Source organism: Columba livia, chromosome W, assembly GCF_036013475.1.
Source record: "Columba livia isolate bColLiv1 breed racing homer chromosome W, bColLiv1.pat.W.v2, whole genome shotgun sequence".
NCBI classification, from domain to species: Eukaryota; Metazoa; Chordata; class Aves; order Columbiformes; family Columbidae; genus Columba; species Columba livia.
The window spans coordinates 7193380-7481737 of record NC_088641.1 but is presented as its reverse complement, the minus strand read 5'-3'; the positions used below and the strand labels follow the sequence as shown (position 1 = coordinate 7481737).

General features: G+C 44.2%; 1 protein-coding gene and 1 long non-coding RNA gene across 2 annotated transcripts; both read right to left on the bottom strand.

Annotated features, from left to right (window-relative positions):
• Nucleotides 1-138236: 138236 nt before the first annotated feature.
• On the bottom strand, nucleotides 138237-277007 carry LOC135577210 (junction-mediating and -regulatory protein-like). The gene is given in 6 exon segments (XM_065045106.1): nucleotides 138237-138332; nucleotides 177900-178069; nucleotides 180318-180468; nucleotides 200002-200175; nucleotides 276114-276670; nucleotides 276728-277007. Coding segments are annotated over 6 exon segments (1428 nt in total).
• Nucleotides 208808-210577, bottom strand: LOC135577078 (uncharacterized). Its single transcript, XR_010468682.1, has 2 exons — nucleotides 209689-210577; nucleotides 208808-209147 (listed from the first exon to the last, which is right to left on the bottom strand). It is a non-coding gene; the product is annotated as an uncharacterized LOC135577078 (long non-coding RNA).
• Nucleotides 277008-288358: the final 11351 nt, after the last annotated feature.

Sequence of the window (288358 nt, the reverse complement as noted above, 5' to 3'; positions counted from 1 at the left end):
ACAATTGGGCCAAAGAACATGGTATTGAGTGGGTATATCATATTCCATATCATGCACCAGCCTCTGGGAAAATTGAAAGGTACAATGGTTTGCTAAAAACTACACTAAAGGCACTTGGTGGTGGAACCTTTAAAAACTGGGATTCACATTTAGCAAAAGCCACTTGGTTGGTCAACACTAGGGGATCAACCAATCGAGCCGGGCCTGCCCAATCAGAAATTCTGCGGACTGTAGAAGGAGATAAAGTCCCTGTAGTACACATGAAAAATATGTTAGGAAAGGCAGTCTGGGTTACTCCTGCCTCAGGCAAAGGCAAGCCCATTCGCGGGATTGTTTTTGCCCTGGCAGCACCTGGTGGGTGATGCTTAAGGATAGAGAAGTTCAGTGTGTACCTCAAGGGGATTTGAGTTTAGGTGAAAATATTCAATACTGAACTGCAGGATGTGAATTGCCATACTAACAGTATTTAATAAGTGTTTTTCAGATCAAGACAGTGATGATGAAACCAGAGCTAGCTGCTTCGAGTGGCGCCTGACAACTTCTTCGAAGTTGATGTCTTTAACCCACAAACAGTGGTCATGAGATGCACTTGTACCATTTTTCCTGCCCTGGGAGACTGTTGTGGCAAAATGAACTTAATGAACTTTTCAAAGGATGGTCCACTGATTAAGATTAATTACTCCTGTGTATATATGTACATATGTGTATATATATATAGTAGTAGTGATTAATTAGGTTGTATTGATAGATTGTATTGATAAGGTTTAAGTATTCAGTGAATGGCATATTATAAGGGGTGGAATGTCCTGGTTTTGTTAAAAACAAGTTTCTCTTTTAGTGATTTTGCCTGTCAGCTAAAGCCTTCATATTAGCTGCATTTTCCCGGAGAACCAGACACATGTTTTGGTAAACCTAGCAATGGAATGCAAACTTATTGATAAGCACGGATGGACATCTCGCGAGAGGGGCAATGAGAAACCGGTGACCAAGAAACTGACCAACTGTGTATAACATTCCATTCACGTGAATACTTCATATAAAAGTGGGAGATCACGTCCATTGTCCTGTGTGCAAATCCCACACCAACGCTTTTGCCCCTGGACCCACCCTTTCTTGAGCCACTAAAGAGGAAAAGTGACATAGAATGGGCGGCATCTGGGCATCATCAGAAACCTGCAAAAAGTTTAAAACATATGTGACTTTAGCCAAGCGTGCATCAGGTGGTTCACCCAACATTCCCCCTTTTTGTTTTAAAAGAAAACGCTTGAGTGTTCCATGAGCACGTTCCACAATACCTTGCCCTGTGGGAGAATGAGGAATACCTGTAATGTGAGATACTCCCCAGAGCTGTAGAAATGAAGCAACTTTTCGGGATACATATGCTGAGCCATTGTCTGTTTTTACCTGTTGCGGAACGCCCAAGAAGGAAAATGCACGCTGCCAATGACGTATTACATCTCGTGCAGATTCTGCAGTATGAGCAGTGGCAACGATAACAGAAGAAAAGGTGTCTATAGAGACATGAACATACTTCAAGCGCCCAAATTCAGGTACATGTGTAACATCAGTTTGCCAAATTTGCAAGGCTCGAAGGCCACGGGGATTGGTACCATAATAAGTAGGAATATGCTGACCTTGACAATCAGGGCACGCAGCAACAATAGCACGTGCCTCAGAATTTGAAATGCCAAAGTGTCGTCTCAAGGCACGATAGCCTTGATGACAGAAATGAAGTGACGCTATTGCCTGTTGTTTAACATCAGGAACAGGTCCTAAAGTCACTGCTGAAACTAGAGAATCTGCTTTTGCATTTCCTTCTATTATGAAACCTGGTAACGTAGTATGACTTTTAACATGCATGACATAAAATTCATGATGACGCTTCTGAATTTCAAGCCATAACAGTTTTAAAATACCAAATAACTTTTCATTAGACACATGTCCCAATACAGCTTTATCCAACCGTTGTACAAGCCCAGCCACATAAGCAGAGTCTGTCACAATATTCACAGGGCCAGGAAAGGCCTGAAACGCCATGGTCATTGCTCTAAGTTCGACCACTTGTGGTGATCCTTCCTGATATTCTACTTGATGTTGCCACTGTGGCCCATCCTTCCAAACAATGGCTGCCTTGCCCATCCTTCCTGATCCATCTGTAAATACTGCAGGTCCATTTACTGGGCTTGATTGATTCAATTGCTTCTGACCAAATCTTGCCTGACTGCCTAATTTAATCACTGGATGTGAGGGCAAACGATAACTGATTTGACCCGTATCATAGCTGCTTGTAGTGCAGAACTATTAGCCATACACCACTCAAAATAATCACTTTGCACAAGAAGCATGATCGTTTCTGGATCTCTTGCCATTAATTCCATGCAACGTAATCTGATTTTAATAATCACCTGAGCCACCAGTTCAAAAAGACCTGGTGCTGTCTTCTTTGGTTTGGCTGGCAAAAAAACCCACTCTAAAATATGTAGAGGATCTCCCCACTTCTCATGCCATTGTGTGAATGCAAAAGGAATGCATTGATCAATCAAAACAATTGCTTGTACAGACGCTGTCAAATCAATTCTCCATACGTGCTTACTACTGATTGCTTGTTCAATTTTCGCAATTACCTGCTGTGCTTCTGTTGTCAAAGTGCGAGGGGCAGAAATATTAGTGTCTCCTCGCAAGAGATCAAACAATGGCTGCAATTGAGAAGAGGGGATTCCTACATAAGGCCTTACCCAATTGATCATTCCTGCCAATTTTTGCACATCATTCAGTGTTTTGATTTTTATTTGCAGTTTTATAGGTTGTGGTATCACTGTCTGATCCAAAATTTTCATGCCCAAATAAAGCCATGGCTGTTGTCGTTGCACCTTCTCAGGTGCAATAACCAGCCCATACTGATTTAATGACTCACGTGCTTTATTTTCCATTTCACTCAATTCTTGTGGCGTTGCTGCGGCCAACAAAATGTCATCCATATAATGATAGCAATACCCTGATGGAAACAAAGCACGTACTGGACTCAGAGCTTTTGCCACATACCATTGACATATGGTAGGTGAATTTTTCATCCCTTGTGGCAGCACTTTCCAATGATACCTTTTCGCTGGCTCTCCATTATTTACAGATGGAACAGTAAAGGCAAACTTTTCCATGTCTTGTTCTACTAAAGGAATAGTAAAGAAACAATCTTTCAAATCTATTACAACAATTTCCCATTGCATTGGAATCATTGTAGGAGAAGGTAAACCTGATTGCAAAGCTCCCATAGTTGCCATAACCTCATTAACCTTTCGTAGGTCATGTAATAATCTCCATTTTCCAGACTTCTTTTTGATAACAAACACAGGAGTATTCCAAGGGCTACGTGAGACCTCTGTGTGTCCTGCAGCTAGCTGTTCCATCACAAGAGATTGCAGGGCTGTAAGTTTTTCCTGAGCAAGGGGCCACTGATCGACCCGTACTGGTCTTTCAGTTAACCATCTTAGTGCTAAAGTGGGCCGAGAAACACCCTGCATCACAGTGACCCCTGCTAAAAATCTGTAGCTATCCCTACTCCCCACTGCCCTAGGCAATCCCTCCCCCATAAATTCAGCGGGGCTGGGGCCACATAAGGTCTCACTGTAGCCCTTTGGTTTTCAGGATTAGCAATCACTATTGGTTTAGCTGACATCAAACCGTTTGCGACTCCACCCAGTCCCATCACACCCACAGTATTTGAAACCAAGGGCCAAGAAGGAGGCCAGTCCTGTTGTGAAATTATAGTGACATCTGCTCCTGTATCAAGCGGTCCGGTAAGGGTCACCTGGCTGGGAACAAAAGCATTCATTATGAGTGTACAAACCATTTGTGGCCTTTTCTCTGACACTGAGACCAAAAAATAAGTGGCTTTCCAGTTGAACCAGGTCCATTGTCCCCACGAAGAACTTGCTCAGTCCTAGGAACAGAACTCAAAAAGGGCACAAGTTGAGCTAAAAGTGTTCCATTTTGTATTGTCACAGGTGGTGTGGCTGTGGAAACCAAAGCACAAATTTGTCCTGTATAGTCCGCATCAATAACCCCCACGTGTACCATTAATCCTCGCAGGGTACTACTTGATCGTCCTATTAACAAAGCACTCAGTCTCCTGCCAATTGGCCCCCAAGCATCCAGGGGCACTTTATGCACCTCTTGAGTTGTTATAGTTACTGTGTGGGCGGTGGATACATCCATCCCGGCTGCTCCACTGGTTTTTCCTGATAGTGTGTCGCAGAAGACTGCATGTGCACTGACCCCAGAAACGGATTGCCAGGGTTGCAAAGCGTTGTTGAAGGAGACATTTGTGTCTGCACGCGCCCCTTCGCGCTCTTCTTGTCGTTTCCCTGTGGCAGTAGCTGTCCGTTAGAATGATACCTAGAATGGCACTGCTTAGAAAAATGTCCCTTTTTTCCACATTTGAAGCAAGTTACTGAGGCTGTATCATAGACAGGTGTGTGTACAGCTTTTGAAGCCTGTTTGTTTTTACGTGGACTGATGAGTCTTACATGACCATTCCGACCGCGTTCATAGCACTTTTGATATTGTGTTTTAGCTGCTTCCACAGCAGCAGCAAGTGCAGTCATTTTATGTTCCACTGAACCGACCTTGGCACAAGCAGTAATCATCGCTTCTAAAGTTGGATCCCCTGGCAAAGTTTCAATCACTTTTTGGAAATCTGTATTAGCATTATCAGCATTATCACGAGCTAGCTGTTTTACTAGCAGTCCCCGGACATTCGCATCGAACACCTGACGTTCGACAGCCGCTTGTAATTTTTCAACAAAGGAAAGAAACGGCTCTTTAGGACCCTGCTTGATAGCAGTATATCTCTGTTTTGGTTCTGCCAGCTCTGCTGTTCTAATTATAGCCTGGATCCCTATGGCCTTCACTTGCTCAAGCACTAGAGGAGGCCATTGCGCTTGAAGTTGTGGATCAATATACGGCCCCGAGCCCATCAATACATCCACACCAGTAGCAGAACGGGGATCAGTGTCTGGGAAGTGTATGTTTATCACTGATTGTGCCTCAGCCCTTTGCTGCCAAATACTTCGAAACACTGAGAGCTGTACAGGTTGAAAAATAACCTGAGCTAACTGAGAAACATCGTAGGGAGTCATAGCTTCCATAGATAACAAACGTAACAGCTGTATAACCGCAGGGGAGTTAGGCCCATACTGAGCAGTGGCTTTTTGCAAATCTTGAATTACTTTCCAGGAATAAGAAACGTGCTCATGGGGCTCCCCCCCTGCAGGGTTATGGTATATGACGGGAAATGCCATAGATTCAACAGGTTCAACGGGTGGCAGCTCAGTAACAGGGGCAGGAACCGATATAGTTTTTGATAAGTCCCACTCCCCTATTTCCAGAGCTTTAGCCTTCACCCTCTTCCAGAAACGCACAGGGTCCCGTGGTCTAACTGTAATCGAAGCTGGGGGTAAATCCCAGCTTTTTGGTAAGTTCGGTTGACGCTCTGAAACTCTACCCCCACCCTCAGGAATTTGCTCTGCAACAGCGTGGGAGGGGGGCGGGGGCAGGCTGGGGGGACCCAAATTTATAGGAATTACGTTATTTGGCTCGGTCTGGCTCACCACGGGGGGATCCTCCCCACCTAAATCTCCAGGCAAGGGGGGACAGGAAAGAAAATGTCCATTTTTTTCTTCCGCGACTGATAGCGGCGGGGCAGAGGGTTGAACTGTGATTAATGGCGGTGACGCAGACGGCGGAACCGCGGTTGATGATGGTAGAGCAGAGGTTTGAGCCATGATTGATGACAGCGGAGCAGTCGGTTGAACGCACTGCTCTGACCGGTGCTCTGGGGGCCCCTCCCGAGATCGTATATAACCCAATGCTGTTTTTTCATGTGAGTCTTTCATAGCTTTTATCTGATCTCGGGGCCACACATATGTATACGACTCTTTCATAATTTTTTTCTGATCTCGGGGCCGCATATACGTACACTCCTCCTCTGTTCCTTTTAACTTTCCAAGAAAGTGTCGCGGATCCTTATCCGTGTCAGATAATATGGACTTGGGCGGTTTTGACGAATCTTTAGTAACAGGGGGGGTCGGAGTAGTACTTAATCTTGCCTTTTCCTCCGAATCTGGCCCAGGAGGGCTAGGAAGACCATCCCCCTCCGCCGCCTCTGCCCTATCCTGTTGCTGTTTTAACTCTTTCAGAGTATCTAATCACAAGCGCCACGTTGTTAACAGTTCAGTTGCTTCCTTGGACCCTTGGGTAGCACTTTCAAACAGTCTATCTCCCAAGTCCATCCATTGTGACACACTAAATGCTGTCACAGGATTAACCTCTAAACCTTGTGCTTTGCCCCATAGTAACATTTTTCTTAAAGTCAGTTCCGGAAGGCTAACACCCCGCTTCTTCAGAAGCAGCTTCCATGTGGATAATACAGTACCCTCTTCTTTAGATAAGTTTCCCCCCATGTTCCCGGTAGCTCACCTACTCCTTAGCGAGGTGTCTTTTCAACGATCCGGATCTTCGGCAGCTCTCCTCGGCTGCTCTTATCAGCTGTACCGGGCTCTGTCTCCACAGCTCTTCTTCGGCTGTTCACAGCTTCACGCTGTCTCTTTGTCATGCGAGATCCTCTTCAGGCAGGATCACGTCGGGGTCACCATATGTCGCGGTTGAGACGGACAAACGACATGGACCAAATTCTTTCAAGATGAAAGTAATAGGTGCCATTTATTGCTACAAGTGCATTTTCATACAATTCTACCAGTTCATGTGTCTTTTCACTATTGGTTACAAGTTACAGCACTAACATCTCATTGGTTAATTTTTCTGTCATCCATGTTATTCTTCTATCCCCTTCTCTCTCACGGGTACAACTCCATATCTCCGGATACTCCTTTACTCCCATCCTTCTCAAGGGTAAATCTTAATATCTTCAAGGCTGATCTCTACTCCCATATTTTCTGTCAAGGATTCCACAGACCCGCTGCAGTTTCCCACAAGAGCTCTTTCAAGTCCTGTCAGGTTTTGTCAGGCTCTTTCAAGCCCTGTCGGTCTCTGTGTGGCTTTGTCCAGATCTGTCAGTCTCTCTTGGGCTCTGTCAGGCTCTGTCAGGTTCTGTAAAGCTCCTTTGATATCTTTCTGCCCTACCAGGCTTTTTCAAGCTCTGTAAAGCCCTGTCATGCCCTGTAAGTCCTTGTCCGGCTCTGTCAGGTTCTGTCTGGCTTTGTCAGGCTCTTTCGATCCCTGTCAGGTTCTGTCAGGCTTTGTCGGGCTTTCTTGCCCTTATTCAGGCTTTGTGGGCTCTGTTGGGCTTTCTTGGAGTCTACCGAGCTCTATCCGGACATGTCATAGTTTGTATGGCTCTGTTGGATTTTGTCTGGCTCTGTTGGGCTTTGTCAGGCCAGTGAATTTGCCTGTCAGCTAAAGCTGTTATATTAGCTGGATAGTCCTGGAAAACCAGATACATGTTTTGGCAAACAGCAATGGAATGCAAGGTTATTGATAATGAATTGATGCACATCTCTTGAGAGAATACTTCATATAAAAGTGGGAGATCGCGAGGATCTCGTCCCTTTTCCTTATGGTCGACATTAGGAGAGGACCTTGCTAGTCATCCCTGCGAACTGAGGCCTAGTGAGAGACTGAATCCAGCTCCGGTTGGCTGCAGAGTCCAATCCAGGACTTGGGGTGCTGGCTCTACAGTTGCTGGGACTTTCAAGATTGGTTTTGTATATTTTGTGTTATTTTCTCTATTCTTATTAGTAGCATTAGTAAAACATTTTTAGTTTTTCCAACTCTCTTCTCTACGCCTTTCGTTCCCTCCAGATTACCTGTCCTGAGTGGGAAGGGGGGAGAGGGAGGGGCTGTAGGAGGAAGAGGGGGGAGAGTGGGTTAACAATACATCTGCCACGGTTTTATTATCACCCCACAATGAAAAACCTTGACAACCCGTCAAGGTAAATATCAAAGAAGAAGAAAAGTCGGTAAGGATAAAACAATACCCTTAGAAAAGGGAGGACAGGGAAGGAATTCGGCCAGTAATAGAGAAATTCATACAAATCAGGTTATAAACAGAATAACAGAAGACCTCTACACAGTGGCAGCAAACCCATACACCTTTCTGACTGTATTAACTCTGTTTTGGTTTACTGTTTGAGATGTAAAAGATGCCTTTTTGTTTCCCTCTCCGTGAAGCCAGCCAGACAATATTTATGGAAAACCCAGCTCACATGGACGGTGTTGCTACAAGGATTTAAGAACAGCCCGACAATATTTGGAAATCATCTTGGTAAAGATCTTGAATCTTGGGAAGCCCCATCTGATGAAGGACAGATGCTACAATATGGGGATGACATTTTGATTGCTACCAGAACAAAGGAGACGTGCATAACCTGAAGTGTAAGTTTACTGAACTTTTTGGGGCTCCAAGGATACCGGGTATCACAGAGGAATGCCCAGATGATACAGCAACAAGTAACTTCTTTGGGCTATGAAATTAGTGCAGGGCAGAGGACCCTGGGAAAGGCTATATGCCAAGTTCCAAAGCTTCAAACTGTAAAAGTGTTACAGACCTTTTTGAGCATGACAGGGTGGGGCCAGTTGTGGATTTATGATTATGCATTGCTTGTCAAGCCATTGTATGCACTAGCAGCCACAGATCAGGAACACCCGCAATGGAATAAAGGAGCTACACGAGCCTTTGAAGAACTTGGTAAGGCTTTGATGACAGCGCCTGCTTTAAGGACTCCCAGATGTGAGTAAACCATTTTTTCTATTCTCTCACGAGAAGCAGTGAATAGGCTTGGGTATACTGGCACAGGATCTTGGCCCGTACCAATGAGCAACTGCCTATTTCTCCAAAGAATTAGACGCAACTGCAAAGGAGTGGCCTGGATGCCTACAGGCAATTACAGCAGAGGTACTGAACATACAGGAGGCCTGGAAATTTACCATGGGTCGGAAAATGACTGTGCTAGTATCCCACACGGTGTCTACAGTTCTAGAAGCAAAAAGGGGACATTGGCTTTCCCCACAAAGATTTCTCAAATATCAGGCTAAATCATCGTCACTAACATTGTTAGTCCAGATTCTTTCCTCAGTGGTAACATTGGAGAATCAGTTCTTCATCAAAGCAACATACTCCAGTCAACCAGATCTAAAGGACAATCCTATGGAAAACACTGAGAACTGCTTTACGGATGAAAGCAGCAACATCTAGCACAGCAAAAGGCATGCTGATTATGCTATGGCCACGAAGTGATGGAATCTGGACCTCCGCTGTCCTGTTTTTTTAAAAACGAGACCAGTTCTCTTTCAGTGATTTTTCTTTCAGCTAAGTTCTTCTAGGTGGCTGTACTTTTCTGAGTTTTAGCCTGTGTATTTTTTCCTAGGATGCTCTACTTGGTGCTGATAAGAAGACCAATGGAGTGATGAAGAAGCTCATGTTTAGATTTATTACTATGGTAGCCAAGAAAGACTGATAAGTTTTCCCACATTCCGTCGTGAGAGGGGCGTGTTTGAGGAGGAGTGGATGGAACAGGTGACTAGAACTGACCAGCTGAAGTTGTCATACCCCCTATATAAGAGCGTGATCACGAGGGTCACACTCTCTTCGACCATGGCCGGCATCTAGAGAGGACCTTGTCTGTCTGCCTGTGATCTACAGGCCTCAGGCCCTGCATCCCTGCAACCAGTTTCTGGTTTGCTGTGAAGTCCCGCCCATGAATTCTGGGGGCCTGAGCTGCACCTGCTGGAGCCACGCCAGCTACTCACAGCCAGCTCCGCCGCTGCTGGAGTAATGCCAACTCCACATCGAGCACTCAAGATTGGTTTTGTACATTATGTATATATATTCCCTGTTTATTAGTAGCATTAGTAAAAGCCTTTAGAACCTTCCAACTTGAAGTCTAAGTCTCTCATCTTTTCTCCTCATCTTTCCAATCATATTTCCAATCTAAAGGAAAGGAGTGGCAGGAGGTAGAGGGGGTAAAAGAGAGCATCTGCCATGGTTTATTGCCGCCTTGCCTTAAACCTAGACATCCACCTAGAAGTACTTCCACACAAAAGGCAAAAATAATCGCCCTTTTTCGTACTCTTGAACTAGCTCAGGGTAAAACTGTGAACTTTTATACGAACTCTAAGTATGCTTTCAGGGTCGTGCATGCACACGGAGCAATTTGGAAAGAAAAAGGACTCTTTAAATCTCAAGGCAAATATATCAAACATTCAGAAGAAATATTGGTAGCTGAACTTCCTAAGAAGATGGTAATCATGCGTATCAAGGCACACCAGAAAGTGAGCTCGGAATTGGATAAAGGAAATGAGCTGGTGGGCAGAGAGGCAAAACTGGTGCCTAAGCAAAAGGTAAACATAGAATATGCCCTAGTCCCCGACGGACAGGTCTCTTTAGAAGGTAAGCCAGAATATACTAAGGAAGACCGGAAACTTATTATAGATCTTGAGGGATCATATAATTAGGAAGGGTGGGCTCGCACCCCACAGGGAAAACCTATTGTTACCTTCTATTTAGTTTGGCCTTTACTAAGGGAAGAGCACAGAAAGAGACATTGGGGAGCAGAAGCACAGCAAAGCAATCTTTGCCTCCAGGCTAATCCTAAGAATATACCCAAGCCAGAAATGGGTCAAATATGGACAGGAAATGGACCTGGGCAACAATGGCAAATTGATTTTTCAGAACTCCCAAGAAAAGGGGGGGTTGCTGATATTGGTTGGTACTAACTGATACCTTTTCATGTTGGCCAGAAGCATTCCCTACCAGAACAGCTAAACAGCTAAAACTCGGGAGGTAACTTGTCGGGGATTGGCTCAAGGAGCACAGACATGAGTCCACCAAGCAACTGTACGAGCAGAGCCCATTTTAGTTGACATAAGTAGGCCTTAGTTAGCTTGTCTATTAGGCCGTGGGAAAGGGGGGAACGGAAAAGTACTAACTAAGGCAGGGTCAGGATATTTTTGAAGAGATAAGAGTCAGAAGAATGTGGGATGCGCATAGCTAGCTAAACCCAAGTAGGTGGAGTAAGTAAATGTGCTTAGCCTATTAGATAGAGACAAGTATGCATAATTATGGTATTTGGTATAAATGCACGCTATCTCGGGCAATAAAGTTGAAGTATGCTTTATCACTCATATTGGGTCGGCCGCATTTCTTCCTCCGTCCGCTCGGGTCTGGAACTCTGATGGGACTTTTCTCTGCAGTAACTAAAGCTAGTACAAGAAATAATACCAAGGTTTGGAGTTCCAACTGTTATATCCTCTGATAAAGGGCTACATTTTATTTCAAAAGTTTTTCAGTAAAACAGTCAGCACTTGGGAATAGACTGGCAACTACATACCCCTTATTGTCCTCAATCCAGTGGCCAGGTAGAAAGGAAAAAGAAAAAAAAAAAAAAAAGAATCATCTAATTAAACAACAAATTGTAAAATTGGGGCAGGAGGCGAATTTGGCTTGGCCTCAATCTTTGCCTTTGGCCCTCTTGCATATGCGAACAAGGCCAAGGGCAAAGGAAGGGTTGAGTCCTTTTGAAATCCTGTATGGGAGACCCTGTAATGTACAGAAGGGGATGTGTGCACAAGTAGGGGATGAAATTATGACTTCTTATATGGTAGCATTGGGGAAACAAATTGGGAAACGTGTTTGGAACCCAGAGTAGAGGTTTGGATGGGCCAGTATATAACATCCAACTGGGAGATTATGTGTATGTGAAGTCTCTTGCAGAAAAGGACTTTGGAAACACAATAGGATGGTCCATTACAAGTCCTCCTGACATCTTTCGCTGCTATCAAGACTAAAGAATGGAACACCCGGATCCATCATTCTAGAGTGAAGAAAGCCTGAAGAAAGCAACTATGAAGGGTAATCCAGGTGCAACCTGGAAAATTGTATTTCTTATGGTCATAGCCTTAGCACACGGGTGGGATGAAAATTGGCATGGGCAAGATCTGAATAAAACCATGGGGAAACGCTTTAAATTGGTGTTTTGGAAGCAAACCAAGCAGAGTATATATATTACATTGCCCACTTCTGCAAAGGAGAGTTTTATGTTTGTAGTAATTAACCAAAACCTTTCTGAAATTCTATCAAAGAAATAAGGCTATGTCCACCTTGACATGTTCTGGTCCTACTGCACCTTCTGGGTGACTTTTTGGTCCCTTTGGTCCTTTTCGTCCTGGGTGACTGGCCCAGGCGGCACATAGTACCTCAGCAAAATGAAAGCCAAAAGAGGAGATCAGTGCTACAACTGCGGTAAGCGGGGTCACCACGCCAAAGGATGCAAGCTCCCGTCGCAGCCCAGAAGATGCTGTTTCTGCCGGAGCACCAGCCATATGGTCGCCAGCTGCCCCAAAAGAGCTTAGCAGGGCAGCGGACAAACACCGGGTGCCTGACTTTTGCATTAACATTAAACATCTGTTTAAGGATAGAGATGGGTTTTCTCAGGTAGAAGTAGCCTTCTTGCCTGTGGCCAGAGAAAATATAGATAAAGAATCATCACATTAGTAAAAGAATTTACTAACCTCTTAGAAAAAGGGGGAATGACACAGGGAATTAACAATTAACTAATTAACACTTAAAGAACTAACACTGAACGACTTAAAGAGCTAACACTTAGAAAGCTAACCCTTTAACCCTTATCTCTATTGCGTAGCCTTGCTTAGCTTTGTGTAACTTATTGTAGAAGAAACAGGACTTCACTGATGCCTTGCAAAGATAATAATCCTTGGGTGCATCCTTGGTGCATCCTTGGGTGAACTAGATAACAGAAACTTGGGCACAGGACAGGAGATACGCCAGATTTAACCAACTCAGCAGTCTGAGTCCTAACCAACTCATTACACTGGACCAAAGGTGACCATGTACAGAGAAGAGGACCCGGGCTCACGATCACTGCACAGCTGCAACCAGGAGGAGCTGGAGGTGGAGACTCTGGAAATGGTCTCCCAGAACTCACTGTAATAAGAACCGCCTTCTCGGGCACAGGTTATGAATATGTATAGGCGTTCCTAAAACTTTCATAAATATGTAACACTTTAGTGCTTCTAACCAAGCTCACAGCTACTGTAAATTTACACACGTATTAGGTGAAATTATTCCCCATGTGTCCGGCGCCATGTAAATAAACATAACTCTTTACAATCTTACTGGTTGTAAACTAGATTTCGTGCCTCATCTGGCTCTGTCAAGTTGTGTCAGACCCTGTTGTGCTCTGTAATGCTGTTCTGAGCTCTTTCAGGCTCGGTCGCGCTTTGTCGATCTCTGTCAGATCGTGCTGGACAGCCTGACAGAGCCCAACAGGGCCTGACAGAGCCCAACAGAACTCAAGAGAGTCCGACAAATCCCCACAGCACCTGACAGTGAACTATAGAGTGTAGCAGGGCCTGACAAAGGCGGACAATGCGCAACAGAGCCTGAAAGAGCTCAACAAAGCTTGACAGAGCACGACAGATACTGACACAGCTTGTGAGAGCCCACCAGTTCTTGACAGTGAATGACAGGGCATGCCATAGCCCAATACAGCTCAACAGGGTTCAACAAATCCTGACAGCACCTGATAGACAATTGTAGAACCTGGCAGAACCTGACAGAGGCTGAATAAGTGTCAGGTGCCAGACAAGACCTGAGAGAGCATGACGGATTTACAGCACCTGAAAAAGCCTAGTAGGGCAGAAAGAGCCCAAAGGAGCTTGACAGAGCCTGACAAAGCATGACACAGATTGAGAGTGCCCTATATGGCCCAAAAGTGCTTGGCAAAGTTTAATTTTGCCCGACAGATCATGACAGAGCCTGACAAAGCCTGAGAAAACAAACAGAGTCCGATAGATCGTGACAGAACCCGACATGGCCTGACAGAGCACGCCAGGGCCCAACAGAGCCCAACAGAGTCCAGCAGGGACTGACAAGTCCGACAAAGCACGACAGAGACTGAAAGACCTCAACAAAACATTACAGAGCACGACAGGGCTTGACACAGCTTGACAGAGCCTTACAGATCCTGACGGAACCTGACAGAGACCAACACGGCCCAATAAAGAATAAAGAGCCCAAAAGTGCCCAATTGAGCCTGACAGAGATCGAGAATACCCAACAGAGCCTGACAAATCCCGACAGAGCCCTAGAAATCCTGACATGGCCTGACAGAGTCTGAGTAAGGGCTAGAAAGCCAGACAAAGCCTGACAAAGCCTAACAGACCCTGACAGGGACTGAAAGAGCCTGAGAAAATCCAAAAGAACCCCACAGAGCCTGACAAGGCCTGAGAGATTTTGAAATACATGCGACAGAGCCCCACAGGTCCTGACAGGAGCCGTCATAGCTCGACAAAGACCAACAAAGCCTGACAGGAACCAAAAAATCCCAACAAAGCCCAGCACTGCTCAACAACACTTGGGAGAGCCTGAAAGAGCCCAGCAAAACTCGATAGAGCCCAAGCAGGCCCGACAGAGTCACGCAGAAGCTGACAAAGCCCAATATCACAGCCTGAAAATGCCCTAGAGAGCTGGACGTAGACAGACAGAGCCCATCACGGCCTAAAAGACCTGGACAGATCTTCACAAGGTGTGACAGAGCCTGACAGAGTATGACACAGATTGACAGTGTCCTACATGCCCCAAAAAAGTCTGAGAAATCCTGATATGGCACGACAGCTGTGAGGTTGGTTAAATGCAGTAACATGTTACATATTCATGAATGTTTTAGGAACATCTATGCATATTCATAAATTGTCCCCGAGAAGGCGGTTCTTACTACAATGAGTTCCGGGAGACCATTTCCATAGTTCCCACCTCTGGCTTCTCCTCGCTGCAGCTGCACAGTGATTGTAAACCCGGGTCCTCTTTGTACATGGTGGCCTTTGGTCCAGTGTGATGAGCTGGTTAGGACTCAGACTGCTGAGTTGGTTAAAACTGGCATATCTCCTGTCCTGTGCCCAAGTTTCTGTAATCTAGTTCACCCAAGGATGCACCAAGGATGTACCCAAGGATTATTATCCTTGTAAGGTGTCAGCGAACTCCCGTTTCTTGTACAATAAGTTACACAAAACTAAGCAAGGCTAGGCAATAGTGATGTGGATTAAGGGTTAGCTCTCTGTCTTTAAGTGTTAGTTCTTTAAATATTAATTAGGTAATTGTTAATTCCCTCCATCACCACTGGACTCTATAGTTCGCTGGAAGGTACTGTCGGGATTTGTCTGGTGCTATCAAGTTCTGTTGGGCTCTGTCAGGCCCTTTTGGGCTCTGTCAGGCTTTGTCAGGCCCTGTGAGACTGTGTCGGGCTCTGTCAGGCTTTCTCAGGTTCTGTTGGGCTCTGTCAAGCTTTGTCGAAGTCTGTCAGGTTTTGTCATGTCCATGCGGACTCTCTCAGTTTCTGGTAGGCTCTGTTAGGCCCTGTCGTACTCTGTCAGGCCCTGTTGGTCTCTTTCAGTTTCTGGCAGGCTCTGATGAGGTCTGTCAGGATCTGTCAGGCCTTGAAAGCTCTGTTGGTCTTTGTTAAGCCGTGTCGTGCTCTGTCAGGCCCTGTCGGCTTATGTCAGGATCTGTCGGGACATGCTGGATTTTCTCAGGCTTTGTTGGGCTCTGTCGGCGACATCAGGCTTTTTCGGGCTTTTTTGAGGCATGCAGGGCATGGTCAATCTGTGTCATGTCCTGTCAGGCTCTGTTGGGTGTTGTCAAGAGCTGTCCAGGTCTTTTAGGCCTGGACAGTCTCTGTCTATCTACGTCAGGCTCTCTAGAGCATTTTGGGGGTGTGCTGGGCTCTATCGGGCTTTGTCAGCTTCTGTCTGACTGTGGGGCCTGCTCATGGTCTGTCGGGATTTGTGGTTCTCTGTCAGGCCCTGTCAAACATGGTTGAGCAGTCTTGGGCTTTGTTGGGCTTTTTCAATCCCTGTCAGGCTCTGTCAGGCTTTGTCATTTTTTGTCAGGCTTTCTTGCCCTTATTCTGGCTTAGTGGGGCTCTGTCGGGATTTCTCGGAGTCTATGGGGATCTGTCAAACCATGTCAGGATTTATAGGATTCTGTCAGGTTTTGTCAGGCTCTGCTGGGTATTGTCGAGCTCTGTCAGTCTCCATTGGGCACTGTTTAGCTCTTTCAAGCTTTGTTGGGACCGGTTGGACTCTGTCAGGCTCTGTCGGGATCTGTACAGCTCTCTCAAGCTCTGTCAAGCCCTGTCACACTCTGTAATGCTTTCCTGAGCTCTTTCAGGCTCTGTCATGCCTTGTCAGCCTCTGTCAGGCCCTGCTGGACTCTATGGTTCGCTGTCAGGTGCTGTAGGGATTTGTCGGGGCCTGTCAAGTACTGTCGGGCTCTGTCAGGCCCTGTTGTGCTCTGTCAGGCTTTGCTGGGCCCTCTAACACTCTGATGTGCTCTTTCAGGCTTTCTCTTTTTCTTTTGGGCTCTGTCAAGTTTTGTTCAAGTCTGTCAGGCTCTGTCAGGCTCTGTCATGCCATGGCGAGCTCTCTCAGTTTCTGGTAGGCTCTTTCAGGCTATGTCACACTTTATCTGGCTCTCTTGGTCCTTCTCGAGCTTTGTTGAGCACTGTCGAGATTAGTTGGGCTCTCTCAATTCCTGTTAGGTTCTGTCAGGCTCTGTCAAACTCTGTATGTCCCTGTCAAGCTCTGTTGAGATCTTTTAGGCTGTTGCGAGGGCAAAAAATCATGGACTCCACACAATACAATATGAATTAAAGCGAAGCCCTTTATTACAGAAACAAGCCTCCTTATATATGCAGTTATTTCCGGATCACACGTCCACACTCCAAGCACGCATTAGCTGATTGTATATTGTCCGTGTTCACGAGCTGTCCACGCGCCCGAGTCTCACTGCTAATAGGTCTGTTGATTTGCATCTTGTTGAGGCCCTGAGGCCTCACTCCCACAGCAGGTGCTGTTTTTCAGTCTTCGAGCTGGCCTTGAGATTCCTTTGGCTAGTTCAGAAATAAATCTCCATCTAAAAGAAACCCATCCACACAACAACCTCAAGAAAATCCCTCAAATCTCCCAAAATTCCCCCTTTTTGCTTTTGAACCAGCCAGGCCTTGTTTACAATGCACTGAATCATCTTTGAAACACACTGCAGCATATAACATATGATTAACAACAATGATTACACTTACATATAATGTAGCTAAGCCTTACATATTAAGATCAAACAACTACCCACCATTTGTCAAACCCTAATTCTACTAATTCTACTATCTTATTAGCGTGCTGGTTTAGTTTGTCTAAAGTACAATGAATAGATCTAGAATGATTAAACAAGTTAATGCAACATCTTTCTCTTAAATTCATCACAACCATATCCTTACAATAACAGCAAAAATCCATAGCAACACGATTTTGAAGTGTAACATGCCTAATACCATCAACACCTACTAATAACTGAGTTAGCATCTCAGAAGTTAGATTAGCCTGTTTAAAAGACCAATAGCTTAACTTTGATATGTCTCCTAAAGCTTTACCAGCCGCTAGACTAGGGAGAAAGAGTGCAGTAGATACTATGGTAGGAACGCCCCATAATTTTACCTCATTTTTGCATTGACTATCTAAGTGTAATATCACCCTTTTGACTCTCCTGCTGTTTGTTCAAATTGCCATTCTCCACAGAAGGTACACCACCTGCTTGCTAATAGGCTTCTAGACCACCAGGTCTGTGAGCATCTATAACAATGAATTAGGATCCATGGTTTACATCTGAAACAGTCCTCACAACTTATCTCCCTCCTGTCCACTTCAATCCTCGGCCTGTAATGACACAAGCATAACCTTTTCCCCAGCTTATCAATCAATGTGGCCTTTTCCATTTACCATTAACTAGTGATTTGACCATAACTAATATAGATTCTTACTGACTTAGCATGGTTTTGGGTCATACTTGCAAAGTATTTCATCACAGGGCAAATTTGGGCTGCAGCGCTTAGATATAAGTGATTCATCACATACAATGCTTTTGACAGTTGTTTTTGTGGTGTTTTCCCTACTTCTCCCCCCTTTTTGTTTAAAAAAAAAACCCACAAAAACAAAACCAAACCAGTTTAGAATCAGATATGTGTGTTGGATCTTGATTACGTACTCAAAATCAGAAATCAAATTTAGAGGTTCCTTCTTAAAAAGCTCTAAGTAATGTAAAGCTGCACCAAGTTCTGCTAATTGGGTTGAACCTTCAATAATTTTTACAGAATGATGCCAATTGTTATCTTCATGCCAGACCACTACAGCTTTATGAGACTTCCCAGAACCATCAACAAAAACTGTGCAAGTATGTAGGATCAGACCAACTACAAGTATGGTCTGTGACCTTATGTCAAAGACTTGCAGGTTCTGCAGCTATTTACATTTATGCATGCCAAAAGCTGTGCTGTTAAGAAAATCAGCTAGTGAAATTTACAAGGATGTAGATTGCAAATAAAAAATCAAAATTAAATTTCACAAATGGTACATGTATGACAAAAGGTTCATAGCCTATTAAGACTTAAATTAATTCCCTGCATTTCTTGATCAGAGTAACAATCGGTATGTCAGTCTGTTAGCATTCTCATCATACTGTCCCACAATAGCCACAGGTTGTTTCTATGTTGTAGCTATAAATAGACAAATCTGCAAGTCCAATCAAATGCAGTTAACTTGTAAGGTTGTCATAAATTAAATCCTCAAAGTTTCTAACACCGTTTTGGCTGTCATATTTATTTGATATCGTTTTCCCTTACCGGATCAAAGTCCTGTTTCAGGTCTATCAGTGTAGTATTGCTTTATCAAAACATTGGCTGTTAATACTAGTGGAAATACAGCATTTGAAATTTCCTTGGAGATTTCTCACTTGCAGCAAGCAGATCTGCACCATCCAAGCAGCTTCTTGCAGGCCATGCAACTAAACAGAATTCTCAGAAAACGTTATTTGAGCTTACAATTTACTTAACAAATCTTGACCCAAGAGAGGTATAGAGCTTTCTGGCAGCTACAAGAGTTCATGTATTAAAACTTTGTTCCAAATTTGGCATTCTATTGGTCTCAAAAAACAGTCTTTCTTTCATTCTTTCCCATGACCTCAAAAACTAGCACGGTGAATTAGCTAAGAAGTCTCTTACAACCAGATACATAGAATAAGTCTATTAAAAAAAAAAAAAAAATTGGTTTAATTTCCCAGCTTCATTAGAGCTATGGATCCACTGGCAATACCTTTAAATTTCAACACTCAGACTCCTTCATGCAGTATTACAGTTCTCTAGCAGTTACATTGCTTGGGGAGGGAATAAAACCTCCCTCTCGCTCCCATCTGAGATGGCAGAATCTCCAGCCCAGCATGAAAACAAATCAGTTCGAACTCCACATCACACCAACCTGGCTCCACTCCACACCCAAGTTAGTATCAGTCTGAGCCAGAGAAGCACTGAGCACTCTGACCCCCCAAAGCTGACCAGTGTGAAAAGACTGACTTCAGCAAGGAGGTAAAATTATGAGCTCTCTCTCCAGATGTCTCAAAACCTGGGAAAAAAGACAGGAGTAAAAAGAAACAACACTAACAACCCCTGACTCAAAGCCAAGAAGCAACACAGTGCCACAACAAGGATGGATGACAATTTTTTTTTTTTCTTTCTTTCTCTTCTTCCTGCAGTTCAGATGTAGCCTAGGCCATGCAGCTGTCGTAATCGCTGGTACGAAGTGGGAGGCTCTGGCAAACTCTTTGGTTACAATGAGTTGAGTTTTATACACAATTCCAGTTAGCTCAACAGTTATTACATTCCTCAGCGCCATTTACCTTTCACAATTTACAGACGCCAAAATACACTATATTAAACATCAATCTATTATTTCATTTTCCTAAAGTCAAATCAGTTCATATTCTAGCAACTTTTAAATAAAACTTCATAAAACACCAAGTTCACATCCATCATAGCATTTAGGTGGTTTGCTTGTTTTGTGTTTATGGTGGGTTTCTTTGTGTTTTGTTTTTTTTTTGTGTGTGTGTGTTTTTTGTTTGTTTGTTTGGTTGGTTTTTGTTTATTTGTTTAGTTTGTTTGTGTTTTTTTGTTTGTTTGTTTTGTTTTTTTTGTTTTGTTTTTTTTTTTCTCAATGCAAAGCAGGGTTTAAAAAATTAAATTCTTTTCTGGTCTCAAAATCACTAGATAACAATATAAGCAATTACTCTAATGCATAAGGATGCATCCTAAGAGGAAGCAAGGTGGAATTTTAGCAGTGGAACCGGCTCCCATTTTGTAATTATCTCCCCAAACAAGATTCTTCTAGTACCAAATAGAAATATGCAAATTAAAATACTGAGCTCAGATATAAAAACCAAATAACAAGTTCAAATATGCAGACAGATCAGAGTTACACATATTCAAGACAATATCTCATTTTTTGCATTGCACGTTTGGGCTGCTTACTGCTCAGCCAGGTAGAGGTACCACTGGGTCTCCCTTACAAAACAGGTCAGTGCGAGCTGGAGCCCAATAGGCACCTGCCCCCCACCGCCGCAGGAAGCTGGACCGCTACAACTGTTATGCCAAAGCCAGGATTCTTTACTTGATGTGCATACAAAAAAGCCAAATCCAGCACATCGAGATGAGACACAGCCTATCACAGAGTTGCGCAAGTCTGGAAGCTGGAAAAAAGCTAGCATGCTAGAAAGAAAAGTAACAGCTATTACACGCAAAATTTTACCAACAGGTTCACACAGTAAGGAACTAAATTACTCACGATCTTGTGTATTATCACAAAACGCACATTTTGAGTCCATGGATTCTCATTCTTTAAGAGTCTGTGAACTCACTGTACCATATAACAGACAAAGACCTATTAAACTGTAGTATTCTTAAACAGATACCTACAAAGAAAACAGGTTAATAAGGAAAGGATCTTGCAGAATTCAGCAAGTTTTCTATGACCTGTGTGTTATCAGTTAACACTCTCTCAGCTTGTTGAAGTTCAAACTGTTCCGCCTGTAAAACTGTCTGAAATGATTTAATTATCTCTTGTATGGATTTATTTTGTCCTGCTCTTCTCGCCTTAAAAACAACATTAACTGCAACAGGGTTTTATACTTCAAGATTCTATTCTCTGGACACTTTTCCCAATCATTTAACTTATACAGCAGCCCCCACTAATTACAATATTTTACAAGATCATCCTCCCTCATATTTCCAAGTGCTTTCCTATGTTTTAAAACACCTCCCAATACCGATTTCTTAGGAACATGACTGTAAACAGCCATTCCTGACCCCATCTCGTAAGTAAAAACTATGAGAAAAGGGAGGGATGGGGGGATAGCACAGGGCTGCTTGCAGCGCGAGTGGGAAAAGTGGGGAGAAAGTTTTACAGTGTACTTATGCCACAAAGAAACAATTCTAACAACAACCAGTAAAACAATTAACTCACATTCCTGACAAGCTGCTTGATTTTCAGAGAGGCAATACATAGAAGCATATTGTACGTACTGTAAAACTCGCAGATAACATGTTGACAGCAAACATTAGCATTCTCTACTGCTAATTTCAACACCAGTGCTTCCTTAACTTCTAAGTTTTCAACCTGCTTATTGATAGCCTCTTGAAGATGGTCAATAAATTGCATGTAATTCTCATTGGGATCCTGATTAACAGTTGTAAATGATTTGGCTGTTTTTTTGGTTTCAGACACCTCTACTATAGCTTGATATGCAAGATCTGTTGACTGCCTCAGGATTTCAGAAACTAATAGCGCCTGTAATTGTGGTGTGTCAATTAGTGTCTGTTCCAAGAGTTGTGGGATACCTGCCTGTCCTGGTTTTGTTAAAAAACAAGTTTCGCTCTCAGTGAATTTGCCTGTCAGCTAAAGCCTTCATATTAACTGCATTTTCCTGGAGAACCAGACACATGTTTTGGTAAACCTAGCAATGGAATGCAAACTTATTGATAAGCACGGATGGATCTATAGCTGTTACATTGCATAGGTCTAATTTTGCTTGAGTTTTCCATGGTTTTTATGTGATCTTGGGGCAACATGTACACATAGTCTTTTTCCTGTTAACTTTTAAAAAAAAAAAAATGCTGCAGACCCTCATCCTCATCCAAGTCCTCAGGTAACGCCAACTAGAATGGTGCTGGAGAATCATTAGTAACAGGAGGGCTCGGAACAGTGCACATTCTCGCCAATACTTTCTAGCATCATAATTATTTGTATAACCTGAGTCCTCCTTTTCCGTCACGATCATCATGACTGCATTGCCGACTGTTGGATTCACTCGCTATTAGCTCATCTAATCTGTCACACAGTTCTGTTGTCTACTTCTTATCCAGTGACTCCTTCCGCTCTCTTGTGGAAGTTGGAGGGTTAAAATGCGGTAAAGGCAGATACAAATTGGTAAAAGGACTGATAGTACACTTGTTTACGACTTTAGCATTCTCAGCTTTCACAGGTTCTTTGGGCAAGTTGTCTGACTCCAATCCTTTGGACTTGCTGTTCTCACCAGGGTTGGACAATGGTACAGGAGGCCACCCGCTCGGCATTTTTCCTCCCCCCGCCCTGGACTGCTGAACTGTCGGGGGTGCCAAAAGCACAGCAGGGGATGGAATAGGGAGGGTATCAAAGACACGAACCGGGTAAACTTCACAGCGACTTTCAGAATACTTATCAGGCTGCAACGCTGCAAAAATTCTGGCAGCAGCAGACCGTTCAGCCTTAAGATCTTTTAAGGTAGTAATTATAAGCTTCCATGTAGTTGCTAATGATTTAGCTTCTTTAACTCCATTGCTGACTTTATCCCATAATTTCTGCCCTATATCGTCCCAAAGTTCAAGTTTTGAGTCACTAATGCTCATAACAGTGTTTTCAGGTTTTAATTGCTTCAATATAGTAATTATCACTTTCCAGGTGGTTACAAGGCTGAGAATATATTTTTCACTGCGACTGATTGTCTTCCCCAACACCGTTCCCACTTTTTCTCAAGTCTCTATTTGAAAAACTCCTAACAGGTCAGCAAGAAAACCATTGCCTCTGCACCCAATTAATAGTCTTTTGAGGTTACTCGCTTCATACTTCACCCCTCTCTTAGAGAGAATATGCGAGAGGAGCCGCAGTATTTCTTCTTCTTCTTTAAATATATTCTGCCCCATCTCCTCTTGCCCCCTGCTGCTCACCTCTTTGGGTGTCCATTGCAACGATTTCGGATCCTTTATCCCTCCTCTGTCGCTTCTGTAGCGATCAATCAGGAGTCACGCAGCCCGCAGACTAACTCCTGGTCATGGTCCAGCCGAGCCGTTCCAGCTGGGGCTCACTCCCATTAGCTGACTGTATATTGTCCGTGTTCACGAGCTGTCCACGTGCCCGAGTCTCACTGCTAATAGGTCTGTTGATTTACATCTTGTTGAGGCCCTGAGGCCTCACTCCCACAGCAGGTGCTGTTTTTCAGCCTTCGAGCTGGCCTTTAGATTCCTTTGGCTAGTTCAGAAATAAATCTCCATCTAATAGAAACCCATCCACACAACAACCTCAAGAATATCCCTCAAATCTCCCACACTCTGTCAATCTGTGTCAGACCCTGTCAGGCTCTGTAATGCTTTGTTGAGCTATTTTAGTCTCTGTCGCACTTTATCAGCCTCTGTCAGGTCCTGCCTGGCTCTATCCTTCTCTATCTGAAACTGTCAGGATTTGTGGAACCCTGTTGAGCTGTGTTGGGCTCTTTCAGGCCCTAGTGGGCTCTGTCTAGCTTTTTTGAACTCTCTTAGGTAGTGTCGGGTTTTGTCGGGCTCTGTCAGGCTCTTGTGAGCTCTGACAGTCCCTGGCAATCTGTGTCAGGTTCTGTCTAAATCTGTCGGGCTTTGTTGGGCCCTGTTGTGCTCTGTAAGGCGCTCTTGGGTTCCATCAGTATCTGTTGAGCTTTATTGGGCCCTGTCATGCTCTGTCAGGCCCTGTCGGGTTCTGTCAGGCTCTGTCGGAATCTGTTGGGCTTTCTCAGGCTTTGTTGTACTCTGTTGTGTTCTGTCGGGCCATATCAGGCTTTGTCAGGCTTTTTTGGGGCATGTAGGGCACTGTCAGTCTGTGTCATGCCCTGTCGTGCTCTGTCAGGCCTTTTCAAGGTCTGTCCAGGTCTTTTAGGCCATGACGGGCTCTGTGAGGCCCTATCAGGCTTTTTAAGGCCCTGTCATACTCTTTCGAGCACTGTCACGCTTTATTTGGTTATGTTGGGCTTTGCTGGGCCCTGTCAGGCTTAGTTGGGCTCTGTCAATTCCTGCCAGGTTCTGTTGGGCTCTTTCAACCTCTGTCTGGCCCTGTCATGCTCTTTCAGGCCCAGGTGGGCTCTGTCAAGCTTTTTCGAGCTCTGTTGGGCTCTCAAGTTTTTTCAGGCTCTGAGTCGCTCTTACGCACTCTGTCAGTTCCTGGCGTCTCTGTGGGGTTCTGTCATGATCTGCCAGGCCCTGTCAAGCTCTGTTGGGCCTTGTTGGGCCCTGTTGTGCTCTGTCAGGCCCTGTCGAGTTCTGTCAGGATCAACTGGAATCTGTTGAGCTTTCTCAGGCTTTGTAGGGCTTTTTCAGGCTTTTTTGCCCTTATTCAGGCTTTCTTGGGCTCTGTCAGGCTTTCTGGGGGTCTTTCGGGCTCTGTCAGGCCATGTCCAGGTTTGTAGGGCTCTGTCATATTTTGTCAGGCTCTGCTGGGTATTGTCAACCTCTGTCAGGCTCCACTGGGTGATGTTTGGCTCTTTCAAAATCTGTTGGGTTCTGTCAGGCTCTTTCAGGTTCTGCTAGGATCTGTCAGGCCTTGTCAGGCTCTGTCAGGCTTTGTTGGGCCCTGTCATGCTCTGTCAGGCCCTGTCGGGTTCTGTCAGGACCTGTCAGGATCTGTAAGGCTCTGTCAAGCTGTGTCAGGCCCTGTGAAACTGTGTTGGGCTCTGTCAGGCTTTCTCAATTTCCGTTGGGTTCTGGCAAGCTCTGTCAGACACTGTCAGGCTTAGTTGGGCTCTGTCAGCTCCTGTCAGGTTCTGATGGGCTCTTTCAAACTCTGTTGGCCTCTGTGGAGATCTGTAAGGCTCTGTCAAGCTGTGTCAGGCCCTGTCATGCTCTGTAAGGCTTTCTGGAGCTCTTTCAGGCTCTGTCTCGCTTCGTCGGCCTCTGTCAGGCCCTGCTGGGATCACAAAAGCCCAACAAAGCACAACACTGCCCAATAAGGCTTGACAGGGCCTGTCAAAGCCCAAATCAAACCAAGAGAGCCCAAGCAGGCCCCACAGTGTCAGACAGAACGTGAAAAGCCCAGTAGAGACCATTACAGCTCGAAAATGTCTCCCGGAACTCATTGTAATAAGAACCGCCTTCTCGGGGACAGGTTATGAATATGTATAGGGGTTCCTAAAACTTTCATGAATATGTAACACTTTACTGCATTTAACCAAGCTCACAGCTACTGCAATTTTACACACGTATTAGGTGAAATGATTCCCCGTGTGTCCGGCGTCATAAATAAATGCATACCTTCCTTATAACTTCGAGGGTTGTAAGGTCATTCCGCGCCACACTGACATAGATAGACGGAGCCTGTCATGGCCTAAAAGACCTGGAAAGAGCTTGACAAGGCCCGACAAAGCCTGAGAGGGCATGACATAGATTGACAGTGCCCGACATACCCCAAAAAAGCCCGACAAAGCCTGATAAGGCCTACACAGATCATGACAGAGCCTGAGAAAGCATGGAAAATCCCAACAGATGCCGAGAGATCCTGACAGAACCCGACAGGGCCTGACAGAGGAGAACAGGGCCCCTGAAAGCCTGACAGAGCCTGACAGGGCCTGACACATGCTGACAGAACCTGACAGAGCCTGACAGGGACTGACAGATCCTGCAAGAGCCTGATAGAGCCTGACAAATCCTGTCGGAGACCAACATAGCTCGACAAAGCTACACACAGCCCACCATGGCATGACAGAGCCCAACACAGCTCAACAGGGTTCGACAAATCCTGACAGCGCCTGATGGCGAATGATAGAGCCCAGCAGGACCTGACAGAGGCTGAAAAAGAGCAACAGCAACTAAAGAGCTCAACAAAGCACTAAATAGCCTGATAGGTCCTGACACAGCTTGGCAGAGCCTTAAAGATCTTGACAGAGCCCGACAGGGCCAGACAGACTTTAAAGAGCCCAACAGAACCTGACAGGAACTGACAGAGCCCAACTAAGTCTGACAGAGCCCAACAAACTCTACAAGGCCCAACAGAGTTAGATAAAGCGTGAAAGCCTGAAATAGCTTGACAGGGCATGTAAGAGCCTACCAGAAACTGAGAGAGCCTGCCAGGGCATGATAGAGCCTGACAGAGCCAGACAGAATTCGACAAATCTTGACAGAGCCCAACAGAAAGTGAGAAAGCCTGACAGAGCTTAAAAAACTCTTACAGGGCCCAAGAAAGCCTGACAGAGCACAACAGGGCCTGACATAGACCAACAGTACTCGACAGGGCATAACAAATCCAGACAACACCTGACAGCAAACCATAGAGTCCAGCAGGGCCTGACAGAGGCTGAGAAAGTGCGACAGAGCCTGAAATAACTCAACAAAGCATTACAGAGCACGACAGGGCCTGACACAGCTTGAAAGAGCCTTAAAAACCCTGACAGAAACTGACAGAGCCTGACAAGCGCCAAAAAATCTTGAAAGTACCCAACAGTGCCTAATAGAGCCTGACAGAGCTCGACAATACCCAACAGAGCCTGACAAAACCCGACAGAGCCCTACAAATCCTGACATGGCCTGACAGAGCTTGATAGACCTTGAGAAAGATTAACAGAGCCTGACAAAGCCTGAATAAGGGCAAGAAAGCCTGACAATGCCTGATAAAGCCTGAAAGAGCCAGACAGGGATTGAAAAAGCCTGACAAAGCCCGACAGAACCCGACAGAGCCTGACAAGGCCTGGCAGAAAACGACAGGGCTTTACAGAGCCTGAAAAAGACTGTAGGGCAGAAAGAGCCCAAAAAAGCTTGACAGAGCCATACAGAGCCTGACAGAGCCAGAGAGAGACCGATGGATCTCGACAAAGCCACACAGAGACTGACAGGGCATGAAAGAGCTTGACAAAACCTGACAGAGATTCACAGAGCCCTACAGAGCCAGACAGAGCCTGACAAAGCCCAACAGAGCCCAACAGATCACGACAGAGACCGACAGAGCCCAAAAGGGGCTTACAGAGCCCCACAGGTTCTGACAGAAGCCGTCAAAGCCCGACGGGGACCAACAAAGCCTGACAGGGATCAAAAAAGCCCAACAAAGCCCAACACTACCCAAAAACGCTTGACAGGGCCTGATAGAGCCCAAGAAAACCCGACAGATCCTGAGCAGGACCCACAGATTCAGACAGAAGCCGACAAAGCCTGATATTCCCCATCACAGTCTGAAAATGCCCTAGAGAGCACGACATAGATAGACAGAGCCCGTTACATCGTAAAAGACTTGGACAGAGCTTGACAAGGCCTGACAGAGCCTGACAGGGCATGACACAGATTGAAAGTTCTGTATATGCCCCAAAAAAGCCCGACAAACCTCATATGGCCTGATAGACCACGACACAGCCCAACAAAGCCTGAGAAAACCCAACAGATCCCAGCAGAGCCTGACAGAACCCGACAGGGCCTGACAGAGCACGAAAGTGCCCAAAAAAGACCAACAGAGCTTAAACAGGGCCTGACAGATCCTGACAGAACCTGACAGACCCCGCCAGGAACTGAAAGAGACTGAGAGAGCCTGAAAGAGCATGACAGGGCCTAACAAAGCCTACCAGAATCTGAGAGAGCCCACAAGGGCATGACAGAAACTGACAGATTTCGACAAAGCTTGACAGAGCCCAACAGCACCTGAGAAAGCCTGACAGAGCCTGACACAGTCTCACAGGGCCCAACAAATACCGACAGAGCCCAACAGTGCCTGACAGAGCCAAACAGCACTTTACAGCAAACTATAGATTCCAGTAGGGCTTGACAGAGGCCGAAAAAACACGAGGGAGCCTGAAGGAGCTCAACAAAGCATTACAAAGCAGGACAGGGCCTGACACAGCTTGACAAAGCCTTACAGATCCCAACAGAACCTGACAGAGCCCAAGTATGCCCCACAGAGTCAGATTTGGTTGTGCTTTGGCATGCTCTGTCAGTCCCTGGCAGGCTCTGTCAAGGCCTGGTGGTCTCTATCAAGCTTTGTTGAGCTCTTTTGGATTCTGTCGTACTCTGTCAGGCCCTGTCGGGTTCTTTCAGGATCTGTCGGGATCTGTTGGGCTTTCTTAGCCTTTGTCGGGTTCTGTTGTGATCTCTCAGGCCATATCAGTCTATTTTTGTCTATGTAGGGCACTGTTAATCTGTGTCATGCCCTGTCAGGCTCTGTCGGGCTTCGTCAAGCTCTGTCAAGGTCTTTTTGGCCATGATGGGCTCTGAGTATCTATGTCATGTTTTCTAGGGCATTTTCGGGCTGTGATCGGCACTATCAGGCTTTGTCGGCTTCTGTCTAACTCTGTGAGGACTGCTCAAGCTCTGTCGGGTTTTGTCATGTTCTGTCAGGCCCTGTTGTTCTCTGTGTGGCTTTGTCGACATCCGTTCATCTCTCTTGGGCTCTGTCAGGCTCTGTAGGGCTCTGTCAAGCTTTTTTGGGCTCTTTCTGCCCTACCAGGCTTTTTCAGTCTCTGTAAAGCCCTGTCATGCTCTGTCAGGCCTTGTCAGGTTCTGTCAGGTTCTGTAGGGCTTTGTCAGGCTTTTTGGATCCCTGTGCCCTTGTGTACAAGAAGGCCAATGGCATCCTGGGGTGTATTAGAAAGGGGGTAGTTAGTAGGTTCTCCTTCCCCTCTACTCTGCCCTGGTGAGACCGCATCTGGAATACTGTGTCCAGTTCTGGGCCCCTCAGTTCAAGAAGGACAGGGAACTGCTGGAAAGAGTCCAGCGTAGGGCAACAAAGATGATTAAGGGAGTGGAGCATCTCCCTTATGAGGAAAGGCTGAGGCAGCTGGGTCTCTTTAGCTTGGAGAAGAGGAGACTGAGGGGTGACCTTACTACTGTTTACAAATATGTAAAGGGTGAGTGTCACAAGGATGGAGCCAGGCTCTTCTCGGTGACAACCAATGGTAGGACAAGGGGCAATGGGTTCAAACTGGAACACAAGAAGTTCCACTTAAAGTTGAGAAGAACCTTCTTCTCAGTAAGGGTAACTGAACACTGGTACAGGCTGCCCAGGGGGGTTGTGGAGTCTCCTACTCTGGAGACATTCAAAACCTGCCTGGACGCCTTCCTGTGTAACCTCATCTAGGTGTTCCTGCTCCGGCAGGGGGATTGGACTAGATGATCTTTCGAGGTCCCTTCCAATCCCTAAAATTCTGTGATTCGGTGATTCTGTGATTCTGTCAGGCTCTGTTGGGCTTTCTCAGGCTCTGTTGGGCTTTCTCAAGGTCTATCCGGCTCTGTCAGGCCATGTCAGGATTTGAAGAGCTCTGTTGGGTTTTTTCAGGCTCTGTTGGGCATTGTCGAGTTTATTCAGGTTCCATTGGGCACTATTGGGCTCATTCAAGATTTGTTAGGCCTGGTCGGGCTCTGTCAGGTTCTCTCGAGATCTCTAAGGCTCTCTCAAGCGGTTTTAGGCACTGTCATGCTCTGTCATGGTTTGTTGAGCTCTTTCAGGCTTTGTCACACTTTGTCAGCCTCTGTCAGTCCCTGCTGGACTCTATAGTTCTCTATCGGGTGCTGTTGGGATTTGTTGGGATCTGATGTGCTCTGTCAGGCCCTGTCAGGTTCTGTCAAGATCTTTCTGGATCTGTTGGGCTTTGTCAGGCTTTGTCGGGCTCTCTCGTGGTCTGTCGGGCAATATCAAGGTTTATCGTGCTTTTTTGGGGCATATAGGGAACTGTCAATCTGTTTCTTGTCCTGTCAGGCTCTATCAGTCCTTGTCAAGGTTTGTCTTGGTCTTTTAAGCCGTTACTGGCTCTGTCTATCTATGTCGGGCTCTCTAGGGCATTTTCGGGCTGTGATGGGCAATATCGGGCTTTGTCGGCTTATGGCTGACTCTGTGGGGATCTGTGGCAATCTGTAAGGCTCTTTCAAGCTGTGTCCAGCCCTGTCAGGCTCTGTAATGATTTGCTGAGCTCTTTTAGTCTCTATCGCACTTTGTCAGCCTCTGTCAGGTCCTACCGGGCTCCATCGTTCGCTCTCAGGCACTGTCAGGATTTGTTGAACGCTCTTGGGCTCTTTCAGTTTTTGTCGGGCTCTATCAGACTCTGCTGGGCTTTTTCAGGTTTGATCAGTCTCTGTAAGGCAATGTCAGGATTTGTAGGGCTCTGTCACAATCTGTCAAGCTCTGTTGGGCTTTGTCAGGCTCTTTCAGGCTCTGTGGGGCGCTGTCAATCCCTGACAAGTTTTGTCAGGCTCTGTCAGGCCCTGTCAGTCTCTGTGTAGCTTTGTTGAGATTGGTTGATCTCTCTTAGACTCTGTCAAACTCTGTCTGGCTCTGTCAATCTTTTCTGGGCTCTTTCTGCCTTACCAGGCTTTTTCAGGCTCTGTAAAGTCCTGTCGTAGTCTGTCAGGCCTTGTCAGGCTCTGTCAGGTTCTGTTGGTCTTTGACATGCTCTTTTGATCTCTGTCAGGGTCTGTTAGGCTTAGTCAGGATTTGTTGGGCTTTGTTGCCCTTAGTCAGGCATGTGGGGCTCTGTCGGGCTTTCTCGGGGTCTATCAGGCTCTGTCAGGCCATGTCACGGTTTCTAGGGCTCTGTCGGGTTTTGGCGGGCTCTGTTGCATAATCTTGATCTCTATCAGCCTCCACTGGGTGCTTTTGGGCTCTTTCAAGCTTTGTTGGATCCTATCGGGCTCTGTCGAGATCTGTAAGGCTCTGTCAAGCTGTATCAGGCCCTGTGAGGCTCTGTAATGCTTTGTTGAGTTCTTTCAGGTTCTGTGGCACTTTGTTAGCCTCTGTCAGGACCTGCCTGGCTCTATTGTTTGCTATCAGGTGCTTTCAGGATTTGTTGAACCCTGTTGATCTGTTTTGGGCTCTGGCATGCCCGTTCGTGCTCTGGCAGGCCCTGGTGGGCTCTTTTTATTTTGTCGAGCTCCGTTGGGCTCTGTCGGTTTCTGTCAGGATCTGTCAGGCCCTGTTGAGCTCAGTCAGAATCTGTCATGCTCTGGCGGGCTCTCTAAGTTTCTGGTAGGCTCAGTTAGGCCCTGTCATGCTCTGTCAGGCCTTCTCAGGCCCTGTCAGATTCTGTCAGGCCTTGTCAGGCTCTTTTGATCCCTGTCGGTATTTGATAGGCTTTGTCAGGCTTTGTCAGGCTTTTTTTCCCATATTGAGGCTTTGTGGGGCTCTGCTGGGTTTTCTTAAGGTCTATCGGCTTCTGTCAGGCCATGTCAGGATTTGTCTGTCAGGCTCTGTCCTGGCTGGCAAGACCTGACAGAGGGTGACATATTGCAACAGAGACTAAAAAAGCTCAACAAAGCATTACAGAGCCTCACACAGCTTGACAGAGCCTTACAGATCTCAACAGTACCCGACAGGGCTAAACAGAGCTTGAAAGAGCCTGACAGGGTTTAAAACATCTTGACAGAGCCTTACAGAGCCCGACAAAACCTGACAGAGCCCTAAAACCCTGACATGGCCTGACAGAGCCTGACAGAACTTGAAAAAGAGTAATAGAGCCTGACAAAGCCTGAATAAGGGCAAGAAAGGCTGAAAAAGTCTGAGAAAGCCTGACAGAGCTTGACTGGGATGGAAGAAGCCTGAGAAAGCCAGTCGGAACCTGACAAGGCCTGACAGAGCATGATAGGGCTTTATAGAGCCTGAAAAAGTCTGGTAGGACAGAAAGAGGCAAAAAAAGCTTGACAGAGCCCAACAGAGCCTGACAGAGCCCGAGAGAGACCGACAGATCTCGACAAAGCCACACAGAGCCTGACAGGGCCTGAAAGAGCCTGACAAAACCTGACAGGGATTGACAGAGCCCTACAGAGCCTGACAGATCACGACAGAGACCGAGAGAGCCTGAAAGGGGCTTATAGAGTTCCACAGGTCAAGAGAGAAGCTGTCAAAGCCCATCGAAGACTGGCAAATCTCGACAGGGATCAAAAAAGCCCAACAAATCTCAACAGAGCTTGACAAGGCCTGACAGAGCCCAACAAGGCATGACACAGATTGGCAGTGCCCTACATGCCTCAGAAAAGCCTGAAAAAGCCTTATTTGTCCAAGAGGTCAGAACAGATCACACAAAGCCTAAGAGATCTCAAAAGATCCTGAAAGATTCTGACAGAACCCGACAGGGCCTGACAGACCACGACAGGGCCCGACAGACCACGACAGGGTCCAACAAAGCCCTACAGATCTTGATAGAATCTGACAGGGCCTGACAGATCCTGACCGAACTCGACAGAGCCCGCCAGGGACTGACAGAATACGAATGGGCCTGCCAGAGACCAGCACAGCTCACCAGGGTTCGACATATCCTGACAGTGCCTGATAGCGAAGAAGAGAGTCCGGCAGGACCTGACAGAGATTGACAAAGTGCGACAGAGACTGAAAGAGCTCAACAAAGCATTACAGAGCCTGAAAGGGCCTGACACAGCTTGACAGAGCCTTACAGAACTCGCAGAGCCTGATAGGTCTAGAAAAAGCTTGAAAGAGCCAAATAGAACCTGACAGGAACTGACATAGTCCAACTAAGCCTGACAGTGCTCGACAAAGCTCGACAAGGCCCAACAGAGCAAGATATAGCATGACAGAGCACAAAAGAGCATGGCAGGGCCTGAAAGAGCCTGATAAGGCCTGACAGAGCACAACAGGGCCTAACAGAGCTTACCAGAAACTGAGAGAGCCCACCAGGGCAAGACAGAGCTTGACAGACTTCAACAAAGCTTGACAGAGCCCAACAGAACCTGACAGAACCTGAGAAAGCCTGACAGAGCCTGACACAGACTCACAGGGCCCAACAAAGCTCAACAGAGCTGAACAGGGCCTGACAGAGCCCAACAGAACTCGACACGGCCTGACAAATCCCCACAGCACCTGACAGTGAACTATAGAGGCCAGCAGGGTTTGCTAAAGAACGACAAAGAGCTACCGAGGCTGAATGAGCTCAACGAAGCATTACAGAGCCTGACAGGGCCCAAAAAATTTTGAAAGAGCCCAACAGCACCCAATGGAGCCTGAAAGACCTCGACAATACCCAACAGAGACTGACAAAACTTGACAGAGCCAAACAAAGCCTGAATAATGGCAACAAAGCCTGAAAAAGCCTGACAGAGCCTGACAAAACCTGACAGATCCTGAAAAGGCCTGACATAGCATGACAGAGCTTTACAGCACCTGACAAAGCCTGGTAGGGCAGAAAGAGCCCAAAGGAGCTTGACAGAGGCTGACAAAGCATGACAGAGCCCAAGAGAGAATGACAGATCTCTTCAAAGCCACACAGAGACTGACAGGGCCTGAAAAAGCCTGACAAAACCTGTCAGGGATTGACAGAGCCCTACAGAGCCTGACGGAGCCTGACACAGTTAAACATAGCCTAACAGAGTGCGACAGAGACCGACAGAGCCCGAAATGGGCTTACAAAGCCCCACAGTTCCTAACAGAAGCTGTCAAATCCTGACGGAGACTGGAAAAGCCCGACAGGGATCAAAAAAGCACAACACTGCCCAACAATGCTTGACAGGGCCTGACAGAGCCCAAGAAAACCAGACAGAGCCCGAGTAGGCCCCACAGAGTCAGAAAGAAGATGACTAAGCCTGATAGAGCCCGTCACGGTCCAAAAATACCCTAGAGAGCCTGACATGAATAGACAGAGTCCGTCACGGCCTAAAAGACTTGGACAGAGCTTGACAAAGCCTGACAGAGCCAAACAGCGCATGACAAAGATTGGCAGTGCCCTACATGCCCCAGAAAAGCCCAGCAAAGCTTAATATGGCCCAAGAGACCATGACAGAGTCCAACAAAGCCTGAGAAAACCCAACGGATCTTGACAGATCCTGACGGAACTAGACAGGTCCTGACAGATCCTGACAGAAATCGAGAGAGCCCACCAGGGACTGACAGAGCCCGCAAGTGCCTGACAGAGCCCGACAAAACCCGACAGAGCGCAAGAGATCTCGACAAACTTGAGAGAGCCTATCAGGGCCTTACAGAGCACGAACGGGCCTGCCAGAGACCAACACAGCTCAAGAGGGTTCGACAAATCCCGACAACGCCTGACAGTGAACGATAGAGCCTGGCAGGATGTGACAGAGGCTGACAAAGTGAACGAGCCTGAAAGAGCTCAACAAAAAATTACAGAGCACTATAGGGCTCAAATAACTGTAAGAAAGCCTGACAAAGCCTGACAGAGCCTGAAGAGACTGATCGAACCTCAGAAAGCCCAGCAGAGCCTGACAGAGCCTGATAGAGCCTGGAAAAACCTTATAGAGACCAACAGAGCTCAATAAATCTTGACAGAGCCCACCAGGCCTTGACAGAGCATGACAGGGCCTGCCAGAGCTCAATACAGACCAATAGGGTTTGACAAATCCTGACAGTGCCTCATAGTGAACGATATAGCCCGGCAGAGCCTGACAGAGGCTGAAAAAGTGCAAGAGAAGGCCTGACAGAGCACGACAAGGTTGCCTGGTAGGGCAGAAAGAACCCAAAGGAGCTTGACGGAGCCTGACAATTCTTGACACAGATTGACAGTGCCCTATATACCCCAAAAAAGCTGGACAAAGCCTGATATGGCCCAACAGATCATGACAGAGCCCAACAAAGCCTGAGAAAACCTAACAAAGCCCAATGGATCCTGACAGAACCCGACAGAGCCTAACAGACCACGTCAGGGCCCAACAAAGCCTGACAGAACCTGACAGAGCACAACAGAGCACGACAGAACCTGACAGAACCTGCCAGAACCTGCCAGGGACTGACAGAGCACACCAGGGCACAACAATGTCTGACTCTGTGGGGCCTCCTTGGACTCTGTCAGGTTCTGCTGAGATCTGTAAGGCCCGGTCAAGCTGTGTCAGGCTCTGTCGTACTCTGCAAGGCTTTGCTGAGGTCCTTCAGGCTCTGTCGCATTTTGTTGGCCTCTGTCAGGCCCTACTGAGGTGCAGAAATGACTTTACAACCCTTGAGATTGTAAAGACGGTATGTATTTACATATTTATTTACGGCACCGGACACACGGGGAATCATTTCACCTAAGACGTATGTAAATTTACAGTAGCTGTGAGCTTGGTTAAATGCAGTAAAATGTTACATATTCATGAAAGTTTTAGGAACGCCTATGCATAAACATAACCTGTCCCCAAGAAGGCGGTTCTTATTACAATGAGTTCTGGGAGACCATTTCCATAGTCTCCGCCTCCGGCTCCTCCTGGTTGCAGCTGCACAGTCATCATTAACCCGGGTCTGCTTCTCTGTACATGGTTGCCTTTGGTCCAGTGTGATGAGTTTGTTAGGACTCAGACTGATGAGTTGATTAAAACTGGTGTATCTCCTGTCCTGTGCCCAAGTTTCTGTTATCTAGTTCACCCAAGGATGCACCCAAGGATTATTATCTTTGCAAGGCATCAGTGAAGTCCTGTTTCTCATACAATAAAGTACACAAAGCTAAGCAAGGCTAAGCAATAGTGGATGTGGTTTAAAAGGTTAGCTCTGTGTTAGCTCTTTAAGCCTCAAAGTGTTAATTCTCTAATTTTTAATTCTCTGTAACACGGCTGGACTCTATAGTTTACTGCCAAAAGTGCTGTCAGGATTTGTTGGGCCCTGTCGAGTTCTGTCAGGTGCTGTTAGGCCCTGTGAGACTCTGTAGGGCTGTGTCATGCTTTCTCAGGTACTGATGGGCTCTGTCAAGCTTTGTGGAAGCCTGTCAGGCTCTGTCATAATCTGGCAGGCTCTCTCAGTTTCTGGTAGGCTCTGTTAGGCCCTGTTGTGCTCTGTCAGGCTGTATCAGGCTCCTTTAGGACCTGTCATGCTCTTTCAGGCTCTGTCATGCTTTATCTGGCTCTGTTGGTTCTTCTCAAGCTTTGTCGAGCACTGTCAGGCTTAGTTGGGCTCTGTGAATTCCATTCATATTCTGTTGGGCTCTTTCAAGCTCTGTCTGGCCCTGTCAGGCTCTGTCAAGATTTGTAAGGCTGTGTCAAGCTGCATCAGGCCCTGTCAGGCTCTGTAATGCTTTGTTGAGCTCTTTTTAGTCTCTGTCGCACTTTGCCAGCCTCTGTCAGGTCCTCCTGGGCTCTATCGTTTGCTATCAGGTGCTGTCAGGATTTTTTTAACCCTGTTGGGCTCTGTTGTACTCTGTCAGGCCCTGTTGGGTTCTTTCAGAATCTGTCGGGCTTTGTTCGGCCCTGTCGTGCTCTGTCAGGCCCTGTCACATTCTGTCAGGACCTGTCAGGATCTGTTGGGTTTTCTATGGCTTTGTCAGGCTCTGTCGTGATCTCTCAGACTATATCAGTCTATGTCGGGCTATTTTGAGGTATGTAGGGCACTGTTAATCTGTGACATGCCCTGTCAGGGTCTGTTGGGCCTCGTCAAGCTCTTTCCAGGTCTTTTAGGCCGTGACAGGCTCTATGTCGTGTTTTCTAGGATATTTTTGGGCTGCGATGGGCTCTATCAAGATTTGTCGGCTTTTGTCTGACTCTGTAGGGCATGCTCGGGCTCTGTCCGGTTTTGTTGGGCTCTGTCATGCCCTGTCAAGCATTGTTGGTCATTGTTGGGCTTTGTTGGGCTTTTTTGATCTCTGTCAGGCTTTGTCGGTCTTTGTTGGGCTTTGACTACTTCTGTCAGAATATGTGGGGCTCTGTAAGCCCCTTTCAAGCTCTGTCAGTCTCTGTCACGATCTGTCAGGCTCTGTTGGGCATTGTCAGGCTCTGTCTGGCTCTGTAGGGCTCTGTCTATCCGTGTCAGGTTTTGTCAAGGTCTTTCAGGCCCTTTCTGTTTTCGTGGCTTTGCTGAGATTTGTCGGTCTCTCTTGGGCTCTGTAAAGACCTGTCATGCTCCATTAGGCCTTGACAGGCTCTGTCGCATTCTGTCAGGCTTTGTCGGGCTTCCTTGCCCTGATTCAGGCTTTGTCAGCCTCTGTTAGTTTTCTCAAGGTCTATCAGGCTCTGTCAGGCCATGTCTGGATTTGAAGGGCTCTGTTGGGTTTTGTCAGGCTCTGTTGGGTATTATCGATTTCTGTCAGGCTCCATTGGGCACTGTTTGGCTCTTTCAAGCTTTGTTGGGCCTGGTTGGTTGTTGTCAGGTTCTGTCAGGATCTGTAAGGCTCTGTCAATCTGTGTCAGGCACTGTCTTACTCTGTAATGCTTTGTTGAGCCCTTTCAGGCTCTACTGCACTTTGTCAGCCTCTGTAAGGCTCTGCTGGACTCTATAGTTCACTGAGAGCTGCTGTTCTGATTTGTCGGGCCCTGTCAAGATCTGCCGGACTCTGTCAGGCCCTGTGTGGCTCTGTCAGGCTTTGTTGGGCCATGTAAGACTTTTTTGGGCTCTGTCAGGCTTTCTCAGTTTCTGTTGGGCTCTGTCAAGCTGTGTCAAAGTCTGTCAGGCTCTGTCAGGCTCTGTCATGCCCTGGTGGGCTCTCTCAGTTTCTGGTAGGCTCTTTCAGGCCCTGTCACACTCTTTCAGGCTCCTTTATGCTGTATTTGGCTCTGTTGGGCCTTGTCAATCTTTGTCAGGAACTGTCGAGCTTAGTTGGGCTCTGTCAATTCCTGTCAGTTTCCTGTCAAGCTCTTTTTGGCCCTGTCAGGCTCTGAAATGGTTTGCTGAGCTCCTTTAGTCTCTGTAGCACTTTGTCAGCTTCTGTAAGGTCCTGCCAAGCTCTGTTGACTGCTATCAGGCACTGACAGGATTTGTCGAACCCTGTTAAGCTGTGTTCATTTGTGGCAGGCCTTTTTGTGCTCTATCAGGCTCTGTCAGGTTCTGTCAGGATCTGTCGGCCCATATCAGGCTTTGTCAGGCTTTTTTGGGGCATGTAGGGTGCTGTCAATCTGTGTCATGCTCTGTTAGGCTCTGTAGGGCCTTGCCAAGCTCTGTCCACGTCTTTTAGGCCGTGTCGGGCTCTGTCTATCTATGTCGGGCTCTCTAGGGCATTTTTGGGCTGTGATGGGTTCTATCAGGCTTTGTTGGCTTCTGTTTCACTCAGTGGGGCCTGCTCGGGCTCTGTCGGGTTTTGTTGGGCTCCCTAAGGCCTTGTCAGGCATTGTTGGGCAGTGTTGGGCTTTGTTGGGGTTATTTGATCCCTGTCGGGCTTTGTCGTTGTGCATCGCGATCTATCAGGCTCTGTAGGGCTCTGTCAATCCCTGTCAGGTTTCGTCAGGCTCTCTCAGGCTTTGTTGGTCTCTGTTTGGTTTTGTCGAGATCTGTCTATCTCTCTCGGGCTCTGCCAGGCTCTGTCTAGTCTATCAAGCGTTTTTTGGGATCTTTCTTCCCTACAAGGCTCTGTCAGGCTCTGTCAGGTTTCCTCAGGCTTTGTTGGGGTCTATTAGGCTCTCTCAGGCCTTGTCAGGCTTTTTAGGGCTCTGTCCAGTTTGGTCAGTCTCTGTTGGGTATTGTCGAGCTCTGTCAGACTCTATCGGGCACTGCTGGGCTTTTTCAAGCTTTGTTGGGCCCTGTTGGGCTCTGTAATTCTTTGTTGAGGTCTTTCAGGCTCTGTCACTCTTTGTCTGCCTCTGTCATGTCCTGCTGGGCTCTATCGTTTCCTATCAGGTGCTGTCAGGGTTTGTGGAACCCTGTTGAGCTCTGTTGGGCTCTGATGGGCCCTGTCATTCTCTGTCAGGCCCTGGTGGGCTCTGTCAAGCTTTGTTGAGCTATGTTGGACTCTGTCAAGTTTTGTCGGGCTCTATCAGGCTTTTGCAGGCTCTGTCAGTCCCTGGTGGGCTCTGTCGGTTTCTGTCGTGCTCTGTCTGGTCCCATCGGGCTCTCTCAGGCTTTGTTGGGCCCTGGCATTCTCTGCCTGGCCCTGTGGAGTTCTATCAGCCTCTGTAAGGACCGGTTGGCCTCTGTCGGGCTTTGTTGCATCCTGTGGGACTGTGTCAGTCTCTGTCAGGCCCAACATATACAGATAGAGGCCGTCACAGCCTAAAGTCTTGTACAGAGCTTGACAAGTCCCGCCAGAGCCTGACAGGGCATGGCACAGATTAACAGTGCCCTACATGCTCTAAAAAAGCCCGACAAAGCTTGACAAGGCCCGACAGATCACAACAGAGCCCAACAAAGCCTGAGGAAGCCCAAGAGATCCTAACGGATACTGACAAAGCACAAAAGATTTTGATAAAAATTGATAGATCTCAACAGAACGTGTGAAAGCCTGATAAAATTTGACAGTGTCTCAAAGGGCCTAATAGCCCGACAGGGCCAGACAGAGCTTCCAAGTGCTTAACAGAACCTGAGAAAAATTGACAGAGCCCAACTAAGCCCGACAGTGCTCGACAAAGCTCGACAAGGCCCAACACAGACAGATAAAACAAGACAGAGTCCGAAAGAGCATGACAGGGCCTGAAGGAGCCCGATAGGGACTGACAGAGCCCGACAGGGCCTAACACAGCCTACCAGAAACTGAGAGCACCTGCCAGGGCATGACAGAGCCTGACAGACTTCAACAAAGCTTGACAGAGCCCAACAGAACGTGAGAAAGCCTGACAAAACCCGAGAGAGTCTCACAGGGCCTAAACAGCGCCTGACAGAACTCAACAGGGCCCGACAAATCCAGACAGCACCTGACAGCGAACTATAGAGTCTAGCAGGGCCTGACAAGTCCGACACAGAGCGACAGAGCCTGAAAGAGCTCAGCAATACATTACAGAGCACAACAGGGCCTGACACAGCTTGAAGAAGCCTTACAGATCCCACAGATCCTGAAAGAACCTGACAGAGCTTGACAGAGCAGGACAGGGCCCAACGAAGCCTGGCAGAGCCCGACAGCACCTAGCAGATTCTGACAGAACCTGACAGAGCCCGCCAGGGACTGAAAGAGCCCGCAAGAGCCTGATAGAGCCCAACAAAACCGAGAGACCCCAACAGAGCTCGACAAACTAAACAGAGCCCACCAGGGTCTGACAGAGCCAAACACAGCTCAACAGGGCTCGACAAACCCTGACAGCACCTGATAGCAACAATAGAGCCTGGCAGGACCCGACAGAAGCTGACAAAGTGCAACAGAGACACAAAGAGCTCAAAAAAGAATTACAGAGCCTGACAGGGCCTGACACAGCTTGACAGAGCCTTAGAGATCTCATCAAAACCTGAGAGAGCCTGACAGAGCTTGAAAGAACCCATCAGAACCTGACAGGAATTGACAGAGCCCAACTAAGCCCGACAATGCCCGACAAAGGTCGACAAGGACCAACAAACCCAGATAAAGCGTGACAGAGCTCAAAAGAGCATGACAGGGCCTGAAAGAGCATGCTAGGGCCTGGCAGAGCCCAACAGGGCCTGGCAGAGCTCAATAGAACTCAATAGGTCCCGACAAATCCCGACAGCACCTGACAGCGTACTATAGAGTCCAGCAGGGCCTGACAGAGGCCGACAAACTGCGAAAGAGCCTGAAACAGCTCAGCAAAGCACTACAGTGCACGACAAGGCTTCACACAGCTTGACAGAGCCTTACAGATCCTGACAGAACCTGACAGAGCCCAAGAGGGCCCAAAAAAGCTTGAAAGAGCCCAAAAGTGCCCAATGGAGCCTGACAGAGCTCGAGAATTCCCAACAGAACCCGACAAAACTCGACCAGACTTGACAGACCCATAAAAGACATGGACAGAGCTTGACAAGGCCCAATGGAGCCTGACAGGGCATGACACAGATCGACAGTGCCCTACATGCCCCAAAAAAATCTCGACAAAGCCTAATGTGGCCCAACAGACCACGACAGAGCCCAACAAAGCCTGAGAAAGCCCAACAGATCCCAGCAGATTTGGACAGAACCCGACAGGGCCTGACGGGAACTGAAAGAGACCGATAGGGTCTAACAAAGCACAATAAGGCTTAACATAGCCTACCAGACACTGAGAGAGCCTGCAAGAGCATGACAGAGCCTTACAGACTTCGACAAAGCTTGACAGAGCCCAACAGAACCTGAGAAAGCCTGTCAGAGTCTGACACAATCTCAAGGGCCTGACAGAGCTGACAGGGCCTGAAAGAGCCTGACAAAACTCAACAGGGCCGGAAAAATCCCAACAGCTCCTTTCAGCCAACTATAGAGTCCAGTAGGGCCTGGCAGAGGCTAACAAAGTGTGACAGAGCCTGAAGGAGCTCAACGAAGCATTACAGAGCATGACAGGGCCTGACACAGCTTGATAGAGCCTTACAGATCTCGACAGAACCTGACAGAGCCTGAGCAGGCCCCACAGAGTCAGAGTTTGTTGTGCCCTGGCGTGCTCTGTCAGTCCCTGGCAGGCTCTGTCGGGATTTGTCTGGCTCTGTCAGGCCCTATCAAGTGTTATTGGGCAGTGTTAGGCTTTATTGGGCTTTTTTGATCACAGTCGGGCTTTGTCGGTCTTTGTCGATCTTTGACGAATCCTGTCAGGACCTGTGGGGCTCTGTAAGCCCTTTTTGGGCTCTGTCAGTCTCTGTCGTGATCTGTCAGGCTCTTTTAGGCTCTGTTGTGCTCTGCAGGGCTCTGCCAATCCCTGTCAGATTTTGTCAAGCTCTTTCAGGCCCTGTCAGTCTCTGTATGGCGTTCTCGAGATCTGCTGGTCTCTCTCGAGGTCTGTCAGGTGCTGTCGGTCTCTGTCAAGCTCCTTTCGGCTCTTTCTGCCCTACCAGGCTTTTTCTCGCTCTGTAAAGCCCTGTCATGCTCTGTCAGGCCTTGTCGGGCTCTTTCGATCCCTGTTGGTTTCTGTCAGGCTTTGTCAGGCTTTGTCGGGCTTTCTTGCCCTTATTCTGGCTTGTATGGATCTGTCAGGTTTTTTGGGGTCTGTTGGGTTTTTTCAGGATCTGTCAGGGCCTGTCGGGCTCAGACAGGATCAGTCATCCTCTGGCAGGGTCTCTCAGTTCCTGATAGGCTCTTTCAGGCCCTGTCATACTTTTTCAGGCTCTGTTATGCTTTATCTGGCTCTGTTGGGTCTTGTCAAGAGCTGTCGGGCACTGTCAGGCTTAGTTGGGGTCTGTCCATTCGGGTCAGGTTCAATTGGGCACTTTCAAACTCTGTCTGGCCCTCTCGAGCTCTTTCAGAATCTGTAAGGGTCTTTCAAGCTGTGTCAGGCCCTGTGAGGCTCTGTAATGCTTTGTTGAGCTCTTTTAGTCTCTGTTGCAATTTGTCAACCTCTGTCAGGTCCTGTCGGGCTCTATCAGTCTCTATCAGGAGCTGTCAGGATTTGTTGAACTGAGTTGTGTTGGGCTTTGGCAGGCCCTGTCATGTTCTGACAGGCCCTGGTAAGCTCTGTTAAGCTTTGTCGAGCTCTGTTGGGCTCTCTTGTGTTTATTCGGGCTCTGTGTGGCTCTTGCACTCTCTGTCAGTTCCTGGCAGGCCCTGTCGGGTTCTGTCAGGATCTGTTGGGATCTGTTGGGCTTTTTCAGGCTTTATCGGGCTCTGTTGTGATCTGTCATACTACATCAGGCTTTTGCGGTCTTTTTGGGGCATGTACGGCGCTATCAATCTGTGTCATGTCCTTGTCAACCTCTGTCCAGTTCTTTTAGGCCGTGTCGGGCTTGGTCTATCTATGTCAGGCTCTCTAGAGTATTTTCAGGTTGTGATGGGCTCTATCGGGCTTTGTCACCTTCTGTCTGACTCTGTAGGGCCTGATTGGGCTCTTTTGAGTTTTTTTGGGCTCTGTCAGGCCCTGTCAAGCCTTGTTGGACAGTGTTGGGCTTTGTTGGGCTTTTTTGATCTCAGTCAGGCTTTGTCGGGCTCTGTTGGACTTCCTCTGAGTCTATTGGGCTCTGTCAGGCCATGTCAGGATTTGTAGGGCTCTGTTGGGTTTTGTCAGGCTCTGTTGGGTATTGTCGAGCTCTATCAGGCTCCATTGGTAGCTGTTGGACTGTTGGTTCTGTCAGGATCTGTAATGCGCTGTCATACTGTGTCAAGCCCTGTTGTGCTCTGTAATGCTTTCCTGAGTGCTTTCAGGCTCTGTCATGCTTTGTCAGCCTCCATCAGGCCCTGCTGGACTCTATGGTTAGCTGTCAGGTGCTGTCGGGATTTGTTGGGCCTTGTCAAGTTATGCTGGGCTATGTCAGGACCTGTTGGGCTCTGTCAGGCTTTGTTGGGCCCTGTAACACTCTGACGTGCTCTTTCAGGCTTTCTCGGTTTCTATTCAGCTCTGTCAAGCTTTGTCGAAGTCTGTCAGGCTCTGTCAGGCTCTGTCATGCCATAGTGAGCTCTCTCAGTTTCTGGTAGGCTCTTTCAGGCCCCGTCATGCTCTTTTAGGCTCTGTCACACTTTCTCTGGCAAGATCTGTTGGGCCTTCTTGAGCTTTGTCGGGCACTGTCAGGGTTTTTTGGGCTCTCTCAATTCCTGTCAAGTTCTGTCAGGCTCTGTCTTGCCCTGTCAGTCTCTGTTGAGATCTCGCTCTGTCATGTTATGCTGGGCCATATCACGTTTGTTGGGCTTTTTTGGGGCATGTAGGGAACTGTCAATCTGTGTCATGCCCTGTCAGGCTCTGTCGGGCCTTTTCAAGCTCTCTCCAAGTCTTTTACAACATGACGGGCTCTGTCTATCTATGTTGGGCTCTCTACGGCATTTTCAGACTTTGATGGTTGTGGATGGGTTTCTGTTAGATGTAGATTTGTTATTGAACTAGCCAGGCCCAAAGGAATTTCAAGGCCACCTTGGAAAGCTGAAAACAGGACCTGCTGTGGGGGTGAGGCAGTTCTGCAATAACAGGGCATCAACATGACATAAATCAACGCACCTATCAGCAGTGAGACTCCAGCGCATGGACAGCTTGTGAACATAGATGATATCCAATCAGTGAATGCATGTTTGGAGCGTGAACACATGATCAGAAAGTAGTTGCATATATAAGGATGTTTGTTTCTGTAATAAATGGCTTTGCAGGATTCACATGGAATCGGAATGCTGAGTCCTTTATTCGCTCCAACAGATGGTCTCGATCAGGCTTTTTCAGCTTCTGTCTGACTCTGGGGGGGCTCTGTAAGCCCCTTTTTGGGCTCTGTCAGTGTCTGTCATGATCTGTAAGGCTCTGTTGTGATTAGTTGGGCTATGTAGGGCTCTGTCAAACCCTGTCACATTTTGTCAGGCTGTTTCAGGCCCTGTTGGTCTCTGTGTGGCTTTGTCAAGATCTGTCAGTCTCTCTTCGGCTCTGTCAGGCTCTGTCATGCTTTATCTGGCTCTGTTGGGTCTCTTGAGCTTTGTCTGGTATGTCGGGCTTAGTTGGGCTCTGTCAATTCCTATCAGGCTCTGTTTGGCTCTTTCAAGCACTGTCTGGCCCTGTCAAACTCTGTCGAGATTTCTAAGGCTCTGTCAAGCTGTGTCAGGCCCTGTCAGGCTCTGTAAGGCTTTGTCAGGCTTTGTCGGGCTTTCTTGCCCGTATTCTGGAAGTGAGGGGCTCTGTCAGGCTTTCTCACAGTCTATGGGGCTCTGTCAGGCCATGTCAGGATTTGTCGGACTCTGTCGTGTTTTGTCAGGCTCTGTTGGGTATTGTCAAGCTCTGTCAGGCTCCATTGGGCACTTTTGGGCTCTTTCAAGCTTTGTTGGGCTCTGTCAGGCTCTGTCAGGTTCTGTCGAGATCTGCAAGGCTCTCTCAAGATGTGTTAGGCCCCGTGGTGCTCTGTCATGCTTTGTTAAGCTCTTTCAGGCTCTGTCGCACTTTGTCGGCCTCTGTCAGGCCCTACTGGACTCTATAGTTCCCTGTGAGGTGCTGTCGGCATTTGTCAGGCCCTGTCAAGTTCTGTTGGGCTCTGTCAGGCCCTGTTGATCTCTGTCGGGCTTTGTCGGGCCTTGTGATACAGTGTCGGTCTCTGTCATGTTTCTCAGGTTCTATATTGTTCTGTTGGGCTCTGTCAAGATTTGTCGAATCTGCTGGGCTCTGTCATGCCCTGGCGGGCTCTGTAAAGCTTTGTCGATCTTCTGTTTGGCTCTGTCAAGATCTGTCAAGATCTGTCAAAATCTGTCATGCCCTGTCGGGCTCTGTGGGGCTTTGTTGGGCCCTGTCATACTCTGTCAGACCCTGTTGGGTTATGTCAGGATCTGTCAGGATCTGTAAGGCTGTGTCAAACTGTGACAGGCCCTGTCGTGCTCTGTAATTTTTTGTTGAGCTCTTTCAGGCTCTGTTGTCCTTTCTCAGCCTTGTCTTGCCCTGCTGGAGTCTATAGCTACTCTGTCCCTCCTACTCTTTCTTGAAAGCCTCCCACTGGAAACTGGAGCAGATTTTTTCTTAGGAGCTTTCTTTTTCAACTCACGTACTCGTCCCTGTAGGTCAGCAGTAGGCTTGCCATGCCAATTACTCATATCTTCTCCCTGATCATGCAGAAAAGACCATAATTCACATCGTGACATGTTGCATTTCTCTTGGGCTGATGCTGCAGAAGGGCATCTCTCCCCAAAAGCTGTGGCTCGGGCCCGTATATGTGACGATTAGGATCTGTCCTCCCTCTTGGACGGTTTGTCACACAGTTTCTTCACAGCTGAGACACAGGCTTGTAGGGGAGAAGAAAGAGTGTCTTCATACTGCCACAACATGTCTGTTACTTCACCCACAGTTGACAGATGGTCCTTTTAAAGGGTGAGTAATCCTGAAGTGCGGGCATAAGACGGTGGTGTGCTCTGCACAAACTTCTGCATTATACCTCGGGTACGCGGCACTTCATCAGGATCTATAATTGTCTGTGGGTCACTGTAAATTACCTCTCGCACAGCCAGTTCTCTCAGATACCTAATACCTCTCTCCATAGTAGTCCATTTGGTTGGGCGGCATATGATATCATCTTTTAAAGGGTACCTGATTTTTACTGCTGACAAAATTCTTCTCCAGAGGCTTTGACTTCGTTTCTTCTTTGCAATTGCCTTATCAATGCCACCATCTCTGGCCAGGGATCCCAACTGACTGGCTTCACTGCTATCAAAGTCCAAACTATTAGCCCCATTGTCCCAGCACCCAATGAGCCAAGTGACAATTGGCTCACCTTCATGATGGCTAAAGTCTTGTTTCAGAGTCCTCAGCTCCTTCAGAGATACGGAGCGTTCTATTAGCTCATCCTTTACTGGTCACTTTGTTTTAGAAGGACCTGCTGGTGGCTTTGCTGTAGTAGTATGGGATAGCGCTGGAAGGAGTTTAGAAAGGGCTGTGGGAGGAGCTGTAGAAGGGCCCTCTTCTTCCTCCTCTGATTCTTCTTCATCATCACCTTGCTCTATTCCAGAAGCAACCTCTCCTTGCTCTGTTGCAGAAGGACCCTCTGCTTCCTCTTCCTCATCTTCCTTCACAATGGATTCCAATTGTTCTTTCTTTTGCTTCCTCTTTGTTGGGGCAATATATACTGCTGAAGTCTGAATGGCCACATTACATGTTGTGGGGGTTTGAGTGGATGCAGAAACTGACGCTGCATTTTTAGTGGCTGCTGTATCCAAGTCAGGAACTGGAGCTGCTGCAGAGTCTGTCGAGGGGGGTGCAGTAGCTGTCATGGACATTGTAGCTTTAAAAGCGGCAACTCCTGCCAAAGGAGTTAGAATCGCTACAGCCCTCCCTAACAGTTTTATCACCAGCAAGGACTGACACACATTCCAGAGACCAAATAATACCAACAAGCTTCGCTCAAAGGTCCAGGGATATTAAAAATTTCCAAGAGCATCTGTGATTTTCTCTAATGACACAGGCAGAGAATAGTTAAATAGCTCTCCTAAAATCTCACTTCTGAAACTGAGAAAACAAAAGGCACAGGTCTCTTCAATTTTTTCTGCTTCTACCAGAGAATTCCAAAAATGCATACTCCCAAAGTATGATAACAATGAGTAGAAATACATCATGGACTTAATTAAAATCATATAAATCAGTGATACACAACCTAGGGCCACAGCTATTATAACAAGTTCATCTCTACTTCCAAAAGTAATGTTCTGCACAAAAAAATAAACAAGAAGAATTAACCCCAAAAAAGACATTATTAAATCCAAATAGATTTGCAACAACATGCTTTAAAATCAAAACCAAACTCAAACCACAGTATGCTTTATGACCCGTAAAGCACACAGATCTATCATTTCCCAAAGTTTCCTCCCACCAGAGGATTCAAACACAGGCCACGCACATCAAAGCCCAATGCTCTCTCACTTACGCTACCCAGTAAGCTGTTTACAGTAATTGTCAGATACTGCTCATAGCCTGTCTCAGTCAAAACCCCATCCCTGCTCTGGTGCAATAAAATCTGTCACGATATCTCATGCACATCCGAGTCACAGCACCAATAAAACCTGTCACAGTTTCTCTTATCTCATTCCTATACACTATCTCTCTCTGTACAGTCTCGTTTCCCTGGTACAGTCTCTTCGAACCCCATACGGGCCACCAATTAAATCTGTCAAGGTTTATGGCAAGGCGGCAATAAACCGTGGCAGACACTCCCTGTTATCTCCTCACTTCCCGACACCCCTTTCCTTTAGATCGGAAAGATGATTGGAAAGATAAGAGGAAAGGAAGAGAGACTTCAAGTTGGATAGTTTTAAAGGGTTTTACTAATGCTACTAATAAATAGAGAATATATATATAAAATATACAAAACCAATCTCAAGTGCTCAATGTGGAGTTGGCGTCACTCCAGCAGCAGCGGAGCTGGGTGTGCAGAGCTGGCGTGGCTCCCGCAGGTGCAGATCAGGCCCCCGGAAGTCATGGGTGGGACTTCACAGCAAACCGGAACCTGGTTGTAGGGATTCAGGGCCTGAGGCCTGTAGATCACAAGCAGACAGACAGGGTCCTCTCTAGATGCCGGCCGTGGCTGAAGAGCTTGACCCTCGTGATCACCCTCTTATATAGCAGGTATGACGATTATGGGATGGAATGCTTCTGCTGGTCAGTTCTAGTCACCTGTTCCATCCACCCCTCCTCAAACGCCCCTCTCACAATGGAACGTGGGAAAACTTATCAGTCTTTCTTGGCTACCATAGTAATAAATCTAAACATGAGCTTCATCAGCATTCTGTTGGTCTTCTTATCAGCACCGAGTACAGCATCCTAGGAAAAATATGCAGGCTAAAACTCAGAAAAGTACAACCACCTAGAAGAACTTAGCTGAAAGAAAAATCACTAAAAGAGAACTGGACTTGTTTTTAACAAAACCAGGACACCAGTTCACCCAAGAATGCACCAAGGATGCACCCAAGGATTATTATCTTTGCAAGGTGTCAGCATACTCCTGTTTCTCGTACAATAAGTTACACAAAACTAAGCAAGGGTAAGCAATAGGGATGCAGGTTAAAGGGTTAGCTTTCTCAGTGTTAGCTCTTTAAGTCTTTAAATGTTAGTTCTTTAAGTGTTAATTAGTTAATTGTTAATTCCCTGTATCATTCCCCCCTTTTCTAAGAGGCAGGTAAGTCTTTTACTAATGTGATGATTCTTTATCTATGTTTTCTCTGGCCATAGCTAAGAAGGCTACTTCTACCTGAGAAAACCCATCTCTATCCTTAAACGAATTTTTAATATTAATGCAAAATTCAGGCTCCCGATGTGTGTCTGCTGCTCTGCTAAGCTTTTTTGGGGCAGCTGGCAACCATACGGCTGGTGCTCCGGCAGAAACGGCATCTTCTAAACTGCGACGGGAGCTTGCATTCTTTGGCATGGTGACCCCGCTCACTGCAGTTGTAGCATTTGTCTTTGTCAAGGTTTAAGGCAAGGCGGCAATAAACCGTGGCAGACGTTCCCTGTTATCCCCTCAATTCCTGCCACCCCTTAACTTTAGATCGGAAAGATGATTGGAAAGATAAGAGGAAAGGAAGAGAGACTTAGACTTCAGGTTGGAGAGTTTTAAAGGCTTTTCCTAATGCTACTAATAAATAGAGAATATATACAAAATATACAAAACCAATCTCAAGTGCTCGATGTGGAGTTGGCGTCACTCTAGCAGTGGCGGAGCTGGGTGTGCGGAGCTGGCGGCTCCAGCAGGTGCAGGCCAGGCCCCCAGAAGTCATGGGTGGGACTTCACAGCAAACCAGAAACTGGTTGCAGGGATGCAGGTCCTGAGGCCTGTAGATCACAGGCAGACAGACAGGGTCCTGTCTAGATGCCGGCCATGGTTGAAGACCATGCTTGAACCTCATGATCACCCTCTTATATAGCGGGTATGATGATTATGGGATGGAATACTTCTGTTGGTCAGTTTTAGTCACCTGTTCCATCCACCCCTCCTCAAACATGCCCCTCTTACAACGGAATGTGGGAAAACTTATCAGTCTTTCTTGGCTACCATAGTAATAAATCTAAACACGAGCTTCTTCAGCATTCCATTGGTCTCTTATCAGCACCGAGTACAGCATCCTAGGAAAAATATGCAGGCTAAAACTCAGAAAAGTACAGCCACCTAGAAGAACTTAGCTGAAAGAAAAATCACTAAAAGAGAACCAGTCTTGTTTTTAACAAAACCAGGACACCTGGGAAGGACAACAATACACTTTCACCCAACTTCCCCAGGGGTACAAACATTCTCCCACATTAGCTCATCACGATTTAGCCCAAGAGCTAGAAAAAATACCCAAAACTGAAGGCATAGCTGATTATCAGTACATTGATTATATTCTTGGGGGTGGAAATGAAATAACAGAAGTAGGGGCAACCCAACAGGATATAATTACGCATTTAGAAAATCTGGATTTGCAAATTCTCCCCGAAAAGGTCCAAAAGCCCTTACAAGAAGTAAAATTCCTGGGAATCTGGTGGAAGGGAGGGATGATCTGCATCCCACCAGACACTCTTGCTTCCTTAGATCAGATCAAAATGCCTGAATCAAAAAAGGATTTGCTGCATGTTTTAGGGTTATTAGTTTTTTGGAGGAAACACATCCCAGACTTTTCTGTCATTGCTAGACCGCTTTGTTAAGAAAAGTGGTAAAATGGGAATGGACAGCTTCTCAGGAAGAAGCTATGCGATTACTAATTTTTGAAGCAACAGCTCACCAAGCCCTTGGTCCTATTCACCCTACAGACCCTTTTCAGGTGGAATGGGGGTTTGCTTTATCAGGCTTGTCAGTTCACATGTGGCAGAGGGGCCCTGAGGGTCCAACCCAACCTGTGGGATTTTTCTCCCAGGGTTTTAGGGATGCCGAAAAGAGATACACTGCTTGGGAGAAAAGTTAGTTTGTTGTTAGTCTGGCTCCAGTACAAGTAGAGAAGATTGCACGACAGCAGCCAATCGTATTTAACGGCCCATTTAAAGTCATAAAAACAGTCACTTCTGGGACCCCTCCTCCTGATGGGGTAGCCCAAAAGGCCTCAGTACGGAAGTGGCATGGTCAGATTGAACAGTACTGTAACATTTTCTCAGTATCTGAAGGAGCTTTAAAAAATCTAGCTATACAAGAAATGGAGAGCATGAACGATGACCAAGATAAACCTGCCTCAGTGATTCAAGTCTCACCTGCCTCAGTGATTCAAGTCGCACCTCCTTTTTCGCATGATCGGTCATCTAGTGCTTGGTTTACTGATGCTTCTGCAAAAAGAGAAGGAAAAGTGTGGAAATACAGGGCAGTCGCACTCCATACCTCTTCCGAAGAACAGGTTATAACAGAGGGAAAGGGTAGTGCACAAGTAGGTGAATTAATTGCAGTATGGAGTGTTTTCCAACATGAAGCACAAACTGCTACCCCTGTACACATTTATACTGACTCTTATGCTGTGTTTAAGGGCTGTACCGAGTGGCTTCTTTTCTGGGAACAGAGCGGATGGGAAGTTAATAGGATTCCAGTGTGGCAAAAAGAAAAGTGGCAAGAAATCTTAAGTATTGCTAGAAAAGAAAACTTTGCTGTGGGCTGGGTGGCTTCTCATAAGGTAGATGGGGGATCCGCAGGAGAATGGAATAACCGCAAGCACCCCAAACATGAGCTGAGGGTTCTGTTTCCCGGAATCTAACACAAAAGATCTCAAGGTGCAAAATGGGGTGTTGTTCCCATGATGATGAGAATTGTCTGCTAGGGAGAGTGAAGGGGCAATCTTGTGTGTTTGTGTAACTAAGTTTGGTCCTTCTGTTGATCATCGAGTGGACAGTGACAACTACATGCCCCAAAAACACCCGACAAAGCCTGATGTAGCCCAACAGATCACGACAGATTTCGAGAAAGGTTAACAGAGCTCAAAAAAAACTGATAAAGCCTGACAGAGCCCGACAGAGTGTTACAGGGTCCGACAAAGCCTGACAGAGCCCAACAGGGCCTGACAAAACCCAACAGAACTCGACAGGGCCTGACAAATCCTGACAGCACCTGACAGCGAACTATAGAGTACAGGAGGACCTGAGAGAGGCTGACAAAACGCTGCAGAGCCTGAAACAGCTCAACAAAGCATTACAGAGCACGACTGGGCCTGACACGGCTTGACAGAGCCTTACAGATCACGACAGAACCTGACAGACTGACAGGGCCCAACAAAGCTTGAAAGAGCCCGACAGTGCCCAATGGAGCCTGACAGAGCTCGACAACACCCAACAGAGCCCGAAAAAACCCAACAGAGCCCTACAAAGCCAGAATAAGGCCAAGAAAGCCTGACAAAGCCTGACAGAGCCCTACAGAGATCGAAAGAGCCTGACAAGGCCTGACAGAGCATGACAAGGCTTTACAGAGCCTGAAAACGTCTGGTAGGGCAAAAAAAGTGCAAAAAGGCTTGTCAGAGCCTGATAGCACCTTACAGATCTCAAAAGAGATAGACAGATCTCGACAAAGCCACAGAGAGACTGACAGGGCCTGAAAGAGCCTGGCAATACCTGACAGGGATTGACAGATCCCGACAGAGCCTGACAAAGCCTAACAGAGCCTCACAGATTGTGACAGACACCGACAAAGCCCGAGAAAAGTTTACAGAGTTACACAGGTCCTGACAGGAATTGTCAAAGCTCGACAAAGACCGACAAAGCCCGACAGGGATCAAAAAAGCACAACAAAGCCTAACACTGCTCAACAACACTTGACAAGGCCTGACAGAGCCCACAAAAACCTGACAGAGCCTAAACAGGCCCCACAGAGCTAGACAGATGCCGACAAAGCCTGATAGAGCCCATCACAGCCCGAAAATGCCCTAGAAGTCCCGACATAGATAGACAGAGACCGTCACAGCCTAAAAGACCTGGACAGAACTTGACAAGGCCTGACAGAGCCTGACAGGGCATGACACAGATTAACAGTGCCCTACATGCCCAAGAAAGCCCAACAAAGCCTATTAAGGCATGACAGATCATGACAGATCCCGACAAACCCTGACAAATCCAAACAGAGCCCGTCATAACCTGACAGAATTTCAGAGGGCCTGACAGAGCCCACCAGGGCCCAACAAAGACAGAGAGAGGCTGAGAGGACATCACAGAGCACAACAGAACCCAACAGAGCCCGACAGGGACTGAAAGAGCATGCCAGAGAATAACAAAGTCTGACTCTGTGGGGCCTGCTCGGGCTCTGCCAGGCTCTGTCGAGATCTGTAAGGCTCTGTCAAGCTGTTTCAGGCCCTGTCAGTCTCTGTAATGCTTTGTTGAGCTCTTTTAGTCTCTGTCTCAATTTGTCAGCCTCTGTAAGGTCCTGCCGGGCTCTATCACTCACTATCAGGCACTGTCAGGTTTTGTCAAACCCTGTTGAGTTGTGTTGGGCTCTGTCAGGACCTGGTGGGCTCTGTCTAGCTTTGTCGAGCTCTGTTGGGGTCTATTAGGTTTTGTCAGGCTCTATGAGGCTCTTGTGGGCTCTGTCAGGTTCTGTCAAAATCTGCCAGGCCCTGTCAGACTTCATTGCGCCCTGTCATACTATTTCAGGCCCTGTCAGGTTCTGTCAGGATCTGTCGAACTTTTTTGGGCCCTGTCGTGCTAGGTCAGGTCCTGTCAGGTTCTGTCGGGATCTGTGGGATCTGTAAGGGTCTGTCAAGCTGTGTCAGGCCCTGTCGTGCTCTGTAATTTTTTGCTGAGCTCTTTCAGCCTCTGTAGTGCTTTGTCGGCATTGTCAGGCCCTGCTGGACTCTATAGTTCAGTGTCAGGTGCTGTCTGGATTTGTTGGGCACTGTCGAGTTCTGTTGTTCTCTGTCTGTCCCTGGTGGGTTCTGTCAGGCTTTGTCAGGCCCTCTGACACTGTGTTGTGCTCTGCAGGCTCTGTCATGTTCTGTCAGAATCTGTCACGCTTTGTTGGGCCCTGTTGTGCTCTTACAAAACCCGAGAGATGCCAACAGAGCTTGACAAATTTTGACAGAGCCCACCAGGGCGTGACAAAGAAGAACAGGGCCCGCCAGAGCCCAACACCACTCATCAGGGTTCAACAGATCCTGACTGTGCCTGATAGCGAATGACAGAGCCCGGAAGGACCTGACAGAGACTGACAAAAAGTGACAGAGCCTAAAAGAGCTCAAAAAAGCATTACAGAGCCTGACAGGGCCGTACAAATCTTGAAAGAGCCAAACAGTGCCCAATATAGCATGACAGACCTCGACAATACCCAACAGAGCCTGACAAAACCCGACAGAGCCCTACAACAGAGCTTGACAGAAATCGAAAGAGCCCGACAAAGCCTGACAGAACTTGACAGAGCCTGACAAGGCCTGACAGAGCATTGCAGGGCTTTACAGAGACTGAAAAAGCCTTGTAGGGAAGAAAGATCCCAAAAGAAGCTTGACAGACCCGACAGAGCCTGGAAGAGCCTGAAAGAGACTGACAGATATCGACAAACCCAAACAGAGACCAACATAGCCTGAGAGAGCCTGACAAAACCTGACAAGACTTGACAGAGCCCTACAGAGCCTGACAGAGCCTGACAAAGCCCAACAGAGCCTGACAGACCTCGACAGAGACCGACAGAGGCCAACAGGGATCAAAAAAGCTCAACAAAGCCCAACACTGCCCAACAACGCTTGACAAGTCCTGACAGAGCCCAAGAAAACCCAACAGAGACAGACAAAAACAGACAAAGACAGACAAAGACAGACAAAGCCTTTCACCGACATCACTATTGCCTAGCCTTGATTAGCTTTGTGTATTTTATCACACGAGAAACAGGAGTTCACTGTCGCCTTGCAAAGATAATAATCCTTGGTTGAATCCTTGGGTGAATTATGTAAAAGAAACTTGGGCACAGGACAGGAGATATGCCAGTTTTAACCAACTCAGCAGTCCGAGTCCTAACCAACTCATCACACTGGACCTAAGGTGACTGTTTACAGAGAAGACGACCTGGTTTCACGATCACTGTGCAGCTGAAACCAGGAGGAACCAGAGGTTGAATGTTGGAAAGTAAAATGTGGGAAAGCAAGATGTGCGGTTCCAGCCACCTGGATGATAAAGGAAGATCAGTACTAACATGACCATCTGGACGGTCAAAGACATAATACTAACATAATAATATATAAAGGGCCTTGGACAGATTACTTTGAAGTACGTTTCTCGTAACTGTAAAAAGTTATAGCCCAGACTCGTGAGAATGGTATCTCGGGCCGGATATCCGCCCCCAAGTGCATGGGATGTGTGAATGTCCTTGGGCCTGGTCTGTGAATGAGTGGAAAAACAAGTGAGACAAACGTCACATGAGTTTAGTGTGTTTTTAATAACAATTAGTGGAAAAGCATGTTTTTGTAAACATCTTAGTCCAGGCCTGTACCTGTAAATCCTATAAATTGTCAATAGTGAATAAAGAAAGCAGCCTAGGCCTAGGTCAGCTCTCTGCTTGGCCAGGCTCTGCGCTCTGTCATAGAAAACTTGGTGAACTCTGCGAGATACTTTTCCTTATTAACCTGTTTTCTTTGTAGGTATCTGTTTAAGCATATTACAGTTTAATAGGTATTTGTATGTTATATGGTACAGTAAGTTCATAGACTATTAAATAATGAGAATCCATGGACTCAAAATGTGCATTTTGTGATAATACAGAAGATCTTAAGTAATTTAGTTCTTTAATGCATTAATGTGATGGTAAAATTTTGTGTTAATTCTCTTTCTAGCATGCTAGCTTTATTCCGACATCCAGACTTGTGCAACTCTGTGACAGGCTGTGTGTCATCTTGGTGTACTAGATTTGGCTCTTTTGCATGCACACCAAGTAAAGAATCCTGGTTTTTGAATAAAAGTTGTAGGGCACCAGATGAGACACTAATAAGAGACTTGCCCTGTCCAGCTTGCTGTGGTGGTGGGGGGGCAGGTGTCGATTGGGCTCCAGCGGGCACTGACCTGTTTTGTCAAGGAGACCCAGGGTGCCTCTGCCTGGCTGAGCAGTAAGCGGTTCAAAGGTGCAATGCTAAAATCAAGATATTGTCTTGAATTAATATAACTGTGATCTGTCTGCTTATTTGAACTTGGTGTTTGGTTTTCATATCTGAGCTCAGTATTTTAATTTGCGTATTTCTATTTGGTACCAAAAGAATTTTGTTTGGGGAGATAATTACAAAATGGGAACTGGTTCCACTACTAAAATACCACCTTGCTCCCCCTTAGGATGCATCCTTATACATTAGAGTTATTGCTCTTGCTGTTATTTAATAATTTTGAGACCAGAAAAGAATTTATGTTGTTAAACTCTGATTCACATTGAATTTGTGTGTTTGTTGGAGGTATGGGAAAGAAAACTAAATGCTATGACGGATGTTAACTCGGAGGAGGTTGTATTTAAAAGATGCTAGAATATGACCTGATTTGGATCTAGGGAAATTAAAGTAATCGATTGATAGTTAATATGCTGTTTATTGACATCTGTAAGACATTGCAAATGGTAAATGGGGCTGAGGAATATAACTATTGTTCAGCTAATTAGAATTGCATATAGAGTGTATTATGGCTGGAATGAAATGGGAAAATAAAAAAGCAAAATATCCCAGGCCTGTGCTGTACTGTTTGAACATAAATTTCAGGCCTGTGTCAAGCTGCAAGATAAACTTAGCTCCCTGGCAGCTCCCACTTAGCACCAGCAATTGACGCCACCTGCATGGCCTTGCCTGTATCTAAACTGCAGCAAGAATAAAAAAAAAAAACAAAAGAAAAACCTGGCTGCCCACTTTTAAAGCGGTGAAAGGGGGGTTTCTCTCCCCCCCACTGCAACAATATTGTAATAATGAACGGAGCAGTCTGAGGCTGAAATTTAAAGGCACCCCTAGCGGATCCATAGTTCTAATGAAACTGGGAAATTAAACCAAAAATTTGTTAATAGACTTATTCTGTGGTAACTAGTTGTAAAAGACTTCTTAGCAAATTCACCATGCTAGTTTTTGAGATTGTGCGAAAGAAAGAAAGACCATTTTTCGAAACCAACGGAATGCTAAATTTGGAACAAAGTTTTAACAGCTGAATTCTTGTATTTGCCAGAAAGCTCTATACCTCTCTTGGGTCAAGATTTGTTAAGTAAATTGTAAGCTCAAAAAATGTTTTCTGAGAATTCTGTTTAGTTGCATGTGCCACAAGAAGCTGCTGGGATGGTACAGATCTGCTTGCTGCAAGTGAGAAATCTCCAAGGAAATTTCGAATGCTGTATTTTCACTAGTATTACAAAATCACAGAATCACAGAATCGACTGGGTTGGAAAAGACCTCAGAGATCATCGAGTCCAACCCTTGGTCCAACTCTAGTCCGTTTACTAGATCATGGCACTAAGTGCTATGTCCAATCTCAGTTTAAAAACCTCCAGGGACGGCGAGTCCACTACCTCCCTGGGCAGGCCATTCCAATGCCTGACCACTCTCTCTGTAAAGAATTTCTTTCTAATATCCAGCCTAAATTTCCCCTGGCAGAGTTTAAGCCCATGCCCCCTTGTCCTATTGCTAACTGCCTGGGAGAAGAGACCAATCCCCACCTGGCTATAACTTCCCTTCAGGTAGTTATAGAGAGTGATGAGGTCACCTCTAAGCCTCCTCTTCTCTAGACTAAACAACCCCAGCTCCCTCAGCCTCTCTCCATAGGTCTTATGTTCAAGTCCCTTCACCAGTCTTGTTGCTCTTCTCTGGACCCGCTCCAGCACTTCAATGTCTTTCCTGTACTGAGGGGCCCAGAACTGAACACAATACTCACCAATGCAGAGTACAGGGGAAGGATCACGTCCCTTGTCCTGCTGACCATGCTATTTTTGATACAGGACAGGATACCGTTGGCCTTCTTGGCCACCTGGGCACACTGTTGGCTCATGTTGAGCTTCCTGTCAATTAGTACCCCCAGGTCCCTTTCTGCCTGACTGCTCTCCAGCCACTCTGCGCTCAGTCTGTAGCGCTGCAGGGGGTTGTTGTGACCAAAGTGCAGCACCCGGCACTTGGCCTTATTGAACTTCATCCCATTGGAATCAGCCCATTTTTCCAGTCTATCCAGATCCCTCTGCAGAGCCCTCTTGCCTTCCAGCAGGTCGAAACTCCCCCCCAACTTGGTGTCATCAGCAAATTTGCTGATGATGGTCTCAATCCCCTCATCTAAATCATCAAGAAAGATGTTAAACGGGACTGGACCCAACACTGACCCCTGGGGGCCACCACTAGTGACTGGCCGCCAGCTAGATGCAGCCCCATTCACCAGCACTCTCTGGGCCCGGCCCTTCAGCCAGTTCTTAACCCAGCGTAGAGTACACTTGTCCAAGCCATGGGCTACCAGCTTTTGCTGGAGTATATTATGGGAGACAGTGTCAAAGGCCTTGCTGAAGTCCAGATAGACCACATCCATGGGTTTCCCCTCATCCACCAGGTGAGTCACCTGATCATAAAAGGAGATCAGGTTGGTCAGACAGGACCTGCCCCTCCTAAACCCATGCTGGCTGGGTCTGATCCCTTGTCCATCCTGAAGGTGCTGTGTGATTCCATTCAGGATGATCTGCTCCATAACCCTACCAGGCACCGAGGTCAGGCTGACAGGCTTGTAGTTGCCAGGGTCAGCTCTGCAGCCCTTTTTGTGGACTGGGGTAACATTGGCCAATTTCCAGGGAGTTCACTGTCGCCTTGCAAAGATAATAATCCTTGGTTGAATCCTTGGGTGAACTATGTAAAAGAAACTTGGGCACAGGACAGGAGATATGCCAGTTTTAACCAACTCAGCAGTCCGAGTCCTAACCAACTCATCACACTGGACCTAAGGTGACTGTTTACAGAGAAGACGACCTGGTTTCACGATCACTGTGCAGCTGAAACCAGGAGGAACCAGAGGTTGAATGTTGGAAAGTAAAATGTGGGAAAGCAAGATGTGTGGTTCTGGCCACCTGGATGATAAAGGAAGATCAATACTAACATGACCATCTGGACGGTCAAAGACATAATACTAACATAATAATATATAAAGGGCCTTGGACAGATTACTTTGAAGTACGTTTCTCGTAACTGTAAAAAGTTATAGCCCAGACTCGTGAGAATGGTATCTCAGGCCAGATAACCGCCCCTAAGTGCATGGGATGTGTGAATGTCCTTGGGCCTGGTCTGTGAATGAGTGGAAAAACAAGTGAGACAAACATCACATGAGTTTAGTGTGTTCTTAATAACAATTAGTGGAAAAGCATGTTTTTGTAAACATTTTAGTCCAGGCATGTACCTGTAAATCCTATAAATTGTCAATGGTGAATAAAGAAAGCAGCCTAGGCCTAGGTCAGCTCTCTGCTTGGCCAGGCTCTGCCCTCCTTCCTGAACAAGATCTCTGCCTCTGCGTGAATTTCTGTTTGCGTCCTGGTATGCGTTGTTCCTAATCGTCGCAGTTGAAACTGTAGAAATGGTGTCCTGGAACTCATTGTAATAAGAACCACCTCCTCAGGGACATGTTGCGAATATCTATAAGCGTTCCTAAAACTTTCATGAATTTGTAACACTTTACTGCATTTAACCAAGCTCACAGCTACTGAAAATTGACACACATATTAGGTGTAGTTATTCCCTGTAAGTCCAGCACTGTAAAAGCATACTTTCTTTACATTCTTAAGTGTTTTAAGGTCATTTTCGACTCCTCATTTTGGCGAGCCAGCCAGGAGGGAGTTCTGCTTGGCTGCATGAACAGCTGAGAATGGCCGTCTTTGGCGCACCCCGAAGTTTTATTCGGAAGAACTCCGCTCCCAGCTGTTCATTTGCGGGAGCAGACAAAAGTCCTCAAGCAAAAACAGCGGATAAGCTATACTGAAATAAAATTGCATTTAATTGCTTTTGGTGGCGAGCCAATAAGATGTGATGGGATGCCTCACGCATGGCCAGTGTGTCCACAGTGGTAACGGTACCTGGGAAGTGGGGGCTGCTGTCTGAGTGTCTCCCGCTAGCGAACTTGGGAGTAGATCAAGCAACCTCGAGGTTTCTGCATCTCGGTTTCGGGAGCCAGGATGGCCCTTTGCTAATGATTTTAGCAGGGTGAAAGGTAATGCAGAGATCTCTCTTTTTGCAGCTGCTGGAAAAGGAAATAGTTGATGAAAAAGGAGTAAGAGTTGATCTGTAACTGCATGTTATCTTTGGTAAGTGCCTGGGCATTCCATGCATTCCATTCTAAATCAAAGTAAATCGGAAGTCATAAAACCAACCAGCCACGCCTGTGTGAGCTTTGTGAGTGTGTGCTAATTACAGTAATTACTGTTTAAATGTATGGTGCTACGCTTTAGCCTGTGATCTGTATAAAACTGAAGATGAGCTTAAAACACCTTGATTTAAGTCAGGTGGCATGAGCTAAATTACAGTGCGTGCGGTGTAAGAAAGTATATGCAGATATGTTTTTCACCTTCCAAAACCAGGGACATAATAACTAAATGGAACCAGATCCGTTAAAAGACTAAAATACCATCTTGCTCTCTTTAGGATGCATCCTTACACGTTAGAGTAACTTAGTGGGGAATCCTGAAAAAAAAAAGTTTGAAACAATATGGTATTCACTTGTGGTTTGAATGTGGGGTTATATCAATTAGTGGTAATTAAATGTTGTTCTGCAGAATATGGAAAATAGGGTGAGATACAGTATTTTAAGTTAATTTGCTTTTATTATTATCTAATAATTTTGAGATCAGGAAAGGATTTAAGTTGTTGAACTGTGATCCATGTTGAATTTATGTGGTAGTCAGAGATATGGAAAAAGAACAAACTAAATCTTATGATGGATGTGAGCTTGAGAGATTGTATTTAGGAGTGGTTTAAAAGTGGCTAGAATATGAATTAAATTGGATTTAGGGAAATAATGGAAATAATGGACCTATGTTCAATATGTTGTTTTTCTGACATCTGCAAAAGGTAAATGGGACTGAGGAATGTAACTATTGCTGAGCTAATTGGAATTGCATATGAAGTGCATTATGACTGGAATTAAATGGAAAAAAAAAGTGAAATATCCCAGGTCTGTGCTGTAATATAAATTACAGGCCTGTGCCAAGCTGTAGGATAAACTCAACCTCCCTCCTCCACATGGCTTTGCCTTTATCTAAACTGCAGCAATAAGAGAAAGGAAAAAAAAAATAGAAAAAATGCTGCTAGAAGCGGCGGAGGGGGAAGGAGTGGGAGGAGGACAAGCTCTATGCCGCTCAGGGTAGCCTGACACCCGTAATGGTGCTAGCTCCCCTGGAGAAGTTGTCGAAACTGAGAAAAACAGAAAGTAGAAATTTTGAAATGTTGCTAGATGAAGCACGGAGACTATTCAGTAACAGGGAAAAGGAAGATTGTTAAAAGGATAAGAAAGTATGGAACTTAAGATTTTGGAAGGCTTTGAAAGCCTTTAGAGAGAAATCAACGTATATTGAGAAAAGGAATGTTGGGGAAGGTAAAGAAGAAGTAGGCAGAGAGAGAAACGGACAGTAGCAAGTTCTGAAAAAGACTGATGGAAACTTGGAATGAACAGAAACAAGTGGAATTATTGGTGGATTGACAATAAGTAACAATTACATAGTAGGTAAAGGGAGTCACTGGCCAAAGTGAAAGGGTGTATTTTTGTGAACCTTTGAAATACAAACTGGGTAAACAAATAGGTATTGATAAATTGGTATGTATGTCCAATTTCTCAAACACTTTTTGGGAGAAATTTGTTGGAACAAATGGATTCTGTAACCAGATTTGAAAAAGGAGAAATTACTCTGGAGGTAAATGATCAGCAATATATGAAAATAATGGGTTTGCTTTTAGCAACTGTTCCCAGAGAAGGCAAGATTAATGAAGAGGGGGTTAACAATACATCTGCAACGGTTTTATTGTCACCCTGCAACCAAAAACCTTGACAACACGTCGAGGTAAAAATCAAATAAGGAGAAAAGCCGGTAAGGATAAAACAATAACCTTAGAAAAGGGAGGACAGGGAATAAATTCGGCCAGTAATAGAGAAATTAATTCAAATCGGGTTATAAACAGAATAAAAGAGGACCTCCACCAAGTGATAGCAAATCCATACACCTTTCTGACTGTATTAACTTTAATTTTATTTGGTTTACTGTTTTAGATTTAAAAGATGCCTTTTTGCCTCCCTCTCTGTGAAGCCATCCAGACGATATTTACGTAAAACCCAGCTCACATCAATGGTGTTGCCACAAGGATTTAAAAACAGCCCGACAATATTTGGAAATCAGCTTGTATCTTCTATCTTGGGAACCCCAATCTGATGAAGGACAGATGCAACAATATGTGGATGACATTTTGATTGCTACCAGAACACAGAAGACATGCACAACCTGAACTGTAAGTCTACTGAACTTTTTGGGGCTCCAAGTATATTGGGTATCACAGAAGAAAGCCCAGATGACAAAGCAACAAGTAACTCGTTTGGGCTGTGAAATTATTGCAGGTTCTGCTGTGCTTTCTTGGGTTTGATCAGTCTCTTTCAGGTGATGTCAGGATTTGTAGGGCTCTGTTGCAGTCTGTCAGGCACTGTAGGGCTCTGTAAATCCCAGTCAGGTTTTGTGAGGCTCTTTCAGGCCCTGTTGGTCTCTGTGTGGCTTTGTCAAGATCTGTCATTCTCTCTCAGGCTCTGTCAAGCTCTGTTGGGCTCTGACAAGCTTTTGTGGCCTCTTTCTGCCTGACCAGGCTTTTTCAGCCTCTGTAAAGCCCTGTCATGCTCTGTCAAGCCCTGTACGGCTCTGTAAATCCCTGGCAGATTTTGTCAGGCTCTTTCAGGCTCTGTCGGTCTCTGTGTGGATTTGTTTAGATCTGTCAATCGGTCGCGGGCTCTGTCAGGCGCTATTGGTCTCTGTCAAGCTCCTTTGGTCTCTTTCTGCCCTACCAGGCTTTTTCAAGATCTGTAAAGCCCTGTTATGTTCTGTCAGGCCATGTCAGGCTCTGTCAGGCTTTGTCAGGCTTTTTCAGCCTTTTTTGCCATTATTCAGGTTCTGTCGTGCTCTGTAAATTTTTGTTGAGCTCTTTCAGGCTCTTTCGCACTTTGTCAGCCTCTCTCAGGTCCTGACGAGTTCTATCGTTCGCTTTCATGCACTGTTAGGATTTGTCGAAACCTGTTGAGCTGTGTTGGTCTCTGGCAGGCCCGTTCATGCTCTGTAAGGCCCTGGTAGGCTCTGTCAAGCTTTGTCGAGCTCTGTTGGGCTCTGTCAGGATTTGTCAGGCTCTGTCAGGAACTTGCGGGCTCTGTCAGTACCTGGCGGACTCTGTCGAGTTCTGTCAGAATCTGTCAGGACCTGTCTAATTCTGTCAGGATCTGTCGTGATCTGTTGGGCTTTCTCAGGCTTTGTCAGGCTCTGTCGTGGTCTCTCGGGCCATATCAGGCTTTGTCGGGCTTTTTTGGGGGCATGTAGGGCACTGTCAATCTGTGTCATGTGCTGTTGGGCTCTGTCAGGCCTTGTCAAGCTCTGTTCAGGTCTTTTAGGCTGTGACAGACTGTATCTATCCATGTCGGGCTCTCTACGGTATTTTTGCGCCGTGATGGGCTCTATCAGGCTTAGTCGTATTCTGTCTGAGTCTGTGGGGCCTGCTCAGGATCTGTCTGGTTTTCTTGGGCTCTGTCAGGCCCTGTCAAGCTTTGTTGGGCAGTGTTTGGCTTAATTGGGCTTTTCTGATCCTTGTTGGGATTTTTCAGTCTCTGTCAGGATTTGACGGCTTCTGTCAGGAACTGTGGGGCTTCGTAACCCCATTTCGGGCTCTGTCGATCTCTGCCGCGCTCCCTGGCACTGTTGGGTTTGTCAAGCTCTGTCAGGCTCTGTAGGGCTCTGTCTATCCTAGTCAGGTTTTGTCAGGCTCTCTCAGGCCCTGTCGGTCTCTGTGTAACTTAGACGAGATCTGTCGGTCTCTCTCAGGCTCTGTCAGGCTCTGTCAAGCTCCTTTAGGCTCTTTCTGCACTACCAGGCTTTTTCAGGGTTTGTAAAGTCCTGTCATGCTCTGTCAGGCCTTGTCAGGTTCTGTCAAGCTTTGTCACACTTTTCAGATCCCTGTCAGGCTCTGTAAGGCTTTGTCATGCTTTGTGGGGTTTTCTTGCCCTCAGTCACGCTTTGTGGGGCTCTGTCGGGATTTATCAGGGTCTATGAGGTTCTGTCAGGCTATGTCAAGATTTTTAGGGCTTTGACGGACTTTGTTGGTTATTGTTGAGCTCTTTCAGGGTCCATTGGGCGCTTTTGGGCTCTTTCAAACTTTGCTGGTCCCTGTCAGGCTCTGTCAGGTTCTGTCAGGATCTGTAAGTCTCTGTCAAGGTGTGTCAGGCCCTGTCAGGCTCTGTAATGCTTTATTGAGCTCTTTAGTCTCTGTCGCACTTTGGCAGCCTCTGTCAGGTCTTGCCAGGCTCTATTATTCTCTATTTGGCGCTATCAGGATTTGTCGAACCCTGTTGAGCTGTGTTGGGCTCTGGCAGGCCCTGTCATACTCTGTCAAGGGCTGGTGGGCTTTGTCAAGCTTTGTGGAGCTTTGTTGGGCTCTGTCCCGTTTTGTCGGGCTCTATCAGCCTCTGTCAGGCTCTGCTGGGCATTCTCAGGTTCAATCAGGCTCTGTCAGGCCATTTCACTATTTGTGGGGTTCTGTCAGTTTTTGTCATGCTGTGTTGGGCTTTGTCAGGGTCTATCAAGCTCTGTCAGGGTCTTTCAGGCCCTGTCGGTCTCTGTGTGGCTTTGTTGAGATCTGTCAGTCTGTCTCAGTCTCTGTCAGGTGCTGCTGGTCTCTGTCAAGATCCTTTGGGCTCTTTCTGCACTACCAGGCTTTTTCAGGCTCTCTAAAGCCCTCTCATGCTCTGTCAGCCCTTGTCAGGCTCTGTCAGGCTTTGTCAGGCTTTTTCAGGCTTTCTTTCCCTTATTCAGGCTTTGTTTAGCTCTGTCAGGTTTTGCCAGACTCTGTTGGGTATTGTCGATGTCTTTCATGCTCCTTTGGGTGCTGTTGGACTCTTTCAAGATTTTTTTGGCCCTGTCGTGCTCTGTCAGGTTCTTTTGGGATCTTTAAGGCTCTCTCAAGCTGTGTCAGACCCTGTTGTGCTCAGTAAGTTTTTGTTGAGCTCTTTCAGGCTCTGTCATGCTTTTCAGCCTCTGTCAAGCCCTGCTGGATTCCATAGTTTGCTGACAGGTGCTGTGGGGATTTGTCGGGCCCCGTCGAGTACTGTTGGGCTCTGTCAGGCCCTGTTCAGCTCTGTCGGGCTTTGTCGGGCCCTGTTAGACTGTCAGGATTTCTCAGGTTCTCTTGGGCTCTGTCAAGCTTTGACAAATTCTGTTGGGCTCTGTAAGACTCTGTCATGCACTGGACTGATACAGGGAATTGACAATTAACTAATTAACACTTAAAAACTAACACTTGACACTTAAAGACCTAACCCTACCCCACATCACTAAAGACACTTAGAGAGCTAACCTTTTAACCCACATCACTATTGCCTAGCCTTTCTTAACTCTGTGTAACTTATTGTACAAAAAACAGGACTTCACTGACGCCTTGCAAAAATAATAATACTTGGGTGCATCCTTGGGTGATCTAGATAACAGAAACTTGGGCACAGGACAGGAGATACGCCAGTTTTAACCAACTCAGCAGTCTGAGACCTAACCAACTCATCACACTGGACCAAAGGTGACCGTGTACAGAGAAAGAGGACCCGGGTTCACGGTCACTGCACAGCTGCAACCAGGAGGAGCCAGAGGTGGAGACTATGGAAATGGTCTCCCAGAACTCATAGTAATAAGAACTGCCTTCTCGGGGACAGGTTATGAATATGTATAGGCGTTCTTAAAACTTTCATGAATATGTAACACTTTACTGCATTTAACCAATTCACGGCTACTGTAATTTTACACACGTATTAGGTGAAATGATTCCCCGTGTTTCTGGCGTCGTAAATAAATACATACCTTCTTTATAACCTCAAGTTTTGTAAGGTCATTCCGTGCGGGGAGAAACCCCACCATAAGTCCTGACCTGAGAAGGCGGAGGAAGAAATGCAGCCGACTCAATATGAGTGATAAAGCATACTTCGATTTATTGATAAGTTGCACACACTCATATAGCCCTTTAGATAATTATGCCTACTAGTCATTCAATGATTGGAGAGAATACATAATTAGCCCAACCCTCCTTGCGGTTTCTCTGGTATGCAAGTTCCTTCTTTTCCCAGAGCTGGTTCCTGAAAGTTGTTTACCGAAACTCATCTTTGCCCGTAAGTGACCGAGGTTTCCTCCGGTCACCAGCCGCCTCTGACTCTTGCTCACTGAGGCCTACTGGGGCCTATTCATGCTAACTAGAACAAACTTTCCTCATACAGAGGATCACTGGAACCATGCCCCTTTTCCTGTAGCCATTCCCCAACAATTCCGTGCCTCCTTTTGGCGAGCCAGGCAGGAGGGTGTTCTGCTTGCCTTTTTGAACAATTGGGAAGGGATGTCTTAGGCATGCCCCGAAGATATTTTGGGAAAGATTTCCAGTCCCCGTTGTTCATTGCAGGAGCAGACAAAAGACCTCCGGCCATGACAGCGGATAAGGTATGTTATAATAAATTTAATTTAAATGCATGTAACTGCATTTGGTGGCAAGCCAGTAAGGCGTGGAGAGACATCTCACGCGTGGCCAGAGTTCCACAGTGGGAAAAGGTACCTGAGGGGCAGTTGCTGTCAGTTTGTGGGTACAGCCGCTAGCGATCTTGGGGGTAGATCGAGCAACTCCGTGATTTCTGCGTCTGGATTCCAAGAACCAGGATGGACTTTTGATAATGACTAATTTAGCAAGAGTGAAGGGTAATGCAGAAATCTTTTTTTTCAGCTGCTGAAAAAGGTAATGGTGAAAAAGGAATAATTGTTCTATAACTGCGTGTTATCTTTTGTAAGTGCCTGGGCATTCCATGCATTCCATTCTAAATCGTAAAGTAACTCGTAAATCGTAAGACCAACCAGCCATGTTTGTGTGAGCTCTGTGAGTGTGTGCTACTTACAGTAATTGCTGTTTATGATGGTACGCTTTAGCATGTGACCTGTATAAAGCAGAAGATGAGCTTAAAACACCTTGATTTAAGTCACGTGACATATGAGTTTAAATTACAGTGTGCACGGTGTAAGAAAGCATATGCAGATATGTTTTTCACCCTCCGAAATCAGGGACATAATAACAAAATGGGAACCTGTTCTGTTAAAATACTAGAATACCATCTTGCTCTTCTTAGGATGCATCCTTACACATTTGAGTAACTTAGTGGGGAAACCTAATAAAAGAAACTTTGAAATAATATTGTATTCACTTGTGGTTTGAATGTGGGGTTATATCAATTAGTCGCAATTAAAGGTTGTTCTGCAGAACTTGAAAAAGAGGATGAGACACAGTACTTTAAGATAATTTGCTTTTATTGTTATCTAATAATTTTGAGACCAGGAAAGGATTTAAGTTGTTAAACTCTGATCCGTATTGAATTTATGTGCTCGTCGGAGATATGAGAAAAGAACAAACTAAATGTTATGATGGATGTGAGCTTGAGAGATTGTATTTAAGAGTGGTTTGTAAGTGGCTAGAATATGAACTGAATTGGATCTAGGAAAATAATGGAAATAATAGACTTATGTTTAATATGTTGTTTTTCTGACATCTGCAAAAGGTAAATGGGACTGAGGAACGTAACTATTGCTGAGCTAATTGGAATTGCATATGAAGTGTATTATGACTGGAATTAAATGGAAAAACAAGAAAGCAAAATATCCCAGGTCTGTGTTGCAACATAAATTCCAGGTCTGTGCCAAGCTGTAAGATAAACTCAACCTCCCCCGTCCATGTGACATTGCCTGTGTCTAAACTGCAGCAAGGAGAGAAAGAAAAAAAAATACAAAAAAAAACACTGCCAGAAGCAGTGGAGGGGGAAGGAGGCAAGGGGAGGACAAGCCGTATGCCTCTCAGGGTAGCCTGACACCCAAAATCGTGCAAGCTCCCGTAGAGAAGTTATCGAAACTGAGGGCAAGAAAAAGTAGAAATTTGGAAATGTTGTAAGATGAAGCTTGGAGAGTTTTCAGTAACAGGGAAAAGGAAGATTGTTGAAAGGATCAGAAAGTATGGAACTGAAGAGGTTGGAAGGCTTTGAAAGCCTTTAGAGAGAGGTCAGTATATATATTGGGAAAATGAATGTTGGGGAAGGTACAGTGGCAGTAGGCAGAGAGAGAAACGGACAGTAGCAAGTTTTGAAAAAGACTAATGGGAACCTGGAATGAACAGAAACAAGTGGGATTTTTGGTGGATTGACAATAAGAAACAATTACATAGTAGGTAAAGGGAGTCACTTGCCAAAGTGAAAGGGCATATTTTTGTGACCTTTGAAATACAAATTGGGTAACCAAGTAGGTATTGATAAATTTGTATATATGTCTAATTCCTTGAAACCTTTTGGGAGAAATTTGTTGGAATAAATGGACGCAGTAATCAGATTTGAAAAAGGAGAAATTACTTTGGAGGTAAATGATCAGCAATATATGAAAATAATGGGCTTGCTTTTAGCAACTGTTCCCACAGAAGGCAAGATTAATGAAGAAGTCGTGAACCAAGTGTATCCCAGGATATAGACTACTGATGTACCTGGAAGGGCAAAAATGCTGTACCCGTTGAGGTAAAAATCAAAGAAGGAGAAAAGCCGGTAAGGATAAAACAATAGAAAAGGGAGGACAGGGAATAAATACGGCCAGTAATAGAGAAATTAATACAAATCAGGTTATAAACAGAATAACAAAGGACCTCTACCCAGTGGTAGCAAACACCTTTCTGACTGTTTTAACTCTGATTTGGTTTACTGTTTTAGATTTAAAAGATGCCTTTCTGCCTCTCTGAAGCCAGCCAGACAATATTTGTGTAAAACCCAGCTCACATGGACGGTGTTGCCACAAGGATTTAAAAACAGCCCAACAATATTTGGAAATCAGCTTGCTAAAGATCTTGGGAAGCCCCATCTGATGAAGGACAGATGCAACAATATGTGGATGATCACTACCAGGACACAGAAGACGTGCATAACCTGAACTGTAAGTTTATTGAACTTTTTGGGGCTCCAAGGATACCAGGTATCACCGAGGAAAGCCCAGATGATACAGCAACAAGTAACTTATTTGGGCTATGAAATTAGTGTAGGGCAAAGGACTCTGGGACAGGCTCGAAAGAAGGCTATATACCAAACTCCAAAGCCTCAAACTGTAAAAGAATTACGGACCCTTTTTGGGCATGGCAGAGTGGTGCCAGTTGTGGATTTATGATTATGCATTGCTTGTCAAGCCATTTTATGTACTAGCAGCCACAGATCAGGAACACCTGCAATGGAATAAAGGAGCTACATGAGCCTTTGAAGAACTTGGTAAGGCTTTGATGACAGCGCCTGCTTTAGGACTCCCAGATGTGAGTAAACCATTTTTTCTATTCTCACGAGAAGCAGGAAATAGCCTTTGTTATACTGGGACAGGATATTGGCCCGTACTTAGGAGCAGTGGCCTATTTCTCCAAACAATTCGATGCAACTGCAAAAGGGTGGCCTGGATGCCTGTGGGCAGTTGCAACAGTGGTACTGAAAATACAGGACGCCTGGAAATTTACCATGGGTCAGAAAATGACTGTGCTAGTATCCTACATGGCTGTCCCATCCCAACAGATGGGATGAGGGATGAGTTAACTCTAGACGTGACACGCGCCCTGACTCAACAGATGAGACCAGGTGTGAGTTAACTCTGGGTTCATTCTGCGTGGTTATGTGAAGTGAATGACAGACAATCACCTCCGGGGTCCAATTTAATTGTGAGTTTTACTAAAAGTACTTGTTGTAATATTGGTTACAGTGAATGGTGACTTGGCAAAAGTATAACAAAACTTATCAACACATTAACAGCTAAAGTCCTACTATGAGCAGTGTATTGGCAACCGTCAGTAGCTATAATATGAAATTTAACCAGAAATCAACAGCAGAGCTTAAAGATGGTATTATCCTTATATGTTCAAAAGGGAAAGGGAGAAAGAGAATGGTAGAGAGGAAAGGAAAACTAAGGTATAAGGGAGAGAGAAAGAGTACCGAAGGAGAGGCAAGGAAATGGGGATATAGGAAAAAAGGAGAGAAGGAAAGAGCAGAGAGAAAGGAAGAAAGAAAAGACTGAGGGATCCAGTCTCTTACGTCCCCGCAGTGTGGATGACAGGACTTGTACGATGATGTATGGCCTCGGTGTTCCACGGTGAGGATGCTGGAGTGCAGGTCAGGAGTGCAGCATCCTCCTATGTCTGGTTCAGAGTCAGGGTCCTCAGGGTGCTGGATTCCCTTGGTGAGGCCAAGCTGGTATTTCCTTTACTGAGACTTGTAGGCCCTTGGTTTTCCCTTGGTGAGGCCAAGCTGGTATTCCCTCAATGAGGCTGGACAGGCCCTTAGATGAGACTGGTATTTCCTTGATGGTGACTGGACAGGCCCTTAGATGAGACTGGTATTCCCCCCAAAGCGTGCTGTTTTTTGTGGGCTTTTTATAGCTCCCAGAGTAGAGGAAAGTCTTGGGGGGGGAAAGTGGTGACTGCGAAAGAGGGACAAGTCTGGACAAGTTTTGGGCCACGTTGAGGGGTCTTCGCTTTGCCCCTTGTGTCATGCAGAAATCCAGGGGGAAATGGTGATTGTAAAAGATCAACAAGTTTCGACAAGCCCTGGGCCATGATGAAGGGTCTCAACTTTTCCCCTTTGTTTGCCAAGCTGGGCATATCGGGAGATGGGGCTATCTACCCTCCAGCACATCCTCCATCTCCTGTCAGTCAGCCGGCCTGATCTGTGGCTCATTAGCTCATCACTGATGTGTAGATCTCAGTTCCCCCTGCTTGGAATGTGTCTTCTCCTGGCTGAACTAGTCACAATGTTTTCAGCCATGATCCTTATCAATGCTCAACAACAGTGTCTACAGTTCTACAAGAAAAAGGGGGACATTGGCTTTCCCCACAAAGATTTCTCAAATATCAGGCTAAATCATCGTCACTAACATTGTAAATCCAGTTTCTTTCCTCAGTGATAACATTGGAAAAACAGTTCACCATAATTGCCTGGAAACCATCGAAAAAACATACTCCAGCCGACTAGATCTAAAGGACAGTCCTATGGAGAACACTGAGAACTGCTTTATGGACAAAAGCAGCAATATCCTGTACGGTGAAAGGCATGCTGGTTATGCTATAACTACTAGCCATGAAGTGATGGAATCTGGACCACTGTCTAAAAGTACTTCAGCAAAAAAGGCAGAAATAATCGCCCTTACCTGTGCTCTGGAAGTACCTCATGGTAAAACTGCGAACGTTTATATGGACTCTAAGTATGCTTTGAGGGTCGTGCATGCACATGGAACAATTTGGAAAGAAGAAGGACTCTTGAACTCTCAAGGAAAACATGTCAAACATGCAGAAGAAATACTGGCAGCTCAACTTCCTAAGAAGGTGGCAATCATGCATATCAAGGCACACCAGAAAGTGAGCTCGGAATTGGAAAAAAAAAGGAAATGGGCTGGTGGACAGAGAGGCAAAACTGGTGCCTAAGCAAAAGGTAAAAGTAGAAAGTGCCCTAGTCCCTGACGGACAGCTTACTTTAGAAGGTAAGCCAGATTATAATAAGGAAGACCGGAAACTCATTATAGATTTAGAGGAATCATATAATGAGGATGGGTGGGCTCACACCCCACAAGGGAAAACTTATTGTTCCCCCCTATTTAGTTAGGCCTTTAGTAGCAGAAGCATTATATAAACATTTAATCAAAAAAAGTAGATAGAAATTTGTATACTACTGTATACAGGTGACACAGCAATGCGATCTTTGCCTCCAGGCTAATCTTAAGAATATACCCAAGCCAGAAATGGGTTAAATTGGGAAAGGAAACAAACATGGGCAATAATGGCAAACTGATTTTTCAGAACTCCCAAGAAAAGGGAGGTGCTGATATTTCTTGGTACTAACTGATACCTTTTCAGCTTGGCCAGAAGCACTCCCTACCAGAACAGCAAAAGCTCGGGAGGTAACTAAAACATTATCACAAGAAACAATACCAAGGTTTGGTGTTCCAGCTGATATATCCTCTGATAAAGGCCCACATTTTAAATAAAAAATTGTACAGCAACTCAGTCAGCACTTGAGAATACACGGGCAGCTACATACACCTTATCATTCTTAATCCAGTGGCCAGGTAGAAAGAAAAAAAAATGAAATTAATCATCTAATTAAACAACAAATTGTAAAATTGGGGCAGGAGGTGAATTTTGCTTGGTTTCAATCTTCACCTTTGGCCCTCTTGCATATACGAACAAGGCCAAGGGCAAAGGAAGAGTTGAGTCCTTATGAAATCCTGTATGGGAGACCCTATAGCGTACAGAAGAGGATGCCTGCACAACAAGGCGATGAAATGATGACTTGTTATATGGTAGTATTGGGTAAACAACTTAACAAAATTGGGAAATGTGTTTGGAACTCGGAGTAGGGGTCTGGATGGGCCAGTACATAGCATCCAATTGGGCGATTATGTGCATGTGAAGAAAAGGACTTTGTAACCACAATAGGAAGGTCCATTTCAAGTCCTCCTGACACCTTTCAGTGCTATCAAGATTAAAGAACGGAACGCCCAGATCCATCATTCTAGAGTGAAGAAAGGCTGCAAAGCACCATGGAGGGTAACCCAGGCGCAACCTGGAAAATAACCTTAGCACACAGGTGGGCCGAAAATTGGCATGAGCAAGATCTGAATAAAACCATGGGGGGACGCTTCACATTGGTGCTTTGGAATCAAAACAATCAGAGTATATATATGACATTGCCCGCTTCTGCAGTAGAGAGCTTTAAATTTGTAGTAATTAACCAAAACCTTTCTGAAATTCTATCAAAGAAATATGGTTATGTCCACCTTGACATGTTTTGGTCCTTCTGGACCTTCTGGGTAACCTTTTCGTCCCTTTGGTCCTTTTGGTCCTTCTGGGTGACCGGCCCGGACGGCACTTACTACCTCAGCAAGAAGAAACCCAAAAGAGAAGACAAATGCTACAACTGCAGCAAGCGGGGTCACCACACCAAAGAATGCAACCTCCCGTCACAGCCCAGAAGATGCCATTTCTGCCGAGCACCAGCCATATGGTTGTCACCTGCCCCAAAAGAGCTCAGCAGTGCAGTAGACGAACACCAGGAGCGTGACTTTTGCATTAACATTAAAAATCTGTTTAAGGATAGAGATGGGTTTTCTCAGGTAGAAGTAGCCTTCTTACCTGCGGTCAGAGAAAACATATAAAATCATCACATTAGTAAAAGACTTTACTAACCTTTTAGAAAAGGGGGGGATGATACAGGGAATTGACAATGAACTAATTAACACTTAAAAAGCTAACACTTGACAGTTAAAGAACTAACCCTACCCCACATCACCGAAGACAGGTAGAGAGCTAACCCTTTAACCCTTTAACCACATCACTATTGCCTAGCCTTAACTCTGTGTAACTTATTGTATGAGAAACAGGACTTCACTGACGCCTTACAAAAATAATAATACTTGGGTGCATCCTTGATGCATCCTTGGATGAACTAGATAACAGAAACTTGGGCACAGGACAGGAGATATGCGAGTTTTAACCAACTCAGCAGTCTGAGACCTAACCAACTCATCACACTGGACCAAAAGTGACCGTGTACAGAGAAAGATGACCCGGGTTCACGATCACTGTGCAGGCGCAACCAGGAGGAGCCAGAGGCGGAGACTCTGGAAATGGTCTCCCGGAACTCATTGTAATAAGAACCACCTTCTCAGGGACAGGTTCCTAAAACTTTAATGAATATGTAACACTTTACTGCATTTAACCAAGCTCACAGCTACAATAATTTTACACACGTATTAGGTGAAATGATTCCCCGTGTGTCTGGCGTCGTAAATAAATACATACCTTCCTTATAACCTCAAGGGTTCAAGCTCTGTCTGTCCCTGTCAGGCTCTGGCAAGATCTGTAAGGCTCTATCGTGCCCTGGCCGGCTCTCTCAGTTTCTGGTAGGCTCTTTCAGGCCCTTTCGTGGTCTTGCAGGCTTTGTCACGCTTTATGTGGCTCTGTTATGCCTTGTCGAGTTTTGTCGGTCACACTTGGGCTCTGTCAATTCCTGTCAGGTTCTTTTGGGCTCTTTCAAGCTCTGTCTGGCCCTGTCAGGCTCTGTCAAGGTCTGTAAGGCTCTGTCAGCCTGTGTCAGGCCCTATCAGGGTCTGTCAAGCTTTTCTGAGCTCTTTTAGATTTGTTGCATTTTGTCAGGCTCTGTCAGGTCCTGCTGGGATCTGTTGTTCCCTATCAGGTGCTGTCAGGATTTGTTGAACCCTGTTGAGCTGTGTTGGGCTCTGGCAGGCCCTGGTGGGCTATGTCAAGTTTTGCTGAGCTCTCTTGGGCTCTGTTGTACTCGGACAGGCCATGTCAGGATTTGTAGGGCTCTGTCGGATTTTGTTGGGTATTGTTGAGCTCTGTCAGGATCTATTGGGCGCTTTTGGGCTCTTTCAAGCTTTGTTGGGCCCTGTCAGGCTCTGTAAGGTTCTGTCGGGATCTATAAGTCTCTGTCAAGGTGTGTTAGGCCTTTTCGGGCCTGACAGAGCCCAACAGTACTTGACAGGGCCTGACAAAGCACAACAGCACCTGACAGCGAACTATAGAGTCCAGCAGGGCTTGACAGAGGCTGATAAAGTGCAACAGAGCCTGAAAGAGCTCAACAAAGCATTACAGAGCACAACCGGACCTTGATAGCACCTTACATATGCCTACAGAACCTGACAAAGCCTGACCAGGCCAAACAAATATTGAAAGAGCCCAATAGTGCCCAATGGAGCCTGACAGAGCTCGACAAAACCCTACATAGCATGAAAAAAAACCAGCAGACCCCTACAAATCCTGACAGACCCTGACAGGGACTGAAAAATCCTGACAAAGCTTGACAGAACCTGACAGAGCCTGACAAGGCCTGACAGAGCATGACAGGGCTTTACAGAACCTGCAAAAGCCTGGTAGGGCAGAAAGAGCCCAAATGAGCTTGACAGAGCCCGACAGAGCTTGACAGAGCCTGAGATGGACCAATGAATCTCACAAAGCCACACAAACACCGACAGGGCCTGAAAGGGCTTGACAATACCTGACAGGGATTGACAGAGCCCTACAGAGCCTGACGGAGCCTGACAAAGCCCAGACTGACAGATCGGGACAGAGACTGTCAGAGCCCGAAAGGGGCTTACAGAGCCCCACCTGTTCTGACAGAAGCCATCAAAGCCCGACGGAGAACGAAAAATCCTAACAGAGATCAAAAAAGCCCAACAAAGCCCAACACTGCCCAACAATGCTTGACAGGGCATGATAGAGCCCAAGAAAACCCAACAGAACCTGAGCAGGCCTCACAGAGTTAGACAGAAGCCGACAAAGCCTGATCGAGACCCTCACAGTCTGAAAATGCCGTAGAGAGCCCGACAGAGCCCGTCACATCGTAAAACACTTGGACAGATCTTGGCAAGGCCCGACAGAGCCTAACAGGGCATGACACAGATTGACAGTTCCCTACATGCTCCAAAAAGCCCGAAAAAGCCTAATGTAGCCCAACAGATCACGACAGAGCCTGACAAAGCCTAAGAAAGCCCAACAGATCCCAGCAGATCCTGACAGAACCCGACAGAGCCCACCAGGAACTGAAAGAGACTGATAGAGCTTGACCAAGCACGACAGGGCCTATCAGAGCCTACCAGAAACTGAGAGAGCCTGCAAGGGCATGACAGAACCTGACAGACTTTGACAAAGCTTGACAGAGCCCAACAGCACCTGAGAAAGTTTCACAGAGCCAGACACAGTCTCACAGGGCCCGACAAAGCCTGGCAGAACCCAACAGGGCCTGACAGAGCCCAACAGAACTCAACAGGGCCAGAGAAATCCCGACAGCACCTTACAGCAAACTATAGAGTCCAGTAGGGCCTGACAGAGGCCAACAAAATGCAAGGGAGCCTGAATGAGCTCAACAAAGCATTACAGAGCACAACAGGGTCTGACACAGCTTGACAGAGCCTTACAGAGAACCAGGCAGAGCCCTAGCAGGCCCCACAGAGTCAGACTTTGTTTTGCCCTGGTGGGCCTTGTTGGGTCCTGTCAAGATCTATCAGGCTCTGTTTGGTTTTCTCAAGCTTTCTCAGGCTCTGTCATGATATGTCAAGCCATATCAGGCCTTTTCAGGCTTTTTGGTGGCATATAGGGCACTGTCAATCTGTGTCATGCTTTGTCAGCCTCTGTCAGTATCCTTTGGGCTCTTTCTGCCCTACCAGGCTTTGTCAGGGACTGTAAAGACCTTTCCTGCTCTGTCAGGCCTTGTCAGGATCTGTCAGGCCTTGTCAGGATCTGTCAGGCTTTGTCAGACTCTGTCAGCCTCTGTCAGGCTTTGTCAGGCTTTGTTGCCGTTATTCAGGCTTTGTTGGGCTCCGTGGGGTTTTGTCAGGCTCTGTTGGGTATTGTCGAGGTCTTTCAAGCTCTATTTGGCGCCGTTGGGCTCTTTCCAAAGTTTTTGGGCCCTGTCAGGTTCTGTAATGCTTTGTTTAGCTCATTCGAGTAATCTCGGTTTCAGTCAGACCCTGTTGTGCTCTGTTGAGCTTTATTGGGACCTGTGAGACTGTGTCAGGCTCTGTCAGATTTTTCAGGATCTGTCAGTTTCTGTTAGGCTCTGTCAAGCTTTGTCAAATCTGTCAAGCTCTGTTATGCCCTAGTGGGCTCTCTCAGTTTCTGGTAGGCTCTGTTAGGCCTTGTCGTGCTCTGTCAGGCCTTATGAGTCTCTTTCAGGCCCTGTCATGCTCTTTTGGGCTCTGTCATGCTATATCTTGCTCTGTTGGGCCTTGGCAAGCTTTGTCGGGCACTGTCGGGCTTAGTTGGACTATGTCAATTCCTATCAGGTTCTGTTGGGCTCTTTCAAGCTCTGTCTAGACCTGTCAGGCTCCTTCGAGTTCTGTAAGGCCCTGTCAAGCTGTGTCAGGCCCTTTCAGGCTCTGTAATGCTTTGTTGAGCTCTTTCAGGCTCTGTCGCACTTCGTCAAAATCCGTCAGGTCCTGCCAGAATCTATTTTCCCTATCAGGCACTGTCAGGATATGTTGAACCCTGTTGAGCTGTGTTGGTTTCTGGCAGGCACTTTCATCCTCTGTCAGTCCCTGGCAAGCTCTGTCAAGTTCTGTCAGGATCTGTCAGGCCCTGTCAGGTTTTATCAAGATCTGTAGGGCTTTGTTGGGCCCTGTCGTGCTCTGTCAGGCCCTGACAGGTTCTGTCAGAATCTTTTGGGATCTGTTGGGATTTCTTAGGCTTTTTCAAGTTCTGTCGTGACCTCTGGGGCCATATCAGTCTTTGTCGGGCTTTTTTGAGACATGTAGGGCACTGTCAATCTGTGTCATGCCCTGTCAGGCCTTGTCAAGCTTTGTTGGACTTTGCTGGGCTTTTTTGATCTCTGTCGGGATTTGCCGGTCTCCGAAGGGCTTTGACAGCTTCTATCTGGACCTGTGGAACTCTGTAAGCCCATTTCGGGCTCTATCGGTCTCTGTCGCAATCTGCCAGGCTCTGTTGGTCTTTTTCAGGCTCTGTCAGTCTCTGTAGGGCTCTGTCAATTCCTGTCAGGTTTTGTCAGGCTCTTTCACTCCCTGTCCGTCTCTGTGTGGCGTTGTCGAGATCACTTGGTCTCTCTTGGGCTCTGTCAGGCTCTGTCAGGCTATCTCAAGCTTTTTTTGGCTCTTTCTGTCCTATCAGACTTTTTCAGGTTCTGTAAAGCCCTGTCATGCTCTGTCAGGCCTCGTCAGGCTCTGTCAGGTTCTGTCGGGCTTTCTCAGGCTTGTTCGATCCCTGTCAATCTCTGTCAGTCTTTGTCAGGCTTTGTCAGCCTTTCTTGCCCTTATTCAGGCTTTGTCAAACTCTGTTAGGCTTTTTCAACGTCTATCGGGCTCTGTCAGGCCATGTCAGGGTTTTAGGGCTCTGTCAGGTTTTGTCAGGCTCTGTACAGCTCGGTCAAGACGTGTTAAACCCTGTCAGGCTCTTTCAAGATCTGTTTAGCCCTGTCGGGCTCTGTTGAGATCTGTAAGGCTCTGTCAAGATGTGTGAGGCTCTGTGAGGCTCTGTAATGCTTTGTTGAGCTATTTTAGTCTCTGTCGCAATATGTCACCCTCTGTCAGGTCCTGCCAGGCAGAGCCTGACAGAGTCCGATAGACCCCAAGAAAGCCCGACAGAGCCCCACAAAGCCTGAATAAGGGCAAGAAAGCCCAACAAAGCCTGACAAAGCCTAAGAGACCCTGACAGAGATTGAAAGAGCATGACAAAGCCCAACAGAACCCGACAGAGCCTGACAAGGCCTGACAGAGTACGACAGGACTTTACAGAGCCTGGAAAAGCCTAGTAGGGCAGAAAGATCCCAAAAAAGCTTGACAGAGCCAGACAGAGATTGACAGAGCTGAAGAGAGATCAACAGATCTCAACAAAGACACAGAAACCGATAGGGCCTCAAAGACCCTGAAAAAAGCTGACAGGGATTGACAGAGCCCTACAGAGCCTGAAAGAGCCTGACAAAGCCAACAGAGCTTGACAGATCGCGACATAGCCCTACAAATCCTGACATTGCCTGGCAGAGACTGATCAAACTTTAGAAATCCCAGCAGAGTCTGATAGTGCCCGATAAAAATTGACAGAGCCCAACACAGCTCAACAGGGTTCAACAAATACTGACAGTGCCTGATAGCAAACAATAGAGCCCGGTAGGAACTGACAGAGGCTGAGAAAGTGTGACAGAGACCAAAAGAGCTCAACAACGCATTACAGAGCCTGAGAGGGCCTGACACAGCTTGACAGAGCCTTACAGATTCCGACAGAGCCTGACAAAGACCAACAAGGCCTGACAGATTGCAACACAGACCAACAGAGCCCAAAAAGGGCTTACAGAGCCCCACAGGACCTGACAGAAGCCGTCAAAGCCTGACGAAGACTGACAAAGCCATACAGGGATCAAAAAAGCCCAGCACTGCCCAACAACGCTTGAAAGAGCCTGACAGATCCCAACAAAACCCGAAAATGCCCTAGAGAGAATGACATAGATAGACAGAGCCAGTAACGGCCTAAAATACCTAGACAAAGCTTGACAAGGCCTGACAGAGCCCAACAGGGCAAGAAACTGATTGACAGTGCCCTATATCCACCAAAAAAAGAACAACAAACCTTGATATGGCCCGACAGACAATGACAGAGCCCGACAAAGCCTGAGAAAGCCCAACAGATCCGGACAGATCTTGACAGAACCTGACAGGGCCTGACAGAGCACATCAGGTCCCGACAAATCCCAACAGCACCTGATAGAAAACTATAAAGTCCAGCAGGGCCTGACAGAGGCTGACAAAGACCAACAAAGACTGAAAGAGCTCAACAAAGCATTACAGAGCATGAATGTGCCTGAAACAGCTTGAGACAGCCTTACGGATCTCAACAGAAACTGACAGAGCCTGACTGGGTGCAACAAATCTTAAATGAGCCCAATAGCACTCAATGGAGCCTGAATAAACTCGACAATGCCCAACAGGGCCTGAAAAAACCCAACAGAGCCCTTCAAACCCTGACATGGTCTGACAGAGCCCGATAAACCTTGAGAAAGATGAACAGAGCCCGACAAAGCCTGAATAAGGGCAAGAAAGCCCAACAAAGCCTGACAAAGCCTAACAGAGCCTGACAAAGCCTGACAGAGCCTGACAGAATCACAGAATCACAGAATGTTAGGGACTGAAAGGGACCTCGAAAGATAATCTATTTCAATCTCCCTGCCAGAGCAGGAACACCTAGATGAGGTTACACAGGAAGGCGTCCAGGTGGGTCTTGAATGTCTTCAGAGGAGGAGACTCCACAACCCCCCTGGGCAGCCTATTCCAGTGTTCAGTTACCCTTAATGAGAAGAAGTTTCTTCTCAAATTTAAGTGGAACCTCTTGTGTTCCAGTTTGAACCCATTGCCCCTTGTCCTACCACTGGTTGTCACCAAGAAGAGCCTGGCTCCATCCTCGTGACACTCACTCTTTATATATTTGTAAACATTAATGAGGTCACCCCTCAGTCTCCTCCAAGCTAAAGACACCCAGCTCCCTCAGCCTTTCCTCATAAGGGAGATGCTCCACTCCCTTGATCATCTTTGCTGCCCTGCACTGGACTGTCTCCAGCAGTTCCCTGTCCTTCTTGAACTGAGGGGCCTGGAACTAGACACAATATTCCAGATGTGGTCTCACCAGGGCAGAGTAGAGGAGAAGGAGAACCTCTCTCGACCTACTAACCACCCCGCTTCTAATACACCCCAGGATGCCATTGGCCTTCTTGTCCACAAGGGCACAGGGATCCAAAAAGCCTGACAAAGCCTTACAGAATCTGACAGAACCTGACAAGGCCTGACAGAGCATGACAGGGCTTTACAGAGACTGAAAAAGCCTGGTAGGGCAGAAAGAGCCCAAAAAAAGCTTGACAGAGCCCTACAGAGCCTGACAGAGCCCGAGACTGACGGATCTCGACAAAACCACACAGAGAACGACAGGGCCTGACAGAACATGACAAAACCCGACAGAGCCTGAGCAGGCCTCACAGAGTTAGAAGCCGAGAAAGCCCGATAGTGCCGATCACAGCCCGAAAATGCCCTAGAAAACATGACATAGATACATAGAGCCCATCACGGCCTTAAAGACCTTGACAGAGCTTGATGAAGCCCGACAGAGCCTGACAGGGCATGACACAGATTAACAGTGCCCCACATACATGAAAATAGCCTGAAATAGACTGCTATGGCCTGAGAGATCACGACAGAGCCCAACAAAGCCTAAGAAAGCCCAACAGATCCTGACAGAACCTGACAGGGCCTGACAGAGTACAACAGAACCCAATAGAGATCGACAAAGCTTGATAGAGACCACCAGGCCTTGATAGAACCTGCCAGGGACTGACAGAGCACGTGAGAGCACGACAAAATCTGATTCTGTGGGGCCTGCTCGGGCTCTGTCAGGTTCTGTTAGGATCTGTAAGGCTTTGTCAAGCTGTGTCAGGCCCTGCCCTGCTTTGTAATGCTTTGTTGAGCTCCTTCAGGCTCTCTCGTGTTTTATTGGCCTCTGTCAAGCCTTACTGGACTCTATAGTTTGCTGTAAAATTCTGTTGGGCTCTGTCGGGCACTGTTGGCCTCTGTCAGGTTTTGTCAGGCCCTATGAGAGTGTGTCGGGCTCTGTGAAACTTTCTCAGGTGCTGTTGGGCTCTGTCAAGGTTTGTCGAAGTCGGTCAGGTTCTGTCATGCCCTTGAGGGCTCTCTCAGTTTCTGGTAGGCTCTGATAGGCCCTGTCATGCTCTGTCAGGCTTTATCGGTCTCTTTCAGTTCCTGGCGGGCTCTGTCAGGTTCTGTCAGGATCTGTCAGGCCCTGTCAAGCTCTGTTGGTCTTTGTTGGGCACTGTTGTGCTCCATTAGGCCCTGTTGGGTTCTGTCAGGATCTGCTGGGATCTATTGGTCATTTTCAGGCTTTGTTGGGCTATGTTGTGGTCTGTCAGGCCATATGAGGTTTGTCGGGCTTTTTTGGGGCATATACAGAACTTTCAATCTGTGTCATGCCCTGTCAGGCTCTGTCGGGCCTTGTCAAGCTCTGTCCAAGTCTTTTACGATGTGACGGGCTCTGTCTATCTATGTCGGGCTCTCTAGGGCATTTTCAGACTGTGATGGTCTCGATCAGGCTTTGTCGGCTTCTGTCTAACTCTGTGACTCCTGCTCGGGTTCTGTCGGGTTTTCTTGGGCTCTGCCAGGCCCTGTCAAGCGTTATTGGGCAGTGTTGGGCTTTGTTAGGCTTTTTTGATCTCTGTCAGGCATTGTTGGACCCTGTCGGGCTTTGACGACTTCTGTCAGGACCTGCGAGGCTCTCTAATTTTCTTTCAGGCTCTGATGGTCTCTGTCGCAATCTGTCAGGCTCTGTTGAGATTTATCAGGCTCTTTTGATCCCTGTCATGCTCTGTTAGGCTTTGTCAGTCTTTGTTGGGCTTTCTTGCCTTTATTTAGGCTTCATCGGGCTCTCTTGGGCTTTCTCAAGGTCTATCGAGGTCTGTTAAAACCTGTCAGTCTTTGTGTGGCTTTCTTGAGAACTGTCGGTCTCTCTTGGTCTGTGCCAAGCTGTGTCAGGCTCTGACAAGCTTTTTTCACCTCTTTCTGCTTGACCAGGCTTTTTCAGACTCTGTAAAGCACTGTCATGCTCTGTCAGGCCTTTTCAGGCTCTGTCCGGTTCTGTTGGACTTTGTCAGGCTCTTTCAATCCTTGTCAGGTTCTGTCAGGCTTTGTCAGGCTTTGTCTAGCTTTCTTGCCCTTAGTCAGGTTTGTGGGGCTCTGTCGGGCTTTCTCATGGTCTATCAGGCTCTCTCAGGCCATTTCAGGATTTGTAGGGCCCTGCTGGGTTTTGTCGGGCTCTGTTGGGTGTTGTCGAGCAATCTCAGGCTCCATTGGGCATTGTTGAGCTCTTTCAAGCTTTTTGGGCCCTGTCAGGTTCTGTCGTGATCTATAAGGCTCTGTCAAGCCGTGTCAGGCCCAGTCGTGCTCTGTAATGCTTTGTTGAGATCTTTCAGGCTCTGTCGCATATTGTTGGCCTTGTCAGGCCCTGCTGGAATCTATAGGTAGCTGTCAGGATTTGTCAGACCCCGTCGAGTTCTGTTGGGCTCTGTCAGGCTTTGTCAAGCTCATTTGGGCTCTGTCAGGTTTTGTTGGGGGTCTGTCAGTCTCTGTCAGGCTCTGCTGGGCTTTCTCAAGTTCGATCAGGGTCTGTAAGGTCATGTAAGGATTTGTAGGGCTCTGTCAGGTTTTTTCAGGCTCTTTCAGGCCCTGTCAGTCTCTGTGTGGCTTTATCGAGATCTGTTGCTCTGTTTCAAGCTCTGTCAGGCGCCATCAGTCTCTGTCAAGCTCCTTTGGGCTCTTTCTGCTCTACCAGGCTTTTGCAGACTCTGTAAAGCACTGTCATGCTCTGTCAAGCCTTGTCAGGCTCTGTCAGTGTTTGTAAGGCTTTTTCACGCTTTCTTGCAATTATTCAAGCTGTGTTGGGCACTGTTGGGTTTTTTCAGGTGTGAGGGGCTACGGTGGGTTCATGGATTCCCTGACGGTGGGCATGGGAACAGAAACTTGCCTTGAAGATATTAAGGCCTACCTGTGAGAAAGATGGGAGTAAAGGAGTATCCGGAGATATTAAGGATGTACCCATGAAAGAGAAGGGAGTAAAAGAGTAACACTGATGACAGCAAAAATAGCCAACGAGATGTTACTGCTGTAACTTGTAACCAAGAGTGAAGAGACACATGAACTGGTAAAGCTGCATAAAAATGCAGTTGTGGCAATAAATGGCATCTACTACTTTCATCCTGGAGGAACTTGGTCTATGTCGTTTGTCCGTCTCAACCGCGACATCTGGTGACCCTGACGTGATCCTGTATGAAGAAGGATGTCGCATGAAGAAGAGACAGCGGTGAAGTCGTGACAGCCGAAGATGAGCTGGGGAGATGGAGCCTGGTACAGCTGATAGAGCAGCAGGGGGATCTGCCAAAGATCCAGATCCTTGAAAAGACACCACATCAAGAGCTGGTGAGCTACTGGGAACAGGGGGGGGTGGGGTGGGTGGAACTTATCTAAAGAAGAGGGTATTATATTATCTACACGGAAAATGCTTCTGAAGAAGCAGGGTATTAGCCTTCTGGAACTGACTTTATGAAGGATGTCACTATGGGGCAAAGCACTACTGAAAGATCCAAAGAAACAACTGAACTGTTAACAACATGGCACTTGTTGCTAGAGACTTTGAGAGGACTAAAAGAGCAAGGGGAACATGCAGACACAGCGGGGGGGGTGGCTTCCCTGGAAAAAAAAAAAAAAAAAAAAAAAAAGTGCACTGTTCCAAACCCCAAATCCCTCTGTTACTAATGATTCTCCAGCACCGTTCAAGTCCACGTTATCTGATGACTCGGAAGAGGATGAGGGTCTGCAGCATTTTCTTGAGAAGTTAAAAGGAAAAGGAGTATGTGTATGTGTTGCCCCGAGATCAGATAAAAACCATGAAAGACTCAAGCAAAATTAGACCTATGCAATGTAACAGCTATAGATCATTTAGGACGGAACGATGGGGATTCGTTGAAAGGGACAAGTATCCCCCAACTCTTGGAAGAGACACTAATTGGCAACTACAGGCACCATAAGTTTCTGAAATCCTGAGGCAGTCAACAGATCTTGCATATCAAGCTATGATAAAGGTGCCTGAAAACCAACAAAGCAGCCAAATCATTTACAACTATTAATCAGGGTCCCAATGAGAATTACATGCAATTTATTGACCATCTTCAAGAGGCCATCAATAAGCAGGTTGAAAACACAGAAACGAAGGAAGCACTGGTGTTGAAATTAGCCACAGAGAATGCTAATGTTTGCTATCAACGTGTTATCTGCGAGTTTTACAGTACATATTACGTGCTTCTGTGTATTGCCTCTCTGAAAATCAAGCAGCTTGTCAGGAATGTGAGTGAATTGTTTTACTGGTTGCTGTTAGAATTCTTTCTTTGTGGTATAAGTACGCCCTAAAACCTTCTCCCCACTTTTCCCACTCGCGCTGCAGGCCTGTGCTTCCCCCCCTCCCTCCCTCTTCTCATGGTTTTTACTTGCAAGATGGGGTCAGAAACAACTGTTTTCAGTCATGTTCCTAAGATATCGGTATTGGGAGGTGTTTTAAAACATAGGAAAGCACTTGAAAATATGAGGAAGGAAGATCTTGTGAAATATTATGATCAATGGTGGCTGCTGTATAAGTTAGATGAATGCGAAAAGTGGCTGGAGGATAGAACTTCGAAGTATATTACTTTGTTGCAATTAATGTTGTTTTTAAGGCAAGAAGAGCAGGACAAAATAAATCTCTACAAGAAATCATTATATCATTACAGACAATTTTACAGCTGGAACGGTTTGAACTTCAACAAGCTGAGAAAGAGAAGACAACACACAGGTCACAGTAAATTTGCTGAAGTCTGCAAGATGCTTTCCTCATTAACCTGTTTGCTTTGTGGGTATCTGTTTAAGCATGTTGCAGTTTTAGTAGGTCTTTGTTGTGTGGTATGGTGAGTTCACAGACTTTTAAATAATGAGAATCGCTTGACTCAAAATGTGCATTTTGTGATAATACAGAAGATCATGAGTAATTTAGTTCTTTACTGCGTGAATGTGATGGTAAAATTTTGTGTGTAGTAGAAGTTATTTTTCTTTCTAGCATGCTACCTTTATTCCAGCATTCAGACTTGCACAACTCTGTGTCTCATCTTGGTGTACTCAATTTGGCTCTTTTGTATGCACAGCAGGTAAAGAATCCTGGTTTTGGGATAACAGTTTTAGTGCACCGGATGAGACACTAATAAAAGCCTTGCCCAGTCCAGCTTGCTGTGGCAGCGGGGGGCAGGTGCTCATTGGGCTCCAGCGTGCACTGACCTGTTTTGTCAGGGAGACCCAGTGGTACCTCCACCTGGGTGAGCAGCAGGCAGTTCAAAGCTGCAATGCTAAAATTGAGATATTGTCTTGAATAAGTGTAACTGTGATCTATCTGCATATTCGAACTTGGTACTTAGTTTTCATATCTGAGCTCAGTATTTTAGTTTGCCTATATATATATTTGGTACCAAAATAATCTTGTTTGGGGAGATAATTACAAAATGGGAACTGGTTCCACTGCTAAAATTCCACCTTGCTCCCCCTTCGGATGCATCCTTACCCATTAGAGTAACTTTTGGGGAAATATTCTGATAAAAGAAAACTTGAAACGATACCGTACTCGAATGTGGCTTAAATGTGGAATTCTGGGTTTTAGTGATGTATTGCAATTAATATTCTTCTGCAGAACTTTGGAAAAAATTGGGTGAAGTATGGTACTATAAGTTTCCTAATTTTGAGACCGGAAAATAATTTAAATTGTTAAACTCTGATTCACATTGAAAAAAACAAACAAAAAACACAGAAACAAAAAAAAACAACAACAACAAAAACAAAAACAAAAAAGTATACAAAAAAAACAAACCAAACCAAACCAAAAAACCCCCACAAAAACAAAAAGAGAAACAAAACAAACCCTAAATGCTATAATGGATGTGAACTTGGTATTGTATGAGGTTGTATTTAAAAGTTGCTAGAATATGAACTGATTTGGATCTAGGAAATGGAATAATGGATTGATGTTTAATATGCTGGTTTTTGACATCGCTAATTTTTAAAAGGTAAATGGAGCGAAGGAATGTAACTCTTGCTGAGCTACTTGGAATTGTGTATGAAGTGTATTACGGTTGGAATTAAACAGGCAAACAAAAAAGCAAAATATCCCAGGCCTGTGTTGTACAGTTTGAATATAAATTTGAGGCCCGTGTCGAGCTGCAAGATAAACTCAACTCATTGTAACTGAGGAGTTTGCCAGAGCCTTCCACTATGTACCAGCTATTACAGGACCTGCGTGGCCTTGGCTATATCTAAACTGCAGCAAGAAGAGAAAGAAAAAAAAAAAAGTGGAAAAAACTGGCTGCCCACTGCTAAGCGGAGAAAGGGGGGCTTTATTCCCCTCGCTCTGTCTTTTTTTTTCCTGAAGTGTTGTCATCCATCCTTGTTGTGGTACTGCATTGCTTCTCGGCTTTGAATCAGGGGTCGTTGGTGCTGTTTCTTTTTGATTCAGTCTTGTTTCTTAGGTTTTGGCACATCTGGGGAGAGAACTCATCATTTTACCCCCCTGCAGCAATGTTATTGCTAGGGAAATATAATACTGCACGAAGGAGTCTGAGGTTGAAATTTAAAGGCATCGCCAGTGGATCCATAGTTCTAATGAAATTGGGAAATTAAACCATATATTTTTTTAATAGACTTATTCTGTGATAACTAGTTGTAAGAGACTTCTTAGTAAATTCACCGTGCTAGTTTTTGAGGTCATGGGAAAGAATGAAAGAAAAGCCATTTTTTGAGACCACTGGAATGCCAAATTTGGAACAAAGATTTACCATATGAATTCTTGTATTTACCATAAAACCCTATACCTCTCTTGGGTCAAGATTTCTTAAGTAAATTGTAAGCTCAAATAACGTTTTCTGAGAATTCTGTTTAGTTGCATAGCCTACAAGAAGCTGCTTGGATGGTGCAGATCTGCTTGCTGCAAGTGACAAATCTCCAAGGAAATTTTGAATGCTGTATTTCCACTAGTATTAACAGCCAATGTTTCAATGAAGCAAACACTACCCTGACAGAACTGAAACAGAACTTTGATCCAGTAAGGGAAAACAATATCCAATAAATATGACAACCAAAATGGAGTTAGAAACTTTGATGAATAAATTTATGACAACCTTACAAGCTAACTGCATTCGATTGGACTTGCAGATTTGTTTATTTACAGCTACAACATAGAAACAACCTGTGCCTATTGTGGGACAGTATGATGAGAATGCTAACAGACTGATATACCAATTGTTACTCTGATCAAGAAATGCAGGGAATGAATTTAAGTCTTAATAGACCATGATCCTTTTGTCATATATGTACCACTTGTGAAATTTAATTCTGATTTTTTTATTTGTAATCTATGTCTTTGTAAATTGCACTAGCTGATTTTCTTAAAAGCACAGCTTTTGGCATGCCTAAATGTAAATTGCTGCAGAACCTGCAAGTCTTTAACATCAGGTCACTGACCATACTTGTATTTCATCTGATCCTACATACTTGCACAGTTTTTGTTGCTGGTTCTGGGAAGTCTCATAAAGCTGTAGTGGTTTGGTGTGAAGATAACAATTGGCATAATTCTGTAAAAATTATTGAAGATTCAACCCAATTAGTAGAAGTTGGTGCAGCTGTTGCGGTTGAGACGGACAAACGACATGGACCAAGTTCTTTCAAGATGAAAGTAATGGAGTGCCATTTATTGCTACAAGTGCATTTTTATACAATTTGATCAGTTCATGTGTCTTTTCACCATTGGTTACAAGTTACAGCACTAACATCTCATTGGTTAATTTTTCTATCATCCATGTTATTCTTCTATCCCCTTCTCTCTCACGGGTACATCTCTCCTCTCTCCGGATACTCCTTTACTTCCATCCTTCTCAAGGGTAAATCTTAATATCTCAAGGCTGATCTCTACTCTCATATTTTCTGTCAAGGATTCCACAGACCCCCTGCAGTTTCCCACAGTGCAGCTTTACATTATTTAGAGCTTTTTAAGGAGGAACCTCAAAATTTGATTTGTGATTCTGAGTACGTAGTCAAGGTCCAACATACTTATCTGATTCCAAACTGGTTTTTGTTTTTTTTTGTTTTCTTTTGTTTGTTTGTTTTGTTTTGCTTTGCTTTTGCTTTTGCTTTTGTTTTGTTTTGTTTTGTTTTGTTTGTTTGTTTGTTAAACAAAAAGGGGGAAGTCACTGTACTATTCCATATGACAGACCGATCTAAACATTGTATGTTTTGAACTTTTTGCACCTCCCCCAAGGGTTTGATATTCCACCTATGATTCGCCTGGAACAAGTTTAAAAGGCCATCTGACAGACCTTAAGGAAAATCAGTGTCAGGTCAAAGTGCGCAATGGTGTTACAGGTGAATGGGAAGGTCCTTTCCAATTAATTACTTGGGGAAAAGGTTATGCTTGTGTCATCACAGAAAGAAGGGCTTTGTTGGGCCCTGTTGTGCTCTGTCAAGCAATGTCAGGGTCTGTCAGAATCTGTCATGTTTTGTTAGGCTTTCTGCGGCGTTGTCGGGTTCTGTTGTGATCTCTCGTGCCATATCAGCCTATGTCGGGCTATTTTGGGGTATGTAGAGCACTTTTAATCTGTGTCATACCCTGTCAGGCTCTGTCGGGGTTCGTCAAGATCTGTCCAGGTCTTTTAGGCTATGACGGGCTCTATGTATCTATGTTGTGTTTTCAAGAGAATTTTCAGGCTATGATCGGCACTATCGGGCTTTCTCGGCTTCTGTCTAATTCTATAAGGCATGCTCAGGCTCTGTCAGGTTTTGTTGGGCTCTGTTAGGCCCTGTCAAGTGTTGTTAGGCAGTGCTGGGCTTTGTCGGGCTTTTTTCATCCCTGTCAGGCTTTGTCAGTCTCTGTCATGCTTTGACGGCATCTTTCAGGACATGTGGGGCTCTGTAAGCCCCTTTCGGGCTCCATCAGACTCTGTCGTGATGTGTCAGGCTCTACTGCGCTTTGCCACGCTCGGTCTGCCTTTGTAGGGTTCTGTGAATCTGTCAAGTTTTCTCAGGCTCTTTCAGGCCCTGTCGGTCTCTGTGTGGCTTTGTCGAGATCCATAGGTCTCTCTCGGGCTCTGTCAGGCTCTGTAAAGCCCTGTCATGCTCTATCAGGCCTTGTCAGGCTCTGTTGGGTGCTTTCGGGCTTTGTCAGGCTTTTTCGATCCCTGTCCGGCTCTGTCGGTCTTTATCAGGCATTGTCGGGCTTTCTTGCCCTTATTCAGGCTTTGTTGGGCTCTGTTAGTCTTTCTCAAGGTCTATCAAGCTCTGTCAGTCCATGTCAGGATTTGTAGGGCTCTGTTGGGTTTTGTCAGGCTCGGTTGAGTATTGTCGAGCTCTGTCAGGTTCTATTGGGCACTGTTGGGTACTTTCAAGCTTTGTTGGATCCTGTCAGGCTCTGTCAGGTTCTGTCGGTGTTTCTAAGGCTTTGTTGAGCTATTTCAGGCTCTGTTGCGCTTTCTCGGCCTCTGTCAGGCCCTCTTGTGCTCTGTCAGGCTTTCTTGGGCACTGTAAGACTTTTTTAAGCTCTGTCAGGCTTTCTCAGTTTCTGTTGGCATCAGTAAAGATTTGTCGAAGTCTGTCTGGCTCTGTCAGGCTCTATAATGACCTGGTGGGCTCTCTCAGTTTCTGGTAGGCTCTTTCATGCCTTGTGAAGCTTTTTCAGGGTCTGTCACACTTTATCTGGCTCTTTGGTCCTTGTCGAGTTTGTTGGGCACTGTCAGGCTTAGCTGGACTATTTCAGTTCCTGTCAGGTTCTGTTTGGCTCTTTCAAGCTCTGTCTTGCCCTGTTGGGCTCTCTCTCGATCTGTAAGACTCTGTCAAGCTGTCTCAGGACCTATCAGGCTCTGTAATGCTTAGTTGATCTCTTTAGTCTTTGTCACACTTTTTCAGCCTCTGTCAGGTCCTGCTAGGCTCTATCGTTCGCAATCAAGTGCTGTTGGGATTTGTCGAACCCTGTTGAGCTGTGTTGGGCCCTGTTGGGCTTTGCCACGTTTTGTCAGGCTCTATCAGGCTCTTGCAGGATCTTTCAGTATTTGGCGGGCTCTGTCGTGTTCCATCAGGATCTGCCAGGCCCTGTTGGGCTCTGTCAGGTTTTGTCGGGCTCTATCAGGCTCTTGAGGGCTCTGTCAGTCCCTGGAGTGCTCTGTCAGGTTCTGTCAGAATGTGTCAGGCCCTGTCAGGCTCTGTCAGACTTTGATGAGCCCTGTTGTGCTCTGTCAGGCCCTGTCGGGTTCTGTCAGGATCTGTCGAGCTTTTTTGGGCTCTGTTGTCCTCTGTCAGGCCCTGTCGGGTTCTGTAAGGATCTCTCGGGTTCTGTTGGGATTTCCCATGCTTTGTCGGCCTCTGTAGTGATCTGTCGGGTCTTATCAGGCTTTCTCAGTTTTTTTGGGGGGATGTAGGGCACTGTCAATCTGTGTCATGCCCTGTCAGGCTCTGTCGGGCCTTGTCAAGCTCTGTCCAGGTCTTTTAGGCCATGACAGGCTCCGTCTATCTATGTCAGGCTCTCTAGGGAATTTTCGTGCTGTAATGGTCTCTATCGGGCTTTGTCGGCTTCTGTCTGACTCTGTGGAGCCTGCTCAGGCTCTGACGGGTTTATTTGGGCTTGGTCAAGCCCTGTCAAGCATTTTTGGGCAGTGTTGGGCTTTGTTGGACTTTTTTGATACGGGTAAGGACTGAGAGAGGCTGACAAAATTATACAGAGCCTGAAACAGCTCCACAAAGCATTACAGATCATGACAGGGCATGACACAGCTTGACAGAGTCTTTCAGATCCCAACAGGTCCTGACAGAACCCGAGAGGGCCTGACAAAGCATGACAGGGCCCAACAAAGCCTGACAGAGCCCGACAAGGCCCAACAAACCTTCAAAGAGCCAAACAGCATCCAGTGGAGCCTGACAGAGCTTGACAATACCCAGCAGAGCCTGAAAAAACATGACAGAGCCCTACAAACCCGGTCATGGCCTGACAGAGCCCGATAGACCCCCAGAAAGCCCGAATGAGCCCGACAAAGCCTGAAAAAGGGCAAGAAAGCCCAACAAAGCCAAACAAAGTGTGATATGTCCTGACAGAGCCCGATAAAGCCTGAGAAACCCCAGCAGATCCCAACAGATCCTGACAGAACTTGACAGGGCCTGACAGAGCACGACAGGGCCCAACAAAGCCCAGTAGAGCTTGACAGGGCCTGGTAGTTTCTGACAGAACCCCACAAAGACCGCCAGGAACTGACAGAGCGCATAAGAGCGACACAGAGAAAAAACCCAAGAGAGCCCAACGGAGCTCGACAAAGCTTGACAGAGCCCACCAGGGGCTGACAGAGCATGATAGAACTCGACAGGGCCAGACAAATCCTGACAGTACCTTACAGTGAACTATAGAGTCCAGTGGTGATACAAGGAATTAACAATTAACTAATTAACACTTAAAGAACTAACACTTAAAGACAGTTAGAGAGCTAACCCTTAACCCACATCCCCTCTACTCCGCCCTGGTGAGACCACATCTGGAATATTGTGTCCAGTTCTGGGCCCCTCAGTTCAAGAAGGACAGGGAACTGCTGGAGAGGGTCCAGCGTAGGGCAACCAAGATGATTAAGGGAGTGGAGCACCTCCCTTATGAAGAAAGGCTGAGGGAGCTGGGGCTCTTTAGTTTGGAGAAGAGGAGACTAAGGGGGGACCTCATTAATGTTTATAAATATATAAAGGGTGAGTGCCATGAGGATGGAGCCAGGCTCTTCTCGGTGGCCAACAATGATAGGACAAGCGGTAATGGGATCAAGCTGGAACACAAGAGGTTCCACTTAAATTTGAGAAAAAACTTCTTCTCAGTGAGGGTAACAGAGCACTGGAACAGGCTGCCCAGGGAGGTTGTGGAGTCTCCTTCTCTGGAGACATTCAAAACCCGCCTGGACATGTTCCTGTGCGACCTCACCTAGGCGTTCCTGCTCCAGCAGGGGGATTGGACTAGATGATCTTTTGAGGTCCCTTCCAATCCCAAACATACTGTGATACTGTGATACTGTGATACTATTGCCTAGCCTTGCTTAGCTTCGTTTAACTTCTTGTACGAGAAACGGGAGTTCGCTGACGTCTTGCAAAGATAATAAACCTTGGGTGCATCCTTGGTGAATCCTTGGGTGAACTAGATAACAGAAACTTAGGCACAGGAGAGGAGATATGCCAGTTTTAACCAACTCAGCAGTCTGAGTCCTAACCAACTCATCACACTGGACCAAAGGTGACCATGTACAGAGAAGAGGACTCGGGTTTACGATCACTGGGCAGCTGCAACCAGGAGGAGCTGGAGGTGGAGACTATGGAAATGGAACTCATTGTCATGCCTTCTCAGGGACAGGTTATGAATATGCACAGACATTCCTAAAACTTTCATGATTATGTAACCAAGCTCACAGGTACTGGAAATTTACACACGTTTTAGGTTAAATGATTCCTTATGTGTCCGGCGAAGTAAATAAATAAGTAAATACATATCTTCTTTAGAATCTCAAGGGTTGTAAGGTCATATCCGTGCCTCAGTAGGGCCTGACAGTTGCCAACAAAACGCGACAGAGCCTGAATAAGCTCAACAAACATTGCAGAGTACGACAGGGCCTGACACAGCTTGACAGAGCCTTACAGATCTCGAGAGAACCTGACAGAGCCCTAGCAGGCCCCACAGAGTCAGGCTATGTTGGGCCCTGGCATGATCTGTCAGGGTCTGTTGGGTTCTGTCATGATCTATCGGGCTTTGTTTGTTTTTTTCAGTTTCTGTCAGGAGATGTCAGGATTTGTAGAGCTCTGTCATGATCTGTCAGGCTCTGTAGGGCTCTGTCAGTCCCTGTCAGGTTTTGTCAGGCTCTTTCAGGCCCTGTCAGGCTCTGTGTGGCTTTGTCGAGATCTGTCGGTCTCTCTCGGGCTCTGTCAGGCTCTGTTGGGCTCTGTCAAGCTTTTTTGGGCTCTTTCTGCCCTACCAGGCTTTTTCAGGCTTTGTAAAGCCCTGTTGGGCTCTGTCACGCTCTGTAGAGCTCTTTCAATCCCTGTCAGGTTTTGTCAGGCTCTTTCAGGCCCTGTCAGTCTCTGTGTGGCTTTGTTTAGATCTGCCATTCTGTCACAAGCTCTGTCAGGTGCTGTCGATCTGTCAAGCTTTGTTGGGCTCTTTTTGCCCTACCAGGCTTTTTCAGTCTCTGTAAAGCCCTGTCATGCTCTGTCAGGCTTTTTCAGACTCTGTCAGGCTTTTTCAGGCTTTCTTGCCATTATTCAGGCCCTGCCGTGCTCTGTAATTTTTTGTTGAGCTCTTTCAGGCTCTGTCATTCTTTGTCAGCCTTATCAGGCCCTTCACTGTCAAGTGCTGTGGGGATTTTTCAGGCCCTGTCGAGTTCTGTTGGGCTCTGTCAGGCCCTGTTCATCTCTATCAGGCTTTGTTGGACCCTGTGAGACTGTGTCGGGCTCTTTCAGGCTTTCTCAGGTTCTGTTGGACTCTGTCAAGCTTTGTCAAAGTTTGTTGGGCTGTGTAATGCTCTGGCAAGCACTCTCATTTTCTGCTAGGTTCTGTCAGGTCCTATCAGGTTCTGTCATTCTCTTTCAGGATCTGTTAATTCCTGACAGGTTCTGCCGGGCTCTTTCAAGCTCTGTCTAGCCCTGTCGGGTTCTGTCAATATCTGTAAGGCCCTGTCAGGCTTTGTTGAGCTCTTTTAGTCTCTGTCACATTTTGTCATGCTCTGTCAGGTCCTGCCAGGCTCTATCATTCGCTATCAGGATCTGTCAGGTTTTGCTGAACCCTGTTGAGCTATGTTAGGCTCTGGCAGGCCCTGTCATGCTCATTCAGGCCCTGGTGGGCTCTGTCAATATTTACTGAGCTCTGTTGGGTTCTATCGTACTCTGTCAGGTTCTGTCAGGATCTGTCGGGCTTTGTCAGGCTTTTTCGTTCACTGTCAGGCTTTGTCAGGCACTGTCAGGCTTTCTTGTCCCTATTCAGGCTTTCTCGAGTTGTGTTAGTCTTTCTCAAGGTCTATTGGGCTCTCTCAGGCCATGTCAGGATTTGTCAGGCTCTGTTGGGTATTGTTGAGCTCTGTCATGCTCCTTTGGGCATAGTTTGGCTCTTTCAAACTTTGTTGGGCCCGGTCGGGTTCTGTCAGGTTCTGTCGGGATCTATAAGTCTCTGTCAAGCTGTGTCAGTCTCTGTCATGCTCTGTAATGCTTTGTTGAGCTCTTTCAGGCTCTGTCACCCTTTGTAAGCCTCTGTCAGGCTGTGGTGGACTCTATAGTTCGCTGTCAGGTGCTGACGGGATTTTTCGGGACCTGCCAAGTTCCGTCAGGGTCTGTCAGGCCCTGTTGGGTTCTGTCAGGCTTTGTTGGACCCTGTATGACTTGTTCAGGCTCTTTCAGGATTTCTCAATTTCTTTTGGGATCTGTAAAGCTTTGTCAAAATCTGTAAGGATCTGTCAGGCTCTATCATGCCCTGGCGGGCTCCTCAGTTTCTGGTAGGCTCTTTCAGGCCCTGTCATGCTCTTTCAGTCCCTGTCATTCTCTTTTGGGGCCTGTCATGCTTTATGTGGCTCTCTTGTGGGTTTTCAAGCTTTGTCAGGCACTGTCGGGCTTAGTTGATGTCTTTCAAATAATGTCTGGTTCTGTTGGGTCCTTCAAATACTATCTGGTTCAGTTGGGCTCTTTCAAGCTCTGTCTGATCCTGTCATGCTCTGTCAAGGCCTGGTAGGCTCTGTCAAGCTCTCTTGGGCTCTGTCAGGTTTTGTTGGGTTCTATCACGCTCTGTCAGGCTCTGCTGGGTTTTCTTGGGTCAGGCAATGTCAGGATTTGTAAGGCTCTGTCATGATCTCTCAGGCTTTGCTGGGCTTTGTCATGCTCTATCAGGCTCTGTAGGGCTTTGTCAATCCCTGTCAGGTTTTGTCAGGCTCTTTCAGGCCCTGTCAGTCTCTGAGTGGCTTTGTTGAGATCTGTCAGTCTCTCTCAGGCTCTGTCAAGCTCTGTCAGGCTCTGTCAAGCATTTCTGGGCTCTTTCTGCTTGACCAGGCTCTTTCAGGCTCTGTAAAACCCTTTCATGCTCTGTCAGGCCTTGCCAGGCTCTGTGGGGTTCTGTCGGGCTTTTTCAGGCTCTTTGAATCCCTGTGGGGTCTGTTAGGCTTTGTCAGGCTTTGTCGGGCTTTATAGCCCTTATTCAGGCTCTGTCAGGCCATGTCAGGATTTCTAGGGCTCTGTCAAAATTTGTCGGGCCCTGTTGTGTATTCTCGATCTCTGTCAGTCTCCATTGGATGCTTTTGGGGTCTTTCAAGCTTTGTTGGGCCCTGTCGGTCTCTGTCAGATTCTGTCGGGATCTGTAACACTGTGTCAAGATGTGTAGAGGTTCATTCGGGCTCTGTAATCCTTTGTTGAGCTCTTTTAGTCTCTGTCGCACTTTGTCAGCCTCTGTCAGTTCCTGCCGGGCTCTATCTGTCGCTGTCAGGTGCTTTCAGGATTTGTCGAACCCTGTTGAGCTGTGTTACCAACAGAACCTGACAGAGCCCAAGTATGCCCCACAGAGTCAGATTTGGTTGTGCTTTGGCGTGCTCTGTCAGTCCCTGGCAGGCTCTGTCACACCCTGGTGGCTACTATCTAGCTTTGCTGAGCTTTGTTAGGCTCTGTCTGGTTTAGTCAGGGTCTATCAGGCTCTTGCAGGCTCTGTCAGTCCCTGGCGTGCTCTGTTGGGTTCTGTCAGGCCCTGTCAGGCTCTGTCGGGTTTGGTCGAGCTCTGTCAGGTTTTGTCGGGCTCTGTCGGGTTTTGTCTGGCTCTATCAGGCTCTTGTGGTCTCTGTCAGTCCCTTACTGACTTAGTTTCTGTCAGAATCTGTCAGGCCCTGTCGGGTTCTGTCAGAACCTATCGGGATCTGTTGGGCTTTCTTAGGCTTTGGTGGGCTCTGTCGTGATCTCTTGGGCCATAGCAGGCTATGTCGGGCTTCTTTGGGGCTTGTAGGGAACTGTCAACCTGTGTCATGCCCTGTCAGGCACTGTAGGGACTTGTCAAGCTCTGTCCAGGTCTTTTAGGCTGTTACGGGCTCTGTCTATCTATATCGAGTTTTCTAGGGTATTTTTGAGATGTGATCAGCTCTACGGGGCTTAGTCAGCTTCTGCGTGACTCTGTGGGGCCTACTCAGGGTCTGTTGGGTTTTCTTGGGCTCTGTCAGGCCCTGTCAAGTGTTGTTGGGCAGTGTTGGGATTTTTTGGGGTTTTTGGATTCCTATAGGGCTTTGTCGGTCTCAGTCGGGCTTTGACGGCTTCTGTCAGGACCTGTGCTTCTCTGTAAACCCCTTTCAGGCCCTGTTGGTCTTTGTCACAATCTGTCAGGATCTTTTGGGCTTTGTCAGGCTCTGTCTGGCTCTGTCGGGCTCTGTCAATCCCTGTCAGGTTTTGTCAGGCTCTTTCAGGGCCTGTCGGTCTCTGTGTGGCTTTGTACAGAACTGTCGGTCTCTCTTGGGGTCTATCAGGCTATTTCTGGCTCTGTCAAGTGCGAGTACGAGGCTGAGGAAAACATGCAGGCCGACTCAATGTGAGTGATAAAGCATGATTCAACTTTATTGCCCGAGATAGCGTGCATTTATACCAAATACCATAATTATGCATACTTGTCTCTATCTAATAGGCTAAGCACTAAAAGGTTACATTTACTTACTCCACCTACTTGGGTTTAGCTAGCTATGCGCATCCCTCATTCTTCTGACTCTTATCTCTTCAAGGATATCCTGACCCTGCCTTAGTTAGTACTTTTCCGTTCCCCCTTTCCCACAGCCTAATAGACAAGCTAACTAAGGCCTACTTATGTCAACTAAAATGGGCTCTGCTCGTACAGTTGCTCGGTGGACTCATGTCCACGCTCCTTGAGCCAGTCCCTGACATCTCCCCCCTTTTCTTTTTTTTTACGAGCAGAGCCTGCCCAAGCGTCTGCTCTAAAATCTTCTTAATACATGATATAGCACAACTCAAGAATATTAATGCAACTACTACTACGATTAAGAGAGCCAGAGCACTCTGCAAAAGCCCTTTGCCCATCCTCCTAGTCCAAACCAGTTCATGAGGCCCTCTAAGCCAAAGAGGCCCACATCCTCTCTGATTTTCTGTGAATGGTCCGTAAGTTGTTTAATCTCCTTGTGGATGGATCTCAACTTATCCTGTAAATCCATACAGCACATTCCGTCAAATTCCTCACATCCATAGCCATGGGCTAATAACAAAAGTCTCCTGTGACTGTATTCTGCAGTGTAGCATGTCTTACAGAATTTACAAAAGTCCGCTTAAAGCCTTAGAAGTTCTGTTTGTTTGCTTAACTAGCCAGCATCCTAATTTTTCTAAAGTATTTAAAGCTTTAGTTGTGCTAACACTAGATACAAGAGATCCTAAAACCCTTAACCCTGGTCCTCAAAAATCTACATTATCATCACATTTTGACTCATATACACGCAAAAAGTGTTTTTCTCGTCTTGCTCTTCTGTGATCTATTATCATAGATACATTGGGCGTTAAGAGAGTTAATAGTCCCAAAATACACAGTCCTCCAACAGCATTAGAAGGAATTCCTGGTCAGGCTCTATCTTCACAGATCAAGAATACACCATACAGGAGGTTTTAGGGTCGCTGTCCCACGTTATCAATGACATCCCTTGCATTCTTCTGTGAAGCATTACACCGTCGAGTTTCATTTCTGTAGTCACCAAGGGTAGCATTAACATTTTGCAGTTTTATCCACTCATGTTCTTGTATACTATTCTGACACTTTTCACAAACTGGATGGATACAAGCATCCATGGGCATAGATGCCAGCAATTCCAGTTCCTGTGGTTCGATGTCTGCTTCCAGGAGGCAATTAATCCAAAGTGCCATGCCAGTATTATTATAGTTCGCTGCAATGCCTCCGCATCGACCACTATTTAAAACAGTCATGTGATGCTGCTGTAGTCATCAAGGAAGACACCAACCAAGCATGTGTGGAACGTTTTGTCCAGAGACATCGTAGTTGGCATATAGATGGTCAGTATGTTGGCTAAAGTACTCCACATGATAGTCTTTGTCTGTGCAGACATCCAAAAGACAGCAGCTGCAACAATCATTGTCAGGAAGATAACACAGGTTTCACGTTTCGTGCTGGCAACCATTGTGGCCCTTGATCTGTAAAAACACAAGCATAATCTCTCCCCCAGGTTATCAATTGGTGTGGCCTTTTTCATTGACCGTTAACTAGTGATTTGACCATAACTAATGTAGGTTCTTTCCGATTTAGCATGGTTTTGGGTCATACTTACAAAGTGTTTCATCACAGGGCAAATTTAGGCTGCACCACTTAGATATAAGTGATTCATCACATACAATCCTTTTGACAATTGGTTTTGTGATGTTTTCCCTACTTCTCCCCCCTTTTTGTTTTTTAAAAGAAAAAACAAAAAACAAACCAAAACAAAACGAAAACACAGTTCAGAATCAGATACGTGTGTTGGATCTTGACTACGTACTCAAAATTGCAAATCAAATTTAGAGGTTCCTCCTTAAAAATCTCTAAATAATTTAAAGCTGTGCCAAGTTCTGCTAATTGGGTTGAATTGTCAATAATTTTCACAGAATGATGCTAATCGCTATCTTCACGCCAAACCACTACAGCTTTATGAGACTTCCCAAAACCATCAACAAAAACTGTGCAAGTATGTAGGATCAGACCAAATACAAGTATGGTCTATGACCTGATGTTAAAGACTTGCAGGTTCTGCAGCAATTTACATTTATGCATGCTAAAAGCTGTGCTGTTAAGAAAACCAGCTAGTGCAATTTACAAAGACATAGATTACAAATAAAATAAAAAAAAAAATCAGAATTAAATTTCACAAATGGTACATATATGACAAAAGGATCATGGCCTATTAAGACTTCCATTCATTCCCTGCATTTTCTTGATCAGAGTGACAATTGGTATATAACAGTCTGTTAGCATTCTCATCATACTGTCCCACAATAGCCACAGGTTGTTTCATAGACAAATCTGCAAGTCCAATCGAATGCAGTCAGCCTGTAAAGTTGTCATAAATTCATCCCTCAAAGTTTCTAACTCCATTTCGGCTGTCATATTTATTGGATATTGTTTTCCCTTACCGGATCGAAGTCCTGTTTCAGATCTATCAGTGTAGTATTTGCTTTATCAAAAACATTGGCTGTTAATACTAGTGGAAATACAGCATTCAAAAGTTCCTTGAAGATTTCTCACTTGCACAAGCAGATCTGCACCATCCAAGCAGCTTCTTATAGGACATGTAACTAAACAGAATTCTCAGAAAACGTTATTTGAGCTTACAATTTACTTAAGAAATCCTGACCCAAGAGAGGTATAGGACTTCTGGGCAAATACAAGAATTCATGTATTAAAACTTTGTTCCAAATTTGGCATTCCGTTTGTCTCAAAAAACGGCCTTTCTTTCATGGTCTCTCATGACCTCAAAAACTAGCATGGTGAATTTACTAAGAAGTCTCTTACAACTAATTACCACAGGATAAGTCTATCAACAAATTTTTGGTTTAATTGTCCAGTTTCATTAGAACTACGGGTCTGCTCAGGATGCCTTTAAACTTCACCCTCGGACTGCTCCATTCAGTATTACATCGCTGCAGTGGGGGGGAGAGAGAACCCCCCTTTCACTGCTTTAAAAGCGGGCATCCAGTTTTTTTTTTTTTTTCAGTTGTTTTTTCTTTCTTTGCAGTGCAGATATAACCAAGGTCATGCAGCTGGCATACTGGCTGGTACGAAGTAGGAGGCTCTGGGAAACTTCTCAGTTACAATGAGCTGCACACAGGCCTGGGATATTTTGCTCTTTTGTTTTCCCATTTCATTCCAACTACACTTTATATGCAATTTCAAGTAGCTCAGAAATAGTTACATTCCTTAGCTCCATTTACCTTTTACAATTTAGAGATGTCAAAAAGCAGTATAAACCAGTATAATAAACATAAATCCATTATTCTATTTTCCTAGATCCAAATCAGTTCACATTCCAGCAACCTTTAAATACAACTTCATAACTTCATACAATACCCCAAGTTCACATCTATCATAGTATTTTAACAATTTAAATGCTTTTCTAACAATATAAGCGATTACTTTAATGTGTAAGGATGCATCCTAAGGGGGAGCAAGATGGAATTTTAGCAGTGGAACCGGTTCCCATTTTTTAATTATCTCCCCAAACAAGATTCTTTTGGTACCAAATATGAATATGCAAACTAAAATACTGAGCTCAGATACAAAAACCATATACCAAGTTCAAATAAGCAGATGGATCACACACCAATTTAAGACAATATCTCAATTTTTTGCATTGCACCTTTGAACCGGTTACTGCTCAGCCAGGTGGAGGTACCTCTGGGTCTCCCTGACAAAATGGGTCAGTGCGCGCTGGAGGCCCATTCGGCACCCACCCCCCCCCCCCGCCGCCGCAGCAAGCTGGACTGGGCAAGGCCTTTTATTAGTGTCTCATCTGGTACGCTACAACTGTTATTCTAAAACCAGGATTCTTTACTTGATGTGCATACAAAAAGGCCAAATTTAGTGCACCGAGATGAGAGACAGCCTGTCACAGAGTTGCGCAAGTCTGGATAATGGAATAAAGCTAGTACGCTAGAAAAAAAAATATAACAGCTACTACACATAAAATCTTAACTTCACGTTCACACAGTAAGGAACTAAATTACTCATGATCTTTTGTACTATCACAAAATGCACATTTTGAGTCAACGGATTCTCATAATTTAACAGACTGGGAACTTATCGTACCATATAACAAAGACCTACCAAAATTGCAACATGCTTAAACAGATACCCACAAAGAAAACAGGCTAATAAGGAAAACATTGTGCAGACTTCAGCAAGTTTACTGTGACCTGCGTGTTATCAGTTAACTCTCTCTCAGCTGTCTGAAATGATTTAATGATCTCTTGTAGGGATTTATTTTGTCTTACTCTTCTCACCCTAAAAACAACATTAATTGCAACAAGGTGTTATACTTCAAGATTCTATTCCCCGGACACTTTTCCCAATCATTTAACTTATACAGCAGCCACCATTAATTACAATATTTTACAAGATCTTCTTTCCTCATATTTCCAAGTGCTTCCCTATGTTTTGAAACACCTCCCAATAACGTTTTTTTATGAACACGACTGAAAACAGTAATTTCTGACCCCACGGAAAAGCACAGGGCTGCTTGCAGCGTGAGTGGGAAAAGTGGAGAGAAAGTTTTACGGTGCACTTATACCACAAAGAAACAATTCTAACAACAACCAGTGAAACAATTAACTCACATTCCTGACAAGCTGCTTGACTTTCAGAGAGGCAGTAAACAGAAGCACATAATATGCACTGTAAAACTTGCAAATAACATGTTGATAGCAAACTTTAGCATTCTCTACTGCTAATTTCAACACCAGTACTTCCTTAACTTCTAAGTTTTATACCCTGAGTCCCCAGGAGCACCCCCTTTCCCGTCACGATTATCATGACCACATTGCCGACTGTCGGATTCACCTGCTGTTAGCTGATCTAATCTGTCACACAGTTCTGTTGTCCAGTTCTATTTTCAGTGACTTCTTCTGTTCTCTTGTGGAAGTTAGAGGGTTAAAAGGCAGGAAAAGCAGATTGGTAAAATTGGTAAAAGGACTGATAGTACACTTGTTTACGACTTTAGCATTCTCAGCTTTCACAGGTTCTTTGAGTAAGTTGTCTGACACCAATCCTCTGGACTTGCTGTTCTCACCGGGGTTAGATGATGGTACAGGAGGCTACCCATTCGGCATTGTTCCTCCCCCTGCCCTGGACTGCTGAACCATCGGGGGTGCTGAAAGCACAGCACGGGATGGAATAGGGAGGGTATCGCAGACACAAACCGGGTGAACTTCACCGCAACTTTCAGGATACTTATCAGGCTGCAACGCTGCAAAAATTCCGGCAGCAGCAGACCGTTCAAGCTTCCATGTAGTTACTAATGATTTAGCTTCTGTATCTCCATTGCTGACTTTATCCCATAATTTCTGCTCTATACTGTGCCAAAGTTCAAGTTTAAGTTTTGAGTCACTAATGCTCGTAACAGTCTTTTCAGGTTTTAATTGCTTCAGTGTAGTATTTATCAGTTTCCAGATGGTTACAAGGCTGAGAATGTATTTTTCACGGTGACTAATTGCCTTCCACAACACAGTTCCCATCTTTTTCCAAGTCTCTATTTGAAAAACTCCTGACAGGTCAGCAGGATACCCATTGCCTCTGCACCAAGTTAGTAGTCTTTTGAGGTTCTTCGCTGATTTATCATCATCTATAACCATATCCCATAGTATGTCTCCTAATTTTCTCCATTCGGACACATCAAAGAGCGAATCAGTATTCGAAAAACATCCTTTCACTCGACCTACTGCAACTAGACCAGCTAGATGCTTGATACACTCAACCCCCCCCCGCTTTTCTAGAAAGCGCTGTAATAAATCTTGGGCTACTTCTAAATCCATAGTTCCTTTATCCATATCCTGATACCTGCCCCTAGGCAAAAGAAATCCTGATACCTGACGTTAGGCAAAAAAAAATCCTGATACCTGCCCTTAGGCAAAAGAAAAGTGCCTTACCCTATAATCCTTGGTACCTTATAAACCTGGCACCACCTGCAGCCCTTGCCTTGTAGCCACGCAGACGGCGAACTCCTAAATTCAGTTCAGGTCCTTGGAGACGACACACCGACGCACTCAGTGTTCGGTCGCTCTTGACCCCCCGGTCGCTGCTTCCCGGTGCCCCTCTGCTTCAGCCGCTCCTTCGAGAGTCCCTGTTCGGGCGCCACTTGCGAGTACGCGGCTGAGGAAAACATGCAGGCTGACTCAATGTGAGTGATAAAGCATGATTCAGCTTTATTGCCCGAGATAGCGTGCATTTATACCAAATACCATAATTATGCATACTTGTCTCTATCTAATAGGCTAAGCACTAAAAGGTTACATTTACTTACTCCACCTACTTGGGTTTAGCTAGCTATGTACATCCCGCATTCTTCTGACTCTTATCTCTTCAAGGATAACCTGACCCTGCCTTAGTTAGTACTTTTCCGTTCCCCCTTTCCCACAGCCTAATAGACAAGCTAACTAAGGCCTACTTATGTCAACTAAAATGGGCTCTGCTCGTACAGTTGCTCGGTGGACTCATGTCCACGCTCCTTGAGCCAATCCCTGACAGTCAAGCTCCTTTGGTCTCTTTGTGCCCTACTGGGCTTTTTCAGGTTCTGTGAATCCCTGTCATGCTCTGTCGGGCATCGTCAGGCTCTGTTGTGTTCTGTCGGGCTTAGTAAGGCTCTTTTGATCTTTGTCAGGCTATGTCAGGCTTGGTCAGGCTTTGTCAGGCTTACTTGCCCTTATTCAGGCTTTGTGGGGCTCTGTCAGGCTTTGTTGGGCCCTGTAAAACTCAGACGTGCTCTGTCAGGCTTTCTCAGTTTCTGTTTGGCTCTGTCAAGCTTTTTTGAAGCCTGTCAGGCTCTGTCATGCTCTGTCATGCCCTGGTGGGCTCTCTCAGTTTCTTGAAGGCTCTTTCAGGCCCTGTGATGTTCTTTCAGGCTCTGTCATGCTTTATCTGGCTCTGCTGGGCCTTGCCGAGCTTTCTCGGGCATTTTAGGGCATAGTTGGGATCTCTCAATTCCTGTCAGGTTCTGTTGGATTCTTTCAAGCTGTATCAGGCCCTGTCGTGCTCTGTGATGATTTGTTGAGCTCTTATAGTCTCTGTCGCGCTTTTTCAGCCTCTCTCAGGTCCTGCCGGGCTTTATCGTTCGCTATCAGGTGCTGTCAGGATTTGTCGAACATTGTTGAGCTGTGTTGGGCTTTGTCAGGCCCTGGTGTGCTCTGTCAAGCTTTGTCGAGCTCTGTTGGGCTCTGTCAGGTTTTGTCAGGATCTGTCAGGTCATATCGGGCTCTGTCAGGCTTTGTTGGGCCCTATCGTGCTCTGTCTGGCCCTCTCGTGATCTGTTAGGATCTGTCGGTATCTGTTGGGCCTACCAGAAACTGAGAGAGCCCGCCATTGCATGACAGAGCCCAACAGATTTTGACAAAGCTTGACAGAGCCCAACAGAACCTGAGAACGCCTGACAGAGCCTGAAACAATCTCACAGGGCGCGACAAAGCCTGCCAGAGCCTAACAGGGTCTGTTAGAGCCCGAGAGAACTTGACAGGGCCTAAAAAATCCAGACAACACCTGACAGTGAACTATAGAGTACGGCATGACCCGACAGAGGCTGACAAAGCACGACAGAGCCTGAAAGAGCTCAACGAAGCATTACAGAGCACGACAGGGTCTGATACAGGCCAGATAAGGCACGGAATCTACTTTACAACCCGTAAGATTGTAAAGAGTTATGTTTATTTACATGGCACCGGACACATGGGGAATAATTTCACCTAATACGTGTGTAAATTTACAGTAGCTGTGAGCTTGGTTAGAAGCACTAAAGTGTTACATATTTATGAAAGTTTTAGGAACGCCTATACATAAGCTCTTTTGGGGCAGCTGGCGACCATTTTATTCAGATGTTGCCCATGCCAATTTTCATCCCACCCATGTGCTAAGGCTATGATCATCAGAAATACAATTTTCCAGGTTGCACCTGGTGCTTTGCAGGCTTTCTTAACTCTAGAATGATGGATCCAGGCGTTCTGTTCTTTAATCTTGATAGCAGTGAAATATGCCAGGAGGACTTGAAATGGACCTTCCTATTGTGGTTCCCAAGTCCTTTTCTGCAAGAGACTTCACATATACATAATCTCCCAGTTGGATGTTATATACTGGCCCATCCAAAACTCTACTCCGAGTTCCAAACACGTTTCCCAATTTTTATAAGTTGTTTACGCAATCATATCATATAAGAAGTCATAATTTCATCCCCTACTTGTGCAGACATCCCCTTCTGTCCACTATAGGGTCTCCCATACAGGATTTCAAAAGGATTCAACCCTTTCTTTGGCCTTCTTCATATATGCAAGGGGAGCAAAGTCAAAGATTCACCTCCTGCCCTAATTTTACAATTCGTTCTTTATTTATATGATTCATTTCATTTTTTTTTCTACCTGGCCACTGGATTGACGATGATAAGGGGTATGTAGTTGCCAGTCTATTCCCAAGTTCTGAACGATTTGATGTACAACTTCTGATATAAAATGTGGCCCTTTATCAGAGGATATAACAGCTGCAACTCCAAGCCTTGGTATTATTTCTTGTACTTGTTTGAGTTACCTCCCAAGCTTTTGCTGTTCTGGTAGGGAATGCTTCTGGCCAACCTGAAAAGTTATCAGTTAGTACCAACCAATATCAGCACCCCCCTTTTCTTGGAAGTTCTGAAAAATCAATTTGCCATTGTTGCCCAGTTCCATTTCCTGTCCATATTTGACCCATTTCTGGCTTGGGTATATTCTTAGGATTAGCCTGGAGGCAAAGATTGCATTGCTGTGCTTCTGCTCCCCAGTGTCTCTTTCTGTGCTCTTCCCTTACTAAAGGCCAAACTAAATAGGAGGTAACAATAGGTTTTCCTTTTGGGGTGTGAGCCCACCCTTCCCAATTATATGATCCCTCTAGATCTATAATAAGTTTCCGGTCTTCCTTAGTATATTCTGGCTTACCTTCTAAAGTAACCTGCCTGTCGGGGACTAGGGCACTTTCTACTTTTACCTTTTGCTTAGCCACCAGTTTTGCCTCTCTGTCCACCAGCTCATTTCCTTTTTCCAGTTCCGAGCTCACTTTCTGGTGTGCCTTGAGATGCATGATTGTCACCTTCTTAGGAAGTTGAACTGCCAATATTTCTTCTGCATGTTTGACATGTTTTCCTTGAGAGTTCAAGAGTCCTTTTTCTTTCCAAATTTCTCCACGCACATGCACGACCCTGAAAGCATACTTAGAGTCCGCATAAAAGTTCACACTTTTACCTTCAGCTAGTTCCAGAGCACGAAAAAGGGCGATTATTTCTGCCTTTGGTGTGGAAGTCTTCTAGGCAGAGTTCCAGATTCCATCACTTCATGGCTATAGCATAACCAGCATGCCTTTCGCTGTTCAAGATATTGCTGCTTTCATCCATATATCAGTTCTCAGTGTTTTCCATAGGATTGTCCTTTAGATCTGGTTGACTGGAGTATGTTGCTTCAGTGATGAACTGATTCTGCAACGTTACCACTGAGGAAAGAAGCTGGACTGACAACGTTAGTGAAATAAGTAACTTACGCTTTTTCTATGGATAAACAACATTTAATCCAATTCCTTGTATTCCTTAAACACGTGTTCATTAGAGCATAAGCAAAACAGCTCTGGGTGCGCGGGGGATTCACTCCGCCCAACACGCACACTTTTAACAATAAGAAGTGTGCTTAAATACAGTATGGTATTACATAAATGCCTATACATATTCATGACCTTTCCTGCTTTTTATTAAAATGAGTCTCAGATAACCATTTACATATTCCCCTCCTTGACCCTCCCCTGTTGTGCCTGCGCAATGTCACTTGGTGAATTTGAGGAAGGGTCTTTAGGGGTCTTTGGATGAAGGCTCCTTCAGCTTCGTCACAGTGAACTTTTTACCTTTGGCTCATTAGGAGGAACTGGCTGGAACCCAAGTTACCAAACCAACTGAAACCAGACTGGCGCCGCCTTTTTGCTGTAAATCTTGGCTATCTTGTCTCCTCAAGGTTGCAGCTGGTGCTGTAAAACTTCTTATTTCGGCATTTAATGAAGTCCTGCTTTTTTTTTTTTTTAGCACAATTAGTTACATACAGCTCTAAACTAGATATTAATTATGTGGTTTAAAATGTTAGCTTGTTAGTAGGCCCTTATTATATAGTTGCTTAACCCTTAAAATGTTAGTTCGCTCTATCAATATAACTTCCTAAACAAGTTTAATAACTTTTTACATAGAACTTAACTACCTTTCCCTTTTCCGAGTTCAGAGTCCGTGCCTCATTTGGTTATACCTGTAAACATTAAACATCTTAGCACGAATCACAACTGCATTTTTCACATTAGTGACAACGATTTAGACTGATATTTGAGAAATCTTTTTGGGGAAAGCCAATGTCCCCCTTTTGCTTCTAGAACTGTAGACACTGCGTGGGATACTAGCACAGTCATTTTCTGACCCATGGTAAATTTCCAGGCCTCCTCTATGTTCAGTACCACTGCTGCAACTGCTCGCAGGCATCCAGGCCACTCCTTTGCAGATGCATCTAATTCTTTGGAGAAATAGGCCACTGCTCGTCGGTACGGGCTAAGATCCTGTGCCAGTATACCCAAGGCTATTCCCTGCTTCTCATGAGAGAATAGAAAACATGGTTTACTCATATCTGGGAGTCCTAAAGCAGGTGCTGCCATCAAAGCCTTACCAAGTTCTTCAAAGTCTCATGTATCTCCTTTATTCCATTGCAGGCTTTCATGATCTGTGGCTGCTAGTACATACAATGGCTTGACAAACAATCTATAATTATAAATCCACAACCGGCACCACCTTGTCATGCCCAAAAAGGTCTGTAATTCTTTTCCAGTTTGAGGCTTTGGAGTTTGGTGTATAGCCTTCTTTCGAGCCTGTCCCAGACTCCTTTGCCCTACACTAATTTCATAGCCCAAAGAAGTTACTTGTTGTTTTATCATCTTGGCTTTCCTCTGTGATACCAAATATCCTAGAAGCCCCAAAAAGCTCAATAAACTTACAGTTCAGGTTGTGCACGTCTCCTTTGTTCTGGTAGCGATCAAAATGTCATCCCCATATTGTAGCATCTGTCCTTCATCAGATGGGGCTTCCCAAGATTCAAGATCTTTAGCAAGCTGTTTTCCAAATATTGTCGTGCTTTTCTTAAATCCTTGTGGCAACACCATCCATGTGAGCTGGGTTTTATGTAAATATTATCTGGCTGGCTTCACGGAGAAGGAGGCAAAAAGGCATCTTTTACATCTAAAACAGTAAACCAAATCAGAGTTAATACAGTCAGAAAGGTGTATGGGTTTGCTGCCACTGGGTAGAGGTCCTCTGTTATTCTGTTTATAACCCGATTTGTATGAATTTCTCTATTACTGGCCAAATTCCTTCTCTGTCCTTCCTTTTCTAAGGGTATTGTTTTATCTCTACTGGCTTTTCTCCTTCTTTGACTTTTACCTTGATGGGTGGAGCATTTTTAGCCCTTCCAGGTACATCAGTAGCCCATACCCTGGGATACACTTGGTTCACGACTTCTTCATTAATCTTGCCTTCGGTGGGAACAGTTGCTAAAAGCAAGCACATTATTTTCATTTAATGCTGATCATTTACCTCTAGAGTAATTTCTCCTTTTTCAAATCTGGTTACTGCATCCATTTGTTCCAACAGATTTCTCTCCAAAATAGGTTTCGGGGAATTTGGCATACATAAAAATTTATAAATGCCTATTTGCTTTCCCAATTTGTGTATCAAAGGTTCACAAAAATATGCCCTTTCACTTTGGCCAGTGGCTCCCTTTACTTACTATGTAATTATTACTTATTGGCAATCTACCAAAAATTCGACTAGTTTCTGTTCATTCCAGGTTCCCATCAGTCTTTTTCAAAACTTGCTACTGTCCGTTTCTCTCTCTGCCTACTTCCTCTGTACCTTCCCCGACATTCATTGTCCCAATATACACTGATCTCTCTCTAAAGGCTTTCAAAGGCTTCCAAACTCTTTAGTTCCCTACTTTTTCATCCTTTCAACAATCTTCCTCTTTCCTGAATACTCTCCAAGCTTCATCATCTTACAACATTTCCAAATTTCTCGTTTCTGTTGCTCTCAGTTTCTCTTCCCTGTCAAGTTTCTCTTGCCCTGTCAAGCATTGTTGGGCAATGTTGGGCATTGTTGGGCTTTACTGCTCCCTGTCAGGCTTTCTTGGATTCCGTTTGATGGCTTCTGCCAGGACCTGTGAGGCTCTATAAGATATTTTTGGGCTCTGTCTATCTCTGTTGCAATCTGTCATGCTCTGTTGGGCTTTGTCAGGGTCTTTTGGGCTCTGCAGGGCTCTGTCAATCCCTGTCAGATTTTTTCAGGCTTTTTCAGGCCCTGTCCGTCTCTGTGCAGCTTTGTCGAGATCTGTCCATCTCTCTCAGGCTCTGTCAGTCTTTGTGGAGCTTTTTTGGGCTCTTTCTGACCTACCAGACTGTTTCAGGCTCTGTGAAGCCCTGTCATACTCCATCACGCTTTGTCAGGCTTTTCCGCTCCTTCTCAGGCTCTGTCACACTTTGTCAGGCATTGTAGGCCTTTCTTGCCCTTATTCAGGCTTTGTCAGGCTCTGTTATGCTTTCTCAAGGTCTGTCGGGCTCTGTCAGGCCATGTTAGGGTCTGTAGGGCTCTGCTGGATTTTGTCGGGGTCTGTTGGGTATTGTCGAGACCTTTCAGGCTCCATTGGGCACTGTTGAGCTCTTTCAGAAGCTGACAGGGCCTTTCAGATCCTGACAGAACTCAACAGAGCCCGCCAGGGACTGAAAGAGCACACAGGAGCCTGAGAGAGCCTACAAAACCCAACACAGCTGAACAGAGCTCGACAAAGCTTGACAAAGCCCACCTACAGAGCATGAATGGGTCTGCCAGAGACCAACACAGCTCAACAGAGTTCGACAAATACTGATAGTGCCTGATAGCGAATGATAGAGCCCAGCAGGACCTGACAGATGCAGACAAATTTCGACAGAGCCTGAAAAAGTTCAACAAAGCATTACAGAGCACGACCAGGCCTGACAGAGCTTGAAAGAGCCTGACAGAACCTGACAGGAATTGAGAGAGACCAACTAAGACCGACAGTGACCGAAAAAGCTCAACAAGGCCCAACAGAGCCAGATAAAGCATGACAGAGCCTGAAAGAGCATGACAGGGCCTGAAAGAGCCTCCAAGAAACTGAGAGAGCATGACAGAGCATGACAGAGCCTGACAGACTTCGACAAAGCTTGGCAGAGCTCAACAAAAACTGAGAAAGCCTGACAGAGCCCATCAGAGTGTTACAGGGCCCAACAAAGACTGACAGAGCCCCACAAAGCCTGAATAAGGGCAACAAAGCCTGAAAAAGACTGACAAATTCTGACAGAGCCTGACAGATGTCGACAGAGCCCGAAAGGACCCACAGGTCCTGACAGAAGCCGTCAAAGCCCAACTGAGACCGACAAATACCAACAGGGATCCAAAAAATCCCAACAAAGCCCAAACACCGCCCAACAACACTTGACAGGGCCTGGCAGAGCCCAACAAAAGCTGACAGAGCCTGAGCAGGCTCCACAGTCAGACAGAAGCCGACTAACCCTGGTAGAGCTGATCACAGCTAGAAAATGCCCTAGAGAGCCCGACATAGAGACAGAGCCCGTAAAGGCCTAGAAGTCCTGGACAGAGCTTGACAGGACCCAAAAGAGCCTGACAGGTAATAACACAGATTAAAAGTGACTTACATGTCCCAAAAAAGCTCAACATAGCCTGATATGGCCCGAGAGATCAGGACAGAGCCCGACAAAGCCGGAGAAAGCCCAACAAATCCTGATAGATTCTGAGAGAACCCGACAGGGCTTGACAGAGCATGGCAGGGCCCAGCAAAGTCCAACAGAGCTTGACAGGGACTGACAGATCCTGTCAGAACCCGACAGAGCTCGCCAGGAACTGACAGAGAGCGCAACTGCCGCACAGAACCCGACAAAACTTGACAGAGCCCAACAGAGCTCAGCAACGATTGACCGAGCTTACTAGGGCATGACAGAGCCTGACAGAGCTCGACAGGGTATGAAAAAGCCTGACAAAGCCCGGCAGAACCGAACAGAGCCTGGCAAGGCCCGACAGAGCATGACAGGACTTTACAGAACCTGAAAAAGCCTGGTAGGGCAGAAGGAGCACAAAAAAGCTTGACAGATCCCGACAGAGCCTGACAGAGCCCAAGAGACTGACAGATCTCGACAAAGCCACACAGAGACCGAGAGGGACTGAATGAGCCTGACAAAACTTGACAGGGATTGACAGAGCCCTACAGAGCACAGCAGGGCCTAACAAAGTCCAGCAGTGCTTGACAGTGTCTGACAGATCCGTACAGAACCCCACAGAGACCGCCAAAAACTAACAGAATGCACAAGAGCCACAAAGAGCCCGACAAAACCCGAATGAGACCAACAGAGCTCGACAAACCTAGGCAGAGCCCACTGGGGCCTGACAGAGTCCAACACAGCTCAAGAGTCTTTGACAAATCCAGACAGCACCTGATAGTGAACGATAGAGCCCGGCAGGATCTGACAGAGATTGACAAAGTGCGACAGAGACTAAAAGACCTCATCAAATCATTACAGAGCCTGAAACATCTTGACAGAGTATTACAGATCCTGATAGAACTTGCAAGAGCCCAAGCATACCCCACAGAGTCAGACTTTGTTGTGCCCTGGTGTACTCTGTCAGTCCCTGGTGGGCTCTGTTGGGTTCTGTAGTGCTCTGTTAGGTCCTCTCAGGCTCTCTCGGGCTTTGTTTGGTCCTGACATGCTCTGTGAAGCCCTGTGAAGTTTTGTCAGGATCTGCTTTGCTCTGTTTGGCTTTCTCAGGCTTTATCGGGCTCTTTCATGATCTCTCATGCCATATCAGGTTTTGTCAGGATTTTTAAAGGCATTTAGGGCACTGTTAATTTGTGTCATGCCCGCTCAGGCTCTGTCCGGCCTTGTCAACCTCTGTCCAGGTCTTTTAGGTTGTGATGGGCTCTGTCTATCTATGTTGGGCTCTCCAGGGCATTTTTGGGCTGTGATGGGCTATATCGGGCTTAGTTGGCTTCTGTCTGACTCTGTGAGGCCTGTTTGGGCTCTGTCAGGTTTTATTGGTCTCTGTCAGGTTGTGTCAGGTTTATCGGGCTTTCTTATCCGTATTCTGGCTTTGTGGGGCTCGGTCGGGCTTTATAGGAGTCTATGGGGCTCTGTCAGGCCATGTCAGGGTTTGTCAGGCTCTGTTGGGTTTTGTCAGGCTCTGATTGGTATTGTCGAACTCTGTCAGGCTCCATTGGGCGCTTTTGGGCTCTTTCAAGCTTTGTTGGGCCCTGTCGGGCTCTGTAAGGCTCTCTCAAGCTGTGTCAGGCCTTGCCGTGATCTGTCATGCTTTGCTGAGCTCGTTCAGGCTCTGTCGTACTTTCTTAGCCTCTGTGAGGCCCTACTGGACTCTGTAGTTCGCTATCAGGCGCTGTCAGAATTTGTCGAACACTGTTGAGCTGTGTTGGGCTGTGGCAGGCCTGTTCTTGCTTAGTAAGGCCCTGGTGGTCTCTTTCAGGCTTTGTCAAGCTCTGTTGGGCTCTGTCAGGTTTTTTCAGGCTCTCTCGAGTTTTGTCGGGCTCTGTCAGGCTCTTGCGGGCTCTCTCAGTCTGTGGCAGGCTCTGTGGAGTTCTATCAGGATCTGTCAGGCCCTGTCACATTCCGTTAGGATCCGTCTGGTTCTGTTGGGCTTTCTCAGGTGTTGTTGAGATCTGTTGTGATCTCATGAGCCATATCAGCCTATTTCAATCTTTTTTGGGTAATGTAGGAGACTGTTAATCTGTGTCATTCCCTGTCAGTCTCTGTCAGGCCTTATCAATCTGTGTCCAGGTCTTTTAGGACATGAGAGGCTCTGTCTATCTATGTTGGGTTCTCTAGGGCATTTTTGGACTGTGATGGGCTCTATCAGGCTTTGTCAGCCACTGTCTGAATCTGTGGGGCCTGCTCAAGCTGTGGCGGGTTTCGTTGGGCTCTGTCAGGCCTAGTCAAGCGTTGTTGGTCAGTGTTGGTCTTTCTTGGACTTTTTTGAAACCTTTCAGGCTTTGTCGGTCTCTGTCGCGATCTGTCAGACTTTGTTGGGCTTTGTCAGGCTCTGTCTGGCTCAACAGGCCTCTGTCAATCCCTGTCAGGTTTTGTCAGGCTCTTTCAGGCCCTGTCGGTCTCTGTGTGACATTGTCAAGATCTGTCGGTCTCTCTCAGGCTGTATCATGCTGTGTTGTCCTCTGTCAAGCTTTTTTGGGCTCTTTCTGCCCTACCAGGCTTTTTCTGTCTCTGTAAAGCCCTGTCAAGCTCTGTCAGGCTTTGTCAGGCCATATCAGGGTTTGTAGGGCTCTGTCATATTTTGTCGGGCTCTGTTTCGTTTGTCAGGCTGTGTCAGGCTCTGTAGGGCTCTGTCAATCCTTGTCAGGTTTTGTCAGGCTCTTTCAGACTCTGTTGGTCTCTGTGTGGCTTTGTTGAAGTCTGTTGGTCTGTCTCAGGCTCTGTCAGGCTCTGTCGGTGTCTGTCAAGCTTCTTTGGGCTCTTTATGCCCTAGCAGGCTTTTTCAGTCTCTGTAAAGCCCTGTCATACTATGTCAGGCCTTGTCAGGCTCTGTCAGGCTCTGTAAGTCTTGTCAGGCTTTTTCACACTTTCTTGCACTTTGTTGGTCTCTGTTGGGTTTTGTCAGGCTCTGTTGGGTATTTTCGATATTTTTCAGGCTCCATTGGTTGGGGTCTTTCAGGCTTTGTTGGGCCCTGTCGGGCTCTGTCAGGTTCTGTGGGGATCGATAAGTCTCTCTCAAACTGTATCAGACCCTGTCATGCCCCGGCGCATTCTGTCAAGCTTTGTTGAGCTTTTTTGGGCTCTTTCGAGTTCTGTCAAAATCTGTCAGGCCCTGTCTGGCTCTGTCAAGGTGTGTCAGGCCCTGCTGGACTCTGTAATAATTTGTTGAGCTATTTCAGGCTCTGTCGGGCTTTGTCAGCCTTGTCAGGCCCTGCTGGAATCTACACTTCACTGTCAGGTGATGTCAGGATTTCATGGGCCCCATCGAATTTTTTCAGGCACTGTCAGGCCCTGTTGGGCTCTGTAGGACTTTGTCCGGCCCTGTGAGACTGTGTCAGGCTCTGTCAGGCTTTCTCATGTTCTGTTGGGCTCTGTCAAGTTTTGTCAAATTCTGTTGGGCTCTGTCAGGTTCTGTCATGCCCTGGCGAGCTCTCTCAGTTTCCGGTAGGGTCTGTTAGGCCCTGTCGTGCTCTGTCAGGTCCTATCGGGCTATTTCAGACACTGTCATGCTCTTTCGGGCTCTGTCACGCTTTATCTGGCTCTGTTGAGTCATTCGAGCTTTGTCGGGCACTGTCAGGCTTATTTGGGCTCTGTCAATTTCTGTCAGGCTCTGCTGGGCTTTCTCGAGCTTTGTCTGGCACTGTTGGGCTTAGTTGGGCTCTGTCAATTCCTGTCAGGTTCTGTCGGGTTCTTTCAAGCTCTGTCTGGCCCTGTCAGGCTCTGTCGGGATCTGTAAGGCTCTGTCGGGATCTGTAAGGCTCTGTCAGGCTCTGTAATGCTTTGTTGAGCTCCTTTAGTCTGTGTCATACTTTGTCAGCCTCACTTTGATTTCCCAACAGGCTCTATCATTCTCTGTCAGGAGCTCTCAGGATTTGTCGAACCCTGATGAGCTGTGTTGGGCTCTGGCAGGCCCTGCAGTCCAGCTGGGCCTGACAACACTGTCAAAGCACTACAGAGCCTGAAAGAGCTCAACAAAGCATTACAGAGCACAACAGCACAGAGCACAACAGCACAGAGCTGACACAGCTTGACAGAGCCTTACAGATCCCACAGATCCTGATAGACCCTGACAGGGCCTGACCTAGCACGACAGGGCCCAAAAAAATTCGACAGAGCCTGACAGAAACCGAGAGGGCCTGACAGAGCACGACGGCCCAACAAAGCCCGACAGAGCCTATCAGGGCCTGGCAGATTCTGACAGAACCTGACAGAGCCTGCCAAGGAACTGACAGAGGCTGCAAGAGCCTGACAGAGCCTGACAAAACCCAACAGACCCAAACAGAGCTCGACAAAGCTAGATAGAGCCCACTGCTGGCGGGCTCTGTCAAGCTTTGTCAAGCTCTTTTTGGCTCTGTCGGGTTCTGTCACAATCTGTCAGGCCCTGTCAGGCTCAGTCAGGATCTGTCATGCTCTATCTGGCTCTGTTGGGCCTTTTCGTGCTTTGTTGGGCACTGTCGGGCTTAGTTGGGATCTGTCAATTCCTGTCAGGTTCTGTTGGGCACTTTCAAGCTCTGTCTGGCCCTGTCGGGCTCTGTCAGGATCTGTAAGGCTCTGTCATGCTATGTCAGGTCCTGTCAGGCTCTGTAATGCTTTATTTAGCTCCTTTAGTCTCTGACGCACTTTGTCAGTCTCATTCTGATTTCCCGACAGGCTCTATCGTTCTCTATCAGGAGCTCTCAGGATTTGTCGAACCCTGATGAGCTGTGCTGGGCTCTGGCAGGCCCTGTCATGTTCTGGCAGGCCCTAGTGGGCTCTCTTAAGCTTTGTCGAGCTCTGTTGGGCTCTCTTGGGTTTATTTGGGCTCTGTGTGTCTCTTGCATGCTCTGTCAGTTCCTGGCAGGCTATGTCAGGGTCTGCCAGGAATTGTCAGGCCCTGTAAGCACTGTTGGTCTCTGTTGGGCTCTGTCATGCTCTGTCAGGCCCTGTTGTGTTCTCTCAGAATCTGTAAGTATCTTTTGGGCTTTCTCAGGTTTTGTCGCGCTCTATCGTAATCTGTCGGGCTACATCAGGCTTTTTGGGGGCATGTAGGTGTCACGGTTCACTCGATGATGGACTCTTGATGGTTCGTTTACCTTGATCTCAGAGCTCAAAATTAAGGCAACCAAAAGGCCAATGGGTTATGATTCAATCAAACAGTGTTACTTTATTAATTTGCCTGTAAAACGGCACACGATAGAAAGAGAAAGTAAGAAAAAGAGAAGGGAAAAGAAACGGAAAAAGTAAAAGTAAATATGAGAAGTGAGGTTGCATTTACCACCAGTCGAGCTTCAGAGGCATCCCTCTGGTCTCTGGTCCCATAGAGTCCTGCCAGTCCTCTGTCGTGGTTTGGGATCCTCTGGTGGGAAGATCTCCACGGTGTCCATTCGGAAGTCATCTCTTATGCTTCCTTAACATCCCTCACTCCCATTGTTTGAGACCAGTCTCCGCCTTGATTTCGCAACCCAGGCTTTTACTGCGCAGGCTCGAAAGATTCATGCTTTCTTTCGCCAACGCTTACGTTGCCTACATTCAGGGGCCTTTCTCTGGTCCTTTAGGTGACCTCGGGACCTTTGGCGAGCTTCTGGGAATGCTCCTTTTCATTGGCCATTGTTTGGGGGAGCAGGTGGGGGACAGGTGTGACTGAGGCTGCAGGTGAGAACACATCTTCTGGATGGCAGCTATTGTTCCTGGGTCAAAGAGACCCTCGTAGCAATAACTTCGAGGAGGCGGGGGCTGGTTTGGCTGAAGCAGCAGTCGAAGTCCATACAGCGGCCATTGTAAGCAGCAGCCCCCCCATATCGGAGAAACCAGTGCAACACAATGCTTTTCCTTGGGCCTCTCTCCAAGTCATTGTCCATGCGTTCTTTCTGTCAGGGCCTCAGTTCCCTTAGTTCCTGATGGTGATGTTCAGGCAAATACTCCATCTTCTGTGGTGATTCACACACCACCCGGTGACTGAACATTGTTATCTGGAGCTCGTGGCAGCAACGCAATCCTCAAAGGGAGAAAGAAAGTAAGGAGGAAGAAAAAGGAAAGGAAAAGGGAAGCAATTTATCACGTGATCCACTTTGTATCAATGAATTTAGGGATGTCTACTTTGGAAGGTACACTAAACAAATTGTGGGCATTAATTACAGATGTCAAACGCGTCAAATGCTTTACCATTTTCCAGTTTAAAACATACAATACTGTGAACAGAGCAAAAACTATCAAAACTAATACAAACTAATAAACTTGGAAAGCAGTCTTTGGGATATGGTCCTAGAGAAGTGGTGTATCTAACAGTAGCTTCAGACCAAGGCCATTTAGCATATTTTTGGTTATGAGTAGTTGAGAGGATGCAGAAAAGTATTAGTAACCCAATTATACTTCTGGTCATCTTCACAAACTAGGCCTTCAGATTCAATTCTTGCATGGTTCACGTTATTCTCTGTGTCCCTCGGAGTTCTCCTGCAAAAATGAAAACAAACGGGGCTCGTGTCTTCAAGGCAAAACTAATTAAAATGATGGAATTATCCAGTGGGTATTTATCTGATGTTCTTTGCCCAGGGCATTGGAAGCTACCCATGAATTTGCGTTTAAAGGGGTTTTCAATACCAGTGGTACTCTTCCCACAGTGGGGAATTCCACCAGGACTGGCTGTCCCGGGTAGTGGGCTGGACGCTTGGAATCATTTGGTCCCTTTAGAGAGGGGCTTTTGGTCAGAAAGCAGTGATTTTGGGGCATCCATTTACCCCCCACCTGTCATTCACCCCTGTGACAGCTTGCCACAGACGAGTATCCCAACTACCCTCATGAGGTCTCAAAAGACGTTTTAGGAGGCCGTTTGTTCTTTCTACCATTCCATTAGGCTGTGGTTAATATGGGCTGTGAAAAGTCCATTTAATCCCTTCACTTTGTGCCCAATCTTGCATAATTTTAGCAGTGAAATGGGAACCATTGTCAGACTGTATTTCTTGTGGCTTTGGAAAAGTTCCAAACCATTCTCGCAATGCTTTCACAGTATTTTCACCTGTAGCTTTTTTAAAAGCTTCTGCTTGGACTAGTCCTGACGTAATTTCCACTCCCACCAGTACGAAATGCTTGCCCCCTGATTTCTTAAAGGAGCCAATGTAATCCACCTGCCAGGCATCCCACAAACCTTTACCTTCCCTTAAATGCAGAGGGTTATCTTCTAAAGGGTGCCTTTCTAGCCATCTCCGACATTGTTTGCAAGTTGATATGCAGGTTTTACACATTTCTCTGGTGACAGGCCAGCCTCGGGCAAGAGCTTCACAATATAAGTCTTTAGCTCCGGTGTGTTTGCGCTTTACATGTAACCATTCTAACAAGCGTTCCCAATCTTCTGAAATTTGATCCTTTTGTACAGGAGCCAGTCTTGCTAATTCATCAGCTCGGTTATTCCATTCGGGTTTTGTTGGGCTCTGTCAGGCTCTTTCAAGTATTGTTGGGCAGTGCTGGGATTTTTTTGGTCCCTGTATGGATTTGTCGGTCTTTGTCAGGCTTTGACGGCTTCTGTCAGGTCTTGTGGGGCTCTGTAAGCCCTTTTCGGGATCTGTTGGTCTCTGTCACAATCTGTCAGGCTTTGTTGGTCTTTTTCAGACTCTGTCAGGCTCTGCAGGACTCCGTCAATCCCTGCCAGGTTTTGTCAGGCTCTTTCAGGCCCTGTTGGTCTCTGTGTGGCTTTGTCGAGATCTGTTGGTCTCTCTCAGGCTCTGTCGGTGTCTCTTGGGGTTTGTCAAGCTTTTTGGGGCTCTTTCTGCCCTACCAGGCTTTTTCAGGTTCTGTAAAGCTCTGTCATGCTGTGTCGGGCCTTGTCCGACTCTGTCGGGTTCTGTCCAGCTTTGCCAGATTTTTTCGATCCCTGTCAGGCTCTGTCAGGCTTTGTCAGGCTTTGTCAGGCTTTGTCAACATTTATTGCCCTTATTCAGGCTTTGTCGGGCTGTGTTAGGCATTCTTAAGGTCTATTGGGCTCTGTCAGGCCATGTCAGGATTTGAAGGGCTCTGTCGTGTTTTGACAAGCTCTATTGGGTATTGTCGAGCTCTGTGAGGCTCCATTGGGTGCTTTTGGGCTCTTTCAAGCTTTGTTTGGACTTGTTGGGCTCTGACAGTTTTTGTCGGGATCTATAAGGCTCTGTCAAGCTGTGTCAGGCCGTGTCAGGCTTTGTAATGCTTTCTTGAGCTCTTTCAGGATATGTCATGCTTTATTGGCCACTGTCAGGCCCTGCTAGTCTCTGCAATACGCTGTCAGGTGCTGTCGGGTTTAGTCGGTGCCCTATCGAGTTCTCTTGGGCTCTGTCATGCCCTGTTTTGCTCTGACGGTCTTTGACGGTCAGATCCCGACACATTCTGACAGATCCTGACAGAATCCAATAGAGCCCACCAGAATCTGACAGAGCGCGCAAGAGCCACACACAGCCTGACAAAACATGAGGGAGCCCAAAAGAGATCAACAAAGTTTGACAGAGCCCACCAGGGCCTGACAGAGCCCACCAGGCACTTCCAGAGACCATTTCAGCTCAGCAGGGTTCAACAAATCCTGACAGCGACTGATAGCAAACAATAGAGCCTGGCAAGAACTGAGAGAGGTTGACAAAGTGCAACAGAGCTTGAAAGAGCTTAACAAATCATTACAGAGCCTAACAAGGCCTGACACATCTTGACAGAGCCTTACAGGTCCTGACAGAGCCCGACAGAGCCCAACAAATCTTGAAAGAGCCCAAAAGCGCTAAGTGGAGCCTGGAGTAACTTAGTGGGGAATCCTGATAAAAGAAAGTTTGGAACCAAGTTATGAACATGTATAGACATTCCTAAAACTTTCATGAATATTTAACACTTTACTGCATTTAACCAAGCTCACAGCTACTGAAAATTTACACACGTATTAGGTGAAGTTATTCCCTGTGTGTCCAGCACTGTAAACACATCTTTCTTTACAATATTAAGGGTTGTAAGGTCATTTTCGACTCCTCATTTGGCGAGCCAGACAGGAGGGTGTTCTACTTGCCTGCAGGAACGTCTGAGAATGGCCAACATTGGCGCGCCCAGATAATTTTTTCGGAAGAAGTCCGGTCCCAGCTGTTCATTTGCGGAAGCAGACAAAAGACCTCCGGCAAAAACAGTGGATAAGGTATGTTGTAATAAAATTACATTTAATTGCATTTGGCGGGGAGCCACGAACACGTGATGGCATGCCTCACGCATGGCCAGCGTGTCCACAGTGGTAAAGGCACCTGGGAAGTAGGGGCTGCTGTCTGAGAGTCGGCTGCTAGCAATCTTGGGAGTAAATCGAGCAACCCCAAGGTTTCTGTGCCTCAGTTTCAGAAGCCAGGATGGACCTTTGCTAATGGTTTTAGCAGAGATCTCTCTTTTTGCAGCTGCTGGAAAAGGTAATAGTCAGTGAAAAAAGAGTAATAGTTGATCTGTATCTGCATGTTATCTTTTGTAAGTGCCCGGGCATTCCATGCATTCCATTCTAAATCATAAAGTAAATCACAATTCGTAAAACCAAACAGCCGTGTCAGTGTGAGCTGTGTGAGTGTGTGCTAGTTACAGAAATTACTGTTTAAATGTATGGTGGTACGCTTTAGCCTGTGATCTGTATAAAGCAGAAGATGAGCTTAAAACACCTTGACTGAAGTCACGTGGCATGAGTTAAATTACAGTGTGCACGGTGTAAGAAAGTATATGCCAATATGTTTTTCACCTTCTGAAACCAGGGACATAACAACAAAATGGAAACAGTTCTTTTAAAATACTAGAATACCATCTTGCTCTCCTTAGGATGCATCCTTACACATTAAAGTAACTTACTGGGGAATCCTGATAAAAGAAAGTTTGAAACAATATTGTATTCGCTTGTGGTTTGAATGTGGGGTTATAGCAATTAGTGGCAATTAATCTTGTTCTGCAGAACTCGGGAAAAATGGGAAGAGATACAGTACTGTAAGTTAATTTGCTCATACTGTTATCTAATAAATTTGAGACCAGGAAAAGATTTAAGTTGTTAAATTCTGATTCGAATTGAATTGATGTGCTGGTCGGAGATATGGAAAAAGAACAAACTAAATGTTATGATGAATGTGAGCTTGGGAGAGATTGTATTTAAAAGTGGTTTCAAAGTAGCTAGAATATGAAATTAATTAGATCTAGGAAAATAATAGAAATAATGGACTTATATTTCTTATGCTGTTTTTCTGACATCTGTAAAAGGTAAATGGGACTGAGGAATGTAACTATTGCTGAGCTAACTGGAATTGCATATAAAGTGTATTATGACTGGAATTAAATGCAAAAACAAAAAAAGTGAAATATCCCAGGCCTGTGCTGTAACATAAATTTCAGGTGTGTGCCAAGCTGCAAGATAAACTCAAACTCCTCCATCCGCGTGGCCTCGCCTGTGTCTAAACTGCAGCAAGGAGGGAAAGAAAAAAAAATAAATAAAAAAAAATAAACGCTGCTAGAAGTGGCGGAGGGGGAAGGAGGTGGGAGAGGACAAGCCATATGCCTCTCAGGGTATCCTGACACACGAAGTGGTGCGAGCTCCCCTAGAGATATTATAGAAGCTGAGGGCAACAGAAAGTAGAAATTTGGAAATGTTGTTAGATGAAGCTTGGAGAGTATTCAGTAACAGGGAAAAGGAAGATTGTTGAAAGGATAAGAAAGTAGGGAACTGAAGAGGATGGAAGGGTTTGAAAGCCTTTAGAGAGAGATCAATGTATATTGGGAAAATGAATGTCGGGGAAGGTATAGAGGAAGTAGGCAGAGAGAGAAACGGACAGTAACAAGTTTTGAAAAAGACTGATGGGAACCTGGAATGAACAGAAACTAGTCGAATTTTTGGTAGATTGTCAATAAGTAACAATTACATTGTAAGTAAAGGGAGTCACTGGCCAAAGAGAAAGGGCGTATTTTTGTGCACCTTTGAAACACAAATTGGGTAACCAAGTAGGCATTTATAAATTTTTATGTATGCCAAATTCCCCGAAACCTATTTTGGAGAGAAATCTGTTGGAACAAATGGATGCAGTAATCAGATTTGAAAAAGGAGAAATTACTCTGGAGGTAAATGATAAGCAATATATGAAAATAATGGGCTTGCTTTTAGCAACTGTTCCCACAGAAGGCAAGATTAATGAAGAAGTCATTAACCAAGTGTAGCCTGGGGTATGGGCTACTGATGTACCTGGAAGGGCCAAAAATGCTCCACCCATGTCCTGGTTTTGTTAAAAACTAGTTTCTCTTTTAGCGAATTTGCCTGTCAGCTAAAGCTTTTATATTAGCTGCATTGTCCTGGAAAACCAGATACATGTTTTTGTAAACATAGGAACAGAATGCGAGGTTATTGATAACGAACTGATGCACATCTCTTGAGAGGGGCAACTAAAAACAGATGACCAAGAAACTGAGCAACTGAGTATAACATTCCATTCACGTGAATACTTCATATAAAAGTGGGAGATCACGAGGATCTCGTCAATTTTCCTCATGGCTGACATTAGGAGAGGACCTTGCTAGTCGTCCCTGCAAACTGAGGCCTAGTAACAGACTGAATCCAGGTCCAGTTGGCTGCAGAGTCCAATCCAGGACTTCGGGTGGCAGCTCTACAGTTGCTGGGACTTTCAAGATAGGTTTTGTATATTTTGTGTTATTTTCTCTATTCTTATTAGTAGCATTAGTAAAACATTTTTAATTTTTCCAACTCTCTTCTCTCTGTCCTTCTTTCCCTCCTGATCACCTGTCCTTAGTGAGAAGAGGGGAGAGAGAGGGGTAGAAGGGGGAAGAGGGGGTTAACAATACATCTGCAATGGTTTTACTGTCACCTCGCAATCAAAAAACTCGACAGACAATTGGCGCCCAACGTAGGGCCCGTGAAAGGGTTAAAATTTGGCAGTGAAAAGGGGGAAATTTAGAGGTTTTTTTCTTTGCTACTGCTCTAACGTACCTTTCAATTTTCTTGGCATGGTGCCAGCTCACAGAGTTTTGATACTTGCAGGTCTATTTGCTTTGGACATTATTTAGTGGTATTAAGGCAGAGTGAATTACATTGGTTTAAAATTGTTGTGGAATAAGTTTTGTCAGTTATTTTTTACATTGTGCTCGGTGGTACCATACCTGTGATGGGCACTCTTTCTGAATCAAAGTATTCATTACATAACAACAAGAAACTGGATGATGGTTACAATGATTCTGTGTGATTTGGCACTAGTTTATTTCATTATACTGCAGCCGCTAATGAATTTCTACTTGTTTCTGCTTTACCTTGAAAATCCTCCGGGAGAGATAAAAGACCAATATGGTTATATATTTGCTAATTGGTCGAGTGAATCTTTAGAAAGGCTGACTAACAATACTTTCACTTTTTCGCTAGGATGGTTTACAAACATTTTAGAGAGCTTTGCATATCCTTGGAGCTTTGATAGAACTATGATGGTGCTATTTGGTTTGCTGAATGTGTGTCAGTTTGTGTTACTGTTAAGAGATATGAGGTTAAATAGGAGGTTTGCATCTCTTTTTAGTCCTGAGATTTGCGGTGTGTCTTCAGAAGCCACTGCAGCCACTGCCCCCCCCCCGCCCCCCGTCACAGACACTGCTGCTTCGCAGGCCCAAGCTACAACTCCCCTGCAAGGCTCGACTGCCAAAGTCGCAGCAGATAATGTTACTTCTCCAGCCTCAAAGGCTAACAAGGCAGTCCCTCCTTCCTCACACACTGGGCACTGTTGCTGCTGTAAACATAAGAATCACTGTGACTATGCCAATGCCAGTGACAGTGATTCAGACTCTGGAAATGAACCAAATTATGTTGAGCCCATATCGGCATCAGTTGCTGGTTGTAAGAAAGTCACTAGAAAGACTACACGTGCAGCAGGTGATAGCACAGGGTCCACAGGGCCAAAATCAACCCAAGGGGCATCACCAGCACAGGGAGGAGATGAAGTGGCCACCACTCGGTCCTTTTCTCCAAGTGAGCTGAGAGATCCGCGAAAAGACTTCATTTGTCATGAAGGTGAGAATATTTTAACCTGGCTGCTCCGATGCTGGGATAATGGAGAAGAAACAATCAAATTGGAAGGTGGCGAAGCCAGGCAGCTGGGATCTCTGTCAAAAGATTCCACCACTGATAGAGCAATTTCAAGAGACCCTAATGCCACTCTCCTCTGGACCTGACTCATGACAGCTATGAGAGTAAGATTTCCCTACAAGAAAGATTGTATATGCACATTAGGGAAATGGAATACTATGGAGAGAGGTATCCAGTTCCTGAGAGAATTAGCTCTGTGAGAGATCATCTATTTTGGACCAAACAACCCACCAAGGACAGAGCCAGACAGAATCAATTGTACATGACCTTTGTGGCACAGATTTGTACAAAGTGAACCACCTGCATATGCTAAGTCATTGGCATCAATGATCTGGACACCAGGAGTACAAACCATTTCTGTCACAATTGAAGAGCTTTGAGAATTTGAAGACAGCCTTGCTGTTTCTCTACGGGCTTGTGTCTCTGCTCTGGAGAAACTGTGTGAAAAATCTGATGACTGGTTTGAAAAGCTGTTGCAAGAAATCAAGGAACTCAGAGAAGACACATACCATTCACGACCTGTACGAACCCATGTTTCAGCTATTAGGAGAAGGCATTTCTAACCTCAAGAGAGAGGACAGAGGAAGTCCACAAAAGAAGAGGTTCACTGTGGTTCTTTCTACGTGAGCAGGGAGAAAACATGAATAGGTGGCATGGAAGACCTACCTCAGAACTTCAAAAACGAGTACGTGAGATAAAAGGAAAAACTCCTAGGAAGGTGGCTGCTCCAGTTTACAAAAGGAGCAGAAGAGATTCTGATGCTCTTGAAGGAACCTCTAATTCACACCAAGAGACTGTGCAAAACAAAAATTAGAGGTGCCCTGCCTCCAACCAAGCGGAGGAAAGGGATAACAGAGCTTATTCGACTGTACAAATACGATGGCCTGGTATAACACACCCCCAGGAGTACGAAGCTTTAGTGGACAATGGTGCACCGTGCATGATAATTCCTTCTAACTATAAAGGAATGCAATCGATCAATATTGTTGGAGTGACTGGGGGATCCCAGGAACTGACTGTTGTAGAGGCTGAAATGAGCCTAAATGGAAAAAACTGGCAAAAGCATCCCATTGTGACTGGTCCAGATGCTCCGTGCATCCTTGGCATAGACTAGCTCAGGAGAGGGTATTTTAAGGACCCAAAAGGGTATAGGTGGGCATTTGGTAGAGCAGCTGTGGACACTGAGAAAATTGAACAGCTGTCTGATTTGCCTGGTCTTTCAGATGACCCTTCTGTTGTAGGACTGCTGATGGTTGACGATCAGCAGGTGCCAATTGCTACCACGACAGTGCATCGCCGGCAAGATCGCATCAGTCTAGACTCTTTGATTCCTATCCAGAAGTTGATCCGTCAATTGGAAAGCCAGGGTGTGATCAGTAAGATTCGCTCACCTTTTAACAGCCCAATTTGGCCAGTGTGCAAGTCTAGTGATCAGTGGAGACTAATTGTAGACTATCGTGGCCTGAATGAAGTTATGCCACCACTGAGTGCTGCTGTGCCTGACATGCTAGAACTGCAATTTGAACTGGAGTCAAAGGCAGCTCAGTGGTATGCCACAACTGACATGGCTAATGCATTTTTCTCTATTCCTTTAGCAGTTAAATGCAGGCAGCAGTTTTCTTTCACCTGGAGGGGTATCCAGTACACATGGAATTGCTTGCCCCAGGGATGGAAATACAGACCTACCATCTGCCATGGACTGATCCAGACCATGCTGGAGCAAGGTAAAGCTCCAGAACAATTGCAATATATTTATGACATCATCGTATGGGGCGACACAGCGAAAGAAGTCTTTGTGAAAAGTGAGAGAATAATTCAGATTCTTTTGGTACCTGGTTTTGCCATAAAATGAAGCAAGGTCAAGGGACCTGCACGAGAGATCCAGTTTTTAGGAATAAAATGGCAAGATGACCGTCGTCAGATCCCCATGGATGTGATCAACAAAATTGCAGCAATGTCTCCACCTACTAAAAAAAAGGAGACACAGACTTTTTTGGGCATTGTAGGTTTTTGGAGAATGCATATTCCTGACTACAGCCAGATTGTGAGCCCTCTCTATCGAGTGACTCGTAAAAAGAACCAATTTGAGTGGGGCCCTGAACAACGACAAGCCTTTGAACAAATGAAGCATGAGATAACTCATGCGGTGGCCCTTGGACCAGTTCAGACTCGACAAGACGTTAAAAATGTCCTGTACCACGCAGCCAGAGATAATGGACATACCTGGAGACTCTGGCAGAAAGCACCAGGAGAAACCCAAGGTCAACTCTTAAGGTTTTGGAGTCGAGGATACAAAGGATCTGAGGCCAACTATACTCCAACTGAAAAAGAGATACTAGCAGCATATGAAGGAGTCTGGGCTGCTTCAGAAGTGATTGGTACTGAAGCACAGCCCCTCCTAGCACCTCGACTGCCGGTGCTGAGCTGGGTGTTCAAAGGGACGGTTCCCTCTTCACATCATGAAAACCACGTTATGTGGCGTAAATGGATTGCATTGATCATGCAACGAGCTCGAATTGGAAGTCCCAATCGCCCAGGGATCTTAGAAGTGATTACAGACTGGCCAGAAAGTAAAGACTTTGGGATGTCTCCAGATGAGGAGGAAGTAACACGTGCTGAAAAGCACCACCATATAATACACTTTCAGAGACTGATAAGCAGTATGCACTGTTCACAGATGGATCCTTCCGTCTTGTAGGTAAACATCAAAGGTGGAAAGCTGCTGTGTGGAGTCCCACACGACAAGTTACAGAAGCCACTGAAGGACAAGGTGACTCTAGTCAATTTGCAGAAGTGAAAGCCATCCAGCTGGCTTTGGACATTGCTGAACGAAAGAAGTGGCCAATACTTTATCTCTATACTGACTCATGGATGGTATCAAATGCCTTGTGGGGGTGGCTACAGCAATGGAAGAAAAGCAATTGGCAGCGCAGAGGTAAACCCATTTGGGCTGCCACACTGTGGCAAGACATTGCTGCTCGACTAGAGAGTCTGCCGCGATGAAGAGACGGGGACGCAACTTGATGCAAGCAAAGTGTCCAATAACTAAAATCAGCACATTGCCTATAAATACAGCCAAGATAACCCACAAGAGTCTGCCTGTAAAAGTTCGCCATGTAGATACTCATGTGCCTAAAAGTCGAGCTACCGAGGAACATCTAAACAACCAACAAGCGGATCAAGCTGCTAAGATTCAAGTAGCTGAGGTGGACTTGGACTGGCAACATAAAGGTGAACTTTTCCTAGCTCGGTGGGCCCATGATGCTTCAGGGCATCAAGGTAGACATGCAACATCTAAATGGGCTCACGATCGAGCAGTGGATTTAACTATGGACTCTGTTTCACAGGTTATTCATGAATGTGAAACTTGCACCAAAATCAAACAAGCTATACAGTTAAAGTCTGCATGGTATGGGGAGTGATGGTTAAAGTACGGAGAAGCTCAGCAGATTTATTATACGACACTTCCACAAAAACATAAAGGTAATCGTTATGTACTTAAAATGGTGAAAGCATCCACTCGATGATTGGAAACATATGTTCTACCTCATGCTACAACCCAGAATGCTATCTTGGGCCTTGAAAAGCAAGTCCTTTGGCGACATGGTACACCAGAAAAAATTGAATCAGACAATGGTATTAATTTCAAAAACAGACTTATAGACAATTGGGCCAAAGAACATGGTATTGAGTGGGTATATCATATTCCATATCATGCACCAGCCTCTGGGAAAGTTGAAAGGTACAATGGTTTGCTAAAAACTACACTAAAGGCACTTGGTGGTGGAACCTTTAAAAACTGGGATTCACGTTTAGCAAAAGCTACTTGGTTGGTCAACACCAGGGGATCAACCAATCGAGCCAGGCCTGCCCAATCGGAAATTCTACGGACTGTAGAAGGAGATAAAGTCCCTGTAGTACACATGAAAAATATGTTAGGAAACACAGTCTGTGTTACTCCTGCCTCAGGCAAAGGTAAGTCCATTCATGGGATGGTTTTTGCCCAAGGACCTGGCAGCACTTGGTGAGTGATGCTTAAGGATGGAGAAGTTCGGTGTGTACCTCAAAGGGATTTGATTTTAGGTGAAAATATTCAATAGTGAACTGCATGATGTGAATTGCCATACTAACAGTGTTTAATATGTGTCTTTCAGGTCAAGACAGTGATGAAGAAACCAGAGCTAGCTTCTTCGAGTGGCGCCTGACAACTTCTTTGATGACTTTAACCCACAAACAGTGGTCATGAGATGCAGTAGATGTACCATTTTCCTGTCCTGGGAGACTGTTGTGATAAATGAACTTAATGAAGTTTTTCAAAGGATGGCCGACTGATTAAGAGAATGATGAATTACTCCTGTGTATATATGTACATAGGTATATATATATAGTAGTAGTGATTAATTATATTGTATTGATAAGGTTTAAGTATTCAGTGAATGGCATATTATAAGGAGTGGAATGTCCAGGTTTTGTTAAAAACAAGTTTCTCTTTCTGTGAATTGGCTTGTCAGCTAAAGTTTTTATATTAGCTGCATTGTCCTGGAAAACCAGATACATGTTTTGGTAAACATAGCAATAGAATGCGAGGTTATTGATAAAAGATTGATCACAGTATCAAAGCATCACAGTATGTTTGGGAATGGAAGGGACCTCAAAAGATCATCTAGTCCAATCCACCTGCTGGAGCAGGAACACCTAGGTGAGGTTGCACAGGAACATGTCCAGGTGGGTTTTGAATGTCTCCAGAGAAGGAGACTCCACAACCCCCCTGGGCAGCCTGTTCCAGTGCTCTGTCACCCTCAATTAGAAGAATTTTTTTCTCAAATTTAAGTGGAAACTCTTGTGTTCCAGCTTGATCTCATTATCCCTTGTCCTATCACTGTTTGCCACCGAGAAGAGCCTGGCTCCATCCTCGTGGCACTCACCCTTTATACATTTATAAACATTAATAAGGTCACCCCTCAGTCTCCTCGTCTCCAAACTAAAGACATCCAGCTCCCTCAGCCTTTCTTCATAAGGGAGGTGCTCCACTCCCTTAATCATCTTTGTTGCCCTACGCTGGAACCTCTTCAGCAGTTCCCTGTTCTTCTTGAACTGAGGGGCCCAGAAAGGGACACAATATTCTAGATGGGGTCTCACCAGGGCGGAGTAGAGGGGAAGGAGAACCTCTCTCGATCTACTAACCACCCCCATTCTCATACACCCCAGGATGCCATTGGCCTTCTTGGCAACAAGGGCACAGTGCTGGCTCATGGTCATACTGTTGTCCACCAAGACCCCCAGGTCCCTTTCCCCTACACTGCTCTCTAATATGTAATTTCTCAACCTATACTGGAACCTGGGGTTGTTCCTGCCCAGATGCAGGACTCTACACTTTCCCTTGTTAAATTTCATTAGGTTATTCCCCACCCAACTCTCCAGCCTGTCCAGGTCGCACTGGATGGCAGCACAGCCTTCTGGCATGTCAGCCACTCCTCCCAGCTTAGTGTCATCAGCAAACTTGCTGATAGTACACTCAATTCCCTCGTCCAAATCATTAATGAATATATTGAATAATATTGGCCCCAGTACTGACCCCTGAGGCACTCCACTAGATACTGGCCTCCAACTAGACTCCACACCATTGACTACCACTCTCTGGCTTCTCTCCTTAAGCCAGTTTGCAACCCACCTCACTACTCTATTGTCTAGACCACACCTCCTCAACTTAGCTGTGAGGATGCTGTGGGAGACTGTGTCAAATGCTTTGCTAAAGTCAAGGTAGACCACATCCACCGCTCTTCCATCATCCATCCACCTTGTTACATTCTCATAAAAGGCTATGAGGTTGGTCAAGCATGACTTACTCTTGGTAAAGCCATGCTGACTGCCCCTAATAACCCTCTTATCCTTGATATGCCTTGAGATGGCACCAAGGATAAGCCGTTCCATTACTTTCCCAGGGACAGAGGTTAGGCTGACCGGTCTATAATTACCCGGGTCCTCCTTCTTGCCGTTTTTGAAGACTGGAGTGACATTTGCTTTCCTCCAATCCTCGGGCACCTCTCCCATTTCCCAAGACTTGGCAAAGATGATGGAGAGAGGTCCAGCAATGACTTCAGCCAGCTCCCTCAGCACCCGCGGATGTATCCCATCTGGACCCATGGATTTATGGATGTCCAGACTATTTAATTGCTCCCTAACCCAGTCCTCATCAACTAAAGCAAACTCCTCCATTGACCTGGCTTCATCCGGGGTCTCAGGGGTACAGGGCTCCTCAGGACAGCCTCCAGCAGAGTAGACAGAGAGAAAGAAGGCATTCAGTAATTCTGCCTTCTCTGTATCTTCTGCCACCAGGGCACCCACCCCATTCATCAGTGGGCCTACATTGCCTCTGGTGTTAGTTTTATCTGCTATGTATTTGAAAAAGTTCTTTTTGCTGTCCTTGACCCCTCTCACCAGCTGTAATTATAAGAAGGCCTTGGCTATCCTAGTTGCCTTCCTACATCCTCTAACAGCAGCCTTATATTCCTCCCAAGTGGCCAGCCCCTGCTTCCATGACCTGTAAACTCTCCTCTTCTGCTTGAGCATACCCAACAGATCCCTATTCAACCACGCAGGCCTCCTGGCTCCCTTCCTTGGCTTCCTACGTGTGGGGATGCTCTGACCCTGAGCGTGGAAGAAGCAATCTCTAAATGCAATCCAGCTGTCTTGGGCCCCTTTTCTTTCAAGCAGTCTTGCCCATGGGATTTCCCCCAGCAATTGCTTGAAAAGGCCGAAGTTGGCCCTGCAAAGTCCAGGGTTGCAATTCTACTTGCTATTCTGTTTCTGCCACCCAAGATGCTGAACTCCACCATCTCGTGATCACTGCAACCCAGGCAGCCCTCAGCCTTTACTGCTTCGACCATACCCTCCTTGTTAGTGAGGATGAGATCCAGCAGTGCACCTCTCCTAGTCAGCTCCTCCACTATCTGCATGAGGAAGTTATCATCAATGCACTGGAGGAATCTCCTGGACTGTGGCTGGCTGGCTGATTGGTCCTTCCAGCAAACATCAGGGAAGCTAAAATCACCCACAACAACCAGGGCCTGTGACTGTGAGGCCACTCTCAACTGCCCATAGAAGGCCTCATCAACTTCCTCAGCCTTATTTGGTGGCCTGTAATAGACACCTACAACAGTGTCACCCCTGCCAGCCTGCCCCTTAATTCTGACCCATACACTCTCAACTGGCTTCTCATCCGCTCCTGGGCAGAATTTAGCACATTGTAGTTGCTCTCTCACATAGAGAGCAACTCCACCACCACGCCTGGCTGGCCTGTCTTTCCTGAAAATGGCGTAGCCATCCATGACCACATTCCAGTCATGTGAACTGTCCCACCATGTTTCTGTAATTGCCACCAGATCATAATCTCCCGACCGAACACAGGATTCTAACTCGTCCTGCTTGTTCCCCATGCTGCACGCATTGGTGTACAGGCATTTCAGGGAGCGAGCAGAGCACACCAATTTCTCCCTAGGGGCATAGGAGGCCACCCGGTCCTCATCAGTTTTAGAATGCTGCCCATCTACAACCCCATCCCCCTTCGAGCCTAGTTTAAAGCTCTCCAAATGAGCCCAGCTAATTCCTGCCCCAGCATCCTTTTGCCCCTGCGAGATAAACCTTTCCCGCATGACACTGTCCGAACTGGAGTCTTATAAAACCAACCATTATCAAAAAATCCAAAGCCCTGCCTGTAGCACCAGTCTTGGAGCCAACCATTTAGAGACTGAATTTTCCTATTCCATCCCACATTGTCACTTGAAGATGGAAGGAGTGAAGAGAAGATCACTTGAGCCCCTGAGTCTTTCACCATCCTTCCCAAGACCTTGAAATCGTTCTTCATTCCCCTCAGACTACGGGAAGCAGCTTCCTCCTTATCTGTCTGGAAGACCAGCAGCGGGTAGTAGTCCGTTGGGTGAACCAGTTTGGGGAGCTCTCTAGTGATATCCTTGATCCGGGCTCCAGGTAGACTACAAACTTCCCTAAGTTGAGGGTCAACTCTGCATATTGGGCCCTCTGTTCCTTTCAGAAGGGAATTTCCTGTTACAAGCACCCTTCTTTCTTTCTTATCAGAGGCAGTCTTAAGTTGTGAAGTCAACTGCCTCTTCCTATGTGATCTTGTAGGCAGGCTTGGCACCACCTCCTCACCTGCCTCTTCTTCAAGATCCAGGGCCTCAAACCTATTATGGAGGGTCACCTGGGAAGGCAAAGCAGGCAGGGAGGGGGGCTGCCCGTGATGCCGAACTGGAATACGCTTCCAACCCTTGCCGTCTTTTAGATCCCCTACCTCTGTCCGACAGCGACAAGGTTGGGGCCGTCTCAGGACATCCGCCTCTGTCCGAGAGGGCAGGAGGTCCATCTCCTTTTTGGGGGTACCTCCCTGGGGCCTTTCTGACTGGCACGTCAGGGTGTTACTCCACCAGTCGATCTCTCTTTCGCACTCCCTGATGGACCTCACCGTCTCAACCTCCTCCTTAAGTTTCACAACCACGTTAAGCAGATCTTGCACCTGCTCACACCTCACACAGGTAGAGTGCTGGACTCCCTCACCCGGCAGCAGCAGGCTCTGGCACTCCCTGCAGCCGGAGACCTGAACAGCCACCGTTCGGGACAGAACCTCAGTCTGCGTTGCCACAGTCTTTTTGAGACAAGCTCTCCTCCTGGAGGCGACCATGGTCATCAGCAGTCTGGGACGCTGGCAATAAATTGATGCACATCTCTTGAGAGGGGCGACAAGAAACAGATGACCAAGAAACTGAGCAACTGAGTATAACATTCCATTCCTGTGAATACTTCATACAGAAGTGGGAGATTGCGAGGATCTTGTCCCTTTTCCTTATGGCCGACATTAGGAGAGGACCTTGCTAGTCGTCCCAGCAAACTGAGGCCTAGTAACAGACTGAATCCAGGTCCAGTTGGCTGCAGAGTCCAATCCAGGACTTCAGGTGCTGGCTCTGCAGTTGCTGGGACTTTCAAGATTGTTTTTGTATATTTTGCGTTATTTTCTCTATTCTTATAAGTAGCATTAGTAAAACACTTAATTTTTCCATCTCTCTTCTCTCTGTCCTTCTTTCCCTCCGGATCGCCTGTCCTGAGTGGGAAGGGGGGAGAGGGAGGGGCTGAAGGCGGAAGAGGGGGGAGAGGGGGTTAACAATACATCTGCCACGGTTCTATTATCACCCCGCAAGCAAAAACCTTGACAACCTGTCGAGGTAAAAATCAAAGAAGGAGAAAAGCCGGTAAGGATAAAACAATACCCTTAGAAAAGGGACGACAGGGAAGGAATTCGGCCAGTATTAGAGAAATTTGTACAAATTGGGTTATAAACAGAATAACAGAGGACCTCTAACCAGTGGCAGCAAACCCATACACCTTTCTGACTGTATTAACTCTGATTTGGTTTACTGTTTTAGATGTAAAAGATGCCTTTTTGCGTCCCTCTCTGTGAAGCCAGCCAGACAGTATTTACGTAAAACCCAGCTCATACGGATGGTGTTGCCACAAGGATTTAAGAACAGCCTGACAATATTTGGAAATCAGCTCTCTAAAGATCCTGAATCTTGGGAAGCCCCATCTGATGAAGGACAGATGCTACAATATGGGGATGACATTACGATCGCTACCAGAACAAAGGAGACGTGTATAACCTGAACTGTAAGTTTATCGAACTTTTTGGGGCTCCAAGGATACCGGGTATCACAGAAGAAAGCCCAGATGATACAGCAACAAGTAACTTCTTTGGGCTATGAAATTAGTGCGGGGCAGAGGACCCTAGGACAGGCTCGAAAGGAGGCTATATGCGAAGCTCCGAAGCCTCAAACTGTAAAAGAATTACGGACCTTTTTGGGCATGACAGGGTGGTGCCGGTTTTGGATTTATGATTATGCATTGCTTGTCAAGCCATTGTATGCACTAATGGCCACAGATCAGAAACACCTGCAATGGAATAAAGGAGCTACATGAGACTTTGAAGAACTTGGTAAGGCTTTGATGACAGCGCCTGCTTTGGGACTCCTGGATGTGAGTAAACCATGTTTTCTATTCTCTCATGAGAAGCAGGGAATAGCCTTGTGTATACTGGCACAGGATCTTGGCCTGTACTGACGAGCAGAGGCCTATTTCTCCAAACATTTAGACGTAACTGTAAAGGAGTGGCCTGGGTGCCTACGGGCAGTTACAGCAGTGGTATTGAACACACAGGAGGCCCGGAAATTTACCATGGGTCAGAAAACAACTGTGCTAGTATCCCACACAGTGTCTACAGTTCTAGAAGCAAAAGGGGGACATTGGTTTTCCCCACAAAGATTTCTCAAATATCAAGCTAAATCATCGTAACTAACATTGTCAGTCCAGCTTCTTTCCTCAATTCATCATCGAAGTAACATACTCCAGTCAACCAGATCTAAAGGACAATCCTATGGAAAACACTGAGAACTGCTTTACGGACGAAAGCAGCAATATCCTCAACAACGAAAAGCTTGCTGGTTATGCTATAGCCGTGAAGTTATGGCATCTGGGCCTCCGCTGTCCTGATTTTGTTAAAAACAAGACCAGTTCACTTTTAGTGATTTTTCTTTCAGCTGAGTTCTTCTAGGTGGCTGTACTTTTCTGAGTTTTAGCCTGCATATTTTTTCCTAGGATGATGTGCTCGGTACTGATAAGAAGACCAACGGAATGCTGATGAAGCTCATGTTTAGATTTATTACTATGGTAGCCAAGAAAGACTGATATGTATGTTTTCCCACGTTCCATTGTGAGAGAGGCGTGTTTGAGGAGGGGTGGATGGAACAGGTGACTAGAACTGACCAACGGAAGTATTCCATCCCATAATTGTCAAAACCCCTATATAAGAGCGTGATCACGAGGGTCACACTCTCTTCGACCATGGCCGGCATCTAGAGAGGATCCTGTCTGTCTGCCTGTGATCTACAGGCCTCAGGGCCCTGCATCCATGCAACCAGTTTCTGGTTTGCTTTGAAGTCCCACCGATGACTTCCGGGGGCCTGAGCTGCACATGCTGGAGCCACGCCAGCTCCGCACACCCAGCTCTGCCACTGCTGGAGTGACGCCAACTCCACATCGAGCACTCAAGATTGGTTTTGTATATTATGTATATATATTCTCTATTTATTAGTAGCATTAGTAAAAGGCTTTAGAGCCTTCCAACTTGAAGTCTAAGTCTCTCTTCCTTTCTCCTTATCTTTCCAATCATCTGTTCGATCTAAAGGAAAGGAGTGGCGGGAGGTAAAGGGGTTAAAAGACAACGTCTGCCACTGTTTCTTGCCACATTACCTTAAACCTAGACATTTGCCTAGAAGTACTTCAGCAAAAAAGGCAGAAATAATCACCCTTTTTCGTGCTCTGGAACTAGCTGAAGGTAAAAGTGTGAACTTTTATGCGGACTCTAAGTATGCTTTCAGGGTCGTGCATGTGCGTGGAGAAATTTGGAAAGAAAAAGGACTCTTGAACTCTCAAGGAAAACATGTCAAACATGCAGAAGAAATATTGGCAGTTCAACTTCCTAAGAAGGTGACAATCATGCATCTCAAGGCACACCAGAAAGTGAGCTCGGAACTGGAAAAAGGAAATGAGCTGGTGGACAGAGAGGCAAAACTGGTGGCTAAGCAAAAGGTAAAAGTAGAAAGTGCCCTAGTCCCCGACAGGCAGGTTACTTTAGAAGGTAAGCCAGAATATACTAAGGAAGACCGGAAACTTATTATAGATCTAGAGGGATCATATAATTGGGAAGGGTGGGCTCACACCCCAAAAGGAAAACCTATTGTTACCTCCTATTTAGTTTGGCCTTTAGTAAGGGAAGAGCACAGAAAGAGACACTGGGGAGCAGAAGCACAGCAATGCAATCTTTGCCTCCAGGCTAATCCTAAGAATATACCCAAGCCAGAAATGGGTCAAATATGGACAGGAAATGGAACTGGGCAACAATGGCAAATTGATTTTTCAGAACTTCCAAGAAAAGGGGGGTGCTGATATTGGTTGGTACTAACTGATAACTTTTCAGGTTGGCCAGAAGCATTCCCTACCAGAACAGCAAAAGCTTGGGAGGTAACTCAAACAAGTACAAGAAATAATACCAAGGCTTGGAGTTGCAGCTGTTATATCCTCTGATAAAGGGCCACATTTTATATCAGAAGTTGTACATCAAATCGTTCAGAACTTGGGAATAGACTGGCAACTACATACCCCTTATCATCGTCAATCCAGTGGCCAGGTAGAAAAAAAAATGAAATGAATCATATAAATAAAGAACGAATTGTAAAATTAGGGCAGGAGGTGAATCTTTGACTTTGCTCCCCTTGCATATATGAAGAAGGCCAAAGAAAGGGTTGAATCCTTTTGAAATCCTGTATGGGAGACCCTATAGTGGACAGAAGGGGATGTCTGCACAAGTAGGGGATGAAATTATGACTTCTTATATGATATGATTGCGTAAACAACTTATAAAAATTGGGAAACGTGTTTGGAACTCGGAGTAGAGTTTTGGATGGGCCAGTATATAACATCCAACTGGGAGATTATGTATATGTGAAGTCTCTTGCAGAAAAGGACTTGGGAACCACAATAGGAAGGTCCATTTCAAGTCCTCCTGGCATATTTCACTGCTATCAAGATTAAAGAACAGAACGCCTGGATCCATCATTCTAGAGTTAAGAAAGCCTGCAAAGCACCAGGTGCAACCTGGAAAATTGTATTTCTGATGATCATAGCCTTAGCACATGGGTGGGATGAAAATTGGCATGGGCAACATCTGAATAAAATGGTCGCCAGCTGCCCCAAAAGAGCTTATGTATAGGCGTTCCTAAAACTTTCATAAATATGTAACACTTTAGTGCTTCTAACCAAGCTCACAGCTACTGTAAATTTACACACGTATTAGGTGAAATTATTCCCCATGTGTCCGGTGCCATGTAAATAAACATAACTCTTTACAATCTTACGGGTTGTAAAGTAGATTCCGTGCCTTATCTGGCCTGTATCAGACCCTGTCGTGCTCTGTAATGCTTCGTTGAGCTCTTTCAGGCTCTGTCGTGCTTTGTCAGCCTCTGTCGGGTCATGCCGTACTCTATAGTTCACTGTCAGGTGTTGTCTGGATTTTTTAGGCCCTGTCAAGTTCTCTCGGGCTCTAACAGACCCTGTTAGGCTCTGGCAGGCTTTGTCGCGCCCTGTGAGATTGTTTCAGGCTCTGTCAGGCGTTCTCAGGTTCTGTTGGGCTCTGTCAAGCTTTGTCAAAATCTGTTGGGCTCTGTCATGCAATGGCGGGCTCTCTCAGTTTCTGGTAGGCCCAACAGATACCGACAGATCCTAACAGATCACGAGAGGGCCAGACAGAGCACGATAGGGCCCAACAAAGCCTGACAGAGCCCGATATGACCTGACAGATCCTGACAAAACCTGACAGAGCCCAACAGAGCTCGACAAAGCTTGACAGAGCACACCAGGGCCTGACAAAGCCCAACACAGCTCAACAATGTTCGACAAATCCTGACAGCACCTGATAGCGAACGATAAAGCCCGGCAGGACCTGAGAGAGGCTGAAAAAGCGCGACAGAGACTATAAGAGCTCAACAAATCATCACAGAGCACGACAGGGCCTGATACAGCTTGAAAGAATCCAACAGAACCTGACAGGAATTGAGAGATCCCAACTATGCCCTAAAATGCCCGAGAAAGCTCGGCAAGGCCCAGCAGAGCCAGATAAAGCATGACAGAGCCTGAAAGAACATCACAGGGCCTGAAAGAGCCTTCAAGAAACTGAGAGAGCCCACCAGGGCATGACAGAGCATGACAGAGCCTGACAGGCTTCAAAAAAGCTTGACAGAGCCAAACAGAAACTGAGAAAGCCTGACAGAGCACGTCTGAGTTTTACAGGGCCCAACAAAGCCTGACAGAGCCCCACAAAGTCTGAATAAGGGCAAGTAAGCCTGACAAAGCCTGACCAAGCCTGACATAGCCAGACAAAGATCAAAAGAGCCTTACTAAGCCCGACAGAACACAACAGAGCCTGACGATGCCCGACAGAGCATGACAGGGATTCACAGAACCTGAAAAAGCCCAGTAGGGCACAAAGAGACCAAAGGAGCTTGACAGAGCCAGAAATAGCCTGATAGACCCCAAGAGAGACCGACAGTTCTGTACAAAGCCACACAGAGACCGACAGGCCCTGAAAGAGCCTGACAAAACATGACAGGGATTGACAGGGCCCGACAGAGCTCTGTTTTGGTCCTTCTGGACCTTCTGGGTGACCTTTTGGTCCCTTTGGTCCTTTTGGTCCTTCTGGGTGAACAGCCCAGGCGGCACTTACTACCTCAGCAAAATGAAAGCCAAAAGAGAAGACAAATGCTACAAATGCAGTGAGCGCGGTCGCCACGCCAAAGAATGCAAGCTCCCGTCGCAGCCCAGAAGATGCCGTTGCTGCCGGAGCACCAGCCATATGGTGGCCAGCTGCCCCAAAAGAGCTTAGCAGCGCAACGGCCAAACATTGGAAGCCTGACTTTTGCATTAACATTAAAAATCTGTTTAAGGATAGAGATGGGTTTTCTCAGGTGGAAGTAGCCTTTTTACCTGTGGCCAGAGAAAACATAGATAAAGAATCATCATATTAGTAAAAGAATTTAATAACCTCTTAGAAAAGGGGGTAATAATACAGGGAATTAACAATTAAGTAATTAACACTTAAAGAACTAACACTTAAAGACTTAAAAGAGCTAACACTGAGAAAGCTAACCCTTTAACCTGCATCCCTATTGCTTAGCCTTCCTTAGCTTTGTGCAACTTATTGTATGAGAAACAGGAGTTCGCTGACACCTTGCAAAGATAATAATCCTTGGGTGCATCCTTGGTGCATCCTTGTGTGAACTAGATAACAGAAACTTGAGCACAGGGTAGAAGATATGCCAGTTTTAACCAGCTCAGCAGTCTGAGTCCTAACCAACTCATTACACTGGACCAAAGGCGACCGTGTACAGAGAAGAGGACCCGTGTTCACGATAACTGCGCAGAGGCAATCAGGAGGACATGAGATCATAACAAGATGGATGGATGATGGCAGAGCAGTGGACATGGTCTACCTTGACTTCAGTAAGGCATTTGAGAGTCTCCCACATCATCCTTACAGCTAAACTGAGGGAGTGTGGTGTGGATGATCGGGTAGTGAGGTGGACTGCGAACTGGCTGAAGGGAAGAAGCCAGAGAGTCATGGTCAATGGGGTGGAGTCTAGTTGGAGGCCTGTATCTAGTGGAGTGCCTCAGGGGTCAGTACTGAGGCCTATATTATTCAATATATTCATCAACGATTTGGACAAGGGAATAGAGTGTACTATCAGCAAGTTTGTAATAAGAACCGCCTTCTCGTGGACAGGTTACGAATATGTATAGGCGTTCCTAAAACTTTCATGAATATGTAACACTTTACTGCATTTAACCAAGCTCAGAGCTACTGTAAATTTACACACATATTAGGTCACTGTGCATCCAGCTCCGTGTGTAATTTCCGTGTCTCATCTTGCTCTCTCAATCCCTGTCAGGGACTGTCATATTCTGTAGTGCTTTGTTGAGCTCTTTCAGGCTGTCGCACTTTGTCGGCCTCTGTCAGGTCTTGCTGGACTCTGTAGTTCGCTGTCAGGTCCTGTTGGGCTCTGTCAGGATTTGTCAGACCCTGTAACACTCTGTCAGGCTCTGTCAGGCGTTCTCAGGTTCTGTTGGTCTCTGTCTAGCTTTGTCTTAATCTGTCGGGCTCTGTCATGCCCTGGCAGGCTCTCTCAGTTTCAGGTAGGCCCAACAGATCTTGACAGATCCTGCCAGAACCTGACAGGGCCTGACAGAGCACGATAGGGCCCGACAAAGCCCAACAGAGCCCGACACAGCACCGCAGAGCCCAGCAGGGCATGAGAGAGCCCAACACAACTCAACAGGGTTCAACAAATCCTGACAGTGCTTGATAGCGAACAATAAAGACCGGCAGGACCTGACAGAGCATGACAGGGCCCAACACACCCAGACAGAGCTTGCCAGGGCTTGACAGATCCTGACAGAACCTGACAGAGCCCACCAGGGAGTAACAGAGCGTGCAAGAACCACACAGAACATGACAAAACCAAACAGAGCCAAACAGGTCTTGACAAAGCTTGACAGAGCCCACCAGGGCCTGCCAGAGCATGACAGGGCCTGCCAGATCCCAACACAGCTCAACAGGGTTCGACAAATCCTGACAGTGCCTCATAGTGAACGATAGAGCCCAAAAAAGCCTGACAGAGGCTGACAAATTGTAACAGAGCCTGAAAGAGCTCAGCAATACATTACAGAGCACGATAGGGCCTGACACAGCTCGAGAGAGCCTTACAGATCCTGGCAGAACCTGACCGAGACCAATAGAGCCCAAAACAGCTTGAAAGAGCCCAATAACACCCAAGGGAGCCTGACAGAGCTCAACAATACCCAACAGAGCCTGATAAAACCTAACAAAGCCCTACAAATCTTGACATGGCGTGACAGAGCCTGAAAGACCCCTAGAAATCCCGACAGAGCCCCACAAAGCCTGACTAAGGGCAAGAAAGCCTGACAAAGTCTGACAGAGCCCAAAAGCGCTCAGTGGAGCCTGACAGAGATTGAGAGAGCCCGAGAGAGACCGACAAATCTTGACAAAGCCACACAGAGACCAACACGGCCTGAAAGAGCCTGACAAAACCTGGCAGGGATTGACAGAGCCCTACAGAGCCTGACAGAGCCTGAGAAAGCCAAGCAGAGCCTGTATTACTGGAAGGTGACAACACTCATATCTGTGTTACAGAATTGTGCTATTCTAAGGGATTTTAACATTAATGTTTCTTATTGTTGTTTCTCTGAGTAGGTAGTGGCTGCAAATGCTGCTTTGATTTTGAAGGCATGTGTTGCTTCAACACAGATGATGAACTAGCCAGCATGGAAGACAAGATCTCACATCTTTGGAACTAATGCAGCAAGTGAAACAATCTACTGATAATGCCTGGCTGAATTACTCAGACAATTCCTTGACAAGATGAATGGGACACCTGATTATTGTAGAAATAATATGTTTTTTCTTTTTCTGTATCTGTTCATTGTGTGCCCCTGTAAATTGCTCTGTGCTACACCTCAGAAGCCCAAATGAACAACTCTGGCTTTGTCAGCCCCAGCAGAAGCAAGTCATGTGAGCGAGGGGGTGGAATGTATGGGGATATAGCAGAAGATTTGGCAAGGAGATTAATTAAATGTAAATACGCTCAAGTGACTTGCACCTGTCTGTTTTTTAAAAAAGCACATACATCACACTAATTGTTTTACTGACCTTGTGTGCTTGATGAGTAGAACCTCTGTGTTAGATAACATAGGACTGTGAGAAACTCTAAGCACTTTATCACTATGTCTGAGATTCCTGCTTTGTTGTGAGAAAGAGCGGGAGGCTGCACCTGCCTGAAGCCTTGAAATACGGGCGAGCTCAGCAGGCCCAGTGATCTTCCAGCAGGGCTGAACTGACCAGCACCTGCATCCCAGCTGGTGTCACCTCTGCCTGGGAGCCTAGGTGTGGCTTTGGAGATCCCCCAGTAGAGAGGTAACTAAAATAAAACTTTCTCTTTGCAAATGAATTCGTGGCCTCTGCCTCTTCTTGCGACGTGCCTACGTATGTGTACACAGACAGTGACAGAGCCCGAAAAGGGGCTTACAGAGTCCCCCAGAGTCAGACAGAAGCCGAAAAAGCCTGATAGAGACCATCTGTTGGAGCGAATAGATGACTCAGCATTCTGATTCAATGTGAATCATGCAAAGCCATTTATTACAGAAACAAGCCTCCTTATATATACAACTCTTTTCTGATCATGCATCCACACTCCAAACATGCATTCACTGATTGGATATCATCTACGTTCATGAGCTGTCCACGCGCCGGAGTCTCACTGCTGATAGGTGCATTGATTTATGTCATGTTGATGCCCTGTTATTGCAGAACTGCCTCACCCCCACAGCAGGTCCTGTTTTCAGCTTTCCCATGTGGCCTTGAAATTCCTTTGGGCCTGGCTAGTTCAATAACAAATCTCAATCTAACAACAACCCATCCACAACCATCACAGTCAGAAAATGCTGTAGAGAGCCCGACATAGATAGACAGAGCCTGTCACGTTGTATAAGACTTGGAGAGAGCTTGAAAAGGTCCGACAGAGCCTGAAAGTGCATTGCACAGATTGACAGTTCCCTACCTGCCCCAAAAAACCCCGACAAACCTGATATGGCCCAGCAGACAACGACAGAGACCAACAAAGCCTGAAAAAGCCAAACAGATCCTGGCAGATCCTGACAGACCCCGACAGGACCTAACAGAGCATAAGAGTGCCCAACAAAGACCAACAGAGCTTAACAGGGCCTGACAGATCTTGACAGAACCCGACAGAGCCTGCCAGGAACTGAAAGAGATGGATAGGGCCTGACAAAGAATGACAGGGCCTATCAGAGCCTACCAGAAACTGAGAGAGCCCGCAAGGGCATGACAGAACCTGACAGATTTCGACAAAACTTGACAGAGCCCAACAGAACCTGAGAAAACCTGACAGAGCCCAACACAGTCTCACAGGGCCTGACAAAGCCTGACAGAGAAAAACAGGGCCTGAGAGAGCCTGACACAACTCGACAGGTGTAGACAAATCCCAACAGTACTTTACAGTGAACTATAGAGTCAAGTAGGGCCTGACAGAGGCCAACAAAATGCGACAGAGCCTGAAGGAGTTCAACAAAGCACTGCAGAGCATTCCAGGGCCTGACACAGCTTGACAGAGCCTTACAGATACCAACAGAACCTGACAGAGCCCGAGCAGGCCCCACAGAGTCAGACTCTGTTGGGCCCTGATGTGCTCTGTAAAGTCCCTCGCGGGTTCTGTCAAGTTCCTGTCATTCACTGTCTTGCTTTGTTGAGATCTGTCGGTCTGTCGCAGGATGTGTCAGGTGCTCCCTGTCTCTGTCAAGCTCCTTTGGGCTCTTTCTGTCGTACCAGGCTTTTTCAGGCTCTGTAAAGCCCTGTCATGCTCTGTCAGGCCCTGTGTCCAGGTTTTGTTAAAAACAAGTTTCTCTTTTAGTGATTTTGCCTGTCAGCTAAAGCCTTCATATTAGCTGCATTTTCCCGGAGAACCAGACACATGTTTTGGTAAACCTAGCAATGGAATGCAAACTTTTATTAATAAGCACGGATGGACATCTCGCAAGAGGGGCGACGAGAAACAAGTGACCAAGAAACTGAACAACTGTGTATAACATTCCATTCACGTGAATACTTCATATAAAAGTGGGAGATCACGAGGATCTCGTCCCTTTTCCCTTTTCCCTTCTGCTTATGGCCGACATTAGGAGAGGACCTTGGTAGTCGTCCCTGCGAACTGAGGCCTAGTGACAGAATGAATCCAGCTCTGGTTGGCTGCAGAGTCTAATCCAGGACTTTGGTTGCCGGCTCTGCAGTTGCTGAGACTGTCATGATTGGTTTTGTATATTTTGTATTATTTTCTCTATTCTTATTAGTAGCATTAGTGAAACATTGTTAATTTTTCCAACTCTCTTCTCTCTGTCCTTCTTTCCCTCCCGATTGCCTGTCCTTAGTGGGAATGGGGGAGAGGGAGGGGGAAAAAGGGGAAGTGGGGGGGAGAGGAGGTTAACAATACATCTGCCAGGGTTTTATTGTCACCCCACAATCTAAATCCTCGACACCCTGTCAGGTGTGGAGGGGTTTTGATAGATAAAGATTTGTTGCTGAATTAGTCAGGCTCAAAGGAATCTCAAGGCCTCTTAGAGAAGCTGAGAACAGAATCTGCTGTGAGAGAGAGGGGCGTTCCTCAATCACGGGGGTCCTGGCGTGGCGTGAATCATCGGACGTATCATCAGTGAGACTCCAGCGCATGGACAGCCCACGATACTCATTTAGCAAATGCATGCTTGGAGCGTGGACGCGTGATTAGAATATAGTTACGTGTATAAGGAGACTTGTTTCTGTAATAAATGGCTTTAGCGTGATTCACATTGAATCGACTTGTTTTGCTGAGTCCTTATCTCGTTCCTACAAATGGTGACCCCAACGTGATACTCTGAACTGCGTACCACCAAGGTCGGGGAAAAGCCTGGAGCGGCCCAGCCGGAGGCGGATCAGCTGGACTGAAGACCGGGCGGAGGTGTACGGACGTTCCGCATTTTTTTGAAGAAGTCACCGTAAAGGTGATAAATTTTGTTGAAGAAGGCCCCGGAAAAGGTGAGCGGCTGGGAGCGGGAGGAGGGAAGAGTGAAGTTATGGGGCAAAATATATCCTCTGAGGAAGAAGCCATAGTTAAACTCCTCCTGCCTATTCTCTCTGTGAGAGGACTTAAATAGGAAGAAAGTAACATATGTAGACTATTAATTCGGTATAGAATTAATGGCTACCCGAGAGAAAACGAGAAGGCTTTTAAACATTAACTTTGGGATGATAAAGGGAGGAGGTTGTGGAATAAGGTCAGCAATAGAGATGATAAAGAAATTAAATCATTAGCGACTATATGGGAGCTCATAATTTCCACCTTAAAAGACTTTAAGGCTGAGCAGGCCGCCGTTGCCGGAATTTTCTAGCGTTGCAGCCTGATAACAAACCTAAAAATGACTGTGAAGTTTACCCGGATCGTGTCTTTTGAACCCCTCCCCACTCCAACCCCTGTCGGCACCCCCGATGATACAGCAGTCTGGGGCGGGGGGAGTAAAATCACTCGGCAGATGGGCCCCCATACCATCATACGACCCTGAAGAGACTAAGCAGTTCAAGGAACTGGAGTCAGATAATTTGTCAAAAGAACTGGTGAAAGCTGAGAATGCTAAAGTCATAAATAAGTGTAATATCAGTCCTTTTACTGATTCCTGTCTGCCTTTACCGCCTTCTACCCCTCTAAATCCTACGCTGGAGGAGAAGCAGTCGCCAGATGGGAGCTGGGCAAAAGAACTGTGTGAAAGATCAGATCAGCTATTAGCGAGTGAATCCAACAGTCGGCAATGCGGTCATGCTGATCGTGACGGGAAAGGGGACTCGTTGAAAGGGGCAGGTATCCCACAACTCCTGGAAGAGACACTAATTTACACACCACAACTACAGACACAATAATTTTCTGAAATCCTGAGGCAGTCAACAGACCTCACATATCAAGCTATGAGAAAGGTGTCTGAAACCAACAAAGCAGCCAAATCATTTGCAACTATTAATCAGGGTCCCAATGAGAATTACATGCAATTTATTGACCACCTTTAAGAGGCCATCAGTAAGCAGGACGAAAACTCAGAAGCTAAGGAATCACTAGTGTTGAGATTAGCAGTAGTGAATGCTAATGTTTGCTATCAACATGTTATTTGCGAGTTTTACAGTACATATTATGTGCTCCTGTGTATTGCCTCTCTGAAAATCAAGCAGCTTGTCCAGAATGTGAGTTAATTGTTTTACTAGTTGCAAGCAGCCCTGTGCCCCCTTCCCCCTCCCCCCCCCCCCCCCCCCCGCCGCCTCCCTCCCTCCCTCTTCTCAAGGTTTTTACTTGCAAGATGGGTCAGGAATAATTGTTTTCAGTTGTGTTCCTAAAAAATCAGTATTGGGAGGTGTTTTAAAACTTAGGAAAGCACTCGGAATTATAAGGAAGGAAGATCTTGTTAAATATTGAAATCAGTGTTGGCTGCTGTATAAGTTAAATGATTGGAAAAAGTGTCCGGAGAATAGAATCTTGTTGAGATTAATGTTGTTTTTGAGGCCAGAAGAGCAGGACAAAACAAATCTCTACAAGAAATCATTAAATCATTTCAGACAGTTTTACATGCGGGGCGATTTGAACTTCAACAAGCTGAGAGAGTTAACTGATAACACGCAGGTCACAGTAAACTTGCTGAAGTCTGCAGGATGCTTTCCTTATTAACCTGTTTTCTTTGTGGGTATCTGTTTAAATATGTTGCAATTTTGTTAGGTCTGTGCTATATGGTACAATAAGTTCCCAGTCTGTTAAATCATGAGAATCCGTTGACTCAAAGTGTGCATTTTGTGATAATTCAGAAGATCATGAGTAATTTAGTTCTTTACTGCGTGAATGTGATGGTAAAATTTTGCGTGTAGTAGCTGTAATTTTTGTCTCCAGCATGCTACCTTTGTTCCAGCATTCAGACTTGCACAACTCTGTGACAGGCTGTGTCTCATCTCGGTGTGGTGGATTTGGCTTTTCCATATGCACACCATGTAAAGAATCCTGGTTTTGGTATAACAGCTGTATCGCACCAGATGAGACACTAAGGCCTTGCCCAGTGCAGCTCACTGCGGTGGGGGGGCGGGTGCCGATTGGGCTCCAGCGCGCACTGACTTTTTTTGTCAGGGAGACTCAGAGGTACCTCCACCTGGCTGAGCAGTAAGCGGCCCAAAGGTGCAATGCAAAAATTGAGATATTGTCTTAAATTAGTGTGACTGTGATCCATCTGCATATTTGAACTGGGTATTTGGTTTTTACATCTGAGCTCAGTATTTTAGTTTGCATATTCATATTTGGTACCAAAAGAATCTTGTTTGGGAGGATAATTACAAAATGGGAACTGGTTCCACTGCTAAAATTCCACCTTGCCTCCCCTTAGGATGCATCCTTACACATTAGAGTAATTGCTTATATTGTTAGAAAAGCATTTAAATTGTTAAAATGCTATGATAAATGTGAATTTGGAAGAGGTTGTATTTAAAAGTTGTTTGAATATTAACTGATTTAGATTTAGGGAATTAGAATAATGGATTGATGTTTATTATACTGGTTTATACTGTTTTTTGACATCTCTAAATTGTAAAAGGTAAATGGAGCTAAGGAATGTAATTATTGCTGAGGTACTTGAAATTGCATATAGTGTATTATGTATGGAATGAAATGGGAAAACAAAAGAGCAAAATATCCCAGGCCTGTGTGCAGCTCATTGTAACTGAGAAGTTTCCCAGAGCCTCCTACTTCGTACCAGCCATTATGCCAGCTGCGTGACCTTGGTTATATATAAAACTGCAGCAGGAAGAGAAAGAAAGGAAAAAAACAAACAAACAAACAAACAAACAAAAAACCACAACAACAACAACAAAAACAAACAAAAAAAAACCCTGGAAAAACCTGGCTGTCTGCTTTTAAAGCGGTGAAAGGGGGGTTCTCTCTCCCCCCCACTGCAGCGATGTAATACTGAATGGAGCAGTCCGAGGGTGAAGTTTAAAGGCATCCTTAGCAGACCCATAGTTCTAATGAAACTGGAAAATTAAACCAAATTCACCATGCGAGTTTTTGAGGTCATGGGAGAGAACGGAAGAAAGGCCGTTTTTTGAGACCAATAGAATGCCAAATTTGGAATAAAGTTTTAATACATGAATTCTTATAGTTGCCAGAAAGTCCTATACCTCTCTTAGGTTAAGATTTGTTAAGTAAACTGTAAGCTCAAATAACGTTTTCTGAGAATTCTGTTTAGTTACATGGCCTACAAGAAGCTGCTGGGATGGTGCAGATCTGCTTGCTGCAAGTGAGAAATCTCCAAGGAAATTTCAAATTCTGTATTTCCACTAGTATTAACAGCCAATGTTTCCATAAAGCAAATACTACACTGAGAAATCTGAAACAGGACTTCGATCTGGTAAGGGAAAACAATATCCAATAAATATGACAGCCAAAATGGAGTTAGAAACTTTGAGGAATGAATTTATGACAACTTTACAGGCTGACTGCATTCGATTGGACTTGCAGATTTGTCCGTGAAATAACCTGTGGCTATTGTGGAACAGTATGATGAGAATGCTAACAGACTGATATACCAATTGTCACTCTAATCAAGAAAATGCAGGGAATGAATTTAAGTCTTAATAGGCCATGATCCTTTTGTCATATATGTACCATTTGTGAAACTGAATACTGATTTTTTTTATTTGTAATCTATGTCTTTGTAAATTGCACTAGCTGGTTTTCTTAACAGCACAGCTTTTGGCATGCCTAAATGTAAATTGATGCAGAACCTGCAAGTCTTTAACATCAGGTCACAGGCCATACTTGTATTTGGTCTGATCCTACATACTTGCATAGTTTTTGTTGATGGTTCTGGGAAGTCTCATAAAGCTGTAGTGGTTTGGTGTGAAGATAACAATTGGCATCATTCTGTAAAAATTATTGAAGGTTCAACCCAATTAGCAGAACTTGGCACAGCTTTACATTACTTAGAGCTTTTTAAGGAGGAACCTCTAAATTTAATTTGTGATTTTGAGTATGTAGTCAAGATCCAACATATGGATCTGGTTCTGAATTTTTTATTTGTTTGTTTGTTTGTTTGTTTGTTTTTATAGAAAAAAGGGGGGAAGTAGGGGAAACACCGCAAAACCAATTATCAAAAGCGTTGTATGTGATGAAATACTTTGCAAGTATGACCCAAAACCATGCTAAATCAGAATGAACCTACATTAGTTATGGTCAAATTACTAGTCAATTAAAAAGGCCTCATCAATTCATAACCTAGGGAAAAGGTTATGTTTGTGTCATTACAGGCCAAGGACTGAAGTGGATTCAACAAAGATTCAGCGGATGCAGATGGACAGGAGGGAGATAAGTTGTGAGGACTGTTTCAGATGTAAACCATGGATCCTAATTCAGTGTTATAGGTGCTCACAGACCATGTGGTCTAGAAGCCTATTAGCAAGCAGGTGGTGTACCTTCTGTGGAGAATGGCAATTTGAGCAAACAGCAGGAGAGTCAAAAGGGTGATATTATGATTAGATAGTCAATGTATAGATAACGTAAAATTATGAGATATCCCTACCATAATAATCTAAGTTTAGCAACTGATAAAGTTTTAGAAGGGATATTAAGCTTAAGCTATTGATCTTTTAAATAGGTTAAGATAACTTTTAAAATATTAATTCAATTATTAGTATATGCTGATGGGATTAAGTATATTACTCTATAAACTGCGCAGTTATAGATATTTAGGAGGTTAAGAGAAAATATTGTATTAACTTGTCTGGTTATTTTGAATCTATTAAAATAGTGTGTTGATAAGGTTGTCATAGTAGAATTAAGGTTTTAAGAATAGGCAGGTAGTTGTTTGATCTTAGTAAGTAAGGTTTAACTGCATCATATGTAATTGTAATTATGTTGTTAATCACGTGTTCTCTGTTGCAGTATATTTCAAAAATTATTCGCCGTGCGGTTGATGGGGCCTGACTAATTCAAGAAAAAGAAAGGGGGAAGTGTGGAGGGGTTTTGATAGATAAAGATTTGTTGCTGAATTAGTCAGGCTCAAAGGAATCTCAAGGCCTCTTAGAGAAGCTGAGAACAGAATCTGCTGTGAGAGAGAGGGGTGTTCCTCAATCACGGGGGTCCTGGCGTGGCGTGAATCATCGGACGTATCATCAGTGAGACTCCAGCGCATGGACAGCCCATGATACTCATTTAGCGAATCCATGCTTGAAGCGTGGACGCGTGATTAGAATATAGTTGCATATATAAGGAGGCTGGTTTCTGTAATAAATGGCTTTAGCGTGATTCACATTGAATCGACTTGTTTTGCTGAGTCCTTATCTCGTTCCTACAGTCAGGCTTTGTTGGGCTCTGTTTGGGTATTGTCGATGTCTTTCAGACTCCATTGGGCACTGTTGGCCTCTTTCAAGCTTATTTGGGCTTTGTCCATCTCTGTAAGGTTCTGTCGGGATTTGTAAAGCTCTCCCAAGCCCACCATGCCTTGACAGAGTATGACAGGGCCTGCCAGAGCCCAACACAGCTCAACAGGGTTCAACAAATCCTGACAGCACCTCATAGTGAACGATAGAGCCTGGTAGGACCTGAGAGAGGCTGACAAAGTGCGACAGAGACTAAAAGAGCTCAACAAAGCATTACAGACCCTGACAGGGCCTGACACAGATTGACAGAGCCTTACAGATCTTGAACAAAACCCCACAGGGCCAGACAAAGCTTAAAAGAGCCCAACAGAACCTGACCAGTATTGAAAGAGCCCACCTAAGCCCAACGGTGCCTGACAACGCTCGACGAAGCCCAACAAGAGCCAGATAAAGCGTGACAGAGCCTTATAGAGCATGACAGGGCCAGGAATAGCCTACCAGAAACTGAGAGAGCCTGCCAAAGCATGATAGAGCCTGACAGATCGTGACAGAGTTTGACAAAGCTTTATATATCCCAACAGACACTGAGAAAGCATGTCAGAGCCCGAAAAAGTCTTACAGGGCCCAACAAAGCCTGACAGAGCCCAACAGGGCCTGACAGAACCCGACAGTACTTGATAGGGCCTGACAAAGCACGACAGCACCTGACAGCGAACTGTAGAGTCCAGCAGGGCTTGGCAGAAGCTGATAAAGTGCAACAGAGCATGAAAGAGCTCAACAAAGCATTACAGAACACAACAGGGCTTGACAAAGCTTGACAGCGCCTTACAGACCCCCAACAGAACCTGACAAAGCCTGACCAGGCCAAACAAATATTGAAAGAGCCCAATAGTGCCAAATGGACCCTGGAAGAGCTCAACAAAACCAAACATAGCATGAAAAAACCCAACAAAGCCCTGCAAATCCTGACAGACCCTGACGGGGATCGAAAAATCCTGACAAAGCTTGACAGAACCCGACAGAGCCTGACAAGGCCTGACAGAGAATGACAGGGCTTTACAGAACCTGCAAAAGCCTGGTAGGGCAGAAAGAGCCCAAAGGAGCTTGACAGAGCCCGACAGAGCCTGACACAGCCTGAGAGAGACTGATGAATCTCGAGAAAGCCACACAGAGACCGACCAGGCCTGAAAGAGCCTGACAATACCTGACAAGGATTGACAGAACCCTGCAGAGCCGCACAGAGCCCTGCAGAGCTGCACAGAGCCTGACAAAGCCAAGCAGAGCCTGACAGATCATGACAGAGACCGACAGAGCTTGAAAGGGTCTTACAGAGCCCCACATGTCCTGACAGAAGCCATCAAAGCTCTATGGAGACCGACAAAGCCCGACAGAGATCAAAACAATCCCAACAAAGCCCAACACTGCCCAATAACACTTGACAGGCCCTGACAGAGCCCAAAAAAACTTGACAGAGCCCGAGCAGACCTCACAGACTTAGACAGAAGCCATCAAAGCCTGATAGAGACTATCAGAGTCCAAGAATGCCGTAGAGAGCCCGACATAGATAGACAGAGCCCGTCCCATCGTAAAAGACTTGGAAAGAGCTTGACAAGGCCCGACAGAGCCTGACAGGGCATGACACAGATTCCCTACATGCTCCAAAAAAGCCCGACAAAACTGATTAGGCCCGACAGACCACGACAGAGACCAACAAAGCCTGAGAAAGCTCAACAGATCCCGGAAGATCCTGACAGAACCCGACAGATCCTGATAGAGCACAACAGTGTCCAACAAAGACCAACAAATCTTGACAGGGCTTAACATATTCTAACAGAACCCGAAAGGGCCTGATAGAGCATGACAGTGCCCAACAAAGACCAACAGGGCTTGACAGGGCCTGACAGAGCCTACCAGAAACTGAGAGAGCCTGCAAGGGCATGACAGAACCTGACAGACTTCGACAAAGCTTCACAGAGCCCAACAGAAACCGAGAAAGCCTGACAGAGCCAGATACAGTCTCACAGGGCCTGACAAAGCTCATCAGAACTCGACAGGGTCAGACAAATCCTGGCAGCACCTTACAGCAAACTATAGAGTCCAGTAGGGCCTGACAGAGGCCGACAAAACGCAACAGAGCCTGAATGAGGTCAACAAAGCATTACAGAGCACGACAGGGTCTGACACAGCTTGAAAGAGAACCTGACAGAGCCCTAGCAGGCCCCACAGAGTCAGACTTTGTTTTGCCCTGGCGTACTCTGTCAGCCCCTGGCGGGCTTTGTTGAGTTCTGTTTTGTTCTGTCGGCCTTGTTGGGTTCTGTCAGGATCTATCAGGCTCTGTTTGGTTTTCTTTGTCATGATCTGTCAAGCCATATCAGGGTTTTTCAGGCTTCTTTGGGGCATATAGGGCACTGTCAATCTGTGTCATGCTTTGTCAGCTTCTGTCAAACTCCTTTGGTCTCTTTCTGCCCTACCAGGCTTTGTCAGGCACTGTAAAGCCCTGTCATGCTCTGTCAGGCCTTGTCAGGATCTGTCAGGCTCTGTCAGGCTTTGTTGGGCTCAGTCAGGCTCTGTTGCATTTTGTAGAGTAGCATGCCTAATACCATCAACATCTACTATTAATTGAGTTAGTATCTCAGAAGTTAGATTAGCCTGTTTAAAAGACCAATAGCTTAACTTTGATATGTCTCCTAAAGCTTTACCAGCTGCTAGACTAGGGAGAAAGAGTGCAGTAGATACTATAATAGGAACGCCCCATAATTTTACTTCATTTTTGCACTGACTATCTAAGTGTAATATCACCCTTTTTGCTCTCCTGCTGATTGTTCAAATTACCATTCTCCACAGAAGGTACACCACCTGCTTGCTAATGGGCTTCTAGAGCACCAGGTCTGTGAGCATCTATAACAATGAATTAGGATCCATGGTTTACATCTGAAACAGTCCTCACAACTTATCTCCCTCCTGTCCGTCTGCATCCATTAAATCTTTGTCGTCTTTATTCAGCCATGGCTTGACCCATGTCGCAGGAATCCACTTCAATCCTCAGCCTGTAATGACACAAGCATAACGTTTTCCCCCAGTTATTAATTTGAAAGGACCTTCCTATTCTCCTGTAACACCACTGCACACTTTGACCTGACACTGATTTTCCCTAAGGTCTGTCATATGGCCTCATTACTTGTTCCGTGGCAAATCATAGGTGGAATATCAAACCCTTGGGGGAGGCGTAAAAAGTTCAAAACATACAATGCTTTGCTCATGTCGTGGTTTTGTTAAAAAGAACACCAGTTCTCTTTTAGTGATTTTTCTTTCAGCTAACTTCTTCTAGGTGGCTGTACTTTTCTGAGTTTTAGCCTGTATATTTTTCCTAAGATGCTGTACTCGGTACTGATAAGACACCAAAGGAATGCTGAAGAAGTTCATGTTTAGATTTATTACTCTGGTATATATTGTTTTCCCTTAACGGATCAAAGTCCTGTTTCAGTTCTGTCAGTGTAGTATTCGCTTTATCGAAACATTCGCTGTTAATACTGGTAGAAATACAGCATTTGAAATTTCCTTGGAGACTTCTCACTTGCAGCAAGCAGATCTGCACCATCCAAGCAGCATCTTGTAGGACATGCAACTAAACAGAAATCTTGACCCAAGAGAGGTACAGGGCTTTCTGGCAAATACAAGGATTCGTATGGTAAAACTTTGTTCCAAATTTGGCATTCCATTGGTCTCAAAAAACAGCCTTTCATTCATTCTTTCCCACGATCTCAAAAACTCGGTGAATTTACTAAGAAGTCTTTTAAAACTAGTTACCACAGAATAATTCTATTAATAAATTTTTGGTTTAATTTTGCAGTTTCATTAGAACTACAGATCTGGCAGGAATGCCTTTAAACTTAACCCTCAGACTGCTTCATTCAGTATTACAACATCGCTGCAGTGGGGGGAGAGAAAACCCCCCTTTCACTGCTTTAAAAGCGGACAGCCAGGTTTTTCCTTTTTTTTTTTTTTTTTTTCTTGCTGTAGTTTAGATATAGCCAATGCCACGCAGGTGGCGTAATCACTGGTACGAAGTAGGAGGCTCTGGCAAACTCCTCAGTTACAAGGATCTGAGTTTATCTTGCGCAGCTTGACACAGGCCTGAAATTTCTGTTCCAGCACAGGCCTTGGATATTTTGCTTTTTTGTTTTCTCATTCCATTCCAAACATAATACACTTTATATGCAATTCCAATTAGCTCAACAGTCGTAACATTCCTCAGTGTAATTTACCTTTCAAAATTTACAGATGTCAAAAAACAGTATATTAAACATAAATCAATTTTTCCATTTTCCTAGATCCAAATTCCTCAGATATTCCACGCAAAGCATTACAGAGCCTGACAGGGTCTGACACAGCTTGACAGAGCCTTACAGATCTCAACAGAGCCTGACAGAGCCCAACAGAGCTTGTAAGAGCCCATCAGAACCTTACAGGAATTGACAGAGCCCTACTAATCCCAACAGTGCATGACAAAGCTTGACAGAACCCAACAGAATATGAGAAATCCTGATGGAGCCCGACACAGTCTCACAGGGCCTGACACAGCTTGACAGAGCCTTACAGAGTCCTGCAGGTCCTAACAGAACCTGACAGGACCCAAAAAAGCCTGACAGAGCACGACAAGACCTGATAGATCCTGGTAGAACCTGACAGAGCCCGACCGGGCCCAACAAAGCTTGAAAGAGCCAAACATCACCCAGTGGAGCATGACAGAGCCTGACAAAACATGACAGAGACCTACAATCCCAGACATGGCCTGACGGAGCATGATAGGCCCCCAGAAAGCCCGACAGAGACCAAAAAAGCCTGAATAAGGGCAAGAAAGCCCGACAAAGCCCAACAAAGCCTGATATGTCCCGACATAATCCGATAAAGCCTGAAAAAGCCCAACAGATACTGACAGATCCTGACAGAACTCGACAGGGCCTGACAGAGCATGACAGGGCCCAACAAAGACCAACAGAGCTTGACAGGGCCTGACAGATCCTGATAGAACCCCACAGAGACCGCCAGGAACTGACAGAGCATGTAAGAGCCATACAAAGGCCAAAAAAAAAACGAGAGCCCAAGAGAGCTCGACAAAGCTTGACAGAGCCCACCAGGGCCTGACAGAGCACATCAGGGCCAGACAGAGCTTAAAGAGCCAAACAGAGCCTGATAATTAAAAACTGACAGAGACCAACTAAGCCGGACAATGCCCGACAAAGCTTGAAAGACCCAACAAAATATGACAGGGCCCGAAAGAGCATGACAGGGCCTGAAAGAGCACACTAGAGACTGAGCACAACAAGGCCAAACAGAGCCTACCAGAAACTGAGAGGGCCCACAAGGGCATGACAGATCCTGACTGCGAGCAACAGGGACTGACAGATCCCGACAGAGCCCAACAGAACTCAACAAAGCTTGACAGAGCCCAGCAGAACCTGAATGAATCTGAGAAAGCCTGACGGAGCCTGGCAAAGTCTCACAGGGCCCGACAAAAGCCGTCAGAGCTGAACAGGGTGTGACAGAGGCCAGCAGAACTCGACAGGGCCCGACTAATCCCGAAAGCACCTGACAGAGAACTATAGAGTCCATCAAGGCCTGACAGAGGCCGACAAAATGCAACAGAGCCTGAAAGAGCTCAACAAAGCATTACAGAGCACGACAGGGCCTTACACGTTTTGACAGAGCCTTACCGATCCTGACAGACCGTGACAGAGACTGACAGGGCCCAAGAAAGTTTGAAAGAACCCAAAAGCACCCAATGGAGCCTGGCAGAGCTCGACAATACTCGAAAGAGCCTGACAAAACTAGACAGAGCCCTACAAATCCTGACATGGCCTGACAGAGCATTATAGACTTTGAAAAAGCCTAACAGAGCCCGACAAAGCCTGAATAAGGGCAATAAAGGTTGATAAAGCCTGATAGAGCCTAACAAGGATCGAAAAAGCCTGACAAAGCCCGAAAGAACCCGACAGAGTCTTACAAGACTTGACAGAGCATGACAGGGCTTTACAGAGCCTGAAAAAGCCTGGAAGGGCAGAAAGAACCCAAAAAAGCTTGACAGAGGCTGACAGAGCCTGATAGAGCCCGAGAGAGACAGACAGATCTCGACAAAGCCACACAGAAACCGACAGGGCCTGAAAGAGCCTGACAAAACTTGACAGGGATTGACAGAGCCCTACGGAGCCTGACAGAGCCTGACAAAGCTCAACAGAGCCTGACATATCACGACAGAGACTGACAGAGCTTGAAAGGGGCTTACAGATCCGAGAGGTCCTGACAGAAACTGTCAAAGCCTGATGGAGACCGACAAAGCCATAAAGATAACAAAAAAGCCCAACAAAACCCAACACTGCCCAACAACGCTTGACAGAGCCTGACAGAGCCCAATAAAACCCGACAGAGCTCAAGCAGGCCCCTCAGAGTCAGTCAGAAGCCAACAAAGCTTTATAGAGACCATCGCAGTCTGAAACTGCCCTAGAGAGCCCAACAAAAATAGACAGAGTCCGTCACGACCTGGATAGAGCTTGGCAAGGCCCGACAGAGTGTAACAGGGCATGACACAGATTGACAGTGCTCTACATGCTCCAAAACTCCCAACAAAACCTTATATTGCCCAACAGATCATGACAGAGCCTGAGAAAGCCTGAGAAAGACCAACAGATCCCAACAGATCCCGACAGAACCCGACAGGGCCTGACAGATCCTGACAGAACCTCACAGAACCTCACAGAGCCCAAGAGAGCTCAAGAAAGCTTGACTGAGCCCACCAGGGCCTGACAGAGCACGACAGAGACTGCCAGAGCCCAAAACAGCTCAACAGGGTTCCATAAATCCTGACAGCGCCTCATAGTAAATGACAGAGCCCGGCAGGACCTGACAGAAGCTGACAAAGTGCGACAGAGACTAAAAGAGCTCAATAAAGCATTACAGAGACTGACAGGGTCTGATACAGCTTGACAGAGCCTTGCAGATCTCGACAGAGCCTGACAGGGACAGGCAGAGCTTGACAGAGCCTGACAGAACCTGCCAGAAATTGACAGAGCCCAATTACGCCCGACAGTACCCGACAAAGCTCAAGAAAGCCCATCAGAGCCACATATAGAATGACAGAGCCTTATAGAGCATGACAGGGCCTGAAAGAGCCTAACAGAAACTGAGAGAGCTCTCCATGGCATGACAGAGCCTGACAGACTTCGATAAAGCTTGACAGAGCCGAACAGAAACCAAGAAAGCCTGACAGAGCAAGTCAGAGTGTTACAGGGCCCAACAAAGCCGGATACAGCCCAACAGGGCCTGACAGAGTCCAACAGAGCTTGACAGGGCCCGACAAATCCCGACAGCACCTGACAGCGAACCATAGAGTGCAGCAGGGCCTGACAGAGGCTGAAAAAGCATGACAGAGCCTGAAAGAGCTCAACAAAGCATTACAGAGCATGACAGGGCTTGACACAGCTTGACAGAACCTTACAGATCCCGACAGAACTTGACATAGGCCGACCGAGACTAACAAATCTTCAAAGAGTACAACAGCTACCAATGGAGCCTGATAGAGCTCAACAATACCAAATAGAGCCTGACAAAACCCAGCAGAGACCTACAAATCCTGACATGTCCTGACAGAGCCTAATAGACTCAGAGAAAGCCCAACAGAGCCCAACAAAGACTGACCAAGATCAAAAAAGCCCAACAAAGCCCAACACTGCCCAACAATGTTTGACAGGTCCTGACAGCCCAAGAAAACCCAGAAGAGCTCAAGCAGGCCCCACAGAGTCAAACAGAGCCCATCACACCCCGAAAATACTCTAGAGAGGCTGACATAGACAGACAGAGCCTGGCACGGCCTAAAAGACCGGGACAGAGCTTGACAAAGACATGACACTGATTGACAGTGCCCTACATGCCCCAAAAAGCCTGAGAAAGCCTGATGTAGCCTGACAGATCAAGACAGAGCCCGACAAAACCTGAGAAAGCCCAACAGATCCCTGAAAGAACCCGACAGGGCCTGACAGAGCATGACAGAGCCCAACAAAGACCAACAGAGCTTTCAGGCACTGACAGATCCTGACAGACCGCAACAGAGCCTGCCAGAAACTGACAGAGTGTGCAGGAGCCACACAGAGCCCGAATAAACCCAAGGGAGCCCCAAAGAGCTCGACAAAGCTTAACGGAACTCACCAGCACCTGTCAGAACATGACAAAGCCCAACACAACTCTGTTCAGTAAATCCTGACAGCTCCTGATAGCGAACGATAGAGCCCGACAGGACTTGACAGAGGATGACAAAGTGCGACAGAGACTAAAAGAGCTCAACAAAGCATTACAGAGCCTCACAGGGCCTGACACAGCTTGAAAGAGCCTTACAGATCCCGAAAGAGCCCGAGAGTGACAGCCAGAGTTTGAAAGTGCCCAACAGAACCTGGCAGGAATTGACAGAGCCCAACTAAGCCTGAAAGTGCTTGACAGCTCTCAACAAGACCCATCAGAGCCAGATAAAGCGTAACAGAGACCGAAAAAGAATGACAGGGCCTGAAAGAGCCTACCAGAAACTGAGAGCATGAGAGATCCTGACAGAGCCTGACAGGGCCTGACAGATCCTGAAAGAACCTGACAGAGCCCAACAGAGCTCATCAAAGCTTTACAGAGCCCACCAGCACCTCACAGAGCATGACAGGACCTGCCAGAGCCTAACAGAGTGCAACAGGGTTTGACAAATCCTGTCAGCATCTGACAGTGAACAACAGAGCCCAGCAAGACCTGAAAGAGGCTGACAAACCGCTACAGAGCCTGAAAGAGGTCAAAAAAGTATTACAGGGTTCGACAGGGCACAACAAAGCTTGAAAAAGCCCAATGGATCCTGACAGAGCCTGACAAAACCCGACAGAGCCATACAAGCCAGAGTAAGTGCAAGAAAGCCCGACAAAGCCTGGCAAAGCCTGACAGAGCCCAAAAGGGATAGAAAGAGCCTGACAAGGCCTGACCAAGCATGACAGGGCTTTACAGAGACAGAAAAAGCCTGGTAGGGCAGAAAGAGCCCAAAGGAGCTTGACAGAGACTGACAGCACCTGACAGAGCCCGAGAGAGACCAACAGATCTCGAGAAAGCCATACAGAGAGTGACAGGGCCTGAAAGAGCCTGACAAAATCTGAGAGGGATTGACAGAGCTCTGCAGAGCATGACAGATCACGACAGAGCCTGACAGGGCCTGACAGAGCATGAAGGGGCCTGCCAGAAACTAAAACAGCTCAACAGGGTGCGACAAATCCTGACAGTGACTGATAGCAGTGGACAGAGCTTGGCAGGATCTTAGAGAAGCTGACAAAGTGCTACAGACACTATAGGAGCTCAGGAAAGCATTACAGAGCACGAGAGGGAAAAAAAGAGCTTGAAAGAGCCCATCAGAACCTGACAGGAATTCACAGAGCCCAACTAAGCTCGACAGTGCCTGACAAAGCTCAACAAGGCTCAACAGAGCCAGATAAAGCATAAGAGAGCCTGAAAGAGCATGACAGGGCCTGAAAGAGCCTACCAGAAACTGAGAAAACCTGCCAGGGCATGACAGTGTTGGAGTGAATAAAGGACTCAGCATTCCGATTCAATGTGAATCACGCAAAGCCATTTATTACAGAAGCAAGCCTCCTTATATATGGAACTAATCTCTGATCACTTGTCCACGCTCCAAGCATGCATTCACTAATTGGATATCATCTATGTTCACGAACTGTACACATGCTGAAGTCTCACTGCTGATAGGTCCATTGATTTACGCCACGTTGAGGCCTTGTTATTGTGGAGTTGCTTCTCTCCGACAACAGGTCCTCTTTACAGCATTTGAGTTGGCCTTGAAATTCCTGGCTGATTCAGTAACAAATCTCCATCTAACAGAAACCCCTCCACAACTCCCCCTTTTTGATCTTGAACCAGCCAGGCCCCATTTACAGCACACTGAATCATCTTTGAAATACACTGCAATATACAGCACATGATTAACACAATAATTACAGTTACATATAATGCAATTAATCCTTATTTAATAAGATCAAACAACTACCCACTTATTCCAAAACTTATGAGCTATATGTCAAACCTTAACCTCACTACGGCAATCTTATTAATGTACTGTTCTAGTTTGTCTAAAGCACTTATTAATAGATTCAGAATAATCAAACAAGTTAATACAGCACAACCATAATCCTAATGTTAAAAGCAGAAAACCTGTAACTGCTTGATTTTGTAGAGCAACATGTCCAATACCATCAACATCTATTATTAATTGAGTTAGTACTTCAGAAGATAAATTAACCTATTTAAAAGACCAATAGATTAACTTTGATATGTCTCCTAAGGCTTTACCAGATGCTAGATCAGTGAGAAAGAGTGTAGTAAGTATTATGGTAGGAATGTCTCATAATTTTACCTCATATTTGCATTGACTATCTAAGTGTAATATCGCCCTTTTGGCTCTCCTGCTGCTTGTTCAAATCGCCATTCTCCACAGAAGTCACACCACCCGCTTGCTAATAGGCTTCTAGACCACCAGGTCTGTGAGCATCCACAACACTGAACCAGGATTCATGGTCTATGTCTGAAACAGTCCTCACAACTTATCTCCCTCTTGTCCATCTGCATTCAGTGAATCTCTGTTGTCTTTATTCAGCCGTGGCTTGACCCATTTTGCAGGAATCCACGTTGATCCTTGGCCTGTAATGACACAAACATAGCCTTTTCCCCATGTTATCAGCTGATGTGGCCTTTTCCATTGACTAGTGATTTGACCATAGCTAATGTAGGTTATTTCTGATTTAGCATGGTTTTGGATCATACTTGCAAAGTATTTCATCACATAGAGTGTGTTTGACAATTGGTTTTGTGGTGTTTCCCCTACTTCCATCCTTTTTTTAAACAAACTAAGCAACAAAAAAAGTTCAGAATCAGATACATGCGTTGGATCTTGACTACGTACCCAAAATCATAAATCAAATTTAGAGGTTCCTCCTTAAAAAGCTCTAAGTAATGTAAAGCTGCACCAAATTCTGCTAATTGGGTTGAACCTTCAATGATTTTTACAGAATGATGCCAATTGTTATCTTCACACCAAACCACTACAGCTTTATGAGACTTCCCAGAACCAGCAACAAAAACTCTGCAAGCATGTAGGATCAGACCAAATACAAGTATGGTCTGTGACCAGATGTTAAAGAGTTGCAGGTTCTGCAGCAATTTACATTTAGGCATGCCAAAAGCTGTGCTGTTAAGAAAATCAGCTGGTGCAATTTACAAGGACATAGATTACAAACAAAAAACCAAAATTAAATTTCACAAATGGTACATACATGACAAAAGGATCATGGCCTATTAAGACTTAAATTCATTCCCTGCATTTCTTGACCAGAGTAACAATCAGTATATCAGTCTGTTAGCATTCTCATCATACTGTCCCACAATAGCCACAGGTTGTTTCATAGACAAATCTGCAAGTCCAATCGAATGCAGTTAGCTTGTAAGGTTATCATAAATTTATTCATCAAAGTCTCTAAGTCCATTGGAGATTCCCTTGGAGATTTCTCACTTGCAGCAAGCAGATCTGCACCATCCAAGCAGCATCTTGTAGGACATGCAACTAAACAGAATTCTCAGAAAACGTTATTTGAGCTTACAATTTACTTAACAAATCTTGACCCAAGAGAGGTACAGGGCTTTCTGGCAAATACAAGAATTCATATGGTAAAACTTTGTTCCAAATTTGGCATTCTATTGGTCTCGAAAAAAAACCCCACACTGTCTTTCTTTCTTTCTTTCCCATGATGTCAAAAACTATCACGGTGAATTTACTAAGAAGTCTTTTACAACTAGTTACCACAGAATAAGTCTATTAACAAATCTTTGGTTTAATTTTCCAGTTTCATTAGAACTATGGGTCTGCTAGGGATGCCTTTAAACTTCACCCTCAGACTGCTCCGTTCAGTATTACATTGCTGCAGTGGGGGGGAGAGAAAATCCCCCTTTTCACTGCCTTCAAAGCAGGCAGCCAGGTTTTCCCTTTTTTCTTTTTCTTTTTTTTTTTCTGCAGTTCAGATGTAGCCAAGGCCACGCAGCTGGTGTAGTCACTGGTACAAAGTAGGAGGCTTTGGCAAACTCCTCACTTACAAGGATCTGAGTTTATCTTGCAGCTTCACACAGGCCTGAGATTGATGTTTAAACACAGGCCTGGGATATTTTGCTCTTTTGTTTTCCCATTTCATTCCAACCACAATACGCTTTACATGCAATTACAAGTAGCTCAGCAATAGTTACATTACATAGCTCCATTTACCTTTTACAATTTAACGATGTCAAAAACCAGTGGAATAAACATAAATCCATTATTCTGTTTTTCTAGATCCAAATCAGTTCATATAGTTCATATTCTAGCAACTTTTAAATACAACCTCTTCCAAATTCACATCTATCATAGCATTTAGTTTTAGTTCCCATACCTCCAACAAACGCATAAATTCAATGCCAATCAAAGTTTAACAACTTAAATTCTTTTCTGGTCTCAAAATTATTAGATAACAATATGAGCAATAACTCTAATGTATAAGGATGCATCCTAAGGGGGAGCAAGGTGGTATTTTAGTAGTGGAACCGGTTCCCATTTTGTAATTATCTCCCCAAACAAAATTCTTTTGGTACCAAATATAAATATATACGCAAATTAAAATACTGAGCTCAGATATAAAAACCAAACACCAAGTTCAAACATGGAGATGGATCACAGTTACACTAATTTAAGACAATATCTCAATTTTTGCATTGCACCTTTGAACCGCTTACTACTCAGCCAGGCAGAGGTGCCACTGGGTCTCCCTGACAAAACAGGTCAGTGCGCGCTGGAGCCCAATCGGCACCTTTCCCCCCGCCGCCACAGCAAGCTGGACTGGGCAAGGCTTTTATTAGTGTCTCATCTGGTGTGCTACAACTGTTATTCCAAAACCAGGATTCTTTGCTTGACGTGCATACAAAAGAGCCAAATCCAGCACATCGAGATGAGACACAGCCTATCCCAGAGTTGCACAAGTCTGGATACCGGAATAAAGCTATCATGCTAGAAAGAAAAATAGCAGCTACTACACACAAAAAATTTCCCATCACATTCATGCAGTAAAGAACTAAATTACTCGTGGTCTTCTGTATTATCACAAAACACACATTTTGAGTCAATGGATTCTCATGATTTAACAGTTCGTGAACTTATCGTACCATATAACAAAGACCTACCAAAACTGTAACATACTTAAACACATACCCACAAAGAAAACAGGTTAATAAGGAAACCATCTTGCAGACTTCAGCAAGTTTACTGTGACCTGTGTGTTTTCAGTTAACTCTTTCTCAGCTTTTTGAAGTTCAAACCGCCCCACTTGTAAAATTGTCTGAAATGATCTAATCATCTCTTGTAGAGATTTATTTTCGTCCTGTTATTCTCACCTTAAAAACAACATTAATTGCAACAAGGTTTTATACTTCAAGATTCTATTCTCCGGACACTTTTCCCAATCATTTAACTTATACAGCAGCCACCATTAATTACAATATTTCACAAGATCATCTTTCCACCTATTTCCAAGTGCTTTCCTATGTTTTAAAACACCTGCCAATACCGATTACTTAGGAACACGACTGAAAACAGTCATTTCTGACCACATCTCGTAAGTAAAAACCTTGAGAAGAGGGAGGGAGGGGGAGAAGCACAGGGCTGCTTGCAGCTCAAGTGGTAAAAGTGGGGAGAAGGTTTTACGGTGCACTTAAAAACAACTAGTAAAACGATTCACTCACATTCCGGACAAGCTGCTTGATTTTCAGAGAGGCAATATACAGAAGCACGTAATATGTACTGTAAAACTCACAGATAACACGTTGATAGCAAGCATTAGCATTCTCTACTGCTAATTTCAACACCAGTGCTTCCTTAGCTTGTAAATTTTCAACCTGTTTATTGATGGCCTCTTAAAGGTGGTTGTGGGAGGTTTGAGAGATTTTCTTGAGGTTGTTGTGTGGATGGGTTTCTGTTAGATAGAGATTTATTTCTGAACTAGTCAAAGGAATCTCAAGGCCAGCCCGAAGGCTGAAAAACAGCGCCCTGAAAAACAGCAGTGAGACTCGGGCGAGTGGACAGCTCATGAACATGGACAATATCCAATCAGCTAATGCATGCTTGGAGCGTGGACGCGTGATCAGGAAATAACTGCATATATGAGGAGGCTTGTTTCTGTAATAAATGGCTTCGCTTGAATTCATCTTGGATTGTGTGGAGTCCATGAGTTTTTGCCCTCGCAGTGGTCAATAAATTGCATCTAATTGTCATTGGGACCCTGATTAATAGTTGTAAATAATTTGGCTGCTTTGTTGGTTTCAGGCACCTTTATCACAGCTTGATATGCAAGGTCTGCTGACTGCCTCAGGATTTCAAAAACTAATCGCGCCTGTAATTGTGATGTGTTTGTTAGTGTCTCTTCCAAGAGTTGAGGGATACCCGCCCCTTTCAACGAATCCCCATCATTCTGTCCTAAATGATCTATAGCTGTTATATTGCATAGGTCAAATTTTGCTTGAGTCTTTCATGGTTTTTATCTGATCTCAGAGCAACATGTACACATACGCTTTTTCCTGTTAACTTTTGAAGAAAATGATGCAAACCCTCATCCTCATCCGAGTCATCAGATAACACAGACTTGAATGGTGCTGGAGAATCATTAGTAACAGGGGGGTTTGGAACAGTGCACATTCTCGCCAATACTTTCTAGCATCATAATTATTTGTATAACCTGAGTCCCCAGGCGCACCCCCTTTCCCATCAGAGTCAGCATGACCGTACTGCCGACTGTTGGATTCACTTGCTATTAGCTGATCTAATCCTTCACACAATTCTTTTGCCCAATTCTTATCTGGCGACTCCTTCTGCTCTCTCGTGGAAGTTGGAGGGTTAAAAGGCGGTAAAGGCGGATACAAATTGGTAAAAGGACTGATAGTACACTTGTTTACGACCTTAGCCTTCTCAGCTTTCACAGGTTCTTTGGGCAAGTTGTCTGACTCCAATCATCTGGACTTGCTGTTCTCATCAGGGTTGAGTAATTGAGTAGGAGGACACCTGCTCAGCATTTTTCCTCCCCCCGCCCTGGACTGCTGAGCCAAAGGGGACGCCGAAGGCACAGCAGGGGATGGAGTAGGGGGGGTATCAAAGACACGAACCGGGTAAGCTTCACAGGGACTTTCAGGTTTCTTATCAGGCTGCAAAGCTGCAAATATTCCAGCTGCAGCAGACCGTTCAGCCTTAAGAACTTTTAAGGTGGTAATTATAACCTTCCATGTAGTTACTAATGATTTAGCTTCTTTATCTTTGTTGCTGACCTTATCCCATAATTTCTGTCCTATATCATCCCAAAGTTCAAGTTTAATAGCCTTCTCGGTTTCTGCCAAGTAGCCGTTAGTTCTACACCAAACTAACAGTCTACGTATGTTACTTTCTTCATATTTAAGTCCTCTCACAGAGAGAATATGAGGAGGAGCTTCACTCTTCCCTCCGCCTGCCCCAACCGCTCACCTTTTCCGGTGATTTCTTCAACAAATTTGTCTGCAGAATGTCCATACGCCTCCGCCTGGTTCTCGGTTCAACAGGGTTTGCCAAATCCTGACAGACCCTGATGGCGAGCGATAGAGTCTGGCAGGACCTGACAGACGCTGACAATGTGCGACAGACTAAAAGAGCTCAACATAGCATTACAGAGCCTGATACAGCTTGACAGAGCCTTACAAATCTCGACAGAGCCTGACAGGGCCAGACAGAGCTTGAAAGAGCCCAACAGAATCTGAAAGAAATTGACAGAGCCTAACTTAGCTTGACAGTGCTCAACCAAGCTTGAGAAGGACCAACAGAGCCAGATAAAGCATGACAGAGCCCAAAAGAGCATGACAGAGCCTGAAGGAGCCTGATAAACTCTGACAGAGCACAACAGGGCCAAACAGAGCCTACCAGAAACTGAGAGAGCCTGCCAGGTTATGATAGAGCCTGATAGACTTCAACAAAGCTTGACAGAACGCAGCAGTCCCTGAGAAAGCATGACACAGCCCGACAAAGTCTCACAGGGCCTAACAGCACCCGACGGAACTCAACAGGGCCTGACAAATCCTAACAGCACTTGGCAGTGAACTATAGAGTCCAGCAATGTTACAGGGAATTAACAATTATCTAATTAACACTTAAAGAACTAACACTTAAAGATTTAAAGAGCTAACAGAGAGCTAACCTTTTAATCCACATCACTATTGCCTAGACTTGCTTAGATTTGTGTAATTTATTGTATGAGAAACAGGAGTTCGCTGATGCCTTGCAGAGATAATAATCCTTGGGTGCATCCTTGGGTGAACTAGGTAACAGAAACTTGGGCACAGGACAGGAGATAAGCCAGTTTTAACCAACTCAGCAGTCTGAGTCCTAACCAACTCATCACACTGGACCAAAGGTGACCATGTAGAGAGAAGAGGACCCGGGTTAACGATCACTGTGCAGCTGCAATCAAGAGGAGCTGGAGGTGGAGACAATGGAAATGGTCTCCCCGCCTTCTCGGGGACAGGTTATGAAAATTCATAGGCATTTCATTAATATGTAACACTTTACTGCATTTATTCAAGCTCACAGCGACTAGAAATTTACACACTTATTAAGCGAAATGATTCATCGTGTCTCCAGCGCTGTAAATAAATATGTAAATACATACCTTGTTAACAATCTCAGGGGTTGTAAGGTCATTTCTGTGCCTCAGTAGGGCCTGAGAGAGGCCAACAAAACGCGACAGAGCCTGAAGGAGCTCAACAAAGCATTGCCAAGCATGACAGGGTCTGACACAGATTGACAGAGCCTTACAGATCTCAACAGAGCCCTAGCAGGCCCCACAGAGTCAGACATTTTGTGCCCTGGCGTGCTCTGTCAGACCCTGTCAGGTTCTGTCGGGTTCTGTCATGGTCTGTCAGGTCCTGTCACACTCTCTCAGGCTTTGTTGGGCCCTCTGTCAGGTTCTCTCGGGTTCTGTCATGATCTATTGGGCTTTGTTTGGTTTTGCTGGGCTTTGTTTGGTTTTGCCAGGCTTTGTTGGGCTCTGTCATGATGTGTCGGGCCATATCAGGCTTTGTCAGGCTTTCTTGGGGCATATAGGGCACTGTCAATCTGTGTCATGCTTTGTCAGGCGCTGTCAAGCTCCTTTGGGCTCTCTCTGCCCTACCAGGCTTTTTCAGGTTTTGTAAAGCCTTGTCGTGCTCTGTCAGTCCTTGTCTGGCACTTTTTCAGCCTGTCAGGTCCTGCTGGGCTATATCGTTTGCTATGAGGATCTGTCAGGATTTGTCAAACCCTGTTGAGCTGTGTCGGGCTCCGTCGGGCCTTGTCATGTTCTGTCAAGGTATTTTACAATGGGACGTGCTCTGTCTATCTATGTCGGGCTCTCTATGGCATTTTCGTACTGTGATGGGCTCTATCAGGCTTTGTCAGCTTCTGTCTGACTCTGTGGGGCCTGCTTAGCATCTGTCAGGTTTTCTTTGGCTCTGTCAGGCCTTATCAAGTGTTGCTGGGCAGTGCTTGGCTTTGTTGTGCTTTTTTGATCCCTGTCGGGCTTTGTCGGTCCCCGTTGGGCTTTGACAGCTTCTGTCAGGACCTGTGGGGCTCTGTAATTTTCTTTCAGGCTCTGATGGTTTCTGTTGTGATCTGTCAAGCTCTGCTGAGCTTTATCAGGTTCTTTCTATCCCTGTCTGGCTCTGTCAGTCTTTGTCAGGCTTTTTTGCCATTATTCAGGTTTTGTCGGGCTCTGTCAGGCTTTGTCAGAGTCTTTTGAGCTCTGTAAGTCCCTGTTGGTCTTTTTGTGGCTTTCTCGAGAACATGTCGGTCTCTCTTGGGCTTTGTCAGGCTCTGTTGGTCTCTGTCAATCTTTTTTGGCCTCTTTCTGCTTGACCAGGCTTTTTCAGACTCTGTAAAGCACTGTCATGCTCTGTCAGGCCTTGTCAGGCTCTGTCGGGTTCTGTTGGACTTTGTCAGGCTCTTTCAATCCATGTCGGGTTCTGTTAGACTTTGTCAGGTTTTGTCTAGCTTTCTTGCCCTTAGACAGGTTTGTGGGGCTCTGTCAGGCTTTCTCGTGGTCTGTCAGGCTTTCTCATGTTCTATCAGGCTCTGTCAGGCCATGTCAGGGTTTGTCGGGCTCTGTTGGGTATTGTCGGGCTCTGCTGGGTATTGTTGGGCTCTGTCAGGCTCCATTGGGCACTGTTGAGCTCTTTCAAGCTTTTTGGGCCCTGTCGGGCTGCCAGGTTCTGTCGTGATCTGTAAGGCTCTGTCAAGCTGTGTCAGGCCCTGTCGTTCTCCGTAATGCTTTGTTGAGATCTTTCAGGCTCTGTCGCATATTGTTGGCTGTTGGAGTGATAAAGGACTCAGCATTCCGATTCAATGTGAATCACGCAAAGCCATTTATTACAGAAGGAAGCCTCCTTATATATGCAACTATTCTCTGATCACGCATCCACGCTCCAAGTGTGCATTCACTAATTGGATATCATCTATGTTCATGAGCTGTCCACGCGTTGAAGTCTCACTGCTGATAGGACCGTTGATATACGTCATGTTGAGGCCCTGTTATTGTAGAACTGCTTCTCTCCCACGGCAGGTCCTGTTTTCAGCCTTCTAAGTTGGCCTTGAAATTCCTTTGGGCCTGGCTAGTTCAATACCAAATCTCCATCTAACAGAAACCCCTCCACAATTCTCCCTTTTTGTTCTTGAACCAGCCAGGCCTTATTTATAGCACGCTGAATCATCTTTGAAATACACTGCAACATACAATATGTGATTAACAACATAATTACACTTACGTATAATGCAGTTAAGCCTTACTTCATAAGATCAAACAACTACCCACCTATTCCCAAGGTTTTAAACCATTTGTCAAACCCTAATTCTACTATGACAATCTTATTAACGTGCTGTTTTAGTTTGTCTAAAGTATTATGAATAGATTCAGAAGGATCAGACAAGTTAATACAACACATTCTCTCAAATGCTTCACAACCATGACCTAGTGTTACAAGATCTATAACTGTGTGATTTTGTAGAGTAGTATGCCTAATACCACCAACATCTACTAATAATTGAGTTAGTATCTCAGAAGTTAGATTAGCCTGTTTAAAAGACCAATAGCTTAACTTTGATATGTCTCCTAAAGCTTTACCAGCTTCTTGACTAGGAAGAAGGAGTGCAGTAGATATTATGGTAGGAATGTCTCATAAATTTACCTCATCTTTGCACTGACTATCTAAGCGTAATATCGCCCTTTTGGCTCTCCTGCTGTTTGTTCAAATTGCCATTCTCGACAGAAGGTACACCACCTGCTTGCTAATAGGCTTCTAGAGCACCAGGTCTGTGAGCATCTATAACAATGAATTAGGATCCATGGTTTACATCTGAAAGAGTCCTCACAACTTATCTCCCTCCTGTCCATCTGCATTCATTGAAGCTCTGTTGTCTTTATTCAGCCATGGCTTGACCCATTTCGAGGGAATCCACTTCGATCCTTGGCCTGTAATGACACAAACATAACCTTTTCCCTAGGTTGTCAATTGATGTGGCCTTTTCCATTCACCATTAACTAATGATTTGACGATAACTAATGTAGGTTCTTTCTGATTTAGCATGGTTTTGGGTCATACTTACAAAGTATTTCATCACATAGAGTGTGTTTGACAATTTGTTTTGTGGTGTTTCCCCTACTTCCTCCCCCCCCCCCTTTTTTTTTTTTTTTTCTAAAAAACAAAAATAACAAAAAACAACAAAACAAAAAAACAAAACCAGTTCAGAATAAGATATGTGCATTGGATCTTAACTGCGTACTCAAAATCACAAATCAAATTTAGACGTTCCTCCTTAAAAAGCTCTAAGTAATGTAAAGCTGCCCCAAATTCTGCTAATTGGGTTGAACCTTCAATAGTTTTTACAGAATGATGCCAAATGTTATCTTCATGCCAGACCACTACAGCTTTATGAGACTTCCCAGAACCATCAACAAAAAGTCTGCACGTATGTAGGATCAGACCAAATACAAGTACGGTCTCTGAGCTGATGTTAAAGAGTTGCAGGTTCTGCAGCAATTTACATTTAGGCATGCCAAAAGCTGTGCTGTTAAGAAAATCAGCCAGTGCAATTTACAAGGACATAGATTACAAATAAAAAAAATCAGAATTAAATTTCACAAATGGTACATATATAACAAAAGGATCATGGCCTATTAAGACTTAAATTCATTCCCTGCATTTTCTTGATCAGAGTGACAACTCGTATATAACAATCGGTATATCAGTGTGTTAGCAATCTCATGATACTGTCCCACAATAGCCACAGGTTGTTTCATAGACAAATCTGCAAGTCCAATCGAATGCAATTAGCTTGTAAGGTTGTCATATATTTATTCATCAAAGTCTCTAAGTCCATTTTGGTTGTCATATTTATTGGATATTGTTTTCCCTTACCGGATCGAAGTCCTGTTTCAGTTCTATCAGTGTAGTGTTTGCTTTATCGAAACATTGGCTGTTAATACTGGTGGAAATACAGCATTCAGAATTTCCTTGGAGATTTCTCACTTGCAGCAGGCAGATCTGCACCATCCAAGCAGCATCTTGTAGGACATGCAACTAAACAGAGTTCTCAGAAAATGTTATTTTAGCTTACAATTTACTTAACAAATCTTGACCCAAGAGAGGTATAGGGCTTTCTGGCAAATACAAGAATTCATATGGCAAAACTTTGTTCCAAATTTGGCATTCTATTGGTCTAAAAAAAAACCCCACACTGTCTGTCTTTCTTTCTTTCCCATGATGCCAAAAACTATCACGGTGAATTTACTAAGAAGTCTTTTACAACTAGTTACCACAGAATAAGTCTAATAACAAATTTTTGGTTTAATTTTCGAGTTTCATTAGAACTACGGATCTGCTAGGGATGCCTTTAAATTTCACTCTCAGACTGCTCCATTCAGTATTACAACATCGGTGCAGTGGGGGGGGAGAGAAAAACCGCCTTTCACCGCTTTAAAAGTGGGCAGCCAGATTTTTCCATTTATTTTTTTTTTTCCTCTCTCTTCTTGCTGCAGTTTAGATATAGCCAAGGCCACGCAGCTGGTGTAATCGCTAGTACAAAGTAGGAGGCTCCGTCAAACTCCTCACTTACAAGGATCTGAGTTTATCTTGCAGCTTCACACAGGCCTGAAATTGATGTTTAAGCACAGGCCTGGGATATTTTGCTCTTTTATTTTCCCATTTGATTCCAACCACAATACACTTTATATGCAATTCCAAGTAGCTCAGCAATAGTTACATTACTTAAATGTATTATTACAAATTACTTTTAATTAATATACTCTAATATGTAAGGATGCATCCTAAGGCAGGGGCAAGGTGGAATTTTAGTAGTGGAACCAGTTCCCATTTTGTAATTATCTCCCCAAACAAGATTCTTTTGGTACCAAATATGAATATGCAAACTAAAATACTGAGCTCAGATGTAAAAACCAAATACCCAGTTCAAATATGCAGATGGATCACAGTCACACTAATTTAAGACAATATATCAATTTTTGCATTGCACCTCTGGGCCGCATACTGCTCAGCCAGGTGGAGGTACCTCTGGGTCTCCCTGACAAAATAGGTCAGTGCGCGCGGGAGCCCCATCGACACCTTTCTCATAGCTTGATATGCAAGATCTGTTGACTGCCTCAGGATTTCAGAAACTTATCGTGTCTGTAGTTGTGGTGTGTCAATTAGTGTCTCTTCCAGGAGTTGTGGGATACCTGACCCTTTCAACGAATCCCCGTTGTTCTGTCCTAGATGATCTATAGCTGTTACATTGCATAGGTCTAATTTTGCTTGAGTTTTTCATGGTTCTTATCTGATCTCAGGGCAACTCGTACACATACTTAACATTTCAAGAAAAATGCTTCAAACCCTCATCCTCTTCCGAGTCATCAGATAATACGGACTTGAACGGTGCTGGAGAATCATTAGTAACAGGGGGGTGCGGAACAATGCACATTCTCGGCAATACTTTCTAGCATCATAATTATTCATATAACCTGAGTCCCCAGGCACATCCTCTTTCCCGTCACGATCAGCATGACCGCATTGCTGACTGTTGGATTCACTCGCTAATAGCTGATCTGATCTTTCACACAGTTCTTTTGCCCAGTTCTTATCTGGCAACTCCTTCTGCTCTTTTGTGGGAGTTAGAGGGATAGAAGGCGGTAAAGGCGGACACGAATCAGTAAAAGGACTGATATTACACTTATTTACGACTTTAGCATTCTCAGCTTTCACCAGTTCTTTTGACAAATTGTCTGACTCCAGTCCTTTGGACTTCTTGATTTCTCTAGAGTCGGGTAATGGTATAGGAGTCCATCCACTTGGTAATTTTCCTCCCTCCGCCCCAGACTGCTGTATCATCGGGGGTGCCGACAGCACAACAGGAGATGGAGTGGGGAGGGGGTCAAAAGACATGATCCGGGTAAACTTCACAGTCATTTTTAGGTTTGTTATCAGGCTGCAACGCTAGAAAAATTACAGCAATAGCAGCCCGCTCAGCCTTAAAGTCTTTTAAGGTGGAAATTATAAGCTTCCATGTAGTCGCTAATGATTTACTTTCTTTATCATCTCCATTGCTGACCTTATTCCACAACCTCCGCCCTTTATCGTCCCAAAGTTAACATTTAAAAGCCTTCTCGTTTTCTCCCGGGTAGCCATTAATTCTATACCGAATTAATAGTCTACATATGTTACTTTCTTCCTATTTAAGTCCTGTCATAGAGAGAATATGCAGGAGGAGTTTAACTATAGCTTCTTCCTCGAGGATATATTTTGCCCCATAACTTCACTTTTCCCTCCTCCTGCTCCCAGCCGCTCACCTTTTCCGGGGCCTTCTTCAACAAAATTTATCTGCAGAACGTCCGTACGCCTCTGCCCGGTTCTCAGTCCAGCTGATCCGCCTCCGGCTGGGCCGCTCCAGGCTTTTCCCCAATCTTAGTGGTACGCTGTTCAGAGTATCATGTCGGGGTCACCATTTGTTGGAGCGATAAAGGACTCAGCAAACAATTTGATTCAATGTGAATCACGCTAAAGCCATTTATTACAGAAACCAGCCTCCTTATATATGCAACTATATTCTAAACACGCGTCCACGCTCCAAGCATGGATTCGCTAAATGAGTATCATGGGCTGTCCATGCGCTGGAGTCTCACTGATGATACGTCCGATGATTCACGCCACGCCAGGACCCCGCTGATTGAGGAACGCCCCTCTTTCTCACAGCGGATTCTGTTCTCAGCTTCTCGAAGCGGCCTTGAGGTTCCTTTGAGCCTGACTAATTCAGCAACAAATCTTTATCTATCAAAACCCCTCCACAGGGCCCAAAACTGAACACAGTATTCAAGGTGCAGCCTCACCAGTGCCGAGTACAGTGGCACGATCATTTCTCTCATCCTGCTGGCCACACTCTTCCTGATACAAGCCAGGATGCTGTTAGCCTTCTTGGCCACCTGGGCACACTGATGGTTCATATTCAGCCAGCTGTCAATCAACACCCCTGTATCCTTTTCCTCCAGGCAGCTTTCTAGCCACTCTTCCCCTGTAGCACTGCCTGGGGTTGTTATGACCCAAGTGCAAGACCCAGCACTTGGCCTTGTTAATCTTCATGCAATTGGCCTCAGCCCAGACATTCCAGATCCTTCAGTATGGCCTTCCTACCCTCCAGCAGATCAACACTCCCACCCAATTTGGTGTCATCTGCAAACTTACTAAGGGTGCACTCAATCCCTTCATCCCAATCATTGATAAAGACATTAAACAGAACTGGCCCAAATATTGAGCCCTGGGGAACACCACTTGTGACCAGTCACCAACTGAATTTGGCTCCATTCACCACAACTCTTTGGGCCCAGCCATCCAGCCAGTTCTTTATCCATCACAGTACACCCATCCAGGACATGAGCTGCAGCTTCTCCAGGAGAATGCTGTGGAATACGGTGCCAAAGGCTTTACTGAAGTCCAAGTACACAACATCCAGAGTCTTTCCCTCATCTACTAGGTGGGTCACCTTGTCATAGAAGGAGATCATGTTGGTCAAAAAGGACCTGCCTTTCATAAACCCATGCTGACTAGGCCTGATCACATGGTTCTCTTGTATGTACAGTGCGATGTTACTCAAGATGATATGCATATAAAAAAGGTCTCAGGCTGGTCAACATAGTGAAACACATAGAACTTTAAAATTAGAAAGTAATTATATGAAATAAACATTTTGCAATTGGACAAATAACTAGAACTGAGGAAATCAGAGTTCAATTTCTTGCTATGCTACAACTTCCTCCATTAACTTAAGCAAATAATTTATTCTTTCTGGCCCTAATTCTAGTAAGAGTGTTTAAGGTCTTTGTTGTCTCCTTCATAGTAAGCGAAGAACTTAAGCAGGAACTTAGATTTCTTAACAGTTCTATGGCAGAAAGTATAATCTATAAATCTACACACAGATAAACAAAGATATAATGGATAAAAACAGAAAGCCTCTGACAAGAACTATAACCATGTACTAAAATGAGAAGCATCAGAATTAACAGAAAAATAGCCAAACATGAAATACAGAACTGAGGGCTATCAAATCCAGCTTTACACCACCGTGGAATGCTTTCTGACAAATCTAAAGTTAACTGCTTTCATAGACTGAGTTATTAACATATTTTCCATGTTATTGTTCTTACTCTGCTTTTGTAAAAACAAAACAAAAGAAAAGCTTCCACAAAACTCTGCTTGTTACTCCTGTTGGAAGCCTGTTCCAGATACTTCCTCCTAACTGCCAGAAAACTTCTTCCCTATTTCCAGTGTATTCACAATCAGATAATACCATTTGTTCTTGTGCCAGCACTGAACAGCAACATGCATTGCTCTTAACTAATATTTATTCCCTTTAGTATATTTGTGGAGAGCAATTTTGTATCATCTCAGCCTTCATTTTATTTGCTGAAACTACTTCAAATCCTCTTGTAAAACAGACCCTATTCCCAGCATCATTGTGGTAGCTCTCCCTGCAACTGCTCCAACTAACCTTTCTTGGGTGATCAGAAACACATTGAAGAAAGATATAGAAGAAATCTCACAAGTCCATGTGCGGTGACACTAACACCTCTCCTTTTGCTGAAAATACCTAATTTGACAGACTGGAGAGCATCTGCTGCTGTACCACCCTGTTGCATTGGCAGCTCAGTCATGTTGCTACCAAGTTATAAGACTATGGTCATTCTCATGGGCTGTCAACTTACAAAGTAATTCACAGTAAAAAAAATTGTAATACTCTTCCCTAGCAATACATATTAATAGCTATTATTAAATTTTCTATTATCCAGTCTTTTAAGTAATCTATTATTGTTCAAAAAGAATACAAAGTCATGTTTCAGTCCAACTCGTGAATCCTGACTGCTCTCTAATTTTAATTCATTACCGTTGCTGTCTGAGAAATCTAAGAAGAAGGGAGTAAAACGGAGAAAAAAGCTTGGGTCTTTAAGTGTGGAAGCTCATCCACAAAACCAACAGAAAATGATTTTAAAGAATTTCTAAATTATTTTATGGGAAACAAAGGAGCACTCTGACCACTAATAAAAGTCAGGCTCTCACTCATATCTAGCAAATTGTGGAACAGTAGTATTCCTCCAACCAATTAAGTATCAGGAGTCAATTATAGTCAGGCCATGATACTACAGGATACAATATTATAAAAAATGAGGTTAAGATGATCACTCACAATTAGTAACCTGGACAATCAGAAAAATTTCAGACACTAAAAGAAACATCTTTCCCCCATGAAAAGGGTGTACCGCTATTTTTAGATAGTCTTTTATTTTTCAAGACTAAGTGTTCAAAAATCCATAGACAACCTGTTAAACACCAACAGTGTCTGGTCTTTTCTCTGAATTTTAATTATTTCAGTATATTATTTCTGAACTCAAACTCTTACTGATAAATTGTTTCTCCAGCATTTACATCTTTTTAAAGGAATATCCCATTTTTATCTTCTACACCTAGAAAAAAGTAGCTAAATGGTTTGTCCAAGAAGGTATTTTGGTTTTGATTTTCTAACACGGCAATGAGTTGGTTTAAAGTGACCATAAATACCTGATCTTTTACCTTTCTCTTGGCAAATGAGAATTAAACGTCAGTGGTGCACAAAATCCTTCAAACAAAAAAAGTATCTTCAAATGCTGGGGTTTGCCCTCTTTAATACTCTTTAAATTAGATTACCTAGTCATTCTCTGAGAAAAACAGTATAAAAATAAATTATGATCTAATAAAGTTATAAAAACAAACAAACATAAACCAACTTATGTGGGATTTTGATAACTAGATCCAAAGTGGGTTATCATTTTTATGAGTAATTTTCTAATAATTTCTCACTGCATTATTAAAAGCCTAACTATGACTACAAGTTTTGTCTATAGAATGCACCCCATTACTTCACTTGAGGTCCTTAAACCTTCCACTTTTTATTTTCTTTAAACACAATGACCACTTAAAATAGTTTTTATTTCAAAGTCTTTTTGAACTTGGAAAACTCTGTCTTGAAACCAAAATAAGAAGATGCTGTTCCTGAACAGGCAATTATTCATAAAAGTTTTAAAAAAATATTATACATAGACAATTCCATTTTATTACTGCTCAGGTGAGAGACAGGTGATATGCATATCATAACTTGGAAAATGTAGTAGCTTTCTAGATAATTACAGTGTGAATACATTTTAGGAAACAAAAAAGTGCCTGATTAACATGCTAAGTAAAAACCACAGAAAACAGAACATTTTTATTGTCCATCTTAAAAAATCAATTTAAAAAACATCAATCAGCAAGGTGGCTTTAGATTTGGAGTAGAGGGAATTATTAAGTGCAAGAGAAACAAGTATATTATTTCCCATGTGTCTCCCTTTCCTTCTCAGTGGAGGCAAATTTATATGAGAAAAACAGCACAAAGATCTTCACTTCTTAAGCTTAAAGGACAAACTGTATCACTTTTTTTTTTTACTGTCATCTCTTCCAAATACATCGGCTAAAATAATCACCAAATATTTTCTTTATAAGACTGCAACCCTTCTTCTCCAATATGGGATTCCCAGTCACTTTTGTCATATACAACTCTGTACACTTACGGCTATGACATTTTGGAACAGAAGATGGTCCTGATATCTCCCCATCAACTGTGTTTTGATCCAGACCTCTCTATACCTTGTAACACACTATCTCAAAGCATCATGCCCATGTATGCCCATCAGATGTTCCTCATTCCTCCTTCCCAAAAAGCCCCAACCTCTCAGTTCAGAGTCCTCCATCCTCTCACTATATTGCAACAAATCTCTCATTTTTCTATCCAACCCCTAATGCTTTTGTACATTAAAAAAAAAAAAAAAAAAAAATCATTCATTTACCAGACTGAGATCTCATTCAACAAAAATTCATGGAAGGACTCCACTGGGAGAAAAATAAGATGTGCTAGGAAAAAGACAATGCATGGCTGCCCTAAACATCTGAACATATTAAATATAATATTTCCAATTGGTACTTCTGAATTCTCTCATTAACTCTTAGCTGAGGATGGCAGCAGCCTGATAAACTCAGGTTTCTAGACAACTCTTGGCTTTCTAAATATAAAGAGCGTTGAAATGAAGCAAACTTTTTATTTTTGTGCTCTGAGGCTTGCATGTACTCTCTCTTCCTTGCAGATAACGCTATCTTCTACAGACATTCCTAAAATAGGTACATCGTCTACCAGGCTTGGAAATCTGCCAATCTATACAGTGTTAAAGTTGTGCGTTCTTTGGATAACCTTTTCATAACAGAGACACCAGTTTAGTCAAATTTTGCTAAAAGATTTGAAAAATGCTTTAAAAAACAAGCAACCGATTAGATACAATGTAAATTAACATTAGCATGACAAAAAGCACTTAGCATGGAATATCCACATGACAACATATTTTAAAAGAGGATTTTTAGCTGTATGGGAATACCACAAGAATTGTGAGGAGGATCATTGTAAATATGCTCAAGTGACTGTAGCTGGGGTGTAGAAAAAACATATACATCACATTAATTGTTTTACTGACCTTGTGTGCGTGACAAATAGAACCTCTGTGTTAGATAACATAGGCCTTTGAGAAACTCTAAGGCACCTTATCATTATGCCTGAGATTCCTGCTTTGTTGTGAGAAAGAGCAGGGCACAGCAGAAGGCTGTGCCTGCTTGAAGCCTTGAGATACAGGCGAATGCAGCAGGCCCAGTGATCTTCTACCAGGGCTGAATTCCGCAGCGCCTGCGCCTCCGTCTGTGTCACCTCTGCCCAGGAGCTTAAGTGGTGTTTTGGAGATCCCCTGGTAGTGAGGTAACTAAAATAAATTCACTCTTTGCAATTGCATTCGTGGCCTCTGGTTATTTCCTGTGACCTGCCTGTGTTGGTTCACACAGCAGCATTTTTGCTTTTGAGGAGGTGTCATAAAATCCAGTTAATGTGGTTTTTATTCTGCTAAGACATTTAAACACAGTCTTTCATCAGGAAAGCTGTAGCTAGCACAACCCTCTCTGGAAGACTGCCTTAATTATTAAGGTAAGCCGAGACAAGAGAGTGCAGTACTAGTCATCTGTATATTTACTAATGTTCAGATGCCTTCCATCTGGAATGTCAAAACTACTCCAAAAAGGTGATCATGCCTCTGAGAGCTAAAGTTTTGAGATTACACAGGAGCAGATTTATGTTCCTATCCCTTCTCTTCATTTTATTCATCTCAGAGGACAGCTGAAAAAGTGAACAGAAAACATAAAATAAGTGGCACAAAAACCACCACACCTACACTACAACTCCATTTGCCTAACATGGTAAAATGAGGCAGAATTTAAAATACAGACTTTTATTATTAAAAGCTGAAAAATAATTACTTTCAAGTCTGTTGTTTTTTTGTTGGCCCCCTCCACCCCAGTACATCAACATTCTTCAAGGTTTATTTTCTGCATGTTTTATTTTTCTATTTATTGGTATGAAAAATTACTTCCTCCTTCAGTGTATGTTTCTTCTGCTCCAAACAGATTTCTCTAACACACATCAACTGCAAAGTCTCCTTAGAAACTGCATACTGAAGCTTTTCCATACGTTCTACTGCTGCTGCCCATGCTGCCTTACCAAATTTTTTCTGGTCTGTTCACATTTGATCATACACAGCTAGAGAAAGGAAGAAAAAGCAGACAGCTTATCAGTCTAGTCTTCAGATCACTAGTGATTCTACTGTAGAGACTATGTACACATTTGTATCCAAAAACATACAAAGTTCTCTTAGCAGAGAGTTCTCATTTTACGGAGCATTAACCTTCATATCCAAGATGTAAATATTCTTAGGATTTTTATAAATATGCAATTAGCTATTTTTTGATAATTTAATCATTGTAATTCAAATTTTTGTTACCCACAGAGGAACCATTCAGAATAAACAGTACTTGAACACTTGAACCACACATTCAGAACTCTTGACTCAATAAAAATATCTGGTTAATATTATCATGGGGCCTTAAACTACATCCCAAATTTTTCCTGCTTCTGAAAGCCCCAATCATCAGCTACTAAAGCCTCCAGTTTCCCTTGATAACTTTTACAGTGCAGTCATAAGTTTAACACAAATATGCAGAGTAAAATAAGAATTACAATTTAAAACAAATTTTCAGCTTGACCTCAAGCATGATTCTGTAAGAATACTGAATTAAATTTAAATATTAACATCTATTTTTTTACCTCAAAATTGCTTTACAAAACTAATTCAAATTATCTAAACAAAGTACAATCTGCCCTTAATATGCAGAGATCAATGAGAATCTTTTCAGTAAGAGTTCAGAGTAGCAGTAGTCCCTTGCTTGATTCAGACTTTCTCTTCTTGAGCCCCAGACATCATCTAGGCTGACACATGAGACTTTCACCATGTTAAATATACAGAACAATCACATGATGCTGTACACCTAGCTTTGCAAAGCAAAAGCCATGAGAGTCACAGAACCAAAGGGGTAGCATTCAGTCCCTAGGTGCCAGAATATATTACATGCTGTTGTTAGGTAATAAAAAATACCTTTTGTTCTCATGTGTTTTTCCTCTATCATCTGTTAATATTTTGGCATGTAAGACCACCCTGTGATCAGCAGGGGGAAAAAAAAAACCCAAAACATAACAAAATGAAAGCAATCTGTACACCAAAGGTCTATGGTTGTCAACAGTCTACAGGCAGTACCCAGTGTTTTTCCCCACAATCCTGATTGCTGTACATAAAAACAACATGTAAACAAAAAAAATAAGCAGCTGTAAATATACATTCTCTGACAACTAATGGGGTATTTTACTTGCCTTTTTCATACAAGTAAAGGAACCAAATTGATTAAACACATTTAGAATTTTCTCCAATTAAATTCATTCCAACATGCTTGAACTGGTTTAGTCACTTTTTCAAGATAAGATGGAGTTTCATATTATCCTTAATTTGGGTCATCACTGAAAGGAATCATTTTGCAGTGACTACTTCTCTTGAGACAGATCTGGCAGTCATGCAGGGAGATGACAGGAAACTTACACATCGAAAAAGATTTTCTCCCAGGGGTACAGCTCATTTATCTGGTTGGACAACCACTATCACCAAGGCAAAGAAACAAACAGGAATACACAGGAGACAGGAAAAGGAAATTAATTGAAAAGTAATAAACACTATTGTGTGTGGGAGATTTGAGGGATTTTCTTGAGGTTGTTGTGTGGATGGGTTTCTATTAGATGGAGATTTATTTCTGAGCTAGCCAGGCCCAAAGGAATTTCAAGGCCAGCTCGAAAGCTGAAAACAGGACCTGCTGTGGGAGTGAGGCAGTTTTACAATAACAAGACGTAAATCAACAGACCTATTAGCAGTGAGACTCGGGCGCGTGGACAGCTCATGAATATGGACAATATCCAATCAGCTAATGCATGCTTGGAGCGTGGACGCGTGATCAGGAAATAACTGCATATATAAGGAGGCTTGTTTCTGTAATAAATGGCTTCGCTTGAATTCATTTTGGATTGTGTGGAGTCCATGAGTTTTTGCCCTTGCAATTGTGGTCTGCCATTTCCAGTACAGAAGACAGAATTCATCAGGGACTCTATGTTCCCTAAATCCTTTGCAAATGTACAGTGAAGGTAATACAATCACATTGAGAAAGTGGTTGTGAAACTATATTTTACAATTTCTATTCTGCTCGCTTCTGATGATGTTCTGAAAAGGATTATTTGTGAAAAATTCTAATAAACACAAGAATAAACAAATGGGAGTGATAACTGCATTTTCCTTATGAAGGACTGATGAAAAAATTAAATCAATCACACAGTATGATACAGAACATGGTAAACATTAAATAACCTTTTAAAGATTTGTTATTTGAAGTACAGGATAGCAGAAAATAGCTACCTTTCTGTGCTTTAGCTGTTATTTCAAAGTATTTAACTGTAAGATCTTGAATAGAAAGCACAGCCATGTGGGCTTTTCTCTGCCAATCAGCATATTCTTTTTGCAGACTCTCAATTCTTCTGGGGCCTAGGTAGTCATTATCTACTGAGATCTGAAAATAAATCAGTCTATAATCAACAACACAATTAATCGTTGCTAGTTTGCCAACAGCAACCAGTTTCAGGGTGGCTAAGAAAGAAAGAAAAACATAAAGGAGAGAAAACTACCAGCAAATCTCCATGGCTTCTATTTAACAGAAAAAAAACTCTTTGAAGTGCTCCTTTCTGTTGAAAAAGTACATCCATGGTTTCATTACTGTTCTTACTGGAAGCACAAAAAACTCAAATGTAAATGTGATCTGCCAGTATCTTTTTGTTAAATATCTTATTATCTTCAGATAACAAGCATGCTTCATCCACACTTTCTTCCAGCCTGAAATATTCACTTGGGAGGTGATTGTCCCCCTCTGCACTGCACTGGTGCAGCCCTACCTCGAGTACTGTGTGCAATTCTGAGCACCTCAGTTTAAGAAGGACATCATATTAGAGTGTGTCCTGAGGAAGGCGACCAAGATGGTGAAAGGTGTCAAGGGCAAGACTTACTTATGAAGAGTGGCTAAGGTCACTTGGTTTGTTCAGTTTGGAGAAGAGAAGGCTGAGGAGTTACCTCATCGCATTCTACAACTTCCTCAAGAAGGACAGCAGAGGGGGAGGTGCCGATCTCCTCTCTCTCTGGTGACCAGCGATAGGACATGAGGAAATGGAATGAAGTTGCATCAGGGGAAGTTCAGATTGGACATTAGGAAAAGGTTCTTCCCTGAGAGGGTGGTCAGTCACTGGAACAGGCTCCCCAGGGAAGTGGTCATGGCACCAAGCCTGTCAGGTTCAAGGAATGTCTGGACGATGCTCTTAGTCATATGGTTTAGTGTTAGGTAGTCCTGCAAGGAGCAGGGAGTTAGACTCTTATGGAGCAGGGAGATGACCTTTATGGGTCCCTTTCAACTCAAGATATTCTATGATACTAAGATTCAATTTTGAAGTAAATGAATTCTCTTTAGTCAGAACGAAGCTGGAAAAGGGGATGTGCTGGGACAGCAGGAAGTCGCCATAAACATTTTAGAAGTTTTCCTTTGTTATAGATGACTTTTTAAAACATATTTTCCTAGTGATTGGGAGTTCAAATATCTTTTCATTGCTAAAAGTAAAGCAATTTTATTTTGAAGAGACAACTATCTGAAACCAGTAAAAGATTTCAAGTTTCTTGTAATAATTAACAAAAGAAAAAAAGCTTTCCCAAAATGGAAAATTTTTTACATACTTTTTAGAAGTAGTCCCACTGCAGACTACAGACTAGATGTCTGTTCTTGCAACACTAAAGCCTTAATTTTAATTATTTTTCAGTTACTTCAGTCAAGACAACACCTCACTAGTATAAAGAAAAACCTGTAAACCCGAAAGTGTTCATAATCTTCTGTCATCAGATACTTTAACCTGAAGTTCAAAATGCCTCAAATAATCATCTTCATTTCACAAAGCTTCAATCTGGGTTCAGACATTCCACTCTGTAGTTAAACTACAAACATTAGGTTTTTAAGTTCAGGATGTACTTCTGCATGTCCACTTAGCCCATCTGTTATAGGATGATTAAAAAAAAAAAAAAATCTAAATGTCTTGTACATAATTGTTCATTTCTTGTAAATTTTTTAAAGTAGTTTAAAAAGGTATTTTAATCTAGTTCTAATATATTTCCAAAACCCTTAGAAAGGTATCAGGAAAAAAAAAAAAAAAAAAAGTGAACAAATGAAACAAATGATAAGTAAATAATAATTTTACTAGATAGGTTGTAACACATTTGGAAGACAACTTCCTGACACAGCTGGTCAGGGAACCAACTAGGGAAGGCGCCCCACTGGACCTGTTGTTTGCAAACACAGAAGGACTCGTGGATGATGTCATGGTTGGAGGTCGCCTTGGGCAACACAATCATGAAATGATCAAGTTTTCTATTATTGGAGAACTAAGGAAGTGGACCAGCAGAACTGCGACCTTAGAATTCTGGAAGACAGACTTGTTTAGAGCTGTTCAGGAAGCTGGTTGAGTGTCCCTTGCAAGGCAGTCCTGAAGGGCAAAGGAGTACAGGAAGGCTGCTCGCTCTTCAGGAAGGAAAAATTAGAGGTGCAGGAGCAGGCTGTCCCTGTACACTGAAAGACAAGCCGGTGGGGAAGAAGACCGGCCTGGCTGAACAGAGAGTTTCATCTGGAACTCAGGAAAAAGAGAAGAATTTATAATCTTTGGAAGAAGGGGCAGGCAACCCAGGAGAACTACAAGGATGCCGTGAAATTATGCAGGGAGAAAATTAGAAGGGCCAAAGCCCAACTAGAACTTAATCTGGCTACTGCTGTAAAAGGGAATAAAAAATGTTTCTATAAATACATGAGCAACAAGAGGAGGGCTAAGGAGAATCTCCATCCTCTGGTGGATGCTGGGCAGAACACAGTGACAGAGGATGAGGGAAAGGCTGAGGTACTAAATGCCTTCTTTACCTCAGTCTTTAATAGTAAGACCAGTTGTGCTCCAGGTACCCAGCCCCCTCAGTTGGAATACAGGGACAGGGAGCAGAATGAAACCCCAATAATCAAAGGGGAAACAGTTACCTGCTACACCACTTATATACACAATAGTCTATGAGGCCAGATAGGATCCACCCAAGGGTTATGAGGGAGCTGGCAGAGGCACTTACCAAGCCACTTTCAATGATTTATCAGCAGTCCTGGCTAACCGAGGAGGTTCCAGTTGAATGGAAGTTGGGAAATGTGACACTCATCTACGAGGAAGATCCAGGTAATTACAGGCCTATCAGTCTGACATAGGTGCAGGGGAAGGTCATGGAACAGATCATCCTGAGTGCCATCATGTGGCACATACAGGACAACCAGATGGTCAGGCCCAGTCAGCATGGGTTTATGAAAGGCAGGTCCTGTTTGACTAACCTGATCTCCTTCTATGACAAGGTGACCCACCTAGTAGATGAGAGAAAGGCTGTGAATGTTGTGTACCTAGACTTTTTACTAAAGCCTTTTACACTGTTTCCCATAGCATTCTCCTGGAGAAACTGCCAGCTCATGGCTTGGACAGCCATACTCTTTCCTGGGTGATAAAATCACTGGATGGTTGGGCCCAAAGAGCTGTGGTAAATGGAATTAAATTCAGTTGGCAGCTGGTCAGAAGTGGTGTTCCCCAGGGCTCAGTATTGGGGCCAGTTCTGTTTAATCTCTCTATCAATAATCTGGACAAGGGGATTGAGTGCACCCTCAGTAAGATTGCAGACAACACCAAGTTGGGTGGGAATGTTGATCTGGCGGAGGGTAGGAAGGCCATACAGAGGGATCTGGACAAGCTGGATTGATGGGCTGAGGACAATTGTATGAAGTTTAACAAGGCCAAGTGTCAGGTCCTGCATTTGGGTCACAACAACTCCATGCAACACAACAGGCTTGGGGAAGAGTGGCTAGAAGGCTGCCTGGCAGAAAAGGGGGTGTTGGTCAAGAGATGGCTGAATATGAGCTATCAGTGTGTCCAGGTGGCCAAGAAGGCAAATAGCATCCTGACTTTTATCAAGAATAGTGTGGCTAGCTGGACTAGGGAAGTGATTGTCCCCCTGTACTTGGCACTGATGAGGCTGCACCTTGAATCCTTTTTCAGTTTTGGACCCCTCACTACAAGACAGATATTGAGGTGTTGGAGTGCATCCAAAAAACAGCAATGAAGCTGATGAAGGGTCCAGAGCACATGTCTCATGAAGAGCATCCAAGGGAACTGGGGCTGTTTAGCCTTGAGAAAAGTAGGCTGAGGGGAGGCATTGTCACTCTACAACTATCTGAAAGGAGATTGTAGCATGGAGGGTGTTGGTCTCTTATCCCAAGTACCACATGACAGGACAAGAGGAAACGGCCTCAAGTTATGCCAGGGAAGGTTTAGTTTGGAGATTAGGAAAACTTTCTTCACTGAAGGGGTTATCAAGCATTGGAACAGGCTGCCCAGGGAAGTGGTTGAATCACCATCCCTGGAGGTGTTTAAAAGATGCGCAGATGAGGTTTTTATGAACATGTTTTAGTGCCAGTGTTAGGTTAACAGTTGGACTCTATGACCCCGTGGGTCTCTTCCAACCAAAATGATTCTATGATTCTATGTAATTTGATGAAGCACATACGTACCGTGACTTCAATATGGAATGCTTATGTATGGACAGCCAAGAATTTCTAATTCCTATTATTATTTCTAGGGACCACTTTTGGGAAAACACTTCATTTCATTGTTGATCAACCCAAAAGAATCATGACTGAGTTAAAGGAGATTTGGAAACATACTGCAGTCTTTCATGAGGTACAGAAAACCAATACCTCTTATGGATTTCAAGAAGTTTGGGCATGACCGATATCCTGGATTCCTGATTTACAGATGTGGATTAAGAATTTGACTGTAATTATTGTATTAGCAATTGTAATATTTGTATGCTTGTATGTTATTTTGCAATGTGTGATAAAGCATTGTGTCTTGCAGTCACTAAAAGAGCTTAGAAAAGGTAGGACTTATTTGATATACGGATGCATACAAATAAGTCTCAAAGGGGGGAAATGTAGTCATTATCACTTAAAAGAATGAATACTGCCAGCAACTGCTAACCTAAAGATATATAAATCCTTTCAGTTTTAGGTCAGTCTGCTACTCTAACAAAGATTAGGAGTGACTTGCAAAACACCTCATCATGAACTACAGACATTACTGGCCTTGCAGCTTTAGACATTTTGAAGCCAATACAATTCATTTAGTCTTGTTTTAACACATATCTTGAGACTGTTGGATGAAGTGTCCTTTAGCTGAACATTGCTCATTACATGCTAAAATGATTATGTAACTAATATGCAAATGTGTAACCAATTGGCTCTTTAGGACTGCCCCAAGTAGTGACAAGATTTTGTACACGATGGCTGTTACTTTTCTTTCTGGTATGCTGGCTTTATTCAAGCACCCAGGCTTGCACAACTCTGTAATAAACAATATCTCATCACTCATCTATATGAGACTCATCCTCAAGGAGTTTCCTTAGGTGGTGCCACTGACCTAAGAGTCCAACTGGAGACCCACTGCTCCAAAAAAAAAGACCAACTCAAAATAGAGTCTCCAGCAGCCTCTATTTATACCCTAGTTGAATCTGAGCTGTGGCCATATATGGTCAGTGGTCTAGAAACTTCTCTCAACCAAGGTGTTTCATTGGCCAAGAGATCTGTCTGTCAACCAAGGGGTGTGTACACCATAGTGGTCCATTGATCTAGAAATGAGGAAAGAGGTGCACCTGCCACAGTTTCTGAGCTGATGGCTAATCTGAATCCTTGTTAATAGCCACTGATGGGTATGTCTCTTTCTAGAGTACATATACACTTAGTGTCCATAATTACATTGTGGAAATTATTGCCACAAAGTACATGAGGTGCATTTAATAAGAGTTTAATTGTTTTTTCTTTACTTGTAGGCTGTTTTAAAGCACCACGAGTTTATCGAGGGGCCTTTTCTTTCCTAGTATGAGAAAGAGTGAAAGAAATAATTCAATATTTCCTTCACCATACCATTTATGATTTATAGATCTCTTTCTTATCTTACATGAATTACATGTTTTCCAAACTAAGGCAAACTGATTCATTTACTCTGTCCTTGCACTTGGTTGGTTTTTTGTTTTTTTTTTGGTTCAGTTTGGTTTTAATAATCAAAAACCTTCCTTTACTCTAAAAATACTGAAAGGAAAGCTATTTTCCGAGAACTCCCCAAGATAATTCTCATACCTTTTTCCTCAGGAGCAATAGCTAATTAAGTGCATACAAATGTGCATGTATACCATTGAAGGCTGTCATCACTTTTCCGCATGTGCATTACATTTTGTTTGTTATCCAGTCCAGTCTTTTGTAAGGGAACTTAAAAACCACACAAACCACACACAACAACTTTTGGCATTCAAACATAGTGAGATTTTTCTACAAGTCTTTCAGTTGAACATCCAGAGCAGTTTTGTACTCCATTCACCTTGCAGGTAGGCAGATTTAAGTGATCAGATTCATGCCAGGATTTTGTAGTCGGCAATCTCATAGTAAGAGTTCGGGATCCTCACTGACTCAGAATACCAGTCTGCTTTCCATCAGATCACCTGTTTAGAGCACTGTTTTCTCAGAAAGCCCATAAAATCCTGATTTTATGTCAGCAAAACATTTTGGTATGAGTTCACATAAAGAAAAGCTATATAATAAATCTGCAGAATTTATAGTTTAGAATGTAAAGAGAATCTGGCATACAGCCCTTCTTAAACAGACTTTGAGATTATAAAGATTATCACAGCATAATTCAGCATATTATACTGGACCATAAAAATTCAAAATAAGAAGGTAGTTTCCTTCTCTCTGTGACAGCCAGTGAATAAAACTGTACATACATAAAAGGCCTTGGGTTTTTGCCTATTATTCTGAAAGTTTTGTGTTCTGTTGTTGTTGTTTTTTTTTTTAATAATCAGATTTGGTAACCTGTATTAAAGACCATTTTATGTCTTAAAGGGCTTAAGGCTTGATCCTCTTAATCTGCCAATAAATTCTATAGCCACTAACTGGTCCCTCCCCTCCATACTTTCAGAAGGAGACTGCACTATATATGGAGGATCTGAAAAAAAAAAAGATTTAACTATCTGAAATCAAAGGCACCAGAGCACAGATAGCTAACTCTGCTTCTTCCAAATTTCAGGAGAAGTAGTTCATCTTAAGGTTTCCAGCCACTGCTGCCTACTGCATTCCACTCTTATGCTATAGCAATGTGTATTCTTAACTGTGCTGGTTTGACTGAAAATGAGTTAATTTTCTTCGTGCAGTTAGAAACCTTTCTTTTTCATAGCTAGCATGGTCATTATTTGGACATAGTTTGAGAACAAAAGATAACACCCCAGCACAGAGCTAATGTTTTTAATTGCTCTAGTCTGAGAGCCAAGGACATTCTGAGCACTCTGCCCACAGATGTGAGGCATTGAGGAAGGGGGGCAGAGATGGGGCAGAGCTTGATTGACATCCAGACTGATCAATAAGAGCATTCCATCTCATTAGAATCACGTTTCATATTTAAGGAGAGTCGGGATCTTCTGATTTCCCACTCTCTCTCTCAGGCCTTCTAGCTCTTGCTTGCTCTGGGGTGCTTTCTCTCTCGAGCCAGGGGAGTTTGGTTCAGGACATTTAGCTCAGCCTTTTGCCGTTTTGCAGAGGCCTCTAAGTCTTTCTGCCATTTTCCTCTTTCTTCTCTCTTTGGGATCAGCTGCTGAGACTAGGCGTTGCTACCTGGGACTGGCTGGTCGGTGTGGATTGAGTTTGTGGGGAATTACATTGAGAATCTTTTATTTTATACTCTATTTCATATATATATTTACTAGTAGTGTATAAGTATTTTGTTATTTTATTAAACTTTGTTTATCTCAATCCAAGTTTCTCCCTTCTCTTTTGATTCTCTCCCCTGTTGGGAGGAGAAGAGGAGGGGGTGAGTGAGTGGCTATCATGGCTGTATTGCTAGCTTGGGTTAAACCATGACATTAACATACAAAAAAATGCTAAATTTTCACAGGGAAATGATCCATTTTGACAAATGAAAAATTCAGGGGTATAAATGTGAAACATTTTTAAGATCAAAAATATTACAGCTTTTTTAGTTCATTAGAATTATAGAATCATTTACATTGGAAAAGACCTCCAATACCATAGAGTCCAACCATAAACCTAACACTGCCAAGTCCCACTAAACCATGTCCCTAAGCACTACGTTTACATGTCTTTTAAATATCTCCAGGGATGGTGAATCAACCACTTCCCTGGGCAGCCTGTTCCAATGCTTGATAACCCTTTCCATGAAGAAAGTTTTCCTAATATCCAATCTAAGCCTCCCCTGGCGCAACTTGAGGACGTTTCCTCTCATCCTATCACTTAGTACTTGGGAGAAGAGACCAACACCCACCTCACTACAACCTCCTTTCAAGTAGTCATAGAAAGCGATAAGGTCTCCCCTCAGCCTCCTTTTTCTCCAGGCTAAACAACCCCTGTTCCCTCAGCTGCTCCCATAGGACTTGTGCTCTAGACCCTTCACCAGCTTCATTGCCTTTCTTTGAACTCACTCCAGCACCTCAGTGTCTTTCTTGTAGTGAGAGGCCCAAAACTGAACACAGGATTCAAGGTGCAACCTCATCAGTGCTGAGCACAGGTGGACGATCACTTCCCTAGTGCAGCTGGCCACAACAGAGAGTGTTTCATAAAGATGGACCCAATTTGCCAATATACTGTTTTGAAATTGGGCCCATCTTTTTTAAACATCCTGTATTTCTGATAAAAACCAGGATGCTGTTGGCCTTCTTGGCCACATGGGCACACTGCTGGTTCATAATCAGCCAGCTGTCATCACCCCCAGGTCCTTTTCTGCCAGGCAGCTTTCCAGTCACTCTTCCCCAAGCCTGTCGTGTTGCATGGGGTTGTTGTGACACAAATGCAGGGCCCAGTACTTGGCCTTGTTGAACCTCGTGGAACTGTCCTCAGCCCATCAATCCAGATGGTCCAGATCCCTCTGTATAGCCTTCCTACCCTCAAGCAGATGAACACTCCCACCCAACTTACTGAGGGTGCACTTGATCCCTTTGTCCAGATCAGTGATAAACTGGCTCCAATACTTAGCCCTGGGGAACACCACTTGTGACTAGCTGCTAACTGGATTTAAATCAATTCACCACAAGTTTTTGGACCTGGCCATCCAGCCAGTTCTTTACCCAGCAAAGAGTAAGCCCATCCAAGCCATGAGGTGGCAGTTTCTCCAGGAGAATGCTGTGGGAAACAGTGTCAAAGGCTTTACTTAAGTCCAGGGAGAGAACACCCGCAGCCTTTCTTTCCTCCACTAAGGAGGTCACCTTGTCATAGAAGGAGATCAGGTTAGTCAAGAAGGACCTGCCTTTCATAAATCCATGCTGACTGGGCCTGATCGCCTGGCTGTCCTGTATTTGTATGTAGAAGTCTGATGTCTAGCAAAAAGAACATGTTAAACTACATTTAGAACTCAAAATGCTAGATAAAGTAATCCATAATTATTGTTTGCACTCTGGTTTTATGTTTATACTTGTCTTCAGAGTTTTGGGGGAAATATACATGTAGCCCAAAACATGTAATACTGCATTTGAATATCAAGCTTCACTTGCCTGCTGCGTATGTTACATCAGAGAGTCTGAAATCAGAAGAAATGGACCAGTAATCCAAACAGTGAAATTAAGATGCTAAAACTCACTTGTTGAATGTCTTTACATATTATTACATCTAAAACAGCAACAGTCCAGAAATAGTGACATTTTAATATGCCTATACAAATTCAGCACGGCTTTTATGTGTATATGACTTAAAATACTGCCTTCAATTCTTTTATTATACCTTCTCCAGCATTCAATGAATATAATTTTAGTTCTGAGTGTTTGGCTGGCTTATCAATACAACTTTTCCCAGTTACCACAAATATATGGTCATACTAGTCATACAGAACATGTCTAGTAAGCGTATCTTACTTTACTCTTGAACTGAGTACATAATTGCTTCTTTGGTGAGCATTTCTCAATTTGATAATACAGTTCATTACAAGTTGGCTTTTATCTGTGTGCGTCTCCCCCCCCAAGCCTTGGAATTATTCCCATATTATTTAAAAAACAATTACCTTGCTGTATTTGCAGTGTCCACTTTTTTCATGAACACATTTTGCCATGTTTAGGAGGTCCACAGGGATTTGAGCAGCACTTACAAATATTAATCATTTCTACAAACAAAACTATGTTTCTGAAGCTGTGAACACACACAAAAAAAGAGAAATATCACTGCTGAATGCATTGTTCTAGGGTCAGATGACTAGTACATAATTAAATAGAAATTTTAGCAGAATTCAGTTTTCCAGATTTGTGTTCCACTTCATAATAAGCCATCCTTTTCTCCTTCCATAATATTCTACCTTTTTCATTACATTTTCCACATGCAGCAATATTTAAGTGCTTTACAATACGGCTTTGATTCCTCACCCATACTAAATGATCCATCCTTCACACTAAATGAGGCAAAATACACCTGAAAACCTAGCATAAAAACAAGTTAAAAAATAAAAAGAAAAAAAAAGAATTCTATCACATACAACGCTAATCTGCATTTTCAAGCTTTTAAATGCTTTAACTTTGTTATTAACTTTTGTTCTGTTATTTTGTTTGGGTTCTTTTGTTTGCTTTGTGTTTTGTTTGCTGTTTTTTTCTTTTCACAGAAGGAATCTGCAGAGAATTCAGCTGTTCTACTCTAATAAGCCTCCACTGAGCACACAGAATTTGGTGTTTGTTTGTCCCCTACTGTAGGCTTGTCTCTTGCCTAAAGTTTCACAGCAACAGCAGAAATTTAACACTCAGATGAAACATCTTCCATTTTTTGTCTCGCTCCAAAACAAAAGGACACTAAATACTGTTCTCAAAGATTATAGGCAAAGCAATTCATCCCCTTCTTATCTCATTCTGAAAACAAACAAAATTAAGCTGATTAAAATAAAATACTTATAAAAAAATATTAAAAAACTAAAACATCTTCCCCACAAATCAAAGAGAGATATGTAATGCAGAAAAACTCTAAAAATATTAAATAATTGCAGAAGGCACAGGCCATCTTGTCTACTGATATTTTTATTCAAGCTTAATTATCCTCGTAACTTTTTTTCATTTTAGTAACTCATTCTTCAGTTTCTTCCATTATTACCCTACTTTGTATCCAAACTTTATCTTTCTCCTTGTCAGTCATTATATTTAAACAATATTATGTGTTCACAACTCCCATTTCACTGAGGTAGTAAGCATCAGAAATACTCATGTATGAAAATGGAGCTAGCAAGTTAACACAAACCATCACATGCATAATTTCTGTTTATAAACCAATTCCTCTACCCTAGCTACCCAGTGTAATATATATTTTATCATCATAGATACAAGTACTGCTTTCTCTCATGTGGGAAACTGCAGCGGGTCTGTGGAATCCTTGACAGAAAATATGAGAGTAGAGATCAGCCTTGAGATATTAAGATTTACCCTTGAGAAGGATGGGAGTAAAGGAGTATCCGGAGAGAGGAGAGATGTACCCATGAGAGAGAAGGGGATAGAAGAATAACATGGATGATAGGAAAATTAACCAATGAGATGTTAGTGCTGTAACTTGTAACCAATAGTGAAAAGACACATGAACTGGTAGAATTGTATGAAAATGCACTTGTAGCAATAAATGGCACCTATTACTTTCATCTTGAAAGAACTTGGTCCATGTCGTTTGTCCGTCTCAACCGCGACATATGGTGACCCCGACGTGATCTTGCCTGAAGAGGATCTCGCATGACAAGGTGACAGCGTACAGCTGTGAACAGCCGAAGAAGAGCTGTGGAGACGGAGCCTGGTACAGCTGATAAGAGCAGCCGAGGAGAGCTGCCGAAGATCCAGATCGATTGAAAAGAGACCTCGCTAAGGAGTAGGTGAGCTACCGGGAACAGGGGGGGTAAAACTTATCTAAAGAAGAGGGTACTGTATTATCCACATGGAAGCTGCTTCTGAAGAAGCAGGGTGTTAGCCTTCTGGAACTGACTTTAAGAAAAATGTTACTATGGGGCAAAGCACAAGGTTTAGAGGTTAATCCTGTGACAGCATTTAGTGTGTCACAATGGATGGACTTGGGAGATAAACTGTTTGATAGTGCTACCCAAGGGTCCAAGGAAGCAACTGAACTGTTAACAACCTGGCGCTTGTTATTAGATACTCTGAAAGAGTTAAAACAGCAACGGGCAGAGGCGGCAGAGGGGGATGGTCTTCCTGGCTCTCCTGGGCCAGATTCGGAGAAAAAAGAAAGATTAAGTACTGCTCCGACCCCCCCTGTTACTAAGGATTCGTCAAAACCGCCCAAGTCCATATTATCTGACACGGATAAGGATCCGTGGCACTTAATTGGAAAGTTAAAAGGAATAGAGGAGGAGCGTACATATGTGTGGCCCCAAGATCAGAAAAAAACTATGAAAGAGTCGTATACATACGTGTGGCCCCAAGATCAGATAAAAGCTATGAAAGACTCACATGAAAAAACAGCGTTATGGTCTCGGGAGGGGCCCTCAGAGCACCAGTTGGAGCACCAGTCAGAGCACCAGTCGGAGCGGTGCGTTCGGCCAACCGCTCCGCTGTCATCAATCACGGCTCAAACCTCTCCTCTACCATCAGCAACCGCGGTTCCGCGTCTGCGTCACCGCCATTGATCACAGTTCAACCCTCTGCCCTGCCGCTATCAGTCGCGGAAGAAAAAAATGGACATTTTTTTTTTCCTATCCCCCCTTGCCTGGAGATTTAGGTGGAGAGGACCCCCCCCTGGGGAGCCAGACCGAGCCAAATAACGTAATTCCTACAGATTTGAGCCCCCCCAACCTGCCCCCGCCTCCCTCCCACGCTGCTGAAAAGCAAATTCCTGAGGGTGGGGGTAGAGTTTCAGAGCGTAAACCGAACTTACCAAAAAGCTGGGATTTACCCCCAGTTTCGATTACAGTTAAACCACGGGACCCTGTGCGTTTCTGGAAGAGACACTAATTGACACACCACAACTACAGGCACGATAACTTTCTGAAATCCTGAGGCAGTCAACAGACCTCACATATCAAGCTATGATAAAGGTGCCTGAAACCAACAATGCAGCCAAATCATTTGCAACTATTAATCAGGGTCCCAATGAGAATTACATGCAATTTATTGACCATCTTCAAGAGGCCATCAATAAGCAGGTTGAAAACTTAGAAGCTAACGAATCATTGGTGCTGAAATTAGCAGTAGAGAATGCTAATGTTTGCTATCAACATGTTATCTGCAAGTTTTACAGTACATATTATGTGTTTCTGTGTATTGCCTCTCTGAAAATCAAGCAGCTTGTTAGGAATGTGAGTGAATTGTTTTACTAGTTGTTTTTCAGTGCGCCGTAAAACTCTCTCCCCATTTTTCCCAGTCGTGCTGCAAGCAGCCTGTGTTTTCTACCCCTCCCTCCCCCTTCTCAAGGTTTTACTTGCAAGATGGGGTCAGGAATAATTGTTTTCAGTTGTGTTCCTGAAAAATCAGTATTGGGAGGTGTTTTAAAACTTAGGAAAACACTCGGAATTATGAGAAATGTCTTGTTAAATATTGAAATCAGTGTTCGCTGCTGTTTATGTTAAATGATTGGGAAAAGTGTCCGGAGAATAGAATTTTGTTGCAATTAATGTTGTTTTTAAGGTGAGAAGAGCAGGACAAAATAAATCTCTACAAGAGATCATTAGATCATTACAGACAGTTTTACAGCTGGAACAGTTTGAACGTCAACAAGCTGAGAGAGAGTTAACTGATAACACACAGGTCACAGTAAACTTCCTGAAGTCTGCAAGATGCTTTCCTCATTAACCTGTTTTCTTTGTGGGTATCGGTTTAAGCATGTTGCAATTTTGGTAGGTCTTTGTTATATGGTACGATAAGTTCCCAGTCTGTTAAATTATGAGAATCCGTTGACTCAAAATGTGCATTTTGTGATAATACAGAAGATCATGAGTAATTTAGTTCTTTACTGCGTGAATGTGATGGTAAAATTTTGAATATAGTAGCTGTTATTTTTTTTTCTTTTCTCTAGCATGCTACCTTTATTCCGGCATTCAGACTTGCGCAACTCTGTGACAGGCTGTGTCTCATCTTGGTGTGCTGGATCTGGTTTTTCCATATGCACATCATGTAAAGAATCCTGGTTTTGGAATAATAGCTGTAGCGCACCAGATGAGACACTAAAACAAAACAAAACAAAACAAAACAAAACAAAACAAAACAAAACAAAAAAGGCATTGCCCAGTCCAGCTCGCTGCAGCGGCAGGTGCCAATGGGGGTCCAGCGTGCACTGACCTATTTTGTCAGGGAGACCCAGAGGTACCTCCACCTGGCTGAGCAGTAAGAGGCCCAAAGGTGCAATGCAAAAAATTGAGATATTGTCTTAAATTGGTGTAACTGTGATCCATCTGCTTATTTGAACTGGGTATTTGGTTTTTACATCTGAGCTCAGTATTTTAGTTTGCATATTCATATTTGGTACTAAAATAATCTTGTTTGGGGAAATAATTACAAAATGGGAACCGGTTCCACTGCTAAAATTCCACCTTGCCTCCCCTTAGGATGCATCCTTACACATTAGAATGATTGCTTATATTGTTAGAAAAGCATTTAAACTGTTAAAATGCTATGATAGATGTGAATTTGGAAGAGGTTGTATTTAAAAATTGCTAGAATATTAACTGATTTGGATCTAGGAAAACAGACTAATGGATTTATGTTTATTATACTGGTTTATACTGTTTTTTGACATCTCTAAATTGTAAAAGGTAAATGGAGCTAAGGAATGTAACTATTTCTGAGCTACTTGAAATTGCATATAAAGTGTAGTTGGAATGAAATGGGAAAACAAAACAGCAAAATATCCCAGGCCTGTGTGCTGTTCATTGTAACTGAGGAGTTTGCCAGAGCCTCCCACTTCGTACCAGTGATTATGCATGGCCTTGGCTATATCTGAACTGCGGCAAGAAAAAAAAAAAAGAAAAGAAAAGAAAAAACCTGTTTTCCCGCTGCTAAGCAGAGAAAGGGGGGCCTTACTCCCCCCGCTCTGTCCTTTTTTTTTCCCTGAAGTATTGTCATCCATTTTTGTTGTGGCACTGTGTTGTTTTTCGGCTTCGAATCAGGGGTTGTTGGTGTTGTTTATTTTTGCTTCTGTCTTGTTTCCTAGGTTTTGGCACATCTGGGGAAAAGAGCTCATAATTTTACCTCCTTGCTTAAGTCAGTCTTTTCACACTGGTCAGCTTTGGGGGGTCACAGTGTTCAGTGCTTCTCTGGGTCAGACTGGTACTGAATTGAGTGTGGAGTGGAGCCATATTGGTTTGATGTGGAGTTCGAACTAATGTGTTTTCATGCTGGGCTGTACGTCTTGCCATCTCAGATGGGGGCGAGAGGGAAGTTTTATTCCCCACCGCGCCCCTCCCCCAAGCAATATTACTGCATGAAGGAGTCTGAGAGTGAAATTTAAAGGCATCACCAGTGGATCCATAGCTCTAATGAAACTGGAAAATTAAACCAAAAATTTGTTAATAGACTTATTCTATGGTAACTAGTTGTAAGTGACTACTTAGTAAATTCACCATGCTAGTTTTTGAGGTCATGAGAGAGAACGAAAGAAAGGCCGTTTTTTCGAGACCAATAAAATGCCAAATTTGGAACAAAGTTTAAATACATGAATTCTTATAGTTGTTAGAAACTCCTGTACCTCTCTTAGGTTAAGATTTGTTAAGTAAATTGTAAGCTCAAACAACTTTTTCTGAGAATTCTCTTTAGTTGCATAGCCTACAAGAAGCTGCTTGGATGGTGCATATCTGCTTGCTGCAAGTGAGAAATCTCCAAGGAAATTTCAAATGCTGTATTTCCACTAGTATTAACAGCCAATGTTTCAATAAAGCAAATACTACACTGATTGATCTGAAACAGGACTTCGATCCGGTAAGGGAAAACAATATCCAATAAATATGACAGCAAAAATGGAGTTGGAAACTTTGAGGAATAAATTTATGACAACCTTACAGGTTGACTGTATTCGATTGGACTTGCAGATTTGTCTGTTTATAGCTACAACATAGAAACAACCTGTGGCTATTGTGGGACAGTATGATGAGATTGCTAGCAGACTGATATGCTGATTGTTACTCTGATCAAGAAAAGCAGGGAATGAATTTAAGTTTCAATAGGCCATGATCCTTTTGTCATATATGTACCATTTGTGAAATTTAATTCTGATTTTTTAATTTTATTTGTAATCTATGTCTTTGTAAATTGCACTAGCTGGTTTTCTTAACAGCACAGCTTTTGGCATGCATAAATGTAAAATGTAAATTGCTGCAGAACCTGCAAGTCTTTAACATCAGGCCATAGGCCATACTTGTATTTGGTCTGATCCTACATACTTGCAAAGTTTTTGTTGATGGTTCTGGGAAGTCTCATAAAGCTATAGTGGTCTGGCGTGAAGATAACAACTGGCATCATTCTGTAAAAATTATTGAAGGTTCAACCCAATTAGCAGAATTTGGTGCAGCTTTACATTACTTAGAGCTTTTTAAGGAGGAACCTCTAAATTTGATTTATGATTTTGAGTACGTAGTCAAGATCCAATGCACGTATCTGATTCTGAACTGTGTTTTTTGTTTTGGTTCTGTTCTTTTTTAAAACAAAAAGGGGGGAGAAGTAGGGAAAACACCACAAAACCAATTGTCAAAAGCATTGTATGTGATGAAATACTTTGCAAGTGTGACCCAAAACCATGCTAAATCAGAAAGAACCTACATTAGTTATGGCCAAATCACTAGTTAATGGTCAATGGAAAAGGCCACATCAATTGATAACCTGGGAGAGAGGTTATGCTTGTGTCTTTACAGATCAAGGGCTGCAATGGTTGCTGGCACGAAACGTGAAACCTGTGCTATCTTCCTGACAATGACTGTTGCATCTGCTGTGTTTTGGATGCCCGCACAGACAAAGACTAACATGTGGAGTACTTTAGCCAACATGACTGACCAGGACTCCATATGCCTAGCTATGGCATCTCCGGAAAACCCATTCCACACATGCTTGGTTGGCATCCCCCTTGATGACTACAGCAGCATCACACAATTGTTTCAAAATAGTGGTCGGTGCAAAGGCATTGCATCAAACTGTAATAATACTAATGTGACACTTTGGATTAATTGCCTCCTGGAAGCAGACATCGAACCACAGGAACTGGAATTGCTGGCATCTATGCCCATGGACACTTGTATCCAGTCGGTTTGTGAAAAGTGTCAGAACAGTATACAAGAACATGAATGGATAAAAACTGCAAAATGTTAATGCTACCCTTGGTGACTATAGAAATGAAACTCGTTGGTGTAATGCCTCGCAGAAGAATCCAAGGGGTGTCATTGATAATGTGGGAACAGCAACCCCAAAACCTCCTGTATGGTGTAGTCTTGATCTGTGGAGATAGAGCCTGACCAGGAATTCCTTCTAATGCTGTTGAGGGACTGTGTATTTTGGGACTATTAACTCTCTTAACGCCCAATGTATCTATGAAAATAGATCACAGAAGAGCAAGACGAGAAAAACACCTTTTGTGTGTATACGAGTCAAAATGTGATCATAATGTAGATTTTTGGGGATCAAGGTTAAGGGTTTTAGGATCTCTTGTATCTGGTGTTGGCACAACTAAAAGCTTTAAACATTTTAGAAAATTAGGATGCTGGCTAGTTAAGCAAACTAACAGAACTTAAAAGGCTTTAAGTGGACTTTTTTTAGATGTAGATTCTGTAAGACATGCCACATGGCAGAGTAAGGCCGCGATAGATTTTTTGTTATTAGCTCAAGGACATGAGTGTGAAGGTTTTGATGGGATTTGTTAAATAAATTGCTTAGTGGTTGAGGGTTTTTAGGATGGTTGTTATCAGTAGTGAAAACAGGACTGATCATTTTGATGATTGTTGTGGTTGTGTTACTGATGTTGCCATGCATGATTTCTCTGCTGCAAAGGGCCCTGCAGTGGACAATGAGGGCGGCATTTTTAGCACAAATTAAAAAAGGGGGAATTGTGGGAAACTGCAGCGGGTCTGTGGAATCCTTGACAGAAAATATGAGAGTAGAGATCAGCCTTGAGATATTAAGATTTACCCTTGAGAAGGATGGGAGTAAAGGAGTATCCGGAGAGAGGAGAGATGTACCCGTGAGAGAGAAGGGGATATAGAATGAAGAATAACATGGATGATAGGAAAATTAACCAATGAGATGTTAGTGCTGTAACTTGTAACCAATAGTGAAAAGACACATGAACTGGTAGAATTGTATGAAAATGCACTTGTAGCAATAAATGGCACCTATTACTTTCATCTTGAAAGAACTTGGTCCATGTCGTTTGTCCGTCTCAACCGCGACACTCTCAAACAATTAAATGAAAAAAAAAAAAGAGAGATGGCATCTTTCTCTACCACATAATACAGATGACCAAGTTTTATAACTCAAAAATTGCCAGGTTAGGAAGAGAACTTAATGTACATTAGATGCACCTATGTACGGTTAAAGTGATTCACCATAGAACATGCCTCTGAAGTTTACCAAGGTTATTCTTTCAGGAAAAAAATGTAAACATGACGTCTTTTAAAACTGAAATCTAAGAGATTAATGAGGTTTGTTTGTTTGGTTTTGTTTTTGTTTTGTTTTGTTTTGTTTTGTTTTTTAAAGAGATTCTTAATTCATGTTCCATACTCAATATGATACTTATCTTCTCTTGTTTGACAAAAGAAGAACAAAAAATTAAAATAGAGAAATAAATAATCTTTTCCCGTGCTACAGCTAAAAGTTCAGATAAGACAGGAACTATTTCATCATGCTGAGGAAAGTTTTCTGTTAAATGTATTTTGCATAATCTTCAACAGTATAATACAACTGAAAAAAATATTCATCCCAGTTCTCTATGCAGCAACATTTTTCATTCAGGGGGAAAAAAGAGCACTTTTACTTCAAATATCATTGTCTCACAGATTAGTTTCAGATTGCTGAACTTTCTGAAAAATTACTTTATAGACACAGCAACAGCTCAAAATAAAACTGGTTTTGGAATCATAAATCTTCTTGCCGGCCTCCTTCTATACTCTAACACAGAGAAAACCACTATATTTTTAAATTGAAACCAATAAAAACAACGTTGGCTAACAATAAGGTGCCAAACAGATAAACTGACATTTGTAATGCAGATTAAATGAAAAAAAAAAATAGTTTCTGTGTTACAATACATAATTTAAAAGAATCAGGCTACAGTCTTAATCTGTGTAGAAACTGCTGATTTTATCAAAAGTACTTTGAAGATGCAATAAAGATGAAATTTGTTATTTTTGGTTAAATATTTAAAATTAGAATTATTTTTAATTAAAACAAACATATGCATTATAAAACAGTTTTACCAAAATGTAGTATTCTTCAGCTGGCTATACTTTAATAGCTCTAAGGAAAATATTCTGTTGAAGTGTTATAACAAATTACATACTTTTAACATGCTTCCATGTTTAAGTGTTTCACAACATGGTTTATCAGATTATCTCAGAAAACTAGAATGAAAAGTAACTTCCTGAAGAATCTTTTAAAATCTTTTTAAAATCTTTTAAAATAATTAACAATCTCATAGATACTGTACAATATGTATCTTTCTGTTTTATGTGTTAGTCAGTATTCCCAGTAATCACGAAACTGTAAGTTTCACCTATTAAAGTCAACAATTAATTTAAATAGCCAAACATCGTAAGTTAAACAGTTGATGGTTAGCTACATGTCAGAGACATTTTCACTCTACAAAAAGCACTCCTCTGAGTGAAGGAACCAGAAAAATAGGGTCAACATTTAGTGGAGAAACCATCACTGCATGTACTGCATAATAAAAGTAAATAGTAACTGAAAAGCATGATTTCCCCATTAATAAGAAGTTCAGTTACCTTTACCATACCTTTATCTGCTGTCTTCTAAGCATCGCGAGTTCCTTCATATCTTGGAATGGCTGCAGCAAGTACTGGTAGAGCTCCATGGTAGCTTCTGCAAGACTACTGTATGCTTCATCTTCCATTTGATATAGTTCAAGCAGCTCTACCATGCTTTCCATGTTCTTATGTCTTTCCAGAAGCTGTAAAAAAAGTGCTAATTTTAGTGAATGTGTTCAAACATTCCTGCTAAAAGTGACACATTTTTTAGCCTATCCTTTTGTATTATCTTCTCTACCCCACAAAATCATCGCTCAGACATAAAAAAAAAAAAAAAAAAATCTTAAACCCCACCCACATCTTGAATTTAGCCACTCAAGTATGAGCACATCTCAGATAAGCTTAACTAAAAATGTGCACCACTCCTATTAATTTTTTCTTTTCAAAAGTCTTTGGAAGGAAATTATTATGAGCACAAAGCACAAAGAGCAACTTAGTACAAGAATCTATAACATAGTAATCAGATAAGCTACTTAACACATTTCCCACTTTCAGGTATGAGGGTAAGAGGAAAGGACACAAAAGGACACAAAATTTGAGAAGTCACATTTTGATCTTTCTAGGTCCCTAGGCAAAGAAGGACAAAAAGAGAGTTGGAAAATATTAACAATGTTTTACTAATGCTACTAATAAAATAGAGAAAATAATACAAAATATAAAAAACCAATCTTGAAAATCCTTGCAAAGATCAGCACTGCTCCAGCAGCAGCAGAGCCTGCACCCAGAAGTCCTGGACTGGACTCTGCAGCAAACCGGAACTGGATTCAGTCTGTCACTAGGCCTCAGTTCCCAGGGATGACTTGCAAGGTCCTCTCCTAATGTCAGCCATAGTCCAAGAGGAAAAAAGGGACAAGATCCTTGTGATCTCCCACTTCTATATGAAATATCACGTGAATGAGATGGAATACTTAGTTGGTCAGTTTTAGTCACCTGTTCAGTTTGCTCCTCCTTGCCCCTCTCGCGGGACGTGCATTCTTATCAGAGACCTTTCATTCCATTGCTATGTCTACCAAAACATGTATCCTACTTTATCTAAGTGCAGCTACTAAGAAGACTTTAGCTGAAAAGAAAATTCACTAAAAGAGAAACTTGTCTTGTTTTTAACAAAATCATGACAGTTTGCTGATGACACAAAACTGGGAGGAGCTGTGGACATTCTCAAGGGCAGAGAGGCCCTGCAGAGGGATCTGGACAAACTGGAGAACTGGCAATCACCAACCGCATGAAGTTCAATAAGGGCAAGTGCTGGATTTTGCACCTGGGACATGGCAACCCTGGCTGTACATACAGACTGGGGGAAGAGATGCTGGAAAGAAGCTCTGTAGAGAGGGATCTGGGGGTTCTGGTTGACAGCAAGCTGAACATGAGACAACAGTGTGCCCTGGCAGCCAAGAGGGCAAACCGTGTCCTGGGGGGTACCTTGACTATGTACTCAAAATCACAAATCAAATTTAAAAGTTCCTCCTTAAAAAGCTATAAGTCATGTAAAGCTGCGCAAAGTTCTGCTAATTGGGTTGAACCTTCAGTAATTTTTACAGAATGGTGCCAATTGTTATCTTCACGCCAGACCACTACAGCTTTATGAGACTTCCCAGAACCATCAACAAAAACTGTTCAAGTATGTAGGATCAGACCAAATACAAGTATGGTCTGTGATCTGATGTTAAAGACTCAAAGGTTCTGCAGCTATTTACATTTAGGCATGCCAAAAGCTGTGCTGTTAAGAAAATCAGCTGGTGCAATTTGCAAGGACATAGATCGCAAAACAAATATTAAAAAAATCAAAATTAAATGTCACAAATGGTACATATATGACAAAAGGATCATGGCCTATTGAAACTTAAATTCATTCCCTGCGTTTCTTGATCAGAGTAACAATCAGCATATCAGTCTGCTAGCAATCTCATCATACTGTCCCACAATAGCCACAGGTTGTTTCAATGTTGTAGCTATAAACAGACAAATCTGCAAGTCCAATCGAATGCAGTCAACCTGTAAGGTTGTCATAAATTTATTCCTCAACGCTTTCAACTCCATTTTTGCTGTCATATTTATTGGATATTGTTTTCCCTTACCAGATCGAAGTCCTGTTTCAGTTCTATCAGTGTAGTGTTTGCTTTACTGAAACATTGGCTGTTAATACTAGTGGAAATACAGCACTCGAAATTGCCTTGGAGATTTCTCACTTGCAGCAAGCAGATCTGCACCATCCAAGCAGCTTCTTGTAGGACATGCAACTAAACAGAATTCTCAGAAAATGTTATTTGAGCTTACAACTTACTTAACAAATCTTGACCCACGAGAGGTATAGGGCTTCCTGGCAAATACAAGAATTCATATGGTAAAACTTTGTTCCAAATTTGGCATTCCATTGGTCTCAAAAATTGATCTTTATTTCATTCTCTCCCATGACCTCAAAAACAAGCACAGTGAATTTACTAAGAAGTGTTGGAAAAAGGGTTCTCGCATAGGTAGCGACCTGATGTGATGGAGGAAGAAATGCAGCCGACTCAATATGAGTGATAGAGCATACTTCCACTTTATTGCCCGAGATAGCATGCATTTATACCAAATACCATAATTATGCATACTTGTCTCTATCTAATAGGCTAAGCACTAAGAGGTTACATTTACTTACTCCACCTACTTGGGTTTAGCTAGCTATGCACATCCCGCATTCTTCTGACTCTTATCTCTTCAAGGATATCCTGACCCTGCCTTAGTTAGTACTTTTCCGTTCCCCCTTTCCCACGGCCTAATAGACAAGCTAACTAAGGCCTACTTATGTCAACTAAAATGGGCTCTGCTCGTACAGTTGCTTGGTGGACTCATGTCCATGCTCCTTGAGCCAATCCCTGACATCTCCCCCCTTTTCTTTTTTTTTTACGAGCAGAGCCTGCCCAAGTGTCTGCTCTAAAATCTTCTTAATACATGATATAGCACAACTCAAGCATGTTAATGCAACTACTACTATGATTAAGAGAGCCAGAGCACTCTGCAAAAGCCCTTTTGCCCATCCTCCTAGTCCAAACCAGTTCATGAGGCCCTCTAAGCCAAAGAGGCCCACATCCTCTCTGATCTTCTGTGAATGGTCCGTAAGTTGTTTAATCTCCTTGTGGATGGATCTCGACTTATCCTGTAAATCCATACAGCACATTCCGTCAAATTCCTCACATCCATGGCCATGGGCTAATAACAAAAGTCTCCTGTGACTGTATTCTGCAGTGTAGCATGTCTTACAGAATTTACATCTAACAAAAGTCCACTTAAAGCCTTAGAAGTTCTGCTTGTTTGCTTAACTAGCCAGCATCCTAATTTTTCTAAAGTATTTAAAGCTTTAGTTGTGCCAACACTAGATACAAGAGATCCTAAAACCCTTAACCCTGATCCTCAAAAATCTACATTATCATCACATTTTGACTCATATACATACAAAAAGTGTTTTTCTCGTCTTGCTCTTCTGTGATCTATTTTCATAGATACATTGAGCGTTAAGAGAGTTAATAGTCCCAAAATATACAGTCCTCCAACAGCATTAGAAGGAATTCCTGGTCAGGCTCTATCTTCACAGATCAAGAATACACCATACAGGAGGTTTTAGGGTCGCTGTCCCACATTATCAATGACATCCCTTGCATTCTTCTGTGAAGCATTACACCATCGAGTTTCATTTCTGTAGTCACCAAGGGTAGCATTAATATTTTGCAGTTTTATCCATTCATGTTCTTGTATACTGTTCTGACACTTTTCACAAACCGGCTGGATACAAGCATCCATGGGCATAGATGCCAGCAATTCCAGTTCCTGTGGTTCGATGTCTGCTTCCGGGAGGCAATTAATCCAAAGTGCCATGTTAGTATTATTACAGTTCGTTGCAATGCCTCTGCATCAACCACTATTTGAAACAGTCGTGTGATGCTGCTGTAGTCATCAAGGAAGACACCAACCAAGCATGTGTGGAACGTTTTTTCCAGAGACATCGTAGTTAGGCATATGGATGGTCAGTCATGTTAGCTAAAGTAATCCACATGTTAGTCTTTGTCTGTGCAGGCATCCAAAACACAGCAGCTGCAACAATCATTGTCAGGAAGATAACACAGGTTTCACGTTTCGTGCTGGCAACCATTGCGGCCCTTGATCTGTAAAAACACAAGCATAACCTCTCCCCCAGGTTATCAATTGGTGTGGCCTTTTCCATTGAACGTTAACTAGTGATTTGACCATAACTAATGTAGGTTCTTTCTGATTTAGCATGGTTTTGGGTCATACTTACAAAGTGTTTCATCACAGGGCAAATTTAGGATGCACCACTTAGATATAAGTGATTCATCACATACAATCCTTTTGACAATTGGTTTTGTGATGTTTTCCCTACTTCTCCCCCCTTTTTGTCTAAAAAAAACCAAACCAAACCAAAACAAAACAAAAACACAGTTCAGAATTAGATACGTGCGCTGGACCTTGACTACGTACTCAAAATCACAAATCAAATTTAGAGGTTCCTCCTTAAAAGGCTCTAAGTAATGTAAGGCTGTGCCAAGTTCTGCTAATTGGGTTGAACTGTCAATAATTTTCACAGAATGATGCTAATCGCTATCTTCACGCTAAACCACTACAGCTTTATGAGACTTCCCAAAACCATCAACAAAAACTGTGCAAGTATGTAGGATCAGACCAAATACAAGTATGGCCTATGACCTGATGTTAAAGACTTGCAGGTTCTGCAGCAATTTACATTTATGCATGCTAAAAGCTGTGCTGTTAAGAAAACCAGCTAGTGCAATTGACAAAGACATAGATTACAAATAAAATAAAAAAAAAAAAATCAGAATTAAATTTCAGAAATGGTACATATATGACAAAAGGATCATGGCCTATTAAGACTTAAATTCATTCCCTGCATTTTCTTGATCAGAGTGACAATTGGTATATTAGTCTGTTAGCATTTGTTGGGACATGGCTAATAGAGAAGGGGCATGGCTCTATTGATCCGTTGTATCAGGAGAATTTTGTTCTAAGTTAGCATGAGTAGGCCTCAGTTAGCATGAGTCTGGTGCAGTATAAGTGGAAAAGTACTGAGCGGTCGCTCTCTGGTTAGCTGAGCGTCTAAGATAAACAAGCTGGGGAATTATCTCTAGCAGGGTGAGAAGGTTGCATTCCAGAGAAACCACAAGAAGGTTGAGCTCATTATGTATACTATCCAATTAATAGAAGACGAGTAGGCATAATTATTGTATACTATCCAATTAATAGAAGACGAGTAGGCATAATTATTGTATGCTATCCAATTAATAGATGACAAGTAGGCATAATTACTGTAAGTCTTATATAAACCAGCTTAGTGTCTCAATAGAGTGAGGTATGCTTATCACTCATATTGGGTCGACCGCATTCCTTCCTCCGTCCGCTCGGGTTTGGAACTCTGATGGAATTTTTCTCTCGGCAATTGGCGCCCGAACCGGCGATCCGAAGCGGCGGATAGAAGCAAAAGGCGCCGGGAGAGCAGCGACCGGCGGGCAAGAGCGACCGAACACTGTGCTGCGGTGTGTCGTCTCCGAAGCCTGAACCGACTGAAGTTCGCCAGTGCTGGGCTACAGGAAACAAGGGCTGCAAGAGGTCTCTTAATTTAGCAAGAGGTACCGTACTATAATGATGAATAACGGGGAAATAGATTAAAAATGATGAATAACGGAGAGATAAATAACAGAGAAACGGATTAAAAGTGATGAATAACGGAGAAACGGGTTAAAATGATGAATAACAGAGAAATGGATTTAGAAGTAGCCCTAGATTTATTACAAAGCTTTTTAGAAAAGCGAGGTGTTGATCATAGTTACGTTAAACAGCTAGCTGGTCTAGTAACATTGGGAAAAACTAAAGGCTGTTTTCAGGATCCTGATTTATTGTTTGATGAAGGAGAATGGAGGAAATTGGGGGATGTGTTGTGGGATATGATCATAGACGAGGATAAAACAGCTAAGAAACTGATGAAACCGTGGAGGGAAGTAATTAATAATATTAAGCGTCATAAACTGGAGAAGAATTTAGCCGCGGTAGCTTCACAGAAACTCGGCAAAATGGAGCCTTCCGCTCCGCCGATGGAAACAGGCATATCTGCGTTTTCAGGGGGGCCAACGCTGCCACCCTCAGGACAAGACGATTTGTTATTTAGTACATGTAAGGCTCCTGTTTCTCCGTGCTGGCAATCGGTGCGTGTAAAAAAGAAAGCAGAGTTGAGTTCTAGTTGGAATGTAGATCAAGTACAGCAGTCGCAGCAGCAGAAACAAAGTTGTGAGGAGTATAACGATCGGAAAGCTATAAGTGAGTCAGAGATGGAGAAAGTTGTAAAGGATACATCTAAGAGACCAGTCAGGTGTCCAGCACTAGTTAATTGGAAAAAGGTAATGGAGGATGCTGCAGACAATGGAGATTTTGGGCCAGATTCACCTTTTGCGTTCCCCGCACTATTTGAGCGAGATAGACATGGAGATATGCACGGGCAGTATAATCCGATTAGTTGGAAATTATTGTCGCAGTTGAGAGCTACAGTTTCGGAATCAGGGTTGCATGGAGAGCCGACTAAACAGCTTTTAAATTATTTGTTTGGGAGTACGTTATTGTGTCCAGAAGACATTAAGGTAATAATGAGAACGATAATGACACAGTCACAGTTGTTATTGTGGCAAGCACATTGGCAGAGATTTTGTGAGGCTTCTGTACAGCAAGCGAGAAATCCTAATGATCCTTTAAGTGATGTAACGGTAGAACAGTTAATGGGGTTAGGACCATTCCTTCAAGTTCGAGCTCAATTAGAAATGGGCCCCGAAAAATGTGCTGAGGCTATGAGAACAGCTCGAGAAGCCATTGAGCATGTTAAAACATCACAGCCATCTCCGTCGTACATGAGTATTAAGCAAGGAAGGGATGAATCATTTGCACAATTTATAGACAGGATTACTTCAGCAATAGAACAATCAGATGTACCAGGCTGGATGAGGGCAGCTTTGTTAAGACAGTGTGCATTGCAGAATGCAAATTCAGTAACTAGAGGTATCTTAGTGACGTTACCTGCAGACGCTACCATAGAAGCTATGTTAGACAGAATGAGCAGAGTTCCGGTAGGGCCACAAGCCATGATGGTAGAGGCTATGGAGAAGCTAGGGAGAGACCTCCTGCAAGCCCAGCAACAGGCATTTGCTGCATTAGCCCCGTTACGTGCTACTGCTGTGGAAGTAGAAAGACGACCACGCCCGAATGAGGGAAGACAGAGTAATAAATGCTTCAGATGTGGAAAAGAAGGTCACTTTCACCGTGACTGCCGGGTGCCTCGAGTTTGGTGTGAGAACTGTAAATCTAGCGGTCATAATACTGAAGCATGTTTCTCGGGAAACGGGAGAATGAGCGCGCCGAGCCGCCGCGCTCCGACAAAAGTGGCAGCTCCAGCAATCGAAACGCCAGAGGATCTACAGAGAGAGCACCACATGACAGTGACAGCTGCTCCACTGGTACGCTCCAACCTGCAACAGCCGGGAGCCTCGGATTGGACTTGGCAACCTCAGTAGATATCAGTTTGATCGATCAGCGGCCACAAAAGATACCATCCACCTTTAAAGGACCTTTAATAATTAATGGACAATCACAAGGGGCATTGTTAATTGGTCGTTCGTCGAGTGGTATGAAAGGCCTTACGATTATCCCGGGACTTATTGATGCCGATTACAAAGGGATTGTACAAATTATGGTTCAGACACTGTTTCCTCCGATTTTCATTCCGAAGGGTAGTCAAATAGCACAATTGATACCACTTCCGCAATTAACAAAGGACATGACGCCAGCATTATCTTCAGAAAGAGGAGGTGGTGGATTTGGATCGACAGGACCTGCTGTGATGCTAACTATGTCAATGAGCCGGCGACCAACTGCGTCAGTTCGAATGGAATCTAGAGGACAATCTATTTTACTTACAATGTTACTGGACACTGGGGCTGATTTGACCATCGTAGATGAGGGCACCTGGCCTCAGGATTGGCCAACAAAACCTATGGACAGGGGCGTTGAAGGAGTAGGAGGTCATTCATCAGTACGTCAAAGTATTGAACGTATCCTGTTCATCATAGACGGGCGAAAAGCCAATTCATTTGTTACAGTGATGACTCTTCCTGCAGGTGTAAATGGACTAATAGGCCGAGATATATTGGATCAGCTAGGAGCTGTTTTGACAACTGAAAGGTCTTTTCGCTAACGGTCACTGCAAAATGGGCTTTCCCGATCCCTCTTAAATGGACTTCAGATGACCCTGTATGGATCGAGCAGTGGCCGTTAAAGATGGAAAGTCTTGCAGCAGCACATCAGTTGGCACAAGAACAGTTTGATCAAGGACATTTGCAACTGTCAACAAGCCCATGGAATACGCCTATATTTGTGATTAAGAAAAAATCAGGAAAGTTCCGACTGCTTCATGATTTGAGAGCTGTAAATGCACAAATGCAACCGATGGGAGCATTACAACCTGGTCTTCCGAATCCGGCAATGCTTCCTGAACACTGGAAGTTGTTAATTGTGGATTTGAAGGATTGCTTTTTTACTATTTCTTTGCACCACCTCGATACACAGCGATTTGCCTTCACTTTGCCAGCAATAAATAGGGAAGCTCCTGCTCAGCGGTTTGAGTGGACTGTGTTACCGCAAGGAATGAAAAATAGTCCGACATTGTGTCAATTGTTTGTGGACAATGCGTTGCGTCCTATTCGTGATGCCTGGCCTACAGCGATGGTGTATCACTACATGGATGATATTCTTATTGCACAAGAACAAGACTTTACTGAGCAACAATTGCAATTTTTACATTGTCAGTTGTATAAGGAGGGTTTAGTAATTGCTAAGGAAAAAATTCAGCGACAAGAACCGTGGTTGTACTTAGGGTGGAAAATTACTGACTCCCAAATTCGACCGCAAAAACCGCATATTACCACAGATATTAGGACACTTCATGATGTTCAGAAACTCATGGGGGATTTACAATGGTTAAGGCCTGTCGTGGGTATTACCAATACGCAGTTAGAGGTGTTACGACCATTGCTGCGTGGAACCGATCCCTCCACTCCGGTGGATCTCTCTATGGAGCAAAAACAAATGATCCAGAATTTAGCTCACTTAATCACATTGGGTTTTACAAGGAGACGCGACCCTGCAATACCTGTAGATTTTTCTGTTTTTCAAACAGATGGTCATTTAATTGGGGCTCTTACACAGCACAAAGAAAAAAAAGGGGAGCGAGAGGAACTTGGGATACTTGAATGGGTATTTCCAAAGCTACAGCCAAGAAAGTCAATACAGCAAAAGGTCGAAACTTTAGCAGATTTAATAAGGAAGGGTAGGAAGCGTGTAATTCAGATCACAGGGCAAGAGTTGCAGACAATATATGTTCCGATGAAAAAAGAAGCAATAGAGTGGTACCTTCAGAATAGCGAGGAGTTGTGTGAGTGTTTATTCTCATCAGCTACAACTATATCCTTGTCTCCTGTAAAGGCGGCAATAGTGCAGTTTATTGGTCACAATGAATGGATGCAGAAACCTCTCCGCAGTAAATCACCCCTAGAAGATGCCCAGACAGTGTTTACGGATGCAGGAAAAAGGTCCAGAAGAGCTGCAGTTACCTGGATCGCTTGTGGTGAGTGGCACCACCACTTGCTGGAAGCTGTTCCGGGAGATTCCTTGCAGACATTGGAGCTTGCTGCTGTTGTATGGGCCATGGGAAAATGGAGAGAGGAAACAATTAATATTGTGACCGATTCGCTGTATGTCGCGGGTGTGTTACACAGGATAGAAGATTCTCAGATTAAGGATGTTAAGCAACTGCGCTTGGGAGAACTGTTTAGACAGTTGCGTACATTAATTCAAGGAAGAACAAAACCATATGCAGTGATTCACATCCGTAGTCATATGTGGGATTGTGGCCTTGGGGAAGGGAATGCTAGAGCAGATAGGTTGGTAGCATGTTCTGCCCCTGTTAGTGATTTTGTCAAGGCTAGAGAATCACATAGTGTGTTCCATCAGAATGCGAAAGGATTACATTCACAGTTTAAGATCACTGTAGAGGAAGCTAAGGGAATTGTACGGACTTGCCCTCAGTGTAGTCATCATGGTTCTGGTCTAGGCGTAGGGGTTAATCCTAGGGGGTTGGGTCCTAATGAGATATGGCAAATGGACGTGACGCATGTGCCCTCAATGGGTAGGCTCAAATATGTACATATTACAGTTGATACATATAGTCATTTTGTATGGGCAACGCCACAGGCAGGAGAAAAAGCTAGTCATGTGATTCGTCACTTGACGGCGTGTTTTGCTGTAATGGGGGTACCAGCACAGATTAAAACGGATAATGGGCCAGCTTATTGTAGTGAGAAGATGCGTAAATTCTGTCAGTTATGGGGAGTACAACATGTTACAGGGATTCCACATTCCCCAACGGGACAAGCAATTGTAGAGAGAATGAATCAAACGCTGAAGCAATATTTGCAGAAATTTCAAGATATCACGGACAGTCAAGAACGGGTTATGAAAACATTGTTTGTTTTAAATTACCTCTGTATATTTGGATCAGATGAGGAGCCACCAGTAAAAGTGCATTCAGGTCTCTCAAAGAAAGTAACTGTTCAAATGAAGGTGTTTTATCGAGATCCAGAAACTGGACAGTGGAAAGGGCCTGCAGAAGTTCAATACATTGGCAGAGGATACATGTGTGTACTTACTCCTACAGGGACAAGATGGATACCTGCAAAATGGACTCGGCCAACATTAAAGGACTGATGGTGTTTATTTTGACTGCCATTGGTGCAACAGCTGTCCCGCATTTGTTGATGAAGCAACAGAACATTTGGTTAACTTGGGCCAATAAGACGCACAATCCTAATTTCTGTCTGAGTCTCGCTTCAGCTCAAGAGCCATTCAAGACGTGTCTAATTGGAATACCTTTATCAGTCAATGAATCTATTGAGATGCTTACAGGACTGTATAATGTGTCTGTTTGGAACAACTGTAATTGTACGGGGGAACCTGATGCTTGTTTAGCTCATTTACCCTTTAATAATGCATCTTGTCGATTAGCTTTCCAATCGCTAGGTGGTGGGCCTCGCTAGGTTTTCCTTCATGGCTGTTGTCATTCTTTAAACCAGTATTGGTAGGAATTGCCTTTATTTTGCTTATATTGCTTATTGGTATGTGTTGCCTTTCATGTATTAGGCAATTATGTTTAAAGATAATTGATGCTACTTTTCGCAAGGAAGTGTTATTAGCCCAAAGAGAAAAAGGGGGAATTGTTGGGACATGGCTAATAGAGAAGGGGCATGGCTCTATTGATCCGTTGTATCAGGAGAATTTTGTTCTAAGTTAGCATGAGTAGGCCTCAGTTAGCATGAGTCTGGTGCAGTATAAGTGGAAAAGTACTGAGCGGTCGCTCTCTGGTTAGCTGAGCGTCTAAGATAAACAAGCTGGGGAATTATCTCTAGCAGGGTGAGAAGGTTGCATTCCAGAGAAACCACAAGAAGGTTGAGCTCATTATGTATACTATCCAATTAATAGAAGACGAGTAGGCATAATTATTGTATACTATCCAATTAATAGAAGACGAGTAGGCATAATTATTGTATGCTATCCAATTAATAGATGACAAGTAGGCATAATTACTGTAAGTCTTATATAAACCAGCTTAGTGTCTCAATAAAGCGAGGTATGCTTATCACTCATATTGGGTCGACCGCTTTCCTTCCTCCGTCCGCTCGGGTTTGGAACTCTGATAGAATTTTTCTCTCGGCAAGCATTCCCATCATACTGTCCCACAATAGCCACAGGTTGTTTCATAGACAAATCTGCAAGTCCAATCGAATGCAGTCAGCCTGTAAAGTTTTCATAAATTCATCCCTCAAAGTTTCTAACTCCATTTCAGCTGTCATATTTATTGGATATTGTTTTCCCTTACCGGATCGCAGTCCTGTTTCAGATCTATCAGTGTAGTATTTGCTTTATCAAAAACATTGGCTGTTAATACTAGTGGAAATACAGCATTCAAAAGTTCCTTGAAGATTTCTCACTTGCACAAGCAGATCTGCACCATCCAAGCAGCTTCTTGTAGGACATGCAACTAAACAGAATTCTCAGAAAACGTTATTTGAGCTTACAATTTACTTAACAAATCCTGACCCAAGAGAGGTATAGGACTTTTGGGCAAATACAAGAATTCATGTATTAAAACTTTGTTCCAAATTTGGCATTCCGTTTGTCTCAAAAAACGGCCTTTCTTTCGTGGTCTCTCATGACCTCAAAAACTAGCATGGTGAATTTACTAAGAAGTCTCTTACAACTAATTACCACAGGATAAGTCTATCAACAAATTTTTGGTTTAATTTTCCAGTTTCATTAGAACTATGGGTCTGCTCAGGATGCCTTTAAACTTCACCCTCGGACTGCTCCATTCAGTATCTCATTGCTGCAGTGGCGGGGAGAGAGAACCCCCCTTTCACTGCTTTAAAAGCAGGCAGCCAGGTTTTTCCAGTTGTTTTTCCTTTCTTTGCAGTACAGATATAACCAAGGTCATGCAGCTGGCATACTGGCTGGTACGAAGTAGGAGGCTCTGGGAAACTTCTCAGTTACAATGAGCTGCACACAGGCCTGGGATATTTTGCTCTTTTGTTTTCCCATTTCATTCCAACTACACTTTATATGCAATTTCAAGTAGCTCAGAAATAGTTACATTCCTTAGCTCCATTTACCTTTTACAATTTAGAAATGTCAAAAAACAGTATAAACCAATGTAATAAACATAAATCCATTATTCTATTTTCCTAGATCCAAATCAGTTCACATTCCAGCAACCTTTAAATACAACTTCATAACTTCATACAATACCCCAAGTTCACATCTATCATAGTATTTTAACAATTTAAATACTTTTCTAACAACATAAGCGATTACTTTAATGTGTAAGGATGCATCCTAAGGGGGAGCAAGATGGAATTTTATCAGTGGAACCGGTTCCCATTTTGTAATTATCTCCCCAAACAAGATTCTTTTGGTACCAAATATGAATATGCAAACTAAAATACTGAGCTCAGATATGAAAACCATATACCCAGTTCAAATAAGCAGATGGATCACAGTTACACCAATTTAAGACAATATCTCAATTTTTTGCATTGCACCTTTGAACCGCTTACTGCTCAGCCAGGTGGAGGTACCTCTGGGTCTCCCTGACAAAATGGATCAGTGCGCGCTGGAGGCCCATTCGGCACCCACCCCCCCCCCGCTGCCGCAGCAAGCTGGACTGGGCAAGGCCTTTTATTAGTGTCTCATCTGGTGCGCTACAACTGTTATTCTAAAACCAGGATTCTTCACTTGATGTGCATACAAAAAGGCCAAATTTAGTGCACCGAGATGAGAGACAGCCTGTCACAGAGTTGCGCAAGTCTGGATATTGGAATAAAGCTAGTACACTAGAAAAAAATATAACAGCTACTACACATAAAATCTTAACATCACCTTCACGCAGTAAGGAACTAAATTACTCATGATCTTTTGTACTATCACAAAACGCGCCTTTTGAGTCAACCGATTCTCATGATTTAACAGTCTGTGAACTTACTGTACCATATAACAAAGACCTACCAAAATTGCAACATGCTTAAACAGATACCCACAAAGAAAACAGGCTAATAAGGAAAACATTGTGCAGACTTCAGCAAGTTTACTGTGACCTGCGTGTTATCAGTTAACTCTCTCTCAGCTGTCTGAAATGATTTAATGATCTCTTGTAGGGATTTATTTTGTCTTACTCCTCTCACCCTAAAAACAACATTAATTGCAATAAGGTGTTATACTTCAAGATTCTATTCCCCGGACACTTTTCCCAATCATTTAACTTATACAGCAGCCACCATTAACTACAATATTTTACAAGATCTTCTTTCCTCATATTTCCAAGTGCTTCCCTATGTTTTGAAACACCTCCCAATACCGAATTTTATGAACAAGACTGAAAACAGTAATTTCTGACCCCACGGAAAAGCACAGGGCTGCTTGCAGCGTGAGTGGGAAAAGTGGAGAGAAAGTTTTACGGCGCACTTATACCACAAAGAAACAATTCTAACAACAACCAGTGAAACAATTAACTCACATTCCTGACAAGCTGCTTGACTTTCAGAGAGGCAGTAAACAGGAGCAGATAATATGCACTGTAAAACTCGCAAATAACATGTTGATAGCAGACTTTAGCATTCTCTACTGCTAATTTCAACACCAGTGCTTCCTTAACTTCTAAGTTTTATACCCTGAATCCCCAGGAGCACCCCCCTTTCCTGTCACGATTATCATGACCACATTGCCGACTGTCGGATTCACTTGCTGTTAGCTGATCTAATCTGTCACACAGTTCTGTTGTCCAGTTCTATTTTCAGTGACTTCTTCTGTTCTCTCGTGGAAGTTAGAGGGTTAAAAGGCAGGAAAAGCAGATTGGTAAAATTGGTAAAAGGACTGATAGTACACTTGTTTACGACTTTAGCATTCTCAGCTTTCACAGGTTCTTTGAGTAAGTTGTCTGACACCAATCCTCTGGACTTGCTGTTCTCACCAGGGTTAGATGATGGTACAGGAGGCTACCCATTCGGCATTGTTCCTCCCCCCGCCCCAGACTGCTGAACCATCAGGGGTGCTGAAAGCACAGCAGGGGATGGAATAGGGAGGGTATCGCAGACACAAACCGGGTGAACTTCACAGCAACTTTCAGGATACTTATCAGGCTGCAACGCTGCAAAAATTCCGGCAGCAGCAGACCGTTCAAGCTTCCATGTAGTTACTAATGATTTAGCTTCTGTATCTCCATTGCTGACTTTATCCCATAATTTCTGCTCTATACTGTCCCAAAGTTCAAGTTTAAGTTTTGAGTCACTAATGCTCGTAACAGTCTTTTCAGGTTTTAATTGCTTCAGTGTAGTATTTATCAGTTTCCAGATGGTTACAAGGCCGAGAATATATTTTTCACAGTGACTAATTGCCTTCCACAACACAGTTCCCATCTTTTTCAAGTTTCTATTTGAAAAACTCCTGACAGGTCAGCAGGATACGCATTGCCTCTGCACCAAGTTAATAGTCTTTTGAGGTTCTTCGCTGATTTATCATCATCTATAACCATTTCCCACAACACGTCTCCCAGTTTCCTCCACTCTCCTTCACCAAACAACAAATCAAGATCCTGAAAACACCCCTTAGTTTTCCCCGTTGCTACTAGACCAGCTAGCTGTTTAATGCAACTATGATCAACCCCCCGCTTTTCTAAAAAGCGCTGTAATAAATCTTGGGCTACTTCTAAATCCATGCCTCCGTTATTCATTATGACCTATTACTACACCTTGTTCCTTTAGCGATCGCGCGTTACCTGTTATCTGTCCTTGTTTGTACTGTCCCTCGTTTTTATTTTATCCTTGCAGCCCTCAGCCTGTAGCCCAGCAATGGCGAACTTCAATCGGTTCAGGCGTCGGAGACGACACACCGCAGCACAGTGTTCGGTCGCTCTTGCCCGCCGGTCGCTGCTCCCGGCGCCCCTGCTCCTGTCCGTCACTCAGGTCCCTGTTTGGGCGCCATTTGTTGGAAAAAGGGTTCTCGCATAGGTAGCGACCTGATGTGACGGAGGAAGAAATGCAGCCGACTCAGTATGAGTGATAGAGCATACTTCCACTTTATTGCCCGAGATAGCGTTGCATTTATACCAAATACCATAATTATGCATACTTGTCTCTATCTAATAGGCTAAGCACTAAGAGGTTACATTTACTTACTCCACCTACTTGGGTTTAGCTAGCTATGCACATCCCGCATTCTTCTGACTCTTATCTCTTCAAGGATATCCTGACCCTGCCTTAGTTAGTACTTTTCCGTTCCCCCTTTCCCACGGCCTAATAGACAAGCTAACTAAGGCCTACTTATGTCAACTAAAATGGGCTCTGCTCGTACAGTTGCTTGGTGGACTCATGTCCATGCTCCTTGAGGCAATCCCTGACAAAGAAGTGTCTTACAACTAGTTACCACAGAATAAGTCTATTAAAAAATTTTTTGTTTAATTTCCTAGTTTCATTAAAACTACAGATCTGCTAGGGATGCCTTTAATTTTCACCCTCAGACTGCTCCATTCAGTATTAAAACATTGCTGCACTGGATGGGAGAGAAAACCCCCCTTTCACCACCTTGAAAGTGGGCAGCCAGGTTTTTCCATATTTTTTTTTTTTTTTCTCTTTCTCTTCTTGCTACGGTTTAGATATAGCCAAGGCCACGCAGCTGGCATAATCGCTGGTACGAAATAGGAGGCTCCGGCAAACTCCTCAGTTACAATGAGCTGAGTTTATCTTGCAGCTTGACACAGGCCTAAAATTTATGTTCAAGCACAGGCCTGGATATTTTGCTTCTTTGTTATCCCATTTCATTCCAGCCATAATACACTTTATATGCAATTCAAAGTAGCTCAGCAATAGTTACATTCCTTAGCTCCATTTACCTTTTAAAATTTACACGTCAAAAACCAGTATATTAAACATCAATCCATTATTCCATTTTCCTAGATCCAAATCAGTTCATATTCTAGCAACTTTTAAATACAACCTCTTCCAAATTCACATCTATCATAGCATTTAGTTTTAGTTCCCATGCCTCCAACAAACACATAAATTCAATGCGAATCAAAGTTTAACAACTTCAGTTCTTTTCTGGTCTCAGAATTACTAGATAATATAAGCAATTACTCTAATGCGTAAGGAAGCATCCTAAGGGGGAGCAAGGTGGTATTTTAGTAATTTTGTATTTTGTAATTATCTCCCCAAACAAAATTCTTTTGGTATCAAATATATATATATGCAAACTAAAACACTGAGCTCAGATATGAAAACCAAGTACCAAGTTCAAAAATGTAGATGGATCACAGTTATACTGTCATATCTCAATTTTTGCATTGCACCTTTGAACTACTTACTGCTCAGCCAGGTGGAGGTAGCTCTGGGTCTCCCTGTCAAAACAGGTCAGTGCGTGCTGGAGCCCAGTCAGCATCTGCCCCCCTGCCGCCGCAGCAAGCTGGACTGGGCAAGGCTTTTATTAGTGTCTCATCCGGTGTGCTACAACTGTTATCCCCAAACCAGGATTCTGTACATGGTGTGCATACAAAAGAGCCAAATCCAGCACATCAAGATGAGACACAGCCTATCACAGAGCTGTGCAAGTCTGGATACCGGAATAAAGCTAGTAAGAGAGAAAGAAAAATAACAGCTACTACACACAAAAATTTTACCATCACATTCATGCAGTAAAGAACTAAATTACTCATGGTCTTCTGTATTATCACAAAACGCACATTTTGAGTAAACGGATTCTCATGATTTAACAGTCTGTGAACTTACTGTACCATATAACAGGCAAAGACTTATTAAAACTGAAATACGTTTAAAGAGATACCTACAAAGAAAACAGGTTAATAAGGAAAGCATCTTGCGGACTTCAGCAAGTTTTCTTACCTGTGTGTTTTCAGTTACCTTTCTCTCAGCTTGTTGAAGTGCAAACCGCCCCACCTGTAAAACTGTCTGAAACGGTCTAATGATCTCTTGTAGAGTTTTATTTTTGTCCTGCTCTTCTCACCTTAAAAACAACATTAATCGCAACAAAGTGTTTTACTTCAGGGTTCTATTCACCAGCCAGTTTTCCCAATCATTTAACTTAAACAGCAGCCAACACTAATTTCAATATTTAACAAGATCATCTTTCCTCCTTTTTCCAAGTGCTTTCCTATGTTCTAAAACACCTCCCAATACCGATTTCTTAGGAACACGACTAAAAACAGTCATTTCTGACCCCATCCTGTAAGTAAAAAACATGAGAAGAGGGAGGGAGGGGGGGAAGCACAGGGCTGCTTGCAGTGCGAGTGGGAAAAATGGGGAGATTTTATGACACACTTAAAAACAACTAGTAAAACAATTAACTCACATTCCTGACAAGCTGCTTGATTTTCAGAGAGGCAATACACAGAAGCACGCAATATGTACTGTAAAACTCGCAAATAACATGTTGATAGCAAATATTAGCATTCTCTACTGCTAATTTCAACACCAGTGGTTCCTTAGCTTCTAAGTTTTCAACCTGCTTATTGATGGCCTCTTGAAGATGGTCAATAAATTGCTTGTAATTCTCATTGGGACCCTGATTAATAGTTGTAAATAAATTGGCTGCTTTGTTGGTTTCAGGCACCTCTATCATAGCTTAATATGCAAGGTCTGTTGACTGCCTCAGGATTTCAGAAACTAATAGCACCTGTAATTGTGATGTGACAATTAGTGTCTCTTCCAAGAGTTGAGGGATACCCACCGCTTTCAAAGAATCCCCATTGTTCTGTCCTAAATGATCTATAGCTGTTACATTGCACAGGTCAAATTTTGCTTGAGTCTTTCATGTTTTTTATCTGATCTTGGGGCAACATGTACACATGCTCCTTTTCCTTTCAACTCTTCAAGGAAATGCTGCAAATCCTCATCCTCATCCGAGTCATCAGATAACACAGACTTGAATGGTGCTGGAGAATCATTAGTAACAGGGGGGTTTGGAACAGTGCACATTCTCACCAATATTTTCTAGCATCATAATTATTCGTATAACCTGAGTCCCCAGGCGCATCCCCTTTCCCGTCATGATCAGCATGACCGCATTGACGACTGTTGGATTCACTCACTATTAGCTGATCTAATCTTTCACACAATTCTTTTGTCCAGTCCTTATCCAGTGACTCCTTCTGCTCTCTCATGGAAGTTGAAGGGTTAAAAGGCGGTAAAGACGGATACAAATTGGTAAAAGGACTGATAGTACACTTGTTTACGATTTTAGCATTCTCAGTTTTCGCAGGTTCTTTGGGCAAGTTGTCTGATTCCAATCCTCTGGACTTGCTGTTCTCATTAGGGTTGGGTAATAGTGTAGGGGCCACCCGCTTGGCAGTTTTCCTCCCCCCGCCCCGGACTGCTGAACCATCGGGGGTGCCAAAGGCACAGCAGGGGATGGAATAGGGAGGGTATCAAAGACACGAACCGGGTAAAATTCACAGCAACTTTCAGGATTCTTATCAGGTTGCAACCCTACAAAAACTCCGACAGCAGCAGACCGTTCAGCCTTAAGATCTTTTAAGGTGGTAATTATAAGCTTCCATGTAGTTGCTAATGATTTAGCTTCTTTATCTCCATTGCTGACCTTATCCCATAATTTCTGCCCTATATCGTCCCAAAGTTCAAGTTTAAAAGCCTTCTCGGTTTCTGCCAGGTAGCCGTTAGTTCTACACCAAACTAACAGTCTACGTATGTTATTTTCTTCATATTTAAGTCCTCTCACAGAGAGAATATTCCAAGGAGCTTCACTCTTCCCTCCTCCTGCCCCAGCCGCTCTCCTTTTCCAGTGATTTCTTCGGCAAATTTGTCTGCGGAACGTCCATACACCTCCACCTGGTTCTTAGTCCAGCTGATCCGCCTCTGGCTGGGCCACTCCAGTCTTTTCCTCGATTGTAGTGAGACGCCGTTCAGAGTATCACATCGGGGGTCACCATTTGTTGGAGTGACCCAATAGGGTATAGGTGGGACTGTGGAGACTCACATTCAAATAGCTGTAATAAGGAATTGCAAATGATCTACAGCGAAGTTATACTTATGAAGATTGAAATGTTATTAAAGCTTTTGCAGCCCTACAAAGTAAAAATAGAGTCCTGCAGTAAAAATTAATTTTTCTTTGCTGTAAAAAATATATTTGACGCCACTCAGAACCCTCAGAAAAAAAATCTAAATGTAATTTGGGAAACTGAAATGAAAGGAGGCTGAACAAAAGACTGTCAAGGTTTGATTGCAAAGTGACAATTAACTGTGGCAGATTTATTTTTACCCCCCTTGTTGGAGCGCATAAAGGACCCTGCACTCCAATTCAATGTGAATCACGCAAAGCCGTTTATTACAGAAAGAAGCCTCCTTATATACGCAACTATTCTCTGATCACACGTCCACGCTCCAAGCATGCATTCACTAATTGGATATCACCTATGTTCACGAGCTGTCTACACGCTGGAGTCTCGCTGCTGATAGGTGTCAGGGATTGGCTCAAGGAGCATGGACATGAGTCCACCAAGCATCTGTACGAGCAGAGCCCATTTTAGTTGACATAAGTAGGCCTTAGTTAGCTTGTCTATTAGGCCGTGGGAAAGGGGGGAAACGGAAAAGTACTAACTAAGGCAGGGTCAGGATATCCTTGAAGAGATAAGAGTCAGAAGAATGCAGGATGTGAATAGCTAGCTAAACCCAAGTAGGTGGAGTAAGTAAATGTAACCTTTTAGTGCTTAGCCTATTAGATAGAGACAAGTATGCATAATTATGGTATTTGGTATAAATGCACACTATCTCGGGCAATAAAGTTGAATCATGTTTTATCACTCACATTGAGTCGGCCTGCATGTTTTCCTCAGCCGCATACTTGCAGATAGGTCCATTAATTTATGTCATGTTGAGGCCCTGTTATTGTATAACTTCCTCACCCCCACAGCAGGTCCTGTTTTCAGCTTTCTGAGATGGCCTTGAAATTCCTTTGGGCCTGGCTAGTTCAATAACAAATCTCCATCTAACAGAAACCCATCCACAGAAGTGTAGGAGACGATCTCTTCTCTTTGGTGACCAGTGAAAGAACCCAAGGGAATGGCAGGAAGATGGGCCAGGGGATGTGGCGATTAGGAATGACGCATACCAGGACACAGACAGAAATTCACGCAGAGGCAGAGATTCAGGAAGGAGCGCAGGGCCTGGCCAAGCAGAGAGCTGACCTAGGACTAGGCTTAGGCTGCCTTCTTTATTCACCATTGACAATTTATAGGATTTACAGGTACAGGCCTGGACTAAGATGTTTACAAAAATGTGCTTTTCCACTAATTGTTATTAAAAACACAAAACTCATATGATGTTTGTCTCATTTGTTTTTCCACTTATTCACAGACCAGGCCCAAGGACATTCACACATCCCATGCACTTGGGGGCAGTTATCCGGCCCGAGATACCATTCTCACGAGTCTGGGCTATAACTTTTACAATTATGAGAAACGTACTTCAAAGTAATCTGTCCAAGGCCCTTTATATATTATTATGTTAGTATTATGTCTTTGACTGTCCAGATCGTCATGTTAGAACTGATCTTCCTTTATCATCCGGGTGGCTGGAACTGAACATCTTGCTTTCCCACATTTTACTTTCCAACAAGGGGAAGTTTTGGTTAGACATTAGGAAAAGATTCTTCACCCAGAGGATTGTGGAGCATGTGAACAAGCTCCCAAGGGAGGTAGTCACGGCTCCAAGCCTGGAAGTATTTAAGAAGAGACTGGACAACGCCCTCTGACATATGGTGTGAACTGTGAGTTTGTCATATGCAGGGACAGGATTTGGACTCGATGATCCTTGTGGGTCCCTTCCAACTCAGGACATTCTATGATTCTACTTGTGATATATGTGTTTTTCTATACCCCAGGTGCAGTTGCCTGAGTGTATTTACAGTTACCTTTCCTCACCATTCTTGCGCTATTCCCACACATTCTAGCCCCTCACTCAAGAGACCACTTCTGCTGGGGCCAGCAAACCAGAGGTGTTCATTTGGGCTTGTGAGGTGTAGCACAGAGCAATTTACAGGGGCACACAATGAACACATACAGAAAAAGGAAAAAAACATATTTCTACAATAATGCTTTCAATCAGGTGTCTCATTCATCTTGTCAAGGAATCAAATGAGTTGTTCAGGCAGGCAATATCAGTAGATTGTTTCACTTGCTGCATTAATCCCAAAGATGTGAAATTTTGTCTTCCATGCTGGCTAGTTCATCTATGTTGAAGCAACACTTGCCTTCAAAATCTAAGCAGCATTTACAGCCACTAACTACTCAGAAAAAGCAACAATTGGAAACATTAATGTCAAAATGCCTTAACAAGCACAATTCTGCAATACAGCTACCGGGGTTGTCATGCTAATGAAACACATTGTTAAGAGATCTGCAGTTGTTAATTTCTCCTAAACATTAAAGGTAAATGATTTTTACAGTAGAGGCTGAAAAAATCTAGGTTTGACAGGAGAAATGTAACTTCATCAACAGGAGCGTTATCACCTTCATGTAATATTATATGCTTTTGCTCCAGCCAGCTCCTTCAGCTAGTATTACTCTGGGTTTAAAAACCTGGTGTGGGGCAATTGCCCACACAGACTGGAAAGCTGTGGCGCGTGCTTTTTCAGGTTGGACTTCAATTCAGTGTTGGGTCTGTGACACCACTAACATTGTTCCAATGCTGTCTCCTCTAAATAAAGCAAAGGTATTCACTGAAGATACCTGAAATACAACTCGAGTATCTGATATTAGCAAAGAATGTAACATAAGAGGAGAAGACAGGGTACAAAACCATACAACATTCTCAAGTTATATGAACTTTAATATCTAGATCAATAAGCTGCAATCTCACTTCACAATTCATTGGTGTGAATAATTCAATTTCCCCTGTAGTTAGTCCTGACACTGTATCCACAGCAGTGTATACATATTGCCACCCCCTAGATGGGGGTAGGGGGCCGAGATAATCAACCTGACAGTTATTCAAGGTCCACTGACCACATTTTATCTTTTCCCATGGCCTACATAATGCCCTTAATTGTAACTGTGTACAAGTAGCATAATGATCTGAGCATATTTTACAAGTATATAATAGCAAGGGGGGTTGATTGTGAGCAATGTTCCATGCGTGTGCAGCATAAGCTGATCCATGTCCACAAGCTATGTGCACATTTAGAGCTTGAGCATGCATCTTGGCAGAGGTGATATTATCTACTTCCCTACCATTTTGTGACTCAAGTGAATCAACTTTATCATGCTCTTCTATTAACCTTTCACAAAGGGAAGCCTCCTCCACAGAAGATGTAGGGATAAAATTTCTCCAATGCCCTAAAAATCCCCCAAAAGGCATGTAAATGTTTTACTGTAGCTGGTACAGAAAACTTCTGGACTGTGTGCTGTAACTTATTTGGTAGCTATGCCAAACTATTCCTAAATATAGTGCAGTAGCACTAGAACCCTGTGTTTTAGTCAGATTAATTGCCCACCCTTGTCCTGTAAATGCACTTGTAGAAACTCAGCAGCTGCTTCAGTTTGTTGTTGTGGCACTGCCATAATCAAAAGATCTTCAATATAATGGCAATCAGTATCAGTACCTGACCATAATGCTATATTAGCTACTATCATTTGGTGGCAAATGGAGGGATTGTGTTTGTATCCCTGAGACAATACTCAGCAAGTATATTGCTTTTGTTGCCAGGTAAAGGCAAACTGGTCTTGCATTGAGGTGGCAGGTGCGGTGTGGGGTAGGCACAGTGTTAGTGGTGGGGCTAGGGGTGGTTGACTTTTCTGCATAAGCAATAACTTTTGCCAGCGGCAAAGCATATTTGATGGTGTGAGGCCACCTATTTCTAATAGGGGGATACCAGCTTGTACAAGATCATTCCACATTAGTTTCCTCATCACCCATGCTGTAACTCCTGTCAGTTTTGCTGGCTTTTCTGTATTCACCACTGAAATAAAGGATTCTCAATTTACAGCCTCAGTTCCCCTCCAAGGTATTTGCTAGAGTGCCCACATTACCCGTAGCATTTGTCACTGCTGACATAATCACGGGTTTTAGTGAGGAAGGTGCTCCTCTCAAAAGTGACATGTTAATACTTCTTGTCACTGCTGCCCTGTTTGGATTGGATCTCATAATCAATACATAAGCCATCCCCATCTGCTGTACTAAATCAATACCCTCCTCCATTGTATACCAATTTCCCTGCTAACTTGCAACAGGAATCTGATGCCATTTTCCACAGCAACATGTGCATAGTCATTTCATTTGCCTGGGGTGTAATCACCACCCCCTCATCCATCTCAGGCCATGCCTCCAGCGGAGCCAATTTAGCCAAAAAAGCAGCCACAGGGGTCCAGTGCCACGAATGCAATGCAAAGAGGAAAATTATTTTTTGTTACCTCACTACCGTTCCATTTTTGAAAAAGAAAACCAAACAGAGAAATTATGACAGGCATTTGAAATTATAGTTATGATATACAACATTTAAGGGAATATAGAAGGGTTAAACTATTTTCTCTCCCTTTTTGGAACTGTTTTGATTACCACTAGAAGTCTTTGCCAATACAGTCTGGTACGAACAGAAGATTGAGAGCTTTGATTCTGCTTCTAGACAGAGCCTGATGAAAAGTCTAGGATGCTTTAGTGTTACTAGTCCTAAATGGGCCACTGACATCGGAGACAGATGGTGCTAAGCTAGCTGTATAGAGGACCTCTCCCATTTTGCTCTATAATACAGTATGATGGAAGTTTTCCTGTTCTGGATCAAAGTCAGCTGAAGCATCTTGTTTTAGCTGGCTGGCATCAGACAGTATTCAGACTATTAGATAGCAATAATGCTGGTTTTAGCACAGAATCCACTGAATTAATAATGTCATAAAGGAAACCAGGCTCTCCTTAGACTCACAGATAGTTTAAATGTCTATGTTCCAATTTTCACACAGGCAGTACCTAGACAACATGCTATATTAGAAACATGAACATTCAGCTAATACCTTTTATTAAGATGGAGACATTGGTTAATCTGGCTAAATGCCTAAACCAACCTGGTACCTTAAAACTATGCAGTTTTCAAGATGTTAGCATAAAATACATAAACAATTTTTGTGGCATATGTTATGCCTCACTCACAATAAATTCTCAATATAGACATTCAGTGTTACTATCCATTTAATTCAACAGTCTCAGTATGAATTTTTTACTTTCACAACTTTTAATTATATTACTTAAAGAAGTGGGTGGAGGAGGATAGAGTAATATCCTGTACAGGCCTGACTAGCACTATACCCACTGAATACTGCATTTATTTAAGAATCATGTTCCACAGATCTTACATTGTTCACAACTAAATGAATCCACATATTTTAGGCAACTGTTAGGCAGATAGACTCTAGCCAGCAGCAAACACATTTTTGTCAATTTAACAGCACATATCTTTGAACTATATTGTTCCAGCCTCCTGAAAGAGAGGGATACGTATCTCTTGAAATTCCTATGGGCCAAAGTAATCCTCAGTGTATCTGCCCTGGGGGATGACACAGAAAAGAACAAAATAGAATAGAACAGAATATTTGCAGTTAGAAGGGACCTACAGTGATCATCTAGTCCAAGCGCCTGACCACTTACAGGATGACCAAAAGTTAAAGCATGTTATTAAGGGCATTGTCCAAATGCCTCTTAAACACTGAGATGTTTGGGGCACCAACTACCTTTCTAGGAAGCCTGTTCCAGTGTTTGACCACCCTCTCAGTAAAGAAATGCTTCCACATGTCCAGTCTAAACCTCCCCTGATGCACCTTTAAACTATTCTCATGTGTCCTGTCACTGGATACCAGGGAGAAGAGATCAGCACCTCCCTTTCCACTTCTCCTCCTCAGGAAGCTGCAGAGAGCAAAGAGGTTACCCCTCAGCCTCCTTTTCTCCAAACTAGACAAGCCCAGAGTCCTGAGCCACCCCTCATAGGACTTGCCTTCCAGCCCTTTCACCAGCTTTGTTGTCCTCCTCTAGATGAATTCAAGGACCTTAACATCCTTCTTAAATTGTGGGGCCCAGAACTGCACACAGTACTCAAGGTGAGACCGCACCAACACTAAATACAGAAGGATAATTTCCTCTCTTGATCGGCTGGTTATGCTGTGTTTTATGCATCCCAGGATGCGATTTGTCCTCTTGGCTGCCAGGACACACTGCTGACTCATATTGAGCCTGCTGTCAACCAGCACCCTCAGATCCCTTTCTGCAGGGCTGTTCTCCAGCCACTCCTCTCCCAATTTATAATTGTGCCTGGCATTACTCCATCCCAGATGCAGAATCTAGCATTTGGACTTGTTAAATTTCATCTCATTAGTCACTGCCCAATGCTCCAATTTATCTAGATCCCTCTGCAAGACCTCTCATCCCTCAAGAGAGTCAACAGTATCTCCCAGTTTGGTATCATCAGCAAACTTGCTAATAGTGCATTCAACTCTTGCATCCAAACTCTTGATAAATATATTGAACAGAACTGGCCCTCAAATTGAACCCCAAGGAACACCACTGGTGACTGGTCACCAGTCAGATGTAGCCCCATTTACTACAACCCTTAGAGCCCTGCTCTTCAGCCAGTTCTTCGCCTAGCCTGAACCTGCTCATCTCACAGTTGGACAACTTGTCCAGAAGGATGCTGTGAGGTAAAGTATCAAAATCCTTCCTGAAAAACAGAAAAACTACATCCACCACCTTCCCCTCATCCACTAGGCAGGTGACCTTATCATAGAAGGGCATCAAATTGGGACATTCCCTTTATGAACCCATGCTGACTGTGCCGGATGATTGCATTGTTCTTTAAATGCCTTTCAGTAGTACCCAGTATAATCTTCTCCAGAATTTTTCCAGGAAATCAGGTTAGACTAACAGGTCTGTGGTTCCTTGGGTCTTCCCGCACACCCTTATTGTAAATCGGAATAACATTGTCTAGCTTCCAGTCAGCAGGGAGCTCCCCAGGCTCCCAAGACTTTTGGTAGATGATCAACATGGGTTCTGCCATAACATCTGGTAGCTCCTTCAGTACTATGGGATGAATCCCATCAGGCCCCATGGACTTGTGAAGATTCAGCTGATCCAGCTGATCCCTTATGATACAGGGAATTGACAATTAACTAATTAACACTTAAAGAAATAATTAACACTTAAATAATAATTAACTAGCTGACTCTTAAAGACACTTAGTGAGCTAACCCTTTAACCTACATCACTATTGCCTTGCTTAGCTCTGTGTAACTTATTGTACGAGAAACAGGACTTCACTGATGCCTTGCAAAGATAATAATCCTTGGTGCATCCTTGGGTGAACTAGATAACAGAAACTTGGGCACAGGACAGGAGATACACCAGTTTTAACCAACTCAGCAGTCTGACACCTAACCAACTCATCACACTGGACCACAGGTGACCGTGTACAGAGAAAGAGGACCCGGGTTACAGATCACTGTGCAGCTGCAACCAGGAGGAGCCAGAGGTGGAGACTATGGAAATGGTCTCCTGGAACTCATTGTAATAAGAACCGCCTTCTCAGGGACAGTTTATGAATATGTATAGGCGTTCTTAAAAATTTTCATGAATATTTAACACTTTACTGTATTTAACCAAGCTCACAACTACTGTAAAACACACACACATCTTGGGTGAAGCTATTCCCCGTGTGTGTCCGACGTTGTAAAATACATACCTTCCTTACAATCTCAAGGGTTGTAAGGTCATTTCCGCGCCTCATTTTGGCGAGCCAGTAAGGAGGGCATTCTGCTTGGCTGCTTGGACAACTGAGGAGGACGTCTTAGGAGCACCCCGAAGTTTTTCTTTTTCTGAAAGATCTCCAGTCCCTGTTGTTCATTGCGGGGGCAGGCAAAAGACCTCCGGCCACAACAGCAGATAAGGTATGTTGTAATCAAATTGCATTTAATTGCATTTGGCGGAGGGCCAGTAAGCCGTGGAGAGACGTCTCACAAGTGACCAGAGTTTCTGCAGTGGGAAAAAAGGTACCTGAGCGGCAGTTACTGTCTGTTTGGGGGTCAGCCACAGCCGCTAGCGATCTTGGGGGTAGATAGAGCAACTCCGAGATTTCTGTGTCTCAATTCTGAGAGCCAGGATGGACTTTTGCTGATGACTAATCTTAGCACGAGTGAAAGGTAATGCAGAAATCTCTCTTTTTGCAGCTGCTGAAAAAGGTAATAGTGAAAAAGGAATAATTGGTCTATAATTGTGTGTTACCTTTTGTAAGTGCCTGGGCATTCCATGCATTCAATTCAAAATTGTAAAGTAACTCGTAAATCATGAAACCAACCAGCCATGTCTGTGTGAGCTGTGTGAGTGTGTGCTAATTACAGTAATTACTGGTATGGTATGCTTTAGCCTGTGATCTGTATAAAGCAGAATATGAGCTTAAAACACCTTGATTTAAGTCACGTGACATATGAGTTAAAATTACAGTGCGTGTGGTGTAAGAAAGTATATGCAGATATGTTTTTCACCCTCCGAAATCAGGGGCATGATAACAAAATGGGAACCGGTTCCATTAGAATACTAAAGTACCATCTTGCTCTCCTTAGTATGCATCTTTACACATTAGAGTCACTTAGTGGGGAATCCTGATAAAAGAAACTTTGAAACCATATTGTATTCACTTGTGGTTTGAATGTGGGGCTATATCAATTAGTGGCAATTAAATGTTGTTCTGCAGAACTTGGAAAATAGGATGAGGCACAGTACTTTAAGAAAATTTGCTTTTATTGTTATCTAATAATTTTGAGACCAGGAAAGGATTTAAGTTGTTAAACTCTGATCCGTATTGAATTTATGTGCTAGTCAGAGATATGGAAAAAGAACAAACTAAATGTTATGATGGATGTGAGCTTGGGAGATTGTATTTAAGAGTGGTTTGAAAGTGGCTAGAATATGAATTGAATTGGATCTAGGAAAATAGAAATAATGGACTTATGTTTAATATGTTGTTTTTCTGACATCAGCAAAAGGTAAATGGGACTGAGGAACATAACTATCGCTGAGCTAAATGGAATTGCATATGAAGTGTATTATGAATGGAATTAAATGGAAAACAAGAAAGTGAAATATCCCAGGCCTGTGTTGTAATATAAATCACAAGCCTGTGCCAAGCTGTATGATAAACTCAACCTCCCCCATCCGCGTGGCCTTGCCTGTGTCTAAACTGCAGCTAGGAGAGAAAAGAAAAAAAAAAAAAAAAAAAAAAAGAAAGAAAAAAATGCTGCTAGAACCGTCAGAGGGGGAAGAAGAGAGGGGAGGACAAGCTGCATGCCTCTCAGGGTAGCCTGACACCCAAAATGGTACGAGCTCCCCTAGAGAAGTTATAGAAGCTGAGGGCAACAGAAAGTAGAAATTTGGAAATGTTGTTACATGAAGCTTGGAGAGTATTCAGTAACAGGGAAAAGGAAGATTGTTGAAAGGATAAGAAAGTATGGAACTGAAGAGGTTGGAAGGCTTTGAAAGCCTTTAGAGAGAGGTCAGTATATATATTGGGAAAATGAATGTTGGGGAAGGTACAGAGGAAGTAGGCAGAGAGAGAAACGGACAGTAGCAAGTTTTGAAAAAGACTGATGGGAACCTGGAATGAACAGAAACAAGTGGGATTTTTGATGGATGGACAATAAGTAACAATTACATAGTAGGTAAAGGGAGTCACTGGCCAAAGTGAAAGGGCATATTTTTGTGAACCTTTGAAATACAAATTGGTTAAAAAAAGTAGGTATTGATAAATTTCTATATATGTCAAATTCCTTAAAACCTTTTTGGGAGAAATTTGTTGGAACAAATGGATGCAGTAATCAGATTCGAAAAAGGAGAAATTACTCTGGAGGTAAATGATCAGCAATATATGAAAATAATGGGCTTGCTTTTAGCAACTGTTCCCACAGAAGGCAAGATTAATGAAGAAGTCGTGAACCAAGTGTATCTCGGGATACAGACTACTGATGTACCTGGAAGGGCAAAAATGCTGTACCCGTCGAGGTAAAAATCAAAGAAGGAGAAAAGCTGGTAAGGATAAAACAATGCCCTTAGAAAAGGGAGGACAGGGAAGCAATTCAGCCTGTAACAGAGAAATTCATAAAATCAGGTTACAAACAGAATAACAGAGGACTTCTACACAGTGGTAGCAAAACCATACACCTTTCTGACTGTATTAACTCTACTTTGATTTGGTTTACTGTTTCAGATTTAAAAGATGCCTTTTTGCCTCTGTCCTGGTTTTGTTAAAAAACAAGTTTCTCTTTTAGTGAATTTGCCTGTCAGCTTGTCCTGGTTTTGTTAAAAACAAGACCAGTTCTCTTTTAGTGATTTTTTCTTTCAGCTAAGTTCTTCTAGGTTGCTGTACTTTTCTGAGTTTTAGCCTGCACATTTTTCCTAGGATGCTGTACTCGGTGCTGATAAGAGACCAATGGAATGCTGAAGAAGCTCGTGTTTAGATTTATTACTATTGTAGCTAAGAAAGACTGATAAGTTTTCCCACGTTCCATTGTGAGAGGGATGTTTTTGAGGAGGAGTGGATGGAACAGGTGACTAGAACTGACCAACGGAAGTATTCCATCCCATAATCACTGCTGGAGTGACGCCAACTCCACATCGAGCACTTGACATTGGTTTTGTATATTTTGTATATATTCTCTATTTATTAGCAGCATTAGTAAAACCCCTTAAAACTCTCCAGCTTGAAGTCTAAGTCTCTCTTCCTTTCCCCTTATCTTTCTTATCATCTTTCCGATCTAAAGGAAGGGGTGGCGGGAGGTAAAGGGGATAACAGGGAGCGTCTACCACGGTTTATTGCCGCCTTGCCTTAAACTTTGATACATCTAAAGCTTCATATTAGCTGCATTTTCCTGGAGAACCAGATACATGCTTTGGTAAACATAGCAATGGAATGCTAACTTATTGATAAGCATGGATGGACATCTCGTGAGAGGGGCAACGAGAAACAGGTGACCAACGGTGTATAACATTCCATTCACGTGAATACTTCATGTAAAAGTGGGAGATCATGAGGATCTCATCCCTTTTTTCCCTTTTGCTTATGGCCAACATTAGGAAAGGACCTTGCTAGTCATCCCTGCAAACTGAGGCCTAGTGAGAGACTGAATCCAGCTCCGGTTGGCTGCAGAGTCCAAACCAGGACTTTGGGTGCTAGCTCTGCAGTTGCTGAGACTTTCAAGATTGGTTTTGTATATTTTGTATTATTTTCTCTATTCTTATTAGTAGCATTAGTAAAACATTGTTAATTTTTCCAACTCCCTTCTCTCTGTCCTTCTTTTCCTCCCCATCGCCTGTCCTGAGTGGGAAGGGGGGAGAGGGAGAGGCAAGTGGGGGAAGGGGGGGAAGAGGAGGTTAACAATACATCTGTCAGGGTTTTATTGTCACCCCACAATCAAAACCCTCGACAGCTTCTCTCTCCATGAAGCCAGCCAGACAATATTTCTGTAAAACCCAGCTCACATGGATGGTGTTGCCACAAGGATTTAAGAACAGCCCGACAACATTTGGAAATCAGCTTGCTAAAGATCTTGAATCTTGGGAAGCCCCATCTGATGAAGGACAGATGCAGCAATATGTGGATGACATTTTGATTGCATCCCGAACAAAGGAGGCGTACATAACCTGAACTGTAAGTTTACTGAACTTTTTGGGGCTCCAAGGATACCGGGTATCACAGAAGAAAGCCCAGATGATACAGCAACAAGTAACTTATTTGGGCTATGAAATTAGTGAAGGGCAGAGGACCCTGGGATAGGCTCAAAAGAAGGCTATATGCCAAACTCCAAAGTCTCAAAGTGTAAAAGAATTACAGACCCTTTTTTGGGCATGACAGGGTGGTGCCAGTTGTGGATTCATAATTATGGATTGCTTGTCAAGCCATTTTATGTACTAGCAGCCACAGATCAGGAACACCTGCAATGGAAAAAAAGGAGCTACAGGAGCCTTTGAAGAACTTGGTAAGGCTTTCATCACAGTGTCTGCTTTAGGACCTCCAGATGTGAGCAAACCATTTTTTCTGTTCTCTCACAAGAAGCAGGGAATAGCCTTGGGTATACTGGCACAGGATCTTGGCCCGTACTGATGAGCAGCGGCCTGTTTCTCCAAACAATTAGACATAACTGCAAAGGGGTGGCCTGGATGTCTACAGGCAGTTACAGCAGTGGTACTGAACATACAGGAGGTCCAGAAATTTACCATGGGTCAGAAAATGACTGTGCTAGTATCCCACACAGTGTCTACAATTCTAGAAGAAAAAGGGGGACATTGGCTTTCCCCACAAAGATTTCTTAAATATCAGGCTAAATCATTGTCACTAACACTGTCAATCCAGCTTCTTTCCTCAGTGACAACATTGGAAAAACCAGTTCATCATAATTGCCTGGAAAACATCGAAGCAACAAACTCCAGCCAACTAGATCTAAAGGACAGTCCTATAGAGAACACTGAGAACTGGTTTACGGATGAAAGCAGCAATATCCTGAAAGGAATGCTGATTATGCTGTAACTACTAGCCATGAAGTGATGGAATCTGGACCTCTGCCTAAAAGTACTTTAGCACAAAAGGCAGAAATAATCGCCCTTACTTGTGCTCTGTAACTAGCTGAAGGTAAAACTGTGAACTTTTATACAGACTCTAAGTATGTTTTCAGGGCTGTGCATGCGCATGGAGCAATTTGGAAAGAAAAAGGACTCTTGAACTCTCAAGGCAAACATATCAAACATGCAGAAGAAATATTGGCAGCTCAACTTCCTAAGAAGATGGCAATCATGCATATCAAGGCGCACCAGAAAGTGAGCTCAGAATTGGAAAAACTGAACGAGCTGGTGGACAGAGAGGCAAAACTGGTGCCTAAGCAAAAGTAGAAAGTGCCCTAGTCCCTGACAGGCAGGTTATTTTAGAAGGTAAGCCAGAATATACTAAGGAAGACTGGAAACTTAGTATAGATTTAGAGGAATCATATAGTGAGGAAGGGTGGGCTCACACCCCACAAGGGAAAACTTATTGTTCCCTCTTATTTAGTTTGGCCTTTAGTAGCAAAAGCATTATATAAACATTTGATCAAAAATAGTAGCTAGAAATTTGTATACTACTGTAAGACAGGTGACACAGCAATGTGATTTTTGCCTCCAGACTAATCCTAAGAATATACCTAAGCCAGAAATGGGTCAAATTGGGAAAGGAAATGAAAGGAAATGGACCTGGGCAATAATGGCAAAGTGATTTTTCAGAACTCCCAAGAAAAGTGGGATGCTGATATTTGTTGGTACTAACTGATACCTTTTCAGGTTGGCCAGAAGCATTCCCTACCAGAACAGCAAAAGCTTGGGAGGTAATTAAAACATTAGTACAAGAAATAATACCAAGGTTTGGAGTTCCAGCTGATATATCCTCTGATAAAGGGGCACATTTTATTTCAAAAGTTGTACAGCAAATCAGTCAGCACTCGGGAGTAGACTAGCAACTACATACCCTTTATCATTCTTAATCCAGTGGCCAGGTAGAAAAAAGAAAATGAACCATCTAATTAAACAACAAATTGTAAAATTGTGGCAGGAGGCGAATTTGGCTTGGTCTCAATCTTCACCTTTGGCTCTCTTGCATGTGAACAAGGCCAAGGGCAAAGGAAGGGTTAAATCCTTTTGAAATCCTGTATGGAAGACTATATAGTGTACAGAAGGGGATGTCTGCACAAGAAGGGGATGAAATTATCACAGAGTCACAGAATCACAGAATCGACTGGGTTGGAAAAGACCTCAGAGATCATCGAGTCCAACCCTTGGTCCAACTCTAGTCCGTTTACTAGATCATGGAACTAAGTGCCATGCCCAATCTCAGTTTAAAAACCTCCAGGGACGGTGAGTCCACTATCTCCCTGGGCAGGCCATTCCAATGCCTGACCACTCTCTCTGTAAAGAATTTCTTTCTAATATCCAGCCTAAATTTCCCCTGGCAGAGTTTAAGCCCATGCCCCCTTGTCCTATTGCTAACTGCCTGGGAGAAGAGACCAATCCCCACCTGGCTATAACTTCCCTTCAGGTAGTTATAGAGAGTGATGAGGTCACCTCTAAGCCTCCTCTTCTCTAGACTAAACAACCCCAGCTCCCTCAGCCTCTCCCCATAGGTCTTGTGTTCAAGTCCCTTCACCAGTCGTGTTGCTCTTCTCTGGACCCGCTCTAGCACTTCAATGTCTTTCCTGAACTGAGGGGCCCAGAACTGAACACAATACTCCAGGTGTGGCCTCACCAATGCAGAGTACAGGGGAAGGATCACGTCCCTTGTCCTGCTGACCATGCTATTTTTGATACAGGACAGGATACCGTTGGCCTTCTTGGCCACTTGGGCACACTGATGGCTCATGTTGAGCTTCCTGTCAATTAATACCCCCAGGTCCCTTTCTGCCTGACTGCTCTCCAGCCACTCTGCGCCCAGCCTGCAGGGGGTTTTTGTGACCAAAGTGCAGGACCCGGCACTTGGCCTTATTGAACTTCATCCCATTGGAATCAGCCCATTTTTCCAGTCTATCCAGATCCCTCTGCAGAGCCCTCCTGCCTTCCAGCAGGTCGACACTCCCTCCCAACTTGGTGTCATCAGCAAATTTGCTGATGATGGTCTCAATCCCCTCATCTAAATCATCAATAAAGATGTCAAACAGGACTGGACCCAACACTGACCCCTGGGGAACACCACTAGTGACTGGCCGCCAGCTAGATGCAGCCCCATTCACCAGCACTCTCTGGGCCCGGCCCTCCAGCCAGTTCTTAACCCAGTGTAGAGTACACTTGTCCAAGCCATGGGCTACCAGCTTTTGCAGGAGTATATTATGGGAGACAGTGTCAAAGGCCTTGCTGAAGTCCAGATAGACCACATCCACGGCTTTCCCCTCATCCACCAGGTGAGTCACCTGATCATAAAAGGAGATCAGGTTGGTCAGACAGGACCTGCCCCTCCTAAACCCATGCTGGCTGGGTCTGATCCTTTGTCCATCCTGAAGGTGCTGTGTGATTCCATTCAGGATGATCTGCTCCATAACCCTGCCAGGCACCGAGGTCAGGCTGACAGGCCTGTAGTTGCCAGGGTCAGCTCTGCAGCCCTTTTTGTGGACTGGGGTAACATTGGCCAATTTCCAATCATATGGGACCTCCCCAGTGAGCCAGGACTGTTGGAAGATGATGGAGAGCGGCTTGGCAAGTTCTTCTGCTAGGTCCCTCATCACCCTAGGATGGATCTCATCTGGTCCCATAGACTTGTGAGGATCCAGATGGCTCAGTAAATCACCAACTATTTCCTCCTGGAATACAAGGGGCCTATTTGGCTTCCTATCTCTGTCAACCACCTCCAGAGATGAGTTGTCCTGAGGGCCACCTGTCTTACTGGTAAAAACTGAGGCAAAGTAGGTATTAAGTACCTCAGCTTTCTCCTCATCTTTGTTAACTATATTTCCTTCAGAGTCCAACAGAGAATGGAGGTTTTCCTTGCCCCTCCTTTTGTTATTAACATATTTGAAGAAGGACTTTTTATTATCCCTGACAGAATTGGCCAAATTAAGTTCAAATTGCACTTTTGTTTCCCTGATTTTTTTTCTGCATGATCTAGCTATTTTAATAAATTCTTCATAAGTAGCCAGCCCTTTTTTCCACAGTCGGTAAAGTCTCTTTTTATTTCTGATTTCATTCAGAATCTCCCTGTTTAGCCAAGCCGGTTGTCTTCCCCGCCGGCTAGCCTTTTGGCACACTGGTATAGCCTGTTCCTGTGCACTCAAAACCACCTGCTTGAAGCATGTCCAACCCTCCTGGGCCCCCTTGTTTTTAAGCATTGTTTCCCAGGGTATGCTCTGAACTAGACTTCTGAATAGGCAAAAATCTGCCCTCCGGAAGTCCAGAGGAAGTCCATGACTTCTTATATGGTAGTATTGGGTAAACAACTTAACAAAATTGGGAAACATGTTTGGAACTTGGAGTAGGGGTTTGGATGGACCAGTATATAACATCCAATTGGGCGATTATGTGTATGTGAAGTCTCTTGCAGAAAAGGACTTTGGAACCACAATAGGAAGGTCCATTTCAAGTCCTCCTGACATCTTTCACTGCTGTCAAGATTAAAGAACAGAACACCCGGATCCATCATTCTAGAGTGAAGAAAGCCTGCAAAGCACCCTGAAGGGTAACCAAGGTGCAACCTGGAAAATTGTGTTTCTTACAGTCATAACCTTAGCACATGAGTGGAATGACAATTGGCATGAGCAAGATCTGAAAAAAACCAAGGGGGGACGCTTTAAATTGGTGCTTTGGAAAACTAATCAGAGTATATATATTACATTGCCCACTTCTGCAGGAGAGAGCTTTAAATTTGTAGTAATTAACCAAAACCTTTCTGAAATTTACTTTAATTTACACTTTACTGTATTTAACCAAGCTCACAACTGCTGTAAAACACACACACATCTTGGGTGAAGCTATTCCCTGTGTGTGTCCAACGTCGTAAAACACATACTTTCCTTACAATCTCAAGGGTTGTAAGGTCATTTCCGTGCCTCACTTACAATTGCTCCTTACAAATGGGAAGTCACTGTTCCCACACTCATGGTCTGACTCAGAGGACTGGGCAGCCCAAAGTCTAGCAGTATTATTAAAGACCAAAGCAAAAAATGCATTGAATGCCTCCACTTTTTCTTCATCCCTATTAGTCAGGTGACCGTCTTCAACAAGTATTGGTCCAATGTTTTCTTTAGACGTCCTCTTGCTATTAATACACTTTAAAAAAGCCCTTCTTTCTTGTCTGACACAACACTGGCCAGTTTCAACTGTAGTTCAGCTTTGGCCTTTCATGTCTTCTCCCTGCATATATGAACCACAGCTCTGTAATATTCCTGCAAAGCCTGACCTTGCTTCCAGAGATCATAAAATTTATTCTTCCTCTTGAGCTCCATGAGGAGTTCCCTGTTCATTACTCATGGACTCCTAAGTCCTCAAAAGCAGATTCCCAGGGTACTCTACTAAATAGCTCCCTGAATAACTTAAAGTTTGCTCTCATGGAGTCCAGGGTAGCAACTCTGCTGATCTTTTTTCTCATTACACTGAGAGTTTTAAACTCAACCATTTCATGATCACTGTGGCTAAGACAGACACCTACCATCACATCTTGCACATCCTTCGCTATTCACAAATAGCAAGTCTAGGAAGGCATGTTTCCTAGGTGACTTCCTAAGTACCTGTGACAAGAAGTTCTCCTATGAACTTCAGGAATTTCCAGGACCTGCTCCTGAAAGCAGTACAGTATTCCCACTTGATGTCTGGGAAATTGAAATCTTCCAAAAGGACTAGGGTTACCAATCCAGAGATTTCTCCTAATTGCCTATAGAATAACTCATCGGTGCTTACATCCTGGCTAGTCAATTGGTAGTAGACACCTACTATGATATCTCCTTTGTTTTCCATCCCCCTACTCCTCATCCAGAGGCTCTCAACCACATAATGGCTAACTCTAAGGGCTGTAAAATCAAACCTCTCCCTTACATATGGTGTAAATCCTCCCCCTCACCTGCCCTGCCTATCCCTCCTGAATACCCTGTAGCCCTCCATCCCAGCACTCCAGTCGTGGGAGTCATTCCACCAATTCTCACTAATATCAAAGCATTATTGTAGCAGGTGAATGCCACAGTAACGGACCAAACCCTGACTCTCCAATACAGATATAAAATGTATTTTACTGTTGGGACAGAAATCATTGAAGAGAATACAGATGAACACAGAGTTGGGATAAACAAATAAGGTAATACTGCCCAGCATGAGAAGTGATGGAATCAGCACTTTATCTGTCTAACCTCTTAAGACTAAATGAAGATACAAAGGAGTAAGTTTCTAAGTGGTACATAAAGCAATCATCCACCTACTGAGTGGACAACCAGGCTTTTGAAGATAGGGAATTGAAGTGTAGTGTCTGGATTTTGAGGGTATTTTCTGAATGGCTATTTACAGAAGGAATGAGCTATTTAAAATAAACCAAATGTACACATAAAACAAACATAACAAAGAACATCACAGTTTGCAGTTACTCTAAGAAGCAAACAATGAACGCACACACGTAAATATATATATTGGGAAGTAAAACACAGGGTGTTTAAAACACAAGAATGCACTACACATAATACAAGTCTGCAAAAAAGACATGAACTACTGAGTAGGAAAAACTGAAGTAGCCAAATGACCATAACCATTATTTCCATGCACGCATCGTTACTGAACAATGAATCTTCTCTCCTCCCTCACAAAATTCATGCTAGCTCATGGTCAACCTGTTGTCCACCAGAACTCCCAGGTCCTTCTCTGCAATACTGCTTTCCAGCAGGTCCACCCCTAACCTGTACTGGTACATATGGTTATTCCTCCCAAGGTACAGAACCCTACACTTGCATTTGTTGAATTTCATCAGGTTCTTCTCTGCCCAGTCCTCCAGCCTGTCCAGGTCTCACTGAATGGCAGCACAGCCTTCTGGTATGTCAGCCCTTCCTCCCAGTTTGGTATCATCAGCAAACTTGCGGAAAGTACACTAAGTTCCTTCATCCAGGTCACTGATGAACAGGTTGAACAGGACTGGACCCAGCACTGACCCCTGGGGAACACCACTCACTACAGGCCTCCAACCAGACTCTGCACCATTAATCGCAAACCTCTGAGCTCTGCCATCCAGCCAGTTCTCAATCCATCTCACTGTCCACTCATCCAGCCCAGACTTCCTGAGCTTACCTATGAGGATGTTGTGAGAGAGAGTGTCCAAAGCCTTGCTGAAGTCAAGGTGGACAACATCCACTGCTCTCCCCTCATCTACCCAACCAGTCATACCATCATAAAAGGCTATGAGGTTGGTCAAACATTATTTCCTTTTGGTGAACCCATGCTGACTACTCCTCATAACCTTCTTTTCCTCCACATGCTTGGACATAACATCCAGAATAAGTTGTTTTATCACCTTTCCAGGGATGGAGGTGAGGCTGACTGTTCTGTAGTTTCCTGGGTCATCCTTCTTGCCCTTTCAGAATATTGGAGTGACACTGGCTTTCTTCAACTCCTCATGGAACCTCTCCTGTTCTCCATGACCTTTCAAAGATGATGGAGAACAGCATAACAATAATATCTGCCAGCTCTCACAGCACTCGTGGGTGTGTGCTGGTTTGACTGAAAATGGGTTAATTTTCTTCGTGCAGTTACAAAACTTTCTTTTTCACAGATAGCACACTCATTATTTGGATTTAGTTTGAGAACAAGCAGATAACACCCCAGCACAGAGAGAATGTTTTTTAATTGCTCTGGTCTAAGAGCCAAGGACATTCTGAGTGCCTTGCTTACCGTTGTGAGGCATAAAGGAAGGGGGGCACAAATGGGGCAGAGCTTGGCTGACATCCAGACTGATCAATGAGAGTATTCCATCCCATTGGAGTCATCACAGTATCACAGTATCACAGTATGTTTGGGATTGGAAGGGACCTCAAAAGATCATCTAGTCCAATCCCCCTGCTGGAGCAGGAACGCCTACGTGAGGTCGCACAGGAACATGTCCAGGCAGGTTTTGAATGTCTCCAGAGAAGGAGACTCCACAACCTCCCTGGGCAGCCTGTTCCAGTGCTCTGTTACCCTCACTGAGAAGAAGTTTTTTCTCAAATTTAAGCGGAACCTCTTGTGTTCCAGCTTGATACCATTACCCCTTGTCCTATCATTGTTGGCCACCGAGAAGAGCCTGGCTCCATCCTCATGGCACTCACCCTTTATATATTTATAAACATTAATGAGGTCCCCCCTTAGTCTCCTCTTCTCCAAACTAAAGAGCCCCAGCTCCCTCAGCCTTTCTTCATAAGGGAGGTGCTCCACTCCCTTAATCATCTTGGTTGCCCTACGCTGGACCCTCTCCAGCAGTTCCCTGTCCTTCTTGAACTGAGGGGCCCAGAACTGGACACAATATTCCAGATGTGGTCTCACCAGGGCAGAGTAGAGGGGAAGGAGAACCTCTCTCGATCTACTAGCCACTCCCCTTCTAATACACCCCGGGATGCCATTGGCCTTCCTGGCCACAAGGGCACAGTGCTGGCTCATGGTCATCCTGTTGTCCACCAGGACCCCCAGGTCCCTTTCCCCTACACTGCTCTCTAATATGTAATTTCCCAACCTATACTGGAACCTGGGGTTGTTCCTGCCCAGATGCAGGACTCTACACTTTCCCTTGTTAAATTTCATCAGGTTATTCCCCGCCCAACTCTCCAGCTTGTCCAGGTCCCGCTGGATGGCAGCACAGCCTTCTGGTGTGTCAGCCACCCCTCCCAGCTTAGTGTCATCAGCAAACTTGCTGATAGTACACTCTATTCCCTGGTCTAAATCGTTAATGAATATATTGAATAATATTGGCCCCAGCACTGACCCCTGAGGCACTCCACTAGATACTGGCCTCCAACTAGACTCCGCACCATTGACTACCACTCTCTGGCTTCTCTCCTTAAGCCAGTTTGCAACCCACCTCACTACTCTATTGTCTAGACCACACCTCCTCAACTTAGCTGTGAGGATGCTGTGGGAGACTGTGTCAAAGGCTTTACTGAAGTCAAAGTAGAGCACATCCACCGCTCTGCCATCATCCATCCACCTTGTTACATTCTCATAAAAGGCTATGAGGTTGGTCAAGCATGACTTACCCATGCTTCAGATATAAGAGTGGGGCCTTCCAGTTGGCCCTTCTTCCACTATCTCTCGCTTTCTCTCAGGGGCGCAGCCAGGGAAGGTCTGTGCAGGATGTTTAGTTCAGCTTTTTACCATTTTACAGAGGCCTCTGACCCTTTCCATCTTTTTCCTCCCTTTCTCTCTCTTTGGGATCAGCTGCTAGGACCGGGATGTTTCCTAGGACTGGCTGCTCATCATGTTAGTGAGAAATTGCCTTGAGTATCTTTTATTTCTATTATATATATATATATTTACTGGACCCAGCACTGACCCCTGGGGAACACTACTCACTACAGGCCTCCAACCAGACTCCATAATATTCTATTTTATATATATATATATATATTTACTAATAGTGTATTAGTATTTTGTTATTTTATTACACTGTGTATATCGCAATCCAAGTTTCTCCCTTCCCTTTCGATTCTCTCCCCTGTTGGGGGATGGGGGGGTGGGGGAGGGGGTAAGCAAGTGGCTATTGTGGTTGTATTGCTAGCTTGGGTTAAACCATGACAGGGTGCATTCCATCAGGGCCCATGGGATTCTTCCAAGTAGGACCTTAAAGAGGCCAAAGTTTTCCCTGCTGAAGTCTATGGTTTAGTCCTACTTCTTGCCCTGCTTCCTCCACGCAGGATCCTGAACTACATCATCTCATGGTCACTGCAGCCAAGGCTGCCTCCAACCCTCACATCTCCAACCAATTCTTCTTGTTTGGTTAGGACAAGGTCCAGCAGCACACCTCTCCTCATAGGCTCCTCCACCACCTGTGTCAAGAAGTTATCATCAGTGATCTGTAGGAACCTCCTAGACTGTGTGTGCTTAGCTGTGTTGCCTACCCAGCAGATGTCATGGTGACTTAAGTCCCTCATGATAACCAGGGCATGCAATTGTGAGACTACTTCCAGCGGTCTGTAGAAAGCCTCATCAACTTCCTCTTCCTCATCAGGTGTCCTGTAGTAAACACCCACAACAGTGTCCCCCTTGTTAACCTGTCCCTTAATTTTTACCCATAAGGACTCAACTCGTTCTTCATCCCCCCCTAAGCAGAGTTCAATACATTTGAGTTGCCCTCTCACATAAAGTGCAACTCCTCCACCTCTCCTTACTGGCCTGTCTTTCCTAAGAAGTACATAGGCTTCCATGACAACATTCCAGTCATGTGAGCTGTCCCACCATGTCTCTGTAATAGCAATGAGATCATGGCCCTATGAACAGACATAGATCTCTAATTCTTCCTGTTTATTCTCCATGCTACGTGCATTGGTGTACAGATACTTCAGAGAAGTAATTGAGCATGCGGGTTTCCCATGAGGGGTACAGATGGATCCACCATAGTGATACACACCCTGGAGGTGGTTGGCCCTCTGGTTCTCATCTTGGGAGGCAGCTAAGGAATATTTGTCACTGCTCTGGTTAGCCTGGCTTATTCCCCAGTTGGATGTAATGGCGTAAGCATCACCACCAAGTTTGCCAGCCTATTACCAAAGATTCCCTTGCCTCTTCCAGACAGGTGGATTCCATCCCTCCCTAATAGGTTATGGACATTCATTGTTGGGACATGGCTAATAGAGAAGGGGCATGGCTCTATTGATCCGTTGTATCAGGAGAATTTTGTTCTAAGTTAGCATGAGTAGGCCTCAGTTAGCATGAGTCTGGTGCAGTATAAGTGGAAAAGTACTGAGCGGTCGCTCTCTGGTTAGCTGAGCGTCTAAGATAAACAAGCTGGGGAATTATCTCTAGCAGGGTGAGAAGGTTGCATTCCAGAGAAACCACAAGAAGGTTGAGCTCATTATGTATACTATCCAATTAATAGAAGACGAGTAGGCATAATTATTGTATACTATCCAATTAATAGAAGACGAGTAGGCATAATTATTGTATGCTATCCAATTAATAGATGACAAGTAGGCATAATTACTGTAAGTCTTATATAAACCAGCTTAGTGTCTCAATAGAGTGAGGTATGCTTATCACTCATATTGGGTCGACCGCATTCCTTCCTCCGTCCGCTCGGGTTTGGAACTCTGATGGAATTTTTCTCTCGGCAATTCATAAAAGCTAAAACCCTTATGATGGCACCAACCTGAAAGCCAGGAGTTAATATGCATCATGCGTTTCTTTCTGACTTCCCCCTTTCCTTTAACTGGTAGAATGAAGGAAGAGATTATTGTGACACCAATATCTTTCACTCGCACTCCCAGGGCTTTATAATCTTCCTTGATTCTGCCCAAGTTCTAGCTTGCAATGTCATGTGTGTCCACATGAAAGAGCAGCAGTGGATAGTAGTCTGTGCTCTTGACAAGTTGTGGAAACCTCTTAGTTACATCTCAGATCCTAGCTCCCAGAAGGCAGCATACTGCTCTTGACTCTCTGTCAAGATGGCAGATGGGCACTTCAGTGCCCTTTAACAGAGAGTTACACACTATGAGCACTCTTCATTTCTTTTTATGGTAACCATAGCATGCTGCTGGTGCAGATTCTCTTTGCAAACCTTGCTCATTGTAGTCTGTAGCTGTTAAAGGCTCATATCTAGTTTTGGTCATAATCCTGGAGGGTGAAGACTGAGGTGGAGCCCTGCTTTTGCAGGTCACCAGGGTCCTAGGTGCCTCATTCTCAGTGGTGTCTGCTTCATTTTCAGTGATGTCTGCTACAGGAGCACGGTTCTGAAACCACATATCTATCTCCACCTCAGCTCCTTTAATACTGCGTAGTCTTTTGACTGTTTCTTGCAGCTCAGCCACCAGACGTAGGAGATCATCCACCTGTGCACACCTTGTGCAGGTATTTACCTTTTCTCCAGGAGTAGGGTCTGGGCACTCCTTGCAACCTACAGCCTGAACTGAAGTTGCCCTCCTTATTGTTTTCGCCTGTGTTGAATCATTAGTCATCTTAGGGGCATTCCCTGTGGGAGCACTGTTTTTAACTCTGAGGTGAGTGCTCACCATTATGACAGAGGACTAGAGTACTACCTTGGGCTGTGGATCTATGAATAGCCTGCAGCACCCTTCCTGCACGCCCTGCCTGCGCAAACTGCCGTGCCCCTGTTTGCTCACCCTGTTCATTGCACTCCTAGTTGCCCGCACTCCCGAGAAGCGCATTTAAATCTCCCGCAGTTGCTCCTGGCAGTGCTCGTGCCTCATCAGCTACTCTCACAAGAGCTGCTGCTTCCCAGCATGAATGCCACAGCAGACTCTTCCTCGGGTTTCCCTGGCTCCAGGAACCCCACTATCCTCCCCAATCTAGTGCTCAACCTTGGGAACTAGTCACTGTGTGCCTCACCGACAGTGGTCTCTTTTGAAAGCTCAAGAGGGAGATGTCAACAATTAAAAAGTATGCATTCCTTTTCTGTAAACAAGACAAACATATGTATAACATCATGGTAAAGTTGCTTTTATTTTAAGATGGTACTTGTGGATGGGTTTCTATTAGATGGATATTTGTTATTGAACTAGCCAGGCCCAAAGGAATTTCAAGGCCACCTTGGAAAGCCGAAAACAGGATCTGCTGTGGAAGTAAAAGAGTTCAGCAGCTACAAGGCAGCAACACGACATAAATCAACAGACCTATCAGCAGTGAGCCTCAGGTGCATGGACAGCTCGTGAAAATAGATGATATCCAATCAGTTAATGCATGCTTGGAGCACGGATGCGTCATCAGGAAATAACTGCATATATAAGGAGGCTTGTTTCTGTAATAAATTGGCTTCACTTGAATTCACATTGGATTCTGTGGAGTCCATGATTTTTCACCCTCGCAGGTACTTGTCTGATGACCCTAACTTACTGTGTGACATGGCTGTGCCACTCCTGAGTTACACTGTTATGCCAAATGAGTGCTCAAAATAAAAGGTATTTGTTTAATTTAGTATATTACTAGGAATAGCACGGCCACAAATAAGCTACAGAAATAGCAAACAAGACCTAGTTGTCTAGGACTGCTCATTGTATAGAGTGCTATGCTTTTTTTCTGCTGTTAGTAACACAGAAATAAGTATTTACATTGTAATGTAACACGATGAATAAAATAGATGTGTTTGCCATATTTCAAAGTTCATATGGCAGTCTGGGATTCCACCCTTTTGGAAAGGGGAAATATAATTAAAAGAGAAAGTCACCAATGAATCACTGATCAGTTAGAACATGGTAATTCTGAACAAAAAGACATCTAGGCAACACCTCATCCTGAAGGCTTGGAAAAGAGCTTTATTTTACTCATGTCCTAATGGGTTCTAAGAAACATTTTTTCTGCAGGAGACCAAGTGGAAAAAAAACAAATCCAAAGCCAGAAGACTAAGAACATACATTACATTAGTGTTCATGCTGTGCCATAAAATACATTAATTTCTGGTCCACAGACCCTCCTCTTCTGTGCTTCTGAACTATGCCATTAGTCAGGAAAAAAGATTCAAGACCCTCAAAACTGACAGCCATCTAGACAAACTAATATTTGCATTCAATGAAAACATTTACTTAACAGGTGTTATAGTTTAGCCCCATCCCCCCCAGCTAGCAGCTAAAACCACATGCTGCTCACTCACCCCTCCCCCACCCCTGGTGGGATGGGGAGGAGAATCAGAAAACAAAGGCAAAACTCATGGGTTGGGATAAGAAGAGTTTAACAGAACAGTGAAGAAAAAAAAAAAAAAATAATAAGTAGTAACAACAGCAATAATGAAAGAACCTACAAAAGTGATGGGCACACAGCACAACCTGCATGGCAGTCCCATGACATAGCAGCCCTGCCATGGCAGCCCCCCAATCCCCAGTGGTAAGCGGGCTCCCACCACAGCTCACGCTTAAACTCTCCCAATGCTCAAGCCAGAGCTCACATGAAAAATTTCTCATCACCCCGGCCACAGCTTGCACTGAAACTGCTCTCCCCCTGCCCCAAACTCTCTCTCATGCCTGAAATACACAAGCGCCAAACAGCACAGTTGAGAAGGAGCCGACCCAGACCACCCTGGACTGACAGCAGGAGAGAGACTATACCCCTGACTTCTTGCCTTTTATACCTGAGCTTGATCTTATCTCGCATTGAATACCCAGATGTCCCGGCTGTGTAGAAATTAACCCAATCTTGACCAACCCAGCACAACAGCTATTATGACACTCCTCTTAAAAACCCTTTCTTTGTGTAAGGTTTGCAATCTCAGGACACATAGGCCTACCCAAACACATCCTCCACTAAAAAACAAGCATTCTTCTACAAAAACAAAGACAAAAACTGAATGGGAAGAAAAAAAACTTTAAAAGTATAATGAACTTCACTCTGAAGTCAACTCATGGGAATTGCAACATCAGCAATGAATTAGTGCTTTTACTAGTTTTACAAAGCATTTAGCATGGTAAAAGATATTCCCAAATGTCTGATGTTAATCTAATATTATGGCATTTAAAAATCTAATTCAAAGAGAATAAAGCCATTAATGAAAGCCATTACTGAAACTTGGTGGGATGGATCCCATGACTGGAGTGCAGCTATCAATGGCCACAGGCAAGGAAGGGTGGAGGAGTTGCCCTCTACATCAAGAGAGGGATAGTCTGTTAAGATCTCTCTCTGAAGAATAGCCACAAGCAGGTTGAAATCTTATGGGTAAGAATCAGAAACTGAGGCAACAAAGGAAACCTTGTGGTTGGTGTCTACTACAGGCTGCTCAATCAGGCAGAGACTATTGATGAAGCCTTCTTATTCCAGCTTGTGGGGGACTACGGTGGGTCCGTGGATTCCCTGACAGAGGGCATGGGAACAGAAATTAGCCTTGAAGATATTAAGGCCTACCCATGAGAAAGATGGGAGTAAAGGAGTATCCGGAGATGTTAAGGATGTACCCATGAGAGAGAAGGGAGTAAAAGAGTAACACAGATGAAAGCGAAAATAGCCAATGAGATGTTACTGCTGTAACTTGTAACCAATAGTGAAGAGACACATGAATTGGTAAAACTGTATAAAAATGCACTTGTGGCAATAAATGGCATCTATTACTTTCATCCTGGAAGAACTTGGTCTATGTCGTTTGTCTGTCTCAACCGCGACACCAGCTACAAGAGGCATCATGCTCACAAGCTCTTGTCTTGCTGGGGGAGTTCAACCACCCCAGCATCTGCTGGAAAAAGCAGCACAGCAAGCTGTAGGCAATCCAAGAGACTCCTGGAGTGCATTGAGGATAACTTCTAGGCCAGCTACTAGACAGCCCTACCAGAGAGGATGCAATACTGGACCTGATAGCCAACAATGCAAGTGACTTAATCAAGACTGGAGGCAGCCTGGGCTGCAGTGATCATGCACACGTGGACATCACAGTCCTGAAGGATGTGGGATAGGTGAAGAGTAAAGTCATGACCCCAAATGTTAGGAAAACCAATTTCCAGCTCTTCAAGGAGTTAGTCAACAGGACCCCCTGGGAAACTGCCCTCAGGAACAAGGGAGCAAAACAGAGCTGGCAGATCTTTAAGGATGCTTTACTGCAGGGGACTACGGTGGGTCGGTGGATTCCCTGACAGAGGACACGGGAACAGAAATTAGCCTTGAAGATATTAAGGCCTACCCATGAGAGAGATGGGAGTAAAGGTGTAACTTAAGAACTTGGTCTATGTCCTTTGTCCGTCTCAACCGCGACATATGGTGACCCCGATGTGATTCAAACACGCCAACGTGATCCTGCATGAAGAAGGATCCTGCATGAAGAAGGGGACAGCGGCAGAGCTGTGACTGCCGGTGCTGAGCCGTGGGGATGGAGCCTGGTGTAGCTGAAAGAGCAGCAAGGGGTGCTGCCATAGATCCAGATCACTGAAGAGACACTGGCACCTGGAGTGTTAGGTGAGCCACTGGGAACATGGGAGGGAACCTCTCTAAAGAAGAGGGTATTATATTATCTACATAGAAGTTGCTTCTGAAGAAGCAGGGTACTAGCCTTCTGGAACTGACTTTACAAAGAACATTACTATGGGGCAAACCACTACCCAAAGATCCAAAGAAACAACTGAACTGTTAACGACATGGCACTTGTTGCTAGAGACTTAGAGATTAAAAGAGCAACGGGAACAGACAGAGACAGTGGAGGGGGGTGGCTTTCCTGGGCTAGATTTGGAAGAAAAAAATAATAAAGAAAAATGAAAATGTGCACTGTTCCGAACCCCCTGTTACTAATGATTCTCCAGCACCATTCAAGTCTGCGTTATCTGATCACTCGGATGAGGATGAGGGTCTGCAGCATTTTCTTGAAAAGTTAAAAGGAAAAGAAAATGAGTATGTGTTGCCCCAAGATCAGATAAAAAACATGAAAGACTCAAGCAAAATTAGACCTATACAATGTAACAGCTATAGATCATTTAGGATGGAACGATGGGGATTTGTTGAAAGGGGCGGGTATCCCCCAACTCTTTGAAGAGACACTAATTGGCACACCACAATTACAGGTGTGATTAGTTTCTGAAATCCTGAGGTAGTGAGCAGACCTTGCATATCAAGCTATGATAAAGGTGCCTGAAACAGACAAAGCAGCCAAATAATTTACGACTATTAAACAGGGTCCCAATGATAATTAAATGCAGTCTATTGACTGTCTTCAAGAGGCCATCAATAAGTAGGCTGAAAACTTAGAAGCTAAGGAAGTACTAATGTTGAAATTAGCAGTAGAGAATGCTAATGTTTACTGTCAATGTGTTATCTGTGAGTTTTACAGTACATATTACGTGCTTCTGTGTCTTGCCTCTAAAAGACAAGCAGCTTGTCAGGAATGTGAGTTAATTGTTTTACTGGTTGTTGTTACAGTTGTTTCTTTGTGGTATTGTTTGCATAAGTGCTCCGTAAACCTTCTCCCCACTTTTCCCACTCGTGCTGCAAGCAGCTCTGTGCTTCCCCCCACTCCCTCCTTCTTCTCATGTTTTTTTTACTTACGAGATGGAGTCAGAAATTACTGTTTTCAGTCGTGTTCCTAAGAAATCGGTATCGGGAGGTGTTTTAGAACATAGGAAAGCACTTGAAAATATGAAGAAAGAGGATCTTGTGAAATATGGAAATCAGTGGTGACTGCCGTATGAGTTAAAAGATTGGGAAAACTGGCTGGAGAATAGAACCTTTAAGTATAACACAGCAGTCATAGATGTTTTCCTTGTTGTCCTGTTTTCTTTGTGGGTATCTGTTTAAGCATGTTACAGTTTTAGTAGGTCTTTGTTGTGTTGTATGGTGAGTTTGCAGACTGTTAAATCATGAGAATCCATGGACTCAAAATGTGCGTTTTGTGATAATACAGAAGACCATGAATAATTTAGTTCTTTACTTCGTGAACGTGATGATAAAATTTTATGTGTAATCGCTGTTACTTTTCTTTCTAGCATGCTAGCTTTATTCTGGCATTCAGACTTGCTCAACTCTGTGATAGGCTGTGTCAAGTCTTGGTATACTAAATTTGGCTCTTTTGTATGCACACCAAGTAAAGAATTCTGGTTTTGGGATAACAGTTGTAGCATGCCAGATGAGACACTAATAAAAGCCTTGCCCAGTCCAGCTTGCTAGAGCAGCAGGGCGGGGGGAGGTGCCGATTGGGCTCCAGCACGCACTGACCTGTTTTGTCAGGAAGACCCAGCGGCACCTCCACCTTGCTGAGCAGCAAGTAGTTCAAAGGTGTAGTGCAAAAACTGAGATATTGTCTTGAATCAGTGTAATTGTGATCCATCTGCATATCTGAGCTCAGTATTTTAGTTTCCATATATATATATTTGGTACCAAAATAATTTTGTTTGGAGAGATAATTACAAAATGGGAACCGGTTCCACTACTAAAATACCACCTTGCTCCCCCTTAGGATGCATCCTTACACATTAGAGTAACTTCTGGGAAAATATTCTGATAAAAGAAAACTTGAAACAATATTATACTCAAATGTGGCTTAAATGTGGAATTCTGGGTTTTAGTGCTGCATTGCAATTAATGTTGTTCTGCAGAACTTTGGAAAAAATGAGATGAAGTACGGTACTGTAAGTTAATTTGCTCTTGTTGTTATCTAATAATTTTGAGACCAGAAAAGAATTTAAATTGTTAAACTCTGATTCACGTTGAAAAACAAACAAAAAACAACAACAAAACAAACAAAAAACAACAACAAAACAAACAAAGAACAAACAAAAAAAAAACCCTAAATGCTATAATGGATGTGAACTTGGTATTGTATGAGGTTGTATTTAAAAGTTGCTAGAATATGAACTGATTTGGATCTAGGAAAATGGAATAATGGATTGATGTTTAATATGCTTTTTTTGACATCTGTAAATTATAAAAGGTAAATGGGGCTGAGGAATGTAACCAGTGTTGAGCTAATTGGAATTGCATATAAAGTATATTATGTTTGGAATGAAACGGGAAAACAAAAAAGCAAAGTATCCCAGGCCTGTGCTGTACGGCTTGAAGATAAATTTCAGGCCTGTGTCAAGCTGCAAGATAAACTTAGCTCATTCTAACCCAGCAGTCTGGCAAGTCCCTCTTAGCACCAGCAGTTACGCCACCTGCGTGGCCTTGGCTATGTCTAAACTGCAGCGAGAAAGAAAAAACAAAAAAAGAAAAAACCTGGTTGCCTGCTGCTAAGCAGAGAAAGGGGGGCTTTATTCCCCCCAGTCTGTCTATTTTTCCTGAATTGTTGTCATCCATCTTTGTTGTGGTGCTGTGTTGCTTCTCAGTTTTCCATCAGGGGTTTTCAGTGCTGTTTCTTTTTGCTTCCATCTTGTTTCTTAGGTTCCAGCACATCTGGGGAAAGAGATCATAATTTTACCTCCTTGCTGAAGTCAGTATTTTCACACTGGTCAGCTCTGGAGGGTTGGAGTGCTCGGTGCTTTTCTGGGTCACACTGGTACTAATTTGTGTGTGGAATGGAGCCAGGCTGGTTTGATGTGGAGTTTGGACTGATTTGTTTTCATGCTGGGCTGGAAATCTTGCCATCCCAGATGGGGGTGAGAGGGAGGCTTTATTCCTCCCTATCCCCCCCCTCCCCAGCAATGTTACTGCTAGAGAAATGCAATACTAAATGAAGGAGTCTGAGGGTGAAATTTAATAGACTTATTCTGTGGTAACTAGTTGTAAGAGACTTATTAGTAAATTCACCGTGCTAGTTTTTGAGATCATGGGAGACAATGAAAGACCGTTTTTTGGGACCAATGGAATGCCAAATTTGGAACAAAGTTTTACCATATTGTAGGAACAAAATAAGAGGCCTTGAGATTCCTTTGAGCCTGACTAATTAAGCAACAAATCTTTATCTATCAAAACCCCTCCACACCATATGAATTACTGTATTTGCCAGAAAGCCCTATACCTCTCTTGGGTCAAGATTTGTTAAGTAAATTGTAAGCTCAAATAACATTTTCTGAGAATTCTGTTTAGTTGCATGTCCTACAAGAAGGTGCTTGGATGGTGCAGATCTGCTTGCTGCAAGTGAGAAATCTCCAAGGAAATTTTGAATGCTGTATTTCCACTAGTATTGACAACCAAAGTTTCGATAAAGGAAACATAACACGGATAGAACTGAAACAAGACTTCGATCCGGTAAGGGAAAACAACATCCAATAAATATGACAGCCAAAATGGAGTTACAGACTTTGATGAATAAATTTATGACAACCTTACAAACTAACTGCATTCAATTGGACTTGCAAATTTGTCTTTTATAGCTACAACATAGAAACAACCTGTGGCTATTGTGGGACAGTATAATGAGAATGCTAACAGACTGATATACCAACTTTTACTCTAATCAAGAAATGCAGGGAATGAATTTAAGTCTTAATAGGCCATGATCCTTTTGCCATATATGTACCATTTGTGAAATCTAATTTTGATTTTTTATTTTTTTTTTTATTTGCAATCTATGCCTTTGTAAATTGCACTAGCTGGTTTTCTTAACAGTATAGCTTTTGGCATGCCTAAATGTAAATTGCCACAGAACCTTCTAGTCTTTGACATCGGGTCACAGACCATACTTGTATTTTGTCTGATCCCACATGCTTGCACAGATTTGTTGGTGGTTCTGGGAAGTCTCATAAAGCTGTAGCGGTTTGGTGTGAAGATAACAATTGGCATCATTCTGTAAAAATTGTTGAAGGTTCAACCCAATTAGTAGAACATGGTGCAGCTTTACATGACTTAGAGCTTTTTAAGGAGGAACCTCTAAATTTGATTTGTGATTCTGAGTATGTAGTCAAGGTCCAACGCATACATCTTCTTCTGAAATGTGGTGTGTGGGTTTTATTTTGGTTGTTTGTTTGGTTTTTTTTTGCAACAACAAAAAGGGGGAGAAGTAGGGGAAACACCACAAAACCAATTGTCAAAAGCATTGCATGTGATGAATCACTTATATATAAGTGGTACAGCCCAAATTTCCCCTGTGATGAAACACTTTGCAAATATAACCCAAAACCATGCTAAATCCAAAAGAACCTACATTAGTTATGGTCAAATCACTAGTTAATGGTCAATGGAAAAGGCCACATCAATTGATAACCTGGAGGAGAGGCTATGCTTGTGTCTTTACAGATCAAGGGCCGCAACGGTTGCTGGCATGAAATGTGAAACCTGTATTATCTTCCTGATGATGATTGCTGCAGCTGCTGCATTTTGGATGCCTGCACAGACAAAGACTAATATGTGGATTACTTTAGCCAACACGACTGGCCAGGACTCCATATGCCTATCTATGGCATCTCCGGAAAACCTGTTCCACACATGCTTGGTTGGCATCCCCCTTGACGACTACAGCAGCATCACACAACTGTTTCAAAATAATGGTCGGTGCAAAGGCATTGCAACAAACTGTAACAATACCAACATGGCACTTTGGATTAATTGCCTCCTGGAAGCAGATGTTGAACCACAGGAACTGGAATTGCTGGGATCTGTGCCTATGGATGCTTGTATCCAGCTGATTTGTGAAAAGTGTCTGAACAATATGTTAAAGCATGAATGGATAAAACTGCAAAATGTTAATGCTACCCTTGATGACTACAGAAAAGAAACTCGTTGGTGCAATGCCTTGCAGAAGAATCCAAGGGGTATCTTTAATGTGGGACAGCAACCCCAAAAACTCCCGTATGGTGGATTCTTGATCTGCGGAGATAGAGCCTGGCCAGGAATTCCTTCTAATGCTGTTGGAGTACCACATAGTTTGTGACGATTAGCTCTCTTAATGCCCAATGTATCCATGATAATAGATCACAGAAGAGCAAGATGGGAAAAACACTTTGCATATATATGAGTCAAAATGTGATCATAATGTAGATTTTTGGGGATCAGGTTTAGGAGTTTTAGGATCTCTTGTACCTGGTGTTGGCACAGCTAAAGCTTTAATTACGTTAGAAAAATTAGGATGCTGGTTAGCTAAGCAAACTAACAGAACTTCTAAGGCTTTAAGTGGGCTTTTGTTAGATGTAGATTCTGTAAGACATGCTGTACTGCAGAATAGAGCTGCAATAGACTTTTTGTTATTAGCTCAAGGACATGGGTGTGAAGATTTTGATGGTATGTGCTGTATGAACTTGTCAGATCATTCTGAGTCAATTACTAAAAGTATACAATTACTGAAAAAGGGAGCCCAGAAGTTGCAAGTTGATGGTGGATGGGATTAATTAAATAAATTGCTTAGCGGTTGGGGGCTTTCAGGGTGGTTGTTATCAGTAGTGAAAACGGGACTGATTGTTTTGATGATTGCTGTGGTTGTGTTACTTATGTTGCCATGCATGATTTCTCTGCTGCAAAGGACCCTGCAGCAGACAATGAAGGCAATTTTTTAGCACAGAAACATAAAGGGGGAATTGTGGGGGACTACGGTGGGTCTATGCATCCCCTGATGGAGAGCATGGGAACAGAAATTAGCCTTGAAGATATTAAGGCCTACCCGTGAGAAAGATAGGAGTAAAGGAGTATCCAGAGATATTAAGGTGTACCCGTGAGAGAGAAGGGAGTAGAAGAGTAACATTGACTATAGCAAAATTAGCCAATGAGATGTTACTACTGCAACTTGTAACCAATAGCAAAAAGACACTTGAGCTGGTAAAGACTATATAAAAAGGCATTTGTAGCAATAAATGGAGATTGATGTTTGTTCTTAAGAACTTAGTCTATGTCATTTGTCCGTCTCAGCCGCGACACTTATAGAGTGCAAGAGCTCTCGATTGCCAGATGTAAGGAATCAGGTCAGGAAGGCAAGAGGCCAGCATGGCTAAGTTGAGACCTGCTGGTAAACAAAAAGGCAAGAACGAAATTGAAGCAGGGACAGGTATTCTGGAAAGAGTATAGGGACACTGCCTGGTTGTGCAGAGACGGGGTCAGGAAGGCCAAGGTGCAGCTGGAGCTGAACTTGGCAAGAGATGCAAATAACAAGAAGGGCTTCTACAAGTATGCCAACCAGAAAAGGAAGGTCAAGCAAAGTATACCCCTCATGATGAAAAAGACTGGAAAACTGGTAACAACAGATGAGGAGAAGGCCAAGATACTCAACAACCTTTTTCCCTCAGTCTTCACTGGCAAGCTCTATTCCCATACCTCAGGTGGATGAATTGCAAGACAGGGTGTGGCAGGATGCAAACCCCCCTTTCTCTCCCTCCCTCCTTCATCATGGAAGGAGTAGGCACATCTCCACTTGAGGCTAACAGCTTCTTTTGTTTGGCCCCAGAGCACCCTGGCCAGGGCCGTTAGGAGAAGGGAGTGCCGAAGGCGCCGGTGAGCCACTGGGTGCCCGTGGCCAGTGTGAGGAATGTTTGGAGGCTTCAGGGGCACCCCCACAGCCAGGGTGGGGGTGCAGAGAAGCTTCTGGAATGCCTACAGTCAGATCTGATCAGCCTATAAAAAAAGGGATTCTCGTCGAGACTCCGCCCATTGTCACGGGTCTCTCGGAGCACGAGCGAGATGCTGCCGCCGAGAGCCCCCCTCCGCGGGATGGAGACTCCTTGCCGCCACGTGTGTGAGTAAAATTTCTTCTCGCAGGATTGCTAGTGTATTTATACTTTCCATGCAGATATGCACGTGTAACTTTCCGTGCTCAATATGAGCACGTGTAAAATGAATCCTTGCATAATCGCGTGTGTATTTTCCTCCCGTGCTTCCACATAGGCGCGTGTAACTTTCCGTGCACATTTGCACGCGTACTTTCCATGCTTAATACAAGCACGTGTACTTTCCATGCACATTTGCACATGTAACTTTCTGTGCTCAATACGAGCACGTGTATAAATTATTTCCTCGCACAATCACGAGTGTATTTTCCTCCCGTGCTTCCACATAAGCACGTGTAATATTCCGTGCACATTTGCACGTATATTAACCCTCGCAGGATTGCGAGTGTATTATAAATTTACCCTCGCAGAATCGTGAGTGTACACTTCCCATACTCACTACGAGTACGTGTATCTCTAAATAATCCCACACCATGTACAGGCAAGTGTGTACTCCTCCCGGACTCAGAGACGTCTCCGGCATTATTTTGGTGAAGCCACGTGCATGCACTCTGTGGACCGCCTGTTGTATTAGTTGCTGCCCCTTAATAATTTTCCTCAACTGATATCTGAACCTGTATTCAAGTCACTTTTGGAGTGCTAAAACCCTGTTTCTCACCAGTTTAATAAAAGTTGTTTTGGATCCTGTTGTCCCTTAAACTAACCTCGGGGTGCCTCTGTGACACAGGGACAAGGAGAGTAAAGTCCCTCCCACTGTGATGTTCATGACCACTTGAGGAACCTGAACATACATCAGCCTATGGGACCTGATAAGATGCAACCCAGAGTCCTGAGAGAATTGGCTGATATAGTTGCCAAGCCACTCTCCATGATATTTGAGAAGACATGGCAGTCAGGTGGAGTCCCTGGAGACTGGAAAAAGGGAAAAATTACACCCATTTTTAAAACGAGTAGAAAGGAGGACCCCAGGAACTACGGACCTGTCAGCCTCACCTCAGTGCCTGGGAAGATCATGGAACAGATCCTCCTAGAAGCTGTGCTAAGGCACATGGAGGACAAGGAGATAATTCGAGACAGCCAGCAGGGCTTCACCAAGGGCAAGTACTGCCTGACCAACCTAGTGGCCTTCTATGATGGAGTGACTACATCAATGGACAAATGAAAGGCTACAGATGTCACATATGTGGACTTCTGTAAGCCTTTTACATGGTTCCCCACAACATCCTTCTCTCTAAATTGGAGAGAGATGGATTTGATGGGTGCACTTCTCAGGGGATGAGGAACTGACTGGATGGTCACACCCAGAGAGTAGTGGTCAATGGCACAATGTCTAGATGGACACCAGTAACAAGTGGTGTCCATCAGGTGTCCATGCTTGGACCAGTACTGTTTAATATCTTCATCAGTGACATAGACAGGGGGATCAAGTGCACCCTCAGCAAGTTTGCAGATGACATGAAGCAAAGTGATGCAGTTGACATGCCTGAGGGACAGGATGCCATCCAGAGAGACCTGGACAAGCTTGAGAAGTGGGCCCATGCGAACATCATGAGATTCAACAAGGCCAAGTGCAAGGTCCTGCGCCTGGGACAGGGCAACCCCTGGTATCAGTACAGGCTGGGCTATGAAGGAATTGAGAGCAGCCCTGTGGAGAAAGCATTGGGGGTACTGGTGGATGAAAGACTTTACATGAGCCAGCAATGTGTACTTGCAGCCCAGAAGGACAATTGTATCTTGGGCTGCATCAAAACAAGTGTGTCCAGCAGGTTGAGGGAAGTGGTTCTGCCCCTGATCTGGTGAGACCCCACCTAGAGTTCTGCATCCAGGTCTGGAGCCTTCCGTACAAGAAAGACATGGACCTGTTGAAGAGGGTCCAGAGGAAGGCCACCAAGATTATCAGAGGGCTGGAGCACCTCTCCTATGAGGGAAGGCTGAGAGAGTTGGGGGTGTTCAGCCTGGAGAAGAGAAGGCTCTGGGGAGACCTTATTGCAGCCTTTCAGTACTTAAAAGGAGCCTATAAAAAAGATGGGGACAGACTTTTTAGAAGGGCCTGTTGCGACAGGACAAGGGGTAATGGTTTTACAGTAAAGGAGGAGAGATTCAGGCTAGACACGAGGAAGAAATTTTTCCTATGAGGTTAGTAAAGCACTGGAACAGGTTGCCCAGAGAGGTGGTGGATGCTCCATCCCTGGAAACATTCAAAGCCATTCTGGATGGGATTCTGAGCAACTTGACCTACTTGAAGATGTCCCTGCTCATTGCAGGGGGGCTGGACTAGATGAGCTTTGAAGGCCCCTTCCAACCCAAACTATTCTATGATTCTATAAAGCATTGTGACAATACCAGATTCAAAGCACTGGTAAGGGTGAATTTAATTTCTGAAGAGGAGATGATCTAATGGCTTCCTTCTACTTAAAGGTAATCCCACTTCCCATCCGTCTTCCTTTTCTTCTTCCAACTCCACCTCATTTCCTTGTTCCTTCTGCTCTCAGGTGCAACTCCTCCACTGCACTGGCTTTGGTATTTCTCAGACCCTTCAACAAACTAGCCTTCTGCCAGGTGCTCGGTTATTTCTATAGTTTCTCTTGAATTAATTTACTGAGATTTATTAAGTTGAATCAGGACACCATTAACCTAGTAATGTCAAGATGTCCTGGTTTTGTTAAAAACAAGTTTCTCTTTTAGTGAATTTACTTGTCAGCTAAAGCTTCATATGAACTGCATTTTCCTGGAGAACCAGACACATGTTTTGGTAAACCTAGCAATGGAATGCAAACTTATTGATAAGCATGGATGGACATCTCGCGAGAGGGGCAACGAGAAATAGGTGACCAAGAAACTGACCAACGGTGTATAACATTCCATTCACGTGAATACTTCATATAAAAGTGGGAGATCACGAGGATCTCGTCCCTTTTTCCCTCTTTTCCTCATGGCTGACATTAGGAGAGGACCTTGCTAGTCGTCCCTGCAAACTGAGGCCTAGTGAGAGACTGAATCCAGCTCCGGTTGGCTGCAGAGTCCAATCCAAGACTTCGGGTACCAGCTCTGCAGTTGCTGAGACTTTCAAGATTGGTTTTGTATGTTTTGTATTATTTTCTCTATTCTTATTAGTAGCATTAGTAAAACATCTTTAATTTTTTCCAATTCTATTCTCTCTGTCCTTCTTTTCTTCCCGATTGCCTGTCCTTAGTGGGAAGGGGGAGAGGGAGGGGCAAAAGGGGGAAGTTGGGGGGGGGAGGTGGTTAACAATGCATCTGCCAGGGTTTTGTTGTCACCCCGCTATCTAAACCCTCGACAGATAATTGGTGCCTAATGTGGGGCAAGAGAAAGGGGTAATTTTGAAAATTTTTGGCTTTTCTACTGCTCTGACGTACCTTTCAGATTTCTTGGCACGGTGCCAACTCATAGAGTTGTGATACTCACGCGTCTGTTTGCTTTGGATATTATTTAGTTGTATTAAGGCAAAGTGAATTACACTGATTTAAAGATGTTATGGCCTAAGTTGTATCAGTTATTTTCTACATTGTGCTCACTGATTCCATATCTGTGTTGGGCCTTCGTTTTGAATCGAAGTATTCATTATATAAAAACAAGGAACTGGACAATGATCATGATGATATTGTGTGGTTTGTCACTGGTTTATTTAATTATATTGCAGCCGCTAATGAATTTCTACTCGTTTCTGCTTTACCTTGAAAAACCTCCAGGAGAGATTAAAGAGCAGTACGGCTCTGTGTTTGCTAATTGGTCTAGCGAATCTTTAGAAAGGCTGACTAACAATACTTTATTTTTTTCGCTAGGACAGTTCGCAAATGTTTTAGAGAACTTTGAATATCCTTGGAACTTTGATAGAACTGTGATGGTGTTATCTGGTTTGCTGAATGTGTGTTAGTTTGTGCTTCTGTTAAGAGAAATGGGGTTCAATAGAAGGTTTGCGTCTCTTTTTTGTCCTGAGATTTGTGGTGCATCTTCGGAATCTTTAACAGAAAGCACTCCTGGCCGCTCGAGAAAGAGCAAAACAGCGAAAGCTGCCACTGCAGCCACTGCCCCCCCAACGGCGGCTTCGCAGGCTGAAGCTACAGCTCCTCCACAGAGTTCCTCTGCCAAGGTCGCTGCAGATAACATTACTTCTCCAGCCTCAAAGGCTAACAAGGCAGCCCCCCCTTCTTCACACACTGGGCACTGTTGCTGCTGTAACCGCAGCAATCACTGTGACAGTCATTCAGACTCTGGAAATGAATCAAATGATGGTGAACCCATATCAGCATCAGTTGCTGGTTGTAAGAAAGTCACTAGAAAGACTACTCGTGCAGCAGGCGATGGCACAGGGCCAACATCAACCCAAGGTGCACCATCAGGACAGGGAGGAGATGAAGTGACCACTACTAGGTTCTTTTCTTCAGGTGAACTGAGAGATCTGCGTAAAGACTTCAGTCGTCGTCAAGGCGAGAATATTTTAACCTGGCTGCTCCGATGCTGGGACAATGGGGCAGAAACAATTGAATTGGAAGGTGGTGAAGCCAGGCAGCTGGGATCTCTGTCAAAAGATTCCACAACTGATAGGGCAATTTCAAGAGAGTCTAATGCCACTACTCTCTGGACCCGACTCCTGGCAGCTATGAAAATAAGATTTCCCTGCAAGGAAGATTGTATATCCAAGTTAGGGAAATGGAATACTATGGAGAGAGATATTCAGTTCCTGAGAGAATTAGCTGTGTGAGAGATCATCTGTTTTGGACCAAACAGCCAAGAGGGGACAGACACAGATAGAATCAATTGTACACGACCTCTGTGGTGCAGATTTGTACAAAGTGCACCACCTGCATATGCTAAGTCATTCGCAGGAATGGTCTGGTCAGCTGGAGGTGTACAAAATATTACTGAAGTGATTGGGCAGCTCCGGGGCTTTGAGGACAGCCTTGCTGTTCTCTACAGGCTTGTGTCTCTGCTGTGGAGAAAGTGTGTGAAAAATCTGATGACTGGTTTGAAAAGCTGTTGCAGGAAATCAGAGAACTCAGAGAAGACACGTACCATTCACGACCTGCACGAACCTATGTTTCAGCTGTTAGGAGAAGGCGTTTCCAGTCTCGAGAGAGAGGACAGAGGCAGCCCACAAAAAGGGGTTCACTGTGGTTCTTCCTACATGAGCAAGGAGAAAACATGAATAAGTGGCATGGAAGACCTACCTCAGAACTTCAGGAACGAGTACGTGAGATAAAAGGAAAAACTCCTAGAAAGGTGGCTGCTCCAGTTTACAAAAGGAGCAGAAGAGATTCTGATGCTCTCGAAGGAACCTCTAATTCACACCCAGAGACTGTGCAAAACAGAAATTAGAGGTGCCCTGCCTCCAACCAGGTGGAGGAAAGGGATAACAGAGTTTATTGGACTGTACAAATACGATGGCCTGGTACAACACACCCCCAGGAGTACAAAGCTTTAGTGGACACTGGTGCTCAGCACACAATAATTCCTTCTAATTATAAAGGAACGCAATCCATCAATATAGTTGGAGTGACTGGGGGATGCCAGGAACTGACTGTTGTAGAGGCTGAAATGAGCCTAACTGGAAAAAACTGGCAAAAGCATCCCATTGTGACTGGTCCAGATGCTCCGTGCATCCTTGGCACAGACTACCTCAAGAAAGGGTATTTTAAGGACCCAAAAGGGTATAGGTGGGCATTTGGTATAGCAGCTGTGGACACTGAGAAAATTGAACAGCTGTCTGATTTGCCTGGTCTTTCAGATGATCCTTCTGTTGTAGGACTGCTGATGGTTGATGATCAGCAGGTGCCAATTGCTACCACGACAGTGCATCGCCGGCAATATCACACCAATAGACACTCTTTGATTCCTATCCAGAAGTTGATCCATCAGTTGGTGTCGAGGGTTAAGATTGCGGGGTGACAATAAAACCCTGGCAGATGTATTATTAACCCCCTCTTCCCCCCCCACTTCCCCCTTTTTGCCCCTCCCTCTACCCCCTTTCCACTCAGGACAAGTGATCGGGAGGGAAAGAAGGACAGAGAGAAGAGAGTTGGAAAAATTAACAATGTTTTACTAATGCTACTAATAAGAATAGAGAAAATAATACAAAATATACAAAACCAATCTTGAAAGTCTCAGCAACTGCAGAGCCGGCAACCAAAGTCCTGGATTGGACTCTGCAGCCAACCGGAGCTGGATTCAGTCTCTCGCTAGGCCTCAGTTCGCTGGGACGACTAGCAAGGTCCTCTCCTAATGTCGGCCATAAGCAGAAAGGAAAAAAGGGAAAAGGGCCGAGATCCTTGTGATCTCGCACATTTATATGAAGTATTCATGTGAATGGAATGTTATACACAGTTGGTCAGTTTCTTGGTCACTTGTTTCTCGTCGCCCCTCTCACGAGATGTCCATCCATGCTTATCAATAAGTTTGCATTCCATTGCTAGGTTTACCAAAACATGTGTCTGGTTCTCCAGGAAAATGCAGTTAATATGAAGGCTTTAGCTGACAGGCAAAATTCACTGAAAGAGAAACTTGTTTTTAACAAAACCAGGACAGTTGGAAAGCCATGATGTGATCAGTAAGACTCACTCACCTTTTAACAGCTCAATTTGGCCAGTGTGCAAGTCTAGTGATCAGTGGAGACTAACTGTAGACTATCATGGCCTGAATGAAGTTACACCATCACTGAGTGCTGCTGTGCCTGACATGCTAGAACTGCAATTTGAACTGGAGTCAAAGGCAGCTAAGTGGTATGCTACAATCAACATTGCTAATGCGTTTTTCTCTATTCCTGTAGCAGCAGAGTGCAGGCCGCAGTTTGCTCTCACCTGGAGAGGCATCCAGTACACATGGAATCTCTTGCAACAGGGATGGAAACACAGTCCTACCATCTGCCGTGGACTGATCCAGACCACGCTGGAAGGAGGTAAAGCTCCAGAACACTTGCAATATATTGATGACATCATCGTATGGGGCGACACAGCAAAAGAAGTCTTCGAGAAAGGTGAGAGAATAATTCAGATTCTTTTGGATGCTGGTTTTGCCATAAAACGAAGCAAGGTCAAGGGACCTGCATGAGAGATCCAGTTTTTAGGCATAAAATGGCAAGATGGCCATCGTCAGATCCTAATGGATGTGATCAACAAAACTGAAGCAATGTCTCCACCTACTAATAAAAAGGAGACACAGACTTTCTTGGGCGTTGTAGGTTTTTGGAGAATGCATATCCCTGACTACAGCCAGATTGTGAGCCCTCTCTATCGAGTGACTCGCAAAAAGAACCAGTTTGAGTGGGGCCCTGAACAACAAGAAGCCTTTGAACAAATTAAGCATGAGATAACTCATGCGGTGGCCCTTGGACCTGTTCGGACTGGACTAGATGTTAAAAATGTGCTCTACACTGCAGCTGGAGATAATGGACTTACCTGGAGCGTCTGGCAGAAAGCACCAGGAGAAACCTGAGGTCGACCCTTAAGTTTCTGGAGTTGAGGATACAAAGGATCTGAGGCCAACTATACTCCAACTGAAAAAGAGATACTAGCAGCATATGAAGGAGTTCGAGCTGCTTCAGAAGTGATTGGTACTGAAGCACAGCTCCTCCTAGCACCTCGACTGCCGGTGCTGATCTGGATGTTCAAAGGGACAGTTTCCTCTACACATCATGCAACCGAAGTTACGTGGAGTAAATGGATTGCATTGATCACGCAACGAGCTCGAATTGGAAATCCCAGTCGCCCAGGGATCTTAGAAGTGATTACAGACTGGCCAGAAAGTAAAGACTTTGGGATGTCTCCAGATGAGGAGGAAGTAAACCGTGCTGAAGAGGCACCACCGTATAATACACTTTCAGAGACTGATAAGCAGTACGCACTGTTCACAGATGGATCCTGTCGTATTGTAGGTAAACGTCGAAGGTGGAAAGCTGCTGTGTGGAGTCCCACATGACAAGTTACAGAAGCCACTGAAGGACAAGGTGAATCTAGTCAATTTGCAGAAGTGAAAGCCATCCAGCTGGCTTTGGACATTGCTGAACGAGAGAAGTGGCCAATACTTTATCTCTATACTGACTCATGGATGGTAGCAAATGCCTTGTGGGGGTGGCTACAGCAATGGAAGAAAAGCACCTGGCAGCGCAGAGGTAAACCCATTTGGGCTGCCACACTGTGGCAAGACATTGCTGCTCGGCTAGAGAGCCTGCCTGTGAAAGTTCGTCATGTAGATGCTCATGTGCCTAAAAGTCGAGCCACCGAGGAACATCTAAACAACCAACTAGCAGATCAAGCTGCTAAGATTAAAGTAGCTGAGGTGGACTTGGACTGGCAACATAAAGGTGAACTTTTCCTAGCCCGGTGGGCCCATGATGCTTCAGGGCATCTATGTAGAGATGCAACATATAAATGGGCTCGCAATTGAGGGGTGGATCTAACTATGGACACTATTTCAGAGGTTATTCATGAATGTGAAACTTGCGCCGAAATCAAACAAGCGAAACGGTTAAAGCCTGTATGGTATGGGGGGCGATGGTTAAAGTATAAGTATGGAGAAGCTTGGCAGATTGATTATATTACACTTCCACAAACACGTCAAGGTAAGCGTTATGTACTTATAATGGTGTAAGCAGCCACCGGATGGTTGGAAACATATGCCGTACCTCATGCTACAGCCCGAAATACTATCTTGGGCCTTGAAAAGCAAGTCCTTTGGTGACACGGTACGCCAGAAATAATTGAATCTGACAATGGTACTCATTTCAAAAACAGTATTATAGACAATTGGGCCAAAGAACATGGTATTGAGTGGGTATATCATATTCCATATCATGCACCAGCCTCTGGGAAAATTGAAAGGTACAATGGTTTGTTAAAAACTACACTAAAGGCATTGGGTGGTGGAACCTTTACAAATTGGGATTCACATTTAGCAAAAGCCACTTGGTTGGTCAACACCAGGGGATCAACCAATCCAGCTCAGCCTGCCCAATCAGAAATTCTTCGTACTGTAGAAGGAGATAAAGTCCCTGTAGTACACATGAAAAATATGTTAGGAAAGGCAGTCTGGGTTACTCCTGCCTCAGGCAAAGGCAAGCCCATTCGTGGGATTGTTTTTGCCCAGGGACCTGGCAGCACCTGGTGGGTGATGCTTAAGGATGGAGAAGTTCGGTGTGTACCTCAAGGGGATTTGAGTTTAGGTGAAAATATGCAATACTGAACTGCAGGATGTGAATTGCCATACTAACAGTATTTAATAAGTGTTTTTCAGATCAAGGCAGTGATGATGAAACCAGAGCTAGCTTCTTCGAGTGGCGCCTAACAACTTCTTCAAAGTTGATGTCTTAACCCACAAATAGTGGTCATGATATGCACTTGATACACCATTTTTCCTGCCCTGGGAGACTGTCATGACAAAATGAACTTAATGAACTTTTCAAAGGATGGTCCACTGATTAATTACTCCTGTGTATGTATGTACATATATATATATATATATATGTATGTAGTAGTAGTGATTAATAAGATTGTATTGATAGATTGTATTGATAAGGTTTACGTATTCAGTGAATGGCATATTATAAGGGGTGGAATGTCCTGGTTTTGTTAAAAACAAGTTTTTCTTTTAGTGAATTTGCCTGTCAGCTAAAGCTTTATATTAACTGCATTTTCCTGGAGAACCAGACACATGTTTTGGTAAACCTAGCAATGGAATGCAAACTTATTGATAAGCATGGATGGACATCTCGCGAGAGGGGCAACGAGAAATAGGTGACCAAGAAACTGACCAACGGAGTATAACATCCCATTCACGTGAATACTTCATATAGAAGTGGGAGATCACGAGGATCTCGTCCCTTTTTCCCTCTTTTCCTCATGGCTGACATTAGGAGAGGACCTTGCTAGTCATCCCTGTGAACTGAGGCCTAGTGAGAGACTGAATCCAGCTCCGGTTGGCTGCAGAGTCTAATCCAGGACTTTGGGTGCCGGCTCTGCAGTTGCTGAGACTTTCAAGATTGGTTTTGTATATTTTGTATTATTTTCTCTATTCTTATTAGTAGCATTAGTAAAACATTTTTAATTTTTCCAACTCTCTTCTCTCTGTCCTTCTTTTCCTCCTGATCGCCTGTCCTTAGTGGGAAGGGGGGAGAGGGAGGGGCAAAAGGGGGAAGTGTGGGGGTGGGGAGGCGGTTAACAATACATCTGCAAACTTACTCAGGGTGCACTCAATCCCCTCATCCAGATTGTTGATAAAATGTTAAACAGAACTGGCCCCAGTACTGAGCTCTGGGGAACACCACTTGTGACCAGCCACCAAGTGGATTTGACTCCATTTGCCTGGCCATCCAGCAAGTTCTTTACACAGCTAATTGTATGCCCATCCAATCCATGAGCATTCCGTTTCTCCAGGAGAATGCTGTGGGAAAGAAACATCAAGAAACTCTGAAATCCTATATCATGCGCACTATTTTTTCTCCTACTACTCTGTGGCAGGATGCAAACCCCCCTCTCTCCCCCTCCCTCCTTCGGTATGGAAGGATTAGGCACATCTCCCTCTCTCTCTGCTGTTTGAGGCTAACACCTTCTTTTGTTTGGCCCCAGAGCACCCTGGCCAGGGCCGTTAGGAGAAGGGAGTGCCAAGGCACCAGTGAGCCACTGGGCGCCTGTGGCCAGTGTAGGGGATGTTTGGAGGCTTCAGGGGCACCCCACAGCCAGGGTGGGGGTGCAGAGAAGCTTCTGGAATGCCTACAGTCAGATCTGATCAGCCTATAAAAAAAGGGATTCTCGTCGAGACTCCGCCCATTGTTGCAGGTCTCTCGGAGCACGAGCGAGATGCTGCTGCCGAGAGCCCCCCCCGGGATGGAGACTCCGCTTGCCTTGCCGCCACGTGTGTGAGTAAAACTTCTCCTCGCAGGATTGTGAGTGTATTTATACTTTCCGTGCTCAATACGAGCACGTGTATAAATTATTTCCTCGCACAATCTCGAGTGTATTTTCCTCCCGTGCTTCCACATAAGCACGTGTAATATTCCGTGCACTTTTGCACGTGTATTAACTCTCGCAGGATTGCGAGTGTGTTATAAATTTACCCTCGCAGAATTGTGAGTGTACACTTTCCGTACTCACTACGAGTACGTGTATCTCTTTAAAATAATCCCACACTGTGTACAGGCAAGTGTGTACTCCTCCCGGACTCAGAGACGTCTCCGGCATTGTTTTGGTGAAGCCACGTGCATGCACTCTGTGGACCGCCTGTTGTATTAGTTGCTGCCCCTTAATAATTTTCCTCAACTGATATCCGAACCTGTATTTAAGTCACTTTTGGAGTGCTGAAACCCTGTTTCTCACCGGTTTAATAAACTAACCTCGGGGTGCCTCCGTGACATACTGTAACAGCAAATATAATGTAAATGGCAAGCTAGTAATCACTTTCAGAACAGCACAACATTTCAGAAGAGAGCAATTTAAATTTGTAACAGGCAGTATTACTTGTTTGGGTTGGTTTTGTTCCTGTTTTCGTGGAGAAATGAGGGGGAAAGCATGCACACATTAAATATTATGAAGAAATAAAATCCATGTGTGATAAAGCAGCATAAGAAAATACAACTGAAATAACACATGCAATTTATCTATTAATTCAACTTTTCAGCAACTGCTCCAATATTGCAAATAGTTTTGACGCGGGGAAACAACTTTACAACCCATAAAGTCATAAAACTTTACAAATTGCAAGGTTATAAAGCAGGTATGTTTACTCGATGTCGGGCACCATTCATGCACACCTTCTAACAATAAGAGGTGTGTTTAAATACAGTAAAGTGTTACATATTCATAATAACCCCAAGAATGCCTATACATATTCATAACCTTTCCCCGCTTCTTATTACTCCCAGGTAATCATTTCCATAGTCTCCTCCTTAACACCTCCCTGTTGCACCTGTGCAGTCTTGAGAAGAGGTCTTTGGATGAAGGCTCCTTCAGCTTTGTAACAGTGAACTTTTTACCTTTGGCTCATTATGTTGAATTGGCTGGAACCCAAGCTGCCAAGTCGATTGAAACCAGACTGGTGCCCCTCCTTTTGCTGTAAATCTTCTTTATCTTGTCTCCTCAAGGTTACAGCTAGGTGCAGTAAAACTTCTTATCTTGGCATTCGATGGGATTCTGTTTTTTCTTGACATAATTGTTTACATAAAGCTCTAAACTAGGCACTTACTGTGTAGCTAACCCTTGAAGTGTTAGTTTGTTAGTAGGCACTCATTATGTGGTTGGTTAACCCTTAAAATGTTAGTTCCCTCTATCAATTTGGAAATTTTAAAGTCCTCCCACATACGGCTTTTTGCTGAACTATGCTACTCTCAAGTGACAAAATAGTACAATTTAAAATTCTGACATCTGATGATTATAAACAAATATCACACTACCAAAGGCTGAAGAATTTGGTCTCTGATGCCACAGTGCTATATGAAGAAAAATTATAAACTTTCAGAAACTTCTAAAACCGATCTACAGATTTTCTCCCTCAATAGATTATTTTTCTTTTTTTTTTTAATTTTTCTTAAAAGAGATATAAAGCACAGTGTTATTTAAGGTCATTTAAAAAAAAAAAACAAAACCCAAAACATGCCCTGATATAAATTAGTTTTTCTTTAAGAATGGGGTTCCACTAGAAAACCCACAGAGGTTCACTCTAACATAACAATCTATGATTCTAAGTTATTGAATAATCTTTATAACACCCTCTCCACTAAAGTAGCTGAAAACAAGCCATGATGAAATGCTTTTATGTGAAAAGTTGTGCTACTAGTCATTTTAGATGACCCATAGAAGTTGTCTGCAAGTCATCACAAACAAATGCTAATTGGTTATTTAAACAACATTTTTAAAAGGAAAAGAAACATCTAGTTTTCTCAAACCAATATAATAGCATTTTTTCCAAAAGAAGGTCATATAAATATTTGACTCTGTTAAACTTGAGGTCAGCGGTGACAAGGTTGAGTGCCTGTGGACCAAAATCAGGGGGAAGTCCAACAAGGCTGACATCCTCGTGGGTGTCTGTTATAGACCGCCCAACCAGGACGATGAAGGAGATGAATTATTCTGCAAGCAGCTGGCAGATGTCTCAAAATCGACGGCTCTTGTTCTTGTGTGTGACTTTAACCTGCCAGATATCTGCTGGGAGCTCAATACTGCACAGAAGAGGCAGTCTAGGAAGTTCCTAGAGTGTATAGAGGACAATTTCCTTCATCAGCTGTTAAACGAGCCTACCAGGGATAAGGCCCCGCTAGACCTGCTGTTTACAAACAGAGAAGGGCTAGTGGGAGATGTAGTGGTTGGAGGCCGCCTGGGGCATAGCGACCATGAAATCACAGAATTTTCAATACTCAGAGATGCAAGGAGAGCCATTAATAAAACTTCTACACTGGACTTTCGGAGGGCAGATTTTTTGCCTATTCAGAAGTCTAGTTCAGAGTATACCCTGGGAAACAATGCTTAAAAACAAGGGGGCCCAGGAGGGTTGGACATGCTTCAAGCAGGTGGTTTTGAGTGCACAGGAACAGGCTATACCAGTGTGCCAAAAGGCTAGCCGGCGGGGAAGACAACCGGCTTGGCTAAACAGGGAGATTCTGAATGAAATCAGAAATAAAAAGAGACTTTACCGACTGTGGAAAAAAGGGCTGGCTACTTATGAAGAATTTATTAAAATAGCTAGATCATGCAGAAAAAAAATCAGGGAAACAAAAGTGCAATTTGAACTTAATTTGGCCAATTCTGTCAGGGATAATAAAAAGTCCTTCTTCAAATATGTTAATAACAAAAGGAGGGGCAAGGAAAACCTCCATTCTCTATTGAACTTTGAGGGAAATATAGTTAACAAAGATGAGGAGAAAGCTGAGGTACTTAATACCTACTTTGCCTCAGTTTTTACCAGTAAGACAGGTGGCCCTCAGGACAACTCATCTCTGGAGGTGGTTGACAGAGATAGGAATCCAAATAATCCCCTTGTATTCCAGGAGGAAATAGCTGGTGACTTACTGAGCCATCTGGATCCTCACAAGTCTATGAGACCAGACGGGATCCATCCTATGGTGATGAGGGAGCTAGCGGAAGAGCTGGCCAAGCCGCTCTCCATCATCTTCCAACAGTCCTGGCTCACTGGGGAGGTCCCATAGGATTGGAAATTGGCGAGTGTTACCCCAATCCACAAAAAGGGCTGCAGAGCTGACCCTGGCAACTACAGGCCTGTCAGCCTGACCTCCGTGCCTGGCAGGGTTATGGAGCAGATCATCCTGAATGGAATCACACAGCACCTTCAGGATGGACAAAGGATCAGACCCAGCCAGCATGGGTTTAGGAGGGGCAGGTCCTATCTGACCAACCTGATCTCCTTTTATGATCAGGTGACTCACCTGGTGGATGAGGGGAAAGCCGTGGATGTGGTCTATCTAGACTTCAGCAAAGCCTTTGGCACTGTCTCCCATAATATACTCCTGCAAAAGCTGGTAGCCCATGGCTTGGACAAGTGCACTCTCTGCTGGGTTAAGAACTGGCTGGAAGGCTGGGCCCAGAGAGTGCTGGTGAATGGGGCTGCATCTAGCTGGCGGCCAGTCACTAGTGGTGTCCCCCAGGGGTCAGTGTTGAGTCCAGTCCTGTTTAATGTCTTTATTGATGATTTAGATAAGGGGATTGAGACCATCATCAGCAAATTTGCTGATGACACCAAGTTGGGGGGGAGTGTCGACCTGCTGGAAGGCAGGAGGGCTCTGCAGAGGGATCTGGATAGACTGGAAAAATGGGCCGATTCCAGTGGGATGAAGTTCAATAAGGCCAAGTGCCGGGTCCTGCACTTTGGCCACAACAACCCCCTGCGGCGCTACAGGCTGGGCACAGAGTGGCTGGAGAGCAGTCAGGCAGAAAGGGACCTGGGAGTACTAATTGACAGGAAGCTCAACATGAGCCAACAGTGTGCCCAGGTGGCCAAGAAGGACAATGGTATCCTGTCCTTCCCCTGTACTCTGCATTGGTGAGGCCACACCTGGAGTATTGTGTTCAGTTCTGGGCCCCTCAGTTCAGGAAAGACATTGAAGTGCTGGAGCGGGTCCAGAGAAGAGCAACACGACTGGTGAAGGGACTTGAACACAAGACCTATGGGGAGAGGCTGAGGGAGCTGGGGTTGTTTAGTCTAGAGAAGAGGAGGCTTAGAGGTGACCTCATCACTCTCTATAACTACCTGAAGGGAAGTTATAGCCAGGTGGGGATTGGTCTCTTCTCCCAGGCAGTTAGCAATAGGACAAGGGGGCATGGGCTTAAACTCTGCCAGGGGAAATTTAGGCTGGATATTAGAAAGAAATTCTTTACAGAGAGAGTGGTCAGGCATTGGAATGGCCTGCCCAGGGAGATAGTGGACTCACCGTCCCTGGAGGTTTTTAAACTGAGATTGGGCATGGCACTTAGTTCCATGATCTAGTAAACGGACTAGAGTTGGACCAAGGGTTGGACTCGATGATCTCTGAGGTCTTTTCCAACCCAGTCGATTCTGTGATTCTGTGAGTTTTCTACAAATGCATTTTGAAAGCAGAGGTACTCAATTTAGTTTCAGAAACAATAAAAAAGTTTGCTGAATAACTGGAAGTATTTTATAATACCTTTTCAGGAGCAACTAATTTACAAAAAATAGTACACTAAGCATTCAGTTTTTTCTGAATGGGTAATGTTTATCTGCCCCTGTCATGTAGTGATAAGGATAATGGCCAAAACATTGTGGCAAAACCAGTTCATCCAGCCACAGGAGATGATACATTCAATATAGGGTGAACTGCGATTTACATATCAATGACAAGCTAAGGAGCCATAGACCAGGCTGGCTGGAGGATACTGGAGGTGGGGGATGTGCTAGAAGGCACATAGCTCCATCTTCTGATACACCCAGCATGGCACAAAGGGGAAAAGCTGAGACCCCTTCAACATGGCCTGAGACTTGTTGAGACTTGTCGATCTTTCGCAATCACCCCTTCCCCCCAGACTTTCCTCTCCTTCACAATAACACCTCCACAAAAGACCAGAAGATATGCAAGCAGGCAACCCAGAGGGCTATAAAGGCTCACCTTGTGCAAGCACTGGGGGTGCCCACCCACCATCCTGAGGACCACTCTGCCCACCAGTCTCACCACATGAACTGAACAAGACACCAGAGGATGCCACACATGGCTGGACCCGAGACTATGAACTCCATCATGCATAAAGCGGAATCATAAGGATGGTGAAATCTTTCTATTCTTTCTTCCCCATACTTCTACCTTTTTGCTTTTCTTTTTATATGTAACATAGTAACATAAGATTTACAGCCCCGCATATGCTGCAAACTTTTAATGTTTACCAGTCAAACCTACAATAACGTAAATCCTTCTGCCACCAAATCATATACCATTTGGGGCAAGCTGCAAAAGAAAAGTATTTTGGTTGTGGACATTAAGTACTGTGTGTACTGTTTTCCAACCAAAGGGGACCCATGAACCTGAGTCACTTCTCCCCCAACTCATACCTGAGGGCGGGACATGACAGCCCCATATGTAACAAAACAAACAAACAAACAAAAACCAACCAAAAGATAAACAAACAAACAAACAATATTGATACATTTGATAACTTTTACCATACTGTCCTGGTTTTGTTAAAAACAAGTTTCTCTTTTAGTGAATTTCCCTGTCAGCTAAAGCCTTCTTATTAACTGCATTTTCTGAAAAGTTAGATACATTTTTTGGTAGACATAGCAATGGTATGCAAGGTCATTGATAATGATGCATCTCGCAACATGTGGGAGTCTAGTTGGAGGCCAGTATCTAGTGGAGTGCCTCAGGGGTCAGTACTGGGGCCAATATTGTTCAATATATTCATTAACGATTTGGATGAGGGAATTGAGTGTACTATCAGCAAGTTTGCTGATGACACGAAGCTGGGAGGAGTGGCTGACACGCCAGAAGGCTGTGCTGCCATCCAGCGGGATCTGGACAGGCTGGAGAGTTGGGTGGGGAATAACCTAATGAAATTTAACAAGGGAAAGTGTAGAGTCTTGCATCTGGGCAGGAATAACCCCAGGTTCCAGTATAGGCTGGGGAATGACCTATTAGAAAGCAGTGTAGGGGAAAGAGACCTGGGGGTCCTGGTGGACAGCAGGATGACCATGAGCCAGCACTGTGCCCTTGTGGCCAGGAAGGCCAATGGCATCCTGGGGTGTATTAGAAGGGGGGTGGTTAGTAGATCAAGAGAGGTTCTCCTTCCCCTCTACTCCGCCCTGGTGAGACCCCATCTAAAATATTGTGTCCAGTTCTGGGCCCCTCAGTTCAAGAAGGACAGGGAACTGCTGGAGAGAGTCCAGTGTAGGGCAACAAAGATGATTAAGGGAGTGGAGCATCTCCCTTATGAGGAAAGGCTGAGGGAGCTGGGTCTCTTTAGTTTGGAGGAGACTAAGGGGGGACCTCATTAATGTCTATAAGGATATAAAAGGTGAGTGCCATGAGGATGGAGCCAGGCTCTTCTCAGTGGCAAACAATGATAGGACAAGGGGTAATGGGATCAAGCTGGAACACAAGAGGTTCCACTTAAATTTGAGAAAAAACTTCTTCTCAGTGAGGGTGACGGAGCACTGGAACAGGCTGCCCAGGGAGGTTGTGGAGTCTCCTTCCCTGGAGATATTCAAAACCCACCTGGACACCTTCCTGTGTGACCTCATCTAGGCGTTCCTGCTCTGGCAGGGGGATTGGACTGGATGATCATCTGAGGTCCCTTCCAATCCCAAACATACTGTCATACTGTGATCCTACCTTTCTTCTCTTCCTACCATATTCCTTATGGATAAGTTTCCATCTTCTGAAAAAACAAACAAGTTTGACAGATGTGTCTTTAGATGGACTAAGTCCCCACTTTGGCTGAAGTTTTCACCAATAACAGCAATTTCCTGGTGCACTGCAATGGTATGTTTCTACTAATTATTAAAAGGGATTCTAAAAGCACATCCCCAAAGAAGAAAAATAGTAGGTGCAGCCATTTCTGAAAACCTCTGCTTCTACAACTCTGTGATAGCAATATTTACATATATAAAGAACAACATAAACCTCACTGATCATCTGCAAGCAGTGTCTTGTCATCATATAGAAAGAAATGTAAAAAGATGTAGTGATCAGAAAGAATCTGCTTTCAAATTCTAGACCTGCCTGTGTAATACTTTCTCAGCCAGAAATGGATGCAAAAAAATAGTTACTGGATCTAGAAAGCAGTATTAAAAGGCATTGACTTGAAGGCCTTGAAGGTAGGATATTCCATTAAAGAGAAAGAAAATAATGCTGGGAAAATTGAGAAAAAATATGCAAGAAGACAAAGTTAAACACAAGGAAAATACAACTGCCTATCGACTAGAAAAACTTTAAAAGATAAATAAAGTCTTTCTCTACATCTAGGGAAACAAACAATTACAGTTTTGAAGAGGAATATCCAATAAAATAATCTCATCATCAGAATACTCCCCCAGCTAGAAGACAAAAAAGGTTCCTCAATCCCAGTTCAGACAGTTAAGCAGAGCACATATTGCATTTTTTTTTCTCCTCCCAGGTATTTAAATAGAGAAATGAACTATGAGACTGGCAAGCTGCTGTCTTCAGTTTCTAAAAATTAAGTCTCAAGTCACTAAGAGTTCTAATAAATGGTATTGCTATATTCTATAGAATGTATTATTTTATTCATGTGAGACTTAAGTTCTGTCAAGGAAGACCTAATTTTTCAACCAGATGTCCTTTTCTTTGTGTACATATCATTTGTACATGTTTTGAAGAAATGTACATTTTTTAAGCATTCTACATTTTCAGATACAGCAGCTGTATTCATCATCTTGAGCTAGCTCTTGTCAAGCTAACAAAGCATTAATAAAACAATGCTTGAAGTCTATCTACATATGTATGCTGTAAGTGCACTGTAGAAAGGGAAAAAAAAAAAAAAAAAAAGAAAAACAATTACTTAAAACCCCAAACAAGCATCCTACTGAGACTGGAAAAGAGACAACACAAAAAGATTGACAACAAAGGCAGTAGCCAAAAATCTAATTAACCTACAATCACAAGTCTATACATCTCTGAAGCAATTTGCAGCTACCTATAAAACAGAAGTAAAAGGGAAGAGCAGTAGAAAAAACATAAACATTTACTCAAAAAGATACCAAATAGAAGGATACAAGATAAAAGATTTCCAATTAAAAGGTAAATTGTTATTTTGCTTAGGACTTAGAAGGTTTTAATATACAGACTAAAGAGAGAAGCAAATACTGCAATAATGTGGTCTAATATCCTTTAAACACTGAATTCCTAGAAGACATTTTAAAGCATGTATTTAAAATTATATGCAATCACATTATACTATTAAGATGTTGCATATTTAATTATCCTTGCTGCTATAAGGGTAAAAGAATCTCAACTGATATAGCCTTCTCTACCTTACATCCATGTCTTCCATGAGTATCATGTCATAATTGTTTAGTTTGTAACATATATTTACATATACAAAACATTTCAGAAACTCACTGAAACACTGAAAACAAAATATCCATGAGACTTGAATTTTTATTATTTGCAGAAAAGGGGAGGAGGGGAACCACTCTACATTTAATTCTGCTTATCTGAAAATATATCGCAGTATCCTTACTATTGGGTTTGATGCTTGCAGGAGTCAAGTGTCAACTTGCGACACTTAAAATGCCAAGCCTTTAAAATATTTATTAACTTAGGACTAGTTTGTAACAATTAGCAATAACTGCTAATGACTCCAGCTGCAGATTAGATAAATAAAAATATGATGGTTGTAACAAGAGTACAGAAGATAATTTTTTCTGCCTTCTAGATACAAAGTCAAAGATTTTCGAAATACTAGCCAAAAAGCTGAAATCCCAAATAAGGATTCAGTGGCATCCTCTCTGTTGAAATAATAACATCTTTTAATCTGGTCATTAACTGATTCTGCATCATGTCTCCATTTGGGAGCTCAGACCTCTATCTAAGCACCTGAGGAATTTTGGTTTTTTAAAACAGGCATAAACCTAATGAACAAGGGCTGCAAACAAGTGTTTATTAGTTTTCAAAAATGAGGTAGAACAATATTTACTCCTTTAGATATAAGTTTTTACTTTATCATAAATTAACTATTCTTAAGTTATTTCAGAATTGATAGTTTTATTTAAATAAATAAAAATATGTGCTATTTCAAAAGTGCAAATTATGGAGTAGAAATTAATTCCAGGTCATACATTTCCTCTATAAATATTTTTCCTGCTCCGGCAGGGGGATTGGACTAGATGATCTTTTGAGGTCCCTTCCACTCCCTAACATTCTGCGATTCTGTGATTTTTCTTCATCTTGGAACTGTTTCTACTTGCAACATTCTTCTGGCTTATAAAAGGTTTATAATTGAGACAGAGATAAAAATCCCTATTACAAAGAGCAGCAATTATTAACTGTAGTGAAAATAAACTGGTTTGTTATAACTTATGGAAAGCAACAGATGGCCAAGTAGGGGTGCTGAAACAATGAACACAAGAGGTTTTGTTGCTCACTTTGCTTCTCCACCCCAAAGAACATAATCAACAAAAACTGCAAGCATTTCTCAAGTAATATTGGAACTGCACAGAGGAATTTGTCCTGGAAAAAGAGATATATGAAACAGTAATAAACCACAGAAGCATAATTTGAAATATTAAGTCAAAGTCTTGAAGTTCTAACTTGTCTTTTGCACAATTTTATATTAATGAAAACTCTCCATATTCACTATGCTCCTTGATACTATTTTGGTTGACAATGTCACTCAAATCCCTTCCCCTTTTCCTCTAATAAGAGGTAAAATAATTTAAAATTACAGGAATCCAACATTCCCAACAGCTAACAAGCAGACTCCAAGTACAGGTGGAATAGTAAATTAAAGTGAGAGATGAAACACTGATTCAGTAGCTGTCCTGGTTTCAGCTAGGATAGAGTTAATTTTCTCCCTAGTGCCTGGTATAATGCTGTGTTTTGGATTTAGTATGAGAATAATGTTGATAACACGCTGATGTTTTAGTTGTTGCAGAGCAATGCTTGCGATAAGTCAAGGACTTTTCAGTTTCTCACAGTACCCTGCCAGCAAGGAGGCTGGGGGTGCACAAGAAGCTGGGAGGGGACATAGACAGGACAGCTGACCCAAACTGGCCGAAGAGATATTTCATACCATATGACATCATGCTGAACAAAAAACTGGAGGGAGTTGGCCAGGGGGCAGTGCCCACTGCTCAGGGACTGGCGGGGCATTGGTCAGCAGGTGGTGAGCAATTGCATTGCGCATCACTTGTTTTGTATATTATTTTATCATTATTATTTTCCTTTTTTCCCCATCCTTTTCTGTCCTATTAAACTGTCTTTATCCCAATCCACGAGTTTTACCTTTTTTCCAATTCTTTCCCCCATCCAACTGGGCTGTGTGGTGTTTAGCTGCCTAACAGATTAAACCACAACAGTCCTTTAACTGAAAGTATGAATAACATTTACTTCAGAAATGCCTAGCAATACTCTGCAATTCTAAGCAAATGAAGCAATGGATTCTATGACAAACAATATCAGTATTTTCTTAAAAGAAATTGATTCTGTGAAGGTAGAGAGGAGCAGCTGGAGATTATAACTAAAGATGTCACAGAGGAAGGAAAATGTAACACTAAGGTGGAGATATCTGGACCATGTGGCAGCCTCACCTCCCGGATCTGCCTGCGGGCCCGCTGCAGCACCTCCTCGTACCCCTTTTGTCGCAGCTCACTCAGGCTCTCATAATACTCTTCGGGGTCGTCAGTCTCAGTGAAGAGCACCTGTGAAAGGATCTTCCAGCCACAGGTATCCAAGCTACGGAGCAAGTAAACTTGTAGTTTGTAGCAGAGAGCGTCCATCTCCTGCTCGGATAGCTCCAGAGCTCTGAACACCACCGCCCACACGCCCGAGGGCTCCTCAAGGAAAGCAGGCAGGTAGGGTTCCAGGTCCGAGTTCACCGAACACAGCTGATAGTGCACAGCCCGCAAGTCTTGGAAGGAGAAGAGGCCTGCCCAAGTGCACTCCTCCCCCATGGGCTCCATGTTGGGAGCAGCCAACTCGGCTGCCTGCAGTGGTGAGGGTGGCAGCAACAGGGAGACGGCCTCCTCCTTCCCCAGCTCCAGTGCTTCTATCTCTTCAGTGACACATTCTGCCTCTGGGCCCCGCAGTGACCTCTGGGACGGGCTACTCTTGGTGCGCAGCAGGCTCTTCGGCAGCGCCTCGGCCGCTGCGCCCTGCTTGGAGTCCCACAGCCCTATCTCGGTGAGAAAATTCAAGAAGCCACGTGCCAGACTGGAGCCCGTACCCCAGGCCGGGCCCCTGTTCACCATGGGGATGCTGGCCTTGGGGGAGGTTCTGGCCTTGGGGTCGCAGCGGTAGAGCTCGCGGGAGCCACTGCGCTGGTGCTGCGCCATGCAGTTGTGGCAGGTTATGGTGAACTTGCCCTCAATCTTGTTCCAGGCCATGGTGAAGACGAATTTGTGCTTCTCCCGCTCCTGGAAGGATTGAGGCCTCACGGCCACCCAGTCAGCCTCCAGCGTTTCCTCCAGGGTGAAGGCGGACATGGCGCTGCACGGATTCCCATGCACACACCCCACTCCCCTGCTCCTGTCCTGTCCCGTCCCGTCAGCCACCCCACCTGTCCCGTCGTGCACCAGCCGGCAACAGCTCCACCTCACTGCCCACCATCAACCATCTTAGCAACAGGGAGAAAGGGAAGGCGCTGAGGGGGGAGTATGCGCTGGATCCTGACCGAGGCAGCGGGGGTGGGGACGGAGGACAGAGAGGAATCACTTTCTCTCTGCTTGGTGCCCACTGCGCCCCGTTGCTGGGGAATCCCGCCACTGCTGCCTCTGATCATCAACCTGCCGCCGTGACAGATAATACCTGGTGCCACTACACAGGTACTTCATGCGCGTCACGAGAGTCAGAATCTGCTAATGAGCGGCGACAGCACTGCAGCAGCTCAGCGCCAGTGGTCCCTCAACCCCGCGGGACGTCTTCCCCATTGGCTGTTGTTCTAGTTTCCCCGACGGAGGTAAGTGGGCAGAGCCTCGCCCCTTCTCCGCTGGCCACGCTCACAATCTCCCACCCTCCCTTCTTGCTGTCCCATGGTGGGCGGGGTGAAGGGTGATGCTCCGCCTCTTCCTTCGGACGTACAACGTGGCTGTTCGGCCACCGTGTGCTGTTTTCTGCACGGTTACAAGAAAGGATGTGGTCCTTCAGCAACTTATTTTAGTTGCATGACTTCACTCTGACTAGAGATTGAACCAAAGTATTTCAAAGATGAATTATCAAGAGCACTGTCCTGGTTTTGTTAAAAAACAAGTTTCTCTTTTAGTGAATTTGCCTGTCAGCTAAAGCCTTCATATTAGCTGCATTTTCCTGGAGAACCAGATACATGTTTTGGTAAACATAGCAATGGAATGCAAAGCTATTGATAAGCATGGATGGACATCTCGCGAGAGGTGCAACGAGAAATAGGTGACCAAGAAACTGACCAACGGTGTATAACATTCCATTCACGTGAATACTTCATATAAAAGCGGGAGATCGCGAGGATCTCGTCCCTTTTCCTTCTTTTCTTCTGCTTATGGCCGACATTAGGAGAGGACCTTGCTAGTCGTGCCTGCGAACTGAGGCCTAGCGAGAGACTGAATCTAGCTCTGGTTGGCTGCAGAGTCTAAACCAGGACTTTGGGTGCCGGCTCTGCAGTTGCTGAGACTTTCAAGATTGGTTTTGTATATTTTGTATTATTTTCTCTATTCTTATTAGTAGCATTAGTAAAACATTTTTAATTTTTCCAACTCTCTTCTCTCTGTCCTTCTTTTCCTCCTGATCGCCTGTCCTTAGTGGGAAGGGGGGAGAGGGAGGGGCAAACAGGGGAAGGGGGGGAAGAGGGGGTTAACAATACATCTGCCAAGGTTTTATTGTCACCCCGCAATCTAAACCCTCCACAAGCACCTAATAGTATGCCGTGCAACAGAAATTTGCGCTTGTGGTTAGGCTGCAAAAGAGTGCAGCATCTATGATGAGACCTGGAGATAAGGGCATGATTGGGGCAATTCTGTAATTTTATAACTGAAGTTAAATGATTGCACTGAGACATTGCATTTTATGCTCATGGTGGCCTGTCCTACTTAAGAATTGGCAATACCTGCAGTGCTCTTGGAGGTTTCCAAGTGTATTGCAGAGCACATAGGTTACAGTAGACCAGCATAGATGACTCTCATAAGCATGTCTGAAAGGAATGATTAATCACCTACAATTCTAAGGCAAATGGTCGTTTTCTTGGTTCTCTTTGGGATATTCTATTTCTCTTCTTATATAAATGAAAAAAATATTTCTTACTGTAACAATCCTGAAATACTTGTATCAAAAATAAGATCACTAGACAATATGCACTGGCCCATTTGTGATATTGTCCCACTCCAAGTTAGAGGAAGCACTGGGGAATTAAAATGTTCTCAAATGAGTTTGCCAGTGAAGCAGGATGAGTCATAGCTTTTTTTTTTCCAAAGTTACTATATTGACTAGCATCCTGTCTTTGGAAGTACTTGAGGAGATCCTCTGGCAATCCAAACACTCTCTGATCATTAAAAAAGCAACCTTGTATATTCAGGAGAATCATGGTTATGTCTGTTATTAATACCCAAAGTCAGTTGTTAGGAAAAAAATATGGCTTAGCAGCCAGAGGAATGACCATCTGTTTTATAAAGGTGATGTGTCCTGTACATCTTGGAGAACAACATTCTTTTCTATTACTATAAATTTAGGCATCAGATCAAAGCACCTGTGAAATGATCTGGAAGATTTGATTATACCCCATGTAGAAGTGGTCAAGCAAGCAACCAAAGAATACATTAGTGGAGGAAATATAGTCTCTTTCTGTCAGGTATTCAGAAACAAACTTTCAGTGGATGAATGTAAGCAGCAATCCAATTTTGTCTTCAGTAATGCATGAAAGAAAAATTTAAACAATGAAGATGCAACAGTATCTATCTATCTATCTATCTATCTATCTATCTATCTATCTATCTATCTATCTCCAGGCTTAAGAGAATTAAACATGGATTCAAAATTTCCCATCAGCCAAAGGATCAGAGTCCTAGTATTTCAGGTACATTACTGTAGAGGCCAAGGTATTTGAAGCAGTATTAGCCTGGCTGTTCTCAGATAGCAGAGCGACAAGCTGGTATGATTTAAAGCAGATATTAGGTAAATGTAATATTTGTGACCTGGCTGGAAACTAGTCTGAAAATCACTCAGCTACAATCAAATTTCTGATAGGCTTCTTTTCATGCAGCAGAAAAGCCATGCCATCAGCCCTCAAGAGCTATTATATTTTGCAAAAAAAAAAAAAAAAAATATGATAAGAACAAAAATAGGAAAGAGCAATTTTTCAAAAATCATGTTATCAAGGAGCATTGAGTAGCCTTGATAGTAACTTCCCTATTGTGGGACATGTATAACTTTTCATTCATAAAAATATAAAGGGCAGGCTTTTCAGATGTTGGTGATTTGTTCTTAAAGGTCATTAAAGGAAATACATCACTGATCTTTACCAAATAATACAGCAAAAAAATAAAATTACATTCTTAAAGGCTAGTAGTTGCCTTCTGAACAGGACTTGTGGTGGAGCGTACTCTTTGTCACTAAGCAGAAGTGGATTAGATAGCACCCAATCAGCCTGACCTCTGGTTGATTCCCACACTCTAAAAAGGTGACAAGTTTGCAGCAACTGAAACAACTACTGGGGAGTATCTCTGAAGAGAACCCAAGCTGCCTGGAGAGAAGTGAGACAAGGATGTGGCACTTCAGCGCATGTGGATCCCATTGCTAACCTGGAAACTAGTTAACCTTATGACCAGGGCTGTTGGAAGTATCATTTACTCAGCTGACAAGATGGATTATTACTTTTTAAAGAGCCAAAGCTTTTTGAGAGCCACAAATGTTCTGTCACTAGTGAGGTGAAATGTAAGGTTAGGAATTCAATTGATCTCTTTTTTTTTTGTAAGAATTGGGTCAAGCACCAGAACCTTTAAGGCAGGGAGTATTCTGAGTCATTGCTATCCCTGGGTGGTCTCCAAGCAGTGATATTTAGTAAGGTCTTGAGTTACTAAGCCAGTGAAGAATAGGTTTGTAAACTTCCAGGCATTGTTCTGTGCTTTTTGTACCTTGCAGTATCATTTCCCCGAGCCTGTATCTGCTGGTTCTCAAACATGATCTCAGTTCAGGCTAGCATTTGGAAAACAAGGAAACTATGGAATCTAAATTCAGCACAAAAGGAGATATAGCAAAAGATTCCCATCTGCACTTGTTGTAGCCTGCCTAGGCAGATCCATACATAATCAATGCAGAACCGGGTTGGTGATAGGATGAAACCCTATGGAACTGCACGTGTGGGGTGGATTAGTAATTGCCGGGTATAAAAGGTTGGGTTTTCTGTGGACTGAATAACCTGAACCACCGCACAGTGATCTCACCCAATGCTGCCTAAATTGTCTTCTGCATGCTGATGTTGTGAACAAGAACAGAAATATTCCTGTGTTTGTGTAAACATTCCAGCACCTAGCCTGCAATTCCTGCAGCATGCTACAGGCTAAACCAAAATTATACCCTTCTGAATCTGACTTTTTGAACACCTTGGATAAACTAGCTTTATTACAAAGCGTTTTTGAGAAAACCATGTCTCATCTGATTTAAAGTTTGATCAATTCCAAACAACTGCTGTTGCAATATGATTTCTGTCAAAATACAAGACTATTGTATTCTCAGTTAACCAGCTACACAATTCCTTACATTAACTGAGATGAAAGGAGGAGGATATTCAACAGTGTGCTTCAAAGTACCATAGCATCAAGTGTATATTTAGGTGTCCTGAAATTGCTATTAAGTATTGTGCTTAACATGGCTATGCCGGACAAGCATTTTTAATAGGTTTCTGTTGATAGTATGATTCAAATTTTAATGTGTACAAGCCAAATAGCAATGTCTGTTTGTTGTTAGTCGGAGTCTTTTTTCTGGCAAAAGTTTTAAGAGTGTTTTTAAGAGTATGTCTGTGTGAAGTGAGACAAGAAGTTGGCTGCATAAAAGCATTGCTGAATTTGTGATGGTTTAGTAGCAATGAAACATCTACCCAAAAGTATACTTTCTAGTAATAGTTGTACCTGCACTTGAAATTCTGGAAATGCCTACTTTGCCGGGATTCAGAAAGCTGTAGTGGATCAGACTGTCAGCAGACCACCAAACAGTGACCATGACCTTTTTTTGGTGCAAGTTTGGCTTTGGGAAGTGCTTTGGAGGTTCCTCTTGGTCCAACCTCTGAGCTGCTCAGCAAATTGATGAGATGCACCAAAAATGCAATGCCTGCACCTGGCACTGATCAACAGAAAGGGCCCAATTCTTCTCCATGACAACACCCAACCACATGTCGCACAATGAACGCTTCAAAAGTTGAACAAATTGGGCTACGAAGTTTTGCCTCATCTGCCATATTCACCTGACCTCTTGCCAACCGACTACCACTTCTTCAAGCATCTCGACAACTTTTTGTAGGGAAAACACTTCCACAACCAGCAGGATGCAGAAAATACTTTTCTAGAGTTCATAGAATCCCAAAGCACGGATTTTTATGCTACAGGAATAAACAAACTTATTTCTCGTTGGCAAAACTGTGTTGATTGTAATGGTTCCTATTTTGATTAATAAAGATGTGTTTGAGTCTAGTTATAATGATTTAAAATTCACGGTCCAAAACCACAATTACTTTTGCACCAACCTAATATGTTGGTAATAATCAAGAATCTGTCTTTGAAAGCTCAGATGATACAAAACCTAAGTTTCCAATTTAAACATGCCTTTGCAGTGAGAAAATTCTAAGTTTACCTAATAATCATTTTACTAAATTGTATGAAAGTAATCAGTAGTCTCTGTGGTAGATAAATACAGTTTGCAACAAGAGAGACAATTGGAGCAGTCCTGTCTTGCAGGCTGGATGAGTTGGGAATGATGGTGCTTAGCTCTCTTAAGTTGTTTGCAAAGCAATTCTTCAATTTGTTTGTTTACATAAACCAGCCACTCTTTATTCCTAGTATTACATCATATGACAAACATATCTTAACATCCTTTGCTGTTGATGCAAGATCTAAAGAATTCTGAGTTGTCATTCAAGATTCTGTTGGTAATTTCTTGTTATCATATTATGGCAAAACCTTTCTATTTAATTGTATCAAAGCTATATTCTGTATGTTTACTTCTTTTGGAGATATTCAGATTGCCATAACCATAGGTATAAAAAAATTTAAGACTAACATTTTTTAAAATAAGGGAGAGAGATCTTTGATTAGACAAATATAGTTGGGGGAAAAATGCTCTTCTTTAAATATTGTTAATTGATACTGTCAGTAGCTGTTAAATTATATTTTTTCCCTTTACACTGTTTACAGGATTCTTTTTGGTAATATAAGGTTTATTTTCTTAATGATTGTATTATTTTCTATTTGTTGAACACTGAAAGATGATCCCATTTCTTTTGCTTGGTAATTCCTTGTTTGTTTACCAACACAATGTCACAGGTGAATTATTACGAGAAGTCATCATTCAATGATGATTAAATTATGACAATTAAATGGTGATTAAATGATAATTAAGTGATAATTAAACAGCAATTCAACAGTGATTTAAATGGCAATCAAACACCCTATTACTTATTGCACTTCTAATAATTAAGCTAGCTTGTATAGAATGTACTTCTAGGCCTGATATAAAATGTTGCTTACTTTATTGTAGATATCAGATGCCGGGTAAGGGATCTCTTGTCATTGAGGAGCAACCTTGAGAGGCATCCCTACTCAAGGGGAGACCACTGCTGTGCAGGTTGCTGCTGTACAGTAGAGCTCAGTGAACTCTGAGTGGGATGCAGATATTTATAACATAAAGTGATTGACTTGTAGTCAAACCCCCTTTGGTGTATGTGCAGTTGTGCAACTGTAGCAGTTATAATTTTGTCTGGTCCCAGCTCAGCCTGGTACTGTTAGCTCCTGATAAGATACAACCTAAATTCCTTAAGTTCTTGAGAAGACATGGCCTAGCACAATTTCACAAGGTTTTGTGGTAGGTGCACTTCTCCCCTCCCTTTGAAAGCACCAGAAACTTCTAGACCACGACTATGGACATGTACACGCCCCTTGGTTGACAGGGCCAACAGGGCCCTTGGCCAATGAAACACCTGTGGGAAACTGCAGCGAGTCTGTGGAATCCTTGACAGAAAGTATGGGAATAGAGATCAGCCTTGAAGATATTAAGGTTTACCCTTGAGAAGGATGGGAGTAAAGGAGTATCCGGAGATATTAAGTTGTACCCATGAGAGAGAAGGGATGTACCTGTGAGAGAGAAGAGAGTAGAAGAATAACATGGATGACAGCAAAATTAACCAATGAGATGTTAGTGCTGTAACTTGTAACCAATAGTGAAAAGACACATAAACTGGTAGAATTGTATAAAAATGCACTTGTAGCAATAAATGGCATCTACTACTTTCATCCTGGAAGAACTTGGTCCATGTCATTTGTCCGTCTCAACCGCGACATCTGGTGACCCCGACGTGATCCTGCCTGAAGAGCATCTCGCATGAAGAAGAGACAGCGGTGAAGCTGTGACAGCCGAAGACGAGCTGGGAAGATGGAGCCCAGTACAGCTGACAGAGCAGCAGGGGGGAGCTGCCGAAGACACGGATCCTTGAAAAGACACCACGCCAAGAGTAGGTGAGCTACCGGGAACATGGGGGGGCATTTATCTAAAGAAGAAGGTGCTATATTATCTACATGGAAGCTGCTTCTGAAGAAGCGTGGTGTTAGCCTTCCGGAACTGACTTTAAGAAAAATGTTACTATGGGGCAAAGCACAAGGTTTAGAGGTTAATTCCATGACAGCATTTAGTGTGTCACAATGGATGGACTTGGGAGATAAACTGTTTGATAATGCTACCCAAGGATCCAAAGAAGCAACTGAACTGTTAACAACGTGGTGCTTGTTATTAGATACTCTGAAAGAGTTAAAACAGCAACAGGATCAGGCAGAGGTTACTAAATATTCGTCAACACCACCCAAGTCCGTGTTATCTGATGATACGGATAAGGATCTGCGACACTCTCTTGGAAAGTTAAAAGGAATAGAGGAGGAGCATACGTATGTGTCGCCCCGAGATCAGATAAAAGCTATGGAAGACTCACATGAAAAAACAGCGTTGGGTTATATACGATCTTGGGAGGGGCCCCCAGAGCACAGGTCAGAGCAGTGCATTCAACCAACTGCTCCGCCGTTATCAATCACGGTTCAACCGTCTGCTCCACCATCATCAATTGCAGTGTCGTCATCTGCATCCACCAGGACCCCCAGGTCCCTTTCATCTACACTGCTCTCTAATATGTAATTTCCCAACCTATACTGGAACCTGGGGTTGTTCCTGCCCAGATGCAGGACTCTACACTTTCCCTTGTTAAATTTCATCAGGTTATTCCCCACCCAACTCTCCAGCCTGTCCAGGTCCCGCTGGATGGCAGCACAGCCTTCTGGCGTGTCAGCCACTCCTCCCAGCTTAGTGTCATCAGCCATCTTGCTGATAGTACACTCTATTCCCTGGTCTAAATCGTTAATGAATATATTGAATAATATTGGCCACAGCACTGACCCCTGAGGCACTCCACTAGATACTGGCCTCCAACTAGACTCCATACCATTGACTACCACTCTCTGGCTTCTCTCCTTAAGCCAGTTTGCAACCCACCTCACTAGTCTATTGTCTAGACCACACCTCCTCAACTTAGCTGTGAGGATGCTGTGGGAGACTGTGTCAAAGGCTTTACTGAAGTCAAAGTAGAGCACATCCACCGCTCTGCCATCATCCATCCACCTTGTTACATTCTCATAAAAGGCTATGAGGTTGGTCAAGCATGACTTACCCTTGGTAAAGCCATGCTGACTGCCCCTAATAACCCTCTTATCCTTGATATGCCTTGAGATGGCACCAAGGAGAAGCTGTTCCATTACTTTCCCAGGGATAGAGGTGAGGCTGACCGGTCTATAATTACCCGGGTCCTCCTTCTTGCCCTTTTTGAAGACTGGAGTGACATTTGCTTTCCTCCAATCCTCAGGCACCTCCCCTGTTTCCCAAGACTTGGCAAAGATGATGGAGAGCAGTCCAGCAATGACCTCAGCCAGCTCCCTCAGCACCCGCGGATGCATCCCATCTGGACCCATGGATTTATGGATGTCCAGACTATTTAATTGCTCCCTAACCCAGTCCTCATCAACTAAAGCAAACTCCTCCATTGACCTGGCTTCATCCGGGGTCTCAGGGGTACAGGGCTCCCCAGGACAGCCTCATTGTATTTGGTTTACTTGGCAAGGTTTTCATGAAAGGAAGACTACAGGGATGGATTCTGTGAGAAACTGCTGGAAGTTTCCTGATGTCAGATAGAGTCAATGCCAACCAGCTCCAAGATGGATCTGCTTCTGACCAAGGCTGAGCTAATCAGTGACAGTGGTAGCACCTCTGGGATAACATATTTAAGAAGTGGAAAAAGTTGCCACGCAACAGCAACCAGAAGAGAGAGGAGTGAGAATATGTGAGAGAAACCACTCTGCAGACACCAAGGTCAGTGAAGAAGGAGGGAAAGGAGGTGTTCGAGGCACCAGAACAGAGATTCCCCTGCAGCCCATGGTGAAGACCATGGTGAAGACCATGGTGAGGCAGTCTGTTCCCCTGCAGCCCATGGAGATTAACAGTGGAACAGATATCAGCCTGCAGCCCATGGAGGACCCCACTCTGAAACAGGTGGATGCACCCAGAGGCTGTGACCCTGTGGGAAGCCTGAATTGGAGCAGGCTACTGGCAGGACCTGTGGACGCTGTGGAGAGAGGAACCCATACAGGTTTCTCCCATTGGAGAAGTTTGTAGAGGACTGTCTCGCATTGGCAGGATGCTATGCTGGAGCAGAAGAGTGTGAGGAGTCCTCCCTCTGAGGAGGAAGGAGCAGCAGCAACAATGTGTGATGAACTGACTGCAATTCCCATTCCCTGTCCCCCTGTGTCACTCAGTGGGGAGGAGGTAGAGAAAATCAGGAGTGAAGCTGATCCCTGGAAGAAGGGATGGGTGGGGGGAGGGTGTTTTTAAGATTTGATTTTATTTCTCATTATCCTACTCTGATTTGATTGGTAATAAATTATTTTTTTCTCTTTTGCCTGTGACGGTAATTAGTGAGATCTCTCCCTGCCCCTATCTTGACCCATGAGTCTTTCATTATATTTTTCTCTCCCCTGTCCAGCTGAGGAAGGGAAGTGACAGAGCGGCTTTGGTGGGACCCCGGCGTCCAGCGAGGATCAACCTACCACATCCACCCTCAGTGTGGCTTAATCCCTGTGGGACTGATTTGCTGCAGTTTTAGCCATCACTACACAAAGGAGTCACTCTAGTTTCCTCAAATAGACTGAGTGGAAGATAATTAACATGCCAGTGACCTCAGTGAAGTGCTCCAATTGCCCACAGATAAAAGACTCATTCACTGGGAACTTGACTGATGGAGAACTACAGAATATTTTTATGGATTTATCGTAAGAAACTGAGTAAACCACAAGGGTTCAGTTCTACTGGAATTGCTCTTCAGTGAGCACTGAATCGTCTAAATGCTACATATTTTAAATACAGTTTTTAGGAAAAATTTAATGTCGACTTTGCTAGCTTTTCTTTTCCCATTGAGTGTCTAGTGAATTTGATCAATATTTTCATTATTTAAGTCTAAATTTTTTTGTTGAAGTGCAGGCAGATAGTGCCTAAAGAATTTAAGGCCCAGATGGCCAGTGTGGTATTAATTTCCAGAGATATACCAATGGTTATGGTTTGTTGAAACTGAAGTGCATTACCCTGAGGTTTACTACAGGGAGTCTTGCTTTGGCAGACTCTTCCCTTTGCTTAAAGTTTCAAGAGTCCAAAATGCCTTTGTTATTTTTTGTTTATTTTTTGCTGCATTTTTAAATTTAGAAGGGACATCTTGTAGGTTCTTTTCTTCTGGATCCCATATCTGCAAGCTTTTATTTGTGACACACATTTGATATGTATATAGAGAGTTTTCCTTCGCTGGCACAGAAAACACCTCATGGCTGGGTTTACCTTTTTCTCCAGCTCTCAAATGAAGAAGTATTTTTGTCGGTGCAACTTATCAAATAGCTTGAAACTGCTTAGACAAGTAGACAATTAAACAATCAATGGAACAACTCATTCTGGATATCATCTCCAAGCATGTGGAGGAAAAGAAGGTTATCAGGAGTAGTCAGCATGGATTCACCAAAGGGAAATCATGTTTGACCAACGTGATAGCCTTCTATGATGATATGACTGCCTGGGTAGACAAGGGGAGAGCAGTGGATGTTGTCTACCTTGACTTCAGCAAGGCTTTTGACATACTGTCTCTCACAACATCCTCATAGGTAAGCTCAAGAAGTGCGGGTTGGATGACTGCACTGGCTGGATGGCAGAGCTCAGAGGGTTGTGATCCATGATGCAGTCTGGTTGGAGGCCTGTAGTTAGTGGGATTCCTCAGGGGTCAGTATTAGGTCCTGGCCTGTTCAACCTGTTTGTCTGTGACCTGGATGAAGAGACTGAGTGCACCCTCAGCAAGTTTGCTGATGATACCTAACTGGGAGGAAGGGCTGATACACCAGAAGGCTGTGCTGCCATTCAGTGAGTCCTGGACAGGCTGGAGGGCTGGACAGAGAAGAACTTAATTAAATTCAACAAGGGCAAGTGTAGGATCCTGCACCTGGGAAGAATAACCCCATGCAGCAGTACAGGTTAGGGGTTGACCTGATGGAAAGCACCTTTGCAGAGGACCTGGGAGTCCTGGTGAACAACAGGTTGA